The sequence below is a fragment of the Podarcis bocagei genome (genome assembly GCF_964188305.1).
Source record: "Podarcis bocagei genome assembly, chromosome: 13".
NCBI lineage: Eukaryota > Metazoa > Chordata > Lepidosauria > Squamata > Lacertidae > Podarcis > Podarcis bocagei.
Window position 1 is genome coordinate 52,087,940 of NC_138138.1, and position 278,865 is coordinate 52,366,804.

Sequence of the window (278,865 nt, forward strand, 5' to 3'; positions counted from 1 at the left end):
TTTTGAGCTCATATCTGTGTGTATTCATGGTATGGTTTGCAGACCCAGTAGGAGGCAGTGTGGTGGATTGAGTTTTGGCAGCCTTTTGGATACACTATTGAGTCAAGTATATACATTTTGAAATATTTAGATTGTTACATTATTTTAAAACTACATTTTGGATACATTCAGAAAAGTACAGCAAACTACATTTTGGATACATTCAATACTTTTTAAAAGGATAGCTTCATGGAGAAAGAGGTACATGGCAACAGGCACGTTACGTTAAGATGATGCATTAAAAGGCACACATTATATTACATTCAATGATACGTGAAGAGACACAGTAAGATGGCATCTTCCCAACAATGCATTCTTTAAGGCACAGTTTATTATTATTGTGAGACTTGGGTAGGATGATATCATTAGGATCATTTTACCTTTATTCTCCTCTCTGACCCTGACTCTCTTATGACAGAGCTCACTGGGTGATTTTGAAGACAGTCACTGTCTCTCGGCCTAATCTACTTCACAAGGATGTTGTGAGGTTAAATGAGGGGAAGAACCATGTACAGTGGACGCTTGGGTTGCGAATGTGATCCATGCGCGATGCACATTCGTAACCTGCAGCGTTTGCAACCTGCAGCTACGCATCTGCGCAGACACATGGGTTACAACTCGGCACTTCTGCACATGTGCAAAGCGCGTTTTAGGGCTTCTGTGCATACGCGACCGGCGAAACCTGGAAGTAACCTGTTCTGGTACTTGCAGGTTTCGGCAGTCCGTAACCTGAAAAACGCAACCTGAAGCGTCTGTAACCTGAGGTATGACTGTACCCCAATTTGAGGGCCTTGGAGGAGAAAAGGGTTTGATAATAATAATAATAATAATAATAATAATAATAAGGCAAAGTATATCCAACAGTATATGTATTACAGTATTTCAATATTTTTTGGAAGCCGCCCGGCATGGCTGGGGAAGCCCAGCCAGATGGGCGGGGTATAAATAAATTATTGTTGTTGTTGTTGTTGTTGTTGTTGTTGTTGTTGTTGTTGTTGTTGTTATTGTTGTTGTTGTTGTTGTTGTTGTTATTATTATTATTATTATTATTATTATTATTATTATTATTATTATAACACACATTTAATTCACATGACTTCCCCCAAAGAATCTTGGGAACTGTAGTTTGCTAAGGGTGCTGGAAATGGTAGCTCTGTGAGGGGGAAACTACAGGCCCCAGGATCCCTTGGATGAAATCATGTGCTTTAAATTGCACATCAAATGCACTTTAAAAAGTATGGCGGGCCTAATTGTGGCCTGCAGTTCAGCCCTTTCCGGAGATCTGAAATGCGAGGCAGGTACCAAATGGACCCAGGGCTTGAAATCTGGAAGGGAAGAGGAAATGGAGGTAGGAGGATCTGCTTGGTGCGGCCAGGGATCCGGAGAGATCCCTGCTGATCACCCCCTGACTCAAGTGGAAGAAGGAAACAAAACATTCCCAGAACAGGTTCACTCCAGGACAGGGTCCCGCAAGCTCTCCCTGTGCGCACGGGGAGGAGCTGGTTTTGACTTCTGGATCAGGGAGAGGGAAGGGGAAGAATGCAGAGGAAAAGGAAGTGAGAAGAACAGCCTTGTGGATCTCCTTCAATCTGAAATTCTCCCAAGGGTGCCCCACCCAGGCCACGCCGGCTGGGGAATTAATCAGCCGGCTAGACCGGAATAGCATCAGGGAGAGCAGGTTGGGATGGAGGGGGGGCGCGAGGAGAGAGGGGGCAGGGAGTCAGTCTGGGTTTGGGGGTTCAGGTTGCAGACGGGAGGGCATAAGGGATGGGAGCAGTGCTTTTTTCCTAAATAAAAAAAGTTTAGGGGTGTAATAAAGAAAAATATGCCCTTATTCCCTTATGGGGAACACAAGAGCCCTTATAGAGTCCTTTGTAGGTTCTCCATCAGTCGGAGAAAATAACAGAGGCCAACCAGAGAATATTGAGAAGCAAAGCAGCTAGTAAGCCTGATCTTTATCGAACAGTTGCAACAGGGTGCTCCCCTCACACGCAGGAAAGGAGGAAGACACCAAACAAAGGTATGCAAGCCCTTATATAGACATTTTAAATTGCCCGCCCTGGAGTCCAAGGCCACCCCCAGAAACACCATACATACATGACAGAAGGGGTGTAGCTCAAGACCACCCCCCCCCCCAGATATATCATACCTACATCACGGAAAAGGTGGTCTACAACAGAAATCTGAGTGCATTGTTTATCTCCTGTCTGGCAGGTTACTTGTTAATGGGCACTTGATTGGATTACCTGGCCAGTCTTTTGTAATGACAAATATTTAGTTCCTGAGCCAGGTCACAGGCTCACCCTATTCATACACAGACATACCCTTAAGACAGGATCTGTGAAGGAGGAGGCAATGGGGAGGCTTTTCCATTTTCCTTCCACCTTGCAGAGAAATGTTTGAGGTCAATTTGCGAGGAACAAAATGGTTTCAGGACTTTCTGTGGGGTTTCAGACATGTGGTTTATATATCGATGTGCGTGCTTGGTTGGTGCATTTATGAACATTTATTATATATATATAAAAAACCTTAAATTTTTTATTTCAGGGTACTCTCATTTTGACTCAAAATCACCCTTTTATAGTTCAAATCGGGGGAAATAAATACAGTAAATGGACAAAAGTACAAAGATTCACAAAATGTTTAGGGGTATGCGTATCTCTGCAACCCCCCAGAAAAAAAGGACTGGTTGGGGGTTCCTGATTTTTGTGGTGCACATATTCGGGCTTTGCACACTTTTCCAGCTAGGCTTCCCCTTCGTAAGCTTTTGGAAATTTTACAAGTTTTCAATTTTCCCCTGGAAAGGCTAATTTATGGTGCAACTTGTCTGGGAAAATTAATGAGCAAACACCTAGATTCTATTTCATCGGAACTGAGAAAGATGGCGTCTGCCGCCCGAGAAGGACTTTTTGATGGATTCGGCATAAATAACAGCGTGGGAGGATTAATTGCAAACAAAAGACTTACCAGCTTTAAAAAAAAGGGAGAGCCATACAGAGTTCACACAGAAGCATAATAGTGTTTACTTTAACTCGCCTGTGGAAACAACTCAGAAGCTATTAAGAAGAAAAAGGATAACAACAAGAAGATTGAAAGATGGGACTGGTGAACACTAAAAGCAGCAGAAATATGAGATGATTGGACCCGACTGAACTCAAAGCATGGGAACCCCTAACTAAAATTTACAATTTGGCAAAATATTTGGACTTTATGATATGTATTGGTATAATTTGGAATAATTAATGTGATATGATTGGATTGTTAAAATGGAAAACTTAATAAAAATTATTATAAAAAAAGAAGAAGGAAATTTTACAGTTTACAAATGCGGTCACCGGGCCAAATGACAGTTCAGCGCACCTGCAACAGACAGAGAGGTGGGCTGGAGACTAAAGGACATTTAATGTGGTACCATATTTTTCGCTCTATAACACGCACCAGACCATAACACGCACGTAGTTTTTAGAGGAGGAAAACAAGAAAAAAAATATTCTAAACGAAATAGTGGATATATGATTTTTGTGGTTCATGCTGTGGCCACAGACCTGTGATCTGACAGTGAGTTTGGAGTAGCCCAATGCAAAAATCCCGAGGATCCATGCTTTGTAACCACGGAGGAGGGAAGGAAGGGGAACCATGGATCCTCTGCTCACGACTGCAGCAGATCCCCCCGCCATCCATAGGCATTCGCTCCATAACACGCACAGACATTTCCCCTTACTTTCTAGGAGGAAAAAAGTGAGTGTTATGGTGCAAAAAATACGGTATTTTGTGCCCATGTCACAAAGAGTCGCAGCTCAGCGGGAGAAAGTGTGCCTGGATTTTATTTCGCACACCTGAAAGATATCTCAGGTAATGGGGCGTGAAAAATCGTGGGATCCTCAGGGAGCAGCTATCAGTGAAGAATGGAGAATAGTGGGCCGCATGGATGGTGGTCTGTCTCAGTCTGCAGCCCAAGTCTTTTATTCTTGCTGTCAACTCTGATCGGACAGGATTTGCAGGTTTCAGGGGAACACCGCAAAGAAATCGGCGAAAAAAACTGCATGACCCAAGGCGAAAACGGGAGGCGTACACCCAGAGCGTGGAACGATCCCTCTTTCAAACCGAGTTGCTAAAATAGCCATTGATAATTTTCTTGCAACTGTGGATAGATAAGTATCAGGAGGAAGAAAGGTATTTTGAACATGTCAACCTTGCAATTAAATCTCCAATGTTATTAGTCCCCAGGAATTTTTACTACGCTGTTTGCATTCCCGGCATTCTTGTGTTAATCATTTAGCAATAAAATAGGGAAGGAAGCGTTTGGCGATGCTTCCTTCCCTGGTCGCCTGGAAGAGAACTTGGAGCGCCGTAGGTGACCAGGGAGTGTCGTCATTCTCCCATATTACTGCCACCCAAGGAAAGACGGAGGAAAGGGCTGCAGTTCAGTGGCGGGCATACAAACCAGGATCAATCCTTGGTGTCCACAGGTAGGGCAGGAAAATATTATGTCTGAAACCCAGGAGATCTAACCCAGAAAGAGTGCCTCGGGTTAAGAACTTTGCTGCAGGATGAGAACAGAAATCGTGCTCCGGTGGCGCGGCGGCAGCAGGAGGCCCCATTAGCTAAAGTTGGGCTTCAGGTTAAGAACAGTTTCTGGTTAAGAACGGACCTCCGGAACGAATTAAGTACTTAACCCGAGGTACCACCGTGCAGTATATGGAACAACCAGGGCCGGATTTAGGTTCGATGAGGCCCTCAGCTACTGAAGGTAATGGGGCCCTTTATATGTCCAGCTGTCCTTTTGTCAACAACAAATTGTTGCTGTTTTTTTGGGTTGAATATATGCTATATGGTAATTGATGGACCTCATAGGTATCTCAAGCCATTTGCCCATGTTGCCCTGCAACCAGTCCGTGCAGAATGTAGGCACCCCCTATATAGAAATGTGCAAACCAGTGATATCTTAGGGAGCAGGCTAGCAGGCGGGGCCCATGACTTACATCATAGGAGCCTACACAACACAAAACACTGTTGCTGTATGTAGGTTTTATTTTATTTGTTTTTTATCTTATATTTTGGAAATGTAATTTTTTGGGGGGGCCCCAAGAGAGCGGGGCCCTAAGCTATAGTTTGTTTAGCTTATACTGTGGTACCTCGGGTTACAGACGCTTCAGATTACAGACTCCGCTAACCCAGAAATAGTACCTCAGGTTAAGAACTTTGCATCAGGATGAGAACAGAAATCGCGCGGCGGCAGCAGGAGGCCCCATTAGCCAAAGTGGTGCTTCAGGTTAAGAACAGTTTCAGGTTAAGAACGGACCTCCGGAACGAATTAAGTACTTAACCCGAGGTACCACTGTACGTAAATCCGGCACTGGGAACGACCTCTGACTTATTCCAAGGAAGCAATAAGGGACACATGAGCATAGGAACATGCCTTATACTGAATCAGACCCTTGGTCCATCTAACTCAGTATTGTCTACACCACTCTGGGAACTGAAGCTCTTAAATCTCAGGGTTGCGGGTTCAATTCCCACATTGGGCAAAAGATTCCTGGTAGTTTCTTCCGACTCTATGGTTCTAAGGGGACTGGAGGTCTCCTTGACAAACTACAGCTCCCAGAATCCTTTGGGAGAAACCAGGACTGCTTAAAGTGCCATCATAGTGCTTTGAATGTATGCTGTGAGGATGGCCTTAAATGGGTAGATTAATCAACTCAAAGCATTGATTAATCAGCAGCGGGGGCATGGGGGGAATTCATTTTAAGCGTCAGAGCTGAGAGTGGAAACTTTGTTTTCCTCCCAGCACGTACCTCGTGGCGGGTCATGTCCTGCCAATTATGCAGTTAAGAAGAAACTGAAAATAAAAAAGAAAGCGAGGCTTTCCTAAGAACTTGTGGAAGGAGGGGAAACCCATGGCTGTTGCAGAAAAATAAGTTGTTCCATGACGTGCCCCTGAGATGCTGCTGCAACAAACATGCCTCTTAGCAAACACCCTTGTGCAGAAGATGTGGCAAACTGTTGCATGATGCGCTCATCATCTGGGTCACAGTTTCCGCGGGAGGCGAGTGAAGCAACAGCGGGACAAAGAAGGAAAATGATTACTTGTTGGATTAGGCGAACAGCCCATCTGTTCAAAGGGCTGGTTTTGACCAATAAAGCCTTAAACGCCTCAGGACCGCAATACCTCAAGGACCGCCTCTTTCCATATGAACCCACCCGGACCCCGAGATCATCTTCTGAGGCCCTCCTTTGTGCGCCTCCTCCTCGAGGGGTCCGGAGGGTGGCAACACGAGAACGGGGCCTTCTTGGCAGTGGCTCCCCATCTGTGGAACGCTCTCCTCAGGGAAGTTTGCCTGGCGAACTTATACACCTTTAGGCGCCAGGCTAAAACGTTCCTTTGGTTGATCTGATTTACATCGTATGCCCTTTTAAAATGTGTGGGTTTTTTGGGGGGGGAGGGCTATTGAGTTGTTGGTTTTATTTTAATTATGTATTTTGTGGTTTTATGTCTCGATTTTATCCTGTGAACTGCCTTGAGACTCCCGGGTATAGGGCGGTTTATACAGTGGTACCTCGGGTTTAGAACTTAATTAGTTCTGGAAGTCTGTTCTTAACCTGAAACTGTTCTTAACCTGAGGTACCACTTTAGCGAATGGGGCTTCCCACTGCCACCTCACGATTTCTGTTCTCATCCTGAAGCAAAGTTCTTAACCCGAGGTACAAAGTCTGAAACCTGAAGCGTCTGTAACCTGAAGCTCTATAACCCGAGGTACCACTGTACATTCAATAAATAAACAACAACAACAACAACAATAATAGCATCCTGTTCTTACAGGGGCTATGTGATGGGTAAACCCTGAAGCAAGACCCGAGTGTTGTGACGACAGTCAGAAGCAGCAATAACTCCCAAAATGTCCATGAAGTTAACTCTAGATTCATAGAATCATAGAGTTGGAAGAGACCACAAGGGCCATCGAGTCCAACCCCCTGCCAAGCAGGAAACACCATCAGAGCACTCCTGACATATGGTTGTCAAGCCTCTGCTTAAAGACCTCCAAAGTAGGAGACTCCACCACACTCCTTGGCAGCAAATTCCACTGTCAAACAGCTCTTACTGTCAGGAAGTTCTTCCTAATGTTTAGGTGGAATCTTCTTTCTTGTAGTTTGGATCCATTGCTCCGTGTCCACTTCTCTGGAGCAGCAGAAAACAACCCTTCTCCCTCCTCTATGTGACATCCTTTTATATATTGGAACATGGCTATCATATCACCCCTTAACCTCCTCTTCTCCAGGCTAAACATGCCCAGCTCCCTTAGCCGTTCCTCATAAGGCATCGTTTCCAGGCCTTTGACCATTTTGGTTGCTCTTTATTCAAAGAAACCAAAACAGCTCGGGCCTCATGATTACAGCAACTCTTTCCCAGTAGGTCTGGCCCCAATAAGGCCCTTGTGTGGGCTGAAGTTCTCTGCCTTCCCACTGCTCCTGAAATCTCCTCCTCCATCGGATCCTTCCCAAGCAACCCAAGGCTCCTTCATCTTGTCTCTCTTTGCTCTGCTCTTTTCATGCCTCTTCTGGTTCTGGGAGACGGGAGATGGTTTCAGCAGGAGGGGCAGACTCCCTGGACTCTTTGGTAGCCTGACTCATCTCTGGGCCCTTGTCTTCTCCACCCTCCGGATTCTGGACTGCTCTCCGTCACAGCCTCCCCCCGCTCGCTAAAGCTTGTTCTTCAGCTTCAGAAACACTCTCCTTCCAGTTTGCTCCCTCTGATGATGATGATAATTTATTATTTATACCCCGCCCATCTGGCTGGGTCTCCCCAACCATTCTGGGCGTCTTCCAACAGAATATATTAAAAACACGACAAAACATCAATCCTTAAAAACTTCCCTAAACAGGGCTTCCCTGAGAGGTCTTCTAAAAGTCAGATAGTTGTTTCTTTCCTTGACATCTGCTGGGAGGGCGTTCTACAGGGCGGGCGCCACCACCGAGAAGGCCCTCTGCCTGGTTCCCTGTAGCTTTGCTTCTCACAGCGAGGAAACCGCCAGAAGGCCCTCAGCGCTGGACTTCAGCATCTGGGCAAAACAATGCGGGTGGAGAGACTCCTTCAGGTCTACTGGGCCTTTGAGGCCATTTAGGGCTTTCAAGGTCAGCACCAACACTTTGAATTATGCTTGGAAATGTACCGGGAGCCAATATAGGTCTTTCAGGAGGTCTTATGTGGTTTTTTAGTGGCCGCTCCCAGTCACCAGTCCAGCTGACCATTCGCAATTGTCCCACCACAGCTCCACAGGCTCTTAGCCTTCTTCCCCTGGGGGTCATAGCTGTCAACCTTCCCTTTTTTTTGCAGGAAATTCCCTATTCCAGTGCTGTTTTCCCCTGCTATCCTGGATTGTTAGATATCCCGTAGACTGTCCCTGGGACAGGTGGGGCTGCTGATCCCTTATCTTCAAATCTGAAAGTTGACAGCTATGCTGGGGGTTCCCCAGCTGGTGCCCCCCCTGCACTCACTCAGTCCACAACGTTGAGCAAAGGTGCAGCACTTTCCCACAGCTGTGGTTTCCAACAACCAGCGTTCAGAGGCATCAACCGTGTAGGCAAAGCACAGACATGGCGGCTGGCAGCTATTGAGAGCTCCCCTAAAGCCATCTAGGCTGGTTGTCACGGGACTGTCGTTGTGGGACCCTGCGCACGGGGAATGCAGAGCGGCAGCCAAGATGTCAAGACTTCTGACAGGTGTCTGCGCTCTCCCCATCTGGGACAAGTCAAAGCAAATTCCTTTGGTGGGTGGAGGCAGGCGGGCGAGGTACAGAAAGCCTTGGGTGGATCGAAGAAGTGGGAACTGGAGTCGCAGTCGAGTCACCTGTTGATTCTGAAGCCTGGCCAAGTAAAGTATTATTGCCGGCTTCCAAACAAGTTAGGGACAAGAGCATGCATAGGCAAACTCGGCCCTCCAGATCTTTTTGGGACTACAATTCCCATCATCCCTGACCACTGGTCCTGTTAGCTAGGGATGATGGGAGTTGTAGTCCCAAAACATCTGGAGGGCCGAGCTTGCCTTTGCCTGGACAAGAGGGTGTATTCAACCAAGCCTTACTCATGTGTAGATCTGTTGGAGCTGATGGGCTTAAGGTAGCTCTCCCGGTCGTTGATTTCTATGGGGCTGCTCTAGAGCAGTGTTCCCCAACCTTGGGCCTCCAGCTGGTTTTGGACTACAATTCCCATCATCCTTGACCACTGGTCTTGCTAGCGAGGGATGATGGGAGTTGTAGTCCAAAAACAGCTGGAGGCCCAAGGTTGGGGAACACTGCTCTAGAGTATGGTTTCCTGGCACACAACCAAAGAGCCGACCCCAGTGGAAACAAAGAAGAGCCAAAAAGTTCTTCCTAGAATCTGCGTCTAAAAATGTGAGCCCAGGTTAAAATGGGTCTAGGCCGGGCTGTGGCATTTTTGGTGGAAGCCTATGATGCCTGGCTTAGAAAATGCGACCTACTGAGTTCAGCAGGGCTTACTCATGAGGAAGTGTATTTAGAATTGCCGGTTTAAATAAATGAGCAAGTCTTCCTTTTTAAGTGATTAATCCGGCCTCTGTCAACCTGGTAGCTACCAAGGAGACATAGGTCAGATAAATCACTTTTTAAAAAAGAACAGATAATGGAAATGGTGAATTAAATTAACCTGCACTTTTAAAAGTGAAATATTTTTGTTTTCATACTTTAGATGGCAGGAACTGTCCTAGCACAGGAATCGTCCCCTAGGTGAGAGAGATGAGGCAGTGGTGGTGGTTGGGAAAGACTTCCTTTTTAATATGACACACACAAGCCTCTCTTCGGTATAACCAAGGAAAGCGTGATGCCCTTCTTCACAATTTCTGTTTTTGCCTGAATGCGTATTTATGATTCACTGGCCCAGGTTTCATCAGCAGATACCAGGCTTGTGTCTGGAAGATCATTTAGAACAGTGTTTCCCAACCACTGTTCCGCGGCACACTAGTGTGCCGCGAGATGTTGCCTGGTGTGCCGCGAGATGTTGCCTGGAGGGAGGCGGGCGAGTCGGGCGGCGAGAGGCGGGGCGGCGGCGGCGAGGAGAGGCCGCCGAGCGCGGGGCTCTCGCCGTCTGCCTGCCTGGCTGCCTGCGAGCTCGGCGGGCAGCGTCTCCGTCCGCAGCGCCCGCCTCGCGGCTCTCATTCCCTGCCCCTGCCAAAGCTCACCCAGCCAAGCCGCGCTCTCCTTCCTGCCTCGCTTTGCTGCCTCCTCCCCCCCCACCCCCAAAGCTTGGAGGTTCCCCGGCAAGGGGGAGGGAAAAAAATTGAAACTTACACTTTCGTGCGTCCCTCCCGGCGTGACGCTGCGCGCTGACGTCACGGGGCTGTAATGGTGGTGTGCCTCGAGATTTTTTTCATCAAACAAGTGTGCCTTTGCCCAAAAAAGGTTGGGAAACACTGATTTAGAAACCGCTGGGACTTTTAAGGCAGGGATGATGATGGGCTTTGCTCTCCAGTTGTTCCTGGACTACAATTCCCATCATCACTGGCCACACAGGCTGAGGCTGATGGGAGCTGGAGTCCCGGAAACTTCCAATCCTCCACAAAAGACTTACTACCAAGGTCTCTCGCTGGGAGGTCATTCAGGAACTGTTGGGCTTTTACGGCTGGCCTGTGTGAGAACAGTCTTCTGATATGATTTCTGAGGCGGCACATTTTCTCAGCTTCAATATGCGTTTGTGGTGTGCGTGAGAGCGGGGTGCAGCAGCAGGAACGGGGGGACGTTCCTGGGATTCACCCCCCTTTCTGCTGCATGTAATGGACATCGGTAGCGACTCACAGCAACAATTACCTTTTTTTTATTTCATCGTTTCCTCATGCCAATAAATTAAAAGGGGGTCAGTGTGTGTGGGGAGGAACTGTGTGGGGGGGGGGTTCGTGTGTCGAGCAGGGTCTCCTGCAAAACCCATCAGGTCAGAATGGTCCCCACATTTGGCAGCAAGGCGGCGAGCTCCGACTGGACGCCGGGGATTTGGCAGAGAGGGTTGCCTTGCAGGTTGAGGTGGGCGAGTTTGGGGAAGGCGGCGAGGGTGTGGAGGCCGGAAGGCTGCTGGATGCCTGAGCGAGGGGCAGCGGAGTCAAGGAGAACTGTGGCCAGAGAGAAGAAGAGTTTGGATTTGATATCCCACTTTATCACTACCCGAAGGAGTCTCAAAGCGACTCACAAGCTCCTTTCCCTTCCTCCCCCACAACAAACGCTCTGTGAGGTGCGTGGGGCTGTGAAGAAGAGTTTAAAGAAGAGTTTGGATTTGATATCCCGCTTTATCACTACCCGAAGGAGTCTCAAAGCAGCTAACATTCTCCTTTCCCTTCCTCCCCCACAACAAATACTCTGTGAGGTGAGTGGGGCTGAGAGACTTCAGAGAAGCGTGACTGGCCCAAGGTCACCCAGCAGCTGCAGGTGGAGGAGCGGGGAATCGAACCCGGTTCACCAGATTACAAGTCCACCGCTTTGAACCACTACACCACACTGGCTCTCAGAGAGAGGGGGGGTTCCCCATTCCCAGAGAGCATCCCTTCCCCAACCCGAGTGAACCCCAACAGCCCCAGAACTCGCACAGCGCCAAGGATACGGTTGTTGCAGAGGGAGAGCTCCTCCAGGCGAGGGAGCGGGGGCAGGCCTTCCAGGGTCTCAATCTGGTTGTCGTCAGCTTCCAGCACCTGAGGCAAAATAGGAGGACGAGCGTCAAGAGGAGCAAGGCAACAGGAACCCGATCCGCGTCCCCACTCCGCAACCCGCAGCCCCGCTTTGAAATGTGGCTGTGGAAGGAACAGGAAGCCCCGATAATAACGGACTGGCATTACAAGCTACAAGAATTTGCCCAAATGGCGCAGTTAACAAATACCCCGAGGGGCAATTCGAAACAAAAATTGATGGAAAAGTGGGATAGATATAAAACGTGTGTTCAAAAATGCAGTAAAGGTTCGCTATCTATGCTAGCATTTGATTGACGTTGGAGTGAGACTGAGTTGAGAAATAAGACTAAGGGCACATATTGGTATAGGAATGTAAAGAATAGGTATAGGTATAGGTAAAATGTAAAGAAATATACAATAATAAGAGTACATTCATTTGTAAAAAAGGAATATACAACTGGATGGACAGGAAGTCTAGTGTGTTCGTATGTATATGATATTTTTTTGGGGGGGGTTGTTTTTGTTTTTTCTCTTTGTTCTCTTTTTCGTTTCATTTTCTTTCTAGGTATATAAAATTCGTATATAAATTTTGTATACATGTTGGAAATTATATTATAGTAAGGCCTGTAATGTAATATGACGACGTTTATGTAATATAAAAATGTTAACAAATAAACATAAAATGCGAATTCAAAAAGAAGAAAGAAAAATGTGCTGTTTTAAAATTTACGAAGCTATTTTGAAAAACACAGAAAGATGTCAAAAAATAAATGAAGAGTACCTTTGTGCGGGGGAGGGGGGGGAGAAAAGAAATGGGGCTGTGGAAATTCAGGGGCCCATAAATAACTCCTGAGGCCTACTTGGCCTGGCGTTAAGAGCAGAAGAAGAGTCCTGAAGCAGCGATGGACCTGGAGGGTGGGAGGCCTCAAATTTCAGTGGGGCCACGTGCGGCACCAAAATCTGCCCCCTTTCCGTTCAATGTAATAGCTGTGGCTTCCCCTAGACTTCGCACCCGGCGTGCCCTCTGCCTGAAGGCGCTATTGAGACAAGGTGGTGGGGGAAGAAAGGGCTTCTAAGGAAGGCTGGGGGTCCTAAGAGACGGGCACCTGTCGCTGGGCACTTGGGGGGCGCATTCTCACCTCAAGGCAACGCATCATGGCCAGTGTGGGGGGCAAGCAGCGGAGGAGGTTGTCCGAGATGTTCATGTGAGTGACCAGAAGCAGGTGCTCCAGGTGGCACAGAATGGTGAGGCCCTGGGGAGACGGAAATAAAACAGGGGTGGTGGTGGAAGGAACATTTATGGGGAGTCCTCACACATCTGAGCTAATTCTCAACACACACACTCAGCAATACTCCTCTCCCGCCTTACAGAGCCTTCTAGCTCAGTCAGTAAAGCACGATGCTCTTAATCTCAGGGTCAACTCTACGATCTCTTGCCACTTAGAGAAGAGGAGCTCTGCTGAACTCCGTATCCGAGCATCCGAACTATGTGCCAATTCAAGGTGGACGTTTCTTTAAGAAGAGCCTCTTAGATCAGGCCAGTGGCCTCATTTGGTCCAACATCCTGTCCGCCCCCAAGGGACGCAGGTGGCACTGTGGGTTAAACCACAGAGCCTAGGACTTGCTGATCAGAAGGTCGGCGGTTTGAATCCCCGCGACGGGGTGAGCTCCCGTTGCTCGGTCCCTGCTCCTGCCAACCTAGCAGTTCTAAAGCACGTCAAAGTGCAAGTAGATAAATAGGTACTGCTCTGGCGGGAAGGTAAACAGCGTTTCCGTGTGCTGCTCTGGTTCACCAGAAGCGGCTTAGTCCTGCTGGCCACATGACCCGGAAGCTGTACACCAGCTCCCTCGGCCAATAAAGCGAGATGAGTGTCACAACCCCAGAGTTGGTCACGACTGGACCTAATGGTCAGGGGTCCCTTTACCTTTACCTGTCCGCCCCCAGTGGCCAAACAGATGCCTGCCTGCCCTTAATCCATCTCACTGGGCGACTTTAAGTCTTGGAGGAACCAACAGGCAGGCTCAAGGAGCGTCAGAGCCAGCCAGCCGTAAATCACACGCCGTAAGTGGAGTTAACTCTTTATCAGTAAAAACAGGATCTGCACAGGACTGTCAGGACTAGTGAGCACTGCAATTCCTCTCTGGCAGGTCTTGCCCCCATGAAGCAGTTGCTGAGATTGAAGGTCTCCTCCTCTCCAGGGTTTCCCCCAAGCAATCTGAGACTATGCCTGCCTGCAGCTAACCTCTCCGCCGCCCTTTTCATTCCTCTTTTGGTCCTGGGAGACCAGGAGAGAGGGGAGACACCGGTGACTCTTCACCAGCCAGACCCTTCTCTGCCTCCCTCCTCTCTCCTGCTTCATCGTCTGCCTCCGATTCTGGACTTCTCTCCACCACAGACTCTCCCCGCTCACTAAACCCTGTCGCCTCCCCAGCTTCCAACATCTCCTCCTCCCAGTCTTCTTCCTCTGTCCTCTCATCGTTGTCCCACCACCAATCCCTGGGCTCTGGGCTGCCTTCCCCTGAAGGTTCCCTGGCTGGTTCCTCCCGCGTCCAACTAGTCCCTGACAATGGGACGTACCAGGACCTTGCCCCAAATCTGCCCGCTTCCTGGCTATTCCCTGGCACTCACGCAGAATCTGCTCCCTTCCTCAGGCTCCTTCCTGGTCCCTTACTCCTTCCCGTCTGTCAGCCCCCACCCTCCAAGGCCTCCTACCCTCTGGGACAAGTCCACGACGCGGGCCTCGGCGTATTCCATCTTGAGGATGCTGTTTTCAATCAGGAATTTGCTGCGGAGATCATCCAGGTAGGCCGAGCGCATGGGGTCAGCTCCCTGGGGAGGGAAAGTGAGAAAAGGAGAACGGAAGCAGAGGTCAGTGGGCATTCTCTTTTTTAAAAAATGTGCTTTTTATTAAGTTATCATTTTATAAGGTAAAGGGACCCCTGACCATTAGGTCGTCATGGCCGACTCTGGGGTTGCGGCGCTCATCTCGCTTTACTGGCCGAGGGAGCCGGCATACAGCTTCCGGGTCATGTGGTCAGCAGGACTAAGCCGCTTCTGGCGAAACAGAGCAGTACACGGAAACGCCGTTTACCTTCCTGCCGGAGCGGTACCTATTTACAGTGGTACCTCAGGTTAAGTACTTAATTCGTTCCTGAGGTCCGTACTTAACCTGAAACTGTTCTTAACCTGAAGCACCACTTTAGCTAATGGGGCCTCCTGCTGCTGCCGTGCTGCCGGAGCCCGATTTCTGTTCTCATCCTGAAGCAAAGTTCTTAACCTGAAGCACTATTTCTGGGTTAGGTCCAGTCGTGGCCGACTCTGGGGTTGCGGCGCTCATCTTGCTTTATTGGCCGAGGGAGCCGGCGTACAGCTTCCGGGTCATGTGGCCAGCATGACTAAGCCACTTCTGGCGAACCAGAGCAGCACATGGAAACACCGTTTACCTTCCCGCCGGAGCGGTACCTATTTATCTACTTGCACTTTGACGTGCTATAGTGGCAGGAGCAGGGACCGAGCAACGGGAGCTCACCCCGTGGTGGGGATTTGAACTGCCGACCTTCTGATTGGCAAGTCCTAGGCTCTGTGGTTTAACTCACAGCACCACCCGCGTCCTTCAACCAGCAGGTGGGGGGCAGTAAATGCGGACAAGTGGAACCAGCAACAAATTGACTCAGTGTGGTTCATTGGGGTGTGCCTGTTCAGGGTTCCAGCCAGCCATGCCCTCTGTCAGGACACTCCATTTCGGACCCATCTTCCGCCCCCCCACTCCAAATAAGTCTGTGAGTACGCCAGGGTGTTCCCCCCCCTAAGTGTTATTTTTCAAACACTTCTGCAAACCGACTCTGCTGATGTAGAAGGGGTACAGGATATCGGGGGTGCAGCTGAATTAATTCCGCTCTGCTCCCCCCTCCCAGCTCACCTTCAGGGTCGTAAAGTAACTGAGGGTCTCGTGTTCATAAACCAAGGGGTCTAAGGCCCTCATGAGGAGGATGATGGTCAAGAGGCACCCTAGAGAGTGAGAGAGAGAGCACAAAAAAGAAAAATTGGAACTGGTTCCCCGCCTTAACTGAAGAGAAAAATTCTGTGCGGAGGCAAAGCTGAATTCTGTGACCTGCGTTCACCGTGGTTTATTTATTCTGCACAATTTATTTATTAAATTTCCACCGCGCCCGTTCTCCCAAAGGAACCGAGGATGGCAAACAAAAACAATACGCGTTAGGGGGCAAAAGCAATAATTTTATTTTTTTTTAAACCCATTTAAAGAATTACCATGCTTTTGCTAATCATAGGATGATTTCCACCCCACTATACCTGACTGGTTCCCAAATTCAGCTGCTGGGGTTTCAGCCAGGTGTTGCCCGACACTTCCAAGTGTTAAGGACTAGAAACATGGTTGTTGTTGTTGTTGCTTTTTTAAAAGCTCGTAATGTAATTGATGCTTAGAATGCTGGATTCTGTTCCAATTCTGCATATGCATTCAGTGTGGTCGCAGAATATAGACACAGCACCAGGACAACTGCCCCAGGACATCTGTCTTGAAATCCTGGTTCTCACCACCCCCCCGCCAGAGGACCACTGACCATTAGGTCCAGTCGTGACTGACTCTGGGGTTGCGGCACTCATCTCGCTTTATTGGCCGAGGGAGCCGGCGTACAGCTTCCGGGTCATGTGGCCAGCATGACTAAGCTGCTTCTGGCGAACCAGAGCAGCGCACGGAAACGCCGCTTACCTTCCCGCCGGAGCGGTACGTGTTTATCTACTTGCACTTTGACGTGCTTTTGAACTGCTAGGTTGGCAGGAGCAGGGACAAAGCAATGGGAGCTCACCCTGTTGCAGGGAATCAAACCGCTGACCTTCTGATCGGCAAGTCCTAGGCTCTGTGGTTTAACCCACAGCGCCACCCACATCCCTCCCCCCCCCCCGCCAGAGCGTGACACAAATAAGGCTGTAGAGAACATGCATGAGCAAGCCCAGAGACTTACACTTGTTCTCCGGTTCCAAGGCCTGCAATTCCTTGCAGGATTCAAGTTCGGACTGCAGTACTGTGGACTTCTCAATGGACAGCTCACACCTGCGGCAGAAGGAAAGTGAGGAGCTGGGAGGTCAAGGGAGATGGCCAACTCTTGAAAGAGGTGTGTGTGTGAGAGAAAGAGAGAGACCAGTGTCCCCTCAGCCACCAATCCCTGAATGAAGGCCTATAAGCCATGGCAGGGAGTTGAATGAGATTATTCTTTGTGTCTCCTTCCAACTCTACAGTTCTCCGACTAAGCGAGAGCTCCTTGCCAGCAGGAAAACCCAAAATCACCACTACTACTTGTAGTTTCTGGCATGACTAGCGCTGCTCATTCCGCTGCCTCTGATCCTAGTTCTCAGAAAGAGGAAAGGAGGCAGCCTCTGGGACAGAATCGTAGAATCGTAAGGGGACCCAGGGGGTCATCTAGGTCAACCCCCAGCAATGCAGGGATCGAAACTAAAGCATCCATGACAGATGACCTCCCAACTTCTGCTTGAAAACCTCCAAGGAAGGAGAGTCCCCAGAGACAATGGAGTGTGCCTTTGGGGGTGAAGTCAAACCGCTGTGTTAATGGCACCAAAGTGACCACCCTGGGCAGGGTGTCTGGAGGTCCTGGGATACCCAGAGGACAAGACCCCCCCCCCTCTTGGCCTGGCTGATGTGGTCCAACGGAAAGCAGAGGAAGACGTTTGGCACCAGATTGGCTGAAGGAGTTGCCGGAAGGAGGTGTATAAGGCGCCATCCAACCCCCTTAGGGACTCCACTTCTGGTTTGTGCAAGTGTCCCTATTTTCCAGGGACGTCCCTGATTTAGGGAAGCCATCCCTGTTTCTGATTTGATACCAGAATGTTTTGCTTTTCCTTAAGGTAAAGGTAAAGGGACCCCTGACCATTAGGTCCAGTCGTGGCCGACTCTGGAGTTGCGGCGCTCGTCTCGCTTTACTGGCCAAGGGAGCCGGCGTACAGCTTCCGGGTCATGTGGCCAGCATGACTATGCCACTTCTGGTGAACCAGAGCAGCGCACGGAAACACCATTTACCTTCCCGCCGGAGCAGTAGCTATTTATCTACTTGCACTTTGACGTGCTTTCGAACTGCTAGGTTGGCAGGAGCAGGGACCAAGCAATGGGAGCTCACCCGGTGGCGGGGATTCGAACCGCCGACCTTCTGATCGGCAAGTCCTAGGCTCTGTGGTTTAACCCACAGCGCCACCCGTGTCCCTTTTTCTTAGGATGTCCCTATTTTCATTGGAGGCTATGGAGTTATCCAACTCCTGAGCCATCTGAAGGCAATCCCATGTAGGGAGTCTTTTTAAAAATGTTTAATGTTGTATTATGTTTCTTATATATGTTGGCCTGTTGTTTTTGTCCATTCTGAAGGAAATCAGCCCTGAGTGCTCCCTGGAAGGACAGATCCTGAAGCTGAGGCTCCAAGACTTTGGCCACGTCATGAGAAGAGAAGACTCCCTGGAAAAGACCCTGATGTTGGGAAAGATGGAGGGCACAAGGAGAAGGGGACGACAGAGGAAGAGATGGTGGGACAGTGTTCTCGAAGCTACCAGCATGAGTTTGACCAAACTGCGGGAGGCAGTGGAAGACAAGAGTGCCTGGCGTGCTCTGGTCCAGGGGGTCAGGAAGAGTCGGACACGACTAAACGACTAAACAACAACAACAACAAAGAGGTATAGGGCGCAGCGCTTATTCTTCAGGCTCCCCATCCCTGCTATGGGGTACCAGGACTCAGATCTCCCTTTCTTGAACCCTCAGGGAGGGCACAACAACTTTGGTGGCGTAGGCTGCCTCGACCGTGACGAAACCGCAGTGTGACAATGGTGTCACACACAGGGTTGTTTGCAGCAACCGCATTTGACAGCCCCAGTAACCCCAGAGCTGTGTCTCCCTTTCACTTGGGTGAGTCAGCTGAAACACACCACTTCCTGGAGTCGCGCTTATGAAACATCCTTCCCCCATCCGACCGCATGGCCCTGTTTTGAAGGAGTCTTCCACACCACTTCCCCGCTTGGCAACCTATCGCTCGCCTCAGTTGAAAAGGGCATTTCTGGTCATGTTGCCAGGTCAACCCCAGCTGCACGAGGCGATTGCTGGTTTGCCAGAGTGTCTTATAACAGACTCCCGGACAGGCTTACTCAGAAGTAAGTCCCACGCGCAGCCTTAAGGCATGCAACTTCTTCCTACCGCAGCATTTGATCTATTACAAAATTACAAAATGTCCCTTTCCCCCAAATTAGCTAAAAGCAGGTCTGCTAGCAGGATCTCCACCCCGGAGCCATAATCTACACGGTTTGGCAGAATTAGGAGCCGGGCTATGATTAATAATAACCGCCGTTTATGTCAAGCACTCCTAATTGGCAAAGTGCTTTGTAATTTATGGGTTGCTCATCTCTCCAACTCTGGGATGCTGGTCGTGTGGATATTCCCATTTTATGGATGGAAGGTTGAGGCTGGGGAGAAGGGCAGCATAGAGTCCCGAGTTACGCTTCGGCCCGCATCTCCCAAACCCAAACTCAGCCCTCTAGCCTCCCAATACTCACCAATGTCCCCTCCCACCCTTTCCTATTTATACTGCCGACTCACGTAAAATGTCAAGGTGGTGGTAAATATATACAATAAGGCACCATGAAAACAGAAGATAATCATTGCAATGACTAGATATACCGGTAATCAAGAAGATCTAAACACCCGCAGGGCCCTGCCTGCCCCAGATGTCTGCAAGGGTTCAGCTTATTGTTGTTAGCCGCTCTGAGCTCTGCTTCGGCTGGGGAGGGCGGGATATAAATAATAATAATTATTATTATTATTATTAAGCCTACCTTGCGGGGCTGTTGTGAGGGGAAAATGGAGTCAGGGGAGAAGATCAGCAGAGACAAAGAGGTAGCCAAAGCGGGGCCTTCCAGATGTTATGGACTACAACTCCCAGCAGCCAGCATGGTCAGGGATCATGGGAGTTGTAGTCCACAACATTGGCAGGGCACCATTTGGTCCAGTAGCCTCCAACCTTTTTGGGCCCAGGCCTCACTTTTAAGCCAGGCAGGCATTTGGGGATCTTTTAGCGTGTATTTGTGTGGCGATATTGCTCCAGTTGTGGCCCGTCTTGGATCAGGCCTCGAGCCCAGTAGCAGGTGAGGAATCCTATTTGGAATAAGGGAATTTCCCTTAAAAAAAGGGAAATGTTGACAGCTATGGTCTTGTTGCCTAGGCAGCCAAAGACCTCCATATAAACCACCCAGGCTTGTGCCCTGGTGGGGTCACTTTGGTGCAGCTAACACAGCCGTTTGACTTCACCCCTGGAGGCGGACTCCATTGTCTCTTGAGACGGACAGATGTCAACAACGAGGTGCTCATTGCCACATATGATGGATCCCGGAAAAATGTTCTTTAAAGGTCCATATGAACCAGCCCCTCTCTCCCCATGGCTTCAGTCCTCTCCCCCTGGCTACTTACCTGAAAACTTGTTCTTCAGTGACTGAATCTTGGCTCCAGCAATCCCTGTGTCCTGTGGGGGGCAGAGAGGGGGAAAGGGGTTAAATCGAGGAGGTGAGGAATTGTGGGGGGGGGGGGGCCTGGGGAAGGGAAGCGAGTGGGGTCGCTGGCAGGAAACCCCCCACCTGAGAGGGGGGTCTCTGGGGAGAGCACTCCAATTGGAGAATAAAGGTAAAGGGACCCCTGACCATTAGGTCCAGTCGTGGCCGACTCTGGGGTTGCGGCGCTCATCTCGCTTTACTGGCTGAGGGAGCCGGCGTACAGCTTCTGGCCAGCATGACTAAACCACTTCTGGCGAACCAGAGCAGCGCACAGAAACACCATTTACCTTCCCGCCGGAGCGGTACCTATTAAATGTCAATTAGGCTGAGTAGCTCCAGCGGGTATACTCTCAAGTAATTTATTTATTCAATCTGTTTACTGCCCCTCATCCGCTGACCTCAGGGTGGTTCACAACAAGACTAGCACTGGACACAACCCATAATGCTTTGCGGTTGTAAACACCCCTGGGAACTTACGGTGCAGAGTGCGAAAGACGTCTACTAAGTAAATACATACATACCTTTAAAAAGGACACACTCCTTCTGGGACTGGCCCTCGGCCCATAAGACCCGGAAGGTGTGCTGCGGCCAGTGGTCATTCAGGGCGGAAGCTGGCAAGTCGCAGAGCTGGGAGACGCCGTGATTTAAGGAAAACCGAAACCACTGGCAGAACAGCTGCTTTCCCCTCACCTCACAGGATCAAGTGCAAAGCCCCTTCCTTCAAATTTAGCCAACGGGTTATTCCATTGCCTCCGTCACATCAAAACAGCCCCGGCTCTCACCCTCCTCAGACCTCAGAACCTGCTTTTAACTACTCAGGTTCATCTCAAATTGCGAAGCCGCGGGGTCTCTGACCACGTACAGAGTGCTTTGACCTTGGCACCGAGCAGGGCCCGATCTGCGCTGAAAGCAGCAACACACCACTTTTTAAGCTGTCAAATTTTGGAAGACCAAAATGTTAATAAGGAATGGGGTAAATTCATTAACTTCTCTTAAAAACCATTGCAAACAGTTAAAATCCTTAGGGGCGTTGGAATATCACTTGTAGTTTAACGGCGAATTTTGGACACGACGGAGAGGTAGAAGATTTGGATTATCGTAAAAGACGCAGGAGGAAATGATTAGCAATGGGACCCACAAAGGGGAGGAGATTCCCTGGAATCTTGTTTCTATGTTGTAAGCTGGATATGTGACTGTAAAATTTAATTTGAAAAAACAAATAAATAAATTTACACACACACACACACACACACACACACACACACACACACACACACTCTCTCTCTCTCTCTATAAAACTGTCATGGCTTCCCCCAAAGAATTCTGGGAACTGTAGCTTGTTAAGGGAGCTGACCTGCATCAAATAAAACTCATTTTCAAATCTCCACGTTTGCCTGTTCCCCCCCAAAGTGGAAGGTACACTTCAGGATGTTTCTGGTTCCCGACTCTCGTTCGTCCCACGCACAGGGGGTCTGTAGGATACCCACATAAACCCAGGCCTGTTCCTCCTATCAGGGGTGCGCCAACGTACAACAAGAGGCGATTCGTCTCCAAACACAATCAGGTCGTGAGACGCTGGTGCCACCTAAAAAACGAGAGAGAGAGAGAGAGAGAGAGATTGAGGAAGAACCTTGGCTCTCAAGGACACGAGGCGGGTAGCACCGGGGCCTCAATTTCCTCCCGTCCTTCCGAAACTTACTGCCACAGGGTGGGAGAAGGCAACTGCTAAGGAGGTGTCCTCTCGGCTGACGTAGACACAGCGAATTGTCGGTTCTGGGTCAGCTGTGGGGGCGACAGGAGAGACATCCAATTGGCAAAAACGACTGGGAGAGTTAGAGGTGCATAAGGTGAATAAAGAATGGATAGTGTTTAAAGAATATTTGAATATTTGAAAAATTACTATGAAAGCAAAAATCTCCTGGCAGACCTTGAACGATTCTTGTAATGTACGATCAGAACCCTCCAAACTTGAAGCATGGGAAATCCTATTAAAATTTATAATTTGGCAGAATGTTTGGATTGTTTGATATGTATATGTATAATCTGGAATATTTAATGTGATTTGATGGTTAAAGTGGAAAATTAAAAAAACGAATTAAAAAAAAGAGATTCTTGTAATGTATAGACAACTAACTAAAAGAATTCCCCCTGAAGGATATTTAGGAAACAAAGTACAATATCACGACACTGTGTAAAAAATAACAAATGAGTTTTTTGAGAACAATCGGAAGCTTATTTTATCTTTTCTTAGCTCTACTCTCTTTTTTCTTTATTTTTTGTTGTATTTTTCTTTTTCTTGCGTAGTATATGTGCATAAACTGTAACATGGTAAATGGTTGTGTAAATACAGAGGGAAAGAAAAATAAACAAACCAAGCATTAAAAGCTTCCTGAAAGAGGGCTGCCTTCAGATGCCTTCTAAAAGTCAAAGAGTTGTTCATTTCCTTGACATCTGGTGGGAGGGTGTTCTGCAGGGCAGGAGCCACCACCAAGAAGGCCCTCTGCCTGGTTCCCTGTAACCTCACTTCTCGCCGGGAGGGAACTGCCAGAAGGCCCTCAGAGCTGGACCTCAGTGTCCGGGCTGAACGATGGGGGTGGAGACCCTCTTTCAGGTATACAGGGCCATTTAGGACTTTAAAAGTCAGCACCAACACTTTGAATTGTGCCTGGAAATGTACTGGGAGCCAATGTAGGTCTTTCAGGACCAGTGTTATGTGGTCTCGGCGGCCACTCCCAGTCACCAGTCTAGCTGCCGCATTCTGGATTAATTGTAATTTCCGAGTCACCTTGCTAAAACTAAGCAATGATGGTTCCAGGCGAGGTTCCCTGGTTCCCTGTTCTTTCACGTCTTGCAGTGGGGCAGCTCTGCAAGGGGAACGTGCATCGCTTTCGTACCTCTGCCCAGGAGCCAGCGATGGTAGAACCAGGCGCTCTGGTCGTTTGGATCGGTGAAGAAGGCGTTCTGTACCAGCTCCAGCTCTGGGAGGGAGAAAGAAAAGTCAGGAGAAAGGAAAGAGTGGGGGGAGCAAGGGCCCTGGTGAACGAATCGGTCTCCCCTGAAGAAGTAGCAATATTGTAATATGGTACATTCAGGTCCAGCATCTTAAAAAGCAGAGACGTCATCTTGCCAACAAATGTCTGTATAGTTAAAGCTATGGTTTTCCCAGTAGTGATGTATGGAAGTGAGAGCTGGACCATAAAGAAGGCTGATCGCCGAAGAATGGATGCTTTTGAATTCTGGTGCTGGAGGAGACTCTTGAGAGTCCCATGGACTGCAAGAAGATCAAACCGATCCATTCTGAAGGAAATCAGCCCTGGGTGCTCACTGGAAGGACAGATCCTGAAGCTGAGGCTCCAAGACTTTGGCCACCTCATGAGAAGAGAAGACTCCCTGGAAAAGACCCTGATGTTGGGGAAGATTGGGGGCACAAGGAGAAGGGGACGATGGAGGATGAGATGGTTGGACAGTGTTCTCGAAGCTACCAGCATGAGTTTGACCAAACTGTGGGAGGCAGTGGAAGACAGGAGGGCCTGGCGTGCTCTGGTCCAGGGGGTCATGAAGAGTTGGACACGACTAAACAACAACAACAACATTCAGGTTGGTGTGTGTCAACTTGACGGACTTTGGCCAGTTTAGCAGACATTCCATCTTTTCAGGGAATTCTGGTCCCATTTTTGGGGGGGGTTGTGTGAGAGAGATTAGATTAAGGATCTCCTTTGCGAACGCCCAGCATCTTACTCAAACTACAATTCCAAGAACTACCGTATTTGGGGGGGAGCCGGAAAGGTTTAAGCTGGTACAAATCCACTGCGGTGCAGTGGCTCAGAGTGCTGGATTTGAGAGGCACAGGTTCAAATACTATGCAGAATAGTCCCGTCGGTAGAGCACGGGATTCTCCGTCTCAGGGTGGTGGGTTCGAGACCCACGCTGGGCAAGAAGGTTCCTGCATTGCGAGGGGTCAGGCTAGATGACCCACATGGCCCCTTCCAACTCTACAATTCCCGGCCACAGACTTTGGGCCAGTCGCAGTCTCTTGGGCCTAACGTACCTCAGAAGGGGGAAAAGGAAAAGGAGGAGATAGATGAAAGAGAGACCCTGAATTTGTCAGACTTGATAAATCGGATTTGATACATCTGCCGCCAGCAACTAGAACTTGGTGCTGTGCTGTGTGTGTGTGTGTGTCCAGCCAACACCTTCAAACCCTGCTCAGGATCCGACCCCCTCCAAGCTGCCATTACTGTCAGGGACGATTCAGATGGCGCCATTTTCCAAGCCTGCGGCTGCAAAAGACATAAAAAAGCTTTATGGCTTTGATTTCTCTGCTTGAAACTCATGGTTTTACGACGAGCTTCCTGCTAACTCTGTAGGCAGTCAGGACACCCTATGGTTTCCTAAGGTATTTTGAAAGCAATTACCGTCCTTATTTGGATAAGGAGTTAAGAACTAAAAAGGATTTCACGGTCTTGACTGTGGATACATTTTACATCCACTCGAATTACGAGTTTTTATACAGAAGCTGACAACCTTACAAAGGTTGGCCACTGAGGCAGACTTCATGTTGAAATGTGTCTGGGTATAAATGATTAAATATATTATTATTATTGTTATTAGTATTTGTAGTAGTAGTAGTAGTATTGACGGGGTGATTACTTCTGGTGGGCATTTGGTCTCTGAGGATAATACAGTGGTGCCTCGCAAGATGAAAAAAATCCGTTCTGTGATTCTCTTCGTCTAGCGGTTTTTTCGTCTTGCGAAGCAAGCCCATTGACAGATTAGCGGATTAGCGCTATTAGCGGCTTATCTGCTGATCGGATCAGCTGATAAGCGGCTTAGCGGCTTAGAAAAAGGGGGGGGGGAGGGAAAAAACCCCACAGGAACTCGCAAGACATTTTCGTCTTGCGAAGCAAGCCCATAGGAAATTCGTTTTGCGAAGCACCTCCAAAACGGAAAACTCTTTCGTCTAGCGAGTTTTCCGTCTTGCGAGGCATTCGTCTTACAGGGCACCACTGTACAAGAGAGTGTTCTTCACATTTGTCTGCAGCCTACATTTCATCTTAGCGAATATTCAAAGGTTATTTTAGTGTCTGTGTAACCTACAATGGAGTTGTTTTACCTCAGCTTGTTCATTTTGAAGTTATATTTTGAGGAGAATGGAGCTTGCTTCCATTTTATGTGGTGGACACCACAGCAATATCTCCAAATCGGGGTCCAGGTTCAAGTTTAACAATTTGGGTCCAGGGACGCGGGTGGCGCTGTGGTCTAAACCACTGAGCCTCTTGGGCTTGCCAAACGGAAGGTTGGCGGTTCGAATCCCTGCAACGGGGTGAGCTCCCGTTGCTCGGTCCCAGCTCCTGCCAACCTAGCAGTTCAAAAGCATGCCAGTGTGAGTAGATAAATAGGTACCGCTCCAGTGGGAGTGCTTCTGTGCACTCTGGTTTCCATCACAGTGTCCCGTTGCGCCAGAAGCGGTTTGGTCATGCTGGCCACACGACCTGGAAAGCTGTCTGTGGACAAATGTTGGCTCCCTTAGCTTGAAAGCGAAGATGAGCGCCGCAACCCCATAGTCGCCTTTGACTGGACTTAACCGTCCAGCGGCCCTTTACTTTTTTTACCCAAGGACCACAAACTGCAAGTGAAGTCCGTTCCTCCCGTCCCTGGAGGGAATTTGCAAGGAAGATTTAGCCTCAATCATCCTTGTTTTTCCTCCGCCAACCACCTCCCGCTGTTGTGGGGGCTGCCTCCATTAAGGCAGAGCACAACCAGAAGCCTGGGAGAGCCACTTTTTGTGGTCTCATAACTTGGCTGCATGGATTCCTACTGGACCTACTGAAGACTTTTATTTATTTATTCCAGCAAGCATTTCTCAGCCTTAGTTTTTACAGTTTACCTTTTCTATATTACATTTCTTGTATACGAGCTGCATATAAATAGTTTTATCTATTTAAAAGCCCCCGGTGAAGACAGCGCTGGCTCCATGTTTGTTCTACAAAAGTTATTACTCACGTTTCAGGTACGGCGGAGACTAATCCTGGGATTAAATCTCCAACATAGAACGGGAGGTAACGCTCAAGAGCAGATTGAGAAACAACAACACGAAACCTATTTACTGGAAAATTTGGTGTATTAAAAGATAAAGAAAAAAATCTTCTCTGACAGGAGATGTGAAAGGACTGCCATTTGTGATGAAGAGAGTTTTTCTTTTTTCTTAAAAATTAAGGCTGTGTACACAGCATACATTTAAAGCACCCGCCCAATGAATTCTGAGAACTGTAGTTTGTTAAGGCTGCTGGGAATTGCAGCTCTGTTGGGTGTGTGAAAACTACACTTCCCAGAATTCTTTGTGGGGGAAGACATGTGCTTTAAATACAAGGTGTGACTGGAAAGTTCGGTGAATGGTCACAGAAATCGGACAGCGAGAAATATTTGAACATAAAATTGGCATCGGAAACCCATGAAATGCTCACAATTGTGCAGGCAGACGAAGCTGTAACTCGAAAGACAATGTATGAGTGTTTTAAGCGTTTCTGTGAAGGGTGGCAAATGTTGACAGAGTTTGTGACTTATTGATGTGGGATCGGCGTTTGTGCTTCCGAACGACGGCGGAAGAATTGCATATTCCGTGTGAAATCGTTACTGAGGTTACCGAGTTGTCCCACACTCCATATTCTCCCAATCTGGCCCCACTGGATTTCTTAATTTTTCCAAAACTGAAATCTGCACTGAAAGGGCACAGACTTCCCAACATTTCACACGTCCAAGCTGCTGTGACGAGAGAACTGAAAGCAGTATGAATAGAGGACTTCTCCAGAAGTTTCCAACAGCTCTACGAACGTTGTCAACGCTGCATTGTATCAGAGGAGGCCTACTTTGAAAGCCTGTAAGACACGCATGTTCGAATATTTCTCACTGTCCGATTTCTGTGACCATTCACCGAACTTTCCGGTCACACCTTGTATATGATGGTTAACAACCTTGAAAGCAATTATAAAACCACTTAAATGCTTGAGACACAGCTGACTTTTCCAAGGACTTTTTGAAGTTCACCTCAAAGTGTTGGGGTTGGAAGTTGGTGCCTGCCTCCTCTGCCTCCCCCCCAGTCCTGCCCCATACCAAAATAGCCCAATTATTTGCCTTCCCTCATAAACTGAAACTTCCAAGTTGTAGAAACCACCCAGAGTTTCTTGCTGGCCCATGACAAAGCGGAAACCGCAAAGACCCAGCGGTTTGGCTTTTGTTCATCTCTTGATCCTTCGCTTAAGGGGTGTGGGTGTGGGTCCGCAGGTACCACAAAAGACCAGCCGAAAGGAGGAGGGGCAGAATCGAGACTAGATTGCATGGGGAAAAGCCAGCCTCTCTGCACGGGATTGTCAAGAATAATTGCATCTTAATCTTGCCGTCTCTCAAAAGCAGCTTGGGGCTATAGGTGGGGTTGTCCCCTCTTCCGTGCTTCAACCTCACAATAAACCTGCAAGAAAGGTTATGATGAAAGTGAGGGACCCAAGGCCATTCAGCGAGCTTTGAATGTGGGCCTTTCCATTCCTAGTTTGATACTCTTAACCACTACACTGGGTTTTGGATAACGTCCACCTCTGGGACCAGATCGTCCCCTGTCCTGAACTGCCACATTCCCAAGCAAATTTTTCTGGCCAAAATTATGCTGTTGTTAAATTAAAAACAGACGGCAGTTGGTTTTCACTTGGTACACCGGGTGCTGGCGGTGAAGGTTTCACTCACGATATAATTAGGTAAAGGACCCCTGGAGGGAAGTGGGTGGCGTTGTGGGTTAAACCACAGAGCCTAGGACTTGCTGATCAGAAGTTTGGTGGTTCGAATCCCCGTGACGGGGTGAGCTCCCTTTGCTCGGTCCCAGCTCCTGCCCACCTAGCAGTTCCAAAGCATGTCAAAGTGCAAATAGATAAATAGGTACCACTCCAGCGGGAAAGTAAACGGCATTTCCGTGCGCTGCTCTGGTTCGCCAGGGCTTAGTCATGCTGGCCACATGACCCAGAAGCTGTACGCCGGCTCCCTCGGCCAATAAAGCAAGATGAGCTCTGCAACCCGAGAGTCGGCCACAACTGGACCTAATGGTCAGGGGTCCCTTTACCTAAAGGATCCCTGGACAGTTAAGTCCAGTCAAAGGCAACTATGGGGTTGCAGCGCTCATGTCGTTTTCAGGCCAAGGGAGCTGGCATTTGTCCCCAGACAGCTTTCTGGGTCACGTGGGCAGCAGGACTAAACCGCTTCTGGTGCAATGGGACACCGTGACAGAAACCAGAATGCACGAAAACGCCGGTTACCTTCCCGCCTTAGCGGTACCTATTTATCTACTTGCACTGGTGTGCTTTCAAACTGCTAGGTTAGCAGGAGCTGGACAGAGCGACAGGAGCTCACCCTATTGTGGGCATCCGAACAGCCAGCCTTCTGATGGGCAAGCCCAAGAGGCTCAGTGATTTAGACCACAGTGCCGCCCGCTTTCCACAGTTGCGATATACTGCCACCTTGCTCTGGCCCTCAAACCAGTCCTGGGTGATGTATTAATACATCGCCTGGGCCTTGTACTTGTTGCCCTTTGACCCTGAAAGGCAAGGAGAGGAGATAGCCTAGGATAGGAGAAAAAAAACCTAGCATAGAGCTCTGCATCTGTCCAGGTGGCCCCTTGTTCGTGACTGCTCCATTTCTGAATCCTTCCTTCTGAGCCGCAGGGAGTTACCCACCCTCGTCTCTGTCTCTCTCTTGGCTGAGCTGGCTCCAGGCAAGGCTCCCACGCCCCAGCCCTGTCTCTCAGGCCAAACAAAAGCGACTGCGGGAGACTTCAGGCCGTGAGTGGCAAAGAGGGGCAACGCCTCCATCTGATCCGCTTGGAATTTCACCTGCCCAGGTGAGGGCTGGGTCTCCGGGGAGCCGAGAGAAGAATCCCTGTGTACACTTTTTACTCATGCCGAAGTCATCGCCGTGCACCGCCTTCGATGCGCCCAGGACTGTCAAGAGGGGACGGCCGCTGTGATTCACGGACTCGCACTCCCCGCCGGCGCTGGGGGGTGGTGGGAAGAGTTCTGGAGCCCTTGGTAAAGGGCCGCACCTGCTTTCAAAGCCTCCTCTTCCAAAACTGGGAACAGGGCCCAAGAACCTTGGCTGCCCTCGCTCCCAAAGCAGGTTTGTTCAAGCTGGCGGGCTTATGGGAGTCATAGGACTACAACTCCCATCAGCCCCAGAGAGAAATCTCAGCTCGAAAGCTGCCGGCTGTCATAAGAAGAGGTTTGCTGGATGAAGCCTGCAGGGAAAACCAGGAAGCAGTGGACGAGGTAGGCTGATATTTTGAGCAGAGGATGTAGCTGAGTGACAGAGCTCTGCATGCAGGTCTTAATTTCAATAGCCAGTTAAAAACATCGGAGGCAGCAGAAAAGGCCTATTCCAGACTGCAAGCGTCTCGGAAGAGGGCCTTGCCTCCTGTCCTTTGTGAAGTGCCACGCACGCTGACTGCACCAGTAAATTGGTCAGAAATTGGGAGGCAGAACTCAAACTTTGGAACCTATTGACATCAGGCAGGTGACTTCGCGGTAGGCTTTTCGGAGCCTATTTTTGTTTAGCCAAGCCTAACCAGTCTAAAAATAAAAGAACAGGTAAAGGCAAAGGACCCCTGGATGGTTAAACTTGACAATGGGGTGTGGCGCTCATCTCGCTTTCAGGCCGAGGGAGCTGGCCTTTGTTCACAGACAGCTTTCAGGGTTATGTGGCCGGCAGGACTAAACCGCTTCTGGCACAACGGGACACCGTGACGGAAACCAGAGCTCACAGAAACGCTGTTGACCTCCCCGCCACAGCGGGTGCTCTGGGCTGAGCAGCAGGGACAAATGGAGGGCATAAACCATTTGTATTTCGGAGAGCAGGCCTTTGAAATATGCAGGATGCCAACTGGGTCAAGGTTCAGGAGCAGTGGCCAGACCTGGGATGAAGAGATCCCATGAAGGAATAAGCTGTGTCACAGCTAGCTGCCTTACATTGAGTCCAACCATCAGTCCACCTTGCTCAATGTTGCCACTTCCGCCAAAAAGCGCAAGCTCCATTCTGTTCATCATGAAACATGACAGCTAAGGGTTGATATTTGCTCTTCCACACTTAAAGGTAAAGGTACCCCTGCCCGAACGGGCCAGTCTTGACAGACTCTGGGGTTTGTGCGCCCATCTCACTTTATCGGCCGTGGGCCAGCGCTGTCCGGAGACACTTCCGGGTCACGTGGCCAGCGTGACAAAGCTGCATCTGGCGAGCCAGCGCAGCACACGGAACGCCGTTTACCTTCCCGCTGGTAAGCGGTACCTATTTATCTACTTGCACCCAGGGGTGCTTTCGAACTGCTAGGTTGGCAGGCGCTGGGACCGAGCAGCGGGAGCACACCCCGCCGCGGGGATTCGAACCGCCGACCTTTCGCTCGGCAAGTCCTAGGCGCTGAGGCTTTTACCCACAGCGCCACCCGCGTCCCTTTTACTGTGATATTATTATTTTTTAGAGGTCCACATGCGCAGATTCAGAAATTGCCCATAATGGGGTAAGAAAAGGTAAAGGACCCCTGGACGGTTAAGTCCAGTCAAAGGCGACTATGGGGTTGCGGCGCTCATCTCGCTTTCAGGCCGAGGGAGCCGGCGTTTGTCCACAGACAACTTTCCGGGTCATGCGGCCAGCAGGACTAAGTCGCTTCTGGCACAACGGGACACTGTGATGGAAACCAGAGCGCACAGAAACGCTGTTTACCTTCCCGCCGGAGCGGTACCTATTTATCTGCTTGCACCGGTGTGCTTTCGACCTGCTGGGTTGGCAGGAGTTGGGACAGAGCAACCGGAATAGAACGCTGACACGTGCTTTTACGTTGTTGCTTTTTAGAAGGTTTTCGATAGTTGCTTCCAACTGTTGGTTTTTTAAAACTGATTATTTCGTTTTTGTATTATTGGTGTAAACTGCTTTGAGCTTGCTTTTGCTTTACAGTCAAGTGGTATATACATTTAATGAAATAAATAAATGAAATAAAACAACAAGACCATTCAGAGCCTCTCTCTCCATTTCCAAAGATCCCAGGAGCACTGTAACTTTCATTCAGTCATAGAATTGTAGAGTTGGAAAGGGGCCGCGAGGGTCATCTAGTCCAACCCCCGGCAATGCTGGAATCTTTTGCCCAAAGTGGGGCTCAAAACCATGACCCTCAGATTAACAGCCTTACGCTCTACCAACTGAGCTATCCCAGCTATTATCCAATGTGACACAGCAGTTTAGGAGCCCATGATCAATAATCAACAAGATCTCTAGTCGGTGGGAAGTAGTGCCCAAGCTTGCTTTCTTTCCTCCTCCCTCCCAGTTCCTTTTTCCTCTTGTGTGGTGTCTCTTATCGTGCAAGACACTCTGGGAGCCTTTTTCCCCCAGCTGGAGAGCGGGATAAAATTGCTTTTCAAACAGCACGCCTCCCTATGGGGACTCCTCCCACTGACTCCTGCCATGCCAACCCAACATTAGGAGGAACACCGAATCATTTCCACGCAGGAGCTTGTGATTTCCTTCCGGGCCCACCTTTCAGCAGGATTTCCTCTGTGATCCGGCCTTGCTGTTGGGCATCAGGGTAAAGCTGCGGGAGGAGGTGGCTGCGATAGTGCCAGGAGGAGTAGTTGGAGAAGTTCCGGGTGATGAGGCTGTCGCTGAACGCCAACTCGTCCTGGGGGGCGACCTGTGACTGCCGTACCACGAAGCGCCGGTAGTCCCAGCAGTGAACTGCAGGGGGCAGGAAAGAGAAAGGGGAAAGAGGGGCGGGAGGGTCAAAGGTCAACTTGCCCAATTATCCTCCTCCCCAAAGGCACTCTGGCTTGGGAAACCCAGCTAGATGAGTGGGGCATGAATAATAAATTATTATTATTATTATTATTATTAGCTGGTTATCTGATCACACAGACCCTGGGACTCTTAAAAGCATGAGAAGACCCTGCTAAATATACGTCAGAAGGCGATTTAGAGACATACCCTTCGAGACAGCTACGGTTTTTGGAAAAATGAGAGCACACAAACAAGAATGAAGAGCAGTCTGTGAGAAGAGGGAGGAGGAGTACCAAGAGGATTGAACGAAATTTAAAGATTATTTAGCTAAATATGTTACGATAACATAAACAGAATTCCTTGCGAGTACCAGACAGGCCTAGGATTTCAATTCGTGATGTTGTAAAATACTATTGTTAATGTTAAAATGAGAAGAAAGAAAGATTGACTAAGTAAATTTTATGGGGAAATAGTTTCGGAAAACTGTTACAATGGAGTATAGGGAAACTCAGCTAGGGGGATTTGGAGGAAGTCATTCAACAATTGTTAACAAAAGTGGAATCATTATAGCAAGGAGAAAATGTTTGTCTGTTTGTTTTTGATTTTTTTGTATGTTATAAATTGGAAAACGAATAATTTTTTTTTGGGAAAAAAACACACAAGACTGAAGAGCAACACAAAAGGAACACAAAAGCAGAGATGCTTTTCTCTGGCTTAAAATATATTCAGTTGCTCCAGAAGAAGAAGAAGAAGAAGAAGAAGAAGAAGAAGAAGAAGAAGAAGAAGAAGAAGAAGAAGAAGAGTTTGGATTTGATATCCCGCCTTTCATTCCCCTTCAGGAGTCTCAAAGCGGCTAACATTCTCCTTTCCCTTCCTCCCCCACAACAAACACTCTGTGAGAAGTATGACTAGCCCAAAGTCACCCAGCAGCTGCAGGTGGAGGAGCGGAGACGCGAACCCGGTTCCCCAGATTGCAAGACTACCGCTCTTAACCACTACACCACACTGGCAGGTGGTGTGTCATGTTTGGACTGTTCCACTGAACCGAAAGCCCTGCTCCCGGGTTACTGGGGAGCAAGCACCTGACATTGTGGAGACTTTTAAGAGGGAAAATCTCCTGCAGAACAGTGTGACCGGCTGGGTATATAAGGGATTATGAGGCAGTCTCTCTGGGGCAACCTTGTTCTCAGCTGTGCAAGCATCTTAAGGTGATCAGTGTAAAGGAATTAACATCATCTCTCTCTCATCCTGCCGTGGCGATTGTTGGTTGGATGGAAGACAGTGTTAGAAAATGACAGCTGCGCGAATTATTCTAGCTAGGAAGTGGAAGGGGCAAGCAGAATATAAAATGGAAGAATGGTATAAAGAGGTGTGGGATATACCGTATTTTTCACCCTATAAGGCGCACTGGCCCATAGGACGCACCTTGTTTTTTTTTTGGGGGGGGATGAATAAAAAAAAATTATTCCCCCCCCGAGCCGTGGGGCTGGGGCAGCCCGAGCTTCCCCCGACCCCAGCCCCCAGAACAGGCAGCCGCCCCAAGCCTTGCGCGCAAGGCTTGCAGACACCTCCCTGAAGCACGGGGCATCTTCCGGAGGGCGCCCCGTGCTTCGGGCTGCAGGCTGCTGCCCCAAGCCTCGCCTGCCCGGTGGGACCTCCTGCCGGGCGCGCCAGGCTTGCGGATAGCTTCCTGAAGCCTGGAGAGTGAGAGGGGTCGGTGCGCACCGACCCCTCTCGCTCTCCAGGCTTCAGCGAAAGCCTGCATTCACTCCATAGGACGCACACACATTTCCCCTCCATTTTTGGAGGGGAAAAAGTGCGTCCTATAGGGCGAAAAATACGGTAGCTATGAATGATAAATTAACATGTGCCATTAAGGTAAGACGGGGAATATGCAGGAGAAATGATTTTGAGGAGGTATGGAGGGTGTTTGTAGAATTTGAACTGTTAAAATGGAAAGGGGTCAAACCATCGCAAGAGGCACTGGAATTCTGGGAGGTTGGATAGTTACCATGGAACTGTCTCGGTGGCGGGGTGCACGTTTTTATTCTTATTTATTTATGGTTATTACTTTGTCAAAATAAAATAAAAATAATTAAAGGAGAACCAAAAAAAAAGAAGGGGGGGGGAGAAACTGAGTTGTGAAAGCTAGGAGCTAGATATGGAAATAAGAAGAATTGCTGACGAAAGAAGAATGGCAAAAGAAATTAATGGACTATGCAGAATTAAGATAAAATGACAGGAAGGATCCGAAACCTGCGGGACCAGAGATTCTCAGAGGACTGGAGTAAATATTTGAATTATTTGAAAAGCAACTGTAACAAACAGATTATGCTAGTAGGACTGCAAGACGTTTTGTAAGGAGGATTATGCGAAATATTGCAGAGAAGAAGAGCTATTAGTTAAGGATAATTAAAAGTAATAGAGAAATTAAGAAATGTAGTGTCAGGGCACTGCCATCGGAGGAAGCAGGAACCAGCAGGGGGAGAGGTGGGTCTCTGGTGGAAGGGCTCATGGAGGCTGGCAGAGACTCAGCAGCTGAAGCAGGAACCAGCAGGGGGAGAGGTGGGTCTCTGAGGGAAGGCGAGCAGGAGGGAGGAAACAGGGACACGTCCAGCGAGAACAGTGGGGAGGTATCTGAAGCTCCCATAGGGAGACCCACTCCTCGCCAGAAACTGTCATGCCGCGAGTCCAGAAGACGTGTTTCCGTTAAGGAGCTTTTATGCTGGAAATGATTCCGAAAGCAACCACTGTCGGAATCTGCAAGTGACTAGAGCAGCCATGTCTGAGGGGCTCCGTCACAGACAGAGGTTTGTGGACTTGCACAAACTCTGAGGGACTACGATTTTACGCACAAGCAGCTCATTATCCCATCACATGTAGATTAAGCGATAAAGACTGAAAAATCTTCAGATGCGGTTGATGGAAGTCCAAAATATTGTATAAGGTAAGAAAGTATGTTATATGACTTTTGGAAATTATTTGTAAAAACTAATAAAAAATATTATATAAAAAAAGAAAGCTACGAGCTAAATTGCACCTTAAACCTAGTTATGATGGAAGCCATTGGATAAGAAAGGGCATTGGGGGTGAATAATGGCTTCGTTTAGAATGTTAGAATGATGTTGGATAAAAAGAAGTTACCAGCTGTAATGATTAAGATAATTGGGGGGGGGGGGGAGAAAGAAAGGTGTAAAATTAAGTGAAAATTAAGGGTGAGGATTTGCTGAATGAATAATTTGAATTGGAATACAAAAAGGGGAGGTATGAGGAGGTCCGAGAAATAAGTTAAAAGAAAATAAGTGAATGAAATTATATGTGTTTTTATTTCTGTATTTTTGTTTTTTGCTTTTTTTGTATAATCTCTGAAAAGTTAATAAATATATTTTTTTTTAAAAAAAGAATGATGGCTTCGTTTGGGGGACAAAAAGTAGTAAGAGTTACTCAGAGGCAATTTTACAATCGTTTTCTTTTACAGGCTGCAGAAAGTCAGGGGGCAGGAATGAGCCATCCTGGGATGGTAAGAGTTGGGAATGCAGGAATCTCAACTAAAGCACCCATGGCCGATATATTGTGTTAGGAACGAAATGAGGTGAGGGGGAAAGAGAAGGCCTACAGTTGCGTTCGTCGCTCTCCAGGAACTTGCTGCACAGCTCCAGCTCGCGGGCCCAATCCGGCTCCGGAATGTGCTCCATCACCCAGCAGCGGTGGCGCCACGTCCCATAAGATTTGGGGTTGACACGCAGGCAAGACTCCAGGAAGGACAGCTCTGCCTTACAGAGGGCTTGCATCTCCTCTGGGGTCCTGGCACAGAGGAGATAATAATAATAATAATAATAATAATAATAATAATAATAATAATAATAATTTATCTATACCCCGCCCATCTGGCTGGATTTCCCCAGCCACTCTGGGTGGCTCCCAACAGAATACAGTCATACCCTGGGTTGAAGTTGCTTCAGGTTGAGCGTTTTCAAGTTGCGCTCCGCAGCGACACGGAAGTAACGGCATGCATTACTTCCAGGTTTCGCCGCTCGCGCATGTGCAGACGCTCAAAATGACGTCACGCGCATGCGCAGAAGAAGCAAATCACGAGCTGTGCACACGCAGACACACAGACGTGGGTTGCGTTCTCTTCAGGATGCGAACGGGGCTCCGGAACGGATCCCGTTCGCATCCAGAGGTACCACTGTAATAAAAACACCATAAAACATCAAACCTTAAAGACGTCCCTAAACAGGGCTGCCTTCAGATGTCTTCTAAAAGTCAGATAGTTGTTTATCTCCTTGACATTTGATGGGAGGGCGTTCCACAGGGTGGGCGCCACCACCGAGAAGGCCCTCTGCCTGGTTCCCTGTAACCTCACTTCTCGCAATGAGGGAACCACCAGAAGGCCGTTGGAGCTGGACCTCAGTGTCCAGGCTGAACGATGGGGGTGGAGACGCTCCTTCAGGTATACTGGGCCTTTGAGGCCATTTAGGGTTTTAAAGGTCACCACCAAAACTTTGAATTGTGCTTGGAAACATCCTGGGAGCCAATGTAGGTCTTTCAGGACTGGTGGTATGTGTTCTCGGTGGCCGCTCTCAGTCACCAGTCTAGCTGCCGCATTCTGGATTAATGAGGAGTGTGTAGTCACACCTTGCTTACAAAGCTCCTGTCCCCCTATTTCACCCCCTCCTCTCTCTCTCTCTCTCTCTCTCTCTCTCTCTCTCTCTCTCCCTCTCTCCCTGCTACTCCGACTCCACTCACTCGTCCTGCAGGTGAAGGAAGATCTCCCGGCGGAAGTTCCAGAGGGTGGCAAAGTCTGGGTTGGCGCCCAGGATCTGGCTGGTCAACTCCAATGCTTCTTTGTCCAGCTGCCCCAATTTCCTCTGAAGGAGAAGAGAGAGAACAGACGTGTGCTTGTCAAAGCTGTTGTCCAACAATGGGAAAAGGATTCTTTATTTAGTGTCACTCGCCCAAACTCAGAAGGGGCCTTCTACGCCAACTTTTAACCGCCGGCTTGTGGAGGCAATACTCCGCTTTGCGAAGGCAAACCTCGCATTAGACGTGCAACAGTATGTCAAGAAGCGTCGCGCCTGTTTTCGCTGACCTTTTGCCTTCTTGGCTAGAAAACAGGGTTTTCCCCCTGACCTTTGGTCCTTCCACAATTTGTTTGTTAGACATATTGCTTGGCCGGAGCATGACGGGGGACACACAGACATAATCAAGTGTCGGGGGGAACATGTGAGGGAAATACCTGCTGACACGTGTATTTGCTAACGCTGGAAATGTGCTTAGATGGAAATACGTTGGTTTCACTACTGTTTCCAGTTGTTGACTTCAGCCAATAAAAGGAGCCTCAGCAGAGCTAGTCGGCAGCTTGCTTGGAGCATGATTGCGAGCGTACTTCTGCACAGCTCACCTGCATCCAACTTCCTGTCATCTCCGTTATTCCTACACTGGCTGAAAACTCTTCTATTCTGCCTGGCCTATGCAGGCGATTTAAGAATATCACTTCAGGTTAAGAACGGACCTCCGGAACGAATTACAGTGGTACCTCGGATTAAGTACTTAATTCGTTCCGGAGGTCCATACTTAACCTGAAACTGTTCTTAACCTGAAGCACCACTTTAGCTAATGGGGCCTCCTGCTGCCACCGCACAATTTCTGTTCTCATCCTGAAGCAAAGTTCTTAACCTGAAGCACTATTTCTGGGTTAGCGGAGTCTGTAACCTGAAGCGTTTGTAACCTGAAGAGTATGTCACCTGAGGTACCACTGTAAGTACTTAACCCGAGGTACCACTGTATTTTATTGAGATTAGCTTCTTTTATCTTACCTTTATCTTACTCCTGCAGCCGATTGGAAGCCACGCCTTGGTTTTCGAATGGTTTTGGGAGTTGAACGGACTCCCTGAACGGATTAAGTTCGAGAACCAAGGTGCCACCTGTATTCCGGAAGGGTGAATTGACTTTGTTTACAGCCCCCTGCAATACAGGAATCCCAGCTAAAGCATCCATGGCCGATGGCCATCCAACCTCTGCTTAAAAACCTCCACCTGAACGTCCACCACCTTCCACCGTTCAACAGCTCTTACCCTCAGAAAGTTTTTCTGATGTTTAGACAGAATCTCCTTTTTCGTCATTTTAATCCATTGATTCAGGTCTTACCCTCCAGAGCAGGAGAAGACAAGCTTGCTCCAGCCTCCAGGTGATAAAACCCCATAGATGGCGACCATATCTCCTCTCAGTCTCCTCTTTTCCAGGCTAAACATACCCAGCTCCCTCAACCGTTCCTCATCAGGCTTGGTTTCCAGGCCCCGAACATCTTGGTTGCTCTCCTGTTTGGTGCTGCCACCCTGCGGGGCTGCCTTTGTGGAATTGATCTATGACAGGGTGAGCGGCAAGAGTCTTGATAGCGCAAGGATGGAAGAATGAAGAAACCCCGACGAAAGAGCGGTGGCAAGAGAAATGGATGAATTATGCAGAACTGGGACATTTGGACTTGAAAGGAGTAAGAAACAAGATTTGGGCTCCACTTTTAAGTATGGAGGTCTGGCTGGAAGAAACATTGTCCCTATCGGGTCAGAGCGTCTCCGAGATCTGGTGTTTAATACTAAGGACTATCAAAAAAACCGGCAGAGAGGAACTGAGAAAGAATTAAGAGCCTCGGACGTGAGATCTCCAGGCTAATAGCAGATTAAGACTGATGGACATTTGTTGGGGATTGAAACCGGGAAAGAGGACGGGGTGGGGTTTGGGGACCCAAAGGGTGCATAATTATAATCAGTCTTTTTCTTTTATTCTGTTTTGTTATTAGTATGAAAAGTGGGGAATTCGTGGAAGGGAATTTGGGTCGACTTTAGAAAAAGGATTTAAGAATGAGCACTGATGTATAAATTTTGATGTTGTAAAACTGGTTTTTTAAATTGAACTAAATATAAAAAGGTTAAAAAATGGGGATAAGAACTTGTTGAACTAACAATTTGAATTGGAATATAAGAAGGGGAGATGTGGGGAAATCAGGGAAATATGTTATAGAAAAATAAGGATTGTAAACTGTATATGTTTTTAATTTTCTTTTTCTTTTTGTTTTTTCTTTTTGGTTTTTCAATGTATTAAAATGGAAAATTCTCAATAAATATCTATTTAAAAAAAAAAAAGAATTATGCAGAACTGGCCAAACTGACTTACAAATTGCGAGACAAGGACAACTGTGACTTTAAGGAGGGATGGGAACTTTTTGCAAACTACCGTATTTTTCGCTCCATAAGGCGAACCGGACCATAAGGCGCACCTAGGGGTTTTTTTTTGGGGGGGGGGAATCAAGAAAAAAAATCTTATTTCCCCCATCGAGCCCCAAAGAGCAAAGAAGCCAAGACAGCGAGCGGGATGGATCCCGCTTGCTGTCTTGGCTTCCTTTTTAGCCGTGGGGCTGGGGCAGGGAAGCCCAAGCTTCCCCCGACCCCAGAACAGGTCGGGGAGCGGCGGCAAGGTTGCGCGCAGCCTTGCCTCCGCTCCCGGAGCTTGCGGGGCTGGCGGGAGAAGCCCGCCCCCCCCAGCCCCAGGGGCCACACATTCGATCCATAAGATGCACAGATATTTCCCCTTAGTTTTTAAGAGGAAAAAAGTGTGTCTTATGGAGCGAAAAATGCGGTATCTAAAAAGACAACAAAATGAACTGGACTCCTTGGCAGGTTCTGAATAAACAGACACAAATTTATTGGTTGAGAACATGATGGATAGATATGTAAGGATATGTACAATTTTATAACATGCAGAGAAAATATCTGAAGAGAAATCAGGGAGAGGAGCTGAGGGAAGTCCCGGCGGGGGGGGGGGGGAAGGGGAGAAAAACAATGTACAGTGGTGCCCCGCTAGATGAAAGAGTGGTGCCCCGCTAGATGAAAGAGTTTTCCGTTTTGGAGGTGCTTCGCAAAACGAATTTCCTATGGGCTTGCTTCGCAAGACGACAATGTCTTGCGAGTTCCTGCTGGTTCCCCCCCCCCCTTTTTCTAAGCCGCTAAGCCGCTTATCAGCTGATCCGATAAGCCAATAAGCCGCTAAAAGCCGCTAATAGCGCTAATCCGCTACTCCTTCAATGGGCTTGCTTCTCAAGACGAAAAAACCGCTAGACGAAGAGAATCACAGAACGGATTCTTTTTGTCTTGCGAGGCACCACTGTATGTGATTATATGGTTTGATAATTTGCTTTGTGGAAATGGATTAATAATAATAATAAAAAATTAAGATCCATGACAGGGTGAAGGCTGCCTTTGTTTGAGAAGGACGGAGAATGGAGAGAAGAAGGTCTTTGGACCTGCCTCGCCTTCTCTGCCCCTACGACTCTGCCCAACCCTTTTACCTTCTCAAAGATGGCTTTTGTGGCCGTCACGTACTGGCGCAGCTTCTTCTCCCGCTCAATGCGCTTGGCTTCCGCCTGCTCCTCTGTCGTTTTAACCTTCAGCCTGCCGTGCTGTTGAGAAAACAGGAACCCATCTTTTAGCGAGGCAGTTCCTACATTCAGCAACTCCCTGGCCATTGACATTTAAGTAGGCGCCTCCCCTATGCTCTTTTTGGAGCCTGCTAAAATTTTTCTTCTGCTCAGTTGACATGTAGTTTTCAGTTCCATTTTGGATCTCTTGGTTTTGTTTATATTTTGTTTTCGTTTTTTTAAAAGAAAAAACCCTTGCTTTTAACTTTGGAATTTTCTCGACAGATTTCTGCTCTTTGTGAACCGAAACTCTTATTTACACTGAAGCAACCTCCAAACTCTGTTAAATAAATAAGCGCAGTAAATAATAAATAAAGTAACGACAAGACTATAGAAGATGCCCGGGAGGGATCACAGAAAGAACAAGACTCGCCGACCTCTGAGGGCTACTCACCATGTTGACTGCACAGCAAAAATGACTCCAGCAGGCAAAATTAGGAGTTAATTATGTATCCTGGGGGGAAACAAATGAAGATGAGTAAGATAGGACAGTGATGGAGCCCACCTTCAGGTGCTATTTCTTTTCCTCTTTATTACAATTTGAAGCCCCACTCTTCTATTTTAGAATGAGTTGATTTTAGAAAGCGTTTCAATTAATTGATTGTGATTTTATGTAAACCGTCTTGCTTTTATTGTTGTTAGCCGCTCTGAGCCTGGCTTCGGTTGGGGAGGGCGGGATATAAATAAAATATTATTATTATGATTCCAGTGAGCTTAAGGTACGCTTGATTCTCAATGCCAACCCATCTCTTTCCACCCTGTGAGGCAGGTTAGGCTAAGAGCGGCTGGAGGCCTAAGGGTGCCCCGTAAGCTTCATAGCTGAGCAGGAATTTAAACCTGGCCCTTCCCAGGCCTGGACCATTCCCCTAACCACTGCACCACCACTTATAATCCCGGGACTCGCTCCTGTCCTTTTAAAGTGTGCGACCACACAATGGCATCTTGCGTTTTCCTTACAACAGTCCTGTGAGGGAAGAGTAGCCAGGAATCACAGAACTGTAGAGTTGGAAGGGACCCTGAGGATAATAATAATAATAATAATAATAATAATAATAATAATAATATATTATTTATACCCCGCCCATCTGGCTGGGCTTCCCCAGCCACTCTGGGCGGCTTCCAAAAAAATATATTAAAATACTGTACAGTGGTGTCCCGCAAGACGAATGCCTCGCAAGACGAAAAACCCGCTAGACAAAAGGGTTTTCCGTTTTTCGATGCGCTTCGCAAGACGAATTTCCCTATGGGCTTGCTTCACAAAATGAAAAAGTCTTGCGAGTCTTGCGATTTTTTCCCCTTCCCCCCTTTTTCTAAGCCGCTAAGCCTTTAATACCCGCTAAACCGCTAATAGCGCTAATCCGCTAATAGGGTTGCTTCGCAAGACGAAAAAACCGCTAGACGAAGAGACTCACGGAACGGATTAATTTCGTCTTGCGAGGCGCCACTGTACTACACCAAACATTAAAAGCTTCCCTAAACAGGGCTGCCTTCAGATGTCTTCTACAAGTCTGGTAGTTGTTGTTCTCTTTGACATCTGGTGGGAGGGCGTTCCACAGGGCGGGCGCCACTACCGAAAAGGCCCTCTGCCTGGTTCCCTGTAACTTGGCTTCTCGCAGTGAGAGAACCGCCAGAAGGCCCTCAGCACTGGACCACAGTGTCCAGGCAGAACGATGGAGGAGGAGACGCTCCTTCAGAAATTCAGGATCATCTAGTCCAGGGGTCAGCAAACTTTTTCAGCAGGGGGCCGGTCCATCATCCCTCAGACCTTGTGGGGGGCCAGATTATATTTTGGAAAAAAAAAAGAGAACAAATTCCTATGCCCCACAAATAACCCAGAGATGCATTTTAAATAAAAGCACACATTCTACTCATGTAAAAACACCAGGAAGCCCCACAAATAACCCAAAGATGCATTTACTATATGAAAAAATATTGCTCAAAAAAAGATATGCTAATATGCCTAGATTAAAATGTGAAGTACTAGATGGAAGAAAAATTAGTAAGGAAAGATAATAAGAACATATAGATGATTTGAGAAGGTTGCAGAATGCAAAGATTATTGTAAATTGTATAGTGTGGAGGAAATTGAGTGGGGGCGGAGGGAAGTGGAAGGAAGGAGAAAAGAATAATATGATGGATTGAGGAAATAGAAACGTAAATGTATGGGGGGATGGGGAGGAAATGGTGTTGGCTTTGGTACATCTGTATTTTAAAGTATTATGTGAAAACCAAGAAGAAGAAAATTAAAAAATGATCTAGCCAAACCCCCTGCAATAGCAGGGATTGAACCTGCAACCTAATCAGTATCACGCTCTAACAAAATGAAGAAAGCAGTTTTCCCATTATGGGAGGATTTGAGTATCCTTGTCGCCAGCAACTGATAAGAATGATGCACACATTGGTTGGGAGGGCAGTCCCCCATGGAAACTTTTGGCCAACCTGTTGCCTTCCAGAGGTTTCGGAGTAGAGCTCCCATCAGCCACAGCCAGGAACACCTGGAGGGCACCTGGTTGGCAAAGGCTGCCTTGCAGTGTACCTAAGCCATCGCCGGCACCTAGCACCCATGGGCAGCTTCTGCAGCCACAACTGCTGATGGTCCCCAGCCCCATTAGCTTTTCTTTGTGTGCCGCTCCAAGCAGCGTCATGCAACAGTTATGCTAGCTACGGCTAGCTACGGTTCCAGTTGCCCACGATGCCCCGGGCATCACTCTGGGCATTATGGGAAATAATAAGGGCTGGGTAGGCTCAGTTGAGGACGCGGGTGGCGCTGTGGGTTAAACCACAGAGCCTAGGACTTGCTGATCAGAAGGTCAGCGGTTCAAATCCCTGCAACGGGGTGAGCTCCCGTTGCTCGGTCCCTGCTCCTGCCAACCTAGCAGTTCGAAAGCACATCAACTGCAAGTAGATAAATAGGTACCGCTCCGGCGGGAAGGTAAACGGCGTTTCCGTGCGCTGCTCTGGTTCGCCAGAAGCGGCTTAGTCCTGCTGGCCACATGACCCAGAAGCTGTATGCCGGCTCCCTCGGCCAGTAAAGCGAGATGAGCGCCGCAACCCCAGAGTCGGCCACAACTGGACCTAATGGTCAGGGGTCCCTTTACCTTTACCCTTTTAGGCTCAGTTACCCAGCAGGTGGTAGGAGGCGGCGATGCTTCATAATATGAGTTGCTGGAGACTGCAGGAGGGGAAAGGGCTTTTGGGCTCAGGTCCCGCTTGCAGGTTTCCAGAGACTGCTGGATCACGCCAGCAGCCCAGCTAGTCCAGTATCCTGTTCTCACAGCGGCCAACCAGCCTGCCTTCTCCTCCATGAATTTGTGGCAATCTGCTTTATGGCCATCCAAGTTGGCCATCAGTGCCTCAAGTGGCAGGGAGTTCCACAGGCTAACTCTGCAGGGCGCTAGACCCTTTTGCCTGATTGGAAGCCCAAGGCAAAATGGCATTATTTCAACAGCATGGCAGCCCTTTTTCTGGGCTTCTGTGCACCTGCCACCCCTTCAGCTTTCACTCCTGGGTGTACAAAGCACCCCTCTGCTTTCCTGAGCAATGCACTGAAAATGCAGTTAAAGGCAAGCCAAAAAAAAATATCAAAACCACCAGCACTTTTGCTCCTCCTGCTCCCCACCCCTCGGCAGGGGTGAAAATGGTCTCTTCCGAGGAAACCTGGCCAAGCTCCCAAGGGGCGAGACCATCCCGAAAAGGCCCACGGGGGTGGGCAGGGTGGGTTTCAGGGAAAGGCGCCGCTGGGCTAATCCGAGAAGCCGCTAGGGGGCGATACCAACCCGGCACGGAGGAGAGGGGTGGATATGGAAGCGTCCCGGGCCGCGTGGTCTCGTCCGCAGCGACACAGCAAAGCGAGGCTCGGCACCAGAGGGCGAGTCCAACTGGGGCGGAGCGAGGAGGGCGGGGGAGTTGCGGTGTGTAAATAGAACGTACCATTGCCGCTCGAGGAGCATCGAGTTGAATCCTCCTGAGCGGACGGAGCGTCTCTATTCTTAAAGGGGAAGCTCTCTCTCTCTCTCTCTCTCTCTCTCTTAAAGGGAAGGCAGTGGGAAGATCTCTTGCGCAGGCAATTAAGAGTATATATCCTCCACGATGGTCTATAGATGTTTGTTTACATTTTCTTTTTGTTTTTAATTTCTTTTTTACTTTTATGATGTTATTATTGGGTTTGTGTTTTTATATTGTTGTAAGCCTCTGTGATATACGGTATTTTAATGATGCATCAGTATGTAATTTTTTTTAAAAAAACAAATGAATAATTATTTCTAGGAATCAGAATTATTTTATGTAGCTCCTAATAGCAGTTTAGAGAAAGGAGTCTCTGCCCTAGGCTGGTTGCAAGCAGAGGAGTAGCACTGAGGTTTTCCAAAGCAACTACTCTATTCCGAACTTAAAAATGGAAAGCAAAATGCTGGTGGTCAACAAAAGAGGCTTAAAGACATTCTCAAGGCACTTCTTTTAAAAATGCAGTACAAACACGGATAACTGGGAAACACTGGCCTCCGAGCGCTCCATTTGGAGAACAGCCTTTACCAAAGGTGTCGTGGACTTTGAAGACACTTGAACTCAGGACGCAAGGGAGAAACGCGCTAAGAGGAAGGCATGCTTGGCAAACCCTCACTGTGATCAACTCCTGCCCAAAAACCAATGTCCCCACTGTGGAAGGACGTGTGGATCCAGAATTGGCCTTCACAGTCACGGACACACCATTGAGACCATATGCATGGAAGACAATCTTGTTGTTTAGTCGTTTAGTCGTGTCCGACTCTTTGTGACCCCCTGGACCAGAGCACGCCAGGCACTCCTGTCTTTCACGGCCTCCCGCAGCTTGGTCAGACTCATGTTCGTAGCTTCGAGAACACTGTCCAACCATCTTGTCCTCCGTCGTCCCCTTCTCCTTGTGCCCTCCATCTTTCCCAACATCAGGGTCTTTTCCAGGGAGTCTTCTCTTCACATGAGGTGGCCAAAGTCTTGGAGCCTCCGCTTCAGGATCTGTCCTTCCAGTGAGCACTCAGGGCTGATTTCCTTCAGAATGGAGAGGTTTGATCTTTGCAGTCCATGGGACTCTCAAGAGTCTCCTCCAGCACCATAATTCAAAAGCATCCATTCTTCAGCGATCAGCCTTCTTTATGGCCCAGCTCTCACTCCCATACATCACTACTGGGAAAACCATAGCTTTAACTATACGGACCTTTGTTGGCAAGATGATGTCTCTGCTTTTTAAGATGCTGTCTAGGTTTGTCATTGCTTTTCTCCCATCTTACTGGGCTACAAATGATCGCTAAGGAAGAAAGGAGTTACAGGGAACCAGGCAGAGGGCCTTCTCGGCAGTGGCACCCTCCCTGTGGAACGCCCTCCTGTCAGATGTCGGAGATAAAAGAATTACACAGATTTTATAAAACATCTGAAGGTAGCCCTGTTCAGGGAAATTTTTTATGTCTGACATTTTATTTTTTTTAATATTTTGCTGGAAGCCACCCAGAGTGGCTGGAGAAACCCAGCCATTTGGGCGGGGTGTAAACAATAAAATTATTGTAATTATTATTAGGGAGAATGTATGGGCAGAGGCTCCTGGGTTCTTTGTAGGGAAGTAGTTGGCTCCACAAGTCAGCCCTACCACTGAAATAAAGTTTTTGGATCACGCTCTGGTGAGGAATGGTTTAAAAGCAACAGGATCCTGCAGGTGTTTTCTGAAACCCAACAGTTCTCTGGAAAAGTATGAGTTTCTGTTGCCCTAGTCTTCACCTGAAATCTACCCTCCCTGCTGTGACACAGCATGAGTGTGACATTGTCAAGGGTGAATAATTGTTCATAATTGCTGCTTTTAGTGGGTGGGTGCTGGTGTTAAGCTGACAGTAAAAATGTTGCAGCAACTAAAAGAGACTCTTAGGCATATTAAAAAAAGGTTTCCCTTTCCTTGACCTCTTCAGAGAAGAAACCGCAGATATACCAAAATCCATGGCTTCACCCCTACTTATTTTCCGGCCTCCTCTTAGATCATCATTCTTCAGAGCTTAGCCTCGGAATAGCTTATCAGTGACAGAACTTGGTTTGGGAATATGTAATGTACTGAAAAATGCAATGCCTCTGAGCATGCACGGAGTAAATTTTGCAAGAGAATACTATTACTTCAAATGTTTATATACCACTTCTAATCAGAAAAGATTACAAAGCAGTTTATAAAGGAAATAAAATAAAATACAGTATATAAAACAATTACAAACTAAATACAGGCTAAAACTGACAACCCAGAAAAATGGGGGTGGTACAAATAATAAAATCATCATCATCATTAAAACATCAAAATCCATAAAATTCTGTTTATTCAGTACATTTCCAGTCTCTCAATAGTCACACAAATATCACATCCATAAACTCATTCATACCTGAGTTAGCCTACATCTGTAAACACTGACCCAAGCTCACACTCTCAAACACATTTTCAACAATTACCAGTTCCAGCAATGAGGAGTCACACTTCACACTGCTTGGTTTTAGGAGAGATCAAGTCCCCAAGTTACATGGTCACACAGCATTTTTTTTCAGAGCTGCTTCTTAATCACCGAAGAGTCTTGTGGCATCCAGAAGCTTGCCACCATGGTCCTATAAAATTTATCATCTGATTCTGCATTCCTAGACCTAATTATGGTACATAACAGTAAGCCCCACAGAACTCAATGAGATATTTTCAGGAGATGAGTCTTTGGATTGTGCTGTGAAATTCTTTGGCCAGACATGGTTTGGTGACCGGATTTCCCAGTCTGGGGAAATCTGGCTCAGAACTAGGTCAAAATAAGTGAAAACAAAAGACTTGAACTAGGATGATGAGTTATATTCCTTAAGCTGGGAACACCCAGGGGCTAAATCTGTCTGAGTTCTAGAGAACACCCCGTAATTATAATTAATATTATTTCATTCGGGCCACAAGATTAATGGCTTCTTTTGGGAAGAGAATATGAGACACCGGGATCTGCTGTTTCTGAGCCTGGGAGGAACTACAGGTGTACCTGTGTCTAGTGACATATCTAGGTCTCTGCCCCAGAGATTTGGTGCCGGATCCTGGTTGAAGGAAACGGGGAGCAAGCAGGGATATGGCTGTATGGCTCTGTTTCAGATCCATAAATCACATTTCCTTATATCTGCTATCATTTGCATGCCAAGATGAGGGTGGCACAGCAACACAGGAAAGCTTAATCCTACACACTAAAGGAAGTGGCCCAGAATTCATCAAGTTACTATACTTTAAACACTTTCCCCCTCCATGCTTTGTAATTATGCTGGCTCTAAGGTATGGTTGTTGTTGTTTAGTCGTGTCTGACTCTTCGTGACCCCCTGGACCAGAGCACACCAGGCACTTCTGTCTTCCACTGCCTCCCGCAGTTTGGTCAGACTCATGTTCGTAGCTTCGAGAACACTGTCCCACCATCTCGTCCTCCGTCGTCCCCTTCTCCTTGTGCCCTCCATCTTTCCCAGCATCAGGGTCTTTTCCAGGGAGTCTTCTCTTCTCATGAGGTGGCCAAAGTCTTGGAGCCTCAGCTTCAGGATCTGTCCTTCCAGTGAGCACTCAGGGCTGATTTCCTTCAGAATGGAGAGGTTTGATCTTCTTGCAGTCCATGGGACTCTCAAGAGTCTCTTCCAACACCATAATTCAAAAGCATCCATTCTTCCGCGATCAGCCTTCTTTATGGTCCAGCTCTCACTTCCATACATCACTACTGGGAAAACCATAGCATTAACTATACGGACCTTTGTCGGCAAGGGGATGTCTCTGCTTTTTAAGATGCTGTCTAGGTTTGTCATCACTTTTCTCCCAAGAAGCAGGCGTCTTTTAATTTTGTGACTGCTGTCACCATCTGCAGTGATCATATGCCTGTTGTCTTTGTCCATGGAGTTTTCTGGGCAGGTGTTGTAAATAAAAATATGCCCTTTTCCCTTATGGGGTATCCAAGAGCCCATATAGAGTCCTTACATAGGTTCCCTATTGGTAGGAGAAAATAACAGAGGCCAACCAGAGAATATTGAGAAGCAAAGCAGCTCGTAAGCCTGATCTTTATTGATCTGTTGCAACAGGGTGCTCCCCTCACACGCAGGAGAGGAAGAGGACCCAGAACAATGGCCTGCAAGGCCTTATAAAGACTTTTGAAATTCCCATTCTCTAGATCAAGACCACCCCCAGAAACATTATGCATACATCACAGAAGGGGTGTAACCTAAGACCACCCCTCAGATACATCCCACCTACATCACATAAATTTAAATGTTGTTTTTCTCTTGTCCTTGTTTATCTCCTGTCTAGCAGGTTACTTGATTGGATTTTCTGGGGAGCCTGACCATTCTTTTGTAGTGGTAAAATACTTATTTCCTGGGCCAGGTCACAGGCTCACACCTTATTCAAACACAGATTAAGACAGGATTTGTGAAGGAAGAGACAATGGGGAGGCTTTCCCATTTTTAACCTTGCAGAGAAAGGATTTGGTCAGTTTAGGAATCAAAATGGTTCCAGGTTGGTCTTCCTGTGCTGATCTATGTATGTGCAGTTATGAACATTACTATATATCTAAGACCATAAAATTCCTATCACACAGGGATACTGGAGTGGCTCGCCGATTCCTGCTCCAGGTGGATCACGTTTGGTCAAAACTCTCCCCTATGACCTGTCCATCTTGGGTGGCCCTGCACGGCATGGCTCATAGCTTCTCTGAGTTATTCAAGCCCCTTCGCCATGGCAAGGCAGTGATCCATGAAGGCACGGTACGTGTCGTTTATTTACTGCTCTTAGGTTTGCTTTGAGTTACTTTTGGGAAAGGGGGGGGGGAAAGCGACCCATACGTTTAATAAATAAATAAATAAATAAATAAATACAGTATGAGGAAATAATGATTGACAGGTTCATTTCTCTTTGGGATTATGTCTGGCTGCGCGTGCGCTTGAGACAATCCTGCTATGTATTTATTTTTTTAACGTATTTTTATTAGAGATTTCTTGGGTTTATTTTGCCGTACAGTATTGTGTTTTTAACCGTCCCTTCCCTCGCGCGCCCTCCAGCGCCGCTCCCGTCAATCAACGCAGTGGGGCGGGGAAAAGGAAAAGAAAGCGCCTGGGAATCCCGTCATGGGGGGGGTGGGGGTGAGGTTTAAAAGCGACGCGCGGGGCATTCTGGGATGGGAGGCGGGCTCCGTCGCTCGGGGCATGCTGGGACGGAGCAGCCCTCCTTCCCTCCCTTCCGGCTTCCTGCCCGCGTTGCATTGTGGGGCCGCGAGCTGGGGGCGGCCGGGTGGGGCGGCGCGCGGGGCATGCTGGGAGGCAGCGGGCAGGCGCCATGCGTCGTTTTTTGCCCGGCCCTGGTGTCCCCTCAGGAAGGAGGGCCGGCGGCGGGTGCTTGTTCCCCGCCGAGCCGCTGCCCACCTTTGCTGCTTAAAAACCCGGTCGCAGCAGCAGGAGAAGGCGAGTCCTTGATCTTCCCATTATATCAATGCTGAGTTGTTTTTATTTTTTTATTCATTTTATTTTTTTAAAGTGATGGTTTTCTCCCTGAGTTTTCAGCTGCGTTGCAGTCAGAAGCTCAACAGGTGATGTTTACTGTGCTCCTAGGGCGGGATAGGGCGGTGGACTTTCCTTCCGTGGAGGTTTCTTCTTCTTCTTCTAAATCACTTTTTATTAAGTTAAAAAAAATTAAATATCTACTTTCCAGGCAATAGCATTGGAGGCCTTTAAACAGAGGCTGGGTGGCCGCCTGTCATGTATGATCTAGTTGAGATTCCTGAATTGCGGGGCGTGGGGTTGGACTGGATGACCCTCGGGGTCCCCTTCCAACTCCACACAGTTCTGTGATTCTGCAATAGTCGAGCCATATCCACACCAGGCATTTAACCCTGAAACACTCATGGCTTCCCCCTCCCAAAGCATTCTGGGAGGTGTAGTTTGTCCAGGGAGCTGAACGTGGTTAGGAGGCCACTCTGTTGCTGGGAAACCCAGCCAGATGGGTGGGGTACAGATAATAATAATAATAATAATAATAATAATAATAATAATAATAATAATAATAATAATTTCTGACCCTACCTGTCAAAGAGGGTTTGACTGTTAAACCCCCTCTGGAAAATGGTTTGCTCTCAGCACCCTCAACAAACTCCAGCTCCCAGGGTCCTTTGGGAGAAGCCATGACTGCCTAAAGGGGTATCATAGTGCCCTAAATGTGTGGTGCGAATGTGCCCTTAAAGGGACCCTGTGATGCAACAAGAGCACATGCCATTTTATTTCTTCTCTTCACCCTCACCAAATGTCTTTGGATCTGTTTTTTTTTAATTGAAACTTCTGAGATTTTTAAAAAAACGATTTCATCTTCGCCGTTACGCTCCCTCTAGGAAACTCAAGAGCAGAATATGTGCTCTTTTTCTTCCTCTCACCCCATCTTCATAACAACCCTGAGAGGTAGGCTATAGGCTAAGGCGAGAGATGGCCACATGGCGGACCTTTTCATTCCCCCTAGTCTTGATCTGACAGTTAACCACTAGGCCACACTTGCAATTCTTCTTTTTATCTTAACCAGGGTTTTAATTTGCGCCTGATCTCCAAGCGTAGTGGATAAACCTCCCCAGTTAAATAACTGTTGATTTCCTGACTGCAGACAGGTTTGTGTGTTGAGACGCCCCCGCTCACCTGCAGCTATGGGGGTCCCTCCCCAACCACAAAAAGGAGCCCAGAAGAAGGAAGAGAGGAAACGAACCTTGCCTGCCTCCTCATCCAAGGAGGGGCGGCCCAAGGAAAACAAGAGAGAGCCTGCCTCCTTAACCCAGGAGGAGGCCCCCAAGGAAAAGAAGAGAGAGCCTGCTTCCTCAAGCCAGGAGGAGGCCCCCAAGGAAAACAAGAGAGATCCCACTTCCTCAACCCAGGAGGGGGGGCCCAAGGAAAGCAAGAGGGAACCGCTGCCCAAACTGGAGCCTGCGGCAGCCGAGTATTTCCGTCGGGCTCACGAGACATTGAAATCCGGGTTTGACTCTGATGAGGAGAAAGGTGAGATGTTTTGGGAGATGCAGGTTGGGAGTGATGATGGGGAAAGCAGGTGGAGACATGGTGGGGGTTTACAGTGGTGCCTCGCAAGACGAAAAGAATCCGTTCTGTGATTCTCTTCGTCTAGCGGTTTTTTTGTCTTGCAAAGCAAGCCCATTGACGGATTAGCGGATTAGCGCTATTAGCGGCTTATCTGCTGATCGGATCAGCTGATAAGCGGCTTAGCGGCTTAGAAAAAGGGGGGGGGAGGGAAAAAAACCAGTAGGAACTCGCAAGACATTGTCGTCTTGCGAAGCAAGCCCATAGGAGATTCGTTTTGCGAAGCACCTCCAAAACGGAAAACTTTTGTCTAGCGAGTTTTCCGTCTTGCGAGGCATTCGTCTTGCGGGGCACCACTGTACGTACAGTGGTGCCCCGCAAGACGAACGCCTCACGAGACGAAAAACTCGCAAGACGAAAGGTTTTTTCGTTTTCGAGTTGCTTCGCAAGACGAATTTCCCTATGGGCTTGCTTCGCAAAACGAAGCTTGCCCCCGGACCTCTTTTGAAGCAAGGGGCGGCGGGGAGAAGATCGCTTCTCCCCGTTGCCAGCCCCGCAATCTCCGGGGACAGAGGGGATGGCGCGCGCGCGCCTTCCCCTCTGTCCCCGGACCCCTTTTGAACCAAGGAGCGGCAACGATTCTCCCCGCTGCCCCTTCCCTTGCTTTAAAACAGGTCCCCTCTGTCCCCGGACGGTCTCCATAGGAACGCATTGATTGATTTTCAAGGCATTCCTATGGGAAACCGTGCTTCGCAAGACGAAAAACCCGCAAGAAGAAAAAACTTGCGGAACGAATTAATTTCGTCTTGCGAGGCACCACTGTATATGAAAAGGTAAAGGACCCCTGGACAGTCCAGTCAAATTCGACTGTGGGGTGTGGCACTCATCCCCGCTTTCAGGCCAAGGGAGCCGGCGTTTGTCTGCATACGGCTTTTCTGGGCCGTGTGGCTACTAGTGTGACTGAACCGCTTCTTGTGTTGGGTCTTGTAAAGAGGTAAAGGACCTGGGTGGGTGTTCCCAAAGCTGCAGATGTTCATTGGGTTATGTGAGCTAAGAGCAGGAGGCGTTGATGGGCAGCCGTGTAAATAAGCCCATGCAAGTTGCTTAGTCGTCAACATTTATTTTGCTAGCCTGCTAAAATTCTAGTATTTTTGATTCTGCCTGCAGCAGAGGGATTTCCTTTCCACTGTGGCTAGCATGGCAGTGCAGGCCCCTTAGCCTCTTAGAAGTCATGTTAAAAATACTACTGTACTACTATTATTATTGCCATTGATTCATTCATCGCCACCTAAACTACCATCTCAAAATGGCTTATATAGAAGATGGCTAACAACACAAAGCCAACAGATATACAGATATAACAAATAAAAATAATAAAATAAAACCTCTTGTGGGGAAGACGAATTTATCCAGCTGAGCAGGCCTGCCTGAACAACACTGTCTTCGGTAGTTTCTGGAAAGTGCAGGCAGTGAGGGCCTGTCGTATCTCAACAGGAATGTTCTGCTAGTCACTGTCCCTCAGCCTAACTTGCCTCACAGGGTTGTTGTGAGGATCAAATCAATTAGGGGACAGCTTTCTATGTCACCTTCAGCTCCTTGGAGGAGCGGTGGGCAAAAAAAACAAACCCTGTGTGAGAAGATGAGTAGCGCAAGCCCACCCAACAGCCTTCCTGGCTGACGGGATAATTCAGTTTGGGTCTACAGTTGTACCTTGGATCCTGAACGCCTTGGTACTCGGACGCTGCAAACCCGGAAGTGAGTGTTCTGGTTTGCGAACGTTCTTTGGAACCCGAACGTCTGACGGAGCTGCTTCCTGCAGCTAATCAGAAGCCACGCTTTCGTTTCTGAACAGTTTGGAAGTCAAACGGACTTCCTGAATGGATTCCGTTCGACTTCCGAGGTACCACTGTGCTTGATTTTTTAAGTGCAATGCTTCTGCGTCATTGTACCAACACAGCTGCCAACTCCATTTATTCATTCTGGCAGTTCAGGCCCAACCCAGAGACTAGGAGTGGGGAATCCAAGAAAAAGGGGCCGAATGTGGCCCTGCAGCCCTCTCTGTCTGGCCCTTGGCTTTCTCCCCAGGGCATATCCCTCTCTGGGCCTGCTCCACACTCTCCTTGAGTGTCCTTCAGCTCTTATTTTCTAGGAAAATAGAGAAGTGCGTGTAGCAGCTAGCCTTGCTCTACAAACAAATGGTGACGGCCATTGCTCTGCCCACATTTCCCTTTGGCCCCGCCCACCGCCAGCAAGTGGCCCTCAAAAGGTTGCTCAGTAGGGAGAGTGGCCCCCAGAGTGAAAAATACTACTATTTCTGTTCTTTTTCTTTAATAATAATAATAATTTATTTATGCCTCACCCATCTGGCTAGGTTTCCTCAGCTACTCTGGGCAGCTCCCAACAGGCTATGAAAAACATGATAAAATTTCAAACATTAAAAACTTCCCTAATCAGGGCTGCCTTCAGATGTCTTCTAAAAGTCAGACAGTTGCTTATCTCCATGACATCTGATGGGAGGGCATTCCACACAGCAGGCGCCACCACCGAGAAGGCCCTCTGCCTGGTTCCCTGCAACCTCACTTCTCATAGGGAGGGAACCACCAGAAGGCCCTCGGAGCTGGAGCTCAGTGTCCGGGCTAAACGATGGGGGTGGAGACGCTCCTTCAGGTATACTGAGCTGAGGCCGTTTAGGGCTTTCAAGGTCAGCACCAACACTTTGAATTGTGCTCGGAAACGTACTGGGAGCCAATGTAGGTCTTTCAGGACCGGTGTTATGTGGTCTTGGCAGCCACTCCCAGACACCAGTCTAGCTGCCGCATTCTGGATTAGTTGTAGTTTCCGGGTCACCTTCAAAGATAGCCCCACGTAGAGCGCATTGCAGTAGTCCAAGCGGGAGATAACCAGAACATGCACCACTCTGGCAAGACAGTCTGTGGGCAGGGAGGGTCTCATCCTGTGTACCAGGTGGAGCTGGTAGACAGCTGCCCTGAACACAGAATTGACCTGCGCCTCCATGGACAGCGGTGAGTCTAAAATGACTCCCAGGTTGCGCACCTGGTCCTTCAGGGACACAGTTCCCCCATTCAGGACCAGGGAGTCCCCCACACCCGCCTGCCCCCTGTCCCCTTAAAACAGTATTTCCTTTGATAAGGCAATCTCCGCCCCTGCAGCTATGTACAATCAATAGCATCTTCAGAGAGCGAGCTCTGTTGCCATAGAGACAAATGGCTTGGCTTTCTTCTATATCACCCGGCTGAATGCTACCTCATCCCAGGATGGAAGGCTGGTGATGGAACTACAACTCCCATCAGCTGCAGCCAGTGCACACTGATGGGGGGGGCTGATGGGAGTTGTAGTACGAAACGCCTGATGACGGCTGGGTTGAAATAATTTTCTGAAGGTCAGAGTAGCAGAACAGGCTCCTTTAGAAGGAGGTGGGCTGACCTTCACGGGGGCTGGGTGGCCGGGGGGGGGGGAGGGTCATCTGATGGGAGGGCGTTCCACAGGGCAGGCGCCACCACTGAGAAGTCCCTCTGCCTGGTTCCCTGCAACCTCACTTCTCGCAGGGAGGGAACCGCCAGAAGGCCCTCAGAGCTGGAGCTCAGTGTCCGGGCTGAACGATGGGGGTGGAGACGCTCCTTCAGGTATACTGGGCCGAGGCCGTTTAGGGCTTTAAAGGTCAACACCAACACTTGGAATTGTGCTCGGAAACGTACTGGGAGTCAATGTAAGTCTTTCAGGACCGGTGTTATATGGTCTCGGCGGCTATTCCCAGTCACCAGTCTGGTTGCTGCATTCTGGATTAGTTGTAGTTTCCAGGTTACCTTCAAAGCCCCACGTAGAGCGCATTTCAGTAGTCAAGTGGGAGATAACCAGAGCATGCACCACTCTGACGCGACAGTCTTTGGGCAGGGAGGGTCTCATCCTGCGTCCCAGATGGAGCTGGTAGACAGCTGCCCTGGACACAGAATTGACCTGCGCTTCCATGGACAGCGGTGAGTCCAAAATGACTCCCAGGCTGTGCACCTGGTCCTTCGGGGGCACAGTTTCCCCATTCCGGACCAGGGAGTCCCCCACACCCGCCTGCCCCCTGTCCCCTTAAAACAGTACTTGCTCTACTCTGGCAAGACAGTCTGCGGGCAGGGAGGGTCTCATCCTGCGTCCCAGATGGAGCTGGCAGACAGCTGCCCTGGACACAGAACTGACGTGACGTTCCCTTGCCTTTCTTCCCCCCCCCCCCAGCCCTCTTTGTCAGCAACGTCCTGGTGGAGGCGGAAGCCGTGGCCCTCCCTCTGGCCCTGGACACAGCCGGCTCTCTGCTCCTCCAGGCCCTCCTCCCTTCCGCCTCTGCGCCCAGCCTGAGCCGCCTGCTACGGGCCTACCTTCCCGCTCTGCGCCTGGCCGCCTGCCACCCCTGCGGGGCTCACATCCTGGAGGCCGCCCTGCTCAGAGCCCCGGTCCTGATTTCGGAGGGAGCGGAGGATGCTGAGGAGCTGGAGGACCAGGTGGTGGAGCTGGCGAGGGCCGTGCAGGAGGATCTGCCCACCTTTGCCCTGGATACCCACGCCAGCTTCGTGGTGCGGACGCTGCTGCAGGTGCTCGGAGGGGTCCGGGTCAGGTCGGACGGGGGACGGGGACTCCCGGGGTCAGGTGAGTGCAGGCTCGCTATTTATTTTATTTTATCTGTTAATTTTATACCCCACCCTTCACCCAAAGATCGCGGGGCCGTTTGCAGCACAAAAATGAAAAATATGCAACGTCATAACTAAGCAAAACAAACCCTCCGGAAAATCAATGCCATTTTTTAAATTTTGTTTTATAATGTATAAAAAATGGATAGAGAAATTAAAGCAACAGATGGAAATGAATACTTTTTTTAAAAAAAAAACAACCCACTCTTTTGACACATTTTTGTTTCGGCAAGCCTCCCCAGTTGAAGCGAATTTTTGTCTGTTTTCAGTCTATTGTTGTTTTAGCTTTTCGGAAGTATTAAATTGTTGTTTTAAATTTCATCGTTTTATCTTTTTTAAGACGGCTGTGAGGTTGGTTATTGTTGGGTTTTTTTCAATAAAGCGGTGTATAAATTGTATGCAATAAATAAAAATAAATAAAACTAGCATAGGCGTGTAGAATAAGTACAGTTACATATGGGGTAACTAGCAAATCATTAAGTTATGAAAAAGGTGCGACTTAAAGGAAGAATGTTAATATTATTTCATTGTCAAGCGTGGTTCAAAGTCTTCCAGGCTTGTGACGATGGTTGACTTAAAAATGATGGTTCCGATATATTTGTTATGCCAAATCATGTAAAATTATGTGTAATTTTCACCATTATAGCCGTATCCCAGAGTGAGTGGTGCCAAACATGCGGTGTAAGATTTTTGAACTTCTTTCCGCTGAGTTGCAATAATTATTTGAGCTGCCAAGGTCGTGCATAAGGCCGGTTCTTTTGACAATATATCTACATTTGTATCATCGAAAACATTCATTCATTCATTCATTAGCATTTGGTTTTGGGCAGCAAACTGTGTGTTTTTTAGTGGCGTGCATCATTTCTGTCAACATTAAATTCCGGAAAAAGGGCATTTCCACCATACATGACAAAATGTGCTCAGTTTATCACAATCCTTCCAACGATGATATAGGGGAGAACATTTGCAACACTCGGAAAGGAGGGCCTTGAGGGTGTTTTAATATCAACTATCTTCCTTCCCCTGACAATTTTTTCTCTCTCTCATGAACATTTCTCTCTTTCTCTCTCCTCCCTCCAGGGTCTTCTTTCTCCAGGGCCAAAAAGGCTAAACTGGAGAGCGATGGGCCTTCGGAATTTGAGGTCCCAGAAACCTTCCAGTCCCTCCTGGGCGAATTCAAAGGGAGCTTTCAGGAGCACATTCCAAGTGAGGCTGCGCCGCCTGCTGCCAATGCGAATCCAGCTCAACCCGGGGACTCCTGGAGGGAGGAGGGGCTGTTGGATCTGACGGACACTTCCATCAGCTTTAGAAAATGGGGGGGGGGAGAGGGTCTTGGGGGAGATACAGTGGACTGTACCACTTCCATGCTGTGGATGGGGTCTGTGTGCAATTCTCTCTTTTTCAAAAAAATAGTTTTTTATTATAGATTTTCTTGTGTTACGAAACAAACAAATAAGCGAAGGAAAGTACAATTGGGGGAAAGGAGAGAGAGATGAGGGGCCGTTGTTCTTTCATTCTTTCATTGTTGATCGTCAAGTTGGAAGGGACCCCTGAGGGTCATCCAGCCCAACCCTCTGCAACGCAGGAATCTTGGCTAGATCATACATGACAAGCAGCCACAAAACCCACAAGGGAAGAGAGCCTGTGCCTCGTTTCTGATTGCAGGATTGAAAATGCAAAGGGGCGTTCCAAAATGTGATTTTCTTCCGCCTTTCTCTCCTCCCGTCTCCAACTTACTTTGTGAAGTCATTTTAAGTCTGTTCTACTGCTGCGGGCCTCTTTTTGCCTTATCATGGTCTGCATGCATAGATCAGAGTGCAAAACCTTGGTCTCAAAAGACGAGACCCCAGATTACGTTTGCAAAAATGAACAGACGTGTTTGAGGGAGCTGAAGAACGTTGGCGTGAGATGGGCTGTACTCCTTATATGATGTAACTTTGCCTTTTGCTCTTGGGGCATCTAGTTGCATTGCAATTATTACTATTCTCATTTTCCGTATTTTTTGCTCTATAAGACTCACTTTTTCCCTCCTAAAAAGTAAGGGGAAGTGTGTGTGCGTCTTATGGAGCGAATGCAGGCTGCGCAGCTATCCCAGAAGCCAGAACAGCAAGAGGGATTGCTTACTTCACTGCGCAGCGATCCCTCTTGCTGTTCTGGCTTCTGAGATTCAGAATATTTTTTTTCTTGTTTTCCTCCTCCAAAAACTAGGTGCGTCTTGTGATCTGGTGCGTCTTATAGAGCGAGAAATACGGTAGTACTTTTCATCCTGCTCTTCTTACTCGTTGTAACAAGGGACACGGATGTCAGATGTGGGTGACGGGTGGCGCCCCCACCTGCAGTTTCTCCTTGCTGAAGTTTAGCAGCTAAACGTCTCCCTCCGAAATCTTCTTTCCCTCCCCAGGTTTCATCACCAACAAGTATTTCAGCCTCTGCCTCCAGGTGGCGCTGGAGGTCTTGCACCAGAAGCTGCCAGCGGACTGCTCAGAGCTGTGCCACTCGATGATTGGCTACCTGAGCTCCCGCAATGTGTCTCCTGGGCAGAGGTAAGCGCTCTGATTGGCTGTGGGCAGTGGGGGCGGTGATGGTGGGAGGAGACTTGGAAGCTGCTGCTGCTGTTCCTTTTTAAAGAGATTTCTATTCGATTTTCATAACTTTAACCAATGAATTTCAAATCTGTTACACATTTCTCTTATAATTTGACTTCCCACCTTGCCGTCCATGCTGTTTTTATACCCATCCCTTTGGTATGCCTCATAATATTCTGCATTTCATCTAATATATGTTCCTCTAGTTCATATATCTTCGCGTTGCTCAAATTTCAAATCCTGCCTGTGATTTCGTTTGGAAGCTGCCGCTGCTGTTCTGGGTGGATTTAGAACACAGGATAATAGAATTACAGAATCGTAGACTTGGAAGGGTCGCAAGGATCATCTAGTCCAACTCCTAACAATTCTGGCATCTTGCCCCGTAGTCCCCCTTCCAATTTGAAACCATACCGGGCCCTGCTTAGTTCTGCAAACATGCGAGCAGTTTTACTGCTGCACCCACTAGATAATAATGATAATTTCATTATTCATACCCTGCCCATCTGGCTGGGTTGGAGTGGAGGTGTCTTGCCTTCTACCAAACTTGCGGGGACTCCATTTAAAAAGAAGTAAACTTTCAGGGGCATGTTGTGATTGTCCAGATTGCAACTACGAAATATTACCCACCAGCACCTCCTGTTGTTCGCTGTCGGTTCTCTGGGCAGCGTGGTGTAGTGGTTAGAGGGCCTTGCCCTCTATATCTCCCAAAACTGGTTTGAAGTCTTCATTGGGATAACGGTTTCATGATATTGGACCCTGCGATATATCGCCTGTGTGCGCTATGCAAAAATCGCGATGCGGGGAAAGCCAGCCAACGCTTCTCTCTATTCCTGCAGCCCCTGCCAACTCTTCTGGCTCTCCTCTCCCCTGCCTCCTGCAGGGGACAGCGAACCACAAGAGCAGGCGCTGACGAAAGCAGCTGCCAAGAACTGCCCTCGGACGCCATGCGGGTCTTGCTTTAAGTACAGTGGTACCTTGGTTCTCAAACTTGATCCGTTCTGGAAGTCCGTTCCAAAACCAAAGCGTTCCAAAACCAAGGCGCGCTTTCCCATAGAAAGTAATGCGAAACGGATTAATCTGTTCCAGACTTTTTTAAAAACAACCCCTAAAAAAGACATTGAACATGAATGTTACAATCTAACGAAACCATCGTTCCATAAAATTAAAGCACTAAACAATGTCCTGCAGTCACACAATCAGTCAGCAGCTGAGCTGGGTTCCACACAGTCACACAAAAAAGAGCCGCGAAAACGCAAAATAAATAGCAAAAACAGACAGACCTCAGCGTAACACTCAAAACGGAAGTGTGGCACTCAAAGCGGACGTGTAACACTCAAAACGGAGCATGCTCGGCTTCCGAAAAAAGTTCGCAAACAGGAACACTTACTTCTTGGCTTGCAGTGTTTGGGTTCCAAGATGTTTGAGAACCAAGGCGTTTGAGAACCAAGGGACCACTGTATAGGAAAGGTGCCAATCTGGTTGGTGGTTGAGGGAAATGCCAGCTGATTTGGCTCCAGGCTTCTTGCTGGGGTTCCTGTTCCCCCCTTCCTTTCTCCCGTGAAAAAAATGAATGGGGGTTACCGTATTTTTCGCTCTATAACACGCACCAGACCATAACACGCACATAGTTTTTAGAGGAGGAAAACAAGAAAAAAATTATTCTAAACGAAATAGTGGATATATGATTTTTGTGGTTCATGCTGTGACCACAGACATGTGAACTGACAGTGAGTTTGGAGTAGCCCAATGCAAAAATCCTGAGGATCCATGTGGATCCATGCTTTGTAACCACGGAGGAGGGAAGGAAGGGGAACCATGGATCCTCTGCTCACGACTGCAGCAGATCCCCCCCGCCACCCGCAGGCATTCGCTCCATAACACGCACAGACATTTCCCCTTACTTTCTAGGAGGAAAAAAGTGAGTGTTATGGTGCAAAAAATACGGTATCTGCTTCTGAGTTAAACAAAAACCCATGCCCTGTTGTTTAAGCCTCTTTCCTCCCTTCTTCCCTCTTGTATATGTGTGCCTTTGTCTCCCTGTGCTAACGCTTTCCCCATCTGCATTTGTTTTTGTGCGCTTTTGTCTAGGTGTTGGTGCCTCTTTCCTTTGTGAGCATATGTGGAATTGCCTGTCTCCCTCCCCATTTTCTCCTCCTTACCTTTCATCTCTCCCCAATTTCCCCTTCACCCAGTGCCGGATTTACGTATAAGCTAAACAAGCTATAGCTTAGGGCCCCACTCTCTTATGGGCCCCCCCCCCAAAAAAAAATTAAAGGAAAATAACAACAACATACATTTCCAAAATATAAGGCATAAAACAAAACCTACATACAGCAATTGTGCTTTATGTTATGAAGGCTCCTCTGATGTAAGCCAGGCATCCCCAAACTCTGCCCTCAAGATGTTTTGGGACTACAACTCCCATCATCCCTAGCTAACAGGACCAGTGGTCAGGGATGATGGGAGTTGTAGTCCCAAAACATCTGGAGGGGTGAGTTTGCCTATGCCTGATGTAAGTCATGGGCCCCGCCTGCTAGCCTGCTCCCAAAATATCACTGGATTGAGATACCTATGTGGTCCGTAAATGACCATATAGCATATATTTAACAGAAAAAAAACAGCGACAAAGGAAAGCTGGACATATAAAGGGCCCTGTTTCCTTCAGTAGCTTAGGGCCTCATCAAACCTAAATCCAGCCCTGTCCTCACCCCCTTTGCTTTCTCACACATTTGTTCACACAACCCTATACTTTTGTCGTTGTTATCTTCCTCCATTTTTCTTCCTTTCCACCCCCGCTGGTGAGAATGAAAAGGGGGGGGGGGGAGAAATGTTCTTATTTTTATTTGCTGGTCATGTTTACGTTGTTGGTTCCCCTTAAATAGCTCCCCCCCCCGTATTAAAAAGGCAGGTTTTATTATTATTCTTATTTAAAGGAGGCTATATCTTGGATTCCTTGTCCTCCCTCCTTCTCCCCCTTTGATTGAGGGGGAGAGATTGGTGGGGCGAGGGTTTTTTGGGGGGCCTTCTGTGTCACAATGGGGGGAGATGGAGGGGGGGAGAAGGTTGATCTGGCTGCCTTGTGCTGAAATGGGAGGCTGGGTAGTTGAGAGGCGAGAACGATATGGAAGGTGTTTGTTGGTAAGCAGTGGGAGCAAATGCATGTCTTCTCAGAAGCAAGCCCTGCTAAATTCAATGGGGCTTACTCCTGGGAAAGTAGAAGTATGGTAGATTTAGTTGAACATAGTGGGACTTACTCACCTGGCCCTCTGAGTGGGGAACAGGGTGGATTTGATTTAAATCAAATCGATTTAAATCACTAGTCAGTAAGACTTGATTTACATCATTTTATTTTTTTTACTGAATGGTTCATTCTTGCTGGTATCATCTTAATATCTACAACCAGAGGAAAGTTTCATTTTTGGAATAATAAATTTGTAGAGTAGTTTTTACAGTTACATAAAAAATCAGTGATCTAGTTATATTATCAGAAATACACAGACCGATAATTATGAGATTATTGTGAGGTTTAATAAGTTAACTGCTTATATTTGGACAACTTTTCTGCTGTACTTTATTGGAAGGAGAAAGATAAATAGATAATAATTTCCTTAATAAGTTTAAACCATTTATTTAACTAAAACAATAACATTTTAGCATATGTATCAATGTTTGTTAACTGATGTGGTTAAACAGTTTTTTTAAAAAAATTGACTTTTAAGACACATGAGAAACTTTTTAAAAATCCTTATTTCCTGATGAATATATTGCTTTTGGACCATAATGTAACTTGATTGGAAAACTACCTTTAGAAAGATTTTTTCCTCCAAAAGCATTTTATTTTAAAAAATTCAATTTTGATTTGAAAATATCCGATAAAGAAAATAATAATCTGATTTAAAATAATAATAATAATAATTGATTTTTATTCACCCTGGTGGCGAAGCAGATGCAACTTGACACTAGTAAATTACTAATTGTTAATCACATGCAAGTTTAACATTTTTACTATATTGACCACTTTCATAAATTTTAAATTTGCCCCCCAAACCGCACAGAACATTAAATCTTCAGTGGTGCTGTTGAAGCGTGCTATCGTTGAGTTAATTTCCATAGAATTATGTGCGTCCAGTTTAGATTTTTTACTTTTGTTCAATATTTTCCCAGATTAATTGCGTTCACTATGACTCATCGACGTACTTTGGAACGCCCCGAATACCACCATCTGGTAGGCAAGCCCAAAACCAAAAGTCCAGTTTGGATGCATTTTGGCTTGCCTGCTGACGAAAGCGACCGCGTGGTGGTTCACAATATCGCCATTTGTAAAATATGTTTGCATTCCGTATCGGTGAAGGGCGGAAACACCACCAATCTCACTAGCCACCTCAAGCTGCACCACCCCCAGAAATTTAAGGAGCTGCCGTCTTCATTGGCGGGCGTTTCCGATCATTCATGTAACAGTGCCGACGACCCTCCAGCTGCAGCAGCAGCAGCGGTCAGCGCCTCCGAGCCTGCCAAAACCACCGCGGAAATTCCTAGGAAACGGCAAAAAACGCTTTTGGATTTTCAGCCGCTCGGTTTTGAGACCCCCCGATCTTGTAGCCAGGCCATCACGGAATACCTGGCTACCTGCATGCAGTCTTACAACATAGTAGACCACCCAAAATTTATCCAAATGGTCAACACCCTGAACCCAAGGTACCAGTTGCCCAGCAAAAAATACTTTGCAACCAAAGGCGTTCCGACGCTGTACAACGACACGGTGGAGAAAATGAGGAGGGAAATTGGTCGGGTGAAGGAGAGCGAGCTGGTCATCACTACCGATTGCTGGACGTCGGTAGGAGGCACCCCGTTTTTGGCCGTGACTGTCCATTTCATTTCCGACGAGTGGAAACTGATCAACGCTTTTTTGGGCTGCAAGCACTTTCTGAAGGACCACACCTCCGACAACCTCTGCGAGATGCTGGCAGACACGTTGTCGGAATGGGACATAGACGTGAAGAACATATTTTGCAGCACGACGGACGATAACGGCGCCATTCTGAAAGCGGTCCGGCAGCTGGGCTTGGAGTACATCTCTTGCTTTGCCCAGAACATCAACACCGGCGTCGGCCGAGCTTTGAACCTGACGCCGCTGCGGAGGGCGATCGTCAGGCTGAAAAGCCTGCAGAACACCATTTGCCACAGCTGGAAGATGAGACGAGACCTTGGCAAAGCCCAGGAGCTGCTTCAAATGGAGAAAGTGAGCTTGCCCAGCGCTTGCCCCACAAAATGGTGGAGCGTGCTTAAGCTCTGCCGGAGGTTTCTCGAAAACCAGCTCCCGGTTTGCAAGATGCTGATGGATTACCCGTCCAAAAAGCATTTGATGCTGGAAGGCTGCGACGTCTCGGCTGTGCAGGACTTTGTCTCTGCAGCTACCCTCCTGGAAGACATCACAACGACCCTCAGCGGGAGCAGCTGCGTCACAGCCTCCTCCGTTCTTCCTCTCTATAGGCAAATTAAGAAGCGTCTCCAGCCCGAGGAGGGAGACAGCACGCTCTTGCAGGACATTAAACAAGAGATTTTGGGCGCGCTGTCGGAAAAGTACGAAAACGGGCCCATGGTGACCACTTTGGGCCTGGCCTCGTTGTGTGACCCCAGGTTTCGCCTGCGTTTCTTGGAGTCCCCAGAGGCCGTCAGGCAGGAGGCCATACAAAAGATGGCCGACTTGCACGCTGGTAGCCTGTCTGAAGAGCCAGACGCTCAGCCTGATACACCCAAAAAGGAAGGGTTGGCGAAAATTTTCGATTTGGAGGAAGAGGAGGACCTTTCGGGGGATGGATTTGAACCGCTGTCCGTCTTGAAAGCAGAAAAAGAGCTGAAAGGCTACATGGCGATGCCGAGAGTGAACTTTGATGATTCCCCACTGATGTGGTGGAAGACGAATGAGGCGTTCTTCCCAATGTTGAAGGTGCTCGCAAAGAGGTTTTTGGCCATACCGGGGACGAGTGTGTCTTCCGAAAGTGTGTTCAGTACGGCCGGCAACGTTCTCCAGAAACAGAAGTCGTCTCTCTTGCCGGAGAACGCCGAAATGCAAATCTTCCTGGCGAAAAATATAAATTTCGTTTGACAAGGTTTTCCACCCCCCTCTGTTAAAATTTATCCAGGTTTACGAAAGAAAACGAACAAAACAGTCAAATAACTGGTGTTGTGGGCTGTATATGCACATTCAGCTAAAACTCTATACTTGAAATACCGAAAAGTGTGACGCAGAATTGGCTTTTTTTTTCTTGTTCAGCAATGTAGTTGAATTGTTAGGGAGCATTTTCTCACCTTGCCTTTGATCTCTATGCTGCTAACTCTTTAATTTTAGAGAAAATGTGCTGGTTAAAAAAATTATCAGTGCTGTGAAATAACTGTTGTAACAGTATGCTAAAGGTAAGTAAAAATGTATGCATTTTAGACCCCTAAATACCCGCAATTGACAGGACATTCCCCTGTTTGCCTTGACAAAGCTCCATCCTTCTTTCAGCCATCATGATACACAGTGGTACCTCGGGTTACAGACATTTCAGGTTACAGCTTCCTCTAACCCAGAAATAGTGCTTCAGGTTAAGAACTTTGCTTCAGGATGAGAACAGAAATCGTGCTTCAGCGGCGCAGCGGCAGCAGGAGGCCCCATTGCCTAAAGTGGTGCTTCAGGTTAAGAACAGTTTCAGGTTAAAAACGGACCTCCGGAACGAATTAAGTACTTAACCCGAGGTACCACTGTATCAGTATATTGCGATGTTTCGCTGGTGATATGTCACAGTGTTGGAAACCAGATATTGGCCAGCCCTACCTAGGAGCTCATCACTCTCCCTTAGCCTAACCTACCTCACGGATTTATTGTGATTATAAAATGGGAGAAAGGGTGAAGGAAGCAGGTTGCAGATTTGGTTTCTTTTGAGTGACATCGACAGCTTCCTAACACACACACACACACACACACACACACACACACACACAGTGGTGCTCTATGCACCGACTGCAAAAATATATCCAGGGAAAGGGAGTTAGAAAAACACCTTTTAAAATTGTTTTGGAGGTTTACTCTGAAATTAGGATGGATTTAAGATGGTTGCGGTCTCTGATATCTTCTCTCTTCCATCGTGGATGTCAGCTTCCATATGCACATTGTGGGTTATTAATGCTGTTGCCGCAAGTTTGTCACGGCCTTCCGCTAGAACAATGAACTTAAAAACTAAACTCTGTATCTTTTTTCAGGGACTGCTAAAAGCGTGTCTTGTTCAGGCAACCCTGCCCAGATATTGTAGGATGCCGACACTGTGTTTTAATCTGGTTCTTCAGCTTGTGGTTGACTTCCAGTTACTTTTGAAAGTTTTGTAGCTTTTGAATTTCCTTGTTTTTTCCCCTGTAAACCACTATGAGTTTGTTTGTTTTTTAAAAACAACGACGACAACCAAGCTGTATATATATATATAATTTTATCAAATAAATAAATACCAATGGGGAGCAAATAAAACCAACAAATAAATTTACTCCTTCTCCTGTCTTGCCTCCTTTTTACTGGCTCTGGGGGGGCCTAGAGGGTGGGCTTTGGGACTTTCCAAGGTGTCGGGGGGATGGGGACGTGGTTAAGGAAGCAGCGTGAACTGGCCTGGGACTTCTCTGACTGGGGGACATCTTTCTCTCTCAGCCCCCTCCTGGTGTTTCTGAAGGACGCCACTTGCAGCCGGGTGCTGGACAAGGTCTTGGAAGTGTCTGACCGGAAAGCCTTGCTCTCCTTCTATAAGGCCCACATGAAAGGGCAGCTTCACATCCTGGCAGCCCACAAGGTGGCCAACTTCACCTTGCAGCGGCTCATCCAGGCAGCCTCCAGGAAACTGGTGAGTGACAGCCCTTGCGGCCACCATGGGGGGGGTTGGGGGGAACTGATCGAAACCGTGCCAGCCATCAACATGCGGACCAGCGGGAAGATTTGCCCTTGGGGTGTGTGTGTGTGTGTGTTTGGTTTGGGATACAGTGGTGCCTCGCAAGACGAAATTAATTCGTTCCACAAGTTTTTTCTTCTTGTGAGTTTTTCGTCTTGCGAAGCACGGTTTCCCATAGGAATGCATTGAAAATCAATCAATGCGTTCCTATGGAGACCGTCTGGGGACAGAGGGGAAGCGCCGCGCACCTTCCCCTCTGTCCCCTCTTTTGAAGCAAGGGGCGGAGGGGAGAAGATTGCTTCTCCCCGTTGCCGCCCCTTGGTTCAAAAGGGGTCCGGGGACAGAGGGGAAGGCGCACGCGCGCCTTTCCCTCTGTCCCCGGAGATTGTGGGGCTGGCAACGGGGAGAAGTGATCTTCTCCCCGCCGCCCCTTGCTTCAAAAGAGGTCCGGGGTGCGGGGGCAAGCTTCGTTTTGCGAAGCAATCCCATAGGGAAATTCGTCTTGCGAAGCAACTCGGAAATGAAAAAACCTTTCGTCTTGCGAGTTTTTCGTCTCGCGAGGCGTTCGTCTTGCGGGGCACCACTGTATTTGCCACATCCTGTTGGGAGTTTTTCTAGGCCAGTGTTTCCCAACCTTTTTTGGGCAAAGGCACACTTGTTTGATGAAAAAAATCTCGAGGCACACCACCATTACAGCCCCGTGACGTCAGCGCGCAGCGTCACGCCGGGAGGGACGCACGAAAGTGTAAGTTTCAATTTTTTCCCCTCCCCCTTGCCGGGGAACCTCCAAGCTTTGGGGGGGGGGAGGAGGCAGCAAAGCGAGGCAGGAAGGAGAGCGCGGCTTGGCTGGGTGAGCTTTGGCAGGGAATGAGAGCCGCGAGGCGGGCGCTGCGGACGGAGGCGCTGCCCGCCGAGCTCGCAGGCAGCCAGGCAGGCAGACGGCGAGAGCCCCGCGCTGGGCGGCCTCTCCTCGCTGTCGCCGCCCCGCCTCTCGCCGCCCGACTCGCCCGCCTCCCTCCAGGCAACATCTCGCGGCACACCAGGCAACATCTCGCGGCACACTAGTGTGCCGCGGAACAGTGGTTGGGAAACACTGTTCTAGGCAACCCAAAACCCTTCCAAGTACAGTGGTACCTTGGTTCTCAAACAAATCGGCTCCTGAACAAATCGGCTCCCGAACACCGCAAACCCAGAAGCGAGTGTCCCGGTTTGCGAATGTTTTCCGGAAGCCAAACGTCCGACGCGGCTTCCGATTGAGTGCAGGAAGCTCCTGCAGCCAATCGGAAGCCGCGCCTTGGTTTCCGAACCGTTTCGGGAGTTGAACGGACTCCTGGACCTGATTAAGTTTGATGGTACCACTGTACCAGGCCCCGTTGTAGCAAAGTAAACACACTGCTTCCAAGCGCTTAGGAGTCCCAAGTCTAGCACGGAGTGTAAGAAACAAATTGCAGGAAACGTTTGAATACAGACAGAAGTATTTCCCGTCGTTCTTAAGCGTAGGTCACAGACTGTACATAAATCAATCGGAGTCCTGATAAGAGGTTCAACTTAAAAGCTTCGGGCTCGGCCCAAAAGCTGCCAGACTCCCTCTCCTCATATCTTCACAGTACGATAGCAGAGTTCAGACTAAACGTCTCTCTCTGTCCAGTTCGGAAACTCTGTGTTTAGAAAGCGTTCTTCCGAGTGTCCTTGCACCTGCTGTAAGCAAACCGGCTTGCCGCCGCTTCTGGAAACTTCACACAGTTTAATGTACACAGGCTGTCATTTCTGAGAATGAATGACGCTCGTCCCAACATGTTTCCCCTACGGAAAACCACAAATGTGCAAGGTTACATTGGGGGCTTTGTAGTTTAGGGCCGTAGCAACCTTTCTGAGTCCATGGTTCATTTGACCACCAACCACATTGTTTCTGCGGCTCCCCTGCGGAAGCCACTTACACTGGGGTCAAGTTACACGTCAGCGGAGTATTTCCCTGTTCTGCCCTGTCCCTTTTCGACTGGAACCTGTGCGATGCTGCTGCTGTGCGGGGCTGAGCCGACAAACGCCACATCGCAGCCCCAGCCTGCCTTGGCTGAAAATGGTGTGCACTAGGGGTGTGGGACGGAGAGGGCAAAACGAGATTAAAATCAGAAGCAGAACTACTTGTTATTGCACGGAAGAAAAGCAAAAAGCGCAGCACATACATGTAGATACGGTCAACCTAGCGGCAGCTAGACAGGTGACTGTGAGTGGCCGCCAGGACCACATAACACCTGTCCTGAGAGATCTGCATTGGCTCCCAGTACGTTTCCGAGCACAGTTCAAAGTGCTGGTGCTGACCTTTAAAGCCCTAAACAGCCTCAGAGTACAGTGGGGGGGGGGGAATCTCCAGGGTTTGGGTTTCGTGAAAAGCCTAAAACCCTGAAGAACATCTGCCTGGGAGGCAGGGGGGTGCCTAAATGGCTTCGGTCCTGTATACCTGAAGGAGCGTCTCCACCCCCATCGTTCAGCCCGGACGCTGAGATCCAGCTCCGAGGGCCTTCTGGCAGTTCCCTCATTACGAGAAGTGAGGTTACAGGGAACCAGACAGAGGGCCTTCTCGATAGTGGCGCCCGCCATGTGGAACATAAGGAAATAAGCAGCTATCCTATCTTTAAAAGACACCTGAAGGCAGCCCTGTTCAGGAATAAATAAATAAATAAATAATATGGGGTATAAATAAATAATAATAATAATAATAATAATAATAATTTATTATTTCCTGCAACCTACTCCCTGTCCCCATAAAGCTGGATGACTGTTAAGGAGAAGGGGAGGGGGTTGCCTAGGAAGAATTGGGGAGAGGCATGACGGGGGTAGATGGATAGAGAAACACAGAAGGCACTCAACCCTTTCAGGGTTATTTTTATACCCCTCCATATAGAGCACACACATCCATCAAACTCCTTTGCTGTTATCTTACGTTTCTCAAGCCCTCTGTGTAACACCAAGGAACTGTTAGCTACTGAAGCTGGGGAGGATTTTTGGCTGTGGGAAGATTTTAATATTATTATTATTAATAATAATAATAAACAACTTTCATTATATCCCGCCCTCCCCAGCCGAAGCTGGGCTCAGAGCGGCTAACAACAGTAAAACGATAAAACACTTCTAAAATCATTTCATTATAAAATTAATTCAAATCAGATTAATTGCAACCATTGGGCTAGAGTTCTGTGAGGATTCCCGCAGGAGGGGGTCAGACCAAAGGCTTGGTGCCCTGGCCAAAGGCCTGGTGGAACAGCTCTGTCTTGCAGGCCCTGCAGAAAGATGTCAAGTCCCGCAGGGCCCTAGTCTCTTGTGACAGAGCGTTCCACCAGGCCGGGGCCACAGCTGAAAAAGCCCTGGCTCTGGTTGAGGCCAGCCTAACCTCCCTGTGGCCCGGGACCTCCAAGATGTTTTTGTTGGAAGACCGTAAGGTCCTCTGTGGGACATACCAGGAGAGGCGGTCCTGTAGGTACGAGGCCGTATAGGGCTTTGAAGGTTAAAAGCAGCACCTTAAACCTGATCCTGTACTCCACTGGGAGCCAGTGCAGCTGGTATAAGAAGATGAAGCTGGTATAAGAAGATGAATCAGTCACGCAAAACTCTTTCCCCACTGTTTTTTTGCCACTGTTAATGAAAGGGCAGCCCCCCCCCCCAAGTCACCTCAGGGTGCCACGGCACACTGGTTTAAAACTAATGGTTTTGGGGGAATGTGAGTAAAAGGCAGCACAAGTAAGATGGCATCTCAGTTTTGTGGGTACCACGTTCCCGGGGTGCTGCACACAAGCGGAAAGTCACGCATAGTGGGGAAATACCATCTAAGAAGCCTTTAAACCCCCTCTAAACCTCTGGAGCCCCTTTTAAAAACCAGAAGTGCTTTTTCCTTTCTCAAACTCCCAACTCTCCACAGGCCTCAAAGCTCTGTGGTGCAGAAGCTCCTGGGATCACTTGCTGTTTTCCTGCTCTTTCTGTGCAATTTTTTGTAAGCAGTTTTTCCACTCTTTTTGGACTGTTTTTGCCACCCTTGTGTCTTTTTGCAGTTTAAATGCATTTATTTCACCATTTCATAGAATCATAGAATCATAGAATCATAGAGTTGGAAGAGACCACAAGGGCCATCGAGTCCAACCCCCTGCCAAGCAGGAAACACCATCAGAGCACTCCTGACATATGGTTGTCAAGCCTCTGCTTAAAGACCTCCAAAGTAGGAGACTCCACCACACTCCTTGGCAGCAAATTCCACTGTCAAACAGCTCTTACTGTCAGGAAGTTCTTCCTAATGTTTAGGTGGAATCTTCTTTCTTGTAGTTTGGCTCCATTGCTCCGTGTCCGCTTCTCTGGAGCAGCAGAAAACAACCTTTCTCCCTCCTCTATGTGACATCCTTTTATATATTTAAACATGCCTATCATATCACCCCTTAACCTCCTCTTCTCCAGGCTAAACATGCCCAGCTCCCTTAGCCGTTCCTCATAAGGCATCGTTTCCAGGCCTTTGACCATTTTGGTTGCCCTCCTCTGGACACGTTCCAGTTTGTCAGTGTCCTTCTTGAACTGTGGTGCCCAGAACTGGACACAGTACTCCAGGTGAGGTCTGACCAGAGCAGAATACAGTGGCACTATTACTTCCCTTGATCTAGATGCTATACTCCTATTGATGCAGCCCAGAATTGCATTGGCTTTTTTAGCTGCCGCGTCACACTGTTGGCTCATGTCAAGTTTGTGGTCAACCAAGACTCCTAGATCCTTTTCACATGTACTGCTCTCAAGCCAGGTGTCCCCCATCTTGTATTTGCGCCTCTCATTTTTTTTGCCCGAGTGCAATACTTTACATTTCTCCCTGTTAAAATTCATCTTGTTTGTTTTGGCCCAGTTCTCTAATCTGTCAAGGTCATTTTGAAGTGTGATCCTGTCCTCTGGGGTGTTAGCCACCCCTCCCAGTTTGGTGTCATCTGCAAATTTGATCAGGATGCCCTTGAGTCCATCATCCAAGTCGTTGATAAAGATGTTGAATAAGACTGGGCCCAAGACAGAACCCTGTGGCACCCCACTAGTCACTCTTCTCCAGGATGAAGAGGAACCATTGATGAGCACCCTTTGGGTTCGGTCAGTCAGCCAGTTACAAATCCACTGAGTGGTAGCATAGTCAGACCGCATTTTACCAGCTTCTTTACAAGAATACCCTGAGGTGACTTGGGGGGGGGGCTGCCCTTTCATTAACAGTGGCAAAAAAACAGTGGGGAAAGAGTTTTGCATGACTGATTCATCTTCTTATACCATTTCCCGATACTGTGTATATATATAATAATATAATGTATAATAATTTATTATTTATACCCCGCCCATCTGGCTGGGCTTCCCCAGCCACTCTGGGCGGCTTCAAACATAATATTAAAATACAGTAATGCATCAAACATTAAGAGCTTCCCTAAACAGGGTTGCCTTCAGATATCATCTACTCAGTCGTATGCAAGGCTAATGGGTGTAAGTGGGGTGACCCTTGTATAAAATTATGTGTGGCATGGAAAAAGCAGATAGAGATGTTTTTCTCCCTTGCACTTGACACTGGACCACGGTTTCACCAAACTTGGGTCTTCAGCTGTTTTTGGACTACAGTTCCCATCACCCCTGACTTGCTAGCTAGGGATGATGGGAGTTGTAGTCCAAAAACAGCCAGAGACCCAAGTTTGGGGAAACCTGGGCTAGACATTTAACAACAACAACAATAATAATAATGATTTTTATTTATACCCCGCCCTCCCCAGCCAAGGCCAGGCTCAGGGCGGCTTACAAGCAATAATAAAAACAAGTTGAATGAATACAGCTTAAAAACAAGATTAAAATACAACATTAAAATATTGAAACATTAAAATATTAAAATGCAGCCTCATCACAGGAGGAGAAGGAAAGGAAAAAAGAAAGAAAGAGAGGGAGGGAATCAAATTGGCTCCAAGCCAAAGGCCAGGCGGAACAACTCTGTCTTACAGGCCCTGCGGAAAGAAATCAGATCCCGCAGGGCCCTGGTCTCATGAGGCAGAGCGTTCCACCAGGCTGGAGCCAGTGTTGAAAAGGCCCTGACTCTGGTTGAAGCTAATCTAACTTCCTTAGGGCCCGGGACCTCTAGGGTGTTGCTACTTATGGACCTTGAGGCTCTCCATGGGGCATACCGGGAGAGGCGGTCCCGTAGGTACGAGGGTCCTAGGCCGTGAATAACAGCTGAATATTGGGAGAATTCTGGGCAGGCAAAAGAGAGGACTTCTTCACACCGCACTTAGTTAAACTACGGAACTTGAAAGGAGGATCGGAGAAGAAGGCTTAACCATTGCTACTAGTCAGGGTCTGAAATCCCCCGGGCGCATTTTGCTACTGGCACAGGTCCATTCGCGGCTATGTGGAGATTTCTGGGCACCGGGTTGGTGACAGACGTCTCCCATCGGGTCAGCCAAATGGTGCACAGCAAAAGACACATGTATTTCTGTGCTGTTGCAGGAATCGGGTATACTGGGCCGAGGCCCCTTAGGGTTTTAAAGGTCAGCACCAACACTTAAATTGTGCTTGGAAACGTACCAGGAGCCAATGTGTGGTCTCGGTGGCCGCTCCCAGTCACCAGTCTAGCTGCCGCAATCTGGATTAGTTGCAGTTTCCAGGTCACCTTCAAAGGCAGCCCCACGTAAGGTAAAGGTAAAGGGACCCCTGACCATTCGGTCCAGTCGTGGCTGACTCTGGGGTTGCGGCGCTCATCTCGCTTTACTGGCCGAAGGAGCCGGCGTACAGCTTCCGGGTCATGTGGCCAGCATGACTAAGCCGCTTCTGGCGAACCAGAGCAGCGCATGGAAACGTCATTTACCTTCCCACCAGAGCGGTACCTATTTATCTACTTGCACTTTGATGTGCTTTTGAACTGCTAGGTTGGCAGGAGCAGGGACCGAGCAATGGGAGCTCACCCCGTCGCGGGGATTCGAACCACCGACCTTCTGATCGGCAAGTCCTAGGCTCTGTGGTTTAACCGACAGCGGCACCCGCGTCCCTATGCATTAAATTAGCTGGGTTCAAATCCCTCTTGATGTCATTGAGAGGAATTGCTACGATGCTGAAACTGGATGAGAAATGAAGATTAAAAACTGGGAGATTGAGAGGGGGAGGGTGGCGAGCCAGCCTCTGAAATAAAAGCACATCTCCCTTATGCAAAAGGCGTCGGGGAGAAGGCAGTCTACAACTGCCAGCCCTCAGGTTCCCAATCTCCCTCATTGGACCTTTTCCTTGGAGGTTGGATAGCTGCCTGCCAGGGATTCCTTAGCTTACTTTGCAGCGGGTTGGACTAGATGACCCTTGGGTGTCCCTTCCAACACTACAATCCTGCGATCTCTATGGGGAAAGTGCCCTTGTATATTGACCCTAACCCAGATTACTGGGCGGATTGCCCCAATGAAACCTGTAGATGGAGGCCTGTAGCAGAAACGTGGCCAGATTCACTTCCATTGGCTCCGCCAGGAATGATGAGGGTTGTAGTTGAACATGGCCATCCCTGGCCTAGATGAGTAGAACACAATACCAGAAAAGTCTAGCTCCTGGATCAGGCCAAAGGTCCACCTTATTATTATTATTATTATTATTATTATTATTATTATTATTATTATTATTATTATTATTATTTTTATATTTATTTATACCCCACCCATCTGGCTGGGTTTCCCCAGCCACTCTGGGCGGCTTCCAACAAAGTATTAAAATTCAGTAAAACATTAAAACATTTTAAACATTAAAAACTTCCCTGAACAGGGCTGCCTTCAGATGTCTTCTAAAAGTTTAGTAGTTGTTCTTCTCTTTGACATCTGGTGGGAGGGTGTTCCACAGGGCGGGTGCCACTACCGAGAAGGCCCTCTGCCTGGTTCCCTGTAACCTCACTTCTCACAGGGAGGGAACCGCCAGAAGGCCCTCGGTGCTGGATCAGTGTCCAGGCAGAACGATGGGGGTTGGAAACGCTCCTTCAGGTCTACTGGACCGAGGCCAGTTTAGCATCCTGTTCTCGCAGTGGCCAGCCACATGCTCCCAAAGGGAAGCCCAGAGGGCAACAGCACTCTCCCCAGCTGCCCTTACCAGCAGGCACACTGTCTCTATAGCCATTGTGGCTACCAGCCACAGGTAGCCTTATCCCCCATGAATTCCTCTAATCTTGTGGCCGTGAGTTCCACAGTCGGCAGCTAGGCATCCTTCGAAGAAGCACTCGACATTCACAGGGTGCTTGCGGCTCCCCACGTTCGTTCTCAAACTTAATCTGTTCCGGAAGTCCGTCCCAAACCAAAGCGTTCCAAAACCAAGCCGCGCTTTCCCATAGAAAGTTATGTGAAACGGATTCATCCATTCCAGACTTTTAAAAACAACCCCTAAAAGAGCAATTAACATGAGTTTTACTATCTAACGAGACCACTGAGCCTTAAAGTGAAAGCAATAACCAATGTACCGTACTATGAAATAAATAAGACAGTATCGTAGATGATAAAAATTAAAATTATTCACCCCCCTTACCTGCACTGATGATAGTCGTCGTTTGCAAGGGGGGCTTTCATCTATTTCTGCAGTCACACAGTCAATGAATCAGTAGCTGAACTGGGTTCCACACAGTCACAAAAACAGATGAGCCAAAAACGCAAAGTACCGTATTTTTCGCTCCATTGGACGCACCGGACCATAGGAGGGGGAGAACAGGGAATTTTTTTTTTCTTGTTCTCCCCCTCTAAAACAAGGTGCGTTCAAGGTACATTCACCAGAGCTTGTGGGGCTGGCGGTGGGGGGAAGCGCTGCTTTCCCCCACCGCCAGCCTCAAAGATCCCTGAAGCCTTTGGAGCGCAGCGCCCTGCTGCCCTGCAGAGGTTTGCGCACAGCCGTCCCCAAGCTAGAGCAGCGAGACGGAGCGCTCCGCAGTGCTCCGTCTTCCTGTTCTGGCTTTGGGCTTAGCGGCGCAGCCTGCATTCGCTCTATAGGACGCACACACATTTCCCCTTAATTTTTGGAGGGGAAAATGTGCGTCCTATAGAACGAAAAATACAGTAAATAGCAAAAACAAAAGCGCCAAACCTAATCTGTTCCGGAAGTCTGTTTGACTTCTGACATGTTCAAAAACCAAGTCGCAGTTTCTGAATGTTCGAAAACCGGAACACTTCTGGGTTTTTGGTGTTTGGGAACGAAGGCGTTTGAGAACCAAGATACCACTGTAACAACTTCCTTGGCGCCATGCACAATTTTTCTATGCTTCGATTTAGTCTCTTGTTTCCTGCCTTCCCTCTGAAGCCCCAAACATTGCTACCGTTTCTTGGAAATGCTTCGTCTCTTCCCCCACTGAGGATGCCTGCCTCTGCCTGCCCCATCTCTCTTCCAGCTGGGAAAAATCCTTGAGGAGCTGGGCCCCGGCGTGGAAGAGATCTTGGCCTGTGAGCACTTGGGGCTGATCACAGCGCTTCTGGGAGCCTGCAGAAAACACGGTTCTCACCAGCAGGAGGTGCTGCAACTCCTCATGGAGGTAAGAACTCTCCCTCCCTCCTCCCCTCCGTCCGAAACCCGCATCTTCTTGCTGAGTCTGATATGGCCGCTGTTTCCTCCTCTGCTCCTCTCAGGTGTGGGAATGTTCAGGGATGCAGGAGAGAATATATTGTTCGATTATCGCCTTTCCAACTTGTGTTAACAAGTTCACAATTTTTAGCAGAGTAACATTCCCTTTTTTTAAACTCAGCGGATGCATTTGCTCAGGCTCACTAAAGCCACTATAATAACTGTTCTGGTATTTCCCCCTTATTCTCTCACAATAAGACACGGCAGTCTTCTATAAAAGTATCAAAAGAGTTTACTCGCATTCTGTTCACAATCGGATCCCAGAAGGCAGACTTAGCTTAGAAAAGTAACATACACTTGGAAACTATCTCTTGGCTGCAAGAGCATCTTTGGCTAAGCAGATGTTGCTTCTTCGATGCATGTAGTCAAAAGAGGGAGAGATGGCTGCCCTGCCCTGTGCTTTTGTCGTTACCTGCACAGGTGAGGCCACGCCCACCTCTAGCCACATGCAGAGGAAGTCTGTCCCAGCCCAGAAGGAAACAGGAAGTTTACCTGCTGGCTGGACAAACATCCCTCCCCAAACATCCCTTGCTACTCACCCTAGTAATAGGGTTGTCAAATTTGCAGATGACACAACTGTGATTGGGCTCATCCCTGAAAGGGAGGGTGAAACGGATTATAGAGATGAGGTGGAGCGGCTGACAGAGTGGTGCAGAGCTAACAACTTGCTCATAAATACAAGGAAGACAAAGGAGCTTGTGGTGGACTTCAGGAGACAGAAGAGCAACGTCCAGCCACTTTTGATTGATGGGGTCTGTGTGGAGAGGGCAACAACGTTCAGATTTTGGGGCATTGAATTACAAGAGGATCTGTCCTGGAGTGTCAACACAAGGGGGCTTGTGAAGAAGGCGCAGCAGAGACTGTACTTTTTGAGAATTCTAAGGAAAAACCATCTTCCGCAGAAACTGCTGCTTGCCTTCTATCACTGTGCCATTGAGAGCGTGCTCACTTATGGCTTATGTGTGTGGTACGGACGCTGTACTACCCAGGACAGGATGGGGTTGTGCAGGGTTGTTAAGGCAGCAGAGAGCATTGTTGGCTGCCCACTCTCCACCTTAGAGCAGATTTATGCCACAAGGTGCCATAGGAAGGCACTGGACATAGTAAAAGATCCATCGCATACTGGTCACTGTCTCTTCGAGCTCTTGCCGTCGGGACGGAGATACAGGACGATGAAGACAAGAACGAGCCGTCTTAAGAACAGCTTCTTCTCCAGAGCGATCTCGGCCCTGAATGGGAAGCCCGGACTTTGAAAGTCATCTAATCTCCCTTGCTGTATTATACTGTATTGTTTAATTAGTGTTTTTATGGAGCAGTCAAGTAATTTCGTTGTCCCCGAAGGGGGCAATGACAATAAAGATATTCTTATTCTTATGTGTAAACATGTTCACTCTAGGAATGTTGTACTTGACTGCTCTTGTGTTTCACATCCCACATCAGGCCTTCCACTGCTGGGAGCCCCCGGCCCGCCAGACGGCCTGCGTCCCCCTCATTGCTTCCGTCTTGGCCTACGAGGTGTATTACGGTGAGGACGACGACGAGGAGAACACCCCGCAAGAGGAAGAAGAGGATCCGTCTCAACAGCAGGTGGGGAAAAGGAGATCCACAGCCCTCATCTGGCCACAGTGATCCATGCGACGGTCACCTCCAGGCTTGACTACTGAAATTCACTCCACGTGGGGCTGCCCTTGAAGCTGACCCAGAAACTCCAGCGGGTGCAGAATGCTGCGGCGAGGCTCCTTACGGGGTCCTTGCCGCGGGATCACATTCACCCAGTGCTTTACCAACTGCCCTGGCTCCCAGTGGAGTACAGGATCAGGTTTAAGGTGCGGGTTTTGACCTTTAAAGCCCTATGCGGCCTAGGACCCTCATACCTATGGAACTGTCTCTCCTGGTATGCCCCGCGGAGGACCTTAAGATCCACAAATAACAACACTTTGGAGGTCCCGAGCCTCAAGGAGCTTAGATTGGTTTCAACTAGGGTCAGGGCCTTTTCAGCACTGTCCCCGATCTGGTGGAACGCTCTGTCACAAGAGAATAGCGCCCTGCGGGACTTGACATCTTTCCGCAGGGCCTGCAAGACAGAGCTGTTCCGCCTGGCCTTTGGTTTGGACTCAGTCTGACCCTTATGTTTCCCTCCCCTTATGGTTTTGAACTATGGGCTACTATTAAAATGAGGCTGCATTTTAAATTACATTTTAACATTGAGGTCCAGCTCCGAGGGCCTTCTGGCGGTTTCCTTGCTGCAAGAAGCCAGGTTACAGGGAACCAGGTAGGGGGCCTTCTCGGTGGTGGTGCCTGCCCTGTGGAACGCCCTCCCACTAGATGTCAAAGAGAACAACAACTATCAGGCTTTTAGAAGACATCTGAAGGCAGCCCTGTGTAGGGAAGCTTTTAATGTTCAATATGTTATTGTATTTTAGTGTTTTGTTGGAAGCCGCCCAGAGTGGCTGGGGAAACCCAGCCAGATGGGTGGGGTATAAATAATAAATTATTATTATTATTGGCCTGACTCAGCAGCCTCTTCTCACGTTCCTATGGGGTTTGACTCCCCTTTGCGGAGCATAATCTCGCTCTTCTCTTCCCCACTAGGCCGGTCCATCCCGCCCCTTGAGTTCCATCTCCTACCACGGCTCGCTGATGCTCCAGCACCTTCTCCATTTTGCCGACCCCTCTGCTGTGCTTCGCAGCCTGGCTGCCATGACCCCCGAGGATCTGGTCACCCTGGCCCGTGACCCAGCAGGCAGCCACGTCTTTGACGCCCTCCTGGCCAGCCCCTCCGTCCCCGAGAAACAGAGGCGCAAGGTGCTGCGTCGGCTCAAGGTGAGCGCTGGGTGGGCTGGTCCCAGGCGGGTTGTGTGTGAATCCTCTTTTGGCCCGAGGGCAGCGTTCCTTGCTGAGGAATGTCGCTCGCTTTCAGGATGGGCAAAGCTCTGCATCGTCTTGGCCGCTAACCTATAGGCAGGGCTGTGGTAGAAATTTATGGAGCTGGAAGAAAGGTCCCCATCAGCTCAGGATTTTTTGGTTTTTTGGAATTTGCATTTTATTTATTTCTCAACATTCTTATATTACATCGCTAAACGTTGTCATATTATATTACAGGACTTACTATAATATAATTTCCAACATGTACAGAGGTGCCTCGCAAGACGAAAAGAATCCGTTCTGTGATTCTCTTCGTCTAGCGGTTTTTTCGTCTTGCGAAACAAGCCCATTGACGGATTAGCAGATTAGCACTATTAGCGGCTTTTAGCGGCTTATTTGCTGATCGAATCAGCTGATAAGCAGCTTAGAGGCTTAGAAAAAGGGGGGGGAGGGAAAAAACCAGCAGGAACTCGCAAGACATTTTCGTCTTGCGAAGCAAGCCCATAGGAAATTTGTTTTGCGAAGCACCTCCAAAACGGAAAACTCTTTCGTCTAGCGAGTTTTCCATCTTGCAAGGCATTCGTCTTGCGGGGCACCACTGTATACAAAAATTACCGTATTTTCCGCTCCATAAGATGCACTTTTTCCCTCCTAAAAAGTAATGTCCCTCCTAAAATTTAATGTTTAATATGTTAATGTATTTTAGGGTTTTGTTGGAAGCCGCCCAGAGTGGCTGGGGAAACCCAGCCAGATGGGCGGGGTATAAATAATAAATTATTATTAGGGGAAATGTGTGTGTGAGTCTTATGGAGCGAATGGCGCTGCGCAGAGAGGGAGAGCTGTGCAACGCCCCTTCAGCAAAGCGGGAGGAGAAATGGAAGGGGCTCCGTTCCTCCTCCCGGTTCACTGGAGAGGCGCTGCGCAGAGATGGAGAGATTTCCCCCCCCTTGTTTTCCTCCTCTAAAAACTAGGTGCGTCTTATAGAGCGAAAAATACGGTATATACAAATTTTATATACCTAGAAAGAAAATGAAACAAACAAGCAAAAAAAGAAGGAACAAAGAGACAACACAAAAACAGCCCCCCATCATATAAATACCAACACACTAGACTTCCTGTCTATGCCGTTGTATATTTTTAAGGTTCTAGTCCTCAAGAGACAGAAGGGCGGGGCCTCGGTGACCTGGGACAAACCGGGGCAAATGGAATTGGGCAGAATCTGTAAATCTCTCTCTCTCTCTCTCTCTCCTTCCTCCTTCTTTATATCCCCAGGGCTGCTACATATCTCTGGCTTGCAGCAAGCACGGGAGTCGTGTCCTGGACGCCATTTGGAACAGGGCCACCCTGCCAGCCAAGCGAGAGATGGCGCAGGAACTGGGTATGACTCTTGTCTCCTCTCCCGCAAGAAAAACGTCTGAAATGCAACAGCTTTATTCATGAGCGGCTGTAAATTTTTGCAGTTTGCTCTGTGGGCGATTTCTCTCCCTCTCTCAAGCTGTCTCTGGTGGAAATGTCCCTCATTCTTCCCTGTTCCCTGCCTGCCCTACCCCTGAAAGGGCTGCACCCTGGCCCAGAGACTCATGGTACAAAGGGTGCCAGCCTCTCCTTGCATTCACACCCACCCACCCTGGCAGAATTACTTTTTCGGACAGTGCAGGGAACAAGGGTGTACAATCATACCTCGGGTTACAGCCGCTTCAGGTTGCATTTTTTCAGGTTGCGGATCGCCGAAACCTGGACGTACCGGAACAGGTTACTTCTGGGTTTCGGCGGTTGCGCATGCGCAGAAGTGCTAAATCGTGCTTTGCGCATGCGCAGAAGTGCCGAATCGAAACCCATGCGTGCGCAGACGCGGGTTGCGAACGTGCATCCTGCACGGATCACGTTCACAACCCAAGCATCCACTGTACAGTGGTACCTCGGGTTAAGAACTTAATTCATTCTGGAGGTCCGTTCTTAACCTGAAACTGTTCTTAACCTGAAGCACCACTTTAGTTAATGGGGCCTCCTGCTGCCGCCGCGCCGCCGGAGCACAATTTCTGTTCTCATCCTGAAGCAAAGTTCTTAACCCGAGGTACTATTTCTGGGTTAGCGGAGTCTGTAACCTGAAGCGTCTGTAACCTGAGGTGCCACCGTACTTGGCGCCTGTTTTTCGGATATTTGAAGTGACCCCTGGCCTTAGCCAGTGTTCCTCCCCCAGTTGCCTTCTTGCCTAGGCTGTTGATCCTCCTGTGATTAGCTGTGATTGCAGAGGGTTGGGCTAGATGAACGCTGGGGTGTCCCTTCCAACTCTACATTTCTATGAATCTGTGATCGCTGCCAGTATTATCCTGGGGACCCCAGCGTGGCATCCATGTGCAACAAAGCATTCTCCGACACCCACCAGGGCACCCACCAAGGTCTCCTACCCGCCCTGGTTTTTTATTTGATCTTTCTTTTCGGAGAGGGGCCCTGAGTGTTGCCAGTTTTTCTTCTGTGAAATGGGCACCGCTGATTTGCATTGACACCAGACCTCTGCGTAGCTTGGGGAGAAAAAAAAACACACGGGGGGAATTGTTGCTTTGATGTGAATGAATTTTGGACTAGGGGGAAAGTTGGAAGTTTGGTTTATTTTTGTTCATTTGATCATTAATGGGTCTGATTATTGCTTTGTTTATTACTTGAGTATGCTCTTTTTAAATTAATGTTATGTTATATGAAATATTCTCCCCCCCCCAAGTATTCTGTATTATACAGTGCTACCTCAGTTTTCGAACACCGGAAACCCGGAAGCATTTGCCTCCGTTTTCGAATGCTTTTCGGAAGTTGAATGGCTTCCGCTGGGTCCCCCCCGCCCTTTTCCCCATTGAAAATGCAGGCTGCTCTTTGCGCCTCGGTTGTCATCAGAAAGCATTCCAGACCCTCCATCTCCCAGAACCTGCCGAGCCTTAAAAGTAGGAGAGCAAAGAGCTCAACGGCAGAGGGCATGATGACAAATGAGGAAGTGGGAGAGACGGGGGTGGAGATTCACAAGCGACACCACCATTATCCATTATGCATTACTGTATTTTAATACAGTGGTATCTCGGGTTAAGTATTTAATTCGTTCCGGAGGTCTTTTCTTAAACCTGAAACTGTTCTTAACCTGAAGCACCACTTTAGCTAATGGGGCCTCGCACTGCTGCTGCGTGATTTCTGTTCTCATCCTGAATCAAAGTTCTTAACCCGAGGTAATATTTCTGGGTTAGCGGAGTCTGTAACCTGAAGCGTCTATAGCCCGAGGTACCACTGTATATTTTTCTTTGCTGTGAATCGCTTAGATACCTTCGGGTGACAAACGATTAACAAGCCTAATACACGAAATGAATTCCATACATTTCTCAACACAGAACAGAACAGAACAGAACAGAACAGAATAGAATAGAATAGAATAGAATAGAATAGAATAGAATAGAATAGAATAGAATAGAATAGAATAGAATAGAATTTATTATTTATACCCCGCCCGTCTGGCTGGGTTTCCCCAGCCACTCTGGGTGGCTTCCAACAGAGTATTAAAATGCAGTGGTCTGTTAAACATTAAAAGCTTCCCTAAACAGGGCTGCCTTCAGATGTCTTCTAAAAGTCTGGTAGTCTTTGACATCTGGTGGGAGGGCGTTTCACAGGGCGGGTGCCACCACCGAGAAGGCCCTCTGCCTGCTTCCCTGTAACTTGGCTTCTTGCAATAAGGGAACTGCCAGAAGGCCCTCGGCGCTGGACCTCGGTGTCCGGTCAGAGCGATGGGGGTGGAGACGCTCCTTCAGGTCTACTGGACCGAAGCCATTTAGGCACCCCCCTGCCTCCCCCTAACTTCCGGGCAGATGTTCTTCAGGGTTTTAGGCTTTTCACGAAACCCTAACCCTGGAGATCCCCCCCCAACTGTACTCTTTAGGTCTTAAAGACTGCTGCTTCTTCTCTCCCCCCCCCCCAATTTCCAGCGGAGCATGAATCACGGCTGCAGAACGACCCCTTTGGGCACTTCCTGGTCCGCAACTTCTCCCTGACCCACTTCCTCAAGCGCCGCCAAGACTGGGAGCGCCACCACAAGGCGAAGAAGAAACGGCGGGAGCTGTTCTCCGAGATCCTGGAGGACTGAATCGGGAAGATGCCGTTGGCGGGTGGTTGGGGCTGAATGAAAACAGGAGGCTGGTGCCCTCTAGGGGGCGCTGTGAGCCTCTCCCAAACCACAGAGAACCCGGAGGATTGTTCAGAGCAGGGGAAATGCCGCCACTCTGCACTTTCCTCCTCTTGTCTGCTCCCAAATGGATCTTTGGTTGTTATGCATTTTGTTGTTTTTAAACATTTGTGGGGACAATTCAATAAAGTTTACTCTATTTTCTTGCTTAATAGATATATTAAGAGAGTCATTTCTTTCCTGGCACTGCCGTGCCCTTCCCTTTTGAGCGTCAATGAAATGCCAGCCTTGCAATGCAAGATAAGGTTCGTGGGTTTGAGCCCCATGTTGGGCAAAAGGGGGTTGGACTAGATGACCCTTGTTTTTTCTTACAACTTCCAATTCTATGATTTCTAAGGTCTCTTTTCAGCCTCTCTAAGACCTTTTATTTGTGTAAATGCATTTTTTTAAAAAAAGATTTTCATTCATTTGTTTGCTGCAATCAGTTCCAGTGCTCACGTTGTGAGTCGCTTTGGGTCGGTTTTGCGAGGGAAGCACTGGAGAAATAATAACAATAACCAGCAATGGGCAAACCAGGAGTCTCCCGGATGCTGGGAATTGTAGTCCTGCAACATCTAGCAGGCAACAGATTTTCTTATCCCTGCTTCATGTTGCATCTCTGTTAAGCTAGCAGAACCTGCCACACGGCGGCTATTCGCCACCTCCCCAACCATCTCCTCTGTGCCGAAAGGAAGGTCTGGTTCAAGGTTTCCTGTGTGTTTGGTTATTAAATACAGTGGTACCTTAGTTCTCAAACGCCTTGGTTCCCAAACGCCAGAAACCCGGAAGTAAGTGTTCTGGTTTTTGAACGTTTTTCGGAAGCCGAACGTCTGATTCTGCTGTTGTCTATTGTTTCTGGGGTGCCTGCACCAGTCAGAAGCTGCACCTTGGTTTCCAAACATTTCAGAAGTCAAACAGACTTCCGGAACGGATTAAGTTTGGCGCTTTTGTTTTTGCTATTTATTTTGCGTTTTTGTTTCTGAGGCTTTTTCGGTTTGTTTGTTTTTGTGACTGCGTGGAACCCACTTCAGCTCCTGATTGATTGATTGTGTGACTGCGGAAATGGATAAAAGCTGACTATCAACAGTGCAGGTAAGAAGGAAAAAAACAATTTAAATTTTTTGTCACCTACAATACTATTATTTATTTTATAGTACAGTACATTGATTCTGATGGGACGCGGGTGGCGCTGTGGGTAAAACCTCAGTGCCTAGGACTTGCCGATCGTATGGTCGGCGGTTTGAATCCCCATGGCGGGGTGAGCTCCCGTCTTTCGGTCCCAGCTCCTGCCCACCTAGCAGTTCGAAAGCACCTCCGGGTGCAAGTAGATAAATAGGTACCGCTTTATAGCGGGAAGGTAAACGGCGTTTCCATGTGCTGCGTTGGTGCTGGCTCGCCAGAGCAGCTTCGTCACGCTGGCCACGTGACCCGGAAGTGTCTCCGGACAGCAGTGGCCCCCGGCCTCTTTTAAGTTAGATGGGTGCACAACCCTAGAATCGGACACGACTGGCCCGTACGGGCAGGGGTACCTTTACCTTTTACCTTTTACATTGATTCTTGCTTTCATTTTATGGACCAGAGGTCTCGTTAGACAGTAAAATTCATGTTATATTGTTGTTTTAGGGGTTGTTTTTAAAAGTCTGGAATGGATGAATCTGTTTTTCATTACTTTCTATGGGAAAAGTGCACCTTGGTTTTGGAACGCGCTTTGGTTTTGGAACGGACTTCCAGAACGGATTAAGTTTGAGAACCAAGGTACCACTGTACCCTTTTTAATTAACATCCCCAACCAAAACAGAGATCTGGGATTTCTTTGGAGCCGAAAGAGCAGGTGCTGGGAAGGAATCTTGTCTCAGGAGAGGGAGGAAGAGGAGGGTGGCAGCTTTCAGCGTTCGTAGCTCACGCGGGCATGCGAGTGCCAGTTCTCGCCTCCGTCCAGGATCCGGCGGATGTAGTGGGATGCCCCAAGAAGAATGTGCCCGATGCCATGCATGACGGTGGATGCCACACGCAAGATCTCCCTTGGGAGGAAAGGAAAGGGGAACAAATTATATTAGTGCTGGGTTCTTGTTTTGCATTATTATAATTAATTAAATTTGTATGCCACCCTTCATCCGTAGATCTCAGAGCGGCTCAGAAGACAAAATTAATTTTTATTTTATTATTTTATTTATGGAATTTACCGTATTTTTCGCTCCATAAGATGCACTTTTTTCCTCCTAAAAAGTAAGGGGAAATGTCTGTGCGTCTTATGGAGCGAATGTGTGGTCGATCGCTGGCTCCCTTTCCGGCCCCTTGCCCCCTTGCCCAGGCCTCCATTGTTGAATGTTCTGCAGATGGAGGCTGTTTGTTCCCCCAGCGACATGTGACTGGATGATTAGATTATCTGTCTGGAAACTGTAGAAATGGCTCCCTTTCCTAAAGAAGTTGCAGAACTGTGAGTTGAACCCCATAAAAGCAGGATTTTTACCCTTTGCAAAGTAAGCTCGACAACTTTGAGCTGATCCTCAAAAAAACAACAACGGGGGCTTTTCCCCTTTGCAAAAGAAGCTGCACAACTGTGAGCTAATCCCCTCCCAAAAATGGAGGCAGTGAGAGATTTTACTTTCTTGGGCTCCATGATCACTGCAGATGGTGACAGCAGCCACTAAATTAAAAGACGCCTGCTTCTTGCGAGAAAAGCAATGACAAACCTTAAAAAGCAGAGACATCACCTTGCGGACAAAGATCTGTATAGTTAAAGCTCTGGTTTTCCCTGTAGTGATGTATGGAAGTGAGAGCTGGACCATAAAGAAGGCTGATTGCCTTAGAATTGATGCTTTTGAATTCTGGTGCTGGAGGAGACTCTTGAGAGTCCCATGGACTGCAAGAAGATCAAACCTCTCCATTCTGAAGGAAATCAGCCCTGAGTGCTCACTGGAAGGACAGATCCTGAAGCGGAGGCTCCAAGACTTTGGCCACCTCATGAGAAGAGAAGACTCCCTGGAAAAGACCCTGATGTTGGGAAAGATGGAGGGCGCAAGGAGAAGGGGACGACGGAGGACGAGATGGTGGGACAGTGTTCTTGAAGCCAAAAGCATGAGTTTGACCAAACTGTGGGAGGCAGTGGAAGATAGGAGTGCCCGGTGTGCTCTGGTCCAGGGGGTCATGAAGAGTCGGACACGACTAAATGACTAATGTTTCCTCCTGCTCTGGTGGGTAAGACCTGAATCCATGGTTTCAAGCTTACAAGGAAAGAGATTCTGACTCAACATCAGGAAGAACTTTCTGACAATGGAGGTGAGGTGGTGGACTCTCCTTCCTCGGAGGGTTTTAAGCAGAGATTGGATGGCCGTCTGTCAGGGGAGATGTGGGGGAAGCTGGTTCCCAGACCCACCTTAGCACCTTCTTGGGCCCCAGACACTTGAAGTCGCAGCTCATGGAGTAGAGTCCGTAGAAAGTGGCCGAGATGTTCAGGCTGCCAAAGAGGTCGCGGGGGTTGAGCTTGTAGACGTCAAAGGTGATGCGGGCAATGTCACGGCTGTTCCTCGGTTTCTCCCCGCTGAGCGCATAGGACCGGCTGCTGCCCTGTACAACACAGACAGAATCATAGAATCGTTGGACTCACCACTGTCCATGGAGGCGCAGGTCAATTCTGTGTCCAGGGCAGCTGTCTACCAGCTCCATCTGGTACGCCGGCTGAGAGAGTCTCGCCAGAGTGCCGCATGCTCTGGTTATCTCCCGCTTGGACTACTGCCATGCGCTCTACGTGGGGCTACCTTTGAAGGTGACCCAGAAACTGCAACTAATCCAGAATGCGGCAGCTAGACTGGTGACTGGGAGTGGCTGCCGAGACCATATTACAGCAGTCCTGAAAGACCTACATTGGCTCCCAGTATGTTTCCGAGCACAATTCAAAGTGTTGGTGCTGACCTTGAAAGCCCTAAACGGCCCTGTATACCTGAAGGAGCATCTCCACCCCCATCGTTCAGCTCGGACACTGAGGTCCAGCTCTGAGGGCCTTCTGGCGGTTCCCTCCCTGCGAGAAGCGAGGTTGCAGCGAACCAGGCAGAGGGCCTTCTCAGTGGCGCCCGCCCTGTGGAACGCCCTCCCATCAGATGTCAAGGAAATAAACAACTACCTGACTTTTAGAGGACATCTGAAGGCAGTCCTGTTTAGGGAAGTTTTTAATGTTTGATGTTTCATCATTCTTTTAATATTCTGTTGGGAGCCGCCCAGAGTGGCTGGGGAAACTCAGCCAGATGGGAGGGGAATGAATGAATGAATGAATAAAATTATTATTAAGAGTCAAAGTGGCTTCAGGATTGCTCTCCTGTACTCTTTCAGACATGCAGTACTTACCTATATGTATTTATCTTGTGCACTTAGGAACATTCATTTTATTTATGAAGCCTTAGAATTCTTATGGAAATGAAGCCTGTCATTTTCCGCTGGCCTTCCATTCAACACCCTTTTGCTTACCCTGGCGTGGCTCCATTTCTGCCCTTTCTCCAGCGCCATCAAGGCCGTGTTATCATCTAGGACGTCAAAGAATTCCTCTGTTTCCACAACGGTGCCATCTTCTTCCAGCACCAAGGAAACGATGCTGGAGATCAGCAGGGTCTCCCTTGCCTGGCGAAACAAGAAAACACACAAGCAGAGACCTTCATGTCAAGCAAAGCACGGCCACTGCTTCCATTTCGCAGATGATAAAAGAGAGGGTGAAGAGGAGTAGCTTTACCCAAGGGCTTGCCAGCCAAGTGGAGGCTGGAAAATTGGCGGGAGGGAAGGGGTGCTCACCTTGATCAACAGCTCCTGCAAGGTCCCTGCAGTCAGACCTTTGCGGATGTTGCGCTTGTGGTCACAAACCCGGAATGGCCTCTGGGTTGGGGGACTCGGAGCCCAAACACGGCGGGTGAGTTCTGAACTCGCACTCGACACTGACCTGTGAGAAAGAGAGAGAGAGAGAGGTTGCTCAGAAGCTCCCGACCTGGCTGCCATAGCGTGCCTCTGAGCATGTGCAAAGTGTCCAGGGGGAACATCAGCACCCTAACAGAGAAACTGAACTTTTGGTAATGATCTGGGTTCGTCCAGGTGCCCTTTCGGTTGTGATGATTTGCACTCATGATGTTATCAGGACAGTTATACACGACCCAATGCTGTTTCTGCCTGCAAATGCTGTTTCTGCTAGTTTTCTTTACTTTTTTTGGTGTGTGTACAGTGGTACCTCGCGTTACAAACACCTTTGGATTACAGACTCCGTTAACCTGGAAGTAGTACTTCGGGTTAAGAACTTTGCTTCAGGATGAGAACAGAAATCGTGCGTCGGTGGCACAGCGGCAGTGGGAGGCCCCATTAGCTAAAGTGGTACCTCAAGTTAAGAACAGTTTCAGGTTAAGAATGGACCTCCAGAACAAATTAAGTTCTTAACCAGAGGTACCACTGTATAATTTTTATTAAATTTTCTGTTTTACAATTTAGAATATTCATTTAAAGAACCTTAAAATGTCAATGACTTCCCTTCTTCTCTTTCCATGGTCCATTTTACATATAATAAATCCCTGCATATTTTACATAAACGAAACCATTCAGTAATCCATTATTACATCCATCAAAACTTCTTTACACTGTTGAATTTATCTTAATGCTGCCAACTTTTTCAAGTGTGCACAATTCCCCCCCCCCCATATATTCAATAAGCATTTTCCAGTCTTCTTTAAATGTATGTTCTTCTTGTTCTCTTATTCTACAGGGTGAATACAGAGTACACATGTTCCACTGGGCCTCTTTTAAAAGACTCACCCTATATATGTTAGGTCTGCAAGCTGCGTATATACCATCAGTTGAAGTTGCCATTCTTCTTTAGTTGGGACCTCGCTCGTTTTCCATTTTGGGGCTAACAAAACATGGGCTGCAGTAGTGGCATACATAAACAACCTTTCTTGACACCTGGGAATTTCCATCTGAATTATCCCCAACAAAAAGGACTCTGTTTTTTGGGGATTTTTTTTAACTTTGGGGAATCAGCCTGGAACTGAAGAGATAGCTCAGATGGTGGAGCATGAGACTCTTCGTCTTAGGGCCGTGGGTTTCGAGCCCCACATTGGGCAAAAGATTCCTGCATTGCTGGGGTTGGGCTAGATGACCCTTGCGGTCCCTTCCAACTCTATGATTCTGTGAAATAAAACTCGTAAAGTGGACTGATCCAGGAGAAATGCTGCGCTTATGTACTATGATTGCATCAATGACACTGGTATGGAGGGCCCTCTGTGTATCCTGCCTCCATCTACTGCATTCAAATTCCTTAATCCATAGGGTTATAGAACTGTAGGATTGTTTTACCAACTGCACTGGCTCCCGGTGGAGTACAGGGTCAGGTTTAAGGTGCTGGTTTTGCCCTTTAAAGCCCTATGCGGCCTAGGACCCACGTACCTATGGGACCGCCTCTCCTGGTATGCCCCGCGGAGAGGTCCACAAATTACAACATTTTGGGGGTCCCAGGTCGCAAGGTGGCTAGACTGGTCTCCACTAAGGCCAGGGCCTTTTCAGTACTGGCCCCGACTTGGTGGAACGCTCTGTCCCAAGAGACTAGGGCCCTGCGGGACTTGACATCTTTCCGCAGGGCCTGCAAGACAGAACTGTTCCGCCTGGCCTTTGGTTTGGACGCAGTCTGTCCCTTATGTTTCCCTCCCCTTATGCTTTTGATCTATGGGCTACTTTTAAAATGAGGCGGCATTTTAAATTGCATTTTAACCTGTATTTTAAACTGGTCCCCCTCCTATTATGTTTTTACTGTGATTTTATTGGGTGTTAGCCGCCCTGAGCCTGACTCTGGCCCGGGAGGGCGGGGTATAAATAAAATTTATTCTTCTTCTTCTTATTATTATTATTATTAAAGTTGGAAGGGACCCTGAGAATCATCTTGCAGGAATATGCAGCTGCCCCGTACAGAGGGATCAAACCTATAACCTTGGCATTATCAGTGCCATGCTCTAATCAGCTGAGCTATCCAGCTGTTATTGACCCCTTACGCAGCTTGCAACCAGAGTACACGAAAAGACGCAATTTATTAGGTCTACGTGGAAATGCTTATCACAGTCTCTTCTGGTCCCTGGAATTTTGACGCCAAAGTCCAAATTCCAGGAGGAGGAAGAAGCGAAGGAGGTGCTAGCGGATTTGGGCTCTGAGGCCAGCCCACAGGACAGCTAGCTCTTTAAATAAAGCAAAACCCCTTATTTCTTGGGCAGAACGTCAGATAAAAGACCGGGAATCAGGGAATTTTGCTCATTCGTGTTCTGTGGACAACGCCGTTGTTTGCTTGGGTTTAATGGGAGACCGGCAGCAAAATGTTGCAGCATGGCATGGTCTTATTCATTTCCTCCCTCTCTCTCCCTCACCTCTAATTTTCTGCTCCTCTCAGTCAGGGTTTGGGGGCCACTGAGCCTGCTGAGTCCTCAGTGACCTGCATTTTTCATAAAATTGTAGAGTTGGAAGCGAGTCCAAGAGTCATTTAGTCCAACCCCCGGCAACGGACTGTCGTCATCTTAGGTCCCCGCTAAGCACCGAGCCTCTTGGGCTTGCTGATCATAAGGTTGGCGGTTCGAATCCCCACAATGGGGTGAGCTCCTGTTGCTTTGTCCCAGCTCCTGCCAACCTAGCAGTTCGAAAGCATACCAGCGCAAGTAGATAAATAGGGACCTCTGTGGCAAGAAAATAAATTGCGTTTTCATGTGCTCTGGTTTCTGTCACGGTGTCCCGTTGCGCCGGAAGCCGTTTAGTCCTGCTGGCCCGGAAAGCTGTCTGTGGACAAACGCCGGCTCCCTCGGCCTGAAGCGAAATGAGCGGCGCAACCCCATAGTCAAATTCGACTGGACTTAACCATCCAGGGGTCCTTTACCTTTACCGTAGGTCCCTCCAAAGATGTTTTGTACTCGTACAAAGCTTGGGGTTCCCCCAAGCATTCCAATCTCCCCCTACATGTTTCCCATTGGCTCCATATTGACTATATCTGCTCTCACAAGCGGAGCTTGCTGTTAGAAGGCGGAAGATCCTTCAGACCTCAGCAGACGGGTTTGGCTAAAGGATTGTAAGGAAAGGGGGAAAGGGTGGTAGGAAGTACTGCATGCCCGAGGTATAAACCCAGAAACCTCCATCCAGCCCCCCCCCCAATGCATTCTTTCCATTTTCCTATTTTCTAGGGGCAATCTCGGATTTACAGAAGCCGCCCTGGTTTTTTAGTTGATCCCGGAATGCCCCGCTTTTTCTTAGGACATCCCTATTTTCATGGGAGAAATGCTGGAGGGTCTGGAGTTATGCGACCCCCATGCCAAGGAGATAAGTAACCATACAACCTTTAGAAGACATCTGAAGGCAGCTCCGTATAGGGAAGGTGTTTTTTTAAAAAAAAAGTTTAATGTTTTATTACTTATTTATATATGTTGGAAATGGCCCAGAGTGGCTGGGGCAACCCAGTCAGATGGGTGGGGGTATAAATAATACAATTATTATTATTATTATTATTGAATTGGACAACCATATTTTCATCAGAGAAATGTTGGAGGGTATGCCAATGGCCTGTGGCGGTTAAGGGTGTTGGACTCTCAGACTAACTCACATCACAGGGCCGTTTTTGCTGGGATTAAATGAGGAGGGAGGGAACCATGTACATCCCCCCCTTGAGGTCCTTGGAGAAGGAAGGTAGGATAGATAAATAAATCTGTACTCACTTTAACAATGTTGATGGCACCAGGGCGTTTATGTACTCCATTTTGTCCAAGGAGGGCGTTGTGTGGATCTGTAGTGAATAGTGGCCCTCTTGCCAGTAGCTCAGCTGTGAAGGGGGAATCCGAGTTGTTTTTGTCTGCCTGGACTCTGGACTATGTGGCTCATGCGCTGTGAGTTGTCGGCCGGCGGGAGCAAACTCCAAGTGAGCGATTGGAGGCACAGCCAGGGAGCGCCAGTGAATAACTTCAAGGGTTGTCGCAGGTGAACTGTGCTGCTCGTAGCTGACTTGATTTCGCGAAGGGGCAGCCGGAGGGCTGAAGAAGCTCACAGAATACCTTTTGTTTTATTGACGACGGTGTTCATTAATTCACAAGCTGGCTTTTCTACGGAAAAAGATTGCCCAAACAGGTACACTCGTACCTTGGATATCAAACGCCTTGGTTCCCGAACAAAGCGGCTCCCGAACGATCGAAACCCGGAAGTGAGTGTTCCGGTTTTCGAACGGTTTTCGGAAGCTGAACGTCCGACGGGGCCTCCGCAGCTTCCAATTGGCCGCAGGAGCTTCTTGCAGCCAATCGGAAGCCGTGCTTTGGTTTCTGAACATTTTGGAAGTCGAATGGACTTCCTGAATGGATTCTGTTCGACTTCCGAGGTACGACTGTATTGGGGGGGGAGGGGGGGAAGGAAGAAGGCTGACAACACATTTTAAGCATCACATGAGAAATGATAACAGGAGAAGGGTCAGTTTTTATACATCCCATTCCTTCCGTATGTGCAGATTTAATAATTGCAACGGGGGGACGGGGACTCCCAGATTCATTCAGAAGTGGAACATGTAAGAAAAACAGTTCACTTATTTTAGTTTTATGGGCTTATGTGTCATAGACTACCTACAGAGCATATGGAAGGCATAAATACCAGCACACTGTCGGACTAGATACCCAAGTCCTGACAATGTTCCTCGTTCCCTAATCTGATCCCATCTGGACCCATAATCCAAGGCATTTTGGTTTTGAGGCAGAATAATTAAAAGAGAGCACCGCCCACCATGCAAGCCCCATAGACATGAACAGGTGCTGGTAATAATAATATAATAATAAATTTATTATTTATACCCCACCCATCTGGCTGGGTTGCCACAGCCACTCTGGGCGGCTTCCAAAACACATAAAAATAATAATAAAACATCAAAAAATTAATAGTAACATACAGATCCTATATAAAAAGCCACAATAGCTTTAAAATAAACAACGTATATCAAATAAAGCAATACTCAACAATCCATTAGGATCCAACACTAAACAGTAAAATTAAACATCAGCAAATAATCTAGCAGTTCACACTTATCAATTACAATAAGGAATTACTAATCTATAATCAATAAAATAACGGCAGATCACAATGCACAAATACCACAAAACGTACAAAATCATGTAAAAGGGTCAAGCTGAGCAACAAGGACACACAACTTATAAATTTATTTTTAAAAATGAACGAAAGTCAAGAGCTCTTTATCTGTAAGATGGGGATTCTCCTAACTGAGGTCCAGTAACTTGATATAGCAACCCAGCTGGAATTTCCTTCACCTGGTGGAACTGTGTGTGCCCCACACACCCACTCATTTCAATGGAGGAGAAAAACATTCGTGGGCTGGGCTGCAAGGCTCCCCATTCATTTCAGTGGAGCTTGTGAAAGAGGCTTTTCGTCAGTGGATCAGGCCTTTGTGGTTCACACCTCCACTGGGGAACTCTCCTGTCCTTTTGGGCTCCTAAAAATGGCCACCTTGTTTCATTTCACAGTGAAGGTTTGGGTTTTCAGAATCTGGGATGGGTCTGGCTCCTCCGAGGGTCTGTCGTTTTCTTCCAGGAAGAATGTGGAGCAGGGGAAGCTGAGAAGCGAGTACGTTGCATCAATTTCCTGGAAATAAACAACAACAACAACAACAACAACAATAGTAAACCGCCCTTCTGATCGGGTTGCGCCAGCCACTCTGGAAATGCAAGGAAAGAGCTATAAGGGAGAAGGATGAAAAGCCCATGGAGACAGAGTGTGCATAGTGGATTTGAACTTCTTGGATCATTCTTTGTCTAGCTCCTTCCCTTTGACCTTATCGCCTTGGGTGACCCTACTGGGAGTATGAGATTCCCGATGGCTTCGCTCACAAGGATCATAGGAACGTGCAAGCCCACTCACCACAATAAGGTGACGATCCAGCGAGTGAGTGTTGAAGCAATGATTCTTCAACATCAACTTCGCTGGACTGGTCATGTTGTGCGGATGCCTGATTATCGTCTTCCAAAGCAACTACTCTATTCCAAACTTAAAAATGGAAGGTGTAATGCTGGTGGTCAACAAAAGAGGTTTAAAGACTGCCTCAAGGCAAATCTTAAAAAATGTAATATAAACACCGACAACTGGAAAACACTGGCCTGCGAGCGCTCCAGTTGGAGAACAGCCTTTACCAAAGATGTCATGGACTTTGAAGACACTCGAACTCAGGACGCAAGGGAGAAACGTGCTAAGAGGAAGGCACACTTGGCAAATCCACACTGTAATCAACTCCCGCCCAGGAACCAATGTCCCCACTGTGGAATGACGTGTGGGTCCAGAATTGGCCTCCACAATCACTTACGGACTCATTGTTAAAACCGTGTTTATGGAAGACAATCTTACTCGGCTACGAGTGATTGCCAGAGAAGAAGAAGTGGGTTTGAAACTTACGGGGAATTCACAATTGGCTCCAGAATTGGTGTCTTCATCTGCCTTCTTCATTTCTAATGGATGCCTGGCTTTTGGCATGGGGCTTTGGGCTTTTGGCAGGATCCCCCAGTCCTCGCTTGCTGGCTGCATCCAGCCAGGCACATTCCTTTCTTCGAGATCTAAGCATTAAAACCAACGTGGTTAACACCTACATCCTCCCATCTTTAACCCAACGCAACTTCCTTTTACCTGCAAGTCCTTGGTTGGCCTGTAGGCAGAGCTCCTTTTCGCAAAGTGAAGGTGATTTTTTTCAGCAGTTTTTTGCTTCACCCATGTTTTGAGGCACGTGTCCGAGTGCTTCCCCCCTTTTTTTGCTCCTTTCCCAGGGAAAACCCCCTCTTCCACTCTAAATCAGAGCAAACGTCAATCCAGAGAAAACCCGAATTGCTGTTTGCGCCAATTAAGCACTAAAGAGCAGTTTTCCCTGGTGGCGGTGGGGAGCAGCAGGACAATAGAAGGTGTGGATAAGCTCTCCTCAGCAGTAAACAACGGATTTTCCTCATTTTAAAAAATAAATGTTATTAAGGTTTATAAGAGAAAAATAAAAAACTTAATATCGTTCCCCTTTTTTAAACCAAATCAAAACTTTTATCTAGATACAGTGGTACCTCAGGTTACATACGCTTCAGGTTACAGACGCTTCAGGTTACAGACACCGCTAACCCAGAAATAGTGCTTCAGGTTAAGAACTTTGCTTCAGGATGAGAACAGAAATCGTGCTCTGGCAGCGCGGCAGCAGCAGGAGGCCCCATTAGCTAAAGTGGTGCTTCAGGTTAAGAACAGTTTCAGGTTAAGTACGGACCTCCGGAACGAATTAAGTACTTAACCTGAGGTACCACTGTACAATGGAAACACAGAAAAGCGAGGGGAGGGGAAGAACTAAATAAATAGAGAAAGAAAAAGAAAGAAATAACAAAAGAATATTAAGAAGTCCCAGATGCTGCAACTGTTCCTCATTGGGGAGTTGCAATTCACCTAGTGCATCCTGGGCCACAGGTATAGTGGCAGGAGTGCCACCTTTTCCTTCAATAGCTGGAAGACAGGCAGAAATTCAACAGGTGCGTTTCCTCCCAACATGGAAGAGTTGCGGGAAATGCTTCACCGCTTTAATGTCTGCCTGTCCCATGGCTCTTAAAGACACAGGGGACCTGTCAGAAAAAAAGCCTTGATCCTTCTCTGGAACCCTAATAAGGATGGAAAGTTTAATGTCTTACTTACTTGTAGAGACTCCAATGGGGTCTTTGCATCTGCAAGACAGAACAAAGGTTTTAGCAGGGGGTAGAAGCTGCAGGAAATCCCAAAGAGGTGGGAGCTACTGGGACCACCAACCTTAAAAACTGGCCCTGCTCCTCTGCCTTCAGGAGCCAGAGGAGGTTAAACAAACTGAAGGACGTTGTCCTCTTTCTATGCTTTTCCTGATGGAAACATGCAGGTGGGGACAGATATACCCCTGGTTTAAGTCATTCACATACTGTCTTCTGTTTTATATTACTTACTACAAAGCCTGATGACTAAACTCTTTAGTGATGAAATGTCGGATTACCGGAATAACGTCTGAGCACTGAACCACTTGTGGTATATCACAAGTGGACTCTTTATTACTGCATTTGCAATAGTTCAATATAAAATCTAGTTTGGGAAGAGAAGAAATGAGCACTGAACCACTGATATATTGCAAGTGAACTCCTTATTTACGGTGTTTGCTGTTTTTTAAGATAACATCTATCTGGGAAAGAAACTACTTTTTGCCATTTTTAGGGACGTTTCTTGTTCGTTTACAGACAGTTGCCTTTTTGGTTTCAGGAGCGGCCTGGCATGCAAAGTTTAGCAAGGGAAACTTTGTCCTGGGTTACCCCACTGTGGAGGTATGTTATTGGAAAACCTGCTTAAGTTCTCTATGCTGCACTGCTGCTCAAAGCACGGGAGCAGCGCTAGTGCAAAAGTGGCGACCTATTTGTTGTGGGACGTAATCCATTGGAGCAGTCAAGTACAACATTCCTTGTTTTCCTAGAGTGGACACAGACAGGAGGATGTTACTCCAGCCAGGAAGACTTCCTGTCACACCTGGTCTGGAGCATCCTTCCTTTGCATGTGACCAGGTAGATAGGCGTGGCCCTAGGAGACCCTGTAAAAAGGCCAGCCACGCAGCCATCTTCCTCTTTTGATGCTATTTCTTCTCTTGGACTGCACTGCTGGCTCTCTGCCACACTGTATCTGTTACTGCAAGCTAAAGCTTTCCTTCAGGGATCACACTGTGAACTGAATGTGAGTCAACTTTTCATTACTTATAAGAAAGACTCTTGTGTCTTCATTCTTTTAGGAAGGAATCAAAGGGGTTTTACCAGGAACATACTCCAATCTGGGCATGCCAGATTGGATTGCTTAAGCAAAGAGATTCAAATGATAACAGTGTGGAATGAAAAGGGGGCCTCTGAGGGCGACTGCGCGGAAAACAATAGACGAATGACAACAGGAAGAATAAAATTTCTCTTGCATGTTAACATACATATGGATTTGTTAAATACGATTGAAAGTTTCATACCAGTGACTGAGATGACAAGATAACAGATTAAGATCGGAATTATGATATTGGGAACAAACAAGAGGGGAGAAAGTGGGAACAAGAAATAAAAAATTTCTCCTGACCAGTCAGAACATGGGAAGTCTCTTTAAATTATTTAATTCGGAATGTATAATTGGCTTTATTATTTGTGTTATGATGTGGCAAGATTTGATATGTTATTAATTGGAATGTTATTAATGTTTTTTAAAAAGGGAGATTCAAACGAATCTGCAACTAGCTTCTTGCTGTATAGAAGGGGAATGAGCTCTGCTATATATATAAAAAACTCACTAGCCTGAGTTAGGAAGGATAATACCGTATTTAATCAATAGATCCTCTCTGACTCCCCACAACCTTCCCACATTTGTAACAAGCACAAAGGAATTTGCTGGATTGAGCCAAAGACTCATCCTGTCTGGCATTCTGTTCTCACAGTGGCCAACAGCCATGCTCTCCCCACTGCCTCTGACACAGCTGTTGCGTCTGAAGCCATTGGCAGCATGTTCCCCATAATTTTTTCTGAACATCTTTCAAAGCCTTCTGTGCTTGTGACATTACTGTATCTTGTGGGAACAAGTTTGTTTATATAGCTATGTGGGTCTGAATGAAGCACATTTAGGAGAACATGCCTGTATCTCTTTTAAGCAGAGGTCTACTATTACATTTTGATGCCCATCACGACATCTGCCACAACTGCACCCACAGAGGAGTCCAGAAATGTTGGCAACTTTCTTACCCCATTAGTCTCTCTCTCTCTCTCTCTCTCTCTCTCTCTCTCTCTCTCTCTCTCTCTCTCTCTCGCATACAGAACAACAACACACAGATTTTTAAAAGGATTACTATATAGTTCTGTGTGTAGTTTTAGCTTATAAAACAGACTGAGCTGAAATGCAGCCTTTGAATTAAAACTACCTTGCAAAGAAGTGTTACTATATTCAAACTCCTGGCTTTGAATGACAAACACCGTCAAAGAAAAGGAAAGAATCATCCTCTTTAATCAAATATTCTGGCACTCCAGCAAATGATTTAATTGTTCCTGCTGGGGGGGGGGGGAGGCTTGAAACTGTGCCCTCCCTCCACTGATGTTGAGCTTTGCTGAATATTTTGGGATTAGAGATATGAAGGCGTGGAAAGAACCAAACCATTTGTTTCCCAAACATTAAAATCCAAAAAACAAACAGAGGGAAAAGCTGGGTGTCCCTGTAGTTTATCCAGTCCCCCCACCAAGTCTACCCAAGTCTAGTTGAGATTTTGGTCTGCCGTCCAGGTTAGCTGCGCCTACCCTCTCTGTCCTCCCCCCTGCAAGATGATGGAAGATAAGAGAGGCACGCTAGAGGGGAACGCTCTGCTCCTTCCTACCGTCTTTTCAGGGACTGCCGAATGTCCAGTGTTTGCCAGTAGCTGCTGGAAAGGAATGGGGAGAGGAACTAAACACACAAAAAGCAGCTGAAAATGAAGAGGATGTTGGGGGCGGGGAGGACTAATAGGGTAATATACTGTCTTATCTCAAAGCAAATCCATTTGGAGACAGACCATGGCTTAGTGACAGAGCACGTGCCTTGCACAGCAAAGGTCCCAGGTTCTAGTCCCGGCATCTCCCGGTAAAAAGATCCAGGACACCGGACTGGAGAAGAGAGAAAGGCCCCTGAGAGCCTGCTGTCAGTCAAAACAGGTAACGGTAGAACAGGTGGCTTTCTTTATCTTTACTGGGAATTTGCTTGGAATTTGAACACGTGAAGCTTGATAAGGAACAAGAATTTCTGTCCTGTTAAAAGCCCACCAGGAAAGAAAAGCGTCAGCTCTCGTGGGATGGCCAGGCGAGACACTGGACAAGGCTTTTGTAGTTGCGGAGAAGAGGGCAGATTAAGGAACAGCTTCTCTACTTCGCACATCGACTGACTTGCGGGTCTCGCTGTCACAGGATGTGGGGCTGCTGCTTATACAAAATCACAGGAGAGGTGAATCAGCGGCTGTTAAGGATCATGGCAGCAAATGGAAACCTCCAAGGTCAGAGGCAGTATGGATAGCTCAGTTGGTTAGAGCGTGGTGCTGATGATGCCAAGGTTGCAGGTTTGATCCCCGTATGGGGCGGCTGCATATTCCTGCATTGCAGGGGATTGGACTACATCAGGCACCCCCAAATTCAGCCCTCCAGATGTTTTGGGACTACAATGCCCACCATCCCTGACCACTGGTCCTGTTAGCTAGGGATGATGGGAGCTGTAGTCCCAAAACATCGGGAGGGCCGAGTTTGGGGGTGCCTGAACTAGATGATCCTCAGGGTCGCTTCCAACTCTAGAATTCTATGATTCTACCTCTGAAAACCAGGGGAGCAGGAATTAGGAATGGCCTTCTGGTGGGCTTCCCAGAGGCATCTGGCTGGCTACAGTTGGAAAATGGAGGCTGGCCCAAATGGATCCCCTTTGCCTTGTGCTAAAGAGCTCTTTTTATCTTCTTGCAAAAAGGTGGCTTTTTTTTAGCAGCCACACCCTTGCAGCCTCTTGTCACTCCTGACTGCATGTCCCTGCTTCTGTTTTTAAGCACACAGCAGCCCCGACTCCTCCGATGACGGGCCACACAAACCGCAGCGTCATGTCCAACAGCTTGGAGGAAGCTGCTTCTGACAGCTGCCCCAAGTTTTCGTACTCACTCACCTTGCTGTGATCGTTCTCTTATCTGAGAAAAGAAAAAAAAGTTTGTGAATGTGTGTGACTCTTAAGCCAAGGAGACACAAAGACAGGGCGCTAGAGTTCCCACATTTAGAGCACGTGAGGCGCAATATCCTCTAGAGTGCTGCACTTTACATTGCTTGGCTGGGGAACAGTGCTGCAACACTCAGAGAAGTGGGTGAAATTTCAAGGATGGCTGTTGTTTAGGGCTCTGAAGGCCAAGAGGCCACCATTTTGAATCGGAAACAATCCGAGAGTCTGCAAAGGTCTTACAAAGGCTGACAGGATGTGCTCTTTATAAGCCACTGTCTTTTAAAACCACAGGAGGTTTGAACCGTTTTCAATGGCAGCCCCATGAAGAGGGCATTGCAAACAACTTCAGATCTCTGTCCTGGACAAATAGATGGGGCTGCTCCCTTTTATAATCCTGCTTCTGTGCTTCTAACTGCAACCTGACACACAGAAACGGAACAGGCGAGGTTTCTCCTGATAAAAAATACTGATGGAAATAGCTTCTCCTGCAAATGCAGGTTTTGGTGTGTCTGGCTGTTGTTGAAGAGATGAGGACAAACATGAAGAAGGCAGAAGCAAAGAACAAATAAGAGGAGTTCTAACAGGAAGTAAAATAACTTGGTTTAACTGTATACAACTGGAGCAATGCACAAATAAGGGGTTAAGGGAAAACAAGAACTGCAAAGAATATACAAAATTTTTTTTGGGGGGGGTTATAAAAAGGAGAGATAGAGAAGAAAATACAGTTATAAAAAGGGAAACCAGTGAAATTTATAAAATATTAGTAGAAATGGAGGATGAAGTGAGGCATCTGATCAAGACCTGCATTTTAAAATGAGCTTAAAAATATATTTGCAAATGTTTGTATGTTTTATGCCAGGCATAAAGCAGCTGGCTGGGTGCTTTGGCAGATGTTTATCTTCCTAAACAGGGCCCCTCTGATCTATAGCAGTACTTCAGGGTTGTAAAAGGAAATTACAGGCTGGGAGCAAAAGGTCACACTGACCATACAAATTACAGAATACAATCAAGCTGCAAAAAACCCCCCACTAATTAAAAGTTGGTAAATAGTGAAATTTATTGTTTATACCATGTGCCTCCCATTAGACTTGAGCCACATCTTCCTAAGATTAAAGGGCAAGAGCTAATAGAAACAGCAGCTGGCTAGGAAAAGGATTTGTAAACTAAAGAGGCTGCTTTCGAAACTGTTTTTATTAAAGTTCCTTTTTTACTTTGAAAAGGCCTTTCCTTCTAAAAATCTATCTATGTTATGTATGAAATATATTGGCTTAAATGTAATTATGCAAAGGATTTAGAAAGTAAGAAATGTTAGATTCTTATGTTAGATTCTTATTTCATTGATGGTGTGTGAGAAGGTGAACCCAAGATCTCTGTTTAAGATAAAAATTAAAACCATTAGCCATCTGTCTTGGAGTGAAAGGGCAATAGGGCAAAGATGATCTGATAATTAAGGTGCCTGGCTGAGGCAAATGTAAGATACATGGCTACTTGTCTGCCATTTATGGATAGAAGGAAATATAGCTCTTTGTCTCCCATAAAAGGTAATAGGAAATGGGTGTATCTTTTATGATTGGTTCTAGCAAACAGCCTATAGGAATTTCAACCAGGCTGATTGGACAGAGGCAGCCAAAGGAGGAGCAAGGGGGCTGGGCTGAGGGAATATAAGTCCTGGCCATCAGGGCTGGAGTGGGCAGAGCTTTGGTATCCATATACCACTGTGTCTCTCATTTATTTATTTGTCTGACAAATAAATTATTACTTTAATTTCTCTATTGCTGCGTTGAATATTTCATTCCAGCTAAGCGTTAACCACAAGCAGGGTGCTACAGAAGATCAATTAAAAGAGGTGTGGGAAAAGGAGACAGCATGGCAGATAGTCACAGCTGGGGGGCGTATGGGAGAAACATTGAAAATGTTGTCATAAGAATAAAAGAAAATTATTATAAATTAGTTTGGAGATGGTATTTAGAACCAGTCAGATTAAATCAAATAAACAAGGAATATTCGGTGCTATGTTGGAGGGGATGCCAGGAAACCGGGAATTATGTTCACGTGTGGTGGGGATGTAAATATGTACAATTTTTCTGGCAAAGGGCATTTAAGGAGATAACAGAAATCACTGGGTTAAAGCTGACTGAAAGTCCAAAGCTAGCATTATTATCAATTTACGATGGGGTGGAAGGTTCGCAGGCTAGGAAGGACTTGCTCACAAATTTATTGACAGCTACACGAATTATTATAGCTAGGAAATGCAAGGGGCAAGCAGAATATAAAATGGAAGAATGGGATAAAGAGGTGTGGGATATAGTTATGAATGATAAACTAACATGTGTCATTAAGGTAAGACGGGGAATACGCAGGAGAAATTATTTTGAGGAGATATGGAGGGTGTTTGTAGAATTTGTACTGTTAAAACGGAAAGGGGTCAAACCATTGCAAGAGGCGTTGGAATTTTGGCAGGTTGGATAGTTGCAATGGAATTATCTCGGTGGTGGGGTGCACATTTTCATTCTTATTTATTTATGAATATTACTTTGTCAAAATAAAAAAAATGAAGAAGGCAAGCTGTGCATAAGCAGTTAGTGATAATTCTGGCTGTGACGATTCCATCAGGGGTTACTTCCACCCACATCTGCATTCCTCCTGGGATGTCCGCCTCCCCAGGCTCAGTTTCCCCTGCCTTGCCAAATACCTTTGCGCTTCCTCCTATAAATACAGACAACAAACACCAGGAGGAGGAGACATCCGCCGGTGCCACATCCAATGGCCAGTGGGAGAAGAAAAGGATATGAACCTGCAAGAGAATTGCTGTTGATCAGAATGGGTTATTGATCAGAGAACTAGTCAATTGTTACAAAACAAAGACTTGGCTAGTATCTATGAACTTTGCTGCTCCACATATTCCCCTCTTTGGCCATTCTAACTTCCACCCTTCCCTCCCTGGTCTCTGAAGGTCCACTGATTGTCCCTTTCTAAATATTATTCTTTCCAACCATCCATATTCTGTAGTTATAGGATGCCTTTCAAGTCGGCCCTCTCAAACGGAAGCATGGCAACATCATAAAATTCCTATTTTATCATCTAAAACATAGCCACGCATGATAAAATAACAGTACAGTACCATCAGATATGAAACAATGCCACAAGACAAAAAAAATAACGGTACAAAAGCAAACAAATCAGGCAGCAGTAGCACTGTTTCCATTTATTTTTGTAGGGTGAAAATAATATTCCGCACTGAGCTGAATCAGGTGGGTTATTTACAGTGCAACCCTTATTTATTTATTTATTTGGATATTTTGCTTCCTTCTAGTGCAACTGCAACACTCAGGGTGGCTTATAACTTATAAAATCACAATTTTATACAAATATAAAACAATGAAAGAGGAAGGAAGGAAGGAAGGAAGGAAGGAAGGAAGGAAGGAAGGAAATCCCTTTCTTAAAAATAACAGCCTCATGAGAGGGGCGTACCTTTTAATGAATTGTCCTTCTTTTGGACTGTGGTTGATTTGGGATCACAGCAGGGGGATTTCCTGCTCTCCTGAGCATTGGTGATGCTGGTTGAGGTGCTATAATGCAGACTCATCTGCGAAGAGCTGGACCAGGAGGTGCTTGATGCAAGGAGCTTTGTGTGTGTTGAGGGTGTTCTGGCGATGTAGCGAGAAGAGCTGGTTGATGAAGTTGCCAGTGTTGACTTTCTAGGGGGCCTGGTTGTGGCAGCAAAACTCAGAACAGCCTGGTCAGGGGTGGAAAAGGTAGGCATTGTGGAAAGTGGTTCATCTGCAGAGAGAATGAAAGAGAATCCCAAGGTCAGAAGGGATCCCCATGTGATGACATCCCTTGTATGCTCCTCGGGGCAGGCACCTTGCCTTTGTTTCCTCCAATGTTGTTCTGGCAATGCATTTCAAAGGCAGACTAGAAACAAGCAAGCTGATAAATAATAGAAGAAAAGAGGAGTTTGGAAGGACTATGAAATTATGGGTGATCTTCGAATTCTGTACATGTTCTACTAACAAAATTCTTCCCCCTATTCCTCGCCTGCCTAACCTCCCCCAACCTCAGCCCACCTTCCCATTTCCCCCTCCAGTAGACCCACATTGCAAAGAAAGGCCTCCTCACCCAATACCAAAAGCCTGATGGAGTTGCTTTCTCTGGATGGGAACTCTCGCCCTGATACCACAATGTGGTACTTGCAGGAGTAATCGCCACCATCTTGAGGAAGAAGCAGTTGTATGTGTGTGAAGGTGTTCAGAGAGGAGGGGACATTGATGAGTTGCAGTTGTCTCTTGTCCTTGAAAAACTGGATCTTTGATACATCACGGCTTTCATAAGCTGAACATCTAAGCTTTATGGACTCTTCTCTTCTGTAGCTATCCTTTTCTGGCGAAACAGTTAAGACTGGGGGACGAGGGTGTTCTGAGAAGGAAGTAGAAGGAGCACAGAGAAAGGAAGAACAATCTTTGTTAAACACCTCTGTTTCAGGAATTTGGAGCATAACCATCCTACAGTTTAATTATTTTAACAAAACAGTGGTACCTCTGTTTAAGAACTTAATTTTTTTCTGGAGATCCATTCTTAACCTGAAACTGTTCTTATCCTGAGGTACCACTTTAGCTAATGGGGCCTCCTGCTGCTGCCATGCCGCAGCCGCGCGATTTGTGTTCCCATCTTGAGGTAAAGTTCTTAACCCGATGTACTACTTCCGGGTTAGCGGAGTCTGTAACCTGAAGTGTCTGTAACCTGAGGTACCACTGTAGTCCCTCCAGTAAACCTTGGGATCTGTGGCTCTGGGTGGGGTCTTGGAATCTCTAACAGAGAATTCCTGTCAAGCTTCAGGGAATCAGCTTCCTCCCCCTGTGGCAGAAGATAAGCAGGACAAAGGGAAAGGAGTCTTCTTACCAGTTATAAGCTTTAATGATCACAGAGAGAGAACAAACAACACATCTCTCCTGGAAATGGAGGTGCTCCCAAATAAGGATCACACCCCCTTCCGTCACTCCTATGTCTTGTAATCTGAGCTTGTACCCTCTGTGCTTTCTGTTCTGACACTTTCTGAGCTCATCTTGACCTTGGGCTGAGCAGAGGAATGCTGTCCAGAGACTGTGAATCTGTTAACCCTCTCTCTCCCAGTGTTTCTTCTTCTAGCTGTTCCCCATCCAGTATTTCCCAGCTCCTGCCTTCTGAACTATGTCCCTCTGCAAACCATGCTTCCACATTTATGTCTTCCGAGTTCAGTCCGCACGTCAGGATGCGCAGAGAAAAAACCTCTTCCTTGTCTGAATAACTACAGCTGCCCAGTCCCCACTAATGAGATGAGAGCGTCCAAGTTCAATACAGTTTGAGACTATAAGGCACTTCTTATACAGTGGTACCTTGGTTCTTGAACTTAATCCGTTCCGGAAGTCCATTTGATTCCCAAAATCATTTGAAAAGCAAGATGTGGCTTCTGATTGGCTGCAGGAGCTTCCTGCACTCAAGTGGAAGCCGCGTCAGACTTTCGGCTTTTGAAAAACGCTTGAAAACCGGAAGATTTATTCTGGGGTTTTCTGCATTCGGAAGCCGATTTGTTTGGGAGCCAAGCCGTTCGACAACCAGGGTACCACTGTAAATCATAAACACTTGATTGTCACCTTGTAAAATAACCAGGCTGACATTTCCCATGTTCCCCACTCCCTGCCAGACATTGAGATCTTTTGGATCTCCTCCATCAGCATGCAGAAGAAACTCACCTGTCATGACTACAGAGACGGAAGAGCTCATTGGGGACTGGATCATCTGTCGTGAATTCTGCACCCAGTATAGGCATCTGTATACTCCAGCAGTATTTTTATTCACAGGGAATGCCGCATAGGGGCCGCTTCCTTGATCTGGCAACACCTTGTATTTCTGATCGCGTTGTTCCTTGTAGAAGTTGAATCCTGCCACGTCCATTTCCTCAGGAGCTGAACAGGTCAAGGTAACCTGTTCTCCTGGACTGTAAACAGGTTCCTGTGGTTGCTGAAAAAGTTCAGCAGGTGGGAAGGACGCTGGGTTCCACAGGAAGCAGAGGGAGAGAAGCATCCAAAGATTTAGGGAACAACGTAAAAGGGAAAGGTTTTCTGTTTTCTCACAATTTCCTTTCTAAGACTGACACATACTGTATGTTTCCTTCCATTTCATTAAAGGATTTCTACCCCGCTTTTCATTTGCAGAAAGTAGTCTACATAATAACAAATAATCGGAGAGAATAAAACTGTGAAAAATAATCATCAATAAAATAATCACAACAGCTAGTATAATATTAAGGTCAGAGAAGGCCGAAGGGGTAGGTATTCAGTTCACCCCACGGTTTCTGCCCGCCTGATCTCAGCAGGGAGAGCATTTGGTAGGTAGGAATGGAAAAGGATCTCTGCAGCCCCCAACCAGATGGAGCTTTGCAGGCGATATGGTTAAGAGGAGAATCACATCCTCAGAATGCAGAGACTTGGATGGTCTATAAATGGGAGAAGTCAGGCAGTCCGTCAGATTACCTGCTCCTGAGCTGCTGAGAGCTTTATAGGCCACAATTGTCCCAGGTGTCAGGTACCCCCCTGAGCATCCTTGCTGCTGCATTCTTCACTAGCTGCTGCTTCTGAACCAATGCCGAGGGCAGAACATTAGAGCAATCCACTTTTTAGGTTACCTGTGCACGGATCACAGTGAATAGGCTGTGAAAGAGCAGGTGGACCTGGTAATATTATTACCCTTGTCACTCAGATGACTGAGCCTCCAAAACCAGGCTTGAACCCAGACTAGAAATAGTATCTTCCAATCTTCCATGATTAAACACCTTTAATAGACATGAATTCTTTTAGGACTCTCATTAATGGAGTGGAACAGCAGGTCAAGTTCAGCAAAAACATTTTCTTTTGAAATCCTTCCCAGAGAGCTGGACATCCTAATGATATCACACAACCTTCAGGGGATTAAAAAACAACACCCAGTTTAAATAGCATAGATCCTCCCTGAAGAACGCAGGGAATTTAAGTTTTGCGAGAATGCAGAGAAACATCTTTGGCAATCTCTATAACCTCCATAAAATCAATATTGCCAAGATTTCTTGTGAGAAAACAGTGGCAGCCAACTGGCTTAAGTTTAGAAACAGACAGAAACCCTTTCTCCTCATTAATATAAAAAACAGTTTTATCTGTGTTTTATTGTTAACTTTACTATCTACATTGCTTAGATTTTGTTGGGAATAAGTGGTATATGATTTCTTTCCACAAGTAAAAAGAAAAAGAAAAAGGTAGCAACCCACATAAATATGCCAGATTTTCTGGATTGCCCTTAGTAAGATGAAAACAACTTATTGAGTCTTCAGTTAATGAACTAGCAGAACTTTCCTCACCCGTGATAGAAAACTCAATGCGGTTACTCTGTCCAGACAGTTGTCCTGCACTGCTTTCTTCCATGTAGGCACAAACAAATGATTTCTTTGTTTCCTGAAATTCTGCAGTGATTTCCAAGGTATTATTGAAGTGTTCTTGGAGTTTAGTCCACCCACGTTCTGCCTTCATTTCATAAAATAAGAACTTGGCTGCCAGCTGCCCTTCCGGGTGGGAGCATTTCAACGTGATCCGTTGTCCCTGGAGAAAAGTCTGTCTTGGAGGGATGATGAACAGCTCTGGAGCTGGTGGAGGCAGAACTGCATTGGGGAAAGGGAAGAAGTGCGAGGGGAAAATGCCATTCAGCCCCTTCCCTCTTGTAGTCCCTCATCCACAATTTTTTTTTAATGAGTTGTTGGTTCAAGGTATGCTTGTTTAGTGCCAAGAATGCCTTGGTCCTTCTCAGTCCTGCATTAAACAAATGCTACACACAGATTTCCACAATCTACTTCCTTGGGGTCACTATCATAATCACCTGAACAGCATTCCAATAATTCTATTCCATTAACTGGTGGAACTTTTCAGCAAAACCAATCAATTTTTGACAAACATAATTTCTTGAGAAAAGCTCACCTAAACAAGCATGTTTGAACCATGGGTTGCCAGATGTTGTTGGACTGCAATACCCATCAAGCTGCTTGGTGGATGACTGATGGGAGTTGTAGACCTATAATCTCTCTCCCCCTCAATAAGCAAGCAGATAAATGAGAAAAGGAAATAGGACTTTGGGAGGACTACAGAATTTCTGATGATATTTGAATTTTGTACATATTCAAATTCTATTAAGAAAATTCCCCTCCTGTTCCTTTGACCAGCCAAACTCCTCAGTTTCAATCCAGCTTCCCACTTCAACTTCCAAGAGATCTGTATTGCAAAGAAAGACCTCCTCACCCGAAATCCTGATGGAGTTGCTCTCTCTGGATGCGATCTCTCGCCCGGATTCCACAATGTGGTACCTGCAGGAGTAATCTCCATCATCTTGAATAGCAAGGCGTAGGGTGCGTGTGACGTTGCTCAGAGAGGAGGGGGAGGAGGGCTTGACTGAATGCAGATCCTGATGGTCCCTGAAAAACTGGGTCCTTGATACATGACAGGTTTCGGAAGATGAGCACTTGAATTCCACAGATTCTCCACTTGTATAGACATCCTTCTTTGGAGAAACAGAGAAAACTGGAGCACGAGGAAGGTCTGAAAGGGAAGTTGAAGGAGCAGAGAGAAAGGAAGAGAAGTTTTTGTGGCTAGCTTGTTAAGCACTTCTTTCTCCCTGGAATTCAGAGCATAGCAATGCTACAGACTTAAATGGAGTAAGACTAGTTCCTATTCTCAGCTAACAGTTGGGATTTGTGTTCTGGATGGGGTCTAGGAATCTTTGATAGAAAATTCCCCATATTTGAGATTAGGGCTACAATCTGAGACTGTGCGACTTCCAGACCAATCCCTCCAGCACCTCTCCTTAATATACAGCTATATTAGAAACATAAACCAATGTTATAACACCTGTGCTCTCTCACCTCCCCTAAGGAACCAGGAGGATGTGGGCTTTGTGACTGTATTCAGGGACCTTGCTTTGTGTTCCTTGGACCTGGCAAAAACAACAGAATGGCTTGGGCAGAATCACCCAGATGGTTTAGACTTTGCGTGTATCATTCATTCACAAAGAGAATGTTCCTCACCAGCGATCGACAGCACCAGCTTGGTGAAGACAAGAATATTCCTCAAGCGCTGTTTCCCGCCGTGTAAGCAAAGCCTTACACAGTTCTTCAACCCTGGGTCACCAGATGTTGTTGAACTACAGCTGCCATCAAGCAGGCAGGGGAAGATGAGAGTTGTAGAGCAGCAACAATATCTGTGCCCCCCAAGACTGAAGAACTGCTTAAAATAAACCTGCCCCTTTGCTACATCACATTAAAGCTCATCTTCACGACAGACTTGAATCTTCAGTATTGTACTCTGTGGGCTTCCCCTAGCAACTATGATGGTGGCAGTTTTGTGACTATGCTGAGAGATCTTGGCCAGAGCTCCTTTGATCTCTCTCACAGTTACAACTACCAAAATGGCTTGGGCGGAGTAGGAGCCATGATTCCCAAGCTGGCTTAGCTTTTGTCCATGCAATTCTGTCACAATGAGTACGTTTCTCACCAGTGATGGACAGCACAACCTCGTTACTCAGCGAAGACAGGGAGAGTCCTCCTGAACTCTTTCCCCCCAGGTAAGCACAGAGAAATGTTTTGTTTGTTTCCAGGTATTCTGTGGAAACCTCCAAGATATTTTCCACCTGTCGTCCATACATGACTGGTTCGCCTCCTCTCTTTTCATAGAAATAGAACCCCGTTGCCCTCTGTCCTTCTGGGAGGGAGCATATCAGTGAAGCCTGTTCTCCTCGGGCAAAAGTGTTGTGTGGAGGTGAAAGAGACAGCCAAAGGCCTGATGGACGTGCAGTCACAGTATCTGAGAAACAGAGGGAGATACAATAAAAATACAGTTTGGCCAGTCCCTTAGGATGTCCCCATTGCATTAGATGATTCATGAAAGAGAGCCAGTGTGGTGTAGTGGTTAAGAGCGGTGGACTTGTAATCTGGTGAACTGGGTTCGATTCCCTGCTTCTCCACATGCAGCTGCTGGGTGACCTTGGGCTAGTCACACTTCTTTGAAGTCTCTCAGCCCCACTCACCTCACAGAGTGCTTGTTGTGGTGGAGGAAGGGAAAGGAGAATGTTAGCCGCTTTGAGACTCCTTAGGGTAGTGATAAAGCGGGATATCAAATCCAAAAAAAAAAAAAAAAAAAGAATCCCTATAACCTTCCACAATACTTCAATTACTGCTTCGGATTGGCAGTCCCAACCCATCCCATCCCACCATTTATTCCATTGCCTCTTAAACTCAATTAGGTTTTGAAAATCTCTCTCTCCTCTCTTCTCCCCCCCCCAAAAAAAACCCCCATTTGGACCTGGAAATCCCAGACCTGTGCTTAGAAAGCAGAGCATGAAGGGAAGTGTGGGGGATCCCTTTGACTCACCATTCACACCCTTCAGGTCTGGGACTTCAAGATAAGGGACAGGATACAGAACAAATAGCCACAACAATATATCCACATCTAAATTTTGTGATGTGTTCACACTGACAGTACAGTGGTACCTCGGGTTATATGTGCTTCAGGTTACATACGCTTCAGGTTACAGACCCCGCTAACCCAGAAATAGTGCTTCAGGTTAAGAACTTTGCTTCAGGATGAGAAAAGAAATCGTGCTCCGGCAGCGTGGCGGCAGCAGGAGGCCCCATTAGCTAGAGTGGTGCTTCAGGTTAAGAACAGTTTCAGGTTAAGTACAGACCTCCGGAACGAATTAAGTACTTAACCTGAGGTACCACTGAGTACTTGAAGTTACATTAATTGGATTACCTGCAAGGGCCGTCATCCAGGAAAGAGCCAAAAATGAGGCTGAAAGAGAACAGAGGAGAAAAATGTGATGCTTAGAAATATATATATATAACGTTTTTGGCATCATTTCAAGTTTCATAATCTGGACTCCTAAATAGCCTCATACACATTTTTTCTCTCCCAAAGCAATATCCCTTAATCTGATGCATTTCTGGGGGTTATGTTCACAAATATATGGATTTATAAGCACACTTTACCCCCAGAATATTCTTTATTTTAAAATAATAAAAGTATCGACAACAACAGCAGTAATGATGATGTAAAAAGAACTGTACAAACTGCTTTGATCCATGGTGGAAATGAAAACCCCCATAAAAATTGTGAACCAAGCAAGGGTTAAGATGTGTCAACCAGTCCTTCACAGATTGTGAACAAGCTACCAGCAACAGGTTTTTATTAGATTTTATTTTGGTATTTTTGCAGGAAAGGTAAAGGTTAAAAACAGCCAACTTTCCCATGCCAGTGACATTGTGTGGATGCTGTGAAAGATTTGCCTGAGACATGCTCATCCCTCCCTAAAGACCCACCTGGAAACAGAGAACAGAGGCAGAAGATTTGAGTAAACACAGACAGTGGAAACTGGGAAGGGAAGTGTAGATAGGTGGCTCCAGAAGAAGGAAAAGTGTGGGGTTGGAGGGGAGAAGAAAAGGGTCTTACCCAGGAGGACAAAGAGATGGCTAATTTGCTCCATGCTTCAAAGATGGGGTTTAGAAGAAGCGACTGTAGCAGCAACACTGAGCTGATGCATCTGCAACAGTAATCTTCTTTCCAAACACACTGAGAAGAAACACAGTGGCGCTGCTGAGTATTCTGGGTGCGCCACTAGTGTCAAACGGGGCTGACCACCAGGGTGACCTCAAGAAGAGTTCCCAGCATGCCTTGCAGCACTGAGCTGCTCTGCAGAAGCTGTCATGGCCACTCTCAAATGCAGATGTGGAAGCTGAGAGAAATTGGGTAACTGATAAAATGCTGAGCACGTTAGGACCTACCATAGGGAACATAGGGAAGCTGGGGCTTTTAAAAGTCAATGGGGGAGGACAAAAGATCTTTGAAAAACACAAACACTCATTTACAGTTATCAAGCACAATACACACAGCGTCACACCGGATGGAGGCACGGCTATTTTGCACAGGATGAAACAGTCCTCATGCTGGCTTGTGGTCCTCGCTTTCTCTTTTGTGCTTATTTTTGGAAACTGGTTTTTTTTGGGCAGCTCTGTGACACGTAAAGAGCAAGAAGTGGTGACGTGAAGGAGAAGCAGAGGGAGGGCTTGAAAAAAAGTGCCCTTGAAGCCAATGCCTTTTACACGGGAAAAGAGGCAAGGCTGGCAATCTTTCTCCACTTCCTAATTTCACTTCTCATTTCATTCCTCTCTTCCCATTAACCATGGCTTGCATGTCCCCGACTGAGAAATCCCGGACAATCTGCCTCAAATTATTCCCTTCCCCTCTCACAGAGTCACAAACCTGAGGAAACCCTTAGCAAACCACAGCGCCCTGAATTCTTGGAAGGAAGGAATGTTCTTCAAACGTGATTTGAAGGTATAAGTCTGTACCCAGCCTAAGTTCCTGGAATAAGAAAGCTTCAAACATTTGCCTCTGACAATGTGATTTTATATCTATATATATATACACAAGTCTGTAAGCAAGTCCTCCACCCTCTTCACACCCCCAAATGTCAGCTTATTTGATGCAAAGCATGTTGTAAATGCTTGTGGTCTGGCCTGTGGCCAACAGCTCTTGACCACCGTCACGTCTTGTCTTATTCATAGCCTTTCTCCCACTTCCTCTGACTCTGGGGCTGTGAAAAGTAGATTTTATACATGCACCTCTGCTACACCCAGTCACCGAATGCTCAGCCTGTTGAGTGTGGCCCATAGAATCCAAATTTCTAGAATTTTCCACCCCAGTGGGGCAGAAGGTTCACGGGGCATGAAGGACTTGCTCACAAATTTAATAATAATAATAATAATAATAATTTTTTATTTATACCCCGCCCTCCCCAGCCAAGGCCGGGCTCAGAGCGGCTTACAAGCAATAATAAAAACAAGATGAGTGATTACAACTTAAAAACAAAAATAAAATACAACATTAAAATAATGGAACATTAAAATATTAAAATGGAGCCTCATTGCAGGAGAAGGAAAAGAAAAAAGAAAAAGGGGGCGGAGGGAATCAAATTGGCTCCAAGCCAAAGGCCAGGCGGAACAACTCTGTCTTACAGGCCCTGCCGAAAGAGATCAGATCCTGCAGGGCCCTGGTCTCATGAGACAGAGCGTTCCACCAAGTTGGGGCCAGTGCTGAAAAGGCCCTGGCTCTGGTTGAAGCCAATCTAACTTCCTTAGGGCCTGGGACCACTAGGGTGTTGTTATTTATGGACCTTGAGGCTCTCCGTGGGGCATACCAGGCGAGGCGGTCCTGTAGGTATTTACTGACAAAAATTATTCTAGCTAGGAAGTGGAAGGGGCAAGCAGAATATAAAATGGAAGAATGGTATAAAGAGGTGTGGGCTATAGCTATGAATGATAAATTAACATGTGCTGTTAAGGTAAGACAGGGAATATAAGAAATGATTTTGAGGCGGTATGGAGGGTGTTTGTAGAATTTGTATTGTTTAAATGGAAAGGGGTCAAACCATTGCAAGAAGTGTTGAATTTTTGGGAGGTTGGATAGTTACAGTGGAATGATCTCGGTGGTGGGGGTGCACATTTTTATTCTGATTTATTTATGATTACTACTTTGTCAAAAGAAGAGGAAAAGAATTCTAGAACTTGAGAGTTGGAAGGGACTCTGAGTCCAGCCCCCTGCAATACAGGACTTTTAACAAAAGGATCCATGACAGACACCCGTCCAACCTCTGCTGAAAAACCTCCAAGGAAGGAGAGCCCACAACCTCTCAAAGCAACTACTCTATTCCCAACTCAAGAATGGAAAGCAAATTACAAGAGATCTTTAAAGACTTTCTCAAGGCAAATATTTTTAAAATGTAGTATAAACACTGACAACTGGGAAACACTGGCCTGTGAGCGCTCCAGTTGGAGAACAGCCTTGACCAAATGTGTCCTGGGCTTTGAAGACACTCAAACTCAGGACGCAAGGGAGAAACGCGCTAAGAGGAAGGCACACTTGGCAAATCCACACCGTGATCAACTCCCACCTGGAGACCTATGTCCCCACTGTGGAAGGATGTGTGGGTCCAGAACTGGCCTCCACAGTCACTTATGGACTCATTGTTAAAACCATGTTCATGGGAGACAATCTTACTATGAGGGATCAGCAAAGAAGAAGAGGGTGACCCTCTGTCCTGGATGCTTTAGTTGAGATTCCAGCATTGCAGGGCCTTCCAATGTTACAGTTTTCTGGTTGCATGAGATTGTACAGAAAATGGACAAAAAGAACGTATTCCTGTACGCAATAGCAGCGGCTAGAATAGTAGGGGCAATAAAATAAAAAATAAAAATGAAATCAGAAAAATACCTGAATTACTAGAATGGCCAGCTAAAAATTGTGAATTTGCGGAGATAGCAAAACTAGAGGCTGCTCTAATCAAAAAACCCAAAGAATGGGAATGCATACAGGGATATATTGGTTTGGTTTCAGAGCTTAAATTTAACATGCAATAACCTGAAGGACACAAGGATACAAGAGAACATTACAATACAAACTGGAAAACGAATTTAATAGCTGTTAACACAACAGTATGCAGAGAAGACTGCACATGGGTGAAGGGAAGTAACGGGTATAGAGGGAGGAAAGTATAAGGCAATAATTGGAAAACTGTAGAGGACAAATACGCGATTTAGGAGGTCAAGGACAAGGAATTAAAAGAAGATTTAAGTCAATGAATAGTAAAATAAGGAAATTTGAGAAGAATTTAGTACAAATGAAAACATGAGAGTCATGTTATTGGTTTCTTTTGGTTGTAAAGTTTTCTGTTGTAAAGGTTTGTTTTGGTTGTAAAGTCCTCTGTTGTAAAGATTGTAAATAAAACCAATAAAACAAATGACTAAAAAAACAAAACAAGCAAGCAAGCAAAAAAGAAGAAGAGATTGTACAGAAAATTAAACTCTGCTGAGCGTATTTCAGGGGCTCCTTAGGCCAATGAATTGGGAAACTGAGGGGAAAGAGAGGCAAATGTGACTTTTTCCAAGCTGAGGGAGAAGACCAGGAAAACCGGAAGAAGCCCCCGATTCTTCTGCTTGAGGCAGGAGGGGAACCCCAAGCCATGGCCTCTGGCCAGGGACCCCCCTAAAGCCCCTCATGGGCGCCTGAGGGAATTACATGAATTAATGGATTTCAGACTGTGGCTGCTTAGGAGGCCTCCGGATATGAGGACCAACTCTTCTTTTTCCAGACTGCTTCCCCCCACCCCTCACGATCAAGAGCCTATAAATTTTATGAAATAAATCAGTTGCCCCTGGGAAGAGGACAAGAAAGAACTTTTTGAATCCCCACGAAAGAAAGAAAAGCCTCATGAGGGAGCAAGCGATGGCCGCCTTCCCTGCCTTGCCAAGGCTCCCCTGAGGAGAGAGGGGGAGGGGCGGCTCTTCCAGCACTTTCTAGGGCCTCAACCTCGGCCCTCCAGATGTCTCGAGACTACAATTCCCATCATCCCTGACCACTGCTCCTGCTAGCTAGGGATCATGGGAGTTGTAGGCCTAAAACATCTGGAGGGCCACAGAGGTTGAGGAAGCCTGTTCTCGGGGGAGGAAAAAGGCGGGAAGAGGCCTCAGGCGGAGGGAGAAAAAAGGCGGGAAAAGGCCTCAGGCGGAGGGAGGGAAAAGGCGGGAAAAGGCCTCAGGCGGAGGGAGGAAAAAGGCGGGAAAAGGCCTCAGGCGGAGGGAGAAAAAAGGCGGGAAAAGGCCTCAGGCGGAGGGAGGCCTGCTCCTCGGCTTCTTCATATCCCGGCCTGTTCTGAGGAGAAAAAGGGTCCCCTTTCTGAGGGAAGTGTCTCATTTCGGAGGAGAAAAAGCATCTCCTCAGGAACAACCCATTTATTTTATTCATTTATATCTATACTCCTCTTGTTTGCAAAAAAAAGAAGAAGCCTCAAAGCAGTTTACAAAGGAGAAAGAAGTAAAACTGAGAAAGATTCGCAGGTCTACTTTGAAACATACAAAAGCTAGAATGCTGAAATAGATTAAGATTTCCTCAGCTTTCCGTCATGGCGCTCCTTAGGCTTACTCTTATTCCATTGTTTTGAGGATGTGTTATAATAATGGACAGAAGCCATAGCATAAATTGGTAATTCTACAGGCGATGGGCAGTGAGAAAGGATGAGTGAATTTTGAAGCCAAAGTTGGAAAAGTTATTGTACTGAGAGCAGCAAAGGAGGGAGGAAAATAGGGGGAACGTCTGAGGGGTGGGAAGTCAGCTTTTAAATCAGTATTAAATTATTATTATTATTATTATTATTATTATTATTATTATTATTAGTGCCACGCCCACCTGACTAGGTTGCCCCAGCCACTCTGGGCAGCTTCCAGCACATATAAAAACACAGTAAAGTTTTAAACCTTAAAAAGCTTCCCTATACAGGGCTGCTTTCAGATGTTTTCTAAATGTTATATAATTGCTCATCTCCTTAACATCTGATGGAAGGGGTCACAGGGAATGAAGGACTTGCTCGCAAATTTTAATGACAGCTGCACAAAGTATTATAGCTAGGAAGTGCAAGGGGCAAGCAGAATATAAAATGGAAGAATGGTATAAAGAAGTGTGGGGTATAGCTATGAATGATAAATTAACATGTGCTATTAAGGTAAGGCAGGGAATATGCAGGAGAAATTATTTTGAGGAGATATGGAAGGTGTTTGCGGAATTTGTACTGCTTAAACGGAAAGGGGTCAAAGCATCACAAGAGGTGTTGAAATTTTGGGAGTCTGGATAGTTGCAATGGAATGATCTTGGTGGCGGGGCGCACATTTTTATTCTGATTTATTTATGATTATTACTTTGCCCCCAAAAAGAGAGAAAAGAATTCTAGAACTGAGTCCAGCCCCCGGAAATACAGGAATCTTAGCTAAAGCATCCATGACAGACGGCCATCCAACCTCTACTTAAAAACTGTTGTGTATTGAGTCAAAGGATTTTATATCTGTATTATTATTGTCTGTATTTGCATTAGGGTAAAGTAACTGCCATTTGGTTTCAAAGGGTACAGCTACTATTGGTTCATTTAAGCTGCTGTATTCGAAGAATGGATGCTTTTGAATTCTGGTGCTGGAGGAGACTCTTGAGAGTCCCATGGACTGCAAGAAGATCAAACCTCTCCATTCTGAAGGAAATCAGCCCTGAGTGCTCACTGGAAGGACAGATCCTGAAGCTGAGGCTCCAAGACTTTGGCCACCTCATGAGAAGAGAAGACTCCCTGGAAAAGACCCTGATGTTGGGAAAGATGGAGGGCACAAGGAGAAGGGGACGATGGAGGACAAGATGGTTGGATAGTGTTCTTGAAGCTGCCAGCATGAGTTTGATCAAACTGCGGGAGGCAGTGGAAGACAGGAGGGCCTGGTGTGCTCTGGTCCAGGGGGTCACGAAGAGTCGGACACGACTAAACGACTAAACAACAACAACAACAACATTTGGATCCTCTGTCTTATTGGTTCCCTCCAAAAGGCAGGACTGTGATTGCCTGATATTGTTCCCTCCAAAATGTATCCTTTCTAGCTAGTTCCCTGTCCCTATAAATGTAGCTTTCCTCTCCCCAGTCTTTAGTCTTGTTTGCTTTAATAAAGAAGTGTTACTAGAGAACTGTCTCCAGCATATTATGTCAAGAGAGCTGAAATCACAAACCCCATGTCACAACAAAAACCACCAGTGAAGGAGAATCCACCACCGCCCAAGGGAGTCCGTTCCGCTGTCAAACAGCTCTTACCCTCAAAAAGTTATTCCTGATGTTGAGTCAGAATCTCCTTTCTTGTAACTTGAAGCACTTGCTTTGGGTCCCACCCTCCAGAGCAGGAGAAAACAAGCTTGCTCCATCTCCCAGCACTTTAGATATTTGAAGATCATCTCCCTTCTCAGTCTCCTCTTTTCCAGCCTAAACATACCCAATTCCCTCAAAATGATTTCTCCTAAGCCTTGGTTTCCAGACCCCTGATCATCTTGGTTGCCCTCCTTTGCCCACTTTCCAGCTTCTTGATATCCTTCTTAAATTGTGGTGCCCAGAACTGGACACAATACTTCAGGTGGAGTTTGACCCGGGCAGAAGAGGGTGATACTATGAGCTCCCTTGATATGGACACTGTACTTCTGTTGCTGCAGCCTAGAATAGCATTGAGGGATGCGGGTGGCGCTGTGGGTTAAACCACAGAGCCTAGGACGTGCCGATCAGAAGGTCGGCAGTTCGAATCCCTGCGACGGGGTGAGCTCCCGTTGCTCGGTCCCTGCTCCTGCCAACCTAGCAGTTTGAAAGCACGTCAAAGTGCAAGTAGATAAATAGGTACCACTCCAGCAGGAAGGTAAACGGCGTTTCCATGCGCTGCTCTGGTTCGCCAGAAGCGGCTTAGTCATGCTGGCCACATGACCCGGAAGCTGTACGCCGGCTCCCTCGGCCAATAAAGCGGGATGAGCGCCGCAACCCCAGAGTCGGCCACAACTGGACCTAATGGTCAGGGGTCCCTTTACCTTTTTTTTAGAATAGCATTAGCTTTTCTTCTTTTTCTTTTTCTGCCGTATGACCCCGTTAACTCATGTTAAGCCTGTGGTCTACTAAGACCCCTAGATCCTTTTCACATGTACCCCCGGCAAGCCTGATGCCCCCAGCTTATACAGTGGTACCTCAGGTTACATACGCTTCAGGTTACATACACTTCAGGTTACAGACACCGCTAATCCAGAAATAGTGCTTCAGGTTAAGAATTTGCTTCAGGATGAGAACAGAAATCGTGCTCCGGCGGCGCGGCAGCAGTAGGAGGCCCCATTAGCTAAAGTGGTGCTTCAGGTTAAGAACAGTTTCATTTTAAGAACGGACCTCCGGAACGAATTAAGTACGGTACTTAACCCGAGGTACCACTGTACTGATGCAGCTGCCCAAGTCAGAACTTGACATTTGTCGCTATTGAAATTCTAGCAGAGCACACAGCCACACCCACAGCCAAACTCACAAATAAGGCTCCAAACAGCTCAGAGAAGCAACCAGCCTTAATCCAAAAGGCACAAGCTCACTCTCTTCAGTCTCCTCCGCCAATCCCTCGCAAATGCCCTTGTTTAAAAGTCCTCCATCCTGCTTGGGTTTCTGACTAGCTGATGCTTCAGACACCAGAAGGATCTATTGGAGATGCTTTGCTTTCACCTGCTGGTTGGCTGAAGTATTGAGAGTCTATTTTAAATTTGTCGCTGCTGCCACCTGTTGCAGAGTTTATGTTGCAACACTCTCACAATTTGGCATTTATGTTGGAACACGCAATCTCTCAGATTGTATCCTTGGATTAACCTTGAGCAAGGCCAGAGGACATAAGCTTCCAATGGCACATCTAGCTATTGCAATTCTTTCTAATAATAATAATAATAATAATAATAATAATAATTTTATTATTTATATCCCGCCCATCTGGGCAGTTTACAGCATATCTAAAAACATCGTCTTTAAAACTTTCCTAAACAGGGCTGCCTTCAGATGTCCTCCAAAAGTCAGATAGGTGTTTATTTCCTTGACATCTGAAGGGAGGGCATTCCACAGGGAGGGCGCCACTACCAAGAAGGCCCTCTGTCCTCTACCTAGAACAAGGCTGGGGGAACCTGTAGCCTTCCAGTTGTTGTTGGACCAAAATGTATCTGTCCAAGCCACCATGGTCAATGGTCAGGGGATGATTGGGTGGGCTGTACTTGGATATGTCAGAAGATTAAAATGAGAATGGAAAAGGCCCAATTGCCTTCTAAACCCGGCCCGTGGACAGTCCAGTAATCTGCGTGTTTTTACATGAGTAGAATGTGTTCTTTTATTTAAAATGCATTTCTGGGTTATTTGTGGGGCATAGGAATTCGTTCATATATTTTCCTTCAAAATATAGTCCGGTCCCCCACAAGGTCTGAGGGACAGTGGACCGGCCGCCTGCTGAAAAAGTTTGCTGACCCCTGCTCTTGAGGAAAGTGCTGCAGAAAGTGAGTCAAGCCGTATGCTGGACTACGCAGAGAAAGGCAAAACACTGCCCTCTTCCCTGACCCCTTCCACCCCATCTCCCTGGTTGTAAATCCCCATCTGAATATTTTAATCTCCCCGATGGCTCAGTCTTCTTCAGAATCTCTGTATCGTTCTGCTCTCTTCTTGCCCTGACGGGGAATGTTGTTGTAGAGACCTTCCTCCTGGTCTTCGGCCGGTTTGGCTCCACTCTCCATCCATGATTGCGATATTGGGGGCTGAGGCAGAGCAGGGGGTGGCAAGGCAGTAAAAGGCGTCTGAGTCCTGAAAAGGAGAAGGAAATTGAGGGACATGTTCAAAGAATGGTGATCCCCCCAAGCCTGTTGGGAGCAAATTGAGGGTTCGCTTCATTCAGTTTTGACAGCAGCCAGCTGGACACTCCTGGGCAACTCACAAACAGGCCTCCCTCCTCTTTTCCTTATCTCCAGTGCACAGCAATTCAGAGGTAGACTGCTTCTGCACAATGAAGATCTACTTAGCTGTCATGACTAAAATGTTTTGGTAGAATATTCTTCACGACTGTACCTCTTTTCAAAAGGCATCTAAACCACATCCTGTAGCAGCCAATCCCATAGCTCAGTTTCTATTTCCTTAAATAGAAATTGGGGGGGGGCAGTTATTGTATTGTCAAAGGTTTCATGGAGGAAGTGATGGTTTCAATATGAAAGACAGGAAGAATCTCCCAATCCCAGTCATGAATGGAGGGGGAAATAACCTCGCTAAACTATTTTATTCTATTTTAAAATGTTTCCACAGTTTCCGTCCCAGTTTCTTACACAGAGAAAACGCATAGCATCTCACAGCAAAGGTGAAGGGCCAAGTAACTCAAGGAATCCCCCTCTTGTGAGAAGTCCAAACGGCCATCAACCATCTGTCTGAGGACAGAACCATGTAGCAGGAGCTGCCTGCCCTCCTGGGTCCAGAATAGACATTAGAATCATAGAATCAAAGAATTAAAGGGAACCCCCAAGGGTCATCTAGCCCAGCCTCCGGCAACCTGGAATCCTGCTCTGCTCCCTTTGCCCCTTCTGCCCCCAACTTTCCCTGTCCACTGGCTCTGTCCCTGTCCCAGCCACCCCATCCCTTACAGACATCTTTCCTTCTCTCCAATATGCCAGTCATTTCCTCCTCCTGAATCAGGTAGGTAGCGGTGTTGGTCTGACGCAGTAGAAATATATATATAAAAATTAAAAAATTGTCCAGTAGCACCTTAGAGACCAACTAAGTTTGTTATTGGTATGAGCTTTCGTGAGCATGCACACTTCTTCAGATACACTGAAACAGAAGTCACCAGACCCTTATATGTAGTGAGACAGGGAGGGGTATTACTCAGAAGGGTGGTGGGAATGAGTGATTGGCTGATAGTGGTAAACAGTCGGTTTACCACACCTATCAGCCAATCACCCATTCCCACCAAACTTCTAAGTAATATCCCTCCCCACCCTCTCACTATATATAAAGGTCTGGTGACTTCTGTTTCAGTGTATCTGAAGAAGTGTGCATGCACACGAAAGCTCATACCAATAACAAACTTAGTTGGTCTCTAAGGTGCTACTGGACAATTAAAAAAAAAAAATTAAATGTATTTTCCCCTCCTTATCTGCCACCCTCAAACTTGTCCTATCAGTCCTTCTTCCTGGATAGCTCAGTTGGCTAGAGCGTGGCGCTGATTATGCCAAAGTTGCAGGTTTGATCCCCATATGGGGCAGCTGCATTTCCCTCCATTGCAGGGGGGTTTGACTAGATGATCCACTGGGTCCCTTCCAATTCTACAATTCTATGATTCTTCCTGTGGGGTCTCTTTGCTCCTTTTTCTGCCTGGGACACCCCTCGCTGCCTGTTCCTCCAGTCGCCTTTCATCCTTTTATCTCCCAGCCAACAATACATTGTCCCTCTCTTGACTGATAAGCCTCTCCTGCATTTCCAGGTTGCCAGGCTCTGGGTTCAAGTTTTCCTCCCCTCTGGAAACTCCTTGCATAGTTTGTGGGTGCTCTTTGCCTCCAACTATGTTCAAAACTTTAAGAACTGAACTGCTGCCTGAGCTGGCTCTTTCGCTCCTCCCTTCTTGTGTGCCACGACCATTGTTATTTTGGTCGGCCAGTCTAGTAACACTTTTTGGAAGAAATGCTTTAAATAAATAAGAAATTATGAAGACACACATCACACCAGTGTTATACCAGCATTAGTTGCCATTACCTCTGAGGCTTCCTAGTGGCGCTGAACATTTCAAGGTACTCGGAATTTGCTTCTTCCCTGTTTTCCTGTTCGGATTTCAACGCTTCCAAAGTGGAAATGGAGAGAGAAAAGAGAAGAAAGATGTGAGACAGGGCTGGTCCTGAAAATAAACCTCTTGTGGCTGGGAGTTCCACAGGACAGATACAGGCAAGGCTCCCTCCCACACCCTAACCACATCCAATATGAAGGAAGACAAAATAAATGCTTGCTTTTAACCAACACTGCTTCCATGACCACCACTCTCGTGACGCAGAGTAGAGCACCATCCCCTAATAGGAAATGACAGGAGAGGGCCACAGTTCTCAGCATCACCTACCTCTATTCCTTCTCGTGCAGTAAAAAGCAAGAGGGACCATCAGGATCGCCAGTGGAATTGCCAAACATGCATATAGCAGGGGTGGAGAAGAGGGATTTGGTGCCCAAACTGCAGAAAGGAAAGAAGGGGATTCAGCTGTTGGCATGAATAATTGGGGGGGGGGGACGGACTCCATTGTAGCCATTGCTGTTGAAGACACAATAACAGTAATTCACTGAAGTTAAAAACACAGTGATCATACAAGCTAATATCACCATCTGTTTATAATGCCTGTTTTAATATAAAATAGGATTTGTTTTGCAAATTAAAGTGCATGTGAAGACAGGCTCCAAATAGTGGGTCCGACAGTCAAGAAGGCGGTTTCTGCATATTATTATTATTATTATTATTATTATTAGTAGTAGTAGTAGTAGTATTGAAATTATATGCCACCCTATACCCAGAGCTCTCAGGGTGGTTCACAGAAAAGATCACAACATACATAATCAGAATAAACACCCCCCCCCCAGAAAAGAGCTACATCTTAAAGGGTATGGGATGTCAAACAGATCAACCAAAGGTCTGGTTAAAAGGGAACGTTTTTGCCTGGTGCCAAAAGGTGTATAATGAAGGCACCAGGCGCTCTTACCTGGGGAGAGCATTCCACAGATGGGAACCACTGCACATGCTGTAGAGAGAAGTGAGGGGCAGGTGGGGCTTGGGAAGGGGACTCTGACCCTCAACCTCCGCTGCCATGCGGGATATCTTGGGGAGAAGAAAAGGCTCAAGAGGAAACCCTAAAAAGTCCCTAAGGCGGTTGGACGGGGCCTTGTACTCCTTCTGGCAACTCCTGCAGCCAAGCTGGTGCCAAACGTCTTGCTTTGCTTTCCTTTGGACCCCATCAGCTGTGGGAATGTTCAGGGTGGCAGGAGAGGATATATTGTTTATTAATACAGTGGTGCCCCGCAAGACGAATGCCTCGCAAGACGGAAAACTCGCAAGACGAAAGAGTTTTCCGTTTTGGAGGTGCTTCGCAAAACGAATCTCCTGTGGGCTTGCTTCGCAAGATGAAAATGTCTTGCGAGTTCCTGCGGTTTCCCCCCTCCCCCCCTTTTCTAAGCCGCTAAGCCGCTTATCAGCTGATCCGATAAGCCGCTAAAAGCTGCTAAAAGCCGCTAATAGCGCTAATCCGCTAATCCGTCAATGGGCTTGCTTCGCAAGACGAAAAAACCGCTAGACGAAGAGACTCTCAGAACGGATTCTTTTCGTCTTGCGAGGCACCACTGTATCCTTCCTAACTTATGCTAGCAAGTTCCTTTACTTAGCAGAGTTACATTCCCCCTTTTTACATGCACAGCAGATAGCTGGTTGCAGGCTCGTGCGAGCCTCTCGCTATTATACAATTCGTTCTGTCTTCGGATTGAATTGTACGCTCCTGGTAAGTTCCCTTGAATCCCTCTTAAAAGAATAAAGACGCCACAATCTTATTCAAAGTCAATAAAAGAAGTTTACTTACATCAGTTCACAGTTGGATTCCTGAAGGCAGACTTAGTTACAAATATGTACATGTGGAATCTACCCCATAAGGAGGAACAATCCCAGTGCTTCTGCTAGCAGAGCAGTCTTAGCTACAAGCTGGTCAAAAGAGGAAGGAAGTCAAAAAAGGGAAAGGTTGCTGCGTGACTTGTCCTTTTGTTACCTGGACAGCTTAAGTCACACCCACCTTCTATCACATGCAAAGGGATGGATGCTCCAGCCAGGAGGAACAGGAAGTTTCGACTGGCTGGAGCAAACATCCCCTCGCATGTCTTCTCTAGCATTTCAAGGAATGTTGTACTTGACTGCCTTTCATGGATTACACCCCACAAAGCCTATGGGGGGCTTTGAACTCAAACATCAAAGGGGGGAGGGTCCCAAAGCTAAAGCAGACCCTAACCCCCAACTATTGCCACCAGTTGGAAACCACTCACCTGTGAGGTACACCTTCTGACTCCACGGAGAGACGATCCACCCCCTGCTCGTTTTTTCCTCATACCTGCAGGCAAATTCCCCGGTGTGGTTGAGCTTAGCCTTCAGGATGTTGACAGACACACCTGCGGAGGCACCCCCATGTTCTCTGGAGAACCGCAGGGACCCACCGCTGTCGGAGATCATCTCAACACCATCCCTGAAGAAATGGAATCTTTTCTCCATGCCGCCTCCTTTGGCCAAGCAAGTGAGGAGCAAGGGGTCTCCTTTGTTCACCACTCTGGACGGAGGGTCCATTTTCAGTACTGGAGGAGGAAGAGGATCTGGAGGAGCCAGCCACAAAGGAGAGGGGGTTAGGAGGGACCACAAGATGAGGAAAAGCTGTGGCTCAGTGGCAGATCATCTATCTGCTTGTCCTAGATTCAATCCCTCGCATTTCCAGGTAGGGCTGGGAATTTCCCTCAGCCAGCACCATGTGGGATGAGTTCCCATATGGGACGAACTCAAACCCTCATCTATAACTCTTAAGCTAAATCCTGCCTTCAGGGACCCAATTGTGAACTGAATGTGAGTAAACTTCTCATTGCTTTAAAAAGAAGACTGTTGTATTTTTATTCTTTTAGGAGGGAATCCAAGGGGTCTTACCAGGAATAATAGAATTTAAGAGATTCTAACGAATCTGCAAGTCACTTCCTGCTGTGTAAAGAGGGGGATGTACTCTGCTATATGAATAAACTAACCAGCATGAGTTAGGAAGGATAATATTTAATCAAAAAAATCATTTCCTGCTACCCACAACATTCCCACATGATTCAGTATAAGGGAACTTCCTGTCTTCCTGAATCAAAATGATTGAGGCCAAGGTCCACATAGATGGACTGGGGCAGTCCAGTATTTTGCCCAAGTTGAGGGACAGAGTTTGTGGGTTTGGGGCCAGTACGAATCATTGTTGCTTGGAATGATGGGTACTGAACTGGAGGAGATGGGGAACATGGAAGTACTGACACGAAAGCTTCCAGGAAGATGTAGAGAAGCCTCACCCCTCCGCTGATGCAACGGAAAGGTCTTACAGTAGGAAGGCTGAGAACATCACACTTCGGGAGTAGGAAATGAGAAGGGACCTCTTTCACAGGTCATGAACTGTTGTGTCCTTACATCCCTCTAAAAGAGTGTTTCTCAACCTGTGGATCCCCAGATATAGTTGGACTACAACTCCCATCATTCCTAGCCAGCATGACCAGTGGTCAGGGATGATGGGAGTTGTAGTCCAACAACATCTGGGGCCCCACAGGTTGAGATCCACTGCTCTAAAACATCTCCCTGAATTCCTACTCATGAGTAATTTTTTAACTTCCCTTCCTCTCCCTTTGTTATTTCTCTCACACCCATGGGGGCAGGGACATGTTTTAATTTGGACATACCAATATTATATATTTGATGTTAGCCGCCCTGAGCCTGACTTCTGCTAGGAAGGGCGGGATATAAATAAAAGTTTATTATTATTATTATTATTATTATTATTATTATTATTATTACATATACTGATGGTGTTGCAGAAACAAAACACGGAAGAAAAGAGGGGTGTGAAAAGGTTACTCATATGAAAAGATTGAATGGAAAAGCCTGCTTCTCAGCGTGTATTTGGATTCTGCTAAGCACATTTTCTCGCCCAAAGTCTGCCTGGGCTCCCTCTTGCCCCTTCCAAGAGACGTACCCCGAAAAAGGAGGCCTCACCCATCACTGCAATATGGATGGAGTTGCTTCCCTGCGATTGCTCTCTCGATTGTATAACATTGTAGGTACAGGAATACTCGCCGCTGTCTTGGGGAGACAGGCGCAGGGCATGTGTGAATGCCCCCCCAGAGGACGGAGGCTTCTGGAAATACAGTATCCATTGGTGACCGAAAAAGGTGACTCCGGATATGTTACGGTGGTCAGGAGTGGAGCACGTGAAGTTTATCAGTTCGCCAGTTCTGTAGATGTCTTGTTTGGGGCACACAGAGAATCTGGGAGGAGGAGGGTAGCCTGAGAACAAAGGGGAGGAACACAGAGAACATTGGAGGAATGGATCAGGAAATACACAAAGGAAACTGTCAGGCCTAAGGATAGACGGATCTGTCAGATTCGGTTTTACTGCGTTTCTCATTATTCCAGTTCTCTACATTTCTACAGGAATCCACAGTGCAGTTTTTAAGAAACGTCATGAAAATCCATCAGCATTTATGTATGCCACTACTGCGGCCCGTGTTTTGTTAGCCCCCAAATGGAAAATGAGCGAGGTCCCAACCAAAGAAAAATGGCAACTTAGGTTGACAGAATACAGTGGTACCTTGGTTCTCAAAGACCTTGGTACTCAAACAACTTGGAACCCAAACACTGCAAACCCAGAAGTAAGTGTTCCGGTTTGCAAACTTTTTTCGGAAGCCAAATGTGCTCCGTTTTGAGTGTTACGCTGAGGTCTGTCTGTTTTTGCTATTTCTTTTGCCTTTTTTGTTTTTGTGGCTCTTTTTGTTTTGTTTTTGAGACTGTGTGGAACCCAGTGCAGCTACTGATTGATTGATTGATTGATTGATTGTGTGACTGCAGTACATTGTTTATTGCTTTCATTTTATGGATCGGTGGTCTTGTTAGATAGTGAAATTCATGTTAAATTGCTGTCTTAGGGGTTGTTTATAAAGGCTGGAATGGATTAATCCATTTTGCAATACTTTCTATGGCAAAGTGCACCTTGGTTTTGGAACACTTTGGTTTTGGAACAGATTTTTGGAAGGCATTAAGTTTGAGAACCAAGGTACCACTGTATGCACAACTTGCAGACTTAACATATAGAATAAGAGAACAAGAAGAGCATACGCTTAAAGAAGACTGAAAAATGTTTATTTAATATATGGGAAATAACTGTGTACACCTGAAAACATTAGCAGCATTAAGATAAATTCAACAGTGTAAATAAGTTTTGATGGATGCAATAATGGAAGACTGAATGGCATAGTTTTTGTAAAATATGCAGGGATTTGTGATATGTAAAATGAACCATGGTAAGAGAAGAAGGGAAGTAGTTGATATCTTAAGGATGTAAAATGAATATTTTAAACTGTAAAACAGAAAACGTAATAAAATTATATAAATATATAGAAAATTCATCAGCATCTTCGTGCAATTTTCTCCCCAGAAAACACATTTTTGTATGCCGTTTGGACTAAAATACCAATTTTGGCAAGCAATTTCTGCTAAAGTTAGGCACTTTTGTATCAAGGCCACAGTGGCGTAGCGTGGAGGGTGCAGGGGGGGCCGGCCGCACCATCTGGGGGTTAGGGTTAGGGGGCGCAAATCCACGGGTTAGGGGGTGCAAATTACTTGCCTTGCCCCGGGTGCTGACAACCCACGCTACGCCACTGCAAGGCCACAGCCTGCCCAATCTGCAATCACTCAGCCAGCGATCAAATGGTAACCCATACTGTGAACAGCACAAACACTCTTACTTGCAGCCAGGTATTCCAAAGGTCAAACAAACTGTTGCAGCACAAAGCACACACACCTGCCAGCTGGGAGGGCAGAACAGGCAAGGACCAGGATGGTGCCAAGCCAGCCCCTCCCTGTTTCTCTGTGGGTCTGAATAATTTCTCCCTGGTTAGGCCATTGGTCCACCTTGATCAGTGTTGTCTACATGAACTGGGTGTGACTCTCTAAGATTTCAGGCAGGGGCCTTCTCCATCCCTACCTAAAGGTGTCCCTGCACCCATGAGTCAAAATGTTCCCATAAGTCAGTCCCTGGGTTGAGGCTTACAGTCGAATAGAAAAGGGAACACAAGGAAACCGACTTTACCAGCTGAACTGTTAAGAGACTCCCATCGCTCACGAGCCACACCAGCCACACTCTTCAAACCAGACCAACACTATTGTGGTGTGTGTGGTTTCTACAATCACTCAAAACGTAGCCTCAGCCTATTGCCGTGCTTCTGTTCTTTCTATTGTTATAAGAATTCGAAGATCTCAGATATAAAATAAATGTTCACAAATGTACAAGGCAAACACATATAAACCATGTGTCTGAAATAGTATCAGAGAGCAATCCTGAAGCCATTTTGACTCTCCCAATGACCTCAGATGTTCCTCTGCAGTAAGGAAGGCAAATGGGGAAAGCCTTCCAATTCTCTTTTCGCTTACAAATCCTGTCTTAAAAGGCTCATAGGGTGAGCCTGGGACCTGGATTCAGGAATTAAAAGTATTAAACACCACGAAAGAATGGCCAGGCTGCCCAGGTAATGCAATCAGTGACCAGTAACAGATATCCTGGCAAACAGGATTTCTGCTGTAGACAACCCTCTTCTGTGATGTATGCATGGTATTTTGGGGGTGGTCTCTGGCTACAGGGTGGGCAGTTTCAAAAGTCTATATAAGGGCTTGCATACCATTGTTCTGGGTCCCTTCTGCATGTGGTGAGCGGGGACACTATTGCAACAGTTTTAATAAAGATCAGTCTTACTAGCTGCTTTGTTTCTCAATATACAGTGGTGCCCCGCAAGACGAATGCCTCGCAAGACGGAAAACTCGCTAGAGGAAAGAGTTTTCCGTTTTGGAGGTGCTTTGCAAAACGAATTTCCTATGGGCTTGCTTTGCAAGACGACAATGTCTTGCGAGTTCCTGCTGGTTTTTTTTCCTCCCCCCCTTTTTCTAAGCCGCTAAGCTGCTTATCAGTTGATCCGATCAGCAGATAAGCCGCTAAAAGCCGCTAAAAGCCGCTAATCCGCTAATCCGTCAATGGGCTTGCTTCGCAAGACGAAAAAACCGTTAGACAAAGAGAATCACAGAACGGATTCTTTTCATCTTGCGAGGCACCACTGTACTCTGGTTGGCCTCTGTAATTTTCTCCTACCAATAAGGAACCCACGTAAGGACTCTATACGGGCTCTTGGATACCCCATAAGGGAAAAGGAGCAGGTTTTTTTTCTTATAACACTATCTTTGAACAATGCCTAGAGAGAACTAGACAGGGGGAATGTGTCCCTGTTGGTTCTGCTGGACTTCTTGGGGGCTTTTGATACCATCAGCCATGGTATCCTCCTGGGTTGCCTTGCTGGGGTGGGACTTGAAAGCCCTATTTTACAACTGCTCTGTTCCTTCCTTCCTTCATGTCCTCCATGCTATTTAACATTTACATGAAACTGCTGGAAGAGGTTGTCCAGAGTTTGAGGGTTCGGTGTCACCAGTATGCTGATGACACCCGGTATATATATTATGAAAACAGCATACAAAAATGCATTATATCGGAGAAGATTCATCTGCAGAAATGTGTATGTTAGGCAAAATTGTATAAGAATGGGTATATCACGAGAAATTCGCACTTTAAAGCTGATGAATTTTCACGAGGACTTAAAAACATCAGAAGCCGGATGTGAAAACATGGGGGATTTGAGACTGGTAAAATGAAAAAAACAACAACTGAAAATGGCAGATTGCCCGTCTCTCATACAACTTTAGGAGACATTTGGAAATGAAATTAGATGTTTATGCTAATTATTTACTCTAATCGTTAAAAAAGACTAACCCAACCTTGGGCAGTTGGGTTTATCCACCACCATATATAATTTCTGTAATGGGCCAGTTTTATCGAGTTTATGCATCAAAACAAAATTCCACTACCAGCCTTTCAAATAAAGGCCTCTTTGTGTGAAAAAGACTTTTCCATTCACCTCCCCAACCCATTTTTCAGTTTTACTTCATTCCCACCCACACCCTCATTTCCGCCTCCCGGATTCTGGGTTTAAATGTTCTTTTTGGTGTGGCAAGTTGAAAATTGTCATTTTGCAAGCAATTTTGGATTTAGTTATTTCACATTCAATTTCTGGATTATTCTTCCCCTTCTATTTATAGACTTCTTACACAAGGATTTAAGAGTAGGAGTGGGTGCAATTAGTGCATTATTTGCCTTAATTATACAGCAATAGAAATGAGCTTTTTAATCAGTCATTGGAATGGGGAAAAATCAGAGATCACATCCCCCATCTGCCCCATAATTCATTCCATCCTAGTTAAACTAATTCCACCATTCTCCAAGTTGACATTGCTAAGTACAGGATCTGTTTCGTTATTTTATTTTTCCTTTTCTTTACACACAAGGCGAGTACCTTATCAAATTAAGATAGAGTGTACAAGTTTTTAAATCTCAATTCAGCTGTCTCAAAGAATTTGTAATCTCTATTATATTTGCAGAAAAGCAATGGGGAAATGCAAATATGAAACTCCACCTTCTGACACCTTCTTCATACAGAATAAAGAAAGCTGGTTCTGATTTATGGTATAATAATTTATGGTATAATGATAACCATAAATTATATGCCAGTAACTTCTTTCTTTTGAATTATGGTGCTGGAGGAGACTCTTGAGAGTCCCATGGACTGCAAGAAGACCAAACCTCTCCATTCTGAAGGAAATCAGCCCTGAGTGCTCACTGGAAGGACTGGAAGCTGAGGATCCAATACTTTGGCCGTCTCATAAGAAGAGAAGACTCCCTGAAAAAGACCCTGATGTTGGGAAAGATGGAGGGCCCAAGGAGAAGGGGACGACAGAGGACGAGATGGTGGGACAGTGTTCTCAAAGCTACCAGCATGAGTTTGACCAAACTGCGGGAGGCAGTGGAAGAGAGGAGTGCCTGGCGTGCTCTGGTCCAGGGGGTCACGAAGAGTCGGACACGACTAAACAACTAAACAACAACAACAACTTCTTTTAGTTTGCTCTGTGTTAATTTGAGTTAATGGGTTGTCTCCAATCTTAGTCACATATGGAGAAGACCCACTGAAGGCAGTGGCCTGCAGCCTTGAATTTGCTGCCGCTATCGAGAGTCCCACCTTATTCCTGCAAAGTTCCTTTCTCTGCTTTTAGCAACTGATGAACAGGCAGAAATCCAAAAGGGGAAGATAGGCTAATCAACATGCTCTGGAAAGCTCCACCTGTTGATTTCTACCTGTTTCAGAGCTGCTAAATGAGCAAGAGTTGTCTCCAATCGTTTAAAGCGTGATTCCTAACTGCACCACCTATCCAAGACGGGCTGGAATTGTCATAGCAAGAACCAGAAGTCAACTTTACCTGCACAGGCCGATCCCCAGAGGTGGGTCAGGAGAGAGACTGGCAGGAAAGAAGAGAAGAGAAAAGACATGAGGAACTGGGGAGGGGAGATATCAACAGGTGGGGAGTTTTCCATCTGAGAGAAAGAAGGGAGGTCTCAAACCTGTCACCAATGTCACAGATGCCATGCTCGCTCAGTGTTTCTTGAAAGCTGGTTCCTCAGCTAATCGCTGTCTTCTGCCCCAAAAGAGGTTGCAAACTAGACATACCCGATTCTATTATTTCCCAACCCAAAAGACCAAGCCAGGAAATGTATGGGCAGGTACACACCCACACGTCGCTACCGGCCCCTGTGCACAAGTCAGCTTGGGGGCCTTGGAGACAGCCTAGATGTTGTTTAATATTGTCAACAGCAGCTAACCACAGCCAAGCCTCTTGTGGCTTCACCTCCCTCACCCACAAAAGCTTCTTCAGAACTGACAGCAGCGTGGGCCTGGAAGTAAGGAAGAAACTGCATGCAGCTGACTTGAAAAATTGAAAACCAACTTTTCACCTCGCATCATGCCGAGACATTGTGTGGGGTGTGTGTGTGGGGGGTGTCTTGTACTAGGCCTTGTTAACAGAGACATAGAAAAAATAGGGGTGGTTGGATTTTGCTGCCCAACTCCCCCAAGGGACTGAGTCCCCTAAGTCCCTGATCGGTCAGAGATGAATAGATGGAGGCAGGAGGCAGTGAAAGCAAGGTAGATCTTTATTTTTTGGTTGCAACAGAGTTTCTTCCCCTCCTTGCAAGGCAAGAGAGACCCCGAACCAGGAAGAAACATCACTTTTAAGAGTTTGACCAAACTGCGGGAGGCAGTGGAAGACAGGAGTGCCTGGGGTGCTCTGGTTCATGGGGTCACAAAGAGTCGGACATGACTAAACGACTAAACAACAACAAAAATTTTGGTGTGAAGGAGGACATCCGCTCTACAAACAGTCAGAAATTACTATATCACACCTAAGGTGGGGTTACTGTGGCTCAGGCAGGCCAAGGTGTGATATTCCTGAGAATTTAGCAAGTTTTGCATAGTTCCAGACACCGTTTACACAAAACATTGGCATTTGATATGACAATCAAGATGCCTGTCAGACCACAAGATCTACCCACCCTGGAAGAATGGCAAATGCAATTAATAGACTACATGGAAATGGCGGAAATGACTGGCAGAATCCGAGACCAGGGAGAAGAGCTCGTGGAAGAAGATTGGAGGAAATTTAAAATTTATTTACAGAAACATTGTAAAATTTTTGAATGCTGATGACGTTGAAATGAACTGAAGGGGTTCTAGCAACAAGGTAAAATGTAAGATGGGGTTGATAATAGATAAGCTAAATTGGATATGAATTTGCTGAACCAAATTTTAAAAAAGGGATACAAAAAAGGGAGGCGTGAGGAAGTCAGGAGAAAAGGTTAACTAAAGATGAGAATTTTAAAAAAAGAGGGAGTTTTGTTTTTATGTGTTTTCTTTTTTTTCTCTTTTCTTTTCCCTTTTGTGTTTAATGTCTGTATTTTTGTATTTTGTGATTTTGTATTTTTCTGTTTTTGTACTTTTTTCTGAATTACTTTATTGATAAAACTTAATAAAATATTAATTAAAAAAACAACAAGAAGATGCCTGTCAGACATCCCTCAGTGCAATCCACCAATTGGCTAGCAATGTAGGACCCAACTTGACCAGAAATCTCCACAATTGTCTTCAATTTCTTCTTCTGTTGTTAGGTGGAAAGACAATCTCACTGTACAACAGCCCCTCCTCTTCAACCGGCTGGAGCTCATTCTCCATCACTGGTCCTGAGGAAGTTGCAGCAGAACAAAATGGGAGGAGGGCATAGGTGGCACCTGAGCCCTGTGAAAACAGAAGAAACTCAAATGTGCCGTTGCTCACCAATTAAACCAAAAAGGGCCCGTTGAAAATGAAGCTTTTCTCCCACTTTTTTGAGCTTGTTTACAAATGCAAAGGGATTCCGTCTTAAAGATATAAATGTGAATAAAAGGTAATGTTTACATAGTTCTTGGCCTATGTTAAGGACTTAAAGAAGACAGGAACGCATTGCTAGTTTGTTTAGAGCAATGCGTTACTTTGTATTTGTTGACATTTTTTTTTTTTATAAATATTTATTGGCAATTTCAGAAGTTTTTATAACATAAAAGTCACAAAAGTCAAAAAGAAAAAACAAAAAAGAGGAAAAAAATAGACAAAAATACATAAAAAAAACAGAAAACCACATGTATAACTTCACTCCCTTATGTTCATAAAACTTACTTTCCCGACCTCCTCATACCTCTCCTTACTGCATTCCAATCTCTAATTAATTCTCTTCAACAAATCCTTCCCTCAATTTCTATTAATTTTTTTTAGCCTTTCTTTCCATATTTACATAATGATTACAGCTAACAACCGCTTAATTTCAGAATCAACATCGTCTTAACATTCAACAATTTTACAATATTTCTTAAGATAGTCTTTAAATTGTATTTGTTGACATTTTATTTTGTAACTAGTTTAAGACAGTTCTGCAGTAAAACATTCTTGTGGTAAAGCTTATTTGTTTCTACTCTGCATAAGGTCCAGATCAGGGAATTTCACTCCGATAACAAACATTCAGCTCTCAGGAAATGTCTTCAAGGAACCCAGGGAATTGGATTTATTTGATATGGCGGGCTAAACAATGCCCAGCACCTTTTGATAATTAAGAACTGCCCTGCTAAGTCAGCTCAAGGGCTGATCTAGCTCAGTTTTGTGTATTTTGCTTAACACCAGGTCACAGTCTGTATTCATATCCAATTACTCATAACCTTGGATGAACAGTGAGTGTGCACTGGCAAATATCCATTTACAACAGGAATAGGCAAACTCAGCCCTCCAGATGTTTTGGGACTACAACTCCCATCATCCCTAGCTAACATGACTAGTGGTCAGGGATGATGGGAATTGTAGTCCCATAACATCTGGAGGGCCAGGTTTGCCTATGCCTACCTTACGAACATGCACCATTTAACACCAGGCAGTCAAATGCCCCCTGGGACGCTCACAAGCAGCTATGAAGAGGACAAACTTATATCTTGCATTTGGACACAGAACTGCCAGCTGGTTCCCAATGTTAATAACTATTCATGGACAACTCTGTCCATGAAATCGGCTAATATTCTGTCCATAATAATTGCCACTATCATATCCTGTGGCGGCAGCATGTTCCACAAAGCATGTGCCGTTCTCTAAGGATGGAATGGTTATTAATCTCACCTCTTACCTGACTGGGTGTTGTCTGGGGCTCCAGTGTTCCAAGATCACCTGGTCCCTCCTCCTCCTGTTCTTCTAGCTCAGATCTCCCCCAACATTTCACTGCTTCCAAAGAAACAGAGCAAAAGAGTGAAAATGTATAATACTGTCACCCCTGCTGGCCATTGCCTTGCAAACTCACATCCATCCAGACCAGAGGGGACCAGACAGCCTCTGCAAATCTCTCTCTCTCCATCAAAACAAGATTATCCACATTTACTTTCCAGGAACAGGTCCACGCTTAAAATCTCTGTGTCCATCTTTGTGTGTTTTTTGTTCCAGAGCTTTCCCTGTGAAAACTTGCTCTTTAGCAATCGGAACAAACATCCATTTGAGTTTTCTGCAGATAGCCATTTGCTCTGATTGAGATTTAAAGAGCAGATTTCTGCAGGGAAAGCTCTGGGGCAAAGGGGGAAAAAGGGCTTAGACATGGAGCTTTTAAGCACAGACCAGTGTCCAGAAAGAGCAGGACAGAGAGTGGGGAGGTGTGGAAAAGCCCCCATTTTCAAGCTATGAAATGCAAAGAGATAACCTCCAACCCCCATCACTTACCACAAGTCTTTTTCCATCTGCAGTAAAAAGCGAGCGAAATCATCAGGATCACAAATGGGACAGCCAAACATGCATAGAGCAGTGATGGACCTGGTGATGGAGAGGAATCTGAGAAAAGAAAATCAGAAAGGATAAGGTTTTTTTTAAAAAAAAATATCAGTCTTGTTCTTGAAGGCCCAAGTCAGGTAGGAAATATCACTTTCAGAAAATCATTAACTTCCATAGCTGTCAACTTACAGATTTGAAAATAAGGGACCAGCAGCCAAAATAAGGGACCTGCAGCCTCACCTGTCCCAGGCACTCCAGTCTTCCTGTCCTCCTCATGGTCAAACTCATGCTGGTAGCTTTGAGAACACTGTCCACCCAACTTTGTAACCAGAGGTTCAACTGAATAGAATCTGAATCACATGCACCACAAGGCCTATGCAGCTTCAACTTAAGATGGCTCCCCGGCCTGGCTTTGCACTGCAAAGTTTGCAGCAGCACGTGCAACAAAATGGCGTCCAGAATTCAAAAACCCCATCAGCTTGTGAAAGTGATGGACTACATGGAATTGGCGGAAATGACTGGTAGAATCTGAGACCAGGGAGAAGAGTCGGTGGAAGAAGATTGGAATAAATTTAAAGACTATTTACAGAAGTATTGCAAAATTAATGAATGTTAGAATGATGTCAGAATGAAGTTAAGCGGTTTCTAGCTGTAATGATATAAAAGAATATGGAAAATTGGATTTTTAAATAGGTAAAAATTTAATGTTATAATATATTAAGATCAAAGATCAGGATAATAAGGAGGGAAAGAAATTGCTGAATTAATTAACTGAATAGGAATACAAAAAAGGGAGGTATGAGGAGGTCAGGGAAACAAGGATATGAATGTAAGATATGGAAAGGTTGAATTTTTATTTTTATTTTTTTTATCTGTGTATTTATTCTGTATTTTTCTTGTATTTTTGTTTTTGTCTTTTATTTTTGCATTTTCTGCTTTAATGCAATTCCTTTTTCTGAAACTTTAACAAATATTTATAAAAAACAAAACAAAAACCCCATCAGCTTGCATTAACTAGCCACACACAAGGCATGTAAGCTCCACCCCCCAGTCGTTCTTAGACTCCTTATTGGCGAGCAGCGCAGCCAAGCAACACAGTTGGAGCCTCCCTCCTCCCTGGCCAGCAGGGAGGGAGGGAGAGGAGCTGCTTTCTTTGAAATTTAAGGGACATAATTTAAGGGACATCCATCAATAAGGGACAGCAGCGGGACATGGCGCTGGAATAAGGGACTGTCCCTTCAAATAAGGGACACTTGACAGCTTTGTTAAGTTCTGAAAAGTCCTTTACAATATCCCTCGCGGGAAAACAATATAAGCACACCCTCAGCTTCTCAATGCTTGACCAAATGAAAAGGGTCTCTTGGACAGTAACCGGGGCCAGTCTTTTCCACGCTGTCCCCCTATGAACTTTTCACAGTTCCTGTTGACTGAGCGAGTAAAGTGCAGGAAATCTTCTGATAGACTCACCCACAAAGAAGTACAGAAGCTTAAGACGAATACAGTGGTACCTCAGGTTGCAGATGCTTCAGGTTACAGACGCTTCAGGTTACAGACTCCGTTAACCCAGAAATAGTACCTCGGGTTAAGGACTTTGCTTCAGGATGAGAACAGAAATTGTGCGGCGGTGGCACAGCAGCAGCAGGAGGCCCCATTAGCTAAAGTGGTGCTTCAGGTTAAGAACAGTTTCAGGTTAAGAAACGGATCTCCGGAACGAATTAAGTTCTTAACCCGAGGTACCACTGTAATAGACTGTGGTCTACTTGGTTTTTAACAGGAAGTCGTATAACTGGGTCAAACAGCTATATGAGAGTCATGGGTCTGAGATTAGTATCCTGATTTCTTGATTGCCAGTCCTGTGGTCAATTATGTTTCCTGAATTTTTTTTTAAATGAATCTAGATTCAGCCAGAGAACAATCTTCTCCCTGTCCCCCCCCCCCAAACTGGAGCTTGCGACCCTACAATATTGGTGGTGATTCTCACATCCCCCCTGCAGTGACCATCTTTTGCTCACTCATTCATATATTTATGGAAAATCCAGCTGGAGTTGTTGCTAAATTGTTATACAGTGGTACCTCAGGTTAAGTACTTAATTCGTTCCGGAGGTCTGTACTTAACTTGAAACTGTTCTTAACCTGAAGCACCACTTTAGCTAATGGGGCCTCCTACTGCCGCTGCGCGATTTCTGTTCTCATCCTGAAGCAAAGTTCTTAACCCGAGGTACTATTTCTGGGTTAGTGAAGTCTGTAACCTGAAGCGTATGTAACCTGAAGCGTATGTAACCTAAGGTACCATTGTATTGCAGTGATTTTTTTAAAACATGATTTTAAAAATAATGGGGAAAATACAGAACTTGCTCACCTTCCATTACTACAGAGATGATGTTGCTACGTGGAGACTGGATTTCCTTATTTTCTAATCTGATGGAATATGCACAGCTGTAGTTCCCGGCCGTATCTTCACCAACACGCAAAGCTTTATGGGGAATCATCAACTCATTACGGGGAAGCGCCTCAGATGCCTGACCTTGTAGCTCCTTGTAAAATGTGTATCCTGCCGCTTCCCGCCCATCAGGAACTGAGCAGAGCAGGGTAATCTGTTCTCCATGGGTGTAAACAGGATTGAGGGGGTTCAGGGAAAGGGTGGCAGGGAGTGGGAAATCTGGGATTGGAAGGAAGAGAAGAAACAAACCAGTCAGCTGGGGGAATAAATGGATGAAATGCTGCTGCCATAACCTCTGTCATGGAGCTTCAATATGCTGATGACAACGTAGTGTGTGCACACTCAGAGGATGACCTCCAAACCATCCTAGAGATCTTCGCAGAAGCTTACGAAAAGCTTGGCCTATCGCTCACCATCCAAAAAACCAAAGTGCTGCACCAACAAGCACAAAACAACCCCTCTGCAAATCCAACTTAATAGCGTAACATTGGAAAATGTCAATCACTTTTCTCACCTGGGCAGTTATAGTTCCACAAGGGCCGACACTGATGCTGAAATCCAGCTTTGCCTCAGCTCTGCAAGCACAGCTTTCTCCTGATTGAAGTGCAGAGTGTTTGAGGACCGGGACATTCGCTGGGAAACCAAAATGCTTGTTTACAAAGCTACTGTACTACCAACCTTGCTGTATGCTTGTGAAACATGGATGACTTATTAACACCATCTCCAACTCCTCGAAAGTTTGCATCAATGGTATCTCCGAAAAAAATTACACATCACTTGGGAAGACAGGCAAACTAATGTGTACTGGAAGAAGCAAAGATCACTTGTGTTGAAGCAATGATTCTTCAACATCAACTTTGTTGGACTGGTCATGTTCTTCAAATGCCTGATTATCATCTTCCAAAGCAACTACTCTATTCTGAATTTTAAAAAGGGAAGCATAATGCTGGTGGTCAACAAAAGAGGTTTAAAGACTCTCTCAAGGAAAATCTTTAAAATGTAGTATAAACACCAACAATTGGGAAACACTGGCCTGCGAGCGCTCCAATTGGAGAACAGCCTTTACCAAAGGTGTCATGGGCTTTGAAGACCCTCAAACTCAGGACAAAAGGGAGAAATGAGCAAAGAGGAAGGCATGTTTGGCAAACCCTCACCATGATCAACTCCCATCCAGAAACCAATGTCCTCACATTTGAATTCTGGTGCTGGAGGAGACTCTTGAGAGTCCCATGGACTGCAAGAAGATCAAACCTATCCATTCTGAAGGAAATCAGCCCGGAGTGCTCACTGGAAGGACAGATCCTGAAGCTGAGACTCCAATACACTGGCCACCTCATGAGAAGAGAAGACTCCCTGGAAAAGACCCTGATGTTGGGAAAGATGGAGGGCACAAGGAGAAGGGGACGACAGAGGACAAGATGGTTGGACAGTGTTCTCGAAGCTACCAGCATGAGTTTGACCAAACTGCGGGAGGCAGTGGAAGACAGGAGTGCCTGGCGTGCTCTGGTCCATGGGGTCACAAAGAGTCGGACACGACTAAACGACTAAACGACTAAACAAAAACAACAAATACAAATAATTTTGAAACTTTCTCTACTTTGAAATCTAAGTCTTATGGCCTGTGTTTTCTTACTGCTGTATGGAAAAGCACATGAACCTGACCTTCAAAGAGTTTGTAAGTAAACCATTTTTAACTAGCCAAGTCTGTGGCCTCTTTTTATGCTAAGCAAAATGGGTAACTTTGGAAGCATCTTAGAAAGGGCGCCTATATTTCCAGGCTTTACTTTGCTACATATTTTGTGGTTTTAAATCTCTGTCGGGGCTCTCTCACCAAAGAGTGTTTGCCCTAAACCTGGGTCTAGGCATCTAGGGAATTCTCCTTTTGTTTTAGCTAGTATTTTTTCCTTCAAACCAAATACAAAAAAACCAACACACAGTTTACATTTATAATTGTTTACATGCCACAGAAACCCCACATTTCATAGAGGAGAACTTAACATGGCATCTGGGATGCCAAACTCCCAGCTTTCTCCAGGTGTGACTCCCTGAGCTACTAGGAAGCTACAACATTCTGGTTTGTGTCCTTTCCACACTTTCATCACATCCAGATGGGGCTGACCTTTGGCGCTGGGGAGAGAGTAATTCATTCACATGAAGAAAGCTTCTTACCAGCAACAGAAAGCACAACCTGGTTGCTCTTTGCAGACTCCCTTCCTTCCCTGTTTTTCCTCCAGTAAGAACACACAAACCTTTCTCTTGACTCCAGATTCATTGTGGAGACATCTAAGATACTGCGGTTTATTATTCTATATTCGGACCACTGACCATGTTTGTTGGCTTTAAAGAAATAGAACCACTCTCCCTTATGCCCTTCTGGTCGGTGGCATATAAACTGGACTTTCTCTCCTCTGACAAAGGTGGTGTTTGCAGGAGAAGTGGTCAGCCTGGGCGCTGGTGGAGGTGGAACAGTCAAATAACCTGAGGAAGGAAAGGAGAGGCCAATTTACATCTTTCCCTTGGACCTCCTCCTCCAGCCAATTTTTCATTGACCTCTTTCCTGAACTCTAAACCCCAAATATTTGCAGCTGAGCACCAAACCTAGATGTGTGCGGTTTTTAGTTCTGGTATCAGAGAGAAGCAGAGAAGTATTCTGGGTCAGAATGCAGCACAAGGCATTGTCAGTGATAGGATATTTGGAGCCTAGGTGGGAAAGTGGGTTTGGGAGAGATCCTTGATATGGGGATCTTCAGTCACATCCTGGTTTAATCTGTTGACCCTCATTTCCCCCTGTTGTCCATTGTTTGTATTCTCTCTCTGCAATAGATTTGTACGGAGCCTGGAAATACCTGCATTTTAGAAAGGACGAGTTAAGGTGCTTACAATGTAACAGTGCCTTGCTTATATTTCATAGAGCATTTATATCTTCCCCCATCCCATAAATGCAGATCTTCCCCATCCTCAAACCACGCATCTATCTGTCATGGTTTGCTTTTGGACACATTTTGCTCTCTAAAACATGTGCAGAGACAGAAGTTGCTTCTCCTCTCCTCCCATCTCTGCAAGGAAGCAAGACTCATTCTTTGACGGGCAGTCATGCCATGACTTTAATTCTTTTGTGTAGTCTGATTAGTACCCTTGGTCTTTGTAATAATCATCATCATAATTTATTATTTATACCCCGCCCATCTGGCTGGGTTTCCTCAGCCACTCTGAGCAGCTCCCAGCAGAATATTAAAAACACGATAAAACACCAAACATTAAAAGCTTCCCTAAACAGGGCTGCCTTCAGATGTCTTTTAAAAGTCAGATAGTTGTTTATTTCCTTGGCTTCTGATGAGAGGGTGTTCCACAAGGTGGGCGCCACTACCAAGAAGGCCCTCTGCCTGGTTCCCTGTAACCTCACATCTCGCAGGGAGGGAATTGCCAGAAGGCCCTTGGAGCTGGACCTCAGTGTCTGGGCTGAACGATGGAGGTGGAGACGCTCTTTCAGGTATACTGGGCCAAGGCCATTTAGGGCTTTCAAGGTCAGCACCAACACTTTGAATTGTGCTCGGAAACGTACTGGGAGCCAATGTAGGTCTTTCAGGACTGGTGTTATGTGGTCTCGGCAGCAACTCCCAGTGACCAGTCTGACTGCCGCATTCTGGATTAGTTGTAGTTTCCGGGTCACCTTCAAAGATAGCCCCACGTAGAGTGCATTGCAGTAGTCCAAGCGGGAGATAACCAGAGCATGCACCACTCTGGCCTGCTTCCCCGATGGAGCTGGTAGACAGCTGCCCTAGACACAGAATTGACCTGCGCCTCCATGGACAGCTGTGAGTCCAAAATGACTCCCAGGCTGCACACCTGGTCCTTCAGGGGCACAGTTACCCCATTCAGGACCAGGGAGTCCCCCCAACCTGCCCGCCATCTGTCCCCCAAAACAGTAGGTTTCAACATACAGGTTAATTCTACTGAATCTGATTTTCACCTAGGGAAAGTCAGTGAGGGTGTGTGTTTTCTCAGTGTGGTGTAGTGGTTAAGAGCAGTAGTCTCGTAATCTGGGGAACCGGGTTCGCGTCTCCGCTCCTCCACATGGAGCTGCTGGGTGACCTTGGGCTGGTCACACTTCTTTGAAGTCTCTCAGCCTCACTCACCTCACAGAATGTTTGTTGTGGGGGAGGAAGGGAAAGGAGAATGTTAGCCGCTTTGAGACTCCTTAAAGGGAGTGAAAGGCGGGATATCAAATCCAAACTACTACTCCTCCTCCTCCTCCTCCTCCTCCTCCTCCTCCTCCTCCTCCTCTTCTTCTTCTTCTTCTTCTTCTTCTTCTTCTTCTTCTTCTTCTTCTGTCTTGAGGTGAGGGCATTTATGGTATAGGGAAAGAAGTAACCAGAAATGGTGGCAGCTACCGCACTCACAAGAATAGAAATGTGCCCATGGGGCTTTCAAAAGTTAGTGACGCCGGCTGCAAGGATGAATTGATTTTCTTCTTACCTCCAGTGGGCACCATCCAGGAAAGAACCAAGAATGAGACTGAAATCGAAAAGGAAAGAGATTGAGGATGATGAGAATATATCCCAGATAAAAGCTCAGATGCCTGTAAAAGATGGTCAAAGCAGTTTCACCCACAGGCTGACAGACATGAAAATTAATGGAAAGGCCTTAAATGAATGAGACTGAACAGCAAAACACATGGAGGCAGAGAGAAAGACTGGATGAGCAAAGGAAAGTAATGAAGAATGAAGAAGATGCAATGAAGCAAGGAGAAGGGGAGCAGGGGGAGCAAATGCGGTGCATTGCCTTCTGGGTTCCTTAGCCTGCAGCCCCAATCTATTGCTGTGTTACTCCTGGTGCCTGCCAGGGTAGAAAAAAGCCCAATTGTGTGTGCAGAAGGTGGAGAGTACAAGCCCCTAAGCCGCCAGTTAGCTGTGGGGCAGAGGATGAGCCTGTCCTAGGAAAAGGGCGCTTTGATTTACAAAAATGCTCCCCCAAAGAAAAACATGGCTTAGCAAATAGGTAAAGGGACCACTGACCATTAGGTCCAGTCGTGGCCGACTCTGAAGAAGAAGAAGAAGAAGAGTTTGGATTTGATATCCCGCTTTTATCACTCCCCTTCAGGAGTCTCAAAGCGGCTAACAATCTCCTTTCCCTTCCTCCCCCACAACAAACACTCTGTGATGTGAGTGGGGCTGAGAGACTTCAGAGAAGTGTGACTGGCCCAAGGTCACCCAGCAGCTGCTTGTGGAGGAGCGGAGACACGAACCCGGTTCCCCAGATTACGTGACTACCGCTCTTAACCACTACACCACACTGGCTCACACTGACTCTGGGGTTGCGGCGCTCATCTCACTTTATTGGCTGAGGGAGCCAGCGTACAGCTTCCGGGTCATGTGGCCAGCATGACTAAGCTGCTTCTGTTGAACCAGAGCAGCGCACGGAAACACTGTTTACCTTCCCGCCGGAGCGGTACCTATTTATCTACTTGCACTTTGACGTGCTTTCGAACTGCTAGGTTGGCAGGAGCAGGGACTGAACAACGGGAGCTCACCTTGTCACGGGGATTCGAACCGCTGACCTTCTGATCAGCAAGTTCCTAGGCTCTGTGGTTTAACCCACAGCTCAACCCGCATCCCTGGCTTAGCAAATAACCTGCTATAAACCCACTTGAAGACAGAGCCTTTAGTGGCAGAGAGACAGATCAACAAAATACAGGGCTGGAAAACTGTAAAAGTCTCTCCACACCCATGTCAAAATCTCCTCTTTGCTGGATATGGGGAGACAGGAACATAATTACATATGTGGTGGGACTGTCTCAATATTAAACCATTCTGGAGGGGAAAAATATTTGGAGAAGCTGGTGCAATAACACCCCAAGATATCCCAATGCAACCTCAGATTGTACTACTTTCCATTTTTAATTATGAATGTCATTATGAAGTTTATGAGGAACTACTTCTATTTATATTTATAACTGCGAGATTGGCTATTACAATGTTTTGGAAAACTTGTGCTGCTGCTATGTGTGAAATTTGGTAGCAACAGCTTTGGTTTCTAACACTAGTGGAAAGTTTGACTGCAAAGGAGAATGAACACATCAACAACAGTGGGACCAACAACTTTGATGTGGAATGGAACATTTAAATTTTGTATACAGCTACAAAAGAACAAAGCTATCAACCGCCAGATGCACACCAAGCATTATGGCAAGATAGCTTGAGATAACTAAAATATTGAAAACTCTATGGCATATTATCACTAGAAATAGACTTTCCTTGAACAGACTTCACCCCCAATAGGGCTGGGAGTTCTTTGTTGTTCATTGTATCTGCTTTGCTGAAACCCTATTATTATTATTATTATTATTATTATTATTATTATTATTATTATTATTATTATTATTATTTCATTTCTATACCGCTTTATATTTTTAAGAAAAATCTCAAAGCGGTTTACAGAATATTAAAACACCAATAAAACACCAATAAAACAATCTGAAGAAAAACAAATATAGAGTATACAGTCAAAACAACATAATTAACAGAAAACTAAAATATTATCTTAAAGATTTCAAAATAAAACATTACAAAGAAGGTCAACTACAAGATACATATTTAACACAAAGTTAACAAAAAAAATCTTAAACATTTCAAAAAAAACCACCCCTATAACATTGCTAAGTGAAGTCAAATATAAAATGCACATTTAAAACAGCACAATTAACAAGAGAATAAAATATTATCATAAGCATGACACGGCAGTTTGGCAGGCACAAAAAGATGGGGCAAAAGAATCCAGTAGTTAAAGTTTGTTTTCAGGCATAACTACCCGATTTTAAGAACTAGCACTCTTAACAACTGCCACATAATGTTCATTCCACGCTGGCAAGGAATCAATCCTTTGGTGCAGCAGCAGCTGAACTCTGGAATTTACCTGACCATTGATGTTATGCAAGACTGTTTGGCTTCTTTTCAACACCTGCTAAACACCCTTTTGTTTAGGCAAGCCTACCCAGACATGTATTTTCACAACTAATTTCATTTGATTAGGTAGAGTTATTGCTTTTCAAACTACTGGCTATATTTGTATTTTGAAATTTTGATAAACAGAACCTTAAAGTTATACCCAAACATCCTTGTAACACTGTATTTGCTTTGCAACATTTAAATGCTGAGATTATCAGTATTTTTAATGTACATTTTATGCTGTTTTATGTAAACTGCTTAAGAGGCTTCGGTGGCTAAGCAGCATATAAATCCTGTTAAATAAATAAATATTAAGAGTACAGTGGTACCTCGGGTTAAGTACTTAATTCGTTCCGGAGGTCTGTTCTTAACCTGAGACTGTTCTTAACCTGAAGCACCACTTTAGCTAATGGGGCCTCCTCCTCGTGCTGCGCTGCCAGAGCACGATTTCTGTTCTTATCCTGAAGCAAAGTTCTTAACCTGAAGCACTATTTCTGGGTTAGCGGAGTGTGTAACCAGAAGCGTATGTAACCTGAAGCATATGTAACCCGAGGTACCGCTGTAGTATTTAACAGGGCAAAAATGAAAAGGGAGTTTATGTGTTCTATGAAAGTGCAGTTACAATTTGGCACTTCATCTCCTCATGAGTAACTCAGCTAGAGGGATGAGGAGGGACAAAGGAACATGGGCAACATTTTAAGGGTTGGTCCCTGTCTGCATCTTCAGCAGCTGAAAAGCAAACAGAAACCGAGGAAGGGAAGGTTACTGAGCTGCAGAAAGATTCACCCTTCCCATTTTTGCCTCTTATCCAAGGGCTATTTGGGGAAGAGTTGCGGCAAATAATGCTTTTAAAAGCAACACCCTCTCTTGGTTGTACTCCAGAGGAGGCCGGTCCAAGCCACTTAGGCAAGGACAGAAGCCAAGCTGATTTTGCACAAACTGATTGTGGGAAAAAGCTCTGGAGAGAGACTAGAGGAAGAAGAAAAAATATACAGTGGTACCTCAGGTTAAGTGCTTAATTCATTCCGGAGGTCCGTACTTAACCTGAAACTGTTCTTAACCTGAAGAACCACTTTAGCTAATGGGGCCTCCTGCTGCTGCCGCACCGCCAGAGCACAATTTCTGTTCTCATCCTGAAACAAAGTTCTTAACCTGAAGCATTATTTCTGGGTTAGCGGAGTCTGTAACCTGAAGCGTATGTAACCTGAAGCGTATGTAACCTGAGGTACCACTGTATAGGGAAGAAACACAGTGACAAAGGGAGGACATGAGAAAATACGGATGTTGGAATTCAGTTTTGAGGCGGAAAGAGAAAAGTGAGGTCCCAAACCTGTCACTAAAGCAGCAAACTCCATCCTCCGTCAGCTTCGCTTGAGTCCTCTGCTAAACCTCTGTCCTGCCTCTTCTCCCCCAAACTAGGGTGAACTGCCCCTCATTGACTTCACCGCTTCTCTGTATGACTCAAAAGAGCAAAGTAGGAATGATGTCATCGTCACCACCGTCTCCCACCCCAAGCATTGCAGCCATACCCCCAGCCAGGCGTGCAGCTCAGCTCATAGGCCTTGGAAACACCAAAGGCTTTATTATAATGCTATATAGGGCAGCTTACCACATCCGTCCTGGCTGTGCTTTCGCCTGACCTCTATTGCAAGCAAACAGCTTGAAGAACCTATAAAGCAGCAACACGGGGCTTAGAAGTGAGAAAGCGGAAGCAGGCAGCGGTTGCCAGCAGCAAACTCAAAAGAGAAAGCAAGGGCACGTGAATTAAAAAGAGTCCCGTTGGATCAGGCCGGGGAGTTCATCTCGTCCAGTGTCCTGCTCTTGTTGTGGCCAACCAGACATCCCTATGGGAAACCCAGAAGCTGACATTGTCTTATTCTCATTCGAGTGGCCATGTATATCTGAAGGAGTGTCTCCTCCCCCATCATTCTCCCCGGACACTGAGGTCTAGCACCGTAGGCCTTCTGGCGGTTCCCTCCCTGCAAGAAGCCAAGTTACAGGGAACCAGGCAGAGGGCCTTCTCGGTAGTGGCGCCCTCCCTGTGGAACGCCCTCCCACCAAATGTCAAAGAGAACAACAACTACCAGACTTTTAGAAGACATCTGAAGGCAGCCCTGTTTAGGGAAGCTTTTAATGTTTGATGTATTACAGTATTTTAATATTATTTTTTTTGGAAGCTGCCCAGAGTGGCTGGGGAAGCCCAGCCAGATGGGCGGGGTATAAATAAATTATTATTATTATTATTATTATTATTATTATTATTATTATTAGTAGTAGTAGTAGTAGTAGTGGTGGTAATAGTAGTAGTAGTAGAAACCCCCTCTGGACTCAACAACAAAGGAAGAGGCTGGTTGGGTGATGCAACCTTGCAAAGGGATGTCTGGCATTGAGCTGGCATGCATGCCCTTGCTCCTATTCCCTATTTTATTATTTTATTAAATATATTTTATTGAAGCCTGTTCCCTATTTTAATCTGAAGTGTGTGTCTGCTAGGAGCAAAACCAAGCTTGCAAAAGGAGCAAAAGGCAGTGAGAAGCAGAGGGGGAGGGAGCTCTTTTGTGACTTGCAGGTCTAACTTCTAATGGGATGGAGGGATATCGGTGGGACTCTCCAATCACGGCACTGGGGAGGAGGGATGTTGTTTTCATGTGTCATATTCTGCTTCTCTGCTCTGTGCCGTGTACATGGATGGCACTGTAGAAACAAATAAGAGCAGTTATAATAATAATAATCACAGAATTAAGGCAGGACCTAAAAATACACACCTCAAGTGTCAAAAGCAAGGCAAAGAAGGTGTGTCTTTAGCATATACCGGAAGCTGCATATTAAAGGCCCCAGATGCACTTCTGGGGGGAGGGAGCTGCCACATGGCTATGCTTACTGTCCAGGATTTTGCGTAGTTGGAGAGTCTTTCATTCTTTAGGACTAAGGTGTGTATATGCATGGAATGATTATTTGCTGCCCACGTAGTGATAACCTCAGTGTCTAAAGCAGTACCCATATAATCTGCCTCTTTCATTTCCATGTAATAAACCAATCTTTGTTCCACTTCCTGCTGCGACAAGTTATTAGAGGCCTAAGGCTTAAGGGTATGCATGCATTTTTTTTAACAGAGGTTCTGTTCTTCTCAAGAGTGCGCAATGGATCTACACAATGGTGTACACATGTGTGGGTTCAGGTGTACCTCTTGTAACTGTAGCAATTAACAAGGAGGCAACAGAGCCCACAGAACTGCTTGTCTGAAGTTCTCCATTCTTCAGACAGGTAGGGAAGCTTGGCCCTCCCCCCTCCCTCAAAGTGTTATTGAATTCTCATCATTACCACCCAGGAGAGTCATTGTCCAGCAATGATGACCTCTGTGGTCCTCCAACATCTGGTGGGTCCAGATAGAAGGGCTCAGTTCAAGCTAGGGATGTGTGGGGCAAGTTGCCTGCTCCCTTGGCTCTGTCCAAGGTCCTGAAGTTCTTGTCTCTTACTGTCCTCCTTCTCTGCCTCACCATCTTAGCTTGGAATGTGGAACCGGAGTCTGTTCAATGAATACATCAGCTCAAAACCACTTCCTGCACCAGCTTCCTCTCAACCTCTCCCTGCACTCCAAAGTTTAGCCACTTAAAAATCCTATTGCCATGCCTGATAAGCTAAAAGTAATTTTTAAAAAAGTATTATTGAACAGAGGTCTATACCATTTTTCACTTAGAAAGAACCTACCAAAACTGTTCGCTTTGCAAGAACTTAGCAATACTGAATAAACATTAACCAGCACCCGTGAAAACTTCCACCAGGCCCAACTCATATATTAGTCCAGGGAATACAGATCCAATCAGCTTATACTGGAATTCACAAAGACTAAATCTCTCAAGCATCCCTAGTCAAGGTGGAGGCATAGAGCCTTCTTAAAGATAGATTTCTGCATTGCATACCTCCAGAGGAATCCCCTGTTTATCAAGCAGAGTGGGGGTGTGTGTCCACATATCAATTCCTTCTTTTCTTCTAAACCAGAGGTGGGGGTGTGGCCTCCAGATGTTGCCAGACTGCAGCCAGGAATGCCAGAAGGCAGCAATTTCCATTCTGTCATGTATTCATCACAACCTGTGCTGTTTCCATGCTGCTGCAGTTCAGCTTCTGCCAAATACTGCATATTTCATCATGCTCTTCGCTAGTTACATAACTTACATCCATTTCAATGTAAAGGAAATGTCAAAACAATACTTTTTTCAGTCAATAATTGGAGGTTGTGGATGGCGTAGCCGGGAGAGTGTGAGACTCTTTAATGCCAGGGTCATGAGTTCGAGACCCACGTTGTGCTGTGAACCGTCCTGAGACCTCCGGGTATAGGGCAGTATATAAATTCAATAAATAAATAAATAAAATGTATTGGACTAATAAAAAAATGATAGGAATTAATACCAAACATATTTGCTCATATGTTCCAGACCACAGATGAACATTCATACTGTAGCAATTTCCACTTCCTTTTCCATTCTTATTTTAATCTTCTGACATATCTAAGTACAGCCCACCCAATCATCCCCTGGCCATTGACCATGCTGGCTTGGACAGATACATTTTGGTCCAACAACAACTGGAAGGCTACAGGTTCCCCCAGCCTTGTTCTAGGTAGAGAACAGAGGGCCTTCTTGGTAGTGGCACCCTCCCTGTGGAATGCCCTCCCTTCAGATGTCAAGGAAATAAACACCTATCTGACTTTTGGAGGACATCTGAAGGCAGCCCTGTTTAGGGAAGTTTTAAAGACCTGATGTTTTTATTACATTTTTAGATATGCTGTAAAATGGGTGGGATATAAATAATAAAATTATTATTATTATTATTATTATTATTATTATTATTAGGTAAAGAAAAGGAATTGCAATAGCTAGATGTGCCATTGGAAGTTTATGTCCTCTGGCCTTGCTTGAGGTTAATCCAAGGATACAATCTGAGAGATTGCCTGTTCCAACATAGATGCCAAATTGTGAGAGTGTTGCAACATAAACTCTGCAACAGGTGGCAGCAGCAACAAATTTAAAATACGCTCTCAATACTTCAGCCAACCAGCAGGTGAAAGCAAAGAGTCTCCAATAGATCCTTCTGGTGTCTGAAGCATCAGCTAGTCAGAAACCAAAGCAGGATGGAGGACTTTTAAACAAGGGCATTGGCGAGGGATTGGCGGAGGAGACTGAAGAGAGTGAGCTTGTGTCTTTTGGATTAAGGCTGGTTGCTTCTCTGAGCTGTTTGGAGCCCTATTTGTGAGTTTGGTTGTGGGTGTGGCTGTGTGCTCTGCTAGAATTTCAATAGCGACAAATGTCAGGTTCTGACTTGGGCAGAAGTAACCAGCTGCATCAGTATAAGCTGGGGGGCATCTGGCTTGCCGGGGGAACATGTGAAAAGGATCTAGGGGTCTTAGTAGACCACAGGCTTAACATGAGTCAACAGGGTCATACGGCAGAAAAAGAAGAAAAACTAATCCTATTCTAGGCTGCATCAACAGAAGTACAGTGTCCATGTCAAGGGAGCTCATAGTATAACCCTCTTCTGCCTGGGTCAAACTCCACCTGAAGTATTGTGTCCAGTTCTGGGCACCACAATTTAAGAAGGATATCAAGAAGCTGGAAAGTGGGCAAAGGAGGGCAACCAAGATGATCAAGGGTCTGGAAACCAAGGCTTAGGAGAAATCATTTTGAGGGAATTGGGTATGTTTAGGCTGGAAAAGAGGAGACTGAGAAGGGAGATGATCTTCAAGTATCTAAAGTGCTGGGAGATGGAGCAAGCTTGTTTTCTCCTGCTCTGGAGGGTGGGACCCAAAGCAACTGCTTCAAGTTACAAGAAAGGAGATTCTGACTCAACATCAGGAATAACTTTCTGAGGGTAAGAGCAGATTTGGCAGTGGAACGGACTCCCTTGGGCGGTGGTGGATTCTCCTTCACTGGTGGTTTTTAAGTAGAGATTGGATGGCCGTCTGTCATGGATGCTTTAGCTAAGATTCCTGTATTTCCGGGGGCTGGACTCAGTTCTAGAATCCTTTTCTCTCTTTTTTGGACAAAGTAATAATCATAAATAAATCAGAATAAAAATGTGCACCCCACCACCAAGATCATTCCATTGCAACTATCCAGACTCCCAAAATTTCAACACCTCTTGTGATGCTTTGACCCCTTTCCATTTAAGCAGTACAAATTCCGCAAACACCTTCCATATCTCCTCAAAATCATTTCTCCTGCATATTCCCTGCCTTACCTTAATAGCACATGTTAATTTATCATTCATAGCTATATCCCACTCCTCTTTATACCATTCTTCCATTTTATATTCTTCTTGCCCCTTGCACTTCCTAGCTATAATATTTTGTGCAGCTGTCATTAAAATTTGTGAGCAAGTCCTTCATTCCCTGTGACCCCTTCCATCAGATGTTAAGGAGATGAGCAATTATATAACATTTGGAAAACATCTGAAAGCAGCCCTGTATAGGGAAGCTTTTTAAGGTTTAAAACTTTACTGTGTTTTTATATGTGCTGGAAGCTGCCCAGAGTGGCTGGGGCAACCTAGTCAGGTGGGCGTGGCAATAATAATAATAATAATAATAATAATAATAATAATAATAATAATAATAATAATTTAATACTGATTTAAAAGCTGACTTCCCACCCCTCAGACGTTCCCCCTATTTTCCTCCCTCCTTTGCTGCTCTCAGTACAATAACTTTTCCAACTTTGGTTTCAAAATTCACTCATCCTTTCTCACTGCCCATCGCCTGCACAATTACCAATTTATGCTATGGCTTCTGTCCATTATTATAACCCATCCTCAAAACAATGGAGTAAGAGTAAACCTAAGGAGCGCCATGACGGAAAGCTGAGGAAATCTTAATCTATTTCAGCATTCTAGCTTTTGTATGTTTCAAAGTAGACCTGCGAATCTTTCTCAGTTTTACTGCTTTCTCCTTTGTAAACTGCTTTGAGGCTTCTTTTGTGTGTGTTTTTGCAATCAGGAGGAGTATAGATATAAATGAATAAAATAAATGGGTTGTTCCTGAGGAGATGCTTTTTCTCCTCCGAAATGAGACACTTCCCTCAGAAAGGGGACCCTTTTTCTCCTCAGAACAGGCCGGGATATGAAGAAACTGAGCAGAAGCCTGAGGCCTTTTCCCGCCTTTTTCCTCCCCCGAGAACAGGCTTCCTCAACCTCTGTGGCCCTCCAGATGTTTTAGGCCTACAACTCCCATGATCCCTAGCTAGCAGGAGCCGTGGTCAGGGATGATGGGAATTGTAGTCTCCAGACATCTGGAGGGCCGAGGTTGAGGCCCTAGAAAGTGCTGGAAGAGCCGCCCCTCCCCCTCTCTCCTCAGGGGAGCCTTGGCAAGGCAGGGAAGGCGGCCATCGCTTGCTCCCGCACGAGCCTTTTCTTTCTTTCGTGGGGATTCGAAAAGTTCTTTCTTGTCCTCTTCCCAGGGGCAACTGATTTATTTCATAAAATTTATAGGCTCTTGATCGTGAGGGGTGGGGGAAGCAGTCTGGAAAAAGAAGGGTTGGTCCTCATATCCGGAGGCCTCCTAAGCAGCCACAGTCTGACATCCATTAATTCATGTAATTCCCTCAGGCGCCCATGAGGGGTTTTAGGGGGGTCCCTGGCCAGAGGATGGATTGGGGTTCCCCTCCGGCCTCAAGCAGAAGAGTCGGGGGCTTCTTCCGGTTTTCCTGGTCTTCTCCCTCAGCTTGGAAAAAGTCACATTTGCTTCTCTTTCCCCTCAGTTTCCCAATTCATTGGCCTAAGGAGCCCCTGAAATATGCTCAGCAGAGTTTAATTTTCTGTACAATCTCTTCTTCTTCTTTGTTTGTTTGTTTAGTAATTTGTTTTATGTACAGCCTTTACAACAAAGGACTTTACAACCAAAATAAACCTTTACAACAGAAAACTTTACAACCAAAAGAAACCCAGACCGAAGCAATAACACGACTCTCATGTTTTCATTTGTACTAAATCCTTCTCAAATTTCCTTATTTTACTATTCATTGACTTAAATCTTCTTTTAATTCCTTGTTCTTGACCTCCTAAATCGCGTATTTGTCCTCTACAGTTTTCCAATTATTGCCTTATACTTTCCTCCCTCTATACCTGTTACTTCCCTTCACCCATGTGCGGTCTTCTCTGGATACTGTTGTGTTAACAGCTATTAAATTTGATTTTCCGTTTGTATTGTAATGTTCTCTTGTATCCTTGTGTCCTTCAGGCTCTTGCATGTTAAATTTAAGCTCTGAAACCAAACCAATATATCCCTGTATGCATTCCCATTCTTTGTAAGTTTTTTGATTAGAGCAGCCTCTAGTTTTGCCATCTCCGCAAATTCACAATTTTTAGCTGGCCATTCTAGTAATTCAGGTATTTTTCTGATTCCCCCCCCCTACTATTCTAGCCGCTGCTGTTGCGTACAGGAATACGTTCTTTTTGTCCATTTTCTGTACAATCTCATGCAACCAGAAAACTGTAGCGCTGGAAGGCCCTGCAATCCTGCAATCTCAACTAAAGCATCCAGGACAGAGGGTCATCCTCTTCTTCTTTGCTGATCCCTCATAGTAAGATTGTCTTCCATGAACATGGTTTTAACAATGAGTCCGTAAGTGACTGTGGAGGCCAGTTCTGGACCCACACATCCATCCACAGTGGGGACATTGGTTTCCAGGTGGGAGCTGATCACGGTGTGGATTTGCCAAGCGTGCCTTCCTCTTAGCGCGTTTCTCCTTTGTGTCCTGAGTTCGAGTGTCTTCAAAGCCCAGGACACCTTTGGTCAAGGCTGTTCTCCAACTGATGCGCTCGCAGGCCAGTGTTTCCCAGTTGTCAGTGTTTATACTACATTTTAAAAATGTTTGCCTTGAGAGAGTCTTTAAAGATCTCTTTTGTATTTTGCTTTCCATTCTTGAGTTGGGAATAGAGTAGTTGCTTTGAGAGGTTGTGGGCTCTCCTTCCTTGGAGGTTTTTCAGCAGAGGTTGGATGGGTGTCTGTCATGGATCCTTTTGTTAAAAGTCCTGTATTGCAGGGGGCTGGACTCAGAGTCCCTTCCAACTCTCAAGTTCTAGAATTCTTTTCTTCTTCTTTTGACAAAGTAGTAATCATAAATAAATCAGAATAAAAATGTGCAACCCCACTACCGAGATCATTCCACTGTAACTATCCAACCTCCCAAAAATTCAACACTTCTTGCGATAGTTTGACCCCTTTCCATTTAAACAATACAAATTCTACAAACACCCTCCATACCGCCTCAAAATCATTTCTTATATTCCCTGTCTTACCTTAACAGCACATGTTAATTTATCATTCATAGCTATAGCCCACATACCATTCTTTCATTTTATATCCTTTCACAGCCCCAAAGTCAGAGGAAGTGGGAGAAAGGCTATGAATAAGACAAGACGTGACAGTAGTCAAGAACTGTTGGCCACAGGCCAGATCACAAGTATTTACAACATGCTTTGCATCAAATAAGCTGACATTTGGGAGTGTGAAGAGGGTGGAGGATTTGCTTACAGACTTTTGTTGTATATAGAGAGATATAAAATCACATTGTCAGAGGCAAATTGAATTGAAATACTTTATTGTCACTTGTACAACTTGTATACAGTGAGATTACACGAGCACCCCCCACTCAGCTCTCTTAGTCTTAATTCCCCTCGTTTACTGACGCACACCCACCAAACCCGAAAGTCAGTTGCCCTGTTGTTATATTATCATTCAGCAGCCTAACAGCCCACGGATAGAAGCTGTTCTTTACCCTGTTGGTGCGACTAATCATGCTCCTATGTCTTCTGCCTGAGGGCAGGAGATCAAGAAAGTGCCGGCCAGGGTGTGAATCATCCCTGAGAATTTTCCTCACTCTCCTGAGGCAACGTACTTCCGCTATTTCATCCAGTGGATTCACGGGATAGCCCATAATATCTTGTGCTGTGTTCACCACCCTCTGTAGGCACTTCCTATCAGATGATGTCAAACCAGCATACCACACCGTGATGCAGTATGAAAGGACACTTTCTATTGTTGACCGGTAGAAAGAGATAATCAGATGTTGATTGACATTGTTCTTCTGCAAGACTCTGAGGAGATGGAGTCTCTGTTGGGCTTTCTTAATCACCTGGGTTGTATTTATTTTCCAAGTAAGGTCTTCACTGAGATAAACTCCTAGGAATTTAAAGGAAGAGACTCTCTCCACACAGCCCTCCCCGATGTACAGCGGGGCTAGTTCTCCTCTCTTCCTCTGAAAGTTCAACACCATCTCCTTTGTCTTGCTGATATTAAGGTGCAAGTTGATCCCTAGGCACCATGTAGATATTTTTTGGACCTCCCTTCTATATGTTGATTCGTCTCCACCTGTTATTAAACCCATTATGGTGGTGTCATCTGCAAACTTAATAATTGCAGTAGACGGGTCAGATGATACACAATCGTATTTATACAATAAATACAGGTAGGGACTTAGCACACATCCCTGTGGTATGCCAGTCCTGATTTTTAAGGAATTCGATGTTACACGTCCAATCCTCACTGTTTGTGTCCGATCTATCAGAAAGAATGTTTGAAGCTTTCTTATTCCAGGAACTTAGGCTGGGTTCAGACTTATACCTTCAAATCACATTTGAAGAACATTCCTTCCTTCCAAGAATTCAGGGCGCTGTAGCTTGCTAAGGGTTTCCTCAGGTTTGTGACTCTGTGAGAGGTGAAGGGAATAATTTGAGGCAGATTGTCCGGGATTTCCCACTCAGGGACATGCAAGCCATGGTTAATGGGAAGAGAGGAATGAAATGAGAAGTGAAATTAGGAAGTGACGAAAGATTGCCAGCCTTGCCTCTTTTCCTGTGTAAAAGGCATTGGCGTCAAGGACACTTTTTTCAAGCCCTCCCTCTGCTTCTCCTTCACGTCACCACTTCTTGCTCTGTACGTGTCACAGAGCTGCCCCCAAAAAACCAGTTGCCAAAAATAAGCACAAAAGAGAAAGCAAGGACCACAAACCAGCATGAGGACTGTTTCATTCTGTGTTATGCTGTGCAAAATAACTGTGCCTCCATCCGGTGTGATGCTGTGTGTATTGTGCTTGATAACTGTAAATGAGCGTTTGTGTTTTTCAAAGATCTTTTGTCATCCCCCATTGACTTTTAAAAGCCCCAGCTTCCCTATGTTCCCTATGGTAGGTGCTAACGTGCTCAGCATTTTATCAGTTACCCAATTTCTCTCAGCTTGAGAGTGGCCATGACAGCTTTTGCAGAGCAGCTCAGTGCTGCAAGGCATGCTGGGAACTCTTCTTGAGGCTACGCTGGTGGTCAGCCCCGTTTGACACCAAAGGCACACCCAGAATGCTCAGCAACGCCACTGTGTTTCTTCTCAGTGTGTTTGGAAAGAAGATTACTATTGCAGATGCATCAGCTCAGTGTTGCTGCTACAGTCGCTTCTTCTAAACTCAGTCTTTGAAGCATGGAGCAAATTGGCCGTCTCTTTGTCCTCCTGGGTAAGACCCTTTTCTTCTCCCCTCCAACCCCACACTTTTCCTTCTTCTGGAGCCTCCTATCTACACTTCCCTTCCCAGTTTCCACTGTCTGTGTTTACTCAAATCTTCTGCCTCTGTTCTCTGTTTCCAGGTGGGTCTTTAGGGAGGGATGAGCATGTCTCAGGCAAATCTTTCACAGCATCCACACAATGTCACTGGCATGGGAAAGTTGGCTCTTTTTAACTTTTACCTTTCCTGAAAAAACCCCAAAATAAAATCATAACCTCCAGAAATGCGTCAGATTGGGGGTATTGCTTTGGGAGAAAAAAAATGTGTATGAGGCTATTTAGGAGTCCAGATTATGAAACTTGAAACGATGCCAAAAACGTTATATATATATATATGCAGGTTTTGGTGTTTTCGGGTATCTTCCCGTGTAAGAGTTGGGGTGTCTAGGCGACGTTTCGACGAGGTCTCACTCGTCATCTTCAGGCTGGTGCTTTCGGCTTCTTGTTACTAGAACAGAGCAGGATCTCAGTGTTTGAGTTCCTATAAATACTGTTGAGGGGGTGTGGTGTATAGCCTCCAACGTTCTGGGCAGAGAGGAAGTTATATATATATATATATATATATATATCTAAGCATCACATTTTCTCCTCTGTTGTTTTTCAGCCTCATTTTTTGCTCTTTCCTGGATGGCGGCCCTTGCAGGTAATCCAGTTAATATAACTTCAAGTACTGAGTGGTAGGCAGATACTGTCTGTTCTTACGTGGGGGGAAAGAGTGCAGAAGAACTCTTCCTGTCTTCACTGAGTAACGAGGTTGTGCTGTCCATCACTGGTGAGAAACGTACTCATCGTGACAGAATTGCATGCATTGATAGAAATGCATGAATTGATGTAGCAATGGGGCAGGACAGTGGCCACGCAGACCAAGGGGAGGCGGGTAGTCGGTGTTGCAGCAGGAGTAGGTGACACGGAAAGGGTTGTTGGAGTAGCTGATTCTGTAATCCTCCCAAAGTCCTATTTCCTTTTCTCATTTATCTGCTTGCTTATTGAGGGGGCGAGAGATTATTGGTCTACAACTCCCATCAGTCACCCACCAAGCAGCTTGATGGGTGTCGCAGTCCAACAACATCTGGCAACCAAGGTTCAAATATGCTTATTTAGGTGAGCTTTCCTCGAGAAATTATGTTTGTCAAAAATTGATTGGTTTTGCTGAAAAGTTCCACCAGTTAATGGAATAGAATTATTGGAATGCTGTTCAGGTGATTATGATAGTGACCCCAAGGAAGTAGATTGTGGAAACCTGTGTGTAGCATTTGTTTAATGCAGGACTGAGAAGGACCAAGGCATTCTTGGCACTAAACAAGCATACCTTGAACCCAGTGGCATAGCGTGGGTTGTCAGCACCCGGGGCAAGGCAAGTAATTTGCGCCCCCTAACCCGTGGATTTTAGCACTCGAGTGCGAGCGCGCCCCCCCCGATGTTGCGCCCGGCCCCCCGCACCCCCCACGCTACGCCACTGGGGCTGGGGGCGAGCGAAGGAGCCAAGGACCCCCCCCAAGGCTCAGCAAGAATTTATTAAATTTATTATTTGCGGAGCCCCCGCGGGCCGAGGCAGCCGAAGCCCCCTCCCCTCGGGCGCCTCCCCGCCCCCTCCTCTCCTTGGGCTGTAGGTGGAGCTCCAGATCCGGGCTTGGCAAGCGCCTCTCCTCCTCCCGGCCGGGTCCGGGGGCTTCCAGCCGTGCTCCGTCCTCGCCCCCCCCCCCGCAGCTGAGACTTGCGCTGAGAGCCGGAGCCAGCGGCGCTCCCTTCTGCCGGGAGACCCTCGCCCGCCCGCCGGCTTCCTCTCGGAGGGTTTTGGGGAGCGCAGGGCGCGGCGAGGCCCCTCGGAGCTCTCCTCCCTCCCAGTTGGCAGAAGCAGCCGCCGCCTGTGGCTGGGCCGAGGGGATGGCGTCGGCGTCGGGGTGCGGAGGCTGCCCGTGCCCGGCCAGGCGTCGGTGGTGGCGTCGGTGCTGCTGCAGCGGCTGCTCCTCCTGCGAGCAGTGAGTGGAGCGCAGCCGCAGCGGCGGCGGGGGGGCGCACGCGCTAGGGCGCAAGGCTGGCGGTGGCGGCGGGGAGCCCGGCGGAGGAAGGAACTTGTCCCTTCCCTCTGGACTCGCGCCCCCCAGATGTTGCGCCCGGTGCGGTCAGCACCCCTGGCACCCCCCACGCTACGCCACTGCTTGAACCAACAACTCATTTAAAGAATTCATGGATGAGGGACTACAGGAGGGAAGGGGCTGAATGGCATTTTCCCCTTGCAATTCTTTCCTTTCCCCAATGCAGTTCCACCTCCACCAGCTCCAGAGCTGTCCATTTTCCCTCCAAGACAGTCCTTTCTCCAAGGGCAACGGATCACGATGAAATGCTCCCACCCAGAAGGGCAGCTGGCAGCCAAGTTCTTATTTTATGAAATGAAGGCAGAACGTGGGTGGACTAAACTCCAAGAAGACTTCAATAATACCCTGGAAATCACTGCAGAATTTCAGGAAACAAAGAAATCATTTGTCTGTGCCTACATGGAAGAAAGCAGTGCAGGACAACTGTCTGAACTGAGTAATCACATCAACGTTTCCATCCCTGGTGAGTTAAGTTTGGCTAGTTCCAGAAATTCTGGCATATTTATGTGGGTTGCTACCTTTTTTCTTTTTACTTGTGGAAAGAAAGCATATTCCACTTATTCCAAAAAAATTCTAAGCAATGTAGATAGTAAAGTTAACAATAAAACACAGATAAAATTGTTTTTTTATCTTAATGAGGGGAAAGGATTTCTGTCTGTTTCCAAACTTAAGCCAGTTGGCTGCCACTGTTTTCTCGCAAGAAATGTTGGCAATACTGATTTTACGGAGGTTATAGAGATTGCTAATGATGTTTCTCTGCATTCTTGCAAAACTTCAATTCCCCGCGTTCTTCAGGGAGGATCTATGCTATTTAAACTGTTGTTATTGTTGTTTTATTTAATCCCCTGAAGGTTGCGTGGTATCATTAGGATGCCCAGATCTCTAGGGAGGATTTTGAAAGAAAATGTTTCTGCTGAACTCAACCTGCCGCTCCACTCCATTAATGAGAGTCCTAAAAGAATTCATGTCTATTAAAGGTGTTTAATCATGGAAGATTGGAAGATACTAATTCCAGTCTGGGCTCAAGTCTGCTTTTTGGACTAAATTGGCCTTCGTCACCCTAATGGGTGATCTTCAGTGAGCGAGGGACAGGGGGAATGAAACTGTGTTAATCCTACTGAATCCCTACTGAAACTCTACATATGGCCTGCAAAGCTCCATCTGGTTGGGGGCTGCAGAGATCCTTTTCCATTCCTACCTACAGAATGCTCTCCCTGCTGAGATCAGGCGGGCAGAAACCGTAGGGTGAATTGAATACCTAGCCCTTCAGCCTTCAATGACCTTAATATTATATTGGCCATTGTGATGATTTTATTCAAGGTTGGCTTTTGGTTTGATGAGGCCCTCAGCTACTGAAGGTAACGGGGCCTTTTATATGTCCAGCTGTCCTTTGTCAACAACAAATTGTTGCTGTTTTTTGGTTGAATATATGCTATATGGTAATTTATGGACCTAATAGGTATCTAAAGCCATTTGCACATGTAGAATGTAGGCACCCTATATATAGAAATGAACAAACCAGTGATATTTTAGGGAGCAGGCTAGCAGGTGGGGCCCATGACTTACATCGCAGGAGCATGCACAACACAAAACACAGTTCCTGTTGTAGGTTTTATTTTCTTTGTTTTTTATCTTATATTTTGGAAATGTACATCCAGGTTGTTGTTTTTCCTTTAATTTTTTTGGGGGGGCCCAAGAGAGTGGGGCCCTAAGCTATAGCTTGTTTAGCTTATACACAAATCCAGCACTGATTTTATTGATTATTTTTCACAGATTTGTTCTCTCCTATTATTTGTTATTATGTAGACTACTTGGGTATTTATTTCTGCAAATGAAAAGCAGGGTAGAAATCCTTTAATGAAATGGAAGGAAACATACAGTATGTGTCAGTCTTAGAAAGGAAATTGTGAGAAAACAGAAAACCTTTCCCTTTTACGTTGTTCCCTAAATCTTTGGATGCTTCTCTCCCTCTGCTTCCTGTGGAACCCAGCGTCCTTCCCACCTGCTGATCTTTTTCAGCAACCACAGGAACCTGTTTACAGTCCAGGAGAACGGGTTACCTTGACCTGTTCAGCTCCTGAGGAAATGGACGTGGCAGGATTCAGCTTCTACAAGGAACAACACGATCAGAACTACAAGGTGTTGCCAGATCAAGGAAGCGGCCCCTATGTGGCATTCCCTGTGAATAAAAATACTGCTGGAGTATACAGATGCCTATACTGGGTGCAGAATTCAGGACAGATGATCCAGTCCCCAGTGAGCTCCCCAGTCTCTGTAGTCATGACAGGTGAGAGAGTTTCTTCTGCATGTTGATGGAGGAGATCCAAAAGATCTCAATGTCTGGCAGGGAGTGGGGAACATGGGAAATGTCAGCCTGGTTATTTTACAAGGTGACAGATTCACAGTCTCTGGACAACATTCACCCCCCTTCTCCAAAATCATGGACAGCTCAGAAAGTGGCAGAAAAGAAAGCGCAGAGGGTACAAGTTCAGATTACAAGGTGTAGACGTGACGTAAATTAATAGGAAGGGGGTGGTTTCCTTAATTGGGAGCACCGCCATTTCTAGGAGAGATGTGTTCTTTATTCTCTTGCTGTGATTATTAAAGTTTCTAACTGGTAAGAAGACTCATTTTCCTTTGTTCTGCTTATCTACTGCCATGGGGGAATAAGCCAATTTCCTGAAGCCTGACACTTAGTGGTCTGTTAGATATTCCAAGACCCCGCCAGAGCCACAGATTCCAAGGTTTACTGGAGGGTTTATTGTTAAAATAATTTAACCAGTAAGATGGGTATGCACCAAATTCCTGAAACAGAGGTGTTTAACAAACAAAGATTGTTCTTCCTTTGTGCTCCTTCTACTTCCTTCTCAGAACACCCTCGTCCCCCAGTCTTAACTGTTTCGCCAGAAAAGGATAGCTACAGAAGAGAGGAGACCATAAAACTTAGATGTTCAGCTTATGAAAGCCGTGATGTATCAAAGATCCAGTTTTTCAAGGACAAGAGGCAACTGCAACTCATCAATGTCCCCTCCTCTCTGAACACCTTCACACATATACAACTGCTTCTTCCTCAAGATGGTGGCGATTACTCCTGCAAGTACCACATTGTGGTATCAGGGCGAGAGTTCCCATCAAAAGAGAGCAACTCCATCAGGATTTTGGTGTGGGGTGAGGAGGCCTTTCTTTGTAATATGGGTCTCTTGGAGGGGGAAAGGGGAAGGTGGACTGAGTTTGGGGGAGGTTGGGCAGGCAAGGAATAGGGGGAATAATTTTGTTAGTAGAATATGTACAGTGGTATCTCGGGTTAAGTACTTAATTCGTTCCAGAGGTCCGTTCTTAACCTGAAACTGTTCTTAACCTGAAGCACCACTTTAGCTAATGGGGGCCTCCTGCCGCTGCCGCGCCGCCGGAGCACGATTTCTGTTCTCATCCTGAAGCAAAGTTCTTAACCCGAGGTACTATTTCTGGGTTAGCGGAGTCTGTAACCTGAAGCGTATGTAACCCGAGGTACCACTGTACAGAATTCGAAGATCACCTGTAATTTAATAGTCCTTCCAAACTCCTCTTTTCTTCTATTATTTATCAGCTTGCTTGTTTCCAGTCTGCCTGAAGGACCACACATATCTGCTATTTGGGTCCCTGAAGCACAGATTCACACAAAGCGGCAAAACGCTCTTGCAGGTTATTAACAGGATTTTTATTTGAAGTGCATATGCAGAACAAAGGCACAGGGCGATCAGTACGCAACCTGTACACAGTAGTCAGGGTGCGCCCCTTTATATAGATTTGCAAAATAGAATACCACCTGACCTCTTGTAAGTCACCTGATTTCTTGTAAGTCACCTGATTTCTGGGAAATCGAAACTTATAATAAGTTCCTATATTACCATATAAGGTCTTGGCCTTCTCTCCCTCCTTCCTGCAACCTCCCTCATCCTGCTGCCCAGGCTAGACATTCTAACGAGGGGCCCATTTGCAATGTAACATTTAAGCATGTCCTTCAATAATAGAACAATTATATTGTAATATGCTCCTTCATGCCTTTGAAACACATTGCCCCTTCCAGAACAACATTGAAGGAAACAAAGGCAGGGTTCCTGCCCCGAGGAGCATACAAGGGATGTTGTCACATGGAGATCCCTTCTGACCTTGGGATTCTCTTTGATTCTCTCTGCAGATGAACCACTTTCCACAATACATCCACTATCCAGCCCTGACCAGGCTGTTCTGAGTTTTGCCGCCACAACCAGGCCACCTAGAAAGTCAACACTGGCAACTTCATCAACCAGCTCTTCTCGCTATGTCGCAAGAAGACCCTCAACACACACAAAGCTCCTTGCATCATGCAACTGCTCTTCGCAGTTGAGTCTGCATTATAGCACCTCAACCAGCAGCACCAATGCTCAGGAGAGCAGGAAATCATCCGCCTGCTGTGATCCCAAATCAACCACAGACCAAAAGAAGGACAATTCAGAAAAAGGTATACCCCTCTCATGACCCCCTTTCTTTCTTTCTTTCTTTCTTTCTTTCTTTCTTTCTTTCTTTCTTTCTTTCTTTCTTTCTTTCTTTCTTTTTGTATAAAATTGTGATTGTATAGGTAATAAGCCACCCTGAGTGCTGCAGTTGCACTAGAAGGGGGCAAAATGTCCAAATAAATAAATAAATAAATAAATAAATAAATAAATAAATGTTGCGCTTTAAATAACCCACCTGATTCAGCTCAGTGCGGAATATTATTTTCACCCTACGAAAATAAATGGAAACAGTGCTACTGCTGCCTGCTTTGTTTGCTTTTGTGCCGGTATTATTTTTGTCTTGTGGTATTGTTTTATATCTGATGGTACTGTACTGTTATTTTATCATGCGTGGCTATGTTTTAGATGATAGAATAGGAATTTTATGATGTTGCCATGCTTCCGTTTGAGAGGGCCGACCTGAAAGGCAGCCTATAACTACAGAATATGGATGGTTGGAAAGAATAATATTTAGAAAGGGACAATCAGTGGACCTTCAGAGACCAGGGAGGGAAGAGGAAGGGTGGAAGTTAGAATGGCCAAAGAGGTGAATATGTGGAGCAGCAAAGTTCATAGATACTAGCCAAGTCTTCGTTTTGTAACAATTGACTAGTTCTCTGATCAATAACCCGTTCTGATCAACAGCAATTCTCTTGCAGGTTCATATCCTTGTCTAATCTCACTGGCCATCAGATGTGGCATCTGCGGATGTCTCCTCCTCCTGGTGTTTGTTGTCTGCATTTATAGGAGAAAGCACAAAGGTATTTGGCAAGGCAGGGGAAACTGAGCCTGGGGAGGTGGACATCCCAGGAGGAATGCAGATGTGGGTGGAAATAACACCTGGTGGAATCATCACAGCCAGAATTATCACTAACTGCTTATGCACAGCATGCCTTCTTCATTTTTTTTTATTTTGACAAAGTAATAATTATAAATAAATAAGAATGAAAATGTGCACCCCACCACCAAGATCAGTACAGTACGAATTCCGCAAACACCCTCCATATCTCCTCAAAATAATTTCTCCTGCGTATTCTACGTCTTACCTTAATAGCACATGTTAATTTATCATTCATAGCTATATCCCACACCTATTTATCCCATTCTTCCATTTTATATTCTGCTTACCCCTTGCATTTCCTAGCTATAATAATTCGTGTAGCTGTCAATAAATTTGTGAGCAAGTCCTTCCTAGCCTGCGAACCTTCCACCCCATCGTAAATTGATAATAATGCTACCTCTGGACTTTCGGTCAGGTTTAACCCAGTGATTTCTGTTATCTCCTTAAATGCCCTTTGCCAGAAAAATTGTACATATTTATATCCCCACCACATGTGAACATAATTCCCAGTTTCCTGGCATCCCCTCCAACATAGCACCGAATATTCCTTGTTTATTTGATTTAATCTGACTGGTGCTAAATACCATCTCCAAACTAATTTATAATAATTTTCTTTTATTCTTATGACAACATTTTCAATGTTTCTCCCATATCCCCCCCAGCTGTGACTATCTGCCATGTTGTCTCCTTTTCCCACACCTCTTTTAATTGATCTTCTTCATCCTCCATTTCTACTAATATTTTATAAATTTCACTGGTTTCCCCTTTTATAACTGTATTTTCTTCTCTATCTCTTCTTTTTATAATCTCCCCCCCCAATTTGTTTTGTATATTCTTTGCAGTTCTTGTTTTCCCTTAACCCCTTCTTTGTGCATCTCCTCCAGTTGTATACAGTTAAACCAAGTTATTTTACTTCCTGTTAGAGCTCCTCTTATTTGTTCTTTGCTTCTGCCTTCTTCGTGTTTGTCCTCATCTCTTCAACAACAGCCAGACACACCAAAACCTGCATTTGCAGGAGAAGCTATTTCCATCAGTATTTTTTATCAGGAGAAACCTCGCCTGTTCCGTTTCTGTGTGTCAGGTTGCAGTTAGAAGCACAGAAGCAGGGTTATAAAAGGGAGCAGCCCCATCTATTTGTCCAGGACAGAGATCTGAAATTGTTTGCCATGCCCTCTTCATGGGGCTGCCATTGAAAACTGTTCGAACCTTCTGTGGTTTTAAAAGACAGTGGCTTATAAAGAGCACATCCTGTCAGCCTTTGTAAGACCTTTGCAGACTCTCAGATTGTTTCCAATTCAAAATGGTGGCCTCTTGGCCTTCAGAGCCCTAAACAACAGCCATCCTTTAATTCCCCCCTTTATTTACCCATTAATTACACACAATGAACTACATTGTTCTGTTGTAAAAGAAAAAATCTTCACAGTAAGAGGCTAGAAAAGGAGAAAAAAGAAAAAGAAGAGAAAAGAAAGAATAAAGAAAAAATTAAACGAAAAATCTTATGAAAAACGTACAAGAAATGCAAACCATCATCGACATTATTATAAACATATATTTCCAGTAAGAAATCCTTTTATCTTCAGCTTATTGATTTCTCCTTGCCATTCTTACTTTCTTATCTATACCTGATCTCTGGTTTTATTCCTTGATTTATTTGATGACTTCCTTCTACCACTATGCGGTTTCTAATTTCTCATATCTTAAAATTTCTGCATCCATTCTAACTCAGTGGAGAACTATTCTCTTATCTCTGTGGAATTTAGTCTATTCTCAGCCAAGTGTCATCACTGGAACCGTGTTGCATCATGTAATTTTTAAAAACATCCCATTCTTTTTTTTAATCCTATCTCCTGAATAGTTTCTTATGAATTCTGTTAATTTCGGTAATTCAAGATATTCACATATCTTTAGGTGCCATTCTTCTTTTGTCGGTATTACATTACTTTTCCAATACTTTGCTATAAGAATCCTGGCAGCCGTAGTAGCATAAAGAAAAACTATTTTATTAGCTTTTGGGATGTTTGTTGTAAAAATACTGAATAAAAATAATTCTGTTTTTTAAGGAAATGTATATTTTAACATTTTCTTCAATTCTTCATATATCGTGTCCCAAAATAATACGTTGGTGGTACAGAGGTGAGCATAGCTGCCTTCCATCCTTGAAATTCCACCCACTTCTCTGAGTGTTGCAGCACTGTTCCCCAGCCAAGCAATGTAAAGTGCAGCATTCTAGAGGATATTGTGCCTTACGTGCTCTAAATGTGGGAACCCCTGGTGCCCTGTCTTTGTGTCTCCTTCGCTTAAGAGTCACACACATTCACATACTTTTTTTCTTTTCTCAGATAAGAGAACGATCACAGCAAGGTGAGTGAGTACGAAAACTTGGGGCAGCTGTCAGAAGCAGCTTCCTCCAGGCTGTTGGACATGACGCTGCAGTTTGTGTGCCCCCCCCCCCCCGGTCATCGGAGGAGTCGGGGCTGCTGTGTGTTTAAAAACAGAAGCAGGGACATGCAGTCAGGAGTGACAAGAGACTAAGTTTGTTCTTGGTATGAGCTTTTGTGTGCACGCACACTTCTTCAGATACACTGAAACAGAAGTCACCAGACCCTTATATATAGTTCCAGTAGTAGATAGGTAGCCGTGTTGGTCTGCCATAGTCAAAATACCGTATTTTTCGCTCTATAACACGCACCTGACCATAACACGCACATCGTTTTTAGAGGAGGAAAACAAGGGAAAAATATTCTGAATGAAACAGTGGACGTATCATTTTTGTGCTTCATGCTGTGGCCACAGACATGTGATCTGATGGTGAATTTGGGGTGACCCAATGCAAAAATCCTGAGAATCCCTGTGGATCCATGCTTTGTAACCACGTTTTTGCACCATTGCAGCCCCAGGCAACAGTGGGTGCGTGATTTTTTTGGGGGGGGACAGGCTGTAGTCATGGACATGCTATGTGCTCTGATGGTGAATTTTGGCTGACCCAATGCAAAGATCCTGAGGATCCATGTGGACCCATACTTTTTAACCACGTTTTTGCACCATTGCAGCCCCAGGCAACAGTGGGTGCGTGATTTTTTTTGGGGGGGACAGGCTGTAGTCATGGACATGCTATGTGCTCTGATGGGGAATTTTGGCTGACCCAATGCAAAGATCCTGAGGATCCATGTGGATCCATGCTTTGTAACCACGTTTTTGCACCATTGCAGCCCCAGGCAACAGTGGGTGCGTGATTTTTGGGGGGGGGGGGCAGGCTGTAGCCATGGACATGCTGTGTGCTCTGATGGTGAATTTGGGGTGACCCAATGCAAAGATCCTGAGGATCCATGTGGATCCATGCTTTGTAACCACATTTTAAGTGGGGAGGGAAGGAAAAACACAGAAGGCTAAGAATGCAGGAGAGGGCTATAACGTGAGGAAAGGAAGGCAAAAGTTTCCCCCCACCCACCCACACAAGCCAGCCAGCGTGTGCTCTCTCTCTCTCTCTCCCTCTTTAAATGGAAGAAAGCATATTTGAATGCTGTGTGTCTCCAAAAACAAAAAGCAGGAAGTCAAATCAGAATTTTTAGCCGAACCTGTAGTCTCTCTTCCCTTCACAAACATTGTTCCTCCGGAGCAGGGAGAGGATAGAAGGACGGACGCTCTGCTTTCCCTCTCTACTTGCCTGGAGGGGAGGGGCTTCCCCTGCTCTTTGTTCGGACGCTCTGCTTTCCCTCTCTACTTGCCTGGAGGGGAGGGGCTTTCCCTGCTCTTTGTTCGGACGCTCTGCTTTCCCTCTCTACTTGCCTGGAGGGGAGGGGCTTTCCCTGCTCTTTGTTCGGACGCTCTGCTTTCCCTCTCTACTTGCCTGGAGGGGAGGGGCTTCCCCTGCTCTTTGTTCCGTTTGAGCAAACACAGCAAGGAAACAGAGAGGGTGGGCAGTAAGACCCTGAGGCAGAATGCAGGAAAGCAGCCACTTCCTGTATCACGGAGCTCCCTTCTCCCTGAAGCGCGGTTTGATTTTTGCCTTATTTTTCGGCTCCAGGGACCACACATTCGCTCCATAACACGCACAGACATTTCCCCTTCCTTTTTAGGAGAAAAAATCTGCGTGTTATAGAGCGAAAAATACGTAAAAAAAATTCCTTCCAGTAGCACCTTAAAGACCAACTAACGACTCTTAACAGTCGTTAACAGTCGTCAAGAGGCTCTCTCAGCTATCTGCCTGTCTCCCATTCCCACCACCCTTCTGAGTAACACCCCTCCCCACCTTCTCACTATATAGAAGGATCTGGCAACTTCTGTTTCAGTGTATCTGAAGAAGTGTGCATGCACACGAAAGCTCATACCAAGAACTAACTTAGTTGGTCTTTAAGGTGCTACTGGAAGGAATTTTTTTATTTATTCTTATATATAGTGTGAGGGTGGGGAGGGGTATTACTCAGAAGGGTGGTGGGAATAGGTGATTGGCTGATAGATGTGGTAAACCTGTTCACGACTGTTTACCACCATCAGCCAATCACCCATTCCCACCACTCTTCTGAGTAATAGCCCTCCCCACCCTCTGGTATGGTAACTTCTGTTTCAGTGTATTTGAAAAAGTGTGCATGCACACGAAAGCTCATACCAAGAACAAACTTAGTTGGTCTCCAAGGTGCTACTGGACAATTATTGTTAAAAAATATATTTCTACTGTGTCGGACCAACACCACTACTTACCTGAATCAGGAGGCGGAAATGATTGGCATGTTGGAGAGAAGGGAAGATGTCTGTAAGGGATGGGGTGGCTGGGACAGGGACAGAGCCAGTGGACAGGGAAAGTTGGGGGCAGAAGGGGCGAAGGGAGCAGAGCAGGATTCCAGGTTGCCGGAGGCTGGGCTAGATGATCCTTGGGGGTTCCCTTTAATTTTTTGATTCTATGATTCTAATGTCTATTCTGGACCCAGGAGGGCAGGCAGCTCCTGCTACATGGTTCTGTCCTCAGACAGATGCTTTGATGGCCGTTTGGACTTCTCGCAAGAGGGGGATTCCTTGAGTTACTTGGCCCTTCACCTTTGCTGTGAGATGCTATGTGTTTTCTCTGTGTAAGAAACTGGGACGGAAACTGTGGAAACATTTAAAAATAGAATAAAATAGTTTAGCGAGGTTCTTTCCCCCTCCATTCATGGCTGGGATTGGGAGATTCTTCCTGTCTTTCATATTGAAACCATCACGACTTCCTCCATGAAACCTTTGACAATACAATAACTGCCCCCCCCCCAATTTCTATTTAAGGAAATAGAAACTGAGCTATGGGATTGGCTGCTACAGGATGTGGTTTAGCTGCCTTTTGAAAAGAGGTACATTCGTGAAGAATATTCTGCCAAAACATTTTAGTCATGACAGCTAAGTAGATCTTCATTGTGCAGAAGCAGTCTACCTCTGAATTGCTGTGCACTGGAGATAAGGAAAAGAGGAGGGTGGCCTGTTTGTGAGTTGCCCAGGAGTGTCCAGCTGGCTGCTGTCAAAACTGAATGAAGCGAACCCTCAATTTGCTCCCAACAGGCTTGGGGGGATCACCATTCTTTGAACATGTCCCTCAATTTCCTTCTCCTTTTCAGGACTCAGACGCCTTTTACTGCCTTGCCACCCCCTGCTCTGCCTCAGCCCCCACTCTCGCAATCATGGATGGAGAGTGGAGCCAAACCGGCCGAAGACCAGGAGGAAGGTCTCTACAACAACATTCCCCGTCAGGGCAAGAAGAGAGCAGAACGATACAGAGATTCTGAAGAAGACTGAGCCATCGGGGAGATTAAAATATTCAGATGGGGATTTATGACCAGGGAGATGGGGTGGAAGGGGTCAGGGAAGAGGGCAATGTTCTGCCTTCCCCTGCCTAGTGCAGCATACGACTGGGCTCACTTTCTGCAGCACTTTCCTCAAGAGCAGGGGTCAGCAAACTTTTTCAGCAGGGGGCCGGTCCACTGTCCCTCAGACCATAGCTATCAAGCGTCCGTTATTTGGCGGGACAGTCCCTTATCCCAGCGCCATGTCCCGCTGCTGTCCCTTATTGATGATGTCCCTTAAATAAGCTACTGAAGGTAATGGGGCCCTTTCTATGTCCAGCTGTCCTTTGTCAACAACAAATTGTTGCTGTTTTTTTGTGTTGAATATATGCTATATGGTAATTTATGGACCTAATAGGTATCTAAAGCCATTTGCATGCAACAAAATATGTATTTTATCAAAGTAATTGTTGATCCCTTATTTTGGCTGCTGATCCCTTATTTTTGAGGCTGCTAGTCCCTTATTTTCAAATCCTTATTTTCAACCCTAACCTGACTATATTTTGAAGGAAAAAATATGAACGAATTCCTATGTCCCACAAATAACCCAGAGATGCATTTTAAACAAAAGCACACATTCTACTCATGTAAAAACACGCTGATTCCCGGATTGTCCACGGGCCAGGTTTAGAATGTAATTGGGCCGGATCTGGCCCCCGGGCCTTAGTTTGCCTACCCATGCTCAAGAGTTAGTCTGTCTAAAATACTTTGCCCCGTTGTCCAGTCTCAATATTTTGATCTTGGATTGTTTTGTTTTGTATGTTTATATTTTTAAAAATCAAATAAAATATTTATATAATGTAACCTGTTTGGGTATTCTTTGTAATTAAAGAAATCTTTCAAATAAATAAGTAAATCAATTTTTGTTTGTTTGTTTCAGTCTCATTTTCTCTTCTTTCCTGTATGGTGTCCTTTGGAGGTAAGATGAAAACGGATGCATCCCTGAAGCCAAGCCAAGCATTTCCCCTGAAAGTAATCCCTTGTGAGACAGAAAGACAGCATACACACATGGGCGTAGCCAGGATTTTTGTTAGGAGCGGGGAGGGACTATGTTGGGGGGGGCAACATAGTTAAGTATTTCTACTGTTTTACTTGATCGAGTGTCAAACAGTTCATTAAATAGCTCTGCATCACCCAGCTTTGTCTTGATCCATTCAGAAGATCATGCAAGATCTTAATGCAAAACTAAGTTCCATTCAGGACCGGTCCTTTGCACAGTGAACAGTATTGTTCACTCGATAAAAATAAAAGTTAAAGTAAAAGGCAGTAAGGACTTGCAAACTGAAAAGGAAAGTGTAATGATAAAAGGAAAAACTTTTTTTTAAAATGATATTTATTGAAATTTTAGACAATAAAAGGTTACAAAATTAAAAATAAGAAATAAAAAAGAATAACAATAATAAAAGAAAAAGAGATACAAAAATACAAAGACAAAACACATAAAAAGTAAGAAAAAATTAAAAAGAAATCAATATTTTCATGTCTTATATTTCATTTACTTGTTTCCTGACCTCCTCACCCCCCCTTTTTTTGTATTCCAGTTCACATAGTTAATTCAGCAAATCCTTACCCTCTATCATTTATCTTTACTCAATATCTTAACCTATTATAACTATATGTTTTAAACCATTATCAATCCGAATTCACATATTCTTGTTAATCTTTTTACCAATACCGCTTATTTTCAATCCTACATCCCTTTAACATTCATTAATTTTACAGTATTTCTGCAAGTAGTCTTTAAATTTCTTCCAGTCTTCTTCCACCGCCTCTTCTCCCTGATCTCGGATTCTGCCAGTCATTTCTGCCAGTTCCATGTAATCCATCACCTTCATCTGCCATTCTTCCAGTGTGGGTAAATCTTGTGTCTTCCAATTTCTCTGTCTGTCTGTCTGTCTGTCTGTCTGTCTGTCTGTCTGTCTGTCTGTCTCACTCCTTTCTTCTTTCCTTCCAATCTCCCGATCATCTTTTGGCTATCACTCTATGCAGGTAGAGCTGCCTTCTGCTCTTCCCTTCTCCCATCCTGCTGCACATTGTTCCATTTGGGTTGCTTCAAGAAGTTTGACCGCAGAGAAAAACAGGTGATGGCACAGCAAGATCAGATGTGGTTAGCAGTTCCCAGATGGAGCTGGATAAAGCTTGTGGTTATGGCTAAACCCTATAGGCCGAGTTCCACACACAGCTCAGGGTGTGTGTCTACACAATGTTCAGGAGTCGAGGGTGTGATGTTATGCTTCCTGTCTTTAGTCTTTGCTTTGAGAAGACAGACTTTGGCAAGGCCGCTTCATTGTCTCTCTTGGGACAGAAACCAGAGAGAAGGTGGATTTGGGGCTCCAGCCGTGGTTGTTCTTCCAGGGATACTGGCTGAGCATGAAGTCTGCTGCTTTGGTGACAGGTTGGTGACCTCTCTGCTCAACTCAGATTGGAAATTTGCCATCTATCTCACATTCACACTGCATCTCTCCTTTGCTCTTCACTTCCAGTCTGTCTCCAGATTCTCCTCGGGAGATCAGTCCAGGCAGGTAAAGTGGATTTCTGTTCTTCTTTCAACTTTTGTGATAGGAGACAGAAGCTCTATGGGATGTAGGAGTGTCACATTTTGCATGATTGGGTGGATGGCGGCTAACAGATTGAGGCTGAATCCTGACAAGACAGAAGTACTGTTTTGGGGGACAGAGGGTGGGCAGGTGTGGAGGACTCCCTGGTTCTGAATGGGGTAACTGTGCCCCTGAAGGACCAGGTGTCCATCCTGGGAGTCATTTTGGACTCACAGCTGTCCATGGAGGTGCAGGTCAATTCTGTGTCCAGGGCGGCTGTCTACCAGCTCCACCTGGTATGCAGGCTGAGACACTACCTGCCCGCAGACTGTCTCGCCAAAGTGGTGCATACTCGGGTTATCTCCTGCTTGGACTACTGCAATGCGCTCTATGTGGGGATACCTTTGAAGATGACCCGGAAACTACAACTAATCCAGAATGCGGCAGCTAGACTGGTGACTGGGGGTGGCCACTGAGACCATGTAACACTGGTCCCAAAAGACCTACATTGGCTCCCAGTACATTTCCGAGCACAATTCAAAGTATTGGTGCTGACCTTGAAAGCCCTGAACGGCCTCTGCCTGGTATACCTGAAGGAGCGTCTCCACCCACACCATTCAGCCCAGACACTGGGTCCAGCTCTGAGGGCCTTCTGGCAGTTCCCTCCCTGCGAGAAGTGAGGTTACAGGGAACCAGGCAGAGGGCCTTCTCGGTAGTGACTCCCGCCCTGTGGAACGCCCTCCCATCAGATGTCAAGAAAATAAACAACTATCTGACTTTTAGAAGACATCTGAAGGCAGCCCTGTTTAGGGAATTTTTTAAAGCTGTGACATCACATTGGTGGGGAAGGGGTGAAGGGAGGAGAAAGAGATTTTCAAAATCTGATTTTGAGTTTAAGAGGCATTGAAGTAAAGGATGGAATGGGCTAGTCAATCCCAAGCAGTAATCAAAGTTGAGCCATTTTGGTAGTTGTAACTGTGAGAGGGAACAAAGGAGCTCTGGCCAAGATCTCTCAGCATAGTCACAAAACTGCCACCATCATACTTCCTAGGGGAAGCCCACAGAGTACAATACTGAAGATTCAAGTCTGTCGTGAAGATGAGCTTTAATGTGATGTAGCAAAGGGGCAGGGTTATTTTAAGCAGTTCTTCAGTCTTGGGGGGGGCACAGATATTGTTGCTGCTCTACAACTCCCATCATCCCCTGCCAACTTAGCAGAAGTTGTAGTTAAACAACATCTGTGGGCCCAAGGTTGAAGAACCGTGTAAGCCTTTGCTTACGTGGCTGGAAACATTGTGGAATCTGGGCGAGAGATCACATCCAGAGAGAGCAACTCCATCAGGATTTCGGGTGAGGAGCTCCTTCTTTGCAATACAGATCTCTTGGAAGTTGAAGTGGGAAGCTGGATTGAAACTGAGTAATTTGGCTGGTCAAAGGAACAGGAGGGGAATTTTATTAATACAATTTGAATATGTACAAAATTCAAATGTCATCAGAAATTCTGTAGTCCTCCCAAAGTCCTATTTCCTTTTCTCATTAATCTGCTTGCTTATTGAGGGGGAGAGAGATTATAGGTCTACAACTCCCATCAGTCATCCACCAAGCAGCTTGATGGGTATTGCAGTCCAACAACATCTGGCAACCCATGGTTCAAACATGCTTGTTTAGGTGAGCTTATCTCGTGAAATTATGTTTGTCAAAAATTGATTGGTTTTGCTGAAAAGTTCCACCAGTTAATGGAATAGAATTATTGGAATGCTGTTCAGGTGATTATGATAGTGACCCCAAGGAAGTAGATTGTGGAAATCTGTGTGTAGCATTTGTTTAATGCAGGACTAAGAAGGACCAAGGCATTCTTGGCACTAAACAAGCATACCTTGAACAAACAGCTCATTAAAAAAAATTGTGGGTGAGGGACTACAAGAGGGAAGGGGCTGAATGGCATTTTCCCCTCGCACTTCTTCCCTTTCCCCAATGCAGTTCCGCCTCCACCAGCTCCAGAGCTGTCCATCATCCCTCCAAGACAGACCTTTCTCCAGGGACAACGGATCACGTTGAAATGCTCCCACCCGGAAGGGCAGCTGGAAGCCAAGTTCTTATTTTATGAAATTAAAGCAGATGGTAATTACACTAGACCCCAAGAACAGCTCAATAATACCCTGGAAATCACTGCAGGATTTCAGGAAACAAAGAAATCATTTGTCTGTGCCTACTTGGAAGAAAGCAGTGCAGGACAACTGTCTGAACGGAGTAACCGCATTGAGGTTTCCATTATAGGTGAGTTAAGTTTGGCTAGTTCATATCATCAGAAGGCAGAGGGCCTTCTTGGTAGTGGCACCCACTAGGAAATAAACAACTACGTGACTTTTAGAAGACACCTGAAGGCACCTTCCTTAAGAATTTTTAAAATATTTGATATCTTATCATGTTTATAATATTATATTGTGAGCCACCCAGAGTGGCTGGGGAGACCCAGCCAGATGGGCGGGGTATAGATGATAAATAATAATAATAATAATAATAATAATAATAATAATAATAATATCCCTTAACTGTGGCAAAGAGTACAAGAGTACCCCCTGGGAGAAAGAGGCACTGGAGGCATGAACTATGGGGATGCTTTGGGCTGGATTAAGAGGACAATTTCAGACCCACATTACGGTCCTTGGAGAGACTTCCAATAGGCATCGTAGCAGCAGTAACCCTGGTGAGCTGCAGTTTCGGGAGAAAAATAAATCAATCCATATCTCATGTATACTGTTCCAAAGCTTCTCCTGCAGGGGAGGTGAATTTATTTTGAAATCACCCCTTGAGGAGCCCCTGAACACACCACTAGGCTGGCTGCCCCTTGTCTCCTAGCACTATAGGAGAAGGAGAAGGTCGGGGGGACGTTTTATCCTTTCCCCCACCCTGAAACTCCCCCCTTCTCTACAAATCCTGAACAGGACGAGGAGGCTCCTGTTGCAAGAACAACACAACTATTAACTGCTAGACATACACTGCAACATTTTGTTGCAGGCCACCCTGGTCTCCTGCCCTGCCACACTTGGGCGGTCTTACGTTTTGCATTTTGAAGGGAAATGGGGCATCGCCAAACAAGTCTCGCTTCTTATTCCTTATCTGTTTATTTGCTTCTCAGACCCCCTTCGTCCTCTGTTCTTCTCTGTGTCCCCGAAGCTTGACACCTACAGCAGTGGGGAGATTGGAAGACGAAGGGGAAGGCTGCCCTAGAATGTCCCAGGTTCAATCCCCGTTGCCTCCTGGTAGGTCAGGGAAACTCTCCTGCCTGAGGACCTAGAGAGAGATGCTGCCAGTCAGTGTATACAATGCTAGCAGGACCACTGGTCTGACGTGGTTATAAGGCAGCGGGTGATGTTCTCAGATGCCAGGGTTACCTCGGAAGTGGGAACCTTGTTGATATCTGCTCAGACTGCAATGTGGGCCTGTCTTTGTTTCTTGGACGATAGCGCTGTAACCCTTATTCAAGCATTAATACTACTCATGAGTAAGAAACCAGGCAAGGGGCCTGGGGACATGCTGGAAAGCTCTGACACATCCCCCTCATACCAGTTACTTCTTTTATAATAATTTTTATTGGTTTTACAATTTGGTTTTACATTCACAGAACAAATCCAATAAAAAATATAGAGAATTCTCGGACTCCCATCCCCTCTTTTGCGCAGTCCACAAATAACCCTTTTCACTGCAAATCATATTATCCTCCATTTATCCACAAAACTCTATTTTCTCTTGTAGTTCTTTTCACATTGCAAGTGTTATTTCAATCTTGATAATGTTTTTAACTGTTTACAGGGTTCTGTCAGATATATTACAAATGTTTCCCAGTCCTTATTTAAAAAATCATCAACCAGAAAAAATATGGAACGCTTCACTCATTTACGTGTCCTCCTTGCACAGGGGCCATGCTAATTTTCCCTGTATCATTCCAATTTTAGTACATGTGTTGCGGAAGGGGTCACCACCCTCATACCATTGACAGATGGAGAAGGTCTGAAGTGGGGAGACCCCTCTATGGTACCAGTGGAGACTCCTAGGGCAATTTAGGGGATGCGATGGCTTACACATGACATGAGTAGTAAGGTAAAGGTAAAGGGACCCCTGACCATTAGGTCCAGTCGTGACTGACTCTGGGATTGCGGCGCTCATCTCGCTTTATTGGCCGAGGGAGCCGGCGTACAGCTTCCGGGTCATGTGGCCAGCATGACTAAGCCGCTTCTGGCGAACCAGAGCAGCGCACGCTGACCTTCCCGCTGGAGTGGTACCTATTTATCTACTGCAATTTGATGTGCTTTCGAACTGCTAGGTTGGCAGGAGCATGGACCGAGCAACGGGAGCTCACCCCGTTGCGGGGATTCGAACCGCCGACCTTCTGATCGGCAAGTCCTAGGCTCTGTGGTTTAACCCACAGCGCCACCTGCGTCCCTTGACATGAGTAGTACAGATCCCCAAATGGGGATTAAGAATTTAGCCAGCTAACGTTTACCTTCCTGGACACTGCACATTTCCCCTGAATATTGTGCAACACATGCTCCTGATCTTCTCCTCTCCTCTCCCCTCCTGAAGTCCAAGTGGGAAATTCATGAACCCACGACTCTCTGTTGACAAACCTGCCTGGATGAAACTGATGTAGTTGCTTCTCGAGGTCCCCAAGTCACCCCCCCAATAAAACACAATTGATACTTGATTTTAGTTTAAGGTTTTGGCATAATTTTGGCCACAACTTCATTAAAATACAAGAAATGTGAGTGGCTGCTTAGGCATTGGTTGCGACTATCTGACCCCGCACAGGGACAGACCGACATTCACACGCCCACAAAGTCAGTCAGGGAAAACATTTGGGGAGAGAGATGGAGCTGGGTACCATGCCCTCACCTCTCCCCAAATGCTCCCAGGGGCTCTTGCGTGGCCCTAGCCCCTTGACAGGGGTTCAGACAAAAGCATGGCGAGCCCCTGGATTCCTTTAATGGAATACCCTTGCAGCAGCAGCATTTGGAGGGGCAGGCACAGCCAATCCATACCCCTCCACCAACCAATTCATGAAACCAATGCCTATGCGCCACCTTACAAGTTGTGACGATTTGCTACGCAGTAGGCAAAAACCAAATGGCACCAGCCACCAGCCAAATGGACAAAATTCCTACCGGGCCCTTGTCCCAAAAGCAGACGACCCCATGACAGCCATAGCAAGGTCAAGCGAACAACTCTGAAAATAGGGAGGGTGGGCGAGTGATCCGATGCGCGCAGCGAAAAGAGGAAGCTCAACGCTGCATGCAGGGTATTTAAAGGCTATGGCTGCCAATCACAAAATGGCAACGTATGAATCTCCCCAGAAACAAGAAGAGCTGAATGATAATGGTGGCCAACTTCTTTTCCCGCCCAGCAACAGTGGGGTGCCTTGTTAGCCCTCAACACAACACGTGCTCTCCATGAAGAAGAACACGCTTTATGGCTTGCCCCTTAAAACCTCCGTGAGCCACAGACTCCAAATCACTTAGCCATTGTATTCATTTTCCTTTACGGACGGCTCCTGTAGCTCCTCCTCCTGCCCCGGTGCTGACAGTGGACTCTCCGTCTGGAGTGGTGAAGGAAGGGGGATTGCTGCGCCTCACTTGCTTGGCCATTGGCAGCGACGCAGAGCAAAGGTTTCATTTCTACAAGGATGGGGTCAAGATTTCCTCCAGCAGTGAAGAGTCTCTGGCGGACTCTGGAGAACCCAGGAATGCCTTCTCGAACGCCTCTGCAAGCATCCTGGTCCAAGTCACAGCCAGCATCCACACTGGGGGATTTGCTTGCAGGTATGAGCAGAAACTGAGCAGCCGATGGATCATGTCTCCCTGGAGCCAAACGGTGAATGTCACAGGTGAGCCATGCCCCACCGGGAACACAGAGCCCACATTCCTTCCTTCCTTCCTTCCTTCCTTCCTTCCTTCCTTCCTTCCTTCCTTCCTTCCTTCCTTCCTTCCTTCCTTCCTTCCTTAGATTTTGACAAAGTAATAATCATAGATAAATAAGAACAAAAATGTGCACCCCTCCACTGTGACCATTCCATTGCAACTATTAAATCTCCCAAAATTCCAGTGCCACTTGCGATGGTTTGACCCCTTTCCGTTTTAACGGTACAAATTCTACAAACACCCTCCATATCTCCTCAAAATCATTTCTCCTGCATATTCCCCGTCTTACCTTAATAGCACATGTTAATTTATCATTCATAGCTATATCCCACACCTCTTTATCCCATTCTTCCATTTTATAGTCTTCTTGCCCCTTCCACTTCCTAGCTATAATAATTCATGCAGCTGTCAATAAATTTGAGAGCAAGTCCTTCCTAGCCTGTGAACCTTCCACCCCACCATAAATTGATAATAATGCTACCTCTGGAATTTTGGTCAGCTTTAACCCAGTAATTTCTGTTATCTCCTTAAACACCCTTTGCCATTTTTAAAAACATATTTCATTATTGGAAATATGTAAAATATTACATATTGGACTACTGCAATGTGCTCTACGTGGGGCTAACTTTGAAGGTGACCTGGAAACTACAACTAATCCAGAATGTGGCAGCTAGACTGGTGACTGGGAGTGGCCACCAAAACCATATAACACTGGTCTTGAAAGACCTACATTGGCTCCCAGTACGTTTCTGCGCACAATTCAAAGTGTTGGTATTGACCTTTAAAGCCCTAAACGGCCTCGGTCCAGTATATCTGAAGGAGCATCTCCACCTCCATCGTTCAGCCCAGACACAGAGGTCCAGGTCTGAGGGCCTTCTGGCAGTTCCCTCCCTGTGAGGGGTGAGATTACAGGGAACCAGGCAGAGGGCCTTCTCAGTGGTGGCGCCCGCCCTGTGGAACGCCCTCTCATCAGATGTCAAGGAAATAAACAACTATCTGACTTTTAGAAGGCATCTGAAGGCAACCCTGTTTAGGGAATTTTTTAGTGCTGTGACATCACATTGTTGGGGAAGGGGTGAAGGGAGGAGAGAGAGATTTTCAAAATCTGATTCTGAGTTTAATAGGCATTGGAGTAAAGGATGGAATGGGCTAGTCAATCCCAAGCAGTAATCGAAGTTGAGCCATTTTGGTAGTTGTAACTGTGAGAGAGATCAAAGGAGCTCTGGCCAAGATCTCTCAGCATAGTCACAAAACTGCCACCCTCATAGTTCCTAGGGGAAACCAACAGAGTACAATACTGAAGATTCAAGTCTGTCGTGAAGATGAGCTTTAATGTGATGTAGCAAAGGGGCAGGGTTATTTTAAGAAGTTCTTCAGTCTTGGGGGGCACAGATATTGTTGCTGCTCTACAACTACCTGACTTCTAGAAGACACCTGAATGCGCCTTCCTTAAGAATTTTTTAAATATTTGATGTCTTATCATGTTTATAATATTATATTGTGAGCCGCCCAGAGTGTGTGTATGTATGTATGTATGTATGTATGTATAAATAATTTATTTCTTTAAAGACTTGCTTTCAACATTGTGTTATGTACTTGTCTTGAATTTTCAAGAGGAAGCCTGTTAGTGTGTTTTTAAGCACATCCCCGCTCCTTTATTTTTTATCTTCACAGCTCAGTTGCCAGATTCCTCTGCTCCATCAATGGGGCATGCATGGTGGGCTAGTCTACTTCTGATCCCGGCAGTCGTGTTCACTTACTATTGTTGGAGAAAGAAAGGCAGTAAGTGATGGGAACTTGGGACCATCCAGCTTAAACCCCAGAAGAAGAGCCTGCCTCCTGTTGGGCCTGGTTCCATAGATTAACTATGCACTGCTATTATATAATCCCATAATAACACAATCTGTAAGTGGAAACCAGCCCACTTTGTTATGTTAATGACTTGGGCTGGCTTGTTAAGTACCACAATTTAGCATAACGAAAAAAGATGCTCTGTGACATAGAATAGATGGGTTGGCTTTTCTTCCAGCTCCTCACCTACCTGCATAGGAGAACAATAGGCAGAGTTGTGTGAGAGCTGGAAGCTGGAGAAAGAGGGGAGAAAGGCCGGGGGGGGGGAGAAAAATGGGGGGGCAGGTTTCTTTCCATTTTTCCTGGTTTTTTTCCAGGCCTTCCCATCTCTAAGAGAGAGACATGTTTGCTCTGGCTTTGGGGGCTGTCCTGGAAAGCTAAAGGGGAAGCAAGATCTATGGGGATGTCAGTGCTATGATACCTTCCATCCTATGCTCTGGTTGTTTATGTGTGTAAATAAAACCATATACCCTACAGACAGCACAGTCTCTGCTGACCTTCGTTCCAAGAAAACAGAGTCCTGGATCAGTGCAGGAATTTGTGGAGTCTCTCACAGATCAGAGATTAGGATGGTGCGCAACCATACTCTTCACTTTTCACTCCGTTTCTCTCTCTTTATAGTTCTTTTTGCCCTGGGCACATCAGAATACCAGCGAGCATCTGTGCCAAAGGAAAGCAAGGAGGAAACAAGTCAATACATGTTTGGCTTGTCGGTACCGCAAACGACAGACTTTCAGGTCAAAGTAAGTAGAAAGGTTTAGGTTCGCATTTTGCTTCCATCTGAGCTCGGGAAATGAGTCCCTCCTCTTACGGAAACCAGTTTTATGGGTCAGGATCGCTTTCAAAGAAGCTTAGGAATTGTAATGATTGGTTTTCCGTCCAGGTGACAAAGTAAACAAGTGTGTAGCTGTCCTTACAGAATTGGCTACCGCCAGGAGTGGGGATAGCCACTTGAATGGAAACCAAAACCGAAAAAAGAACTCTTGTGGCTATAGCTGCCAAATTGCCCATTCATGGACAAAGGAACACAAGAAGCTCCTTTATACCGAGTCAGGCGATTGGTCAGCCTAGCTCAGTATTATCTGCATTGATTGGTAATGACTCTTGAGGGTTTCAGACTGGAGTCTACCTGAAGATACCACCAGGGATCAAACCTGGGAGCTGGTGCATGCAGTGCAGATACCTTGCCACTCAGCTACAGCCCTTATCCCCCACCCCACAAACTAAGGTAAGGGGGAAAAAAAGGTAAAGGACCCCTGGACGGTTATGTCCAGTCAAAGCCGTGGGTCACCCTCGGTTTCCCTCTCTGTCCTCAGAGCTCAGATGTCACCTACGCCACCATTGCCTCCCCACCGACTGTGACTCCCTCCGAACCAACGCTGAAGGACGATCCCATCTCGGCAAAAGACGAAGAGGTCCTCTACAGCGATCTTCTCTTCCATCCTCAACAACGCCACCACGAGGCTGTGCAGGAACGAGATGGTCCAGAAGTGGAGAGGGCAGGTCCTGTGTGAAGCAATGGATGGATTTGTCCCTTTCAATCTCTCCTTTTCCCATTCTCACACTGACACATCAGTTTGTGATTTACCGTATTTTTCGCCCCATAAGACGCACCGGCCCATAAGACGCACCTAGTTTTTTGGGGGGGAAATAAAGGAAAAATTTTTTATTTCCCCCCCAGGTGCGCTGCGCTACACCAGGAGCTTGGGGCGTGCGGAGCTCAGCGCGCCCCAAGCTTCTGCGTGCAGGCAAGGTCTCCGCTAGCGTGGGAGAGCTGGGCGCCTCTCCCAGGGCTAGCGGACCCCTGCGCTAATCCAGAAGCTTGGGACGAGCTGAGGTCAGCGCGCCCCAAGCTTCTGCGTGCGCGCAAGCAGTCCGCTATCCTTGGGATAGCCGCGGGGCTCTCCCAGGGCTAGCGGATCGCTGCGCTACACCAGGAGCTTGGGGCGTGCTGAGCTCAGCGCGCCCCAAGCTTCTAGGTGCGCGCAAGCAGTCCGCTGCCGCCCTAAGCGTCGCGCACCCGGTGGGACCTCCTGCCGGGTGCGCGAGGCTTGCAGACACTCGCCCGAAGCAGGGAGAGCCCTCCGGAGGGCTCCCCGTGCTTCGGGCGACAGGCTGCCTCCCCAAGCCTCGCGCACCGGGCGGGACCTCCTGCCGGGTGCGCGAGGCTTGCAGACACTCGCCCGAAGCAGGGAGAGCCCTCCGGAGGGCTCCCCGTGCTTCGGGCGACAGGCTGCCGCCCCAAGCCTCGCGCACCGGGCGGGACCTCCTGCCGGGTGCGCGAGGCTTGCAGACACTCGCCCGAAGCAGGGAGAGCCCTCCGGAGGGCTCCCCGTGCTTCGGGCGACGGGCTGCCGCCCCAAGCCTCGCGCACCGGGCGGGACCTCCTGCCGGGTGCGCGAGGCTTGCAGACACTCGCCCGAAGCAGGGAGAGCCCTCCGGAGGGCTCCCCGTGCTTCGGGCGACGGGCTGCCTCCCCAAGCCTCGCGCACCGGGCGGGACCTCCTGCCGGGTGCGCGAGGCTTGCAGACACTCGCCCGAAGCAGGGAGAGCCCTCCGGAGGGCTCCCCGTGCTTCGGGCGACGGGCTGCCGCCCCAAGCCTCGCGCACCGGGCGGGACCTCCTGCCGGGTGCGCGAGGCTTGCAGACACTCGCCCGAAGCAGGGAGAGCCCTCCGGAGGGCTCCCCGTGCTTTGGGCGACGGGCTGCCGCCCCAAGCCTCGCGCACCGGGCGGGACCTCCTGCCGGGCGCGCGAGGCTTGCAGACACTCGCCCGAAGCAGGGAGAGCCCTCCGGAGGGCTCCCCGTGCTTCGGGCGACGGGCTGCCGCCCCAAGCCTCGCGCACCGGGCGGGACCTCCTGCCGGGTGCGCGAGGCTTGCAGACACTCGCCCGAAGCAGGGAGAGCCCTCCGGAGGGCTCCCCGTGCTTCGGGCGACAGGCTGCCGCCCCAAGCCTCGCGCACCGGGCGGGACCTCCTGCCGGGCGCGCGAGGCTTGCAGGCATTCGCCCGAAGCAGGGAGAGCCCTCCGGAGGGCTCCCCGTGCTTCGGGCGACGGGCTGCCGCCCCAAGCCTCGCGCACCGGGCGGGACCTCCTGCCGGGTGCGCGAGGCTTGCAGACACTCGCCCGAAGCAGGGAGAGCCCTCCGGAGGGCTCCCCGTGCTTCGGGCGACGGGCTGCCTCCCCAAGCCTCGCGCACCGGGCGGGACCTCCTGCCGGGTGCGCGAGGCTTGCAGACACTCGCCCGAAGCAGGGAGAGCCCTCCGGAGGGCTCCCCGTGCTTCGGGCGACAGGCTGCCGCCCCAAGCCTCGCGCACCGGGCGGGACCTCCTGCCGGGCGCGCGAGGCTTGCAGGCATTCGCCCGAAGCAGGGAGAGCCCTCCGGAGGGCTCCCCGTGCTTCGGGCGACGGGCTGCCGCCCCAAGCCTCGCGCACCGGGCGGGACCTCCTGCCGGGTGCGCGAGGCTTGCAGGCATTCGCCCGAAGCAGGGAGAGCCCTCCGGAGGGCTCCCCGTGCTTCGGGCGACGGGCTGCCTCCCCAAGCCTCGCGCACCGGGCGGGACCTCCTGCCGGGTGCGCGAGGCTTGCAGACACTCGCCCGAAGCAGGGAGAGCCCTCCGGAGGGCTCCCCGTGCTTCGGGCGACAGGCTGCCGCCCCAAGCCTCGCGCACCGGGCGGGACCTCCTGCCGGGCGCGCGAGGCTTGCAGGCATTCGCCCGAAGCAGGGAGAGCCCTCCGGAGGGCTCCCCGTGCTTCGGGCGACGGGCTGCCGCCCCAAGCCTCGCGCACCGGGCGGGACCTCCTGCCGGGTGCGCGAGGCTTGCAGGCATTCGCCCGAAGCAGGGAGAGCCCTCCGGAGGGCTCCCCGTGCTTCGGGCGACAGGCTGCCGCCCCAAGCCTTGCGCACCCGGTGGGACCTCCTGCCGGGCGCGCGAGGATTGCAGGCATTCGCCCCATAAGACGCACCCCGATTTCCCCTTCATTTTTGGAGGGGAAAAAGTGCGTCTTATGGGGCGAAAAATACGGTATTTATTTTTTAATTCTCATAAAAACTCTGCAGCATCTTAGAGGGAATATCTCCTAGCAGACATACTTGCCTGTGCAATTTTGCTTTTTCTGCACATCCTTTCAAAGCAATTTCCCCTGATCGTAACGCGTCCCTGCATGCTATTTTCACCAATATATGCACACTTTACCCTAAGTGTGCATTTTTGCACACGTTGCTCAGCTGGAGAACTGCAAAATTAGTGTGAATCTCTAAGGCTGTCACTTTCTCTTTTCTTTTTTGTATATCATTTTTTTTAACGTTTTCTGTTTTACAATTTAAAATGCTCATTTTACATCCTTAAGATATCAGTGACTTCCCTTCTTCTCTTTCCATCGTTCATTTTACATATCATAAATCCCTGCAAATTTTGCAAAAATTATGCCATTCAGAATTCCATTATTGCATCCATCAAAACTTGTTTACACTGTTGAATTTATCTTAATGCTGCCAGCATTTTCAGCTGTACATAATTATTTCCTATACTGTACATTCAATAAACATTTTCCAGTCTTCTCTAAACATATGTTCTTCTTGTTCTCTCATTCTATATGTTAAGTCTGCAAGTTGTGCATATTCTGTCAACTTAAGTTGCCATTCTTCATTAGCTGGGACCTTGCTTGTTTTCTATTTTGGGGCTAACAAAACATGGGCTGCAGTAGTGGCATACATAAATAACCTTTTTTGAAACCTGGGAATTTTCGTCTGAATTATCCTCAACAGAAAGAATTCTGGTTTTTTTGGGGAAGTACTTTTAATTTTAATTTTTTTCAATTCATTATGTTTTTTTTAAAAAAAATCATATTTATTAAAATTTCCAATAATAACAGAATAGGAAAAATAGAAAAGATAGAGGAAAGAAAGAAAAAGAAAGACCAATTTTAAACCCTTATTTTCATAACCTTCTTTCTGGGACTCCCTCCTCCCCCTCCCGACTGTATTCCCCTTTCTCTACGTTGGTTCCACAAGTTCTCATTCCCAATTTAAACCTAATATGTTGTACCTATTAGCCAATTTAAATTACAATCTTAACATCACTCCTCATCTTTATCAAAATAGAACAAAAAATTTTCCCCCAAGATCTACCCCGTCTCCTTCCACGAATTCCCCCTTTTTCCCCAAAACCTGTTAAATCAAAATACCAAAGTTATATAGAAAGATAAAAGATAGAAGATAGAAGAAGATTCCAAAAGTTGGTTACATAGCCTTTGGATTCTAGAATTCCCCCTCCCTTCCCCGGTTTGGATTCCCCATGTCCATCAGTCTGTATGTTGTCGGCCTGGAGGTCTCAAGTCCACAGCCAAATTTTTCTCAATCCATCTTGCCGGTTTTCTTTAAATTTGCTTGTTTTGATGATGTTTAATTTCAAAAATCCAGTCTAATAGAGGCCTTTAGTTTCCCTTGGTCATTGTTGCTCCTCCCATTGTTCTTTCCGTGGCGTAGTTGGTCCTTTACTCTTTTGTTTCTTACTTTCTCAGGTTTCTGTCTTGTTCAGCTGCAAAACCATTCTTATTCTGAAATCTAGTATCTCTACAGAGGTTTGTTATTCAGGAACAAAAACTTACGTCCAGTTCCTACCTTACTTCAATAGAAAGATTCTATTGTGTTGTCACCTCTGTAGACAAAACAATATTTCAGTTTTGCTACTTTCCCAGGAGCTAAGACCAGTACACATCCCAGAGTAGTTTTCCACATACGCCACTTGTAATGTCCCAAAGCCCCTCTAGGCGGGTTGCAGTAACTTTATGTCCTCTAATCCAAAAGTCAAGTTGTTGTTTCTTTCCCCCCCGACATTTTGTATCCATATTTATATCCAATTGTATCAAAATTAACCAGCAAAATACTTGTAACAAAGTCCTCTTTGTATTCTCAAGATTTGACAGCTACTTTGACAGCTGTGAAACTCTCCATCTCTCTCCGCCAGATTCTCCGAATCGCCCCGGTTCCCAGGGGGGGGGGGGGTTTGCCTTTTCCCTCTCACCTTCGACTTTTCTCCTCCAGCACAATTCTTGTAGTATCCCATCGTGGAATTGATATTTTTTGTCAGCAATAAACTTCTGAATCGATCTTGGTTTCTCAGTCCTTGTTTTAACATGTTTACAATCAGGGAGGGGACTGACTTCCTTTTTAGATCCCCCCCGCTCGTGCCGAATCCGGAAAAAAATTCCTTTTTTTTCTCGTTTTATACCCGGTTACCCAATTACTCACGGGTTGTTGTTAAATGTCCGAATTTCAAATGGAAGAAGCCAGCGCTCTCCGACGAATGGCATGCGGCTGCGCTCGGCAGGGGAAGCAATGGACTCACAGCACCACGCCGCTCCCCGGCACCCGATCCGTAGCCTTTAAAAAGGCTCCTTCACGAGTCGGGAGGGCACTAACGGTACCAGCCGAGTCCCCATGTCCACGGGCTCCGTGCCCGTGGTTTTTAAGGGTCCCCGCGTCGCCGGCGCGGTAGGACCCAGCCCCTGCCGAACAGACTCCCTCCGGAGCTCGGAGGGAGTCCGCCATTCGGCGATGGCGCCAACCCGGAAGTCCTTTTTCAATTCATTATGGATCATTTCCCAATACTCTTTTACAAGTCCATCACATATGAAAGAACATTCCCTCCATCTCTTTGCATCTTCAGCCCTTACCCGATTCTGTCTTATACATCTTAGCAACCCTACTCAGAGTTAAATGCCACCCATGAATCGTTTTCAGGTAGTTCTCCTTCAAAGAAGAACATGCTGTGAACTTCAAATCACTTTTCCAGAGTTTTTCCCAGAGGTTAAAATCTATATTGTGACCTAGTATCTATTGCCCAGTGCGTCATTGAGGCTTTAACAAGTTCGTCTTTTCCCCCAGTCTAATAACAAATTATACATTTTAGACAAAAGATTCTCTTTGTTTTGTAGAAGTTATTTTTTGAATTGTGAGCTTTGGTCCGTAAAAGCAATTTTTCTATCTAATTTAAACATTTCATGTAACTGATGGTATTGTAACCAATTCGTAACGTGGCTCCTTACATTTTCCATTGAGTTCAGTTTGCCCCCCCCCCCCAAGTACAGCAATTCCCTGTAGGTTGCCCACTGTCTATCCATATTAACTCTCTTAATAGTAATAGCCTCGATAGGAGATAGCCATAAAGGTATTTTCCTTTCCAGCAGATTTTTATGTAACTCCCAAACTCTATACAGATTCTTCCTAAGAATATATTTGATAAAACTCTTGTGAATTTTTGCCTTCCCATATCAAAGACATGCATGCCCCCCAAATTTTAAATAATGACCTTCTAAGTCTAGGATGTCTGCATTATCCAAAGTAATCCATGCTTTTAACCAACACAAACAGGCTGCCTCGTAATAAATTTGCAGTTCTGGCAGGGCAAAGCCTCCTCTTTCTTTAATGTCTATCATAATTTTATGTTTCATTCTTGGCTTCCCCCCCCCTGCCAGATAAATTTAGAAATATCCTTCTTCCATTCTTTGAAGCAGCCTGAATTGTTTACATTATGTGGCTCTAAAAGAGGACTGGGCAAATTCAGGAAGGACAAGGCTACCAGTGGATGCTAATGCCAATGGCTGTGTTCTACTTTCCCTGTCAGATGCATTATATGGAGGGGGTTGGGCTAGATGACCCTCGGGGGGGGGGGCCCTTCCACAGTTCTGTGATTGCAGTTACTGCAATCTCCAGAGTTTCCACCTGCAACCATCTCTCTGGATCCCCAGGGCCCTGTCTCTGTCAAGGAGGGGCAGGTTGAGCTGCTTAGCTTCTGCAGGGCTATAAGGGGCAGGTTGTAAATTGCACAATGAACAACAAGATCTAATCTATGAGGAACTGCCCAATAAAGACAGGAATTCCTACACCACAGACAGAATAATTGCCACACACAGGAAGAACAAGGATATACTTTGAATTCCTCACTTGTAGATTTATAAATCATTTAATGTGTCAACATGAACAGAAGTTATTAATACTGCAGTTGTTGTGTAAGGGATTATTATTATGACCGGAATGTAATGGAAATCAGTAAGATTTTGGAATGCAGAAATAAAGCAAATAACCAAGCCATCAATTCTAGAATGTGGGGGCAGCGGCAGAGCATATGCCCGTGTTGCCTGGGGCAGGTGCATGAGGCGCACCCCCGATGAGGCTGGGGTGCGAAGGGTGCCCTCCCATGCGCCACAGTTCAGGGTAGGAGAGGGGCGGGGAAGCAGGGGCAGAGCAAGGTGGGTGCGGTGCGCCCCGGGTGTCACCTCTGAGGGGGGTGACAAAAAGCTTTGCGGCACTGAAAACGGTCTGCCTGCTGGCTCCCCCTCAGCTGTAGGGCGTTAGGCAGAAAAAAACCTCAACAAATCTGGCTCCCCCCCCCAAAAAAGCTGCACAACTGCCCCGGCTCCCCCCCTCCAAATATGAAATAAAGTCAAAGCATTTTTGCAGGCAAAAATTAAAAAATAAAAATCAATGTGGTGGTGGTGGGGGTCACAAGAAATTTCCCGCACTGCGCCGGGTACCACCTCACCTTGCTATGCCACTGCAGGAGAGCTGCTGTTAACTTTCCCCCTGCTCTCAGCCACCAGGTCAGACATGACCCAGCAAAGGAGCTACTGCAGCTGGGTGCGTCTTGCCACGGCTGAGGAGAGCTGCTCTCTACCACCAGGTCAGAAGAGCTGCTACCGCTGGGCACAAGACATGCTGCAGCCGAGGAAGGTGGGCATCAGTGCTGCCGTTCACTTGCCTGCTCTTCTCTCCTGGTTTAGGGCAGAGCTGCGCCAGGCGCAAGCGCTATAGCCACGCTCCAATAAAGGAGTCTGCGGTGGGGGTGCCTGTTTGTGCCCAGCTGCGATTTAAAAACACATATTTTTGCTATTTTGTCACCCCCCTCGGCGATGGCACACTGGGCGGCCCTCACCCCCCCTTCCTAAGCCACTGCGGCCCCCACCTTATCTAAAGTATATAATTCGGTATTTGAATGATTGGTATTAGTAACTGTATTATAAATTGGGTGTTGTTATAATGAGGCTATTATTGGATTGTAATTGTAAACAAATAAAAATTATTATACAGTGGTACCTCGGGTTACATAGACGTCAGGTTACAGACTCCGCTAACCTAGAAATAGTGCTTCAGGTTAGGAACTTTGCTTCAGGATGAGAACAGATATCGTGTTCCGGCGGCGCGGCAGCAGCAGGAGGCCCCATTAGCTAAAGTGGTGTTTCAGGTTAAGAACAGTTTCAGGTTAAGTACGGACCTCCGGAATGAATTAAGTACTTAACCTGAGGTACCACTGTATATAAAAAAGACAGGAATTCCTTTGAATGATGACGTGCTGTCATGCCGCCAGAGCATGATTTCTTTTCTCATCCTGAAGCAAAGTTCTTAACCTGAAGCACTATTTCTGGGTTAGCGGAGTCTGTAACCTGAAGCGTATGTCACCTGAAGCGTCTGTAACCTGAGGTACCACTGTACTGTGTATATCGGGTGTCACTGCCAAGGCAGGCTGCCCAGAAGCAGCCTCTTCTCCGTAGCCGATGGGCAAAACCCCAATTGTTCCTTTGAAAGTTGATGCAAGAGGCAGGGCGCGCAGCAGTCTGATATTACTAGCAGGGAGCTGCGGAGGGAGCCGTGGTTTTGTTTTGTTCTTCTGAGAAGAGAGGAATCTGGGGACGTGGCCAGTGTGGTCTACCAAGTGAGGAAGTGCTGTTTTTTTTTCTGCACAGCCACACAGCTTCAAGGCCTGCTGTTCTCTCCAGTTTAAACCAAACCTCACACACAGCGAGGGGAGAATCTGTCCATGTTGACGGACTTTGGGAGAAGTGATGTGCGCTGGGCATGCTTTATTTTTTTCTATTTTTTTAATTTTTATTGGAAATTTTATTTACAACATAACATAACCCCCCCGCCCCCCAATACAGAAATCCACCCTCATTAAACATGAACATAACATACAATAAGCATAACATACAACAATACAAATAAAAGACTTCCTTTATCCTGTATCTGGCCTCCTTATTTACTTCTTATAAGCTGTTTCCTTTATGAATAATTATTAAGATTTTTCTAATTGTAACTTAAATATCCACAAAGTCTCCTGCAGACATTAATCGAAACAAGTCCAGGTATGTCTTTTAGGGCACTGTTTTGTGAAGTATTCTCTGCATTTTCCCCATGCTTTTTGAAACAGTGATCTCTAATTGCCTCTGTTAATCTAGCCTGTTCAATATACTCTAACAGTTTGTCTTGCCATTCCCTGTAATCGGACTCTGGTGCAATCAGACCAGGATTGAGGCAATATGTTCAAACCCTCTTGTTCCAGTGAGCAACCTGGCCACTGAATTCTGCACCACCTCAAGTTTCCAAACCGTCTTCAAAGGCAGCCCTACATATAACGCATTGCAGTAATCTAACCTTGAGGATACCAGAGCATAGACAACAACTTCAACCATTCCCATCATCCCTCGAACACAGAGCATGTTGGCTGGGGCTGATGGGAGCTGGATCCCAAGATCATGGAGGGAGCCACAAGTTCCCCATCCCTGATCTAGGGAGAGGAACAGCAGCTAACTGGGCAAATCCTGCTGCTTAGAGGCACCCTTGGGCAACAAGGCAAAGTATTTTAGACAGACAAACTCTTGAGGAAAGTGCTGCAGAAAGTGAGCCAAGCCATATGCTGGACTAGGCAGAGAAAGGCAAAACACTGCCCTCTTCCCTGACCCCTTCCACCCCATCTCCCTGGTTGTAAATCCCCATCTGAATATCTTAATCTCCCCGACGGCTCATTCTTCTTCAGAATCTCTGTATCTTTCTGCTCTCTTCTTGCCCTGAAGGGGAATGTAGTTGTAGAGACCTTCCTCCTGGTCTTCGGCCAGTTTGGCTCCACTCTCCATCCATGATTGCGATAGTGGGGGCTGCGGCAGAGCAGGGGGCGGCAAGGCAGTAAAAGGCGTCTGAGTCCTGAAAAGGAGAAGGAAATTGAGGGACATGTTCAAAGAATGATGATCCCCCCAAGCCTGTTGGGAGCAAATTGAGGGTTTGCTTCATCCAGTTTTGAGAGCAACCAGTTGGACACTCCTGGGCAACTCACAAACAGGCCACCCTCCTCTTTTGCTTATCTCCAGTGCACAGCAATTCAGAGGTAGACTGCTTCTGCACAATGAAGATCTACTAAGCTGTCGTGACTAAAATGCTTTGGCGGAATATTCTTCACAAATGTACCTCTTTTCAAAGGGCATCTAAACCACATCCTGTAGCAGCCAATTCCACAGCTCAGTTTCTATTTCCTTAAATAGAGATTGTGGGGGGGGGGGGAGGGCGCCAGTTATTGTATTTGCCAAAGGTTCATTTTAAAATGGTTCCACAATTTCTGTCCCACTTTTTTTACACAGAGAATACACACAGCAGCTCACGGCAAAGGTGAATGGTCAAGCAACTCAACGAATCTGCTCCCTTCTCCCCTTCTGCCTCCACCTTTCCCTGCCCCATCGCTCTATCCCTGTCCCAGCCACCCCATCTCTTTCAGACACCTTCCCTTCTCTCCAACATGCCAATCATTTCCCCCTCCTTATCTGCCATCCCCAATCTTGTCCTTCTTCCTGAATAGCTCAGTTGGCTAGAGCGTGGTGCTGATGATGCCAAGGTTGCAGGTTTGATCCCCGTAAGGGGCAGCTGCATTTCCCTGCAATTCAGGGGGGTTGGACTAGATGATCTACTGGGTCCCTTCCAATTCTACAATTCTATGATTCTTCCTATGGGGGCTCTTTGCTCCTTTTTCTGCCTGGGACACCCCCCCGCTGCCTGTTCCTCCAGTTGCCTTTCATCCTTTTATCTCCCAGCGAACAAGACATTGTCCCTCTCTTGACTGATAAGTCTCTCCTGCATTTCCAGGTTGCCAGGCTCTGGGTTCAAGTTTTCCTCCCCTCTGGAAACTCCTTGCATAGTTTGTGGGTGCTCTTCGCCTCCAACTATGTTCAAAACTTTAAGAACTGAACTGCTGCCTGAGCTGGCTCTTTCGCTCCTCCCTCCTTGTGTGCCACGACCATTGTTATTTTGGTTGGCCAGTCTAGGAACACTTTTTGGAAGAAATGCTTTAAATAAATAAGAAATTATGAAGACACACATCACATCAGTGTTATACCAGCATTAGTTGCCGTTACCTCTGAGGCTTCCTAGTGGCGCTGAACATTTCAACATACTCAGAATTTGCTTCTTCCTTGTTTTCCTGCTCAGATTTCAACGCTTCCAAAGTGGAAATGGAGAGAGAAAAGAGAAGAAAGATGGTGAGACAGGGCTGGTCCTGAAAACAAACCTCTTGTGGCTAGGAGTTCCACAGGACAGACACAGGCAAGGCTCCCTCCGACATCCTAACCACATCCAATATGAAGGAAGAAAAAATAAATGCTTGGTTTTGTTGCTTTTAACCAACACTGCTCTCACGGCCACCACTCTCACGACACAGAGAGGAGCATCATCCCCTAAAGATCTTAGGCAGGCTTCTACATACATAGGTAGTAGTAGTAGTAATAATAATAATAATAATGATTTATTTATACCCTGCCCACCTTTTGGGTTACCCAGCCACTCTGGGTGGCTCCCAACAGAATATTAAAAACATGATCAAACATCAAACATCAAAAACTTCCCTAAACAGGACTGCCTTCAGATGCCTTCTAAAATTCAGATAGTAGTTTATTTCCTTGACATCTGATGGGAGGATGTTCCACAGGGAGAGTGCCACCACCGAGAAGGCCCTCTGCCTGGTTCCCTGTAACCTCGTTTCTCGCAGGGAGGGAACTGCCAGAAGGCCCTCAGAGCTGGACCTCAGTGTCCGGGCTGAGCGATGGGGGTGGAGATGCTCCTTCAGGTATACTGGGCCAATGATATGAGAGGCCCACAGTCTCCAGCATCACCTACCTCTCTTCCTTCTCGTGCAGTAAAAAGCAAGGGGGACCATCAGGATCACCAGTGGAATTGCCCAGCGTGCATATAGCATGGGTGACGAAGAGCGATTTGGTGCCCAAGCTGCAGAGAGGAAAGAAGGGGATTTGGCTGTTGGTATGAATAAGGGGTTCTGGCAAATATAAGGGGAAGAAGGGGAAGAAATGGAGGCAGTGAGAGATTTTACTTTCTTGGGCTCCATGATCACTGCAGATGGTGACAGCAGCCACGAAATTAAAAGACGCCTGCTTCTTGGGAGAAAAGCAATGACAAACCTAGACAGCATCTTAAAAAGCAGAGACATCACCTTGCCAACAAAGATCCATATAGTTAAAGCTATGGTTTTCCCAGTAGTGATGTATAGAAGTGAGAGCTGGACCATAAAGAAGGCTGATCACCGAAGAATTGATGCTTTTGAATTCTGGTGCTGGAGGAGACTCTTGAGAGTCCCATGGACTGCAAGAAGATCAAACCTCTCCATTCTGAAGGAAATCAGCCCTGACTGCTCACTGGAAGGACAGATCCTGAAGCTGAGACTCCAATATTTTGGCCACCTCATGAGAAGAGAAGACTCCCTGGAAAAGACCCTGATGTTGGGAAAGATGGAGGGCACAAGGAGAAGGGGACGACGGAGGACAAGATGGTGGGACAGTGTTCTTGAAGCGACCAGCATGAGTTTGACCAAACTGCGGGAGGCAGTGGAAGACAGGAGTGCCTTGTGTGCTCTGGTCCATGGGGGTCACAAAGAGTCGGACACGACTAAACGACTCAACAACAACAACAACAACAACATGAATAAAGGGAGGAGAGAGTCCATTGCAGCCGTTGTTGTTGAAGACACAGTAACAGTAATTCAGTGAAGTTAAAAATATATCAGTATATCGGTATACCGATATACCAAAGGAACAGAAAAGACATTATATGTATGCGACAAGAGCTACATGGATGCTGCTAGCCTAGAGATGGAAAGAAAATTATGTCCCTACCAGAGAAGAAAGGCAAATAAAACTGTTGGAGTATGCTGAAAGGGCAAAACTGACTGTAAGACTCAGGAACCAAGGAGACCTAAACTTCAATAAAGAAAAGGGAAAATTTGTAATTTATCTAGGTGATCACTGTAAACAGGTGAAAACCCTAGCAGGATTGTAATAACACTTGCAATGTAACTAATATTATGGACAAGATGGGAAGATATAAAATACGGATTGTGGAAGAATATGCAGTTAGGAGGGTGTACAATAGGACCCACGGAGGGGAAGATGGAAAATCCAGAGATTTGGAGAAATCTCTAATTATGGGTATGTAATTTGGTTTGTTATGAATTAATATTTGTAAAATATTAGGGCATGGCTCACCTGTGAGATTCACCGTTTGGCTCCAGGGAGACATGATCCATTGGCTGCTCAGTTTCTGCTCATACCTGCAAGCAAATCCCCCTGTGTGGATGCCGGCTGTGACTTGGACCAGGATGTCTGCAGAGGCGCTCGAGAAGGCATTCCTGGGTTCTCCGGAGTCCGCCAGAGACTCTTCACTGCTGGAGGAAATCTTGACCCCATCCTTGTAGAAATGGAACCTTTGCTCTGCGTCGCTGCCAATGGCCAAGCAAGTGAGGCGCAGCAATCCCCCTTCCTTCACCACTCCAGACGGAGGGTCCACTGTCAGCACCGGGGCAGGAGGAGGAGCTACAGGAGCCGTCCGTAAAGGAAAATGAGTACAATGGCTAAGTGGTTTGGAGTCTGTGGCTCATGGAGGTTTTAAGGGGCAAGCCATAACTAAATCGGGTTCATCCAGGCAGGGTTGTCAACAGAGAGTCGTGGGTTCATGAATTCCCCACTTGGACTTCAGGAGGGGAGAGGAGAGGAGAAGATCAGGAGCATGTGTTGCACAACATTCAGGGGAAATGTGCAGTGTCCGGGAAGGTAAATGTTAGCTGGCTAAACTCTTGATCACAGTTTGGGGATCTGTACTACTCATGTCATGTGTAAGCCATCACATCCCCTAAATTGCCCTAGGAGTCTCCACTGGTACCATAGACGGGTCTCCCCACTTCAGACCTTCACCATCTGTCAATGGTATGAGGGTGGTGACCCCTTCGGCAGCACATGTACTAAAATTGGAATGATACAGGAAAGATTAGCATGGCCCCAGCTCAAGGATGACATGCAAATTCGTGAAGAGTTCCATATTTTTTCAGGGCTATATTTTTTTTAATAAGGATTCGGGGAAAATTGTAATATATTTGACAGAACACTGTAAACTGTTAAAAACATTACCAAGATTGAAAAAACACTTGCAATGTGAAAAGAAATATAGGAGAAAATAGAGTTTTATGGAGGATAATATGATTTGCAGCAAAAAAGGGTTATATGTGGACCCCACAAAAGGGAGGGTGGAAGTCTGAGAATTCTGTATTTTTATTGGATTTTTTCTGTGAATGTAAAACCAAATTGTAAAACCAATAAAAATAGTTATAAAAGAAGTACCAGCTGGTATGAGGGTGATGTGTCAGTACTTACCAGCATGCCCCAGGCCCCTTGCATGGTTTCCTACTCATGAGTAGTATTAATGCTTGACTATGTGTGGGTTAAACCACAGAGCCTAGGGCTTGCCGATCAGAAGGTCGGCGGTTCGAATCCCCGCGACGGGGTGAGCTCCCGTTGCTGGGTCCCTGCTCCTGCCAACCTAGCAGTTCAAAAGCATATCAAAGTGCAAGTAGATAAATAGGTACCGCTCTGGCGGGAAGGTAAACGGCGTTTCTGTGCGCTGTTCTGGTTCGCCAGAAGCGGCTTAGTCCTGCTGGCCACATGACCCAGAAGCTGTACGCCGGCTCCCTTGGCCAGTAAAGCGAGATGAACGCCACAACCCCAGAGTTGGTTACGACTGGACCTAATGGTCAGGGGTCCCACTTGGATTGTTATGAATTAATATTTGTAAAATATTAGGGCATGGCTCACCTGTGACATTCACCGTTTGGCTCCAGGGAGACATGATCCATCGGCTGCTCAGTTTCTGCTCATACCTGCAAGCAAATCCCCCTGTGTGGATGCTGGCTGTGACTTGGACCAGGATGTCTGCAGAGGCGTTCGAGAAGGCATTCCTGGGTTCTCCAGAGTCCGCCAGAGACTCTTCACTGCTGGAGGAAATCTTGACCCCATCCTTGTAGAAATGGAACCTTTGCTCTGCGTCGCTGCCAATGGCCAAGCAAGTGAGGCGCAGCAATCCCCCTTCCTTCACCACTCCAGACGGAGGGTCCACTGTCAGCACCGGGGCAGGAGGAGGAGCTACAGGAGCCGTCCGTAAAGGAAAATGAGTACAATGGCTAAGTGATTTGGAGTCTGTGGCTCACGGAGGTTTAAGGGGCAAGCCATAACTAAATCGGGTTCATCCAGGCAGGGTTGTCAACAGAGAGTCATGGGTTCATGAATTCCCCACTTGGACTTCAGGAGGGGAGAGGAGAGGAGAAGATCAGGAGCATGTGTTGCACAACATTCAGGGGAAATGTGCAGTGTCCGGGAAGGTAAATGTTAGCTGGCTAAACTCTTGATCCCCATTTGGGGATCTGTACTACTCATGTCAAGGGACGTGGGTGGCGCTGTGGGTTAAACCACAGAGCCTAGGACTTGCTGATGAGAAGGTCGGCAGTTCGAATCCCCGCAACGGAGTGAGCTCCCGTTGCTTGGTCCCTGCTCCTGCCAACCTAGCAGTTCAAAAGCACATCAAAGTGCAAGTAGATAAATAGGTACCGCTCCGGGGGGAAGGTAAACGGCGTTTCTGTGCGCTGCTCTGGTTCGCCAGAAGCGGCTTAGTCCTGCTGGCCACATGACCCGGAAGCTGTACGCCGGCTCCCTCGGCCAATAAAGCAAGATGAGCGCCGCAACCCAGAGTCGTCCGCGACTGGACCTAATGGTCAGGGGTCCCTTTACCTTTACCTTACTACTCATGTCATGTGTAAGCCATCACATCCCCTAAATTGCCCTAGGAGTCTCCACTGGTACCATAGAGGGGTCTTCCCACTTCAGACCTTCACCATCTGTCAGTGGTATGAGGGTGGTGATCCCATCGGCAGCACATGTACTAAAATTGGAATGATACAGGGAAAATTAGCATGGCCCCTGTGCAAGGATGACACGCAAATACGTGAAGCGTTCCATATTTTTTCAGTGCTATATATTTTTTAATAAGGACTGGGGGGGAGATTGTAATATATCTGACAGAACACTGTAAACGGTTAAAAACATTACCAAGATTGAAATAACACTTGCAATGTGAAAAGAACTATAGGAGAAAATAGAGTTTTTTGGAGGATAATATTTACAGATTTACAGTAAAAGGGTTATTTGTGGACTCCACAAAAGGGAGGGTGGCAGTCCGAGAATTCTGTATTTTTTTATTGGATTTTTTCTGTGAATTTAAAACCAGATTGTAAAACCAACAAAAATTATTATAAAAGAAGTAACTGGTATGAGGGTGATGTGTCGGAGCTTTCCAGCTTGCCCCCAGCCCCTTGCCTGGTTTCTTACTCATGAGTAGTATTCATGTTTGACTAAGGGTTACAGCGCTATCGTCCAAGAAAAAAAGACCCACATTGCAGTCTGAGCAGATATCAAGAAGGTTCTCATTTCCAAGGTAACCCTGGCATCTAAGAACGTCACCAACTGCCTTATAACCACGCCAGACCAGTGGTCCTGCTAGCATTGTATACACTGACTGGCAGCATCTCTCTCCAGGTCCTCAGGCAGGAGAGTTTCCCAGACCCACCAGGAGACAACGGGGATTGAACCTGGGACATTCTAGGGCAGCCTTCCCCTTCATCTTCCAAGGGAATAATGCGTTTTTTAAGGCCTCACCCATCACTGAAATCCTGATCCTTCTGCTTTTGGGGGATGAGATGTTCCAGCTCGATTCCGCAGCTTGGTACGTGCAAAAATGATCCCCGCTGTGTCGAGGAAACAAGCGCTTCATGTGCGTTAAGGAGGCCAGAGGAGAAGGGGGCCTGTAGCCATACAACAGCCATCGGTCCTTCCGAAAGAGAACCCTCGACATGAGAAGGTTTTCAGGAGCAGAGCATGTGAGGTTCACAATCTCCCCACTGCTGTAGGTGTCAAGCTTCGGGGACACAGAGAAGAACGGAGGACGAAGGGGGTCTGAGAAGCAAATAAACAGAAAAGGAATAAGAAGCGAGACTTATTTGGCGATGCCCCATTTCCCTTCAAAATGCAAAACGTAAGACCGCCCAAGTGTGGCAGGGCAGGAGACCAGGGTAGCCTGCCACAAAATGTTGCCGTGTATGTCAAGTGGGAGATAACCAGAGAATGCCCCACTCTGGTGAGACAGTCCGCAGGCAGGGAGGGTCTCATCCTGCATCCCAGATGGAGCTGGTAGAAAGCTGCCCTGGACACAGAATTGACCTACGCTTCCAGGATAGTGGTGAGTCCAAAATGACTCCCAGGCTGCGCACCTGGTCCTTCAGGGGCACAGTTGCCCCATTCAGGACCAGGGAGTCCTCCACATCTGCCCGCCCTCTGTCCCCCAAAACAGTACTTCTGTCTTGTCAGGATTCAGCCTCAATCTGTTAGCCGCCATCCACCCAATCATGCAAAATCTGACACTCCTACATCCCATAGAGCTTCTGTCTCCTATCAGAAAAGTTGAAAGAAGAATGGAAATCCGCTTTACCTGCCTGGACTGATCTCCCGAGAAGGATCTGGAGACAGACTGGAAGTGAAGAGCAAAGGAAAGATGCAGTGTGAATGTGAGATAGATGGCAAATTTCCAATCTGAGTTGAGCAGAGAGGTCACCAACCTGTCACCAAAGCAGCAGACTTCATGCTCAGTCAGTATCCCTGGAAGAACAACCACGGCTGGAGCCCCAAATCCACCTTCTCTCTGGTTTCTATCCCAAGAGAGACAATGAACCGGCCTTGCCGAAGTCTGTCTTCTCAAAGCAAAGACTAAAGACAGGAAGCACAACATCACACCCTCGACTCCTGCGCATTGTGGACACCCACCCACCCTGAGCTGTGTGTGGAACTCGGCCTATAGGCTTAAGCCATAACCACAAGCTTTATCCAGCTCCATCTAGGAGCTGCTAACCATATCTGATCTTGCTATGCCATCACCTGTTTTTCTCTGCGGTCAAACTTCTTGAAGCAACCCAAATGGAACAATGTGCAGCAGGATGGGAGAAGGGAAGAGCAGAAGTCAACTTTACCTGCATAGACGGATCGCCAAAGGATGACAGGGAGACTGGAAGGAAAGCTCCTGCTCTGGGAAGCTGGTATTAGCTGCTTCCAGCCTGCCAAACTCCTTTGAGATTCTTCTGCCCAGTGGCGTAGCGTGGGGGGTGCAGGGGGGGGCCCGGCCGCACCGGGCACAACATCTGGGGGTTAGGGTTAGGGGGCGCAAATCCACGGGTTAGGGGGCGCAAATCCACGGGTTGGGGGCGCAAATTACTTGCCTTGCCCCGGGTGCTGACAACCCACGCTACGCCACTGCTTCTGCCCCCTCTTTCCCAAGTACAGTTAAAGAAGTCACGTTAGAATTCAACTTGGAAATGTGAAGACACACGCACTGAGAAGCGGATTTGAGTGCAACATGCTGAGAACCTCAGCTGAAACTTAAATGTATTTACAATATAAATACATTCAAGTAAAAAAAAGGCGAAAGATTTATACGATCTGAAGAGAAACCAGAGTATAACGTTTGAAACCAGAGATAACGTTTGTAAGTTTTAAGGAAGTTTTGTGATAATATCGATCAGAAATATTGTTAAAAAATAAGGTTAACAGCAAAATAATACTGTAGTGCAATATTAATTTAAGAAATGTGAAAGAAGTGAGTAAAATGAAGGATTATCAGACAAGCTGAGGGAAGTCAAAAAGGAGAAATTTGTGATAAAATGAAAAGATGTTTGGATTGTATAATTTTTGTATTGGAAAATGAATAAAAAATATTTACATATTAAAAAAAGAAAGAAACCTAAATGTATTTACAGTGGTACCTCAGGTTAAGTACTTAATTCATTCCGGAGGTTCATTCTTAACCTGAAACTGTTCTTAACCTGAAGCACCACTTTAGCTAATGGGGCCTCCCACTGCTACCATGCCGCCGGAGCACGATTTCTGTTCTCATCTTGAAGCAAAGTTCTTAACCTGAAGCACTATTTCTGGGTTAGCGGAGTCTGTAACCTGAAGCGTATGTAACCTGAGGTACCACTGTATTTGCATTTAGATCCCACCCCTTTCTTCTGTTGGCAAACATATATTTCTTTGGTTAGTTAAGAAAATTTCTCTATTGCTGGACTGCAGTAAAAGCTTGACTGTAGCTTAAAGGAAATATCAAAATTATCAAAATTATGCATAGCTTCAGCAAGGTGGTAGTTTTATTTGCCTTCAGGCCAAACCCTGATGGGAACCAAGCCGCCAACAGAGTTGCCATGTAGGGCCCAGGGCCGGATTTAGGTTTGATGAGGCCCTCAGCTACTGAAGGTAATGGGTCCCTTTATATACCCAGCTGTCCTTTGTCAACAGCAATTTGTCACTGTTTTTGTGTTGGATACCGTATTTTTCTCTCTATAACACGCAGATTTTTTCTCCCAAAAAGGAAGGGGAAATGTCTGTGCGTGTTATTGAGCGAATGTGTGGTCCCTGGAGCCGACGGGTGCGAGTGGAGGCAAAAATCAGGCAAAAATCAAATCGCGTCTCGGAGAAGGGAAACCTGAAAAGAGGAAGCGGCTGCTTTCCTGCATTCTGCCTCAGGGTCTTACTGCCCACCCTTCTCTGTTTCGTTGCTGTGTTTGCTGAAACGGAACAAAGAGCAGGGAAAGCCCCTCCCCTCCAGGCAAGCAGAGGGGAAAGCAGAGTGTCGTTCCTTCCAATTCCTCTCCCTGCTCCTTGCAGGCAGCCAGAAAACATGCAGGTGGGAGAGAGGGAGAGAGAGAGGGAGAGAGAGGGCTGGCTTGGGTGGGGTGGGGGGACTTTTGCCTTTCTTTCTTTCCTCCCTCCCGTTAAATTCCTCTCCTGCATTCTTATGCTCCTTGTCCCTTCTGTGTTTTTCTTCCCTCCCCACTTAAAATGCAGTTACAAAGCATGGATCCACATGGGTTCTCAGGATTTTTGCATTGGGTCACCCCAAATTCACCATCAGATCACATAGCATGTCCATGGCTACAGCCTGCCCCCCCCCCAAATCACGCACCCACTGTTGCTTGGGGCTGCAATGGTGCAAAAACATGGTTACAAAGCATGAATCCACGGGGATTCTCAGGATTTTTGCATTGGGTCACCCCAAATTCACCATCAGATCACATGTCTGTGGCCACAGCATGAGGCACAAAAATGATACATCCACTGTTTCATTCAGATTCCCCCCCCCTTGTTTTCCTCCTCTAAAAACGATGTGCGTGTTATGGTCAGGTGCGTGTTATAGAGCGAAAAATACGGTATATGCTATATGGTAATTTATGAACCTAATAGGTATTAGCCGCTCTGAGCCTGGCTTCAGCTGGGGAGGGTGGGATATAAATAAATTATTATTATTATTATTATTATTATTATTATTATTATTATTATTATTATTGCCATTTGCACATAATATGTATTTTATCAAAATAATTGTTGAACTGAAATACAATTAAGAAGAAGTATATTAATAGTGAAATACAATTAAGAAGAAGTGTATTAATAGTGAAATATTAATTAAGCTCTAACTTAAAATGATTTTTTATTCATAACAAAATTAATAATGCAATCACATTGGCATTTGGCAATAACAAAAGTTCCTTTAGAAACACCATTTACAAAGACTCATAATCTAGGTTTTTATCTTATATTTTTGAAACGTACATCCAGTTTTTTTCCTTTAATTTTTTTGGGGGTCCCCAAGAGAGCGGGGCCCTAAACTACAGCTTGTTTAGCTTGTACGTAAATCCGGCACCGGTAGAGTCCTACCCTGTCCAGAAACCTACACAGTTTTGTTTGTTTAAGACTGAAACAAAAGAAGTTTTGCTTTACTTATTTATTTGAAAGAGTCCTTTAATGACAAAGAAAAAACCCAAGCAGGTCATATTGTAAATGCAAAGCGATGCCCCATGAAAACCAAGCAATCGTTTTCTGAGGGCAGGTGACCCCATGCCCTGACCCCCCCATGGCAGCCACCAGAATGGAGAAGGCCTTCTTCTGGAACAGTCCCCCCCCCCCCAATGATAGACAGGGCTGACATAGACTTTGGGCCCATCCTGGAAACTGTCCCCGCTGCATGTCGGAAACTGCCTTCCAGGTCATGCACAGAATGAAAGGGGACACCTGAAAGCCCCAACATTATCTATCGCTCCTCTTTCTCCTTCAACAGAAAGCAAGCGGGACCATCAAGATCAGGAGCGTAGGAGCCAAGCGCAAATATCCCAGTGACAGGGATGGATTTGGTGTGGGTGATGATGGTGCCGACGAATGTGGCCCTTGACCTGAAAGGAATAAAGAGGAATCCGTTATTTGTTTGTTGTGTTTCGCTTGGGTCTTTCGTCCCGAAGGCGTGACGTCATTTGAAAAAGGTCCCAAGAATTCTGAATGTTGATTTTTATCTCTTTAATGACGGCACAGTGGTACCTCTGGTTTCGAACGGGACCCGTTCACAACATGAGCAGAACGTAATAATAATAATAATAATAATAATAATAATAATAATAATAATAATAATAATTTACACCTCGCTCATCTGGCTGGGTTTCCCCAGCCACTCTGGGCGGCTCCCAATCAATTGTTAAAAACAATACAGTGGTACCTCGGGTTAAGTACTTAATTCGTTCCGGAGGTCCGTTCTTAACCTGAAACTGTTCTTAACCTGAAGCACCACTTTAGCTAATGGGGCCTCCTGCTGCCGTTGGGCCGCCGGAGCACGATTTCTGTTCTCATCCTCAAGCAAGGTTCTTAACCCGAGGTAATTTTTCTGGGTTAGCGAAGTCTCTAACCTTAAGTGTCTGTAACTTGAAGGGTATGTAACCCAAGGTACCACTGTACAGCATTAAATATTAAAAACTTCTCTAAACATAGGATAAAATGTGAGCAGACCTCTCTATCTCCATCCCTCCCCCTCCATTCCCCCCAAGCATGAAGGTTGAGACGCAGCATATGAAATAAAGAAGGTGACATTCATTGTGTCTCTTGCGGAAGACCAGACATATTGATAGCCTCATTTCACACAACACATTAAAATGGATTGTGCTACTGCTAAAGATGGCTCTCACTTCCCCAAAATGACCCACCTGGGACATTCACCACGACTTTCCCTGTCTTGCTCCATGGAGACATAACCCATCGGCCACCAATCGCTTCCTCATAACTGCAAGCAAATTCTCCACTGTGGTTGACCTTGGCTTGTAAGATGCTCACAGAGGCGTTTGGGGAGGTATTCACAGGCTCTCTGGATCCTTCATGACCGGTGTTCATCTCAGCACCATCCTTGAAGAAATGGAATCTCTTCTCAGTTATGGTCCCATTGGCCAAGCAAGTGAGGCGCAGGGAGTCCCCTTCGTTCACCACTCCAGACGGTGGATCCACTTTCAGCACCGGAAAAGGAGGGGGATCTGCAGGAATCATCCGCAAAGGAGAAGTTATGAGCAGGTGACCTAGACATGGCTTAGTACAGTGGTGCCCCGCAAGACGAATGCCTCGCAAGACGGAAAACCCGCTAGACGAAAGGGTTTTCCGTTTTGGAGGTGCTTCGCAAAATGAATTTCCTATGGGCTTGCTTCGCAAGAGCGAAAATGTCTTGTGAGTTCCTGCGGGGTTTTTTCCCTCCCCCCCCTTTTTCCCAAGCCGCTAAGCCGCTTATCAGCTGATCCTAAGCCGCTAAGCCGTTTAACAGCTGATCCGCTAAGCCGCTTATCAGCTGATCCGCTAAGCCGCTAAACCGCTTATCAGCTGATCCTCTAAGCCCGCTAAGACGCTAATAGCGCTAAGCCGCTAAGACGCTAATGGGTTTGCTTCGCAAGACAAAAAAACCACAAGACGAAGAGACTCGCGGAACGGATTCTTTTCGTCTTGCGAGGCACCTCTGCAGTTAAGAGCTTGTGGTCCACTTGGCCTGTAAAGGAAGCTATAATAATAATAATAATAATAATAATAATAATAATAATAATAATTTATTTGTACCCCGCCCATCTGGCTGGGTTTCCCCAGCCCCTCTGGGCGGCTTCCACAAAAACCAAAAATACACATTAAAAACATCCCTGAACAGGGCTGCCTTAAGATGTCTTCTGAATGTCAGGTAGTTGTTTATCTCTTTGACATCTGATGGGAGGGTGTTCCACAGGGCGGGCGCCACCACCGAGAAGGCCCTCTGCCTGGTTCCCTGTAGCTTTGCTTCTCACAGTGAGGGAACCGCCAGAAGGCCCTCGGAGCTGGACCTCAGTGTCCGGGCAGAACGATGGGGGAGGAGACGCTCCTTCAGGTCTACTGGGCCGAGGCCGTTTAGGGCTTTAAAGGTCAGCACCAACACTTTGAATTGTGCTCGGAAATGTACTGGGAGTCAGTGTAGGTCTTTCAAGACTGGTGTTATGTGGTCTCGGCGGCTGCCCCCAGTCACCAGTCTGGCTGCCGCATTCTGGATTAGTTGTAGCTTCCGGGTCACCTTCAAAGGTAGCCCCACGTAGAGTGCATGGCAGTAGTCCAAGCAAGAGTTAACTAGAACATGCACCACTACAAGGTGTGACCGGAAAATTCGGTGAATGTTCACAGAAATAGGACATCGAGAAATATTCAAACATACATGCCTTACAGGCCTTCAAAGTAGGCCTCCTCTGATACAATGCAGCGTTGACAACGTTCGTAGAACTGTTGGAAACTTCTGGAGAAGTCTGGATATTCGTACTGCTTTCAGTTCCCTCATCACAGCAGCTTGGATGTGTGAAATATTGGGAAATCTGTGCCCTTTCAGTGCAGATTTCAGTTTTGGAAAAAGAAATAAATCCGTTGGGGCCAGATGGGAGAATATGGAGTGTGGGACAACTCAGTAACCTCAGTAACGATTTCATGCGGAATATACATTTCTTCCGCCATCATTTGGACACACAAACGCCGATCCCACATCAATAACTCACGGAGTCTGTCAACATTTGCCACCCTTCACGGAAACGCTTAAACCACTCATACACTGTCTTTCGAGTTACGGCTTCGTCTCCGTACACAATTGTGAGCATTTTGTGGGTTTCGAATGCCAGTTGTACAAATATTTCTCGCTATCCAGTTTCTGTGACCGTTCAGCGAGGTCAGACAGTTCTATGGGAACTCAGGGGTCTAAGGCTGGTATATTTTTTTGTTGATTACTGGGCATGTGACTGAAGAAGTTTATTTTCTGAATTTAGAATCATAGAATTGTTGAGTTGGAAGGGATCCCAAGCGTCATCCATAGAATGCAGGAATCCTGCTCACAACTGCCCTTTGGTGGGCTTGAACCACCAACCTTCTGGATAATAGCTAGATGCACTGACCCACTTTGTCTTTTTTAAAAAAAATAATATTTATTGCTTTCCCAACAATTTAAACAATAAAAAAGGACAATACAATACAATGCAAAGACATTACATAACACTAACACATAACACTAACACATTAAACTAACAAAACAAAACAAAAACAGTTTAAAACACATCAAATAATTTCAATATCTTATCTTCCATTCACTTATTCCAACGACCTCCTCACACCTCCCTTTTTGTATTCCACTTCTGTTAATTGTTTCAGCAATTCCTTTCCATCTTCCTCTGTTTTCTATCCTATAATTATCTTAACACATTCTAACCTTATTTTTTCCTTTAACACTCTATTAATCTATTTATACTTAATTCCTTATAACATTTCAGCTAAAGCCATATAACTTCAGTCCAACATTGTTCTAACATTCATTAATTTTACAGTATTTGTGTAAATAGTCTTTAAACTTTTTCCAGTCTTCTTCCACTGACTCTTCTCCCTGGTCTCGGATTCTGCCAGTCATTTCCGCCAGTTCCATATAGTCCATCAACTTCATCTGCCATTCTTCCCGGGTGGGTAAATCTTGTGTCTTCCAATACTTTGTGATGAGTATTCTTGCTGCTGCTGTTGCATACATAAAGAGAGTTCTATCCTTCTTTGGCACCAATTGGCCGACCATGCCCAGGAGAAAGGCCTCTGGTTTCTTCAGGAAGGTATATTTGAATACCTTTTTCATTTCGTTATAAATCATCTCCCAGAATGTCTTAATCCTTGGGCATGTCCACCAAAGGTGAAAGAATGTATCTTCAGTCTCATTACATTTCCAACATTTATTATCGGGCAAATGGTAAATTTTTGCAAGCTTGACTGGTGTCATGTACCACCTATAAATCATTTTCATTAAATTTTCTCTTAGGGCATTACATGCTGCGAATTTCATACCTGTGGTCCATAACTGTTCCCAGTCAGCCATCATTATATTATGTCCAACATCTTGTGCCCATTTAATCATAGCTGATTTCACCATTTCATCTTGAGTGTTTCATTTCAACAGCACTGACCCACTTTGTCTACTCCTCAAAAGATTCCATCAACAGTGTCTCTGAAAAATTGTACACATCACTTGGGAAGACAGACGAACTAATGCCCATGTACTTGAAGAAGAAAAGATCACTAGTGTCGAAGCAATGATTCTTCAACATCAACTTTGTTGGACTGGTCATGTTGTGTGGATGCCTGATTATCATCTTCCAAAGCAACTACAGTGGTACCTCGGGTTAACAACTTAATTTGTTCCGGAGGTCCGTTCTTAACCTGAAACTGTTCTTAACCTGAGGTACCATTTTAGCTAATGGGGCCTCACGCTGCTGCTGCACCGTCGCCGCGTAATTTCTGTTCTCATCCTGAAGCAAAGTTCTTAACCCGAGGTACTATTTCTGGGTTAGTGGAGTTTGTAACCTGAAGTGCCTGTAACCTGAAGCATCTGTAGCCCGAGGTACCGCTGTGCTCTATTCCGAACTTAAAAATTGAAAGTGTAATGCTGGTGGTCAATAAAAGAGGTTTGAAGACTCTCTCAAGGCAAATCTATAAAATCGTAGTATAAACACTGACAACTGGGAAACACTGGCCTGCGAGCGCATCAGTTGGAGAATAGCCTTGACCAAAGGTGTCCTGGGCTTGGAAGACGCTCGAACTCAGGACGCAAGGGAGAAACATGCTAAGAGGAAGGCACACTTGGCAAACCCTCACCGTGATCAACTCCTGCCCGGAAACCTATGTCCGCATTGAGGAAGGACGTGTGGATCCAGAATTGGCCTCCACAGTCACTTACGGACTCACTGTTAAAACCATGTTTATGGAAGACAATCTTACTTGGCTACGAGGGATCGCCAAAGAAGAAGAAAGAAGAAGCACTGACCCGTTGTGCCGCGTGCAAATTTGGCAAGGAAGACTCTTCACCCAGATTACACCACTGCCACTCTCCCAAAAAGATCTGTACCTTGAGACCTGAGAATGGGTTGCTGGCCAGTAAGTCCTACTTAGCAGACTCAGTGAAATTAATGGGCTTAAGTTAGAGCCGCCTGACATTTAATAACTCAACAAGGAACATTAATACATGCAAGTTCCCACACTATGATTACTCTGAAGGAAGTTTCATTCAGTAAATCAACGCTGATCCTTTCCTTATCACTACCCGCTCACCTTATAAACCTTCCAGGCAGTCTGAAATCCTTCTTTCAGGGCACCTTTAATCACATGTGGTGGAAATGCAAGGTAATAAAAGAATTTTGGGAAATGATATACAGTGAGTTGAAAAAAATGTTTAAAATAACCTTTTCTTTAAAAAAAAAAAACCTGAAGCCTTCCTTTTAGGAATTCTAGGTGCCAAAATCTGAAGGGAGCAGAAAATACTATTTATGTATGCGACCATGACAGCACGGGTGTTATTGGCCCTGAGATGGAAAGAAGATAAAGTTCCCAACAGAGGAAAATGGCAGATCAAGTAGATGGATTACTCTGAAATGGCTAAAATGACCGGAACAATCAGAAATCAGGAAGACCAACATTTTAACAAGAAATGGGGAAAAATTATAATTTATCTTAAAAACCATTTTAAACAGTTAAAATCGTTAGTAGGCTTGGAATAACACTTGTAGTTTAATGGCGAATTTTGGACACAATGGAGAGGTAAAAGATTTGGATTATCATAAAAGATGCAGGAGGAAATGATCAACAATAGGATTAACAAAAAGGGAGGAGGGAAGTCCAGGCGATTCTTTGGAATCTTGTTTCTATGTTGGATGTGAGTGTAAAATTTTAGTCTGAAAAACCAAATAAATAAATTTATATATTAAAAAATTGAAATCCTTCTTTCAGAACACAGTGCTCCTCTCTCTCTTGTGTTGCGAATGAAAGAGACAACGCCAAACAGTAAAATGCAAAGACGCTCACCTGCCATGGCTACAGAGACAAGGTTGCTCTGTGGGGACCAGATTTCCTGTCCTGAGGGCATGATCCAGTAAACACAGCTGTAATTCCCAACAGTATCTTCATTGACACGGAACATCTCATAAGGCCCCATTCCACTATTGGGCAACTCCTTGAAGGTCTGATCTTGCTGTTCTTTGAAGAACGTATATCCTGCCACCTCCAAACCATCAGGAGCCGAACAAGTGAGAATCACCTTTTCACCTTTGATGTAGACGTGGTGCTGGGGATCCAAGGAAAGAATTGCTGCAGGTGGGATCTCTGGAGAAGGAGAGGAAAAACAGCCAGTCAGGAAACAAACGCATGAAACCCAGAGGACGAAGATGCTCCGAGAAGCGAAGGAGCACAGAATAAAGAGGGTATCTTATTTGGGGAAAGATTGAAGCAAATGAATATAAACACATATGTGTTCATTCTTGCAACGACTACCATTTAGTTTTGGGGTTTTCTTGACTACCAAGGTGGCTTTTGCCGGACTTCCGGAACGTTTGGTTCGACACACTCGGCAGCAACAAAAATCTAACAGGTGATACCTTCCTTATCGCCATATCTCCCACTGTGGTAAATTTGACCTTCTGGATTTCTGCCTTTTGCTGTACCTTGTGATAGGAATTTTGAGGTCTTAGATACATGTTAAATGTTCATAAGTGTACCAACCAAGCACATACATAGATCAGCACAGGAAAGCCAACCTGGAACCATTTTGATTCCCAAACTGACCAAATGTTTTCTCTGCAAGGTCAAGTGGGAAACCTCCCCATTGTCTTTTCCCTGTCTTAAGGGTATGTCTCTGTTTGAATAGGGTGTGAGCCTGTGACCTGGCCCATGAACTAAGTATTTATCTTTTTTTTAAAAAAAAATAATAATCTTTATTAAAGTTTCAAAAGGTTACAGAAAACAAAACAGAAAACAAAAGAAAACACAAAAAGCAACAAAAAAGATTCCACCTTTTAGATCTCATTTTCAATAACTTCTTTTCATGACTTCCCCACGCCTCCCCTTATTGTATTCCAACTCCAGTTGTTTGTTCAAACAAGTTTTTGTCCTTAATGTCCTAATCATAAATTGTTAATTTACTTAACCCTAATTTGTTAATATGATTCTGCAATAAGTTTATGCCTTATCATTATTATCCTTATCCTTAGTTTAGTTTATTCAACAATTTTTTAAAATATATACCTTAATCATATATGAAAGAAAAAACAAGAAATATAAAAACAGGAAAAAAGATACCTTTCCTAAGATTGTCCTTAATTCCCATCCACGGATTCCCCATTCTTATAATAATAAAAAACATATAATTTTTACACTGCAAAGTGAGAATCAGGCTGCCTTTGGACTTCCAAACCCCCACCCTTCTCTCCCCGGTTTCAGTCCCAAACCAAAGTCCAGTTAGTCCATCTTTTTAGCCTGGTGACCTTATGTCCGAGGCTCTCAAATCTCTCTCAGTCCCTTTCAGCCGGCTTCTTCGAAAGTCTCTCATGCTAAACATCCAGGGTCGAAAAGGTACCTTCTCAGTGTTGACCATGCTTCTTCCAGCCATGCCTACTTGTTTAAAGATGGAGCTCCAACTCTGCTTCTTGAATTTGTAAATCCCAAATGGTCTAACTTTCACCTTGGTCGAGTTAGAGTTCATCTTAGCAGGTCTCCGGCTCTCTTTTATCTTTTGTGGCGTTTCAGCCACCCCTTCTTTCTGTTCCTTCTGTTCAGCAGGTGTCTTTTCCTCCTCTTCAATTTTTGGTTCCTTTTCTTGACCAGCTGCCTGTGTTTTGAGCATCAAGTCCCTTTCCAACTCAATAGGTGTATTTTCTGTAGACTTCGGTTTTGTGGGGCTTGTAGACAAAACGTGGCCTCGCTCGCTCGTCTCTCGCAGCTTTCCCACGAGAAAAATAAGCTCTTGCAAGTCAGCTCGTATTTCCCGACCTAGTTCCATTCTTGTAATGTCCAAGAATCCCCTCTAGAGGGATTCTGGTTACTTTGTGTTCTTTTCCCTTCCGATCCAAAAGTCAGATTTATTTGTATCAATCTTTCTTTACTTTCAATATTTTGTAACAATATAACCGGTTAAAATTTAAGCTTTCAGTTTTTCCCAACTTTGACAGCTAGTTTGACAGCTGTCAAAAGTTTTCTGTAAATCCTCAGCAGGCTCTTTTCACGGGTTACTCCCGGGCTTGAGAAAGGTGGTACTTGATCCAAACAAATAAACTCTTGTCCTCCAGCACACTAGCTTAGTCCTTTAAATCCGTAGAATTTATATTTTTTATCCAATCACAACAATTCTTCTCGCAACCTTAGATGACAGATCCTTGCTTTAAGCTGTTTACAATAGGGGGGAGACGGACTTCCTTTTTTTTCCACCTCCCCCGCTCGTGCCAAATCCAAAACCGAATAATTTATAGTCCAATTTCCAAGTTACTCACGGGTTGTTGCTCTTGATTTTAAGTCCAAATTTTAGCAGGAAGAAGTCAGCGCTCTCCGACAAATGGCATGCGGCTACGCTCGGCAGGGGAAGCAGAAGACTCACAGCACCACGCCTCTCCCCGGCACCTGTTCCGTAGCCTTTAAAAAGGCTCCTTCACGAGTCGGGAGGGCGCTAACGGTGCCAGCCGAGTCACCATGTCCACGGGCTCCATGCCCGTGGTTTTTTAGGGTCCCCGTGTCGCCGGCACGGCAAGACCCAGCCCCCTGTCAAGCCGATTCCCTCCGGAGCTCGGAGGGAATCCGCCATTAGTTGATTGCGCTAACCCGGAAGTCCGCGCTAACCCGGAAGTCCTAAGTATTTATCACTACAAAAGACTGGCCATGCTCCCCAGGCAATCCAATCAAGTAACCTGCCAGACAGGAGATAAACAACATTCAAATTTCTGTCTTAAGACTGCCTTTTCTGTGATGTAGGTGTGATGTATCTGAGGGGTGGTCTTAGGTTACACCCCTTCTGTGATGTATGTATGATGTTTCTGGGGGTGGCCTTGATCTACAGGGTGGCAATTTCAAAAGTCTTTATAAGGCCTTGCACGCCATTTTTCTGGGTCCCTCCTCCCTCCTCTGGGTGAGGGGAGCACCCTGTTGCAACAGATCAATAAAGATCAGGCTTACTAGCTGCTTTGCTTCTCAATATTCTCTGGTTGGCCCCTGTTATTCTCTCCTACCAATAAGGAACCTATGTAAGGACTCTATATGGGCTCTTGGATACCCCATAAGCGAAAAAGGGCAATTTTTGTTTACAACAACCTGAGCTGTGAATTTAATCATATACAAAATTGACACCCCGGCCATCCCTTGCAACTGCTTTCTAAAATCAGTAACAATTAAACAAAAATGTAAATCAACTTTACCTGCATGGACTGATCTCCAAAGGAGGATCCGCAGACAGGCTAGAAGTGAAGAGCAAAGGAAAGATGTCATGAGTGAAAAATGGAGAGATCCCCTTGTGTGGAGATCTGAAGACCTAAGGATTACAAATTTGATGGTGGAGGTTGGAGCTGTGGGTATAAACGGACTTGAAAGGAATATGAAACAAGATTTGGAACACCCCCTAGGCTTCACCTTTTGGACGGAAGAATATGGATCGTGTTGGGCCGGAGCTTCTCTGAGATTTGGTGTTTAACATTATGGACTATCAAAAAAACCGGCAGAGAGGAAGTGAGAGAGAATTAAGAGCCTCGGACGTTAGATCTCCAGGCTGACTGTATATTGAGATTGATAGACATTTGTTGGGGACTGAAACCGGGAAGGGGGTATGGGTGGAATAGAAATTGGGAATTTAAAGTGTATATAATTATAATTTGTTTTCTTTTTTTTTGCATTATTATTTGTATGAAAATTGGGAAATTCGTGGAAGGGAATTATGGTCGACCTTAGAAAATGTTTTAAGAATAAGTATCGATGAACAAGTTTGGATGAGAGCTAAGATTAGATAAAGTAAAATTGGTTTCTAAGGTGAATTAAATCAGGTGAGGACTTGCTGAGCTAATAATTTGAATTGGAATACAGAGAGGGGAGATGTGAGGAGGTCTGAGAAATAAGTTAATAGAAAAGTAAGTAATGGAAATTCTATGGGTTTTTTTAATTCATTTTAAGTTTTGTATTTTTGTATTTTTGTCATTTTTGTTTTTGTTTTTGTACTTTGTATTATTTTGGAAATGCTAATAAATATTCATTAAAAAAAAGAAAGATGTCATGACAAATGGTGTGGTTTGTGAGATAGAGGGTGAGTTTCTATAAACTCATCCTCTATCTCACAATCACAACATTATTACATTTTCTGTTTTACAATTTAAAATACTCATTAAAATACCAGTGACTTCCCTTCTTCCCTTTCCATATATGATATCTTTATTGTCATTGTCCCATGCAGAACAATGAAATTGAACTACATAAAACATTCAAAAACCCCTAAAAACTCTGAAACCCCATTTTAAAATACAATATACTATAGAGACTCCTTATGCTGCGTTTAGAACCAGAACTGCATTTGCATGGAAACTGTTTCTCAGGCGGCTAGTCCTGGCCTTTATAACCCTGTCCCTTCTTCCAGAAGGCAGAAGCTGAAAGAGATCATTTCCAGGGTGCGCACTATCCTGCGCTATCTCTGCAGCTTTCTTATGGCACCTGGAAGCATAGATTTGATCCAAGGTGGGAAGAATGCACCCAATTATTCTCTCTGCAGTCTTTACAACCCTGGACAGCATTGTTTTTCCCCTCGCCGTGCAGCTCCCAAACCACACACACAGACCATAAGTTAATACACTCTCCAAAGTGCAATGGTAAAATGCCATCAACAGGTCCTTTGAGAGATTGTTTTTCCGGAGGATTCTCAGAAAATATAACCTCTGCTGTGCTCTCTTCACCAGGTCTTTGCTGTTTTCTTTTTTTTTTTATATATATATATTTTTATTGGGTTTTCACATTTTATATAAACACAAACAACACACATAACACCAAAACAAACATAAAAAACAACAAACATGAATAGTTCCCGAAAATCTTATTTTCTAACCCTAGTCCTTGACTTCCCCCCACCCCCTCCCCTGCATCCCTGTTCCCAAATTTGTGTCAGCAAGTTGGCATTTCTTCCGTCTTAATATTATTCCTTTTATAAAAAACAAAAATAAATTTTCCCTAAGTTGGACCCCAATTCTCTTCCCTCGATTTCTCATTTTTTCTTACATAATTTTCTTATTACTAAACCCCCTGGTCTTGAGTGTTGTTTAAATTTAAATACTTCCCTCCCTCCCATCCCCGCTTTGCGTCCTTTCCCAAGACATGTCCAAAATAACAGTTTTTAGCCTGGATTCCGCACATCCGAGGCTCTCAAATCTCTTTCAGTCCCTCTCCGCCAATTTTGTTGGTAGTCCTTTTTGTCTATCATCCAGTCTCGAAAGGTTTCCTTAACCATCAATCCAATCAGTCCATAGTCTCTTCCCATATTTAGAGGCAACTGCTGAGGAATTTCCACAAGGCCTAAGTCTTGGTGATAGTCAAAATCAAAGTCTATGTGGAGGCCCCAATTGTACTTCTTTATTTCGAGTTCCTGAATTCCATAAAGTCCCAGGGTCTCCACTTTCGTCTTCTGTGTCTTTCGTAGGCTTAAAGTAGATTTAATCCAATAGTCTCCTTGCTTGTGTTCTCCAGATGCCAGCTTCTGGTTAGTATTTTCCCAGATAACTTGTTCTCTTTCTTGTTTAGTCTTCTCCTCTTCTTTGTTTATAGTTTCGAATTCAGCTGTGGGTTCTTTCTCACTCAGGCCCTCATTACATTCAGCAGAACTACTTGTTTCCAAATCCAAGGTCGTCAATTGTTTACTCATAGCTGTAGTCTGCTCCTGTAAGGTTCCCACCAGTGAAAACATCCTTTCGATTTCTCTCAGTATCTTTCCACCCACAGCCATTGTAATTCCACAGAATTCCCCCTAGAGGGAATCTGGTTACTGAGTAATCTTTTCTCCAACAATCCTCTGTCCTATTATTGTTTCTTTGTTTCCCAAAGTTTTAGTTCAATTGTAACTCCTTTTAATCCGGAGAGGTCTTAAACAGCGATTTTTTTCACTATTAATAGTCCATTTGACAGCTTTTGACAGCTGTCAAATTCTGCTCCTCTATACAGGCTCCAAAGCAGGTCGCTCCCGGGCCCGGGTGGGAGGGTTGTTTGCCACAAAACAAAGACTCTTCCAACACTCCACTCTCCTGTTCAAATTTACCTTTCTAAATCTTGGAAGTTACTGTCTTTTTAAAACTCACCCTTTACAGGGTAGGCACTCCAGCTTAGCTCTTATTTCGTTGCTCTGGATCGTCTGCAAGGGGGGGTGTGGGGACTTCCTTTTGGCACACCCCCCGGTCGTCTCAAATTCAGAAGGTAAAAATTTTAAAGTTCAGTTCCAAATTACTCACGGGTTCTTTTTTCAGTCCGAATTTCAAGGAAGGAAGTCAGCGCTCTCCAGTTATGGCTCGCGGCTTCGCTCAGCGGCGGTAGCGGTCGACTCTCAGTGCCACGCCGTCCCCTGTATCCCCTCCGTAGCCTTTAAAAAGGCTCATTGCGAATCAGGGGGGCGCTTAAGGCACCCGCCGAGTCTTCAGTCCGCAGGCTTCTGCGCCTGCGGTTTTTAAGGGTCCCCGTGTCGCCGGCACGGCAAAGACCCATCCACCGCTGAGCCGATTCCCTCCGGAGCTCGGAGGGAATCCGCCATTTCCCGATCGCGCCAACCCGGAAGTCCTCAGGTCTTTGCTGTTTTCTCCCCAGGTTAGGTCGTCTCTCAACTCCATTCCCAGAAATCGAAACACCGAGACCTGTTCCACGCACTTCCCCTCAATAATAAGTGGCTGAATATTCAATTTACATTTCCTAAAGTCCACAATGATCTCTTTTGATTTCTTTAAGTTAAGGAGTAAGTTGTTTTCCTGCACCACTCCCCCAACTGCTCAACTTCCTTCCTATAGGCCGCCTCCCCCTCTCCAGCCATGATTAAACCAACCACCGTTGTATCATCTGAGAACTTTCTATGGTTCATTTTGCATATCATAAATCCCGGCATATTTTACAAAAACTGAACCATTCAGCATTCCGTTATTGCATCTGTCAAAACTTATTTACACTGTTGAATTTATCTCAATGCTGCCAATGTTTTCAGCTACGAGTGATCGCCAAAGGAAAAGAATATCAAGACTGCCTAGTGGTTAGGGCAGACTTGTGGCAGCTGACCCGGAAATCAGAAAAGTGGGTTGAGCTCAGATTCCTCAGTGTCAGATTGACAGGAACGAGCACCCAGGGGCAGATTTCCCCTTGCTTTTGACGTCTTACTTCAGGGTGGCTGGAATACGTGGCCCTCTCAGGCTTGGTCTCCTTGCTCTTGGCCTTTGCCAATGTGGCTGAGTCCAAGCCTGTCAGTCATAAGATGCAGATGATGATGATAATAATAATAATAATAATAATAATAATAATAATAATTTATTTATACCCCGCCCATCTGGCTGGGTCTCCCCAGCCACTCTGGGCGGCTTCCAACAAAATATTAAAATACAATAACCTATTCAACATTAGGTAAAGGTAAAGGGACCCCTGACCATTAGGTCCAGTTGTGGCCGACTCTGGGGTTGCGGCGCTCATCTTGCTTTATTGACCGAGGGAGCCGGCGTACAGCTTCCAGGTCATGTGGCCAGCATGACTAAGCCGCTTCTGGCGAACCAGAGCAGCGCACGGAAACGCCGTTTACCTTCCCGCCGGGGCGGTACCTCTTTATCTACTTGCACTTTGACGTGCTTTTGAACTGCTAGGTTGGCAGGAGCAGGGACCCAGCAACAGGAGCTCACCCTGTTGCGGGGATTCGAACTGCCAACCTTCTGATCAGCAAGTCCTAGGCTCTGTGGTTTAACCCACAGCGCCACCTGTGTCCCATTATTAAACATTAACAGCTTCCCTAAACAAGGCTGCCTTCAGATGTCTTCTAAAAGTCTGATAGCTGTTTTCGTCTTTGACATCTGGTGGGAGGGCGTTCCACAAGGCGGGTGCCACTACCAAGAAGACCCTCTGCCTGGTTCCCTGTAACTTGGCTTCTTGCAGCAAGGGAACCGCCAGAAGGCTAAGGCTAGAGAGTGAGTTTTTGGTTAACGAGGTCTTCCCTCCATCCATTCATCTCTGACGGATCATGGGCTTAGGCGATCTTGGCGAGTAGGGCAGCAAAAACCAACCCCCCTATTTTGTCTGTAACAAGAGAGAGGCCCCAAACCTGTTATCAAAGCAGCAAATTTCATGCTCGGCCGGCGTCCCTCGAAGGCCAATGGCAGGGTCCTCTGCTTCACCACTGTCTCTCTGCTTTCAAAGAGAGGATGGGCTGTCTCTCCCTGACTCAACCAGACTGTCAGACGCAAAGACAAGAGCAGGAACTGAACAGTCATCGCCTCCTTTCCTCCCAGCCACCACAAAGCATTGCACCTGCGCCCCCAGCGCAGCTCATAGGCCTTGAGGACACAAAAAGCTGCTGGGTGGAACAACCGATGTTCCAACCAGCTCACCACATCTCTCCTTGCAGCGCCTATACTCAGCCTCCTTTGTAACCAAAACACTTGAGGAGGTGGTAGCACGAGGCTAGAAATGAGAAAGCGGAAGGACGCAGCAATCACAGGTGGTCAACTCAAAAAGGGGCCTCTGGAAGAAGATCAAACCTCTCCATTCTGAAGGAAATCAGCCCTGAGTGCTCACTAGAAGGACAGATCCTGAAGCTGAGACTCCAGTACTTTGGCCACCACATGAGAAGAGAAGACTCCCTGGAAAAGACCCTGATGTTGGGAAAGGTGGCGGGCACAAGGAGAAGGGGACGACAGAGGACGAGATGGTGGGACAGTGTTCTTGAAGCTACCAGCATGAGTTTGACCAAACTGCGGGAGGCAGTGGAAGACAGGAGTGCCTGGCGTGCTCTGCTCCATGGGGGTCACGAAGAGTCGGACACGACTAAATGACTAAACAACAACAACAAAATCTTAGAAGAGTCCTGGTAATCTGGCCAAAGTGGCTTCTAGTCCAGCATCTTCTTCTGACAGTGGCCAACCAGGCACCCCTTTTGGGGAAAGAAGAGACCAGGATCAGCAGAATGGGAACTCCAGCACCAGGAAGCAGGAATAAGATCCTCAACGACCGCCTCTCCCTACATGAACTGATCCAGACCCTGCGATCATCACCCGAGGCCCTTCTTTATGTGCCTTCTCCACAAGAGGTCTGGAGGGTGTCAGCACGAGAACGGGCCTTTTCTGTTAGGCGTAATGGTTTGATTCACACAGCAATGAAAAATGTACACGTATTAAAGAAGGTTTAAAATGGAACATGGCTAAATGTATATTGGTGTCACGGGCTGCCTCTGGTCTCAGCTCACAAAAGACCAACGCCAAGCTCTTCTTATATACAAGGATGTTTATTGCAGTTCATTATTGGTTCCACAACCGAGGCGTGCAGCCCCGAGTGTCTAACGTCAGACATTTGAAGTCCCCTCTGACTCGGTCCCGCCCCTGCACCAACTTATGAGGCTTGTGCTAGACCACCGCTTCCTGTCTTTCCTTTTCCGCAGGGTCTTTCTGCCCCCCTGGGTTCCTTCCCTCCTGCTCTCTCCCGAAGCGGATTCCTGAGATGCCTGTTCCCCCCTCCTTCGTGCTTTGGGGCTGGGCTCCTCCTCCGGGCTTTCTCCATTTCCGCGCGCCTCCACATTTGAACTTGGCGCGCGCTCGCTACCCCTGACCTTCCTTTTGACACTGACACTACTCCCTGTACTACTCTCCCCCTCTTCCGGCAGGACGTTCTCCCCAGATCTCCTTCCCCTGTCTCTTTCCTGCTCCGCTCCGTGTGTAACACTGGGAACCCCCCTCTCTTCCCTTCGTTCCTGCTGGGAAGCCGGCCCCGATCTCCCACTCCCGCTCGGGGTTTCCCTGCTGCTTCCCTGCTCCTGGCAGGTCCCCCCTGTGACCCCCCTTGTCCTGACTAGGGGCGCCCCCTCCTGAGAATCCTCCGATTCACTTGAGAGACTCATGGAAGATCTCAAGTCATTGTCATCCTCTTCCTCACTGTCCTGGGATTCTTCCTCGTCGCTCTCCGTCTCCTCCCTCACCTGTGCCTCTGTCTCTGAACCCCTGACATCCATCCCCCCCTCGAAGCCCCCCCTTCCCCCCTCCCGCTGCTCGGGCGCAGGTTCCTGGGGCTCCGTCGTTGCGGAGGTCGCTGCCGGACACAGGTCGTCGACGTCGATCTCCTCTGCTTCCAGTTCATTGTTTGTGTACTCGAACCCATTGTCCTCTCCCAACATGTTCACGTCCTCCCCTCCCCCTGTTGCCTGGGTGGGGTCTGCTTGCCAAGGACCCACCCGCCACCTCATGCGCCAGTCCTCTTCTGGTTGGTCGTCCCACCAGTAAGAAGGGTCGGTGTCCACCCCCGAACACGATCCCCTTGGAGGGCTCGACTCTGGCGTCGTCTCCTCTGCGGAGGAGAACCCTCGGAAGGTGCTGGCGGAAAGTGTGGGCGTAAAAAGCCAATCGTCGAAAAACTGTGCTGGCATGGGCCTGTGTGGGAAAAGGGCATGGAACTCGTCCTTGAGGAGGGGTTCGTCCAAAGCGTAGTCTGGCACCCAACTGTTGGTGCTGGCCGGGGCGCCCTCCCTGGCGAGAAAATATTCTACTCCCTCTTCCCCCCATCTTGAGTCCAGAATCTCTGTGACCTCGTTGACTGGTTCGTCCTTAGGTGACCTCCCCCTCTTGGGCGACTCCCTGCTTGGTTCTGGTGCCGTCCCTGACTCCTGAAATCTGTGTGGGGCCTTGTAGGGGGTGAGCTACGGGATTGATCCTGGCCTCAACTTGGTACGGCCCTAGTTGCCTGTGTCCTAGCTTCTTTTTAGCTAACGACTTGGCCGGCACCGCTTGGGCCGCTAACCATACCCAGTCTCCCACCTGGATGTCTTCCCCCTCCCTCCTGTGTTTGTCCGCCTGCACCTTATAGGCTTGTTTAGCTAGCTCTAAATGTCTCCGTAGCTCGTCGTGCACCTCTTGCAATTCTGCTGCGAAATGGTCGGCTTCCTGTGGCTCCCCCTCCCCCGTCGTTACGAGCCCCGGGAAGGTTCTGGGATGCCTTCCATTGTTAGCGAAGAACGGCGTCACCCCCGTAGACGCGTGCTTCGTGTTGTTGTAGGCAAACTCAGCCATCGGCAGGTAATCCACCCAAGCCGCGGGTCGCTGATTGGCGTAACATCTCAGGTACTGCTGCATGATCGCGTTGACCCTCTCTGCTTGGCCGTTGGTCTGCGGATGTCTCGCGGACGACAGGTTGATTTTGACGTGCAGGATCCCTAGGAGCTTCCGCCAGAAACTGGACACAAACTGGCGCCCCCTGTCGGACAGAATGGACCGTGGCAACCCATGCACCTTGAACACGTGGTCGATGAACAGTTTGGCTGTCTGCTCCGCTGTCGCCACCTTCGCGCAAGGAATGAAATGCGCCATCTTGGTGAACAGGTCTACAACCACAAGCACCGCCGTCTTGCCTCGCGAACTGGGCAGATCAGTGACAAAGTCCAGCGCCACCCTCTCCCACGGTTGCAGTGGCGTTTCCAGCGGTTCCAGCAGTCCCGCTGGCTTCTGGTGCACTGGCTTGGACCTTTGGCACGTGTCACACCTGGCGACGTACTCCGCGACCTCCCCTCGCATCTGGGGCCACCAGAAGTCTCTGGCCACTAATTCTGTCGTCTTTTCCTTGCCGAAGTGGCCAGCGCTGGGTGCGTCGTGCAACTGCTGCAGAACTTTCGCGCGGAGATCGTCTCCCGGAATGTAGAGAGCACCTTTACGGGTCAGCAGGCCGTCGCGTATCTGGAACTCGTCGTCCTTCGCTGTGCCCCTCCGCACCTCTTCCATCTTGGACTGTGCGAACGGATCCGCCTGCAACGCGTGACGCACCGCCTCCAGGTCCACGGCGGCTGAAGCGCACGCCCACGCCTGCGGTGCAAAAATGTGCTTGGCTGCCACCGGTGCCGCTGCCTCGAGATACTGCGGTTTCCTGGAGAGCGCATCTGCTATGACATTGTTGTCGCCTGGGATGTACTCTATCCTGAAATCGAAATCCGCAAAGAACTCCGCCCAGCGTATGTGCCTCTGGCTCTGTAGCTTCGCCGTGCGCCAGTACTCTAGGTTCTTGTGGTCCGTGCGGACCTGCACGGTGTGCTTGGCTCCTATGAGAAAGTGCCTCCACGCCTTGAAAGCCGCGTGTATGGCCAGCAACTCCCTGTCCCAAATGGTGTAGTTCTGCTCCGACTTGCTGAGCTTTCTGGAGTAGAAAGCACAGGGCCTCCAGTTTCCCTGCGGGTCTTCCTGTAAGAGGACGGCCCCCACCGCTCTGTCAGATGCGTCAGTCTCCACCCTCATGGGCCTGCCAGGATTCACGTGTAGCAGCTGTTCTTCGGACGCGAAGAGACTCTTAAGTCTCCTGAAGGACTGCTCCGCTTGGTCCGTCCAGGTGAACTTCTTCTTCTTGGAGCTGAGAGTGTCCGTGATAGCTGCCGTCTCCTTGGCGAAACCCCTGATGAACTTGCGGTAAAAGTTGGCAAAGCCGACGAACCTCTGGACCTCTTTCCGATTTCGCGGGCTCTTCCAGTCCAACACCGCGCGGACCTTGGCACTGTCCATGGCTAGTCCCCTGTCGGACAGCCTATAGCCCAGAAAATCCACCTCCGTCACGTCGAATTGGCACTTCTCCAACTTGGCGTAGAGCCTGTGCTCCCGTAGCCTCTGCAGGACCTCCTTCACGTCGCTCTCGTGAGCCTCCGGCGATTCTGAGAAGATCAGAATGTCGTCGAGGAAACATACGCACTTCTTGTAGAGGAGTCCCGCTAGCACATGATGCATAAAAGCTTGGAAAAAGTGGGAGCCATTTTGGAGACCAAACGGCATAACTCTGTATTCGTAGGTGCCCAACGGCGTGAACATGGCCGTCTTCCACTCATCACCCTCTCGCACGCGTATGAGATTGTAAGCTCTGCGGAGATCCAACTTGGTGAAGATCTTCCCTTTCCGCACCGTCGCGAGCAGGTCGTCGATCTTGGGCATGGGAAAGGCCGCGGGCTTTGTCTTTGAGTTTATGAATCTGAAGTCTACGATCAGTCTCTTTTGGGGCGTGTTTTTCTTCTTCACAAAAAACACAGGACTGCCCCCTACAGCCTTCGATTCTCGGATGAATCCCCGCTGTAGATTGTGATCTATGAATTCCCGGAGCTCCTGCAGCTCCTCCTCGGACATGGAATACAGCCTCACAGGCGGCAGCGTTGTCCCTGGCAAGAGGTCAATAGCGCAATCGTAGGGCCGGTGAGGTGGCAACTGGTCAGCCTCCTTCTCGCAGAAAACCTCCAAAAACCCCTTGTACTTGAGGGGTACTGCTTGCGCCATGCTGAGACGTAGCTGCTGCCCCTCCTCTTGGCCCTCCTCCTCCTGACCGGTCTGGATGCAATGCTGCGCGCAATAGGACGAGCCGAAGGTGAGCTGTCGCTGGTACCACGCCATGGTCGGGCTGTGCCTATCCAGCCAACTCATGCCTAACACTATAGGCGTGTCTGAAAGGCGGGTGACGTTGAAACTGATGACTTCTCGGTGATTGCCAATCTGCATCACCATGGGCGGCGTCTGTTGTACCACTTGCCCCCCCAGCAGCTTCCTGCCATCCACTGTGACGACGTTCAATGGCAGCGTGGCTGGTAGGAGCTCTATGCGATGCTGCTTGACGAACTGCACCCCCACGAAGTCTGCGTTGCTCCCACTGTCAATTGTGATGGGGACCTCCAGGGTGCGTCCATTAGGTAGCTGGAGGGTTGCAGTGAGCTGCACTACAGGTTTGGGTGGCAGGGGGTCTGTAGGCTGCAAAGGCGCTGGGGACTGCTCTATTGACTTGCCTGGCTGTGCCCCAACATTGCTGATTCCAGCCAGGCATTGTCGTTTCCCTGATACAGCTCTTCATGTTGTGCTGCTGCATTTACTGTCGCCAAGGCTGCAGTGTGCTGCCGGAGCCTCTGGGGACACTCTTTGGCCATGTGCGTTGCACTGTCACAGACGTAACACTTCCTGTTCCCTCTAGGAGGCTTCTTCTTGACTGTTCCGGACGCTGGGGCTCCGGCCACTGACTGAGCCTTTGCACTCCCCAGTTCCATAGGCTCCTCCCCTGGCTGCAGCTGAGGGGGGAGACGCGGACGTCCTGGATCTCTGGGAAACAAAGGAGGCACTCTAGACGGTGCGTGAAGCTGGCTACCCCCCTCATTGCGCCAAGGGCGTTCTTCCTGGCGCACTCCAATGGCAAGCGCACGCTGCACCACGTCTGCCAGGGTTTTAGGTCTGTCCCCCCTAGCCAATTCGTCCTTCACTGGGCCAGAGAGCCCCTCCCAAAATAAGTCTCTGACAGCCAGAGAATCTTTCTCCCATCGCAGCACATTCAGCAAGGCGAAAAAGCGAGCATGGTACTGACGCACGGAAGCCTTGCCTTGCCTTAAACCATGGATCTGCTGGCGTGCCACATCCACATCCACGCTAGACTGGAAGCAAGCGTCCATGCATTTGATAAATTCATCAGAGTCCCTTCGAGCAGGGCAATCCTCGCGCCACAGATTGCGCAGCCAAGCCCTCGCTTCCCCATGCAAGTGGGACACAATGAAACCCACTTTCTCCTCTTCATCTGTAAAGTCGTCGCGAAGCAAATGCAACGCATATTCTACGTCTGCCTTAAAACTGGGGTATTGCTGCAGGTTCCCATCGAAGTGGGCTACTAAGTTGCCCCCTCTTCTGCCCAGTGCTACTCCAGCAGCTTTGGTCCCCGGGAACCCCACTTGGCATGCATGATCCCACCTGGCTTGCAGATCTTGGCACCGCTTTTCCGCCTCTTCCCCCCTCTTCTGGGAGATCGTTACCGCAGTGGTAAGCTGGGAGACTGCGTCGCGTAGCTCAGCTATCTGCTGGTCCATACTCATGGCTGCCAAACTTCGTGAGCTTTGCAAAAAAAATTTTTTGCGTAGTTTTGGAGGGGACTTACTGTCACGGGCTGCCTCTGGTCTCAGCTCACAAAAGACCAACGCCAAGCTCTTCTTATATACAAGGATGTTTATTGCAGTTCATTATTGGTTCCACAACCGAGGCGTGCAGCCCCGAGTGTCTAACGTCAGACATTTGAAGTCCCCTCTGACTCGGTCCCGCCCCTGCACCAACTTATGAGGCTTGTGCTAGACCACCGCTTCCTGTCTTTCCTTTTCCGCAGGGTCTTTCTGCCCCCCTGGGTTCCTTCCCTCCTGCTCTCTCCCGAAGCGGATTCCTGAGATGCCTGTTCCCCCCTCCTTCGTGCTTTGGGGCTGGGCTCCTCCTCCGGGCTTTCTCCATTTCCGCGCGCCTCCACATTTGAACTTGGCGCGCGCTCGCTACCCCTGACCTTCCTTTTGACACTGACACTACTCCCTGTACTACTCTCCCCCTCTTCCGGCAGGACGTTCTCCCCAGATCTCCTTCCCCTGTCTCTTTCCTGCTCCGCTCCGTGTGTAACACTGGGAACCCCCCTCTCTTCCCTTCGTTCCTGCTGGGAAGCCGGCCCCGATCTCCCACTCCCGCTCGGGGTTTCCCTGCTGCTTCCCTGCTCCTGGCAGGTCCCCCCTGTGACCCCCCTTGTCCTGACTAGGGGCGCCCCCTCCTGAGAATCCTCCGATTCACTTGAGAGACTCATGGAAGATCTCAAGTCATTGTCATCCTCTTCCTCACTGTCCTGGGATTCTTCCTCGTCGCTCTCCGTCTCCTCCCTCACCTGTGCCTCTGTCTCTGAACCCCTGACAATTGGTAACACTGAAGTTTTCCCCAATGCTGTTTTCTAAAGCTGTAATTAGTTTTCTGAGCTGCAATTAGCTAATGATGACCTGCTGTTTGTTTCTCTACTCTGTACTGAGAGTGAACCTTTGATCATATGATGAAGGTATTGAGTTGCAAATCTGCCGTTTTGAACAGAGCTGCCTTTGAGTCTTTGCCTTCCAAACCCAATAGAGTGAAGATGCAAATGGAGTCTTTCTCTGAACGCAACAGAGAACAATCCATGTGATAATGGTTTGGCAAGAGTTGGAAAGCTGGTAGGAGAGAGAGAGAGAGAGAGAGAGAGGGAGAGAGCACTCTGCTTATAGGTCTATTTTGACTATTTCGTACAGCAGTACCTTGGGTTACATACGTTTCAGGTTACAGACTCTGCTAACCCAGAAATAGTACCTGGGGTTAAGAACTTTGCTTCAGGATGAAATCGTGCTCTGGCGGCGCGGTGGTAGCAGGAGGCCCCATTAGCTAAAGTGGTGCTTCAGGTTAAAAACAGTTTCAGGTTAAGAACAGACCTCTGGAACGAATTAAGTACTTAACCCAAGGTACCACTGTATTTTGTAAGATGCTGAGCCTATGCTGGTCAACACAATATATTGTATGGGTGTTTTAATTATTTTGAATAAAGTTCTGCCAGTAAAAGTTTAAGCAATATTTTCATGGGTCTGGACAAAGTTCCATTTCCAAAGGAGTCAGTTCTTAAGTCAGTTGCTTCAAACAGCACAAAATTTTATATCTGCAACATTTTCTGCAGTGACTCCCCGACTGTGAGATGCTCTCCCCACGGAGGCGGAGGCGCCTTCTGGCGCCTTCATTATACATTTTTAGGTGCCAGGCAATTATTTAAATGTGTTTTTGGGAGGGGGGGTTATTGTTTTGCTTTGTTCTTGTTCTTATTATGACCTTTGCGGTTTTATTCTGTGAACCATGCTGAGAACTTCGGCTGAGGGGTAGCATACAAATTAAATTAAATTAAAAAATAAATATTCATGAGAACCATATTACTATGCAGGAAGCACAATAATAATAATAATTTTATTATTTGTACCCCGCCCATCTGACTGGCTTGCCCCAGCCACTCTGGGCAGCTTCCAACAACTATAAAAGCATAATGAAACATCAAACATTAAAAACTTCCCAATACAGGGCTGCCTTCAGATGTCTTCTAAAAGTAATATAGTTCTTTATTTTCTCAACATCTGAAAAGAGGACGTTCCATAGGGCGGGTGCCACTACCGAGAAGGCCCTCTGCCTGGTTCCCTGTAACTTGGCTTCTCGCAGGGAGGGAACTGCCAGAAGGCCCTCAGCGCTGGACCTCAGTGTCTGGGCTGGACGATGGGGGTGGAGACGCTCCTTCAGGTCTACTGGGCCTTTGAGGCCATTTAGGGCTTTCAAGGTTAGCACCAACACTTTGAATTCTGCCCAGAAACGTACTGGGAGCCAATGCAGGACTCGTGTTATATGGTCCCGTTGGCCACTCCCTGTCACCAGTCTGGCAGCTGCATTCTGGATTAGTTGCCCTCTTCTCTTTCCCAACCATGTTTGTAAATGACACTGTAAATCTTTAATCACATCAGAATTCAACTTGTAAGAATCGAATTGTCTTTACTGAATAGAAGCTGCGTTGATTTCTGTGGAATGTGCAGAGGACCTCAACCAACACGTATTTCTTTGTTTTCTTTTCTTAAATTTACATCCCATCCTTTCTTCCATCCACTGGACACCTTCACAGCAGCACATCTGTGGTTCCCAGCTAGTCACCCACCCAGACACTGACCAGACCCGAACCTGCTTAGCTTCCGCAAGATGGGCACCTCCCGTGCCTTCAGCCATGCCCTGGCTGAGAGCAATAAACCAACTGTTAAGCGATGTAGAATCCTTTGGCAGCCACTCAAAACTCCATAATCTCTTTCCTTTCCACAATCTCTTCACTTTCTTCCTCTGTTAGTAGGTGGAAATAGAACCTCGCTGTACATCACCTTCTCCTCTTCCACCAGTCGGAGCCCATTTCCTAAGCAAGACTTAGCAGAGCAGAATTTGATGGTGGCGTAGGTGATGGTTGAGCCCTGTGGGAACAGAAGGAATGTGAGGGTGCCATTGGTCAGTACTGAAAGCAGGAGGGGCCTGGCAAATAACTTCCCTGGGTATCTTATCTGGTATTGTGGACACTGGTTGGCAGCAGCTTTCTAAGTCCTTCACAGCCTTACCTGAAGAGGCCAGTGGGATTGATCCTCAGACCTTCTACATGCAGAGCATATGTCCTACTGTTGGCCTACAACCCTACATAGCCGGAGCTCAGAGAAGGAAGCTTTTTCTCCCACTTCCTAGTGCTTGATCATTGGCTCCCAGTACGTTTCCGAGCACAATTCAAAGTGTTGGTGCTGACCTTGAAATCCCTAAATGGCCTCAAAGGCCCAGTAGGCCTGAAGGAGCATCTCCACTCCCATCGTTCAGTCCGGACACTGAGGTCCCGCTCTGAGGGCCTTCTGGCGGTTCCCTCCCTGCGAGAAGCAAAGTTACAGGGAACCAGGTAGAGGGCCTTCTCTGTGGTGGCGCCCGCCCTGTGGAACGCCCTCCCAGCAGATGTCAAGGAAATAAACAACTATCTGACTTTTAGAAGATATCTAAAGGCAGTACACAACAGAGATCTCTGTCCACGAACTTGGTCATTTGTAGGCTATCATTGCATCTTGCAGTAGCACCACATTCCATGAAGGTAGTTAGGCAGTTTTTCATGGATGTAACTAATATTACACATGAATCTCTGTGCTTACTTGGTCGTGTTCCTGCAAAACTGCTGTTTGGGGCTCCCCTGTTTCACGATCACCTAGTTCCTCCTCCTCCTCCTCGTCCTCCTGCTGTTCTTCTGGCTCAGAATCCTGCTGGCATTTCACTGCTTCCAAAAAGGAGAGAAAGAGAGACAAAGGCGGAAAAGGTACACACAATATTATTCACATAAGCATCACAGTATCCGCAAAACCCATCACATAACTACCAGTCTTTTTCTGTCCAAAGTAGAGAATGAAGAGAATCATCAGAATCACAAACGGGACTGCCAGATATGCAAATGCCAGCGATGGACCTGTTGATGGTGAAGGATCTGAGAAAAGAAAGGAAAAATGGTTAGGTTATTGCGTTTTTAATAAGGCTTCCTTGTCCTTGGATGCGAGACAGGCAGCAAATGTCATGCAAAATAAATATTCAAGTTCTGAACTTTCAGGACAAGTAACTAGTGCCAGACTTTTCTAGACAAGTTGAAGAGGGAAAATGTTTGAGCCCTGCAAATAACACCTTTCTCTCTACCTCTCTCTCTCTCTCCTTTCAATCCTTTCAAATATGAACTGCTCACTCTTACTCAACAATAAGGCTGAGGTGATGTATGGAAGTGAGAGCTGGACCATAAAGAAGGCAGATCGCCGAAGAATGGATGCTTTTGAATTCTGGTGCTGGAGGAGACTCTTGAGAGTCCCCTGGACTGCAAGAAGATCAAACCTCTCCATTCTGAAGGAAATCAGCCCTGAGTGCTCACTGGAAGGACAGATCCTGAAGCTGAATCTCCAAGACTTTGGCCACCTCATGAGAAGAGAAGACTCCCTGGAAAAGACCCTGAGGTTGGGAAAGATGGAGGGCACAAGGAGAAGGGGACGACGGAGGACGAGATGGTGGGACAGTGTTCTCGAAGCTACCAACATGAGTTTGACCAAACTGCGGGAGGCAGTGGAAGACAGGAGTGCCTGGCGTGCTCTGGTCCAGGGGGTGACGAAGAGTCAGACACGACTAAACGACTAAACAACAACAAAAGGCATAGGAAATAAAATAGATGACATTTACAGGTTACAGGGAATGACAGACATTTTGCTCAATCTCCCCCCTTTTTCTGGCCCATCCAGTGGCGTCCCCTTAATACTTCAATCAACACAGAAAAATGGAATATCCTTCTGCTAAATTGAGCTCTAACTTTCCCCAAATAACTCGCCTGGGACTTTCACCATGATTTTCACCGTCTGGCTCCAGGAAGAGGTCACCCACCGGCCACCAACCTCTTCCTCATAGCTGCAAGCAAATTCTCCACTATGGTTGAGCTTGGCTTTCAAGATGCTAACAGAGGCATTTGAGAAGTTAGTTCCAGGTTCTCTGAAGCGCCACACAGATCCTTCATCGCTGAAGGTTATCGCAAGTCCATCCCTGTAGAAAGCGAATCTTTTCTCAGTCTCTCCCTCGTTGGCCAGGCAAGTGAGGTTTAGGGAGTCCCCTTCGTTCACCGCTCCAGGTGGAGGATTCACTTTCAGCGTTGGAGAGGGAGGGTGATCTGGAGTGATCGTTCACAAAGGAGAAACAATCAACTGAGGAGAATGACTTGGCTCAATGGTTAAGAGACTGTGGTCCACTTGGCTTTTAAAGAGAAGGCATGTATTTTGGCTGGACAGCTCTATGAAAAGTCATGGCTCTGACGCTGGCATTCTGCTTTGTCGATTGCCAGCTCTGTGGCTGCAAGATTGTCACAGGAGCGCCTGGACTAAAATTGCCCATCAAAACCTTCACTCTTGTGGTTTATCACCACAACAGGTAATCACTTTGGGTTTTAGTAAAGAAAGCAGTCTAATTTGTCAGCGCCTGAATGAGACTGACACGGGACGTGGGTGGCGCTGTGGGTTAAACCACAGAGCCTAGGACTTGCCAATCAGAAGGTTGGCGGTTCGAATCCCTGCGACGGGGTGAGCTCCCGTTGCTGGGTCCCTGCTCCTGCCAACCTAGCAGTTTGAAAGCACGTCAAAGTGCAAGTAGATAAATAGGTACCACTCCAGTGGGAAGGTAAACGGTGTTTCCGTGCACTGCTCTGGTTCGCCAGAAGCGGCTTAGTCATGCTGGCCACATGACCCGGAAGCTGTACGCCGGCTCCCTCGGCCAATAAAGCGAGATGAGCACCGCAACCCCAGAGTCAGTCATGACTGGACCTAATGGTCAGGGGTCCCTTTACCTTTACCTTAAATGAGACCTAGCGTCAGAACAACTTGGCCACAATAAGAAACTTTTGCCAATGGTATGACTACTTTCTACCTTCCCATTTCAACTCTCTGGCACCCTACCTGCATAACCTAGCAATTCTAAAATATAGACGTGCTTTTAATCTTGCAAGATTGAATGTACTGCCCTCGACTGTACTTGAGGGACGATTCCAACAGATTCCACATGAAAAACACTTATGTCCCTGTGGAGATGGCAGTACTGAATCGGTGGCACACGCCCTTCTGGCTTGCACTCTTTATAAAGACTTGAGGAATGAGATTATCACCCCTTTTTTATTGTCCATTCTGGGTCGCCCAACCACTGCCACAGTACCCTTTCCCTTGGCAGATCAAGATGAGCAGGTGACAGCAAAGGTTGCAAGGTTTTTAGCTGGGGCAATCAGAACTAGATCCACTATTTGACTCTTGATTCAAAACCCGAAAATGTATTTTATGTAATTGACTTTTTATTTCTATTCTTTGTATATCATATTGTTGTTTTATTGCTATGGCCGATGGCTGACACAAATAAAGATTCATTCATTCAGCTCTGTGGCCAACTATGACACCCAAAGAAGTTTGTGTTACGAATCTGGGTTTCAGCAGAGAACAATTTCCCCAGAAATTTCAACCCCCCCTTGGAAAAAACATTCAGACCTGATGATGTATTGCAACCAGATAAGTCCTACTCAGAGGAGACCCATTGAAATTAATGGCCTTAAGTTAGCCATGTCCCATTACCTTCAATGCATCTACTCTGACAATAAACATTCCCACATGCTAGCACCCACAGTATGTTTACTCTGAAGGAAGTTGCATGCAGTAAATGAAAGCAGTCCCTCCAAGTATCCCAATTTTCCAGGGACAGTCTCTGGATTTACAGACGTCATCTCAGCTTCTGATTTGATCCCAGAATGCCCTGCTTTTCCTTAGGATGTCCCTGTTATCATCAGGGAAATGTTGGAGGGGATGTGAATGCTGCTCCTTTCATTATTAGTACAGTGGTACCTCAGGTTAAGTACTTAATTCGTTCCAGAGGTCCGTTCTTAACCTGAAACTGTTCTTAACCTGAAGCACCACTTTAGCTAATGGGGCCTCCTGCTGCCGCCATACCTCCAGAGCGCGATTTCTGTTCTCATCCTGAAGCAAAGTTCTTAACCTGAGGTACTATTTCTGGGTTAGTGGAGTTTGTAACCTGAAGCGTCTGTAACCTGAGGTACCACTGTACACTGTACAGTGGTACCTTGGTTCTCGAACGGCTTAGTCGACGAACAAATCGGCTCCTGAGCGCCGCAAATCCAGTAAGTGTTCCAGTTTTTGAACGTTTTTCGGAAGCCGAACATCCGACGCAGATTCAGATTGAGTGCAGGATGCTCCCGCAGCCAATCAGAAGCCGTGCTTTGGTTTTCGAACGGTTTCGGTAGTCAAACGGACTTCTGGAACGGATTAAGTTTGAGTACCAAGGTTCCACTGTACCGTATTACCTTCAAGGCAGTCTGAAATCCTTTCGGAACACAATGCTCCTCTCCCTCTTGTGTTGCAAATTAACAAGATAATGTCAAACAGTAAAATTCAAAGATGCTCACCTGCCATGGCTACAAAGACAAGGTTGCTCTGTGGGGACCAGATTTGCTGTCTTGAGGGCATGATAAAGTACAAACAGCTGTAATTCCCAACAGTATCTTCATTGACACGGAACATCTCATAAGGCCCCATTCTACTATTGGGCAACTCCTTGAAGGTCCGATCTTGCTGTTCTTTGAAGAACGTGTATCCTGCCACCTCCAAACCATCAGGAGCCGAACAAGTGAGAATCACCTTTTCACCTTTGATGTAGATGTGGTGCTGGGGATCCAAGGAAAGAATTGCTGCAGGTGGGATCTCTGGAGAAGGAGAGGAAACCCAGCCAGTCAGGAAACAAACGCATGAAACCCAGAGGACGAAGACACTCTGAGAAGGAAACTGAAGGCACACACTATGAAAAGCGCTTCCTATGTATTACTTGTCTCTACTTTTAAAAAGCAGAGACATCACCTTGCCAACAAAGGTCCGTATAGTAAAAGCTATGGTTTTCCCAGTAGTGATGTATGGAAGTGAGAGCTGGACCATAAAGAAGGCTGATCGTCGAATAATTGATGCTTTTGAATTCTGGTGCTGGAGGAGACTCTTGAGAGTCCCATGGACTGCAAGAAGATCAAACCTCTCCATTCTGAAGGAAATCAGCCCTGAGTGCTCACTGGAAGGACAGATACTGAAGCTGAGGCTCCAAGACTTTGGCCACCTCATGAGAAGAGAAGACTCCCTGGAAAAGACCCTGATGTTGGGAAAGATGGAGGGCACAAGGAGAAGGGGAGGACGGAGGACGAGATGGTGGGACAGTGTTCTCGAAGCTACAAACATGAGTTTGACCAAACTGCAGGAGGCGGTGGAAGACAGGAGTGCCTGGCGTGCTCTGGTCCAGGGGGTCATGAAGAGTCGGACACGACTAAACGACTCAACAACAACAACAACAACAACAACAACAACATGTATTACTTGTGAGGCATAAGTAGCAGTCAAGTACAGGAGTGTCTCTGGCGCCATCTGGTGGCCAAAAGGGAAAAGGTAAACCGTGGAAAATATAAAGGAACATAGAAAGGGAGAAGAAATATAAGGATGAATAATAAAATTCATGGAATAACAGTGGGCCAGCAAAATTACAAAATAAAAGCGTTCACGGATGACATTGTATTAACCTTAGAGCAACCAAGAGTGAGCATACCAGCCGTGACAAAAGAGATAAATAGATCTGGAAAATTGGTTGGCTTCAAATTAAAGAAAGGGGAAACCAAGATGCTGGTAAAAAATATGTATAATCAAATAAAAAAAGACATTGAATCAGAATGTGGGTGGAAAATAGAGGATGTACATCTCCAAAATAAAAAACAAAAAACGAATAAAATAAAACCTACATACAGCAACAGTGTTTTGTGTTGCGTAGGCTCCTATTTGTTATGTGTAATAGACATTAGATACCTATGAGGTCCATAAATTATCATATAGCATATATTCAGCACAAAGCAACAATTTGTTGTTGACGAAGGACAGCTGGACATATAAAGGGCCCCATTACCTTCAGTAGCTTAGGGCCTCGTCAAACCTAAATGCAGCCCTGAATCTGTGACTTGAGGAAGTTCTCTCAAAATTGTGCATGGATGGTATTTAACACTGAGGTGCCTCCCTTAAAACTCAATAGCCCTCCGTTATGTTGCAGAGGGTGCAAATTATACGCACATACCAACATATGTGGTAGGAATGTCCACAAATAGAACTACTTTGGAAAGAAGTTTTTAAAGAGATCTCTCAGACAACCCCAGCGACCACTTAATTTATATACTTCAGATATGGACCAATGAAGAAGGAATTGATAACACATTTATTAACGGCAGCTAGAATGGTAATAGCCAGAACTTGGAGAAACTTGCAATTAATGAATATTGATCACCGGTGTAACACAGTCAGACAAACAGCTGTAATGGAGAAGCTGTCACAAAAACGGAAAAGGAGGGAAACAAACAGTATAATTTTTACACTTCATGGTGTGATTTTATTAAGTATACATGAAACAACACATGGATGAGAAATACAACATATATTGCAGTATGGTGCAGATAAGCAAGCACAACTCATTAGCTCGCTCCTCCTACTCAAGTTGATTTGCTGAAGAATTCATTATACTAGTTTACTGTAACCACCAGATTATTGTGTACTGAAAAATAATGTGTTTAGCATTTTACCCATTCTTTGTCAGCCATGTAAGTCTAATTATTTAATTTTGTAACAAGGGGTGTGTGTGACATTTTTTAAATAAAAAAGTAACACCCTTACATCCCTTGGAACTGTGGCATGTTCTTAAAGAAATGGGAGTGCCTGATCTCCTCATCTGTTTCCTGAGAAATCTCTATGTGGGACAAGAAGCTACAGTTAGAACTGGATATGGAACAACTGACTGGTTCAAAACTGGGAAAGGAGTATGACAAGGCTGTATATTGTCTCCCTGCTTATTTAACTTATATGCAGAATTCATCATGTGAAAGGCTGGGCTGGATGAATCCCTAGCCAGGATTAAGATTGCCGGAAGAAATATCAACAACCTCAGATAGGCAGATGACACAACCTTGATGGCAGAAAGTGAGGAGGAATTAAAAAACTTTTTAATGAGGGTGAAAGAGGAGAGCGCAAAATATGGTCTGAAGCTCAACATCAAAAAAACCAAGATCATTTGCCACTGGGCCCATCACCTCCTGGCAAATAGAAGGGGAAGAAATGGAGGCAGTGAGAGATTTTACTTCCTTGGGCTCCATGATCACTGCAGATGGTGACAGCAGTCATGAAATTAAAAGACGCCGGCTTCTTGGGAGAAAAGCAATGACAAACCTAGACAACATCTTAAAAAGCAGAAACATCACCTTGCCGACAAAGGTCCTTATCATTAAAGCTCTGGTTTTCCCAGTAGTGATGTATGGAAGTGAGAGCTGGACCATAAAGAAGGCTGATCGCCAAAGAATTGATGCTTTTGAATTATGGTGCTGGAGGAGACTCTGGAGAGTCCCATGGACTGCAAGAAGATCAAACCTCTCCATTCTGAAGGAAATCAGCCCTGAGTGCTCACTGGAAGGACAGATCCTGAAGCTGAGACTCCAAGACTTTGACCACCTAAGGAGAAGAGAAGACTCCCTGGAAAAGACCCTGATGTTGGGAAAAATGGTGGGCACAAGGAGAAGGGGACGACAGAGGACGAGATGGCTGGATAGTGTTCTCGAAGCTACCAGCATGAATTTGACCAAACTGCGGGAGGCAGTGGAAGACAGGAGTGCCTGGCGTGCTCTGGTCCAGGGGGTCACAAAGAGTCAGACACAACCAAACGACTAAACAACAACAACAACAAACAAGAATGGAAGTCAACTTTACCTAGGTGGGTTGATCTCACAAGAAGGATCTGGAGGCAGGCTGGAAGTGCAGAACAAAGGAGAGATGCAATAAAAATGGTGTGAATGTGAGATAGAAAGCAAACTTCCCCCATCTGAGGGGGGCAGAGAGGTCACCAACCTGTCACAAAAGCGGCAGACTTCATGCTCTGTCCGTATCCTTCAAAGATCACCCACGGCTGGGGTACCCTACTCCCTCTTTGCCCTGCTCTCTCTCTCAAGACAGACAACAAGCTGGTGCTGCTGAAACAAACCCCAAAGACAGGAACCGCAACACCACACCTTTCCCTCCAGCACATTGTCAGTTGACATTTCTTGATCTGATGTGCAGAGATCTTTCCTATTCTGCTTAATTCGAGAGGGTTACTGGGAGCTATTTTTTTAAAAATTATATTTATTAGAACATAAGAATTTTTTAAAAAAATACACACAAAAACAGACAAAATTACAAAAACAAACAAACAAAAAATATAAAAAGAAATCAAAAATAAAACCATCCTTTTCAAATTCTCCAATTTCCATTACCTTCTTTCCACGACCTCCTCCTCCTCCTCCCATCTCTTGTATCTTGATTGATAATTGTCCCAGCAAATCCTTTTCAAAGTTTGTAATATTCTATCATTACTTTACCTTACTCTATTATCATCCTATCTTATAGGAATCCTTGATACTTAAAACTTAAATCCATAATTCATAGTATTTAATCGTTACATTACCTTACTCTATTCTCGTTTTATCTTATAAAAATAATCTTAGAGCTTAAGTCTTTTTTACCAACTTCTCGTAACCATTACCTTTTTACCATATTCTTTAAACATTTTAACAAGAGCCAGGTACTTTCATTTCAGCATTTTCCCAACATTCATCAAACATTTCTAATAAGAATAGTTCATAAAACATTTCTAGTAATAGCAATACAAAAAGAAAAATACAATAGAATAAAAACAATCCAATCGTCTTCCAGCGTCCCCTCCCCCTGGTCCCGGGGTTGTCAGTCCTTTCTGCGTTACTGGGAGCTTTTCTCTGTGTGAAAGAAACAAGCAGAAGGTTCGTGATGTTTGAGTTGTTCCTTCATAGAAGCTGAGTACAGCTGACTTAAACTGGTTCCCTTATTTCAGGGGTGGCCAACTCCCAGGAGACCGCGATCTACTCACACAGTTAAAAACTGGCAGTGATCTACCCCCTGGTGATTTATCACAAACGTCCAGTGATCTGCCGGCAGATCACAGTCTACCTGTTCAACATGCCTGCCTTATTTCTTCTGTCAAAGTCATGCTGACTACGGATAATAATACAGCTGGGAGGAGCCTAGGTTTCACTTTATCTTTCTGTCTCTCTTCCTTCTGGTGTGGTGTTCTATATATAGTGTTTTAGTCTTATTATAAGTTATTGTAAGTTTAAGTTAAGTCTGCTGCAACTGGATTTCCTATGGACGGTGCCAATCCTGAACGCATTGGATTTGTGACCATTATGCTCATTTGTCTTCAGTAAAGCTCTCTGCTGGATGAAATATCAATTTGCCTTTATAATATTTAAATACATCCTTATTGTTACCTTAACTCTTTGCTCATATGAGCTAATCAACTTCCCTCCCTCCCGCCTCATGGTTTTCATAATTCACTTCTATATCCTAGCATTTGTACCTCTTCCAATTTACATTTCACTTATTCCAATTATCACAAATTTTGAGTAAGTATAAAAAGGCAGTAATCATTGTTACAGATCTTTTCATAACAACCCTGCTAGTGTTGTTAATTGTTTACAATTATCCTTCAAATATTGTACAAATTTACTCCAGTGTTTTTGGAAAGCTCCATCACGCTGGTTTTTGATTCTCCCAATCAGCTCCGCCAATTCTGTATATAGTGTTAAGGTTTAGTCTTATTATAAGTTATTGTAAGTTTAAGTTAAGTCTGTTGTGCCAATCCTGAATACATCGGATTTGTGACCATTATGCTCATTTGCCTTCAGTAAAGCTCTCTGCTGGATGAAATATCAATTGCCTTTGGTCTACTTTTTGTTTTTTAAAAAAATAATGTTTATTAAAGTTTCACAAACAATAAAAAATTTCAAGATTTAAACATAAGGAAAACTTCAAGAATAAAAGCATACAAAAACAAAACATATAAAAAATACACAGTAACAAACCATTAGGAAAAGAAAGGAAAGAAGAAAAAAAAGAAAGAAGAGAAGAACCAAAAAACAGAACAGAGAATAAATTTATATTTTCATCTCTTATAGTTCATTCACTAGTTTCTTGACCTCCTCACACCTCCCATTTTGTATTCCAGTTCAAATATTAAATTCAGCAAATCCTTACCCTCTAGCATTTATCCTTTATCAATCCCCATTTACCTTTTCTTAAAAATCTTTTTACCAATACCACTTCTTTTCAATCAAACGCCATTTTAACATTCCTTAATTTTACAGTGCTTCTGCAAGTAGTCTTTAAATTTCTTCCAATCTTCTTCCACCGACTCTTCTCCCTGGTCACGAATTCTGCCAGTCATTTCTGCCAATTCCATGTAGTCCATCACTTTCATCTGCCATTCTTCCAGTGTGGGTAGCTCCTGGGTCTTCCAATACTTCGCAATGAGTAATCTTGCTGCTGTTGTTGCATACATAAAGAAAGTTCTATCCTTCTTTATCACCATTTAACACCAATTGGCCGACCATGCCCAGGAGAAAGGCCTCTGGTTTCTTCAGGAAGGTATATTTGAATACCTTTTTCATTTCATTATATATCATCTCCCAGAACGCCTTAATCCTTGGGCACGTCCATGCCTTTGGTCTACTTTTTGGGAATCCTGCAATGTGTTTAAGTTTTTGCTCTGCTAACGATACGCTGGAGTTCTCCTCTGGATCAATACTGAGCAGAATTTCAATGACATGAACCCTGAGCTTGGTGCAGAACTCAGCCTATAGGCCATAAGCTTTACTCAGCCCCATCAAAGAGCTGCTAACCACATCTGATCTAGCTGTGACAATGCCATCACTGAGGTCCAGCGCCGAGGGCCTTCTGGCGGTTCCCTCATTACGAGAAGCGAAGCTACAGGGAACCAGGCAGAGGGCCTTTTCGGTGGTGGCGCCCGCCCTGTGGAACGCCCTCCCATTGGATGTCAAGGTGATGGACAACTACCTGACATTCAGAAGACATCTTAAGGCGGCCCTATTCAGGGAAGCTTTTAATGTATGATATTTTAGTGTTTTTTGGTTTCTGTGGAAGCCGCCCAGAGTGGCTGGGGAAACCCAGCCAGATGGGCGGGGTACAAATAATAAATTATTATTATTATTATTACTATTATTATTATTATTATCTGTGTTCAAATAGATAGTGTAGATAGATAGCGTTCAGTTCAGCCTCGGTTGGTTAGAGCATGGGACTGATAATGCCAAGTTTGCAAGTTTGATTCCCATATGGGACAGCTGCATATCCCTGCATTGCAAGGGGTTGGACTAGGGTTATAACTCTACAATTATGTGATTTTCAAAGTAGCCAGAATGCAACAATGTGGAGGGGGGGCATGAGAAAGCACCCGCCCCCACCCCTGCAAATTCAAGAGCACAGTGCATGGCTTCTTGGTGTGTACACCATCAAAACAAATATGCAACATAAAGGCCAGGAAACCGTAATAGAAAAGCAGATTAAAAACCTGGATTATTAAATTAGAATGTAATAACAACAGTTCCTTGCCAGGGACCTAGGTGCGGGCCTGCCTCAACATTCTGCCTGCCCCCAAAGCTGACCACAGGAGTAAAGAGCAGAGCTCACCACATCCGTCCTTGCTGTGCTTTTGCCTGTTAACCAAAGCGCTTGAGAAAAAGACAGAGCAGCAGAGTGGGGCTGGAGGTGAGAAAGAGGAAGGATGCTGCCGGCTCAGAAAGGAGTCATGCAAACTTTAGAAGTTGATGGGGCCAAAGTGGCCTCTCTTAGCTCAGCATCCTCTTCTAAGAGTGGGCAAGTAGATGCTCTTCGTGGGAAGCAGCAGTAGAGCAGAAACTGAAACCCCAAGGAGCAGGATGAGACACTTAGTAGGATCATTGCCAGAACATCCTCCTCCATTGCAGATGCCACAATGGTAAACATCAAGCTAAGCCGGGTCCTGCTTTGGAAATCGCCTTATACCGAGTCAGACCACTGCCCCATTTAGCTCACAGATGAACGTGGGGTAAAACCTCCTCTTCCCCCAAAAAGTTGCCCCTTCCCGAGCCAGCCAGGAGTCGAACCTAGAATCTTCTGATCCGTAGTCAGACGCGTTATCCATTGCGCCACTGGCCCTTGGACGCGTGTTACTCTGGCTGGTTTGGCTGAAGACAGAGCTGACTTAACATATATTCAGCATCCTGACTTCCCTCGGCTGGGAGAACTAGGAGACAAAGAGGCGCAGGGCAGCCTCCCAATGTGTTTATCTTTCCCCTTTCCCAACCTATAAAGGCAAACAGCAGGAGGGGCTTGATTATTTTCCTGTTCATCATGATCAAATGCAGCAGCGTATAGCAAACGGCAGGCTCCAAAGAGCTCATTGTCTGGTTTGCATGCATCTAATCCGAAAAGGAAACAAAGCAGGGATACTGGTCGGTCCTCTGAGATCCCGTCGATCATCCTAAAAACTCATCGCTGTCAAGCGACGCCCAATGCGAATCCCATAAGGCGCGAGCAAAGCTTCAAAATTCCCGCGCGGCTTCTTATTTGCCTAGTTCGTTTCTCGGATTGTAAACGGGCACTTCTGATTGGATGGCGGGGGAAACTGAACCAATGAGAGCGAACTCTCGATTTAACCAATAGGAAATGGACTCCCTTTGGCGCTAAAGTGAAGGAGCCTTGGTTATCCAATGATAAACAAACGCTTCCATGCTATTTGCATACTACATTGCCGACCAATAGAAATTTGAGGGTTTGAGGTGCTAATTTGCATGAGACTCGTATAAATACAAGCGGCGGCGAAGAGCGCTTCATTTCTCTCTCGGCTGTTGCTGGAATCATTTCGAGATGCCTGAGCCTGCGAAGTCGGTTCCCGTGCCTAAGAAAGGGTCGAAGAAGGCCATCACCAAGACCCAGAAGAAGGGCGACAAGAAGCGCAAGAAGAGCAGGAAGGAGAGCTACTCCATCTATGTCTACAAGGTGCTCAAGCAGGTCCACCCAGACACGGGCATTTCTTCCAAGGCCATGAGCATCATGAACTCCTTCGTCAGTGACATCTTCGAGCGCATCGCTGCTGAGTCTTCCCGCCTTGCCCATTACAACAAGCGATCCACTATCACTTCCCGGGAGATCCAGACTGCTGTGCGCCTGCTGCTGCCCGGGGAGTTGGCCAAGCACGCCGTGTCTGAGGGCACCAAGGCCGTCACCAAGTACACCAGCTCCAAGTAAACTTGGGGGGGAAACTCCTCCACTTAAACCAAAAGGCTCTTTTAAGAGCCACACAAATTATTTTAAAAGATGAAATCACTACTGAGTTTTATTTCTTAGGGCTAACAACTTGTACCCAATATATCTACTACTATAATAATAATAATAATAATTTATTATTTATACCCCGCCCATCTGGCTGGGCCTCCCCAGCCACTCTGGGCGGCTTCCATAAAAACCAAAAATACAGTAAAATGTCATACGTTAAAAACTTCCCTGAACAGGGCTGCCTTAAGATGTCTCCTGAATGTCAGGTAGTTGTTTATCGCTTTGACATCTGCTGGAAGGGCGTTCCACAGGGCGGGCGCCACTACCGAGAAGGCCCTCTGCCTGGTTCCCTGTAGCTTTGCTTCTCGCAGTGAGGGAACCGCCAGAAGGCCCTCGGCGCTAGACCTCAGCGTCCGGGCAGACTGATGGGGGTGGAGACGCTCCTTCAGGTATACTGGACCGAGGCCGTTTAGGGCTTTAAAGGTCAGCACCAACACTTTGAATTGTGCTCGGAAACGTACTGGGAGCCAATGCAGGTCTTTCAAGACCGGTGTTATATGGTCTCGGCGGCCGCTCCCAGTCACCAGTCTAGCTGCCGCATTCTGGATTAGTTGTAGTTTCCGCGTCACCTTCAAAGGTAGCCCCACGTAGAGCGCATTGCAGTAGTCCAAGCGGGAGATAACCAGAGCATGCACCACTCTGGCGAGACAGTCCGCAGGCAGATAGGGTCTCAGCCTACGTACCAGATGGAGCTGGTAAACAGCTGCCCTGGACACAGATTTGACCTGTGCCTCCATGGACAGCTGTGAGTCCAAAATGACTCCCAGGCTGCGCACCTGGTCCTTCAGGGGCACAATTACCCCATTCAGGACCAGGGAATCCTCCACACCTGCCCGCCTTCTGTCCCCCAAAAACAGTACTTCTGTCTTGTCAGGATTCAACCTCAATCTGTTAGCCGCCATCCATCCTCCAACCGCCTCCAGACACTCACACAGGACCTTCACCGCCTTCACTGGTTCTGATTTAAAAGAGAGGTAGAGCTGGGTGTCATCCGCATACTGATGAACACCCAGCCCAAACCTCCTGATGATCTCTCCCAGCGGCTTCATATAGATGTTAAAAAGCATGGGGGAGAGGACAGAACCCTGAGGCACCCCACAAGTGAGGGCCCAAGGGTCTGAACACTCATCCCCCACCACCACTTTCTGAACACGGCCCAGGAGGAAGGAGCGGAACCACTGTATAACAGTGCCCCCAGCTCCCAGCCCCTCAAGACGGTCCAGAAGGATGCTATGGTCGATGGTATCAAACGCCAATCTGGCCACCACATTCAAAAGTAACAGTTTAAAATGTATTGAGAAATTGGTTCAACAGAGTTACTAAAATTTAAGGGGGGGGGGGCTTCATTGGTGTAATAAGAATTAAGAACTGTTTACCAATCCAGTACAGTGGTACCTCGGGTTACATATGCTTCAAGTTACATACGCTTCAGGTTACAGACTCCCCTAACCCATAAATAGTGCTTCAGGTTAAGAACTGCTTCAGGATGAGAACAGAAGTCGTGCTCCGGCGGCAGCAGGGGGCCCCATTAGCTAAAGTGGTGCTTCAGGTTAAGAACAGTTTCAGGTTAAACTCGGACCTCCAGAATGAATTAAGTACTTAACCATGATGTACCACTGTACAGGAAAAAGCAAGTTACTGTTTTTTGGGAGACAACATTGTTCTGTTTAATAACTGGTAACATATCAACCTACCACTAGTCCTTTGCATAAGCACACACATTGAATAGCTAAATACACATTTTCTAATTGGTAATTAACCATTTTCTTTTGTGCAGCTTCGGGATCTGATAATATAGTTCGTTTTATGTGGTTCTATGGTGTAATGTTTAGCACTCTGGACTCTGATTCCAGCGTTTTGAGTTCAAATCTCAATAGAACCTACAGCTTATTTTCCCCCTTGAGTCACAGTGAGTAAACGTTCGTTAAGAATTAACAAGTCCTATCACTTACCCAACTTTATACTTCTCTCATAAATGTTGCCTGGTTGCTTCGTTCCCCCACTCTGCACTTGGTATATTGATTCTGATTTCTGATCTGAGATTAGAAACTGAATCTGAATAGTAAAATATTGTATTGAATCTGAATAGTAAAATATTGGTATGTAGTTGTGTTCCTTTACAACCTTTTCAATAAAAGAAATATTGGATGCAGGCAAAGCAGCTTTGAGTTTCATCCAGTCTTTTCCCAGGTGACTATTTAGTGACTTTTTTTAGTGACTGTCTAATCAAGGCAAGAATACCTGTGAAATCCAAAAACTCATGTTTTGAAGGAAATCGACCCCCCCCCCCAATTTTCTCCCTATCTGGGGTTTGAACTCCTTTTCTGCTTCAGATTCCCCCAATTCTCTCCCGCAACAGCCTCCAAATATATTATCGGTCAATGCGTTCTGGTAACATGAAGATAGGTCACAGCTGCAGTTCTGATTCCTATTACCTAGGAGTCATTGTCTTCGTGTTTGGTAATCACTCGTGGCCGAGTTAGATTGTCTTCCACGAACATGGTCTTAACAGTGAGTCCATAAGTGACTGTGGAGGCCAATTCTGGATCCGCTTGCCCTTCCACAGTGGGGACGTTGGTTTCCGGGCAGGATTTGATCATGGTGTGGATTTGCCAAGTGTGCCTTCCTCTTAGCACATTTCTCCCTTGCGTCCTGAGTTCGAGTGTCTTCAAATCCCATGACACTTTTGGTAAAGACTGTGCTCCCATTGGAGCGCTTGCTGTCCAGTGTTTTCCAATTGTCGGTGTTTATGCTACATTTTTAAAAGATTTGCTTTGAGAGAGTCTTCAAACCTCTTTTGCTGACCACCAGTATTACGCTTTCTATTTTTAAGTACGGAATAGAGTTGTTGCTTTGGAATACGATAATCAGGCATCCAGACATGACCAGTCCAAGGAAGTTGTTGCAGAATCATTGCTTTGACACTGGTGATCTTTGCTTCTTCCAGTACAGTACACTGGCATTAGTTTGGCCTTCAAAGCAAGGTTTTTCCTGCTTCAACTTGTAGACTTTACAGATTGAGTTTTAAAAAATTAGTTCTAGAACACTTACCAGTTTTAGAATCTAAACCTTTGGCTAATTAAGCAATCTGTGTTGCGGCCTTTTAAACTGTGTCTGGGGGGGGGGGTTATTGTTTTTTTCACTACGTATTTTTGTATTGTAAACCGCCCTGTAATCCTGATGAAAGGTACAGTAGTATAGAAACTTAATAATATAATATTCAGCTTTTACCAAGGGGCGCTAAAGCTAAATTAACTCTGCTCTCTTCTCCATTCCCTTAGTTCACAGTTAAAATTAGCGGATAGATTTAAGTGAAGTGGAATTTCTGTCTCGTGCCGTGCTTTTTCCAGCCATTTATTTGTCAAAAAATAAATACAAATCACCGCAATTCGATTTCCAAGAATCTAGGAAGGGTGTTATCAAAAGCACCGAAGTTTTAATTCATGTACGCTGACAGAACAGTTTCTCTTCACTAGGAAAACGTCATTCGGCAGGTTGAATTGTATGAAGACCCGCGGCGTATTTTTACTGGTTGAGAGGCGTGGGTGGAGCAAACGTTGAAGTTTTCCCTCTGGTCGGATCCGATGATATAAAAGGACAACTGCAGAGGCTTACGCTACATTGGTTTCTCGTGAGGCTGTAACCGATTGTGATTTTGCAAGATGTCTGGTCGTGGCAAAGGTGGCAAGGGCTTGGGCAAAGGAGGTGCCAAAAGGCACAGGAAGGTTCTTCGTGATAACATCCAGGGAATCACTAAGCCCGCTATTCGCCGGCTGGCTCGCCGCGGAGGAGTGAAGCGTATTTCTGGGCTGATCTACGAGGAGACTCGAGGTGTCCTAAAGGTGTTCCTGGAGAACGTGATCCGCGATGCCGTAACTTACACCGAGCACGCGAAAAGGAAGACCGTGACTGCTATGGATGTGGTGTACGCCTTGAAGCGCCAAGGTCGTACTCTGTATGGATTTGGCGGCTAAATTCCTGATTTCGTATTCACACCACAAACGGCCCTTTTAAGGGCCACCACTTGCCCGTAAAAGAGCTGTTAAATGCGCAAAAATAGTTCTAGTTTTTAAAGGCTTTCTGCATCTGCACTAGTGAATTGGGAATTCTCGAGAGTTCGGCTTGACTTCATAGTAGAGCTGACTTAAGGGACGGAAACCTTGAAGTAAAAAGCTTTATCGTTCCTGTTGGGGTTTTTTTCAAGGTTACGAGCACCTAATGTAGCCTAGAAATATCACGGGTAGTTTAGATATTTGGTTTTCTTCGGTTGCACAATAACTTTGCCTTTTCAATATATATTTCCAGAGCGTTCATGGCGGGCGGGGATGTAGCTCAGTGGTAGAGCGCATGCTTTGCATGTATGAGGCCCCGGGTTCGATCCCCGGCATCTCCATTAAGCGTTTTGCACACGAAATTTTACATTTTGATTTTTAAAAATACGGTTGATTTCCTGATTAGATATCGTCCTATCCTACAGAAGATACCCACACCTGAAGATTTTCTTAATGTCTTCGATACTTTGTGAAAAAGGGCCATACTGAGTCCGTTTTCTTCATAGGGCAATTGCCAAAACTACGCAATGCACGTGATTGCCCGAATCCGATTTTCAATGGCGGGGGGAGATTTAAGGGAATCGGTTATCATGAGAACAAGTTGCAATCTGGTTTAGGAAAGTTTCATATCAAGAAGTGAGGTGGCAATTTTTTTTAGAAGTGCAACCTTGCTTGAAAAATTGGTCGGCACTTTTGTCCCTGAACCTTGAGAAACGAGAAGACGTGGGGAGCAGATTATCGCTGGCTGGGGGTTGGGAGAGAAACTACGGGGGAAATTAAAATAACAGCGCAGCAATCAAACGGTTTCCTACTGGAACTTGCAAGCCCCCATTTTGAATGCTAAAGAGTACAAGACAAAGCAACAGGACTTTCTTTTAAAAATAATTCGGCTAAGAAGTTGGCAATCATGTGAGTGCTCAGCAATTTTATTGCGAATTTACAGTACTATATTCCGTTTCTCAAAAGGAAATTTGGGGTTTGTCTGATTTTTCATGGGAACAGATAGTCTGAATCTAAAATTAACCCTTTTTGATCTAATGATTGTATTATCTTTTTAAAAAGGATTTCCCTGAAACGGTTTGCTCAATTTGGCCTGCGGCTTCGAATCGCTTTTTTGATTGGATAACAAGGTAAGCTTTCCAGTCAGCGACCAATACCATATTGAGCTTGTAATTCAAACTCTAGGGAGCGTAGTTCTTGAACCAATGGGAAACACGTATTTTCTGCCTATAGAAACGCAGTATTTGAAACAGTCTCCTGACCAGCCAATCAGAAAACAAGTGCTTCAAGCCCTTCATTTGCATGAAGCTGGCATAAAAGGCGTTTGTTTCTCTCTGCGCTAAAGAACTAGCGGCTGATTTTGAAAATGCCTGAGCCTGCGAAGTCGGTTCCCGTGCCTAAGAAGGGATCGAAGAAGGCCATCACCAAGACCCAGAAGAAGGGCGACAAGAAGCGCAAGAAGAGCAGGAAGGAGAGCTACTCCATCTATGTCTACAAGGTGCTCAAGCAGGTCCACCCAGACACGGGCATTTCTTCCAAGGCCATGAGCATCATGAACTCCTTCGTCAGTGACATCTTCGAGCGCATCGCGGCCGAGTCTTCCCGCCTGGCCCATTACAACAAGCGATCCACTATCACTTCCCGGGAGATCCAGACTGCTGTGCGCCTGCTGCTGCCTGGGGAGTTGGCCAAGCACGCCGTGTCTGAGGGCACCAAGGCCGTCACCAAGTACACCAGCTCCAAGTAAACTCTAAAAGCCAACACTCCACTGAAACCCAAAGGCTCTTTTAAGAGCCCTTCACCTTTTCTTTAGAAGAGCTGTACTTTCTTTTCACTTAGGAAAAAAAAAGTGCCAGATGCTTGCAGCAGATTCCAATGTAAAATTAACCCAAGCAATTTAAGGTTGGCGTATTGGATAACCACCACTAATAATAATAATTAATAATTTATTATACCCCGCCCATCTGGCTGAGTTTCCCCAGCCAGTCTGGGCGGCTCCCAATCAGTGTTAAAAACAGTGCACTGTTACATATTAAAAACTTCCCTGAACAGGGCTGCCTTCAGATGTCTTCTGAATGTCAGGTAATTATTTATCTCTTTGACATCTGATGGGAGGGCGTTCCACAGGGCGGGCGCCACTGCCGAGAAGGCCCTCTGTCTGGTTCCCTGTAGCCTCACTTCTCGCAATGAGGGAACCGCCAGAAGGCCCTCGGCGCTGGATCTCAGTGTCTGGGCTGAACGATGGGGGTGGAGACGCTCCTTCAGGTATACAGGACCGAGGCCGTTTAGGGCTTTAAAGGTCAACACCAGCACTTTGAATTGTGCTCGGAAACGTACTGGGAGCCAATGCAGATCTCTCAGAACCGGAGTTATGTGGTCCCGGCGGCCACTCCCAGTCACCAGTCTAGCTGCCGCATTCTGGATTAATTGCAGTTTCTGGGTCACCTTCAAAGGTAGCCCCACGTAGAGCGTGTGGCAGTAGTCCAAGCGTGAGATAACTAGACCATGCACCACTCTGGCCAGACAGTTCGCGGGCAGGTAGGGTCTTAGCCTGTGTACCAGGTGGAGCTGGTAGACAGCTGCCCTGGACACAGAGTTAACCTGCGCCTCCATGGACAGCTGTGAGTCCAAAATGACTCCCAGGCTGCGCACCTGGTCCTTCAGGGGCACAGTTACCCCATTCAAGACCAGGGAATCCCCCACACCAACCCGCTCCCTGTCCCCCAAAAACAGTACTTCTGTCTTGTCAGGATTCAACCTCAATCTGTTAGCCACCATCCATCCTCCAACCGCCTCCAGGCACTCACACAGGACCTTCACTGCCTTCACTGGTTCTGATTTAAAGGAGAGGTAGAGCTGGGTGTCATCTGCATACTGATGGACACCCAGTCCAAACCCCCTGATGATCTCTCCCAGCGGCTTCATATAGATATTAAAAAGCATGGGGGAGAGGACAGAACCCTGAGGCACCCCACAAGTGAGAGCCCAGGGGTCTGAACACTCATCCCCCACCACCACTTTCTGGACACGGCCCAGGAGGAAGGAGCGGAACCACTGTATGACAGTGCCCCCAGCTCCCAGCCCCTCTAGACGGTCCAGAAGAATATTATGGTCGATGGTGTCAAAGGCCGCTGAGAGAACCAGCAGAACTAGGAAACAGCTCTCACCTTTTTCCCTAGCCCGCCGGAGATCATCAACCAGCGTGACCAAGGCAGTTTCAGTCCCATGGTGAGGCCTGAATCCCGATTGGAAGGGATCCAAATGGTCCGTTTCCTCCAGGCGTGCTTGGAGTTGTTCAGCAACCACCCGCTCAATCACCTTGCCCAAGAATCAAAATAAAAAAATTCCTTCCTGTAGCACCTTAAAGACCAACTAGGTTAGTTCTTGGTATGAGCTTTCGTGTGCATGCACACTTCTTCAGATACACTGAAACAGAAGTTGCCAGATCCTTCTATATAGTGAGAAGGTGGGGAGGGGTATTACTCAGAAGGTTGGTGGGAATTCCCCACCCCACAGATCCCATCGCCCAGCCCTTCCCGGCTTGCTTTTATTAGCCAGGATGGGCAAGGATCAAGGAGACAGGTGGTCGGTTTCACTTGTCCAAGCAGCCTGTCCACATCCTCGGAGGTAACAGATTGGAATTGATCCCATGTAACAGGACCAGACAGAACTCTAGCACTCTCCCGCCCTGGCCCTGCTCCCACGGTGGAGTCTACCTCCTTCTGAATCTGAGCGATTTTATCTGCAAAAAACTTTGCAAAAGCCGTGCAGGAGATCTTGGGGTCCCTACCAGGCCCCGGTGGTACAGGTGGTTCTGATAGATTGCGAACCGCCTGGAAAAGTCTCCTGCTGCTGTTTTCTGCAGATGCAATGGAGGCGGCGAAGAAGGCCCTCTTCGCCATCGCCATTGCCACTTGGTAGGCTCGACGTTGAGCTCTAACCCGTGTCCGGTCTGATTCAGAATGAGTTTTCCGCCACCAGCGCTCTAGCCGTCTCAACGATTGTTTCATCACCCTCAGCTCCGGGGAAAACCACGGGGCTGTCCAGGCTCCATGCAATCGGAGAGGGCGCTTCGGAGCCAGACAGTCAATAGCCCTGGTTAACTCCGCATTCCAGCGTGCCACCAGGGAATCAGCTGAAAGGCCATCAACTTGGGATAAAGCATCCCCTACCACTTTCTGGAAGCCAACTGGATCCATTAAGTGGCGGGGGTGGACCATCCGAATCGGTCCCACCTCCCTGCAGAGGGGAAGGGTTGCGGAGAAGTCCAGTTGCACCAGGAAGTGATCTGACCATGGCACTTCTTTTGTTTCGCTTTTAGTTAGTGTCAGATCACCAACATCCATAGAGGTGAACACCAAGTCTAAGGCATGTCCACGGCTATGAGTTGGGCCAAACTTATTCAGGGACAGCCCCATGGAGGCCATGCTTTCCACGAAGTCCCGAGCGGCCCCTTGTAAGGTTGTGTCGGCATGGATGTTAAAATCCCCCAGGACAACCAAGCTAGGTGTCTCCAGGAGCATATCCGCCACGACCTGAAGCAGATCGGGCAGGGAATCCTTGGTGCAGCGGGGAGGTCGGTACACCAGTAGGAATCCTGTACTGCCCCTATTGCCCAACTTCCAGAGCATGCACTCAGAAAACTGGGTCTTCCCAATAGGACGCCTGGTGCAGACTAATGACTTCCTAAAAATCACTGCAACCCCCCCTCCCCGCCCACATGACCTGGGTTGCTGTGCGTAAGAGAAACCTGGTGGGCAAGCAGCGGCAAGGACAGGCCCATCTGCTTCATCCAACCAGGTCTCTGTCACACATGCCAGGTCAAATCCTCCATCCACAATCAGGTCGTAGATGGCAGTGGTTTTATTCATCATTGACCTGGCATTGCACAGCAGCACCTTCAGGTCATGTGGGTTTCCCTTGCTGATTACTGTATCCTTCTGGTCAGGACCAGACCTGGAGGCAGGGATAGTTCTCAAACAACGACTAAACCTGTCTCCTCGGTAATGACATGGTCTGGTCTTAGCATAACTCCTCCTCCTGCCTGTGATCACTGGGATCGGGTGTCCCAATACATCCCCCCCTATGGAACCTGCCCCCAGTGGCGTAGCGTGGGGGGTGCAGGGGGGACCGGCCGCACCGGGCGCAACATCTGGGGGTTAGGGTTAGGGGGCGCAAATCCACGGGTTAGGGGGCGCAAATTACTTGCCTTGCCCCGGGTGCTGACAACCCACGCTACGCCACTGCCTGCCCCACCCAATCTATTGGCTGAGGCCCACTCCCAGGCAGCAATGACCCTTCCCCTTAAAAAGCAAAATACAAACTATATAATAATTTAACATAATAATAATAATAATAAAACAAAACAGAACAAAACAAAACAAAGCAAGAAACAATAGCGCTGACTAAATGCTTATCCCACCCCAAGCAAAAATAAAATAATGAAATAATATATTATAAAAAACAACAACCACCATTTAAGGTGCTGCAAATTAAAAACAATTAAAACATTTAAAACCATTTTGTCCATTGCTGCCGGTAGCTGCTCAGGCCTCTAAACTGCAGTGGTAGTGCAGGCCCCGCCCCCTAGGCCGGATGGAGTTGGCAGGAGAGGGAGCGGTCTTCCCAGCACTCACACAAGCAGCATATGCTTCAATTTGCTATTAAATCAAGAAATAAACCAAGCTATTGCAGTTTCCTACCTAGTTGTAGCTGATATTACAGTGTTTCACAAAGACGCAGCATTCTTTCCAGTATGCTGTTGAAATCCAAAGTTGTGAACTGTATACCAGGTGTTTTAAGCATGAAACAGCAAAGCTGGATTTTTAAACTGCAGGTTAGATCAGCTGTAATATATATATTTTAGCGGCATGAATCAAATGTGTAGGACCCTTTTGATACAAGTACCGTAGAAAGTTCTAGGTTAAGGGAAGCAATTAGAACGAGGCAGGGCACTGTTCCTTTACGGAAGTGGCTGCAAAAATTTCCCATAGATAGGCCAAGCTTTCTACCCTGTTGGTCCTATACATAGACCCACTGAAAGTATATGAAGATCAAATATGGGCCTGCTGTAGGAAGACACAGGAGTTACCCACACTGGAAGAATGGCAGATGAAAGTGATGGACTACATGGAATTGGCAGAAATGACTGGCAGAATTCGTGACCAGGGAGAAGAGTCTGTGGAGGAAGATTGGAAGAAATTTAAGGACTATAAGCAGAAGCACTGTAAAATTAAGGATGTCTGATGGAAAATAAGTGGTATTGGTAAAAAGACTTTTAAGAAAATGTAAATAGGGATTGATAATTGGAAAATTGATATTTATAATAGGTTAATATCTTGAGTGAGGATAAATGTTAAAGGGTAAGGATTTGCTGAATTTAATATCTGAACTGGAATACAAAATGGGAGGTGTGAGGAGGTCAAGAAACTAGTGAATGGACTATAAGATTTGAAAATACTAATCTATTTTCTGTTTTGTCTTTTGGTTTTATTTTTTTTTCTTCCCTCTCTTTAACTGTCTTCTATTGTGTATTTTTTATGTTTTGTTTTTGTATTTTTATATTTTTGTAGTTTTCTCTTATGTTTAAATTTTGGAATTTTTTATTGTTTGTGAAACCTTAATAAACATTATTATAAAAAACAAACATGGGCCTGCCGTAGGTATTTATTTTAAGCAGCGTCTCAAGGTTGAAAAGACTCCTAAAGCAGCGAAGTGGTCAAAAATATTTGCATTTTTCAACACTATCATGAAGGACACATGCATCCTGTAAGAGGGATCTACCACCACCCCGACCTAAGAGCGCTTACTATTTATATCTGCAGAAGTTATATGCAGAAAATGTTAACAGCATTTTCGGGCGCAGCTTTCGCATTTTGCCCTACCGAAGGGAACACCGAAAGCAAGAGCAATTTCCAGCAATTTCGAGAGTATGTAGTGGCTCTTAAAAGAGCCTTTTGTTCTTTGAGCGAGAGGTGCCGATTTAAGCCCTTTCTCCGCGGATGCGGCGAGCCAGCTGGATGTCTTTGGGCATGATGGTGACCCGCTTGGCGTGGATGGCGCACAGGTTGGTATCTTCGAAAAGGCCCACCAGGTAAGCCTCGCTTGCCTCCTGAAGCGCCATCACCGCAGAGCTCTGGAAGCGCAGGTCAGTCTTGAAATCTTGCGCGATCTCCCGCACCAGACGCTGGAAGGGCAGCTTGCGAATCAGCAGCTCCGTCGACTTCTGGTAGCGACGGATCTCTCGCAGGGCGACAGTCCCAGGGCGGTAGCGGTGAGGCTTCTTCACGCCCCCGGTGGCCGGGGCGCTCTTCCGGGCGGCTTTGGTCGCCAGCTGCTTCCGAGGCGCCTTCCCGCCGGTGGACTTGCGAGCGGTCTGCTTGGTACGAGCCATTAGAGAGCTACAAGGCGAAAAGAATAGAAAACTAGCACTTCTCTCACGGCTGACACCAACGATTTGCTGAAAGCGGCTTCTGGCGGGTTATTTATACTATAATTCCTCTGCTTGGATTGGCTAACAGCGTTGACCAATCACTTGCTGGATTTGAATCTCCCGCGCTTTGCAGGGATTGGACGTGATTTGAAGCCGCAACGTCTCCATCCTTTTCTCTTTTTACCTTCCCTAGCTTGCCTCGCTCACAATATATTTGTTGTTTCCAGGATTCTTTTAATAAAATGAAAGGCGAGGACACAACATATGTGGACTTAATTTCATGAAAAACATACATTTCTGGGCTCTGCTCCCTCATTCTGAGTTTCAATTTCTTAGTGATTACGCGGTAGCGAGGGAAAACTAAATATTTTTATTTAAATATCCCGCGCGTCGACACGAATGGACAAAAGCGGAAGTTAGCTATTGGCCAATCAGAACGAAGCAAATGGTAGCGCAGCGTGAGACTTGAATACTGCTGGAATTGTACAGAGAATTGCAGAAAGTGCCGATTTACATGCTTGCAGCTGATTAGACGAGTAGGCAGAACACAAAAGAACAAAAGAAAATTTAGTCTTGCAAACTAAAATGAGAGAGAAAAAGAGCTCCTTTCGTAAGGTAAGCGTGGCCGAGCGGTCTAAGGCGCTGGATTAAGGCTCCAGTCTCTTCGGGGGCGTGGGTTCGAATCCCACCGCTGCCAGTATCTATTTCATCTATTCATCTATTATGAATGCTGACCACATGGAAGATTGTTTTTTTCTGCTACTGTCTTGAGTTTTGGAACCCGCCAGCGATTTTATGTTCCCTTTCATACGACTGAAATTGTCTCGTATGTTAAATATTAGTATTGTGTTCAGTGCTGATCAGTGGAGTATAGCATTCTTAATCTAACACTTTAAACTGTTAATGGGTATTAATAATATAGAATAATAGTAAGAATACATATACAGCTATTGTTTTTGCGATCACCATTTCCGCTCCTCCCCGGCAAAATGTGCGCTTCTCCCCGTCGGGGAATCGAACCCCGGTCTCCCGCGTGACAGGCGGGGATACTTACCACTATACTAACGAGGACTTCGCTGATCTGCAGTTTTCCTGATTTGATGTTATCCTAATAGTATTCGAGTCTGTCTAAGGGCTGAGACCTCCCAAAAAGCAAATGTGGCTAATTATGCATGAGGATGCTGCAGCCCTGGCTTGTTTTTTTAATGCAATGTTTCTCACATTTACCTGGGATGAAGGCCCATTGCATATAATGAGGCTTCCTTTCGGATAAACACGCATAGGTTTGCACTGTAAAACAGCTTAGAAAGTGATTTCTGACCTTTCCTTGATTTTTTGAAGTGATTCATTTTCATAAGAGTTTCCTAAGAGTTTTCACTGATGAATGAGAAAAGATATTGTGCCACTGTATGCCACTGGGTTGATGGGGTTTTGTGTGTGCTGTTTCCACGATATTGTCTGTTACTATGACATTCCATTGAATTGTTGTAGCCACTGCTGTGTGGCATTATCTGTTTCTATTAATTTCTTTCAATATCTATCAAACATTTTGTATATTCAGTTCAAGGGGTGGGTCCAGAAGCAGTGTTGTATCAATTTCAGTTTTATACATTTCACCTTTTTCAGAGAAGCAGGAACAATTTATCTTCGCCTTTTATTTTCAACCTCACAACAAGCTTGTGAAGTTGGCAAGACTGAGAGGGAGTGACTGGCTTCAGATCACCTAATGAGTGACTTTTAGGTCATTTTATCACGAGTAGACAATTTAACTGCAAGTCTTCCCGGGTCTGATGCAGCACTCACCAGTCATAGATGTCAGCCAATGGATCCCAGAGACTACATTGGCACCATAGCCAGGGATAAAAGGATAAAATCTCAGGGTATTACAATATAGTTAGATGACCCCTTACTGACAGTGAAGTCATAATAATAATAATAATAATAATAATAATAATAATAACAACAACAATTTATTATTTATACTCTGCCCATCTGGCTGGGTTTCCCCAGCCACCCTGGGCAGCTTCCAACAGAATATTAAAATACAAAAATCTATTAAACATAAGAAACTTCCCTAAACACAGCTGCCTTCAGAAACTCAGATAGTTGCTTATTTCCTTGACATCTGGTGGGAGGGCGTTCCACAGGGTGAGCGCCACCACCGAGAAGGCCCTCTGCCTGGTTCCCTGTAACTTTGCTTCTTGCAGTGAGGGAACCGCCAGAAGGCCCTCGGAGCTGGACCTCAGTGTCCAGGCAGAACGATGGGGGTGGGGACGCTCCTTCAGGTAAACTGAGCAGTTTAGGGCTTTCAAGGTCAGCACCAACACTTTGAATTGAGCTTGGAAACATACTGGGGGCCAATGTAGGTCTTTCAGGACCGGTGTTACGTGGTCTCGGCAGCTGCTCCCAGTCACCAGTCTGGCTGCCGCATTCTGGATTAATTGCAGTTTCCAGGTCACCTTCAAAGGTAGCCCTACGTAGAGCACATTGCAGTAGTCCAAGCAGGAAATAACTAGAGCAGTGTTTCCCAACCACTGTTCCGCGGCACACTAGTGTGCCGCGAGATGTTGCCTGGTGTGCCGCGAGATGTTGCCTGGAGGGAGGCGGGCGAGTCGGGCGGCGAGAGGCGGGGCGGTGGCGGCAAGGAGAGGCCGCCCAGCGCGGGGCTCTCGCCGTCTGCCTGCCTGGCTGCCTGCGAGCTCGGCGGGCAGCACCTCCGTCCGCAGCGCCCGCCTCGCGGCTCTCATTCCCTGCCCCTGCCAAAGCTCACCCAGCCAAGCCGCGCTCTCCTTCCTGCCTCGCTTTGCTGCCTCCTCCCCCCCCACCCCCAAAGCTTGGAGGTTCCCCGGCAAGGGGGAGGGAAAAAAATTGAAACTTACACTTTCGTGCGTCCCTCCCGGCGTGACGCTGCGCGCTGACGTCACGGGGCTGTAATGGTGGTGTGCCTCGAGATTTTTTTCATCAAACAAGTGTGCCTTTGCCCAAAAAAGGTTGGAAAACACTGAACTAGAGCATGCACCACTCTGGCGAGACAGTCTGCAGGCAGGGAGGGTCTCAAACTGCATACCAGATGGAGCTGGTAAACAGCTGCCCTGGACACAGAATTGACCTGTGCCTCCATGGACAGCTGTGAGTCCAAAATGACTCCCAGGCTGCGCACCTGGTCCTTCAGGGGCACAGTTACCCCATTCAGGACCAGGGAATCCTCCACACCTGCCCGCCTCCTGTCCCCCAAAAACAGTACTTCTGTCTTGTCAGGATTCAACCTCAGCCGCCATCCATCCTCCAACCGCCTCCAGACACTCACCTCCAGACACTTGCAATAACCAAAGGCACCCAGACCCTGTCTGCTGTGGGACATCCACAAGGATCTATTCTTTGTAAACTTCAGTTTGGAGTGGAGTAGAAGAAACTGTCAGTTTCCTAAGGCACAAAGTCTGCATCTGTTGTTATTGTTGTTGCAGACTCCCTTTATATCCGTGTTATATCTATTCTCAGGCGACACAGCGGACAAACCTTCTTAACAATTATTTCAGGGGAAAGCCGATCAGTTTCTGTGCAGCAGTGGTTTAGACTTTCAATAAATTCCCGCGGAATATCTTGGAAGCTTGGTTCAAAAACAACTATACAATACCACTTTGCTTTCACAGAACGCCAGAAAACAGCACCTCATAAGACAAGCCGGATGTGCTACTTGGCTCAATTAAATAAGCAATTGTCTTGAAATAATCCGCCGAAACACGTTCCTTTCTTGGTTACTGAAAAGGAAACCCTCTAAAGTATCCTATTAAATACTTTCCACAAGTGTCCGTCCAAAGAAACATTTGCTATTTTGACTTAAAAGCAAATGTTTACATATTTGAAGGCTTAAGAACTAGCCAAGGGTTGAGCTCCCCTCTGTTTTCCAGGCTTGCCTTGCATCCCCCGAACGCCAAAACCAGATCCTTAAAATCGCACATATCCTCCCCATCGATCCCTCCCGGAACCGAAATTATCCGTGCAGCTAATTTCGATTAATTGACATTATTAGCAGATAAAGAAGCACAATGCGGCAAAGGCCCCCAGCCAGGTATTGGCGTGCACGCGCCGTCCCCGAAACGCACCAATCAGAGCGCGGCTCTTCCCCTATAAATACGGAGCTCCGAGCCGCTGCTCGCGCTCAGATTTCGGAGTGGAGGAAGAAAGAGGTTCGCTGCGGTAATGGCTGAAGTTGCTCCTGTCGCCGCTGTTGCTGCGGCCCCCAAAGGTACCGCGAAGAAGGCGGCCCAGAAGACCCGCAAGGCTTCGGGCCCCAGCGTGACGGAGCTGCTGACCCAGGCGGTGACGGCGTCCAAGGAGCGCGGCGGCATCTCCCTGGCCGCGCTGAAGAAGTCGCTGGCGGCCGCCGGCTACGACGTGGAGCGGAACAACAGCCGCATCAAGCTGGGCCTGAAGAGCCTGGTGACCCGGGGGATCCTGCTGCAGACCAAGGGCACGGGCGCCTCGGGCTCCTTTAAGCTCAACAAGAAGCAGGCGGACAACAAGGACAAGGCGCCCAAGAAGCCGGCGGCAGCGGTGAAGAGCAAGAAGCCTGTCGCGGCCAAGGTGAAGAAGGCTGTAGGAGGTGCTGGGGCCAAGAAAAGCGTCAAGAAAGTGGCCAAGAAACCGGGGGCAGGAGGTGCCAAGAAGGCTGCCAAGAGCCCCAAGAAGTCCAAAGTCACCAAGCCCAAGAAGACAACAAAGAGCCCCGCCAAAGCTCTGAAGCCGAAGGCTAAAGCCAAGCCGAAGGCATCCAAGCCCAAACTCGCCCCTAAGAAAAAGTGAATTAACATCTCTACTGGGGGGCGTCATTTAACACAAACGGCTCTTTTAAGAGCCACCCACATTTTCTGCGAAAGACTGAAATCACTGCCCTGATCGGCTTCTCCCAAGTTGTCGAAATTGATTGCTTTTATGGTTACGTATTACTAAATGAGATACATTAAACGAATTGTGGCAGCGTGAGCGAGCGGTCGTAAAACGCTGCATTAAGACTCCAGTCTTAAGGGGGGGTGGGTTCGGATCCCGCTGCCAGTTATTTATATTTGCTTCCTTATTTACATTTGTGCTCACAACAAAGGGGATGCGGTTTATTTTTTTCTTACCATAGGGTCTGCTGCTAATTCAATTTAATTGCTAATTGCAATTTAATGGAAGGATATAGTTTTAGGAGAAAACGGCAGGTGCGGTTCGCGGGATCAACAGCGCATTTAGAACACTGCTTTGGTCATAAGTGGCACATATTTTTACATTTCTGATTCATGGTCGGTTCGCACTGCAGGTTTGATGCTTGGGCTGCGTACTGCTATTTTAAAAAAGAGACACCCTAACTGCCAACATGCACCGACGAGGATGGGATTCGAACCCACGCGTGCAGAGCACAATGGATTAGCAGTCCATCGCCTTAACCACTCGGCCACCTCGTCGCGGCTCTTGCTCGTGATCGGGCTGTTATCCTGGCCAGGTTCACCTGTTCTTATTCACCTCTCAGTTTTACCTATATCATTTTCATTAGGTTTAAGGGGAAACGGGGGTGATTTGGAAGACTTCATATCCACTGTGTTAACACTGGTTCATTTGCTCCTGATACTTAACTCTCTTTCGCAGTGCTGGTCCACAGATGCTTGTTCAAAAATGGGTATTCAGACGTGCAACGAATTGCTATTTCTTGCCTTTTCCCTTGTCGTCCCCCAGCCCATTTCTTTTCTCTTTATTTGCAAATGAAAAGTGCTCTTCCGTCTTCTTTCAGCAAGTGCTCAGTAAATAACTTAAATACTACTTGTAATGGCATGGCAACAATTCATTTCTTTTTTATCTTCATCTCCTCTTGTTTTTTCTTGAAGTTGCATAGTAGCTCTTTTTAAAAAATGAAATAAAGTGTCCACACAAAACGAAGCGTGTTTGAATGTTCACAGCAGAGAAACTTACTGTTAAGGACTGCATTTTCACTACTGACTCTTATTACTTAGAGGCCGAAGAACAAAAACGTAGACTGCCAATGCCGAAACCCGGGATCGAACCAGGGACCTTTAGATCTTCAGTCTAACGCTCTCCCAACTGAGCTATTTCGGCCAGTGATAATTACTACCTTGATGTAATGTGCAATCTCAGCAGTTCTTAATACTGCTTTATTCAAAAGTCTATAAAAGTTTGCTTTTTGATATTCCCGAAGAGAGAGGAAATGTTATTGTGCGATAATATAATTAACTGAAGAAACAGATGCAGAAATCTTAAAAGTACATTAAAATGTACGTTGCATTGGCCGGGAATCGAACCCGGGCCTCCCGCGTGGCAGGCGAGAATTCTACCACTGAACCACCAATGCATCCGCTCTTGACTTTTCCCCGTCACTGTATATGTAGACGCTTTACAAGGTGTGAGCGGCATTTTGAAAACTTTGGACGTGTTAGCCTATTGTTGGCATGGTTTCATTTTGCAGCTTAGCCGTCCTGCTTTCCGAAAATGAATCTCGGGCCCCAGCAATCAAAACGCAGCCTGTTCTCCGCCACTTGGGCGATGCCTCCTTCTGAGATTTCAACTTTTTCTTCAGTCTGCGCTGTGTTGAGTGAGCTGCGATCTCCTATCTTAGGCACACGAGAAGGAAGGAAATCACCCCGCCCGTCCGGAAGGCACTCTGCACATGTTTAAATGGGCTGGTTTCTTTAAGATTGCATAACGCCTTCCAGCTGATTACCCCGCCCCTTTTATCCCCCCCCCTCTAAAGCTTTTACTGCTTAAGTTTAAGGAACTCAGACTGAAGTTTTCGTTTCCGGATTAAAGCTTTTCTACTTTGGAGACAACGACACTAATTTTTAGCACTTCTGTAAACTCCACTAGAAATCCATGCACACACTTTCTGCTTTTAAATTCCTCTTGAGAGTGAACGAGACAGGCTGCGACCAACTCTCTCCACTGGAGACGCAACCCTCTAAATTCTCCCCAGGGTTTGTGGCTAACGCGCATTTTGAAAATCGAGGGGGGTTAGGGGATGGGAGAACCCCCACTCACAAACAAAATGAGGTTCCACCGAGATTTGAACTCGGATCGCTGGATTCAAAGTCCAGAGTGCTAACCATTACACCATGGAACCAAGCATACCAGCTGCCTCCTGTCCCGTGACTTTGTTCCCATTTAATTGCACACTAAGATAATAACAGGTGCCAAACACCATTCTTTCTTTCTATGTATTATGGAGGAATATAGAAGAAAGGGTATAATCAGATACTATTTGAGTCTTGAAATATTTTTTAAATTTAAATTTAATTTTTAAAAAAGAAATACAGTACTGGAAACTGTTCCACCAGGAATGTTCCCATTTCACTGGAAGTGTGAAGCAGGCAGGCGAAGAGGACTAGTATCATGGAACAGCAAAAAATATAAATATTCTTGACTTTTCAGGATGGCCTCTCATCAGCACCCATTCCCATGTTGCCATCTGCGTATATGGACACAAAAAACAGGTTTGGCAGGACCCAGACAATAGAGGCTTGCAATCTAAAAATAGACTCAAAGGGAGCTAAATGGAAGGAACATACAATTACCCACACTATGGCTTAATTACAATAGGAATTTTAGTCTAGGGAGTTGTTCATGGGCGAGGGCAGGGTGGGGGCAGCTGCCCCCACTCAATAAAAATCAATTAAATTCCTTGCAAGCTGTTAGGCCTGCCCGCCTAACAAAAAGTCTGCCCCCACCAAAAATCCTGGCTTTGCCCATGAAATTGTTGCAGCATAAATTCATCACAGCACTTTGAAAGCGGGTTCAAAACAAGTAGGATATTTGCAATGTAATTGGCTGGCAAAGAGGCCCATTTGAATTTGATGACACTTCAAAACTAATTCTCAAATCACTTTGAAATGTGGCATTACATTTTGATGCGGTTTCTTTCGTTTCTGTCCTGTGTTTTATTTTGAGACCAATGTCAGCTGCTCTGGAAAACGGTCTGCTCTGGAAACCTGCATGCTTTAAACTTAAGATTCAAACGCCGGGGGGACGGGACCTGAATGGGACAGAAAAATCATTCTCCTAGTTTGCAGAGTCTTCCCCCAAACACATAGACTTCTCTGGCTTTATTTCCTTGGTTTGTAAAATTTATACACTTCTGGATTGAAAACAAAACAAAACCCACAAAGTACCACATTTTTTGCTCTATAAGACTCACTTTTTCCCTCTTAAAAAGTAAAGGGAAATGTGTGTGCGTCTTATGGAGCGAATGCAGGCTGCACAGCTATCCCAGAAGCCATAACAGAAAGAGGGATTGCTGCTTTCACTGCGCAGCGATCCCTCTTGCTGTTCTGGCTTCTGAGATTCAGAATATTTTTTTCCTTGTTTTTCTCCTCCAAAAACTAGGTGCATCTTGTGGTCTGGTGCATCTTATTGAGCGAAAAATACGGTAGATTTGCTTTTTTGGATCAGACCAATTACTCTTCTCCTGTCCAGTAGTCAAGACTGCAGCTTGTCAGCTGCTTCTGCAAAGTTTACAGGGAAGTAAAGGTTATGGTATCCCTCTTGTTTGGGTCAAGCACCCACTGCTATTACAACCACCTAGAAAGCTTCCTTTTGGGGGACATAGCAACAGGGTGACATCAATTTCTGGGCGGGACGCTCTTTTCTTTCTGACATGGTGAAGATAGTAGCTACATAGGCAAGTATTTATAAGGAATAAGAGAGACATGGTACAGTGGTGCCCCGCAAGACGAATGCCTCGCAAGACGGAAAACCCGCTAGACGAAAGGGTTTTCCGTTTTTGAGCTGCTTTGCAAGACAAATTTCCCTATGGGCTTGCTTCGCAAGACGAAAACGTCTTGCGAGTGTTCCGATTTTTTCCCGCTTTCCCCACCCTTTTTCTAAGCCGCTAAGCCTTTAATAGCTGCTAAGCCGCTAATAGCGCTAATCCGCTAATAGGATTGCTTCACAAGACGAAAAAACCGCTAGACGATGAGACTCGCGGAACGGATTAATTTCGTCTTGCGAGGCACCACTGTACTAGTTATGTCAGGAAATGTGCAACCTGACTCCAACAACCTGTAACTGAGACAATCTAGCCTTCAGTAGTGAGGGGTAAAGGGACCCCTGACTGTTAGGTCAGTTGTGAATGACTCTGGGGTTGCGGTGCTCATCTTGCTTTACTGGCCGAGGGAGCTTCCGGGTCATGTGGCCAGGATGACTAAGCCACTTCTGGCGAACCAGAGCAGCGCATGGAAACACCATTTACCTTCCTACTGGAGTGGTACCTATTTATCTACTTGCACTTTGACGTGCTTTCCAACTGCTAGGTTGGCAGGAGCAGGGACTGAGCAACAGGAGATCACCCCGTCACGGGGATTCGAACCACCAACCTTCCGATCGGCAAGTCCTAGGCTCTGTAGTTTAGACAGAAGAAGTAAAATGGGAAATCTTGTGAAATCTAGGCTCTCAGTATGGAGTCCACAGCAACCCCAAGCAGGGTGAATAATACACCAGTCTCAGATAGTAACATTTTACTGAAGCTTCCCCTCCCCAAAAACCCCTCTGATAGAATCCAGAAATGACAAGAAAAGGTTGCTGTCTCTGTTGTGAAAAAATAAGTCTCAAAGAGAACACATTAAAGAACATCAAGAGAGTTAGATAAATATTTTGACAGTGTTGTGAGTGGGACAATTAGCAAGCTTCCCTTCCTTCATACAGCGCCACACCCAAACGTAATGAAGCAGGAGGTAGAGTTTTGATGAGCAGTAGTAGATAGGTAGCCGTGTTGGTCTGCCATAGTTAAAATAAAAAAATTCCTTCCAGTAGCACCTTAAAGACCAACTAAGTTAGTTCTTGGTAAGTTAGTTCCCACCCCTTGCCTTTTCCTGTAAGACCTATTACAGTCGTTAAGAGTCGTCAAGAGGCTCTCTCAGCTATCTGCCTATCTCCCATTCCCACCACCCTTCTGAGTAACACCCCTCCCCACCTTCTCACTATATAGAAGGATCTGGCAACTTCTGTTTCAGTGTATCTGAAGAAGTGTGCATGCACACGAAAGCTCATACCAAGAACTAACTTAGTTGGTCTTTAAGGTGCTACTGGAAGGAATTTTTTTATTTTGATGAGCAAGCATTCTTTGGAGGTGAGGAATGTGTGTGTTTTAACTCCCTAGCCTTGCTTCCTCTACGGGGCTGAAGCTCAAGTTAATCAAATTCCCTTGTTTGTTTGTTTGTTTTTTAATGATACCCTTGTGCAGCACAGCCAAGCAGAAACAGCTAGAGGCAGGGAAGACATCCTGCCATCAGAAACCTGAAAATGCTTCTTAGGTGAGGTTCACATGGTTAGGCTCACCTAACAAAATCTAAGCAGGTTTCTCTGCTGTGACGGCCTCGCCCCACACAGAACCAAGCAGGCCGTAGTTTGGGGAGAGGATTTGAAGACTTCTACCCACATCGACCAGTGTTTCTGTGCACTGCTCTGGTTCGCCAGAAGCGGCTTAGTCATGCTGGCCACATGACCCAGAAGCTGTAAGCCGGCTCCCTCAGCCAATAAAGCGAGATGAGCGCCGCAACCCCAGAGTCGGCCACGACTGGACCTAATGGTCAGGGGTCCCTTTACCTTTTCCCACATCAAAAAAGGCAAAAGCAAATCTGCAGCTGCCGGGGCAGATTAGGACTGCAAATATACCCACAGCTTGGAATGGGTGTGATCACACCGAGAAAAAAGGGGTAGCACCCATTTGCCCAGAAATCTGAAAAAGTTCAGCTTTGTTCCTTTATAAAAAAGTTTCTGACTCATGAATTAGGTGTGTGCGCAGTACATTAGTTACTGATTTATCATTGCCGGTGTCTGGTCACATTCACAGCACAATTGTGAAGCACTATGATGCCACAGTAATTCTGGGAGTTGTAGTTTCTTAAGCGTGTTGAAAGTTGTCAGGTGGCCCCTATTCCTCTCCCTGAACTACCATTCCCAGAGTTCCATGTGAAGAGGGATTGGTGGTTAAACCACACTGAGATATTGTAGCTCTAGGACAGGTATGGCCAAAGTTGGCCCTCCAGATGTGTTGGGACTACAATTCCCATCATCCCTGACCACTGGTCCTGTGAGCTAGGGGTGATGGGAGTCATAGTCACAAAACATCTGGAGGGCCAACTTTGGCCATGCTTGCTCTAGGAGGTCTCCTAACAACTCTTGGCAGCCTTAACAAAATACAACTCCCAGGATTCTTTGGGGAAGCCATGGCTGTTGAAAGCAGTATAGTGGTACCTCGGGTTACATACACTTCAGGTTACAGATGCTTCAGGTTACAGACTCCGTTAACCCAGAAATATTAAGAACTTTGCTTCAGGATGAGAAGAGAAATCGTGCTCCAGCAGCGCGGCAGCAGCAGGAGGCCCCATTAGCTAAAGTGGTGCTTCAGGTTAAGAACAGTTTCAGGTTAAGTACGGACCTCCGGAATGAATTAAGTACTTAGCCCGAGGTACCACTATATTATAGTGCTTTAAATGTGGCCTAGGAGGGCCTGAGTGTTCATTAAAGGTATTCTAAATAAAAAGCAGAACTGATGAAACACAGGTAACAAGAGAGATTTGGGGAAAGGGAAGGCATCTATGCTTTGCAGATACCCCACCATCACATGCAAGATCCCCCTGGTATTACTGCTTCCAGAAAAGAAGAATCCACTACTTGTGCATGAAAACCAGGAGCTTGCTTTGTATATAACGCAAACTCCTTCCAGCATTTAATGAGAACTATTAATGATCCTACTAATGCCATATCCCATGGCATGCAGACCAACATAGGTTCTTAAGCCCCTGAGCCTTCATATAGAAGAGGCAGACATATATCAAAGCCCCAGCCCTTGCATCAGCTTTAGTACAATGACGAAATAAATCCCCTTCATTTCAGCATGCTTTCGTGCAGATATTTACAGTGGATTACGCCCCAAATCACCACCGCAGCCCCGTCTCTTATTCAAAAAGGAGGCCAGCTTAGAAGCATTCAGTTTGCTCCTCTGGAACCCGATGCTTTCTGTTCCTCCTCTTTCAGAGAGCTATGAAGGTAACAGGTTATTGGAGCAGAATGTCCTTCTGGGCCTGGGGATGAATGAAACCAGGTAACAGCTTTATCTGCAAACCGACATCCATTTTTCCCTGGGACCAGGGAACCGGCTGAAGCCCTGCATCCAGCTCCTACTGCTTCTTGCTTCGCAGCACAAAGCGGAAGAAAACTTTAAAGACATCCTTCTCAGTAGGTATTGGATCTATGGAATCCAGCCAAAAAGGGGAGGTTTCTGTGCCACAAATGACGCCCCCTCGACACCCCAAAGCAGGCATTTGCCAAAGGAAAAGGCTTTGGAGCGGGAGTAAACACAAAAAGAAGAATCTGGCTGGAGGGTGGTGAACTCTCTGCAAAGAGAAGGCTGCCAGCTGGGAAGGGATTGCTAGTGAACCGTTCGCTCCTTCTGCCTCTGGTAGTCTGGAAGGGAAACGGGAGAGAAAGAATGAGCGGTAGAACATAAAGACTTCATTCCTAGATCATGACATTAGCCCTTCAAGTTCTGATCCTGTTTCTCATGCCCACAATGTTGGCATGAAGGCAACAGCTCTCCTCCCACCGCTGTCCCCCAGGAGCTGGTGTTCAAAAGGTAGACTAGCCCTGAAGCTGGAGGTTTCATTTAGCCATCACTGCCACTGACAGACCTCTCCTCCAGGAATTTGTCTAATAAATACCCCTTTTAAGCCATCTATAATGATGTTACAAAACTCTACACTATTTTAAAATACCTATGTGTGTGTGTGTTTCATATTTTGGATTTGTATAATGGAGGAGAACATTATTTTTCCTCTCCTCTTTCATGGATGTAGTGGGTCCCAGTTCACCTGACAAACAGTCTCTTTCAAACAGGTCAAAGATTTTGCAAAGAGCAGTAGCAGCAGCAACAGCACTTACTATATGGGAAGAATCGGACTCTCATAATGATCTCCCGAGCAGTTTTCAAGATCTCCACAGCCTGTAGGGGCAGGGGAAAAACAACAGATGAACATCTAAACAAAGAAGGGCATCACACTGGGTTGAATCATTGATTTATTAATAATAATAATAATAATTTATTATTTATACCCCCACCCATCTGGCTGGGTTTCCCCAGCCACTCTGGGCGGCTTCCAACTGAATACTAAAAACAATACAGCATCAGACATAAAAAACTTCCCTAAAGAGGGCCACCTTCATTTGTTTTTTAAAAGTAAAATAGTTGTTTATTGCCTTGACATCTGGTGGGAGGGTGTTCCACAGGGCAGGCGCCACTACTGAGAAGGCCCTCTGCCTGGTTCCCTGTAACCTCACTTCTTGCAGTGAAGAAAGCCCTCAGCACTGGACCTCAGTGTCCGGGTTTGATGATGGGGGTGGAGATGCTCCTTCAGGCCTTCAGGTATACAGGACCGAGGCTGTTTAGGGCTTTCAAGGTCAGCACCAACACTTTGAATTGTGCTCGGAAACGTACTGGGAGTCAATGAAGATCTTTCAGGACCGGTGTTCTATGGTCGCGACGGCCACTCCCAGTCACCAGTCTAGCTGCCGCATCCTGGATTAATTGCAGTTTCCGAGGCACCTTCAAAGGTAGCCCCACGTAGAGCGCATTGCAGTAGTCCAAGCGGGAGATAACCAGAGCATGCACCACTCTGGCAAGACAATTTGCAGGCAGGGAGGGTCTCATCCTGCATACCAGATGGAGCTGGTAGACAGCTGCCCTGGACACAGAATTTACCTACACCTCCATGGACAGCTGTGAGTCCAAAATGACTCCCAGGCTGCGCACCTGCTCCTTCAGGGGCACAGTTACCCTATTCAGGATCTGCCCTTCCTTCCCAGTGTAGAAGGCATCCCACATAAAGGATTTCAAGGCTGTCTCCCTTCCAGGCACCTCCCTAAACCAGCTTTGCTTCAGCAAGGCTGATACACCATGGGCCTTCAGACCACATCCTGTGGCTGCTCCATGCAGGCCTCTGGTTAATCATTTCTCCCCTCTCACCTTGCTGTGCTCGATATCCTGGAAGTCGACATCATTAACTGCCAGCACTTGGTCTCCTTCCTGCAATCCGGCTCGATGCGCATCTGAATCCGGGATCACCTGGGGTCAGGAGAGGCAAGACTGCCGTTCAGACAGAGGCCAGGAGCTGCAAATGCGCCCTTGGCATCTTGGGGAAGCTGGCCCCATCCTGTCACACAACTCACTGCCCTGCGCTCTGCCACTTCCAAATCTTTCAGTCCCCAAATGGTGCGGCGATAAAACCGCTGGTACATTTGTGAAGCTCAGCAGGGTCTGGTGTGGTTTCAAACCGGATGAGGAACTGCATGTTGAGATTCATGTATTGCAGGGGGTCAGACTACATGGCCCTCGGGGTCCCTTCCACCTCTATGAGTCTATGAATCCGATGGATAGAAACTCAAGGCTAAGCTCCGTTGAAATGAGCAGAACTTGCTTACAACACAGGAAGGACTCAGCTGCTGGTCTCCTTGCCAGTTGTAATGAAACAGCAGAAGGAAAAGGTTTAGGACAAAGGGACAAAAATGAACCCTGAGGCTTCTGGGAGGGGCAGGCAGGATTCCTCCCTTCATTTTTATTTTGAAAACCTGCAAATCATGCTCATAGCAGCTAGACTGAAATGAATGGTTCTGTTTTTAAATCCAACCATTCCTCTTTTATCTAAGTCATGTGATAAGGTAGGGTTATTTTAGATTTGTTTATTTTTTAACGTACGAAACGTCTAAGTCATTTACCAAAAGTAAGCATTTAAAGTTGCAATCCTTGGCCTGTTTGTTTGGTAATAAGCATGACTGAAGTATGTGGCATAAGCTTCCAAGGAAACATGCATAATAACGGATGGATATTCTTCATAGAGAAAGTGAATCTCATCAAGTAATTTGGCAAATGAATAGACATATTTTATGCTTTATTGAAATTAATTCTAATCAGATTAGAAGGGGTGTTTTTCTATAATTTTATATGCTAACTTAAACAAAAATACTCATAGGATGAAACTGCAGGTCATTTCACAAGTGCAACATTTAATAAGAACTGGCGAATGAGTTTTACTTTTTCCTCTGCCCTCTTCAACCCTTTTCCCTTTTGCATCATGCCTTTTATATTGCAAATCTGTGGGCAGGGACTCCCTTGTTTTGTGATCTTACATAAAATGCTCTGGGAGCCTTCACAGCTGAAGATCATAGTAAAAATGCTTTTTGAAAAAAATGACCAAGAAACACAATTAATTTGCATGTCAACAGAACTAGGCAGCCATGAGGTCAGGACTAAAGATCAACGCACCTTAGAGATGAAGATCCCCAGTTGTGATGCTTTTCCTCCTCGAATATTGAAGCCCAGCTAGAAAGGAAACAGAATTGAGTTGGAGATTTGGCAGTTCAACATATAGATTGTTCCTGAATACAGTGGTACCTCGGGTTACATACGCTTCAGGTTACACACTCCGCTAACCCAGAAATAGTGCTTCAGGTTAAGAACTATGCTTCAGGATAAGAACAGAAATCGTGCTCTGGCGGCACGGCAGCAGCGGGAGGCCCCATTAGCTAAAGTGGTGCTTCAGGTTAAGAACAGTTTCAGGTTAAGAATAGACCTCCGGAACGAATTAAGTACTTAACCCGAGGTACCACTGTACTGTCTTCTTCCAGACTGTTATTTCTGCAACAGACCTTTGGGTGACAGAGGTCTATGTCATCATTGCATTTTTACTGCAACCTACAATGACCCCATGAAAGAGAGGAACTGCTATCAATGGCCAGATAGATAAAATAAAATTTGTAAAGCACAGGGCAGGTTACAAATGCAGAGAATCCCCTCCAAGGATAGCTAACTTTTCAGCAGAGCATGGGTGAGGAACCTGGTATCCTCCAGATGTTTCAGACTACAACTCCCACCATTCCTGACCATTGCCCATGCTGACACGGGCTGATGGGAGATGGAGTCCAAAAAACGTCCACAGGCCCTCATGTTTTCCACGCCTGGTGTGGAGGGCCTCAGTTGACAAGCCTACAATCCCAGCTGAGAAAACCTCTCACACCCTTGTAATCCCCATTTCCTGCAAGTCCCCTGAGAGTGGGCCAAGACTCACCTGTGCCCCTGGAGGTTTTTTCAACACAATGGTACGAGGCAGGAATTGGGTCAGCTCATTGTTATAATCCGAATGGTAAATTCTCTAGGGGGGAAAAGCAAGATACAAAATAAAAAAATGGCAAGGTGAATTTCATTGTGGAAATCAGAAACTTCTTGGGGTTCATCATAGCATACCATGGCCTAGTTCTGCTCCAAGAAGAGTAAGAAAAGTGGCTGAAGAAAAACATTTTAAGCAACTTGGATTTCTTTTAAAACCTTACAACCAGACATCAGCCCTGTAGAAGAGGGTTAGCCAACGCCCAACTCTAATCAGCTTCTACCAGTATGGATTATATAATATACAAAAGTGATTTAACAATACAGTGGTGCCTCGCAAGACGAAAACAATCTGTTCTGTGATTCTCTTCGTCTAGCGGTTTTTTCATCTTGCGAAGCAAGCCCATTGAAGGATTAGCGGATTAGCGCTATTAGTGGCTTATCTGCTGATCGGATCAGCTGATAAGTGGCTTAACGGCTTAGAAAAAAGGGGGGGGGAGGGAAAAAAGCCAGCAGGAACTCGCAAGACATTGTCGTCTTGCGAAGCAAGTCCATAGGAGATTCGTTTTGCGAAGCACCTCCAAAACGGAAAACTCTTTCATCTAGCGAGTTTTCCGTCTTGGGAGGCATTCGTCTTGCGGGGCACCACTGTATGAACAGCAACAATAAAAAACATAAATAAATGATTTCATATATAAAAAAGCTTTGGAATCCAGTAGATACAGTCGGCGGGGGGGGGGGGGATCTCCATTGAGCCATCTTGTTGAAAGAGGAAGTTGGTAGTAATAATTATTTGTTGTTGTTGTTGTTGTTATATCCCCACCAATCTGGCTGGGTTTCTCCAGGTTTCCTGATGAGATTATCTGCAAGAGTCCCTCTGCTGCAGAGAGCAGTGATCAGTTTGGGGGTATATGGGGTGAAATGATATTTTAAACTTCAGTGGTACCTCGGGTTAAGTACTTAATTCATTCCAGAGATCTGTTCTTAGCATGAAACTGTTCTTAACCTGAAGCACCACTTTAGCTAATGGGGCCTCCTGCTGCCGCTGCGCCACCAGAGCACGATTTCTGTTCTCATCCTGAAGCAAAGTTCTTAACCCGAGGTACTATTTCTGGGTTAGCGGAGTCTGTAACCTGAAGCGTATATAACCTGAAGTGTATGTAACCCGAGGTACCACTGTATTCTCGTCCCAAGATGTATAGCGCTTTGTACACCAGTTCCAACATCTTTAAAATATCCTGGTAGCTAATTGGCACCTAGGGGAATTAATTCAAAAGCTGTGTAACATGATGGAGATAGTCTGATCGGGTGGGCAGTTAAGCTGCTGGAGTTTGCACTAGCTTCCAGGACAATGACCGAAGCAGGTCCCACAAGAAGTGCAGTGCCGTAGTCTATCCTGGGGGTTACCAGCGCATGGACAACAGTGGCCAGGCTTTCTTAATGACCCAGGGATCTTTTAGATACACACCTCATGAGGAGGGATCCAGGTGGGAGGGCTCTCGTAGGGAGGCAGAAACACCACGGGATAGTCATCGTATGGGATGCGGCCACAGCCACCACCTCCGATATCCATTTTGGAGTCAGTACAGAGCTGCGAAAGCCCCAGGCGATCTTTCCGAAGATGGGATGTCAATTCTGGGGAGAAAACAGTATACGTGGTCTGTCAACTTTCCTTCTTAAAGCCAAATACCGTATTTTTTGCTCAACAGACCACAAGACGCACCTGGTTTTTGGAGGAAGAAAACAAGGAAAAAAATATTCTGAATCTCAGAAGCCAGAACAGCAAGAGGGATCACTGTGCAGCGAAAGCAGCAATCCCTCTTGCTGTTCTGGCTTCTGGGATAGCTGCGCAGCCTGCATTCGCTCCATAAGACGGAGACACATTTCCCCTTACTTTTTAGGAGCGAAAAAGTGAGTCTTATAGAGCAAAAAAGACGGTATGCTTCAAGGCAGGGAGAAATTAATGGAAAACACCCACACGCACACACACCCAAAAAGCTAGTGATTGCACAAGAGATTTGATGTCATCTATTTCCCACCAGCTGTGGTATAAATAAGAGTCTTTTTTGTTAACTGTAATTTTGTTCTACAGTCGTCGTCTCTTCCTCCTCTCCAAAAAGCTTTCATGCTTTAAACTTTTGCATGAGTGCTTTTAAAAATCAAGTACAGTTTTCTCCCAGTTCAGAGATGTGACAGTGGCAATAGCTATGCTTGTTGAATCCTATATCTGTCAGAACACTATTAAAATCTGGTCTCTTTTAAACTAGCTTTGAACACATCTCTTTTTAGAACATCCTTTGGAGTTTAAATTGTCATGCAGGATAATGACGTTCATTTGTCCAGGGCTGGGTTTAATAATGTTTTGCTGTTTAAATGAAACAGGTTTTCATTTCATTCCTCCACCCCTAGAAGGAGGAGAGCTGGAGGGGGGAGATGTTTTCATGCTATTTGAAAACAGATATATAAATGGCGAATACGTTTTACGTCTACTTGTTTTTTTAGCTTTATTTTATGCATATACAGATATTGGATTAAGTGGGAGATAAAGAATGCCAAACAAAAATAAATAAAATATATATCTGCTCCCATTTGTGCACATACACAGTACAATGAATGCATATGCCAAAGCCTCATATAGCCTATACCAGCCTTCATTCCTCACTCCTTAACTACTGTCATGAAGTAGTGATTCTGCGAGCAAGTATCGATGGGCCCCTCAGGCAGGTGGTTAACAATTACAGTGGTACCTCGGGTTACATACGCTTCAGGTTACAGACTCCGCTAACCCAGAAATAGTACCTGGGTTAAGAACTTTGCTTGAGGATGAGAACAGAAATCGTGCTCCGGCGGCACGGCAGCAGTGAGAAAGATCTGTACTTTCTCCCTGGAATTGAAGAGGAGGTGGGGGAAGGAAACGCTCTAAGGTGTGCTATCCCTTAGCCAATAACAGCAAAGGCACTCTCAAAACTACCACTTGATCAGGCATAGGCAAAATCCGGCCATCCAGATATTTGGGACTACAAATCCCATCATCCCTAGCTAGCAGGCCCAGTGGTCAGGGATGATGGGAATTGTAGTCCCAAACATCTGGAGGGCCGGAGTTTGCCTATGCCTGCTCTTGACACTAAGGCCCAGCATTTGAACCATACATTTAACACATCATCACACAACTTTATACCTGAAGCATATGTAACCCGAGGTACCACTGTATTATCGTCACAGCGCTTTCAATGCATGGTGCGGGTGGGGCCTTACAGTGCAAAGCTAGGGAGGTCTACTCAAGAGGTGAGCCCAACGATGTTTCCATAGGGCCTGCTCCCAGAGGATTCTGCCCACCCCATGCCCACTTACCTGGGAGTAACCCCCAGGGAAATCCATGGGACTTACTTCCGAGTAGACACCCAGAGGGCTGCGAAATCAGGAGCTTCCTTTGGATCCACTCCCACAGAGCTCAGCGGGGCCTACTCCAGAGTAAAGGGGCACAGAGGCGTCCAATCCGCTCCCTGGAAGAACCGGCCTTCCTCCTGCTGCTGATCAGCTGAGCTCCAAGGGACAAACACCAGTCTCCTCCTCCTCCAATCAAAGGAGGATCCTCCCCTGCCAGCCACCCAATCAAAACAGAAGGGTATCACTACTCTACTCCTACTAGCTAGGCTCACTGTCAGTTAGCGTAAGAAGCCTGACGGTTGGTTGGGTTTCTCAGGAGGCGGGGGGAAATAAGGCACTCCAGCCTCTGAGGGAATTATGGGAGGAGTTGGGCCTGTTTTAAAACCCAACATTTTAATGGCTGCGACGCTGAATGTGCTGGAAGGCCAGGGCGTACACATTTCAAATTGGGGGGGGGGTGTTTAAAAATGTGAGGAAACGGTATTTGTTTTACAAGCCTTCTCTTAATGGCAACCAACTTCTCACCCCCCACAGAAAGGTTTTGGGCGTGAAACTGCTCCAGTGGTTACCATGGCAACGGTTGCTAGGCGCGCAGTCACTAAGGCGCGGCACGTGACCCCAACGGTCACTTCTGTGAGGTAAAGGAGGAGAGAGGCCTACTCTGCTTCGTTCCCTCAGGCTGGCTCTCGCCATTTAAAAAATAAATTAAAAAAATTGATGTAAACCATCCGGGAGGGTTAACAAGGAAGGGCAGTGTACAACATTAACCCATAAATGAACGAGAGAGTTCTCTCACACGCATCTTTTAAGGAAAGAAGGGCTTGACAATATATAGTCCTGATTTCCCAGCTCTTGCCTCACGAAAGAGACGCCATTTTGATCCCGGAGATTGGAAGAACTACAATTCCCATCAGCCCCTGCAACGATGACGGGATGGGGGTTGTCATTCCTCAGAGTCAAGGCCAATGGCGGCTTTCCGATTTCACTTGAAGTTTAAGCAGTAGGCGGGATTTGTCTTTCCCAGTCTCACCCGCTTCACAGGATCACAGATCTATGGCCACGTTGCTCCATTAAACCAAAAATGAATCTATACTTGGGTTTCAGAAAACAAACTAAACTGTGATCGTGCTTTCGAGCTGCGCAGATACTTGGGTGATGAGAGTTCGGTCAACTGCATTCAAATGATTTAGCAAGAGTTTTCTTCCTTTCTCTCTCGGAAGAAGTGGACAATTACAGAAGTTGTTTTCAAGATGAATCACAAACTCTGAGAAGTCTCGGCCAAGAGATTTTATTCCCTGACCGGGTACAAGCATTACAGTAGCAAAGATATTTTTCTTTTTTTTCTTTTTTATTAATTTTTTATTAAATTTTCTCAATAAAGAAGTTCAAAAAGAATACAAAAGTACAAAAACAGAAAAATACAAAGTCAAAATACAAACATTAAACACAAAAAAGGAGAAAAATGAAAAACACATAAAAAAGAAAAAACTCCCTCTTTTTTAACTCTTCTTTAGTTAACTTATTTTTGTTGATGACGAAATGAATTCAAGGGGTTGAAATGACGTTGAAATGAATTCAAGGCAAAATGTAAGATGGGATTGATAATAGATAAAGTAAATTGATTATGAATGTGCTGAACCAACTTTAAAAAAGGGATACAAAAAAGGGAGCCGTGAGGAAGTAGCAAAGCTATTTTTCAACTGTTAAAATCTTCTTCTTTTCTTCGGCGATCACTTGTAGCCGAGTATTATTGTCTTCCATAAACACCAAACCCAAACCCATTCAGTTCTACCATTCGCTAACAGACTCCCGACACCTCAGATCTAAGAGAACCCGAAAACTCTTCGCAACAGGTACACCTCTTCACTCTGGCATACGTCTATGGCGCCGACGGTGGTGGTGCTGACGTCACCGCGCACGCTGCCTCGGCGCGTCCGTCTGCATTATTTCCCCCCTCCCTCCCTTGAGGTGCCCGGATTGGCGCGGCGGATTTGAACGTTGTAAACTGAGGGGAAGGAGCGCCAGAGGCGGTGTCTCCGCGAGACGAGGCCGTGGACGGGGAAGGAGAAGGCCGCGCGCGGGAGGAGAAGAGGGTAACGGTCGCTTGCGGGGGGGGGAGTAGGTCCTAGGATAATGCAAAGCCCCCCCCCGCCCCGCTTTTAACCATTTCGGTCCCCTTCCCCGCCTTTTTCCTTCCCCAAAGCGCGTCTTCGGGTGACGGTTGCTTTTAAATTTCCCAAATTTTAAATTTCCCCTGGGGGAGGGGGCTGTTCGCGTGGGACGCCTCTTTATTCTTATTCTTCCCCTGGAGCGACGTTCTCCTTCCTCTTCCCTCCCCCCCCCTCCGCCGGCCCTGTTCGCATCCTCGCAACAACAGTCCTGTGCGGGAGGCTCAGGCCGAGGGGGGGGCACCCCTCCCCGCTTCTCCTCCCCACCCCCCATCTTCGCAAGGTGCAAGGGGGTTGGGCACGTCTGCTGTCACAACAACCCTGCGAGGGAGGCTCAGGCCAAGAGGTTGAAAGACTGTCTCAAGGTAAATCTAAATATATATATATAATAATAATAATTTATTATTTATACCCCACCCATTTGGCTGGGTTTCCCCAGCCACTCTGGGTGGCCTCCAACTGAACATTAAAAACAATACAGCATCAAACATTAAAAACTTCCCTAAAGGGGGCTGCCTTCAGTTGTCTTTTAAAAGTAAAATAGTTGTTTATTGCCTTGACATCTGGTGGGAGGGTGTTCCACAGTGCAGGCGCCACTACCGAGAAGGCCCTCTGCCTGGTTCCCTGTAATCTTACTTCTCGCAATGAGGGAACCGCCAGAAGGCCCTCGGCGCTGGATCTCAGTGAAAGATGGGGATGGAGACGCTCCTTCAGGTATACAGGACCCGAGGCCTGTATAGTGGTACCTTGGGTTACATACACTTCAGGTTACAGACTCTGCTTACCCAGAAAGAGTGCTTCAGGTTTAGAACTTTGCTTCAGGGTGAGAACAGAAATTGCGCGGTGGCGGCGGCTGGAGGCCCCGTTAGCTAAAGTGGTACTTCAGGTTAAGAACAGTTTCAGGTTAAGAACGGACCTCCGGAACGAATTAAGTACATAACCAGAGGTACCACTGTAGTATAAACACCGACGATTGAGAAACACTTGACTGTGAGCGCTCCAATGGGAGAACAGCCTTTAGCGAAGGTGTCCTGGGCTTTGAAGACACTCAAACTCAGGACGCAAGGGAGAAATGTACCAAGAGGAAGGCATGTGTGGCAAACTCTCACCGTGATCGACTCCCATCCGGAAACCAATGTGGAAGGACGTGTGGATCCAGAATTTGCCTCCGCAGTCACTTATGGATTCATTGTTAAAACCGTGTTTATGGAAGACAATCTTGCTCGGCTACGAGTGATCACCAGAGAGAGAGAAGACCCCTCCCCACTTCTCCTCCTCGCCCCCCAGCTTCGCACTAAGCGAGTGGGGGTTGGACACTTCTTTGGCACAACAACCCTGCGAGGGAGGCTTTGGCGGCTGTCCTGCTCCCCTCCCCCTGTGATGTCCTCTAAGTGAGCTTCAAGGCTGGGTTGTGTATGGGGGGGGGCGGTTGGAGTTGAGCACTTCTACTGACTCTCCTTCTTTTAAGCAGTGGTTGGATGTCCACCTGCTGTGGGTGCTTTAGTTGAGATTCCTGCATTGCAGGGGTTGGGCTAGATGACCCTCGGGGGTCCCTTCCAAACCTACCATTGTTCAGCCTGGACACTGAGGTCCAGCTCCGAGGGCCTTCTGGCGGTTCCCTCACTGCGAGAAGGGAAGTTACAGGGAACCAGGCAGAGGGCATTCTCGGTGGTGGCGCCTGCTCTGTGGAACACCCTCCCATCAAATGTCAAAGAATTAAACAACTATCTGACTTTTAGAAGGCATCTGAAGGCAGCCCTGTTTAGGGAAGCTTTTAATATTTGATGAATTAGTGTAGTTTAATATTTTGTTGGAAGCCGCCCAGAGTGGCTGCGGAAACCGAGCCAGATGGGCAGGGTATAAATAATAAATTATTGTTGTTGTTATTATACTACAGCGATACCTTGGTTGACAAACTTAATCTGTTCCGGAAGTCCATTATCGAACCGAAACCATTCTTAAACCAAGGCACGCTTTCTCTGATGAGGCCTCCCGCCGCTGGTGCCCTTCCACCACTCGGATTCCGTTCTTGGACCGACGTAAAGTTCTCAGATCAAGATGCTATTTCCAGTTTTGCAGAGTTTGTAAACCAAATCATTTTTAAACCGAGGTACTACTGTACTACCATTCAATAATTCTATAACAGCCCTCAAGGGAGCTCAGGCTGGGAGGTGGCAACCAGCTGCCAAGGTCCCAAAAAACTTTTCATGCATGAGTGGAGACTTCTTGAACCAGGGTTGTATTGGTTGTACTACTCAATATTTTTGAGTATTTTGGTGTGTCCCCCCCCCCAGCTTTTTGCATTTCTATTTAGTGTCTATATGTGTGCACATTGTGTTTACATGTACGTGTTAGAGATTTCACCCTTATTGTAAACCATTTTGAGAAGTTTCATATATAAGTGGACTTTAAATGATTAACCTTAAGTTAAAATAATATATTACATTAGGTTCAGAAGCAGTTTGCTGCAAATCAAAACTGGTGGTATTTCCCAGTGAGCTAATGCTTTTTAACTTTCTAATTTCTTTTAGGAAGATAACATAAAATGTCAAGGGAAGATGCCCGGGTCATCCCTGTGCGGGTGGCACTAAGGTGCCGCCCCCTTGTTCCTAAGGAACTTTCCGAGGGCTGTCAGATGTGTTTGTCTTTTGTCCCTGGAGAACAGCAGGTGAGGAAAGATTTGTAGAGTTTCTGTGTGTGTTTGTGTTACATCTGCTCTAAAATGATGCGAGGGTTGTTCATTAAAGATTTCCCCTCACCCACTTCCGGTTAATGTAGGAGGATGAAATTGCACGTATACAATGATACATCTCCTGCCAACCTAGCAGTTCGAAAGCACATCAGTGCAAGTAGATAAATAGGTACCGCTCCGGCGGGAAGGTAAACGGCGTTTCCGTGCGCTGCTCTGGTTTGCCAGAAGCGGCTTAGTCCTGCTGGCCACATGACCCGGAAGCTGTAAGCCGGCTCCCTCGGCCAATAAAGCGAGATGAGCGCCGCAACCCCAGAGTCGGCCATGACTGGACCAAATGGTCAGGGGTCCCTTTACCTTTACTAAAGATACAGCTCTCCATTGGTAACATTGTACTTTGTAGCTCTGAACTCCTAACAGTTTCTCTCTCTCTTTTTTTTTTTTGCAAGTGAATTTTTATTGTTTTCCTTACATATTCTTTTCCAACAAATTGTAATAGCACCATACATTTCCTTTGACTCTGCCGAGTCACGACCCCCCTCCCTCCCCACAACTGGTATATTTATCCTCTTTCCATCACACACATCATTCTCAAATTAGTACTATTATACATTGGAGGTATTATGTCAATCCTGCTAGTGTCTTGACCTCTTTACAATTCTTCTTTAAATATTCAATAAATTTACTCCAGTTATTTTGGTATCTCCCTGGTCCCGGATCCTCCCTGACAGTTTGGCAAGTTCTGCATATTCTGTCAACTTCGCCTGCCACTCCTGTATAGTTGGTATATCTTGTACTTTCCATCTTTGGGCCAGAAGGGTCCTCGCGGCAGCTGTAGCATACATGAACAAATTTTGATCTTCTATTTTAATTTCTGTTCCTATTAAGCCTAATAGACACGCTTCTGGTCTTTTGGGGAAAATATATCTAAATATTTTTTTGAGTTCATTATAAATTGCTTCCCAATTTTTTTTTACCTTATCGCAGGTCCACCACATATGGAAAGTCCCCATCTGCCTTTTTACATTTCCAGCACTTTCTTTCTTTTTTCCTATACATTTTAGCTAATTTTACTGGCGTCAAATGCCATCTATACATCATTTTTAGCAAGTTTTCCTTCAAAGCCATGCATCCTGTGAATCTCAAACCCTCCTTCCATAATCTTTTCCACGCATCCAATTCAATGTTATGCCCAATATCAATTGCCCATTTTATCATTGATTCCTTTACTTCTTCATCTTTTGTATACCATTCTAGCAATAAGCTATACATTCTTGATAAAGTTTTATCTTTACAGTCTATTAACTCGATTTGGAATTTCGATTTTTTATCTTCGAACCCATTTCTTTTTTTGTCTTCCTTTAATAAATCACTGATCTGATGGTATTGCAGCCACCCTGTTAACCTCTTTTCAATTTGGTCGTATGGTTTGAGCTTTATTCCTTGGGCTGTTTTCCTAGTAATATCCTCATATGTTATTCTTTCCCCTTCCATGTTTGCTTTTTTTGTTGTCAGCACCTCAATTAGTGATATCCACCACAGTGTCTTTCTTTCCAGGAGGTTTTTATTCCGATCCCATACTTCATATAAAGATTTCCTAATCACATGGTTTAGAAAACCTTTATGTACCTTTACTTTGTTATACCATAGGTACGAATGCCAACCATATCTATTATCATGGCCCTCTAAATCTAATAGGTCGGTGTTTTCTAAGGTCAGCCAGTCTTTTAACCATATCAAGCACGAAGCTTCATAATATAAAGTCAGGTCTGGTAAATCAAAACCTCCTCTCTCTTTCTTATCTACTAGTATCTTCATTTTTATCCTTGGCCTTTTTCCCTGCCAGACAAACTTCGCTAAGTTTTTTTGCCAATCTTTAAATTGTCTTATTCCTTTTACTACTGGTATTGCTTGAAATAAAAATAACAGTCTAGGTAATATATTCATTTTTATCACAGAGATTCTGCCAAATAATGACAATTTTAGTCTACTCCATATATCCATATCCTTCTTAATTTCTTTCCATACCATCTCATAGTTGTCCTTGTATAGGTTTATATTTTTTGTTGTCAGCCAAATTCCTAAATATTTTATTTTTTTAGCTATCGCGATTCCTGAGTCTACTTGTAATTCTTCCATCTCTTCTTTCTTCAAATTTTTTGCTAGCATTTTCGTCTTATTTTTGTTAAGTTTAAACCCTGATACCTTCCCAAACTCTTCCATTCTTTTTATTGCCTCTTTCACACTTTGTCTTGGTTCTTCCAACGTTAAGACTAGATCATCTGCGAAGGCTCTTAACTTAAATTCTTTTCGTCCCACCTTAATGCCTCTGACTTCTGTTGATTCTCTTAGCTTCTTATTCAAGACCTCTAGAACTGTAATAAATAGCAAGGGAGACAAAGGGCATCCCTGCCTAGTACCTTTAGTTATCTCAAAGTTATCTGATATGTTGTTGTTAATTATTAACTTTGCTTTTTGGTCCGAATAAATCGTGCCAATACCTCTCAAAAAATTTTCACCAATTCCTTGTACTTTTAAGTTTTCTTTCATGAAATGCCAAGAAACATTATCAAACGCTTTTTCCGCGTCTATGAAAAATAATACTGCCTGTTTCTCATTTCTGACTTCAAGATATTCAATTATATTTATCAGGTTTCTTACGTTGTCCCTTAGTTGCCTCCCCGGCAGAAAGCCTGTTTGGTCCTTGTGTATTACCTTATTTAACACCATTTTTAGTCTATTCGCTAGTATATCCGCAAATAGCTTATAGTCGTTATTCAATAACGAAATTGGTCTGAAATTTTTTACATCTAATATATCCCCCTCTTTCTTCGGGATCAGTGTAATATAAGCTTCTTTCCAGGTGTTTGGCATCCTTCCTTCTCTTAAAACTTTATTCATTACTTCACTTAGAACAGGTGTCAGGTATTGCGATAGTGTTTTATAATACTTTGATGAGATACCGTCCGGTCCTGGGGCCTTCCCTATTTTCATTCTTTTTATTGCCTTCGTGACCTCTTGTTCTGTTATCTCCTGGTTAAGCATTCTTTTTTCTTCTTCTGAGATGGTCATGGATATACTTTTCTATTCTCTTATTGTCTTCTTTATCTTTCCTACAAAGATCTCTATAGAATCTCTGAAATACTTTTCTAATTTCTTTTGGGTCCTCAATCATTTTATCCCCGTCTTTTATTTTATTTTATTTTACAAATTGTGTTCTGTTTTTGTCTTGC

At 46.4% G+C, this 278,865-nt stretch overlaps 16 protein-coding genes, 2 long non-coding RNA genes and 2 pseudogenes across 46 annotated transcripts in view; 10 read left to right on the forward strand and 10 right to left on the reverse strand.

The window, feature by feature from the left end:
* Positions 1–10,847: 10,847 nt before the first annotated feature.
* RABGGTA (Rab geranylgeranyltransferase subunit alpha) lies at positions 10,848–44,428 on the reverse strand. 4 transcript variants are annotated; one of them, XM_081167915.1, is made up of 17 exons: positions 44,295–44,428; positions 40,913–40,972; positions 40,390–40,500; positions 36,795–36,916; positions 35,662–35,849; positions 31,809–32,006; positions 23,150–23,233; positions 21,955–22,037; positions 21,739–21,840; positions 20,777–20,882; positions 20,176–20,227; positions 16,685–16,773; positions 15,622–15,710; positions 14,415–14,531; positions 12,841–12,954; positions 11,638–11,725; positions 10,848–11,122 (listed from the first exon to the last, which is right to left on the reverse strand). In XM_081167915.1, the coding sequence occupies exons 2-17, from the start codon at positions 40,913–40,915 to the stop codon at positions 10,974–10,976; spliced, it is 1,695 nt and encodes a 564-aa protein (XP_081024041.1). In that variant the 5' UTR covers positions 40,916–40,972; positions 44,295–44,428; the 3' UTR covers positions 10,848–10,973. The 4 variants fall into 4 exon arrangements, with proteins under 4 accessions (XP_081024041.1, XP_081024043.1, XP_081024042.1 ...); XM_081167917.1 differs by lacking the exon at positions 44,295–44,428 and adding an exon at positions 44,116–44,222; XM_081167916.1 differs by lacking the exon at positions 44,295–44,428 and adding an exon at positions 44,110–44,211.
* Positions 44,429–48,993: 4,565 nt separating this feature from the next.
* Positions 48,994–181,666, forward strand: LOC308572205 (uncharacterized protein). 4 transcript variants are annotated; one of them, XM_081168179.1, is made up of 8 exons: positions 153,375–153,558; positions 154,352–155,134; positions 156,361–156,480; positions 157,132–157,170; positions 174,300–174,596; positions 179,909–180,016; positions 180,707–180,828; positions 181,402–181,666. In XM_081168179.1, the coding sequence occupies exons 3-8, from the start codon at positions 156,447–156,449 to the stop codon at positions 181,597–181,599; spliced, it is 798 nt and encodes a 265-aa protein (XP_081024305.1). In that variant the 5' UTR covers positions 153,375–153,558; positions 154,352–155,134; positions 156,361–156,446; the 3' UTR covers positions 181,600–181,666. The 4 variants fall into 4 exon arrangements, with proteins under 4 accessions (XP_081024308.1, XP_081024305.1, XP_081024307.1 ...); XM_081168181.1 differs by lacking the exons at positions 153,375–153,558; positions 154,352–155,134; positions 156,361–156,480; positions 157,132–157,170 and adding exons at positions 171,684–171,863; positions 172,030–172,177; positions 172,266–172,304; XM_081168180.1 differs by lacking the exons at positions 153,375–153,558; positions 154,352–155,134; positions 156,361–156,480; positions 157,132–157,170 and adding exons at positions 171,684–172,177; positions 172,266–172,304.
* On the forward strand, positions 49,777–83,586 carry NOP9 (NOP9 nucleolar protein). 5 transcript variants are annotated; one of them, XM_081167771.1, is made up of 11 exons: positions 49,790–50,084; positions 51,143–51,528; positions 55,807–56,214; positions 57,336–57,461; positions 58,657–58,798; positions 66,516–66,705; positions 76,127–76,267; positions 77,797–77,943; positions 78,949–79,179; positions 80,494–80,599; positions 83,178–83,586. In XM_081167771.1, exons 1-11 carry the CDS (start codon positions 50,035–50,037, stop codon positions 83,333–83,335), a joined length of 2,085 nt encoding a protein of 694 aa, XP_081023897.1. In that variant the 5' UTR covers positions 49,790–50,034; the 3' UTR covers positions 83,336–83,586. The 5 variants fall into 5 exon arrangements, with proteins under 5 accessions (XP_081023898.1, XP_081023894.1, XP_081023895.1 ...); XM_081167768.1 differs by lacking the exons at positions 66,516–66,705; positions 76,127–76,267; positions 77,797–77,943; ... (1 more) ...; positions 80,494–80,599; positions 83,178–83,586 and adding an exon at positions 63,005–66,357 and having other exon boundaries at positions 49,782–50,084; XM_081167769.1 differs by lacking the exons at positions 66,516–66,705; positions 76,127–76,267; positions 77,797–77,943; ... (1 more) ...; positions 80,494–80,599; positions 83,178–83,586 and adding an exon at positions 63,005–66,357 and having other exon boundaries at positions 49,782–50,084; positions 51,147–51,528.
* On the reverse strand, positions 85,151–92,301 carry CIDEB (cell death inducing DFFA like effector b). Its single transcript, XM_081168210.1, has 5 exons — positions 92,119–92,301; positions 88,193–88,337; positions 87,875–88,024; positions 86,790–86,980; positions 85,151–85,434 (listed from the first exon to the last, which is right to left on the reverse strand). The coding sequence occupies exons 1-5, from the start codon at positions 92,157–92,159 to the stop codon at positions 85,299–85,301; spliced, it is 663 nt and encodes a 220-aa protein (XP_081024336.1). The 5' UTR covers positions 92,160–92,301; the 3' UTR covers positions 85,151–85,298.
* On the reverse strand, positions 93,200–116,346 carry LOC308572056 (uncharacterized protein). Of its 4 annotated transcripts, none has more exons than XM_081167878.1 (13): positions 116,097–116,346; positions 110,941–110,979; positions 109,684–109,992; positions 108,436–108,732; positions 107,508–107,804; positions 105,871–106,167; positions 104,261–104,557; positions 103,613–103,921; positions 102,834–102,935; positions 98,799–100,115; positions 96,095–96,123; positions 94,838–94,995; positions 93,200–94,033 (listed from the first exon to the last, which is right to left on the reverse strand). In XM_081167878.1, the coding sequence occupies exons 2-10, from the start codon at positions 110,954–110,956 to the stop codon at positions 100,090–100,092; spliced, it is 1,950 nt and encodes a 649-aa protein (XP_081024004.1). In that variant the 5' UTR covers positions 110,957–110,979; positions 116,097–116,346; the 3' UTR covers positions 93,200–94,033; positions 94,838–94,995; positions 96,095–96,123; positions 98,799–100,089. The 4 variants fall into 4 exon arrangements, with proteins under 4 accessions (XP_081024004.1, XP_081024003.1, XP_081024005.1 ...); XM_081167877.1 differs by lacking the exon at positions 116,097–116,346 and adding an exon at positions 115,261–115,673; XM_081167879.1 differs by lacking the exon at positions 116,097–116,346 and adding an exon at positions 115,599–115,621.
* Positions 96,101–97,637, forward strand: LOC308572321. The gene is made up of 2 exons (XR_014001716.1): positions 96,101–96,741; positions 97,197–97,637. It is a non-coding gene; the product is annotated as an uncharacterized lncRNA (long non-coding RNA).
* On the reverse strand, positions 119,543–131,949 carry LOC308572136 (roundabout homolog 1-like; the record flags this gene model as incomplete). 4 transcript variants are annotated; one of them, XM_081168054.1, is made up of 7 exons in its annotated part: positions 119,543–120,385; positions 122,318–122,399; positions 122,673–122,780; positions 124,622–124,942; positions 126,354–126,644; positions 131,706–131,744; positions 131,848–131,949. In XM_081168054.1, the coding sequence occupies 7 exons, from the start codon at positions 131,870–131,872 to the stop codon at positions 120,208–120,210; spliced, it is 1,044 nt and encodes a 347-aa protein (XP_081024180.1). In that variant the 3' UTR covers positions 119,543–120,207. The 4 variants fall into 4 exon arrangements, with proteins under 4 accessions (XP_081024180.1, XP_081024181.1, XP_081024179.1 ...); XM_081168055.1 differs by lacking the exon at positions 131,706–131,744 and having other exon boundaries at positions 131,848–131,917; XM_081168053.1 differs by lacking the exon at positions 131,848–131,949 and having other exon boundaries at positions 131,706–131,820.
* LOC308572312 lies at positions 120,817–123,943 on the forward strand. The gene is made up of 4 exons (XR_014001702.1): positions 120,817–120,929; positions 122,049–123,031; positions 123,346–123,593; positions 123,929–123,943. It is a non-coding gene; the product is annotated as an uncharacterized lncRNA (long non-coding RNA).
* On the reverse strand, positions 132,677–149,294 carry LOC308572132 (uncharacterized protein). Of its 4 annotated transcripts, none has more exons than XM_081168044.1 (9): positions 148,422–149,294; positions 146,601–146,660; positions 142,524–142,562; positions 140,217–140,525; positions 137,967–138,266; positions 135,560–135,667; positions 134,979–135,070; positions 133,343–133,573; positions 132,677–132,809 (listed from the first exon to the last, which is right to left on the reverse strand). In XM_081168044.1, the coding sequence occupies exons 1-8, from the start codon at positions 148,489–148,491 to the stop codon at positions 133,424–133,426; spliced, it is 1,128 nt and encodes a 375-aa protein (XP_081024170.1). In that variant the 5' UTR covers positions 148,492–149,294; the 3' UTR covers positions 132,677–132,809; positions 133,343–133,423. The 4 variants fall into 4 exon arrangements, with proteins under 4 accessions (XP_081024170.1, XP_081024169.1, XP_081024172.1 ...); XM_081168043.1 differs by having other exon boundaries at positions 134,979–135,073; positions 148,422–149,292; XM_081168046.1 differs by lacking the exon at positions 148,422–149,294 and adding an exon at positions 148,313–148,343 and having other exon boundaries at positions 134,979–135,073.
* Positions 157,228–170,642, forward strand: LOC308572113 (immunoglobulin superfamily member 1-like). Of its 4 annotated transcripts, none has more exons than XR_014001632.1 (6): positions 158,788–159,086; positions 160,614–160,910; positions 161,495–161,791; positions 162,801–163,103; positions 163,797–166,339; positions 169,558–170,642. XR_014001632.1 is itself a non-coding variant. In XM_081168001.1 (6 exons), the coding sequence occupies exons 1-6, from the start codon at positions 158,864–158,866 to the stop codon at positions 166,341–166,343; spliced, it is 1,248 nt and encodes a 415-aa protein (XP_081024127.1). In that variant the 5' UTR covers positions 158,788–158,863; the 3' UTR covers positions 166,344–166,492. The 4 variants fall into 4 exon arrangements, 1 of the variants encoding a protein (XP_081024127.1); XR_014001633.1 differs by lacking the exon at positions 169,558–170,642 and having other exon boundaries at positions 163,797–165,192; positions 166,160–166,492; XM_081168001.1 differs by lacking the exon at positions 169,558–170,642 and having other exon boundaries at positions 163,797–163,898; positions 166,318–166,492.
* Positions 181,667–188,831: 7,165 nt separating the features above from the next.
* LOC308572097 (Fc receptor-like protein 3) lies at positions 188,832–199,296 on the reverse strand. The gene is made up of 9 exons (XM_081167975.1): positions 199,164–199,296; positions 198,848–198,995; positions 198,721–198,759; positions 197,892–198,188; positions 195,999–196,325; positions 194,400–194,726; positions 193,021–193,128; positions 192,264–192,345; positions 188,832–191,064 (listed from the first exon to the last, which is right to left on the reverse strand). The coding sequence occupies exons 2-9, from the start codon at positions 198,870–198,872 to the stop codon at positions 190,887–190,889; spliced, it is 1,383 nt and encodes a 460-aa protein (XP_081024101.1). The 5' UTR covers positions 198,873–198,995; positions 199,164–199,296; the 3' UTR covers positions 188,832–190,886.
* A 2,512-nt stretch (positions 199,297–201,808) lies between these two features.
* LOC308572171 (uncharacterized protein) lies at positions 201,809–216,967 on the reverse strand. 2 transcript variants are annotated; one of them, XM_081168133.1, is made up of 5 exons: positions 216,721–216,967; positions 211,835–211,873; positions 208,464–208,760; positions 203,303–203,623; positions 201,810–202,504 (listed from the first exon to the last, which is right to left on the reverse strand). In XM_081168133.1, exons 1-5 carry the CDS (start codon positions 216,887–216,889, stop codon positions 202,386–202,388), a joined length of 945 nt encoding a protein of 314 aa, XP_081024259.1. In that variant the 5' UTR covers positions 216,890–216,967; the 3' UTR covers positions 201,810–202,385. The 2 variants fall into 2 exon arrangements, with proteins under 2 accessions (XP_081024260.1, XP_081024259.1); XM_081168134.1 differs by lacking the exon at positions 211,835–211,873 and having other exon boundaries at positions 201,809–202,504.
* An 8,384-nt stretch (positions 216,968–225,351) lies between these two features.
* Positions 225,352–235,498, reverse strand: LOC308572098 (uncharacterized protein). 2 transcript variants are annotated; one of them, XM_081167977.1, is made up of 8 exons: positions 235,319–235,498; positions 234,430–234,674; positions 234,292–234,330; positions 230,928–231,224; positions 228,312–228,644; positions 227,331–227,435; positions 227,110–227,228; positions 225,352–226,401 (listed from the first exon to the last, which is right to left on the reverse strand). In XM_081167977.1, the coding sequence occupies exons 1-8, from the start codon at positions 235,381–235,383 to the stop codon at positions 226,264–226,266; spliced, it is 1,341 nt and encodes a 446-aa protein (XP_081024103.1). In that variant the 5' UTR covers positions 235,384–235,498; the 3' UTR covers positions 225,352–226,263. The 2 variants fall into 2 exon arrangements, with proteins under 2 accessions (XP_081024103.1, XP_081024102.1); XM_081167976.1 differs by having other exon boundaries at positions 227,110–227,231.
* A 3,783-nt stretch (positions 235,499–239,281) lies between these two features.
* Positions 239,282–239,758, forward strand: LOC308571633 (histone H2B 7 pseudogene; annotated as a pseudogene). Its single transcript has one exon. The product of its transcript is annotated as a histone H2B 7 pseudogene (transcript).
* Positions 239,759–243,227: 3,469 nt separating this feature from the next.
* On the forward strand, positions 243,228–243,813 carry LOC308572384 (histone H4). Its single transcript, XM_081168363.1, has one exon. It carries the CDS (start codon positions 243,429–243,431, stop codon positions 243,738–243,740), a length of 312 nt encoding a protein of 103 aa, XP_081024489.1. The 5' UTR covers positions 243,228–243,428; the 3' UTR covers positions 243,741–243,813.
* Positions 243,814–244,982: 1,169 nt separating this feature from the next.
* LOC308572774 (histone H2B 7 pseudogene) lies at positions 244,983–245,650 on the forward strand (annotated as a pseudogene). Its single transcript has one exon. The product of its transcript is annotated as a histone H2B 7 pseudogene (transcript).
* A 5,044-nt stretch (positions 245,651–250,694) lies between these two features.
* On the reverse strand, positions 250,695–251,471 carry LOC308571612 (histone H3.2). Its single transcript, XM_081167248.1, has one exon. The coding sequence runs from the start codon at positions 251,209–251,211 to the stop codon at positions 250,801–250,803; it is 411 nt and encodes a 136-aa protein (XP_081023374.1). The 5' UTR covers positions 251,212–251,471; the 3' UTR covers positions 250,695–250,800.
* A 3,942-nt stretch (positions 251,472–255,413) lies between these two features.
* On the forward strand, positions 255,414–257,159 carry LOC308571599 (histone H1.5-like). Its single transcript, XM_081167243.1, has one exon. The coding sequence runs from the start codon at positions 255,451–255,453 to the stop codon at positions 256,051–256,053; it is 603 nt and encodes a 200-aa protein (XP_081023369.1). The 5' UTR covers positions 255,414–255,450; the 3' UTR covers positions 256,054–257,159.
* Positions 257,160–262,905: 5,746 nt separating this feature from the next.
* On the reverse strand, positions 262,906–270,956 carry PDZD11 (PDZ domain containing 11). 2 transcript variants are annotated; one of them, XM_081168255.1, is made up of 7 exons: positions 270,776–270,956; positions 268,857–269,023; positions 267,351–267,434; positions 266,549–266,605; positions 265,253–265,351; positions 264,172–264,232; positions 262,906–263,697 (listed from the first exon to the last, which is right to left on the reverse strand). In XM_081168255.1, exons 2-7 carry the CDS (start codon positions 268,959–268,961, stop codon positions 263,663–263,665), a joined length of 441 nt encoding a protein of 146 aa, XP_081024381.1. In that variant the 5' UTR covers positions 268,962–269,023; positions 270,776–270,956; the 3' UTR covers positions 262,906–263,662. The 2 variants fall into 2 exon arrangements, with proteins under 2 accessions (XP_081024381.1, XP_081024380.1); XM_081168254.1 differs by having other exon boundaries at positions 270,740–270,956.
* A 1,805-nt stretch (positions 270,957–272,761) lies between these two features.
* The window catches only part of KIF4A (kinesin family member 4A), a 36,249-nt gene continuing 30,145 nt past the window's right edge, over positions 272,762–278,865 (forward strand). Inside the window, exons 1-2 of one of the 2 annotated variants that reach the window (XM_081167728.1) lie at positions 272,762–272,868; positions 275,475–275,611. In XM_081167728.1, the coding sequence (XP_081023854.1) occupies positions 275,489–275,611 (123 nt within the window). In that variant the 5' untranslated portion in view covers positions 272,762–272,868; positions 275,475–275,488. Of the gene's footprint in view, positions 272,869–272,914; positions 273,309–275,474; positions 275,612–278,865 lie in introns of those variants that run through there. The other variant, XM_081167727.1, reaches the window with a different exon arrangement.

Coding starts and splice junctions, on each gene's coding strand:
- LOC308572384 (XM_081168363.1), top strand. CDS start 243,429: ATGTCTGGTCGTGGCAAAGGTGGCAAGGGCTTGGGCAAAGGAGGTGCC.
- NOP9 (XM_081167768.1), top strand. CDS start 50,035: ATGGTTTTCTCCCTGAGTTTTCAGCTGCGTTGCAGTCAGAAGCTCAAC. Junction 56,215..57,335: donor ACGGGGACTCCCGGGGTCAG/GTGAGTGCAGGC, acceptor TCCTCCCTCCAG/GGTCTTCTTTCTCCAGGGCC. Junction 58,799..63,004: donor AATGTGTCTCCTGGGCAGAG/GTAAGCGCTCTG, acceptor ATATTTTCCCAG/ATTAATTGCGTTCACTATGA.
- RABGGTA (XM_081167914.1), bottom strand. CDS start 40,572: ATGTCAATGGCCAGGGAGTTGCTGAATGTAGGAACTGCCTCGCTAAAA. Junction 15,711..16,684: donor CTTGGAACCGGAGAACAAGT/GTAAGTCTCTGG, acceptor CTCACTCTCTAG/GGTGCCTCTTGACCATCATC. Junction 14,532..15,621: donor GTTACTTTACGACCCTGAAG/GTGAGCTGGGAG, acceptor TTCCCTCCCCAG/GGAGCTGACCCCATGCGCTC.
- LOC308572205 (XM_081168179.1), top strand. CDS start 156,447: ATGGAGCAAATTGGCCGTCTCTTTGTCCTCCTGG. Junction 180,017..180,706: donor TTGTTGGAGAAAGAAAGGCA/GTAAGTGATGGG, acceptor CTCTCTTTATAG/TTCTTTTTGCCCTGGGCACA. Junction 180,829..181,401: donor CGACAGACTTTCAGGTCAAA/GTAAGTAGAAAG, acceptor CTCTGTCCTCAG/AGCTCAGATGTCACCTACGC.
- LOC308571612 (XM_081167248.1), bottom strand. CDS start 251,211: ATGGCTCGTACCAAGCAGACCGCTCGCAAGTCCACCGGCGGGAAGGCG.
- CIDEB (XM_081168210.1), bottom strand. CDS start 92,159: ATGGAGTACATAAACGCCCTGGTGCCATCAACATTGTTAAA. Junction 88,338..92,118: donor GTGCCATCAACATTGTTAAA/GTGAGTACAGAT, acceptor TCTTTCTCACAG/GTCAGTGTCGAGTGCGAGTT. Junction 88,025..88,192: donor TGCAGGAGCTGTTGATCAAG/GTGAGCACCCCT, acceptor TTGTTTCGCCAG/GCAAGGGAGACCCTGCTGAT.
- LOC308572097 (XM_081167975.1), bottom strand. CDS start 198,872: ATGAAGTCTGCTGCTTTGGTGACAG. Junction 196,326..197,891: donor GATCAGGATTTCAGTGATGG/GTGAGGCCTTAA, acceptor CGGCTCCTGTAG/CTCCTCCTCCTGCCCCGGTG. Junction 193,129..194,399: donor CCAAACGGTGAATCTCACAG/GTGAGCCATGCC, acceptor TCCTCTCTGCAG/CTTGGGCACCAAATCGCTCT.
- LOC308572056 (XM_081167876.1), bottom strand. CDS start 111,670: ATGGAGCAAATTAGCCATCTCTTTGTCCTCCTGG. Junction 109,993..110,940: donor CTGGATGACGGCCCTTGCAG/GTAATCCAATTA, acceptor TCTGTTTCTCAG/ATACTGTGACTGCACGTCCA. Junction 100,116..102,833: donor TTATAGGAGGAAGCGCAAAG/GTATTTGGCAAG, acceptor TTCTTTTCTCAG/ATAAGAGAACGATCACAGCA.
- LOC308572113 (XM_081168001.1), top strand. CDS start 158,864: ATGAAATGCTCCCACCCAGAAGGGCAGCTGGCAGCCAAGTTCTTATTT. Junction 161,792..162,800: donor CATCAGGATTTTGGTGTGGG/GTGAGGAGGCCT, acceptor TTCTCTCTGCAG/ATGAACCACTTTCCACAATA. Junction 163,104..163,796: donor GAAGGACAATTCAGAAAAAG/GTATACCCCTCT, acceptor ATTCTCTTGCAG/GTTCATATCCTTGTCTAATC.
- PDZD11 (XM_081168255.1), bottom strand. CDS start 268,961: ATGGATATCGGAGGTGGTGGCTGTGGCCGCATCCCATACGATGACTAT. Junction 267,435..268,856: donor CCTGGATCCCTCCTCATGAG/GTGTGTATCTAA, acceptor TTTCCCCCCTAG/AGAATTTACCATTCGGATTA. Junction 265,352..266,548: donor TGGGGATCTTCATCTCTAAG/GTGCGTTGATCT, acceptor TCCTGACCCCAG/GTGATCCCGGATTCAGATGC.
- LOC308571599 (XM_081167243.1), top strand. CDS start 255,451: ATGGCTGAAGTTGCTCCTGTCGCCGCTGTTGCTGCGGCCCCCAAAGGT.
- LOC308572098 (XM_081167976.1), bottom strand. CDS start 235,383: ATGAAGGAACAACTCAAACATCACGAACCTTCTGCTTGTTTCTTTCAC. Junction 234,331..234,429: donor GTCTGCCGCTTTTGTGACAG/GTTGGTGACCTC, acceptor CTGCACTTCCAG/CCTGCCTCCAGATCCTTCTT. Junction 228,645..230,927: donor TGTCTTTGTAGCCATGGCAG/GTGAGCATCTTT, acceptor CGATCACTCCAG/ATCACCCTCCCTCTCCAACG.
- LOC308572171 (XM_081168133.1), bottom strand. CDS start 216,889: ATGACTGTTCAGTTCCTGCTCTTGTCTTTGCGTCTGACAGTCTGGTTG. Junction 208,761..211,834: donor TTGGAGATCAGTCCATGCAG/GTAAAGTTGATT, acceptor CTCCTTCTCCAG/AGATCCCACCTGCAGCAATT. Junction 203,624..208,463: donor TGTCTCTGTAGCCATGGCAG/GTGAGCGTCTTT, acceptor TGATTCCTGCAG/ATCCCCCTCCTTTTCCGGTG.
- LOC308572132 (XM_081168043.1), bottom strand. CDS start 148,491: ATGGTGAGGCAGAGAAGGAGGACAGTAAGAGACAAGAACTTCAGGACC. Junction 140,526..142,523: donor CTGGATGGTGCCCACTGGAG/GTAAGAAGAAAA, acceptor TTCCTTCCTCAG/GTTATTTGACTGTTCCACCT. Junction 135,668..137,966: donor CATCTCTGTAGTAATGGAAG/GTGAGCAAGTTC, acceptor TTCTTTTCTCAG/ATTCCTCTCCATCACCAGGT.